This window comes from Dendrobates tinctorius, unplaced genomic scaffold, assembly GCF_039654945.1.
Source record: "Dendrobates tinctorius isolate UK_male_01 unplaced genomic scaffold, ASM3965494v1 ptg000014l, whole genome shotgun sequence".
Classification (NCBI taxonomy): domain Eukaryota; kingdom Metazoa; phylum Chordata; class Amphibia; order Anura; family Dendrobatidae; genus Dendrobates; species Dendrobates tinctorius.
In genome coordinates, this window is record NW_027361682.1 from 1,828,554 (window position 1) to 2,116,911 (window position 288,358).

The 288,358-nt window shown below is 45.6% G+C and overlaps 5 protein-coding genes across 7 annotated transcripts in view; 4 read left to right on the forward strand and 1 right to left on the reverse strand.

The window, feature by feature from the left end:
* Window positions 1–6,986: 6,986 nt before the first annotated feature.
* LOC141073609 (uncharacterized) lies at window positions 6,987–82,098 on the reverse strand. The gene is made up of 7 exons (XM_073560910.1): window positions 81,815–82,098; window positions 68,845–68,994; window positions 68,539–68,718; window positions 68,334–68,457; window positions 68,156–68,250; window positions 53,660–53,750; window positions 6,987–18,915 (listed from the first exon to the last, which is right to left on the reverse strand). The coding sequence occupies exons 2-7, from the start codon at window positions 68,983–68,985 to the stop codon at window positions 17,408–17,410; spliced, it is 2,139 nt and encodes a 712-aa protein (XP_073417011.1). The 5' UTR covers window positions 68,986–68,994; window positions 81,815–82,098; the 3' UTR covers window positions 6,987–17,407.
* A 90-nt stretch (window positions 82,099–82,188) lies between these two features.
* Window positions 82,189–160,135, forward strand: LOC141073435 (uncharacterized). Of its 2 annotated transcripts, XM_073560644.1 has the most exons (11): window positions 82,189–82,337; window positions 119,308–119,451; window positions 119,579–119,758; window positions 119,838–119,961; window positions 120,043–120,140; window positions 133,789–133,938; window positions 134,068–134,247; window positions 134,330–134,453; window positions 134,537–134,634; window positions 135,689–135,779; window positions 157,706–160,135. In XM_073560644.1, exons 2-11 carry the CDS (start codon window positions 119,380–119,382, stop codon window positions 159,631–159,633), a joined length of 3,045 nt encoding a protein of 1,014 aa, XP_073416745.1. In that variant the 5' UTR covers window positions 82,189–82,337; window positions 119,308–119,379; the 3' UTR covers window positions 159,634–160,135. The 2 variants fall into 2 exon arrangements, with proteins under 2 accessions (XP_073416745.1, XP_073416755.1); XM_073560654.1 differs by lacking the exons at window positions 82,189–82,337; window positions 119,308–119,451; window positions 119,579–119,758; ... (5 more) ...; window positions 134,537–134,634; window positions 135,689–135,779 and adding an exon at window positions 144,173–144,267.
* LOC141074096 (uncharacterized) lies at window positions 96,825–102,768 on the forward strand. The gene is made up of 2 exons (XM_073561624.1): window positions 96,825–97,372; window positions 97,818–102,768. Exons 1-2 carry the CDS (start codon window positions 97,357–97,359, stop codon window positions 98,735–98,737), a joined length of 936 nt encoding a protein of 311 aa, XP_073417725.1. The 5' UTR covers window positions 96,825–97,356; the 3' UTR covers window positions 98,738–102,768.
* A 22,107-nt stretch (window positions 160,136–182,242) lies between the features above and the next one.
* On the forward strand, window positions 182,243–204,948 carry LOC141074175 (oocyte zinc finger protein XlCOF29-like). 2 transcript variants are annotated; one of them, XM_073561711.1, is made up of 6 exons: window positions 182,243–182,640; window positions 197,435–197,752; window positions 197,829–197,887; window positions 203,920–204,063; window positions 204,193–204,578; window positions 204,660–204,948. In XM_073561711.1, exons 4-6 carry the CDS (start codon window positions 203,992–203,994, stop codon window positions 204,670–204,672), a joined length of 471 nt encoding a protein of 156 aa, XP_073417812.1. In that variant the 5' UTR covers window positions 182,243–182,640; window positions 197,435–197,752; window positions 197,829–197,887; window positions 203,920–203,991; the 3' UTR covers window positions 204,673–204,948. The 2 variants fall into 2 exon arrangements, with proteins under 2 accessions (XP_073417812.1, XP_073417821.1); XM_073561720.1 differs by lacking the exons at window positions 197,435–197,752; window positions 197,829–197,887.
* A 1,818-nt stretch (window positions 204,949–206,766) lies between these two features.
* Window positions 206,767–288,358, forward strand: part of LOC141073854 (uncharacterized) — an 83,831-nt gene continuing 2,239 nt past the window's right edge. Inside the window, exons 1-5 of the mRNA XM_073561357.1 lie at window positions 206,767–206,936; window positions 207,062–207,241; window positions 207,325–207,448; window positions 207,527–207,618; window positions 211,255–211,345. Coding sequence (XP_073417458.1) covers window positions 206,859–206,936; window positions 207,062–207,241; window positions 207,325–207,448; window positions 207,527–207,618; window positions 211,255–211,345 — 565 coding nt within the window. The 5' untranslated portion in view covers window positions 206,767–206,858. The remainder of the gene's footprint in view (window positions 206,937–207,061; window positions 207,242–207,324; window positions 207,449–207,526; window positions 207,619–211,254; window positions 211,346–288,358) is intronic.

Consider the following 288,358-nt stretch of genomic DNA (forward strand, 5'->3'; position numbering starts at 1 on the left):
AGTGACCCCATTTTGGAAACTAGACCCCCCAAGGAACTTATCTAGATATGTGGTGAGAACTTTGAACCCACAAGGGCTTTACAGAAGTTTATAACGTACAGCGGTACAATTAAAAAATCATATTTTTTCCACAAAAATGATCTTTTCACCCCAATTTTTATTTTTCCAAGGGTAACAGCACCATAAAAGTTATTGGGCAATTTGTCCTGAGTACGCTGATACCCCACATGTGGGGGTAAACCACTATTTGGGCGCATGGCAGAGCTCGGAAGGGAAGCAGCGCCATTTGACGTTTTTGGCTGGAATTGAGATCGGACACCATGTCGCGATTGGAAAACCCCTGATGTACCTAAACAGTGGAAACCCCCCACAAATGACACCATTTTGGAAACTAGACCCCCTAAGGAACTTATCTAGATGTGTGGTGAGAACTTTGAACCCCCAAGGGCTTCACAGAAGTTTATAACATAAAGCCGTACAATTAAAAAATCATATTTTTTCCACAAAAATGATCTTTTCACCCTCAATTCTTATTTTCCCAAGGGTAACAGGAGAAATTGGACCCCAAAAGTTGTTGTCCAATTTGTCCTGAGAATGCTGATACCCCATATGTGGGAGAAAACTACTGTATGGGCACACGTCGGGGATCGGAAGGGAAGTAGTGACGTTTTGGAATGCAGACATTGATGGAATGGTCTGCGGGTGTCATGTTGCCTTTGGAGAGCCCCTAATGTACCTAAACAGTGGAAACCCCCCACAAATGACCCCATTTTGAAAACTAGACCCCCTAAGGAACTTATCTAGATGTGAGGTGAGCACTTTGAACCCCCAAGGGCTTCACAGAAGTTTATAATGCCAGGGCATGAAAATAAAAAAATCGTATTTTTTCCACAAACATGATCAATTATTCCCCAATTTTTTTATTTTCCCAAGGGTAACAGGAGAAATTGAACCCCAAAAGTTGTTGTCCAATTTGTCCTGAGTACGCTGACACCCCATATGTGGGAGAAAACTACTGTATGGACACACGTCAGGGCTCGGAAGGGAAGTAGTGACGTTTTGGAATGCAGACTTTGATGGAATGGTCTGCGGGTGTCATGTTGCTTTTGGAGAGCCCCTAATGTACCTAAACAGTGGAAACACCCACAAATGACCCCATTTTGGAAACGAGAACCCCTAAGGAACTTATCTAGATGTGTGGTGAGCACTTTGAACCCCCAAGGGCTTCACAGAAGTTTATAATGCCCGGGCATGAAAATAAAAAAATCGTATTTTTTCCACAAACATGATCAATTATTCCCCAATTTTTTTATTTTCCCAAGGGTAACAGGAGAAATTGAACCCCAAAAGTTGTTGTCCAATTTGTCCTGAGTACGCTGACACCCCATATGTGGGAGAAAACTACTGTATGGACACACGTCAGGGCTCGGAAGGGAAGTAGTGACGTTTTGGAATGCAGACTTTGATGGAATGGTCTGCGGGTGTCATGTTGCTTTTGGAGAGCCCCTAATGTACCTAAACAGTGGAAACACCCACAAATGACCCCATTTTGGAAACGAGAACCCCTAAGGAACTTATCTAGATGTGTGGTGAGCACTTTGAACCCCCAAGGGCTTCACAGAAGTTTATAATGCCCGGGCATGAAAATAAAAAAATCGTATTTTTTCCACAAACATGATCAATTAGTCCCCAATTTTTTCATTTTCCCAAGGGTAACAGCAGAAATTGGACCGCAAAAGTTGTTGTCCAATTTGTCATGAGTACGCTGACACCCCATATGTGGGAGAAAACTACTGTATGGACACACGTCGGGGCTCGGAAGGGAAGCAGTGCCATTTTGGAATGCAGACTTTGATGGAATGGTCTGCCGGTGTCATGTGCGTTTGGAGAGCCCCTGATGTACCTAAACTATTGAAACTCCCCACAAGTGACCCCATTTTGGAAACTAGACCCCCCCACGGAACTTATCTAGATGTGTGGTGAGCACTTTGAACCCCCAAGTGCTTCACAGAAGTTTATAACGCTCGGACGTGAAAATAAAAAAATCATTTTTTTCAACAAAAATGATATTTTTGCCCCCAATTTTTTATTTTCCTAAGTGTAACAGGAGAAATTGGACCCCAAAAATTGTTTTGCAATTTGTCCTGAGTAGGCTGATACCCTACATGTGGGGGTAAAACACTGTTTGGGCGCATGGCAGAGCTTGGAAGGGAAGGAGCCCCATATGACTTTTTCAACTCAGAATTGGCTGGAATTGAGATCAGACGCAATGTTGCATTTGGAGAGCCCCTGATGTGCCCAAACAGTGGAAACCCCCAATTCTAACTCCAACCCGAACCCCAACACACCCCTAACCCTAATCTCAGCCCTAACCCTAGCCCTAACCCAAGCCCTAACCCTAACCCTAATGGAAAAATGGAAATAAATAAATTTTTTTAATTTTATTATTTTTCCCTAACTAAGGGGGTGATAACGGGGGTTTGATTTACTATTTATGGCGGTTTTTATGTTTGGCGGCTGTCGCACGCTAAAAGACGCTTTTTATTGTAAAAATAGTTTTTGCATCACCACATATTGAGAGCTATAATTTTTCCGTATTCTGACCCACTGAGTCATGTGAGGTCTTATTTTTTGCGGGACGAGTTGACGTTTTTATTGGTACCATTTTCGGGCACGTGACATTTTTTGATCGCTTTTTATTCCGATTTTTGGGACGCAGAATGAACAAAAACCAGCGTTTCATGAATTTCTTTTGGGGGAGTGCGTTTACACCGTTCCGCGTGCGGTAAAATTGATAAAGCGGTTTTATTCTTCGGGTCAGTACGGTTACAGCGATACCTCATTTAGGTCTTTTTTTATGGTTTGTCGGTTTTATGCAATGAAAACTATTTTATATAAAAAATAATTATTTTTGCATCGCTTTATTCTGCGAGCTATAACTTTTTTATTTTTTCGCTGATGATGCTGTGTGGCAGCTCGTTTTTTGCGGGACAAGATGACGTTTTCAGCGGTACCATGGATATTTATATGCGTCTTTTTGATTGCGCGTTATTACACTTTTTGTTTGGCGGTATGATAATAAATCATTATTTTTTGCTTCGTTTTTTATTTTTATTTTTTAAGGGGTTCGCTATAACTAATGGGACAGTTTTATAGGGCGGGTCGTTACGGACGCGGCGATAGCTAATATGTGTACTTTTATTGTTTTGGGGTTTTTTTAATTTTCAAAAAATGAATTTATTGGGGAATATTTTTTTTTTTTTTTTTTTACTAATTTATTTGGCGATTTTTTAAAAATTATTTTTACACTTTTTTTTTTACTTTATTACATAGTCCCAGGTGGGACATCTCTGTCCTGTGACAGATCGCTGATCTGTCACATCACAGATCACTGACAGATCAGCAATATGTCACAGGCATTGAAGAAGACTTCCTCTTGCCTGCGCTTTGCAGGCACTGAGGAAGCCAGCTTCCTGCAGGCCCCCGAAGGCCCCCGTCGCCATCTTGGATTCAGGGGCCCGGAGGAAAGGAGTCCCCCGCAGCAGCGCTGCACATTGCGCTGCCGTGGGGGGCTCAGGGAAGCAAGGAGGGAGCCCCCTCCCTGCCGATGCTTCCCTTTAACTCCCGGTACACCGCGATCATGTTTGATCGCGGTGTGCAAGGGGTTAATGTGTCGGGGCGGTCCGTGACCGCCCCTGACACATTGTGCCGGGTGTCAGCTGTGATAATCAGCTGACACCCGGCCGCGATCAGCGGCGCTCACCACGTGGGCGCCGCTGATCGCGGTAGACGTACTATCCCGTCCATGGGCATAGGGGCCCGGGTCCCATGGATGGGATAGTACGACGGATGTCAGGAAGGGGTTAATATTTCGTAGATCCTCCTTTTGCAAAACTAACAGCCTCTAGTCGCTTCCTGTAGCTATTAATGAGTTCCTGGATCCTGGATGAATGTATTTGTGACCATTCCTGTTTACAAAACAATTCCAGTTCAGTTAAGTTTGATGGTCGCCGAGCATGGACAGCCCACTTCAAATCATCCCACAGATGTTCAATGATATTCAGGTTTGGGGACTGGGATGACCATTCCAGAACATTGTAATTGTTCCCCATGAATGCCTGAGTAGATTTGGAGTGGTGTTTTGGATCATTGTCTTGCTGAAATATCCATCCCCTGCGTAACTTCAACTTCGTCACTGATTCTTGCACATTATTGTCAAGAATCTGCTGATACTGAGTTGAATCCATGCCACCCTCAACTTTAACAAGATTCCCAGTGCCGGCATTGGCCACACAGAGCATGATGGAACCTCCACCAAATTTTACTGTGGGTAGCAAGTGTTTTAATTGGAATGCTGTGTTTTTTAGCCTCCATGCATAACGCCTTTTTGTATGACCAAACAACTCAAACTTTGTTTCATCAGTCCACAGGACCTTCGTCCAAAATGTAACTGGCTTGTCCAAATGTGCTTTTGCATACCTCAGGCGACTCTGTTTGTGGCGTGCTTGCAGAAACGGCTTCTTTCGCATCACTCTCCCATACAGCTTCTCCTTGTGCAAAGTGCGCTGTATTGTTGACCGATGCACAGTGACACCATCTGCAGCAAGATGATGCTGCAGGTCTTTGGAGGTGGTCTGTGGATTGTCCTTGACTGTTCTCACCATTCTTCTTCTCTGCCTTTCTGATATTTTTCTTGGCCTGCCACTTCTGGGCTTAACAAGAACTGTACCTGTGTTCTTCAATTTCCTTACTATGTTCCTCACAGTGGAAACTGACAGGTTAAATCTCTGAGACAGCTTTTCAGGGGAAGGATACAAAAAGTTATGTTGAATAATCTTTGTTTTCAGATCATTTGAAAGTTGTTTTGAGGAGCCCATGATGCCACTCTTCATAGGAGAATCAAATAGGAGAACTACTTGCAAGTGGCCACCTTAAATACCTTTTCTCATGATTTGATACACCTGACTATGAAGTTCAAAGCTCAATGAGGTTACAAAACCAATTTAGTGCTTCAGGAAGTCAGTAAAAAGTAGTTAGGAGTGTTCAAATCAAGAAAATGATAAGGGTGCCCATACTTTTGCACCGGTCAAATTTTGTTTAAATGCAGATTGCATATTTTCTGTTAGTACAATAAACCTCATTTGAATCCAGAAATATAACTGAGTCCATCAGTTATTAGATATATGAAACTGAAATAGCTGTTGCAAAAAACAAAATTGTTATAAAGAAAAAAGGTTACCATTAATAGGGGTGCCCAAACTTTAACATATGACTGTAGATGGAGTGACTACCAGGGAGGTGGAATTATACACCAAATTAAAGGTGGTCCAGCAATTTAAGTACTTAGGGATTCATATAGCTCTTCCATTCACATTTGAGAAGCATAATTTATGCCCCTTATTAAAAAGACTGCGCACTAAAATCACAGCGTGGAATAAGTTACATTTATCGGTGGTGGGCAGTGTGAATCTCCTCAAAATGATTGTGACGCCGCAAATATTACATATGTTACATAATTCCCCCATCTGGATCCCAATGAGCAGGTTCTGCATGATAAAATCACTATTTGGAGAATTAGTGTGGGGGCAAGAAGAGTCAGAGACTTAAACAGGAAATACTGCAGAGACCGAAAGAGGAGGGAGGTCTAGCGCTCCCTAATCCCTGGTTATACTTTCTTGCTGCACAAAGCCAGGACCTCAAGGGCTGGGGGCAGGCTCTGGAAAAGGGACAGGTACCGATCAGTTTGGAGCACATAATAAAGACTTTGCCATTAACTATGGGATTGGAGGCGGGACTCTTCAAGAAATGGGGATCACATTGCCATACCATAAATCTAATACATAAGATGTGGCAGAAAATCAAGCAGATTAGGGGGGTAACTCACTTCACTAGGTTTTCGTCTATGTGGGATAACATCTATTTTCAGGAGTTCAGTACTATGAAGGGATTTGGCGAGTGGAAAGTATGGGTATTGGCCTGATCTGTCAGTTGATTTACCAAGGGAAGCTTAAATCATATGAAATGTTACAGGAGGAATTTCAATTACCAAGGCTAAATCTCTTTCAATATAGACGGGTTCAGCACGCATTTCAGACAAAGCAGAAGAGGGCCTATAGAAATACAAATAGACCTCACGTTAGATTTTATACTTAAAAACAGTGAAACGAAAGGGGCGATATCTGAAGTGTATAGAGACCTGCTACATGCCTTTCTGGGAGGACACCCGATCAAAGCTAGAAGGAAGTGGGAGACAAGACTTGGGAGAGATAAACAACGATAGGTGGGAATCTATTCTAGAGTATGTACCCAAGATATCCATGAGTGAACCTGTGAGAATGTCACAGCTATATGTGATCCACAGGGTGTATAGAACCCCTGATATGTAATTTAAAGAAGGGTTGAAGGCTAACTCTGACTGCCCAAGGTGCTCGCAATCTCAGGCAGATATACCGCATATGCTTTGGCATTGTCACAGATTGTCCTCCTTTTGGATCGTAGTGTTGATCCATATTGGAATAGTGTATGGGTGCGTTGTCCCTAGGGATCCGCTGACATGTATATTAGGCTGTGTGCACACGCTGCGGATTTTGCTGCGGTTCCGCAGCGGTTTTGGCCGCTGCGGACCCGCAGCAGTTTCTGCTGCGGTGTACAGTACCGTGATTCCGTATGGGAATCAAAAACCGCAATGCAGACGGTGCGGAATTTTCCGCGCGGATTATCTGCGGTTTTCAATCCGCAGAAAGAATTGACATGTCAATTCTTTCTGCGGATTCCCCTGCGGTTTGCCATCTCCTCCATTGAGGAGATGGAAAACCGCAGGGCAAAACCGCAGAGCAATCCGCAGGTCTTTTGACCTGCGGTTTCACCTGCGGATTTTACAAAATCCACGCGGATGAATCCGCACCTAATCCGCAGCGTGTGCACACAGCCTTAGGGTACGTTGAGGAAATAAAAACAGATAAAAACCAGACAACATAACCAAAATAGCAATTGCGAGTTTATTGTTTATTGCCAGAAAATTGATTGCAAAATATTGTATTAGAGACGAGCCCTCAAACGAACAATTAAATTCAACTTGAAAGAAGTATTTACATCAAGAGGAATAAGCTGGAATTCTTCCATAAACTATGGCAGCAATGGTTGGAATGGATTAATTAGAGTAACACCTTATATACTATAGTAGCGTAAAGCTATGCGCACAAGTTTGGAATTGCCGCAGAAATTTCCACGGCAATTCCGCAACTCCCTGCCGCAGGAAATACGCAGGAAATTGGCATGCGTATTCCCGCTAAAGACTTGCGTTTTGCAAGCGTAATTAGCTTGCAGAATGCTAGCGTTTTCCAAGCGATCTGTAGCATCGCTTGGAAAACTGATTGACAGGTGGGTCACACTTGCCAAACATAATGTTTGACAAGTGTGACCAACTTTTTACTACTGATGCTGTTAAAAATAAAAAACTGTGATATTCTCACCTTCCGGCAGCCCCCGCAGCATTCCAGATCCTCGCGATGCTCCCGGCAACTGCCGTTCCCAGCGATGCCTTGCGACAATGACCCCAAATGATGTAGCATCACGTGAGACCGCTACGTCATCACAGGTCATTGTCGCAAGGCATCACCGGGACCGGAAGATGCCGGCAGCGTGGTGAGAGGTGGAAAGGACTCTGGGGGCCACCGGAAGGTGAGAATATCACAATTTTTTATTTTAATTCTTTTTTAACAGGGATATGATACCCAGGGCCTGGAGGAGCGTCTCCTCTCCTCCAGACCCTGGTTACCATCCGCACATGATCCGCTTACTTTGCGCATGGTGGGCATATGCCATATGCGGACAGTAAGCGGATCAATGCATTCCTATGTGTGCGGAATCGCCGCGATTCCACACGAACAATGAGCATGCTGCGTATTTTTCCGTGATGCGATTCCGCCGTGGAAAAATACGCATTAGCACAGCATTGCGGAATGCCATTGAATTTAATGGGTTGCTTTGTGTAAGCGTTTTCGTCGCGAAAAAACGCGGCAAAAACGCTTACACTCCGCAACGTGTGCACATAGCCTAAAACTCACGGTAAACTGTAATATTGATGGATATTGTTAATAATGGACAAAGTGTTGTTTGCACTGGAAAAGTTCTTCATAGGGGTGGGTAAGGGAAGGGGGGGGATTTACTGTAATATTGTACGAGTATTGTCATGTAATATCTGTTCTAAGTTTTGTTATGTTTAATAAAAAATGTATCTGATTAAAAAGAATAAGCTTTATATAGCGCCAACATATTTCGCAGCACTTTACAGTTTAACAGCTTCAAACACAACAGTTGTAAGTAACAACGTTAACAATAATACAATATTTAAAGTAAAATAAAACAACCCTGCTCATGAGAGCTTACAATCTACAATGAGGTGGGAGAGATAGAAAGTACAGGTGTGTATTTACAATGATGGTCCAGCCATCTTGAGGGAGTGGGGGATAGAAAGAGATAGTGAATGGGCTAGGAGGATCACAAGGAAATGGACAGCATGTGACTTAAATATGAGTGTCTGAGCAAAGGGTCTGAATACTTATGACCAGATTTTCTTTTTTAATAAATTTGCAAAAAGGTCTACATTTCTGTTTTTATTTCAGTCAAGACGGGGTGCAGAGTGTACAGAAAAAATGAACTTGTTTTTGAATTTTCCAAATGGCTGTAATGAAACAAAGAGTGAAAAAATTAAAGGGGGCTGAAAACTTTCCGTACCCACTGTATATTTCTTGCCCCCTGACTGAGGGGTGTCATACTATTTGACCAATAAAATTTGAATGTTCTCTGCATATATACCTTTTTGGAAAAAATATTGACCCCATTAATCCAGACAACTTCATCCAATTTACTAGATACAGGAACGTTCATCCACACCATTTGAAATATGGGAAATGTTCCCAAGCAAGCTATACTAGTCTCACTAGATGTGAAGGATTTGGATATCTCCATTCCACATACACAAGATATTAATCCAGTTCGTTGCCTGCTCATTACATCTGGGATGGATCCAGACAGAACAAATCTTTGCCTAGAACTCCTTACCTTGGTCCTTACCAACAATTAAGGGGCCTTTACACATAGCGATATCGCTAAAGCGTCACCGATTTTGTGACGCAGCAGAGATATTTCTAGCGATATCGCTATGTGTGATACATCCGATCGGCTCCCCCGCTGTCTGTCGCTGATCGCACGAGATCGTGCAGCTCCATTTCTCGTCGGGCGCTTCCTGTTGGCGCCGATGAGCAACGCGTGGACGCGGGCGGGAGGACGTCAGGATCGCCGCATCTGAAAGGTAAGTAACGACCGCTGCTGCGTCGCTACATCGCTGTGAGATCTGCCTGTGTGGCAGCTCACTAGCGACCATTTAGCGATGCACCAGCGATCCTAACCTGGTCGTATTGTTGTCGGGATCGCTGGTGCATCGCTAAATGTAAAGGGGCCTTTAGTTCATATTCCAGGACTCATTTCACCTACAGATCAGAGGAACTGCCATGGGCTCTAATGCTGCCCCCCTCCCCATATGCAAATTGCTACATGGAAGATTTTGAGGAACCACTTGTTTATACCAACCCTCTATTCCAGGCCAATGTTATAGTCTGGAAGAGATTCATTGATTACATTTTTTTGCATTTAGGGAGGCACATTGGAATCCCTCAATCAATTTGTAGAATATCTTAACTGCTCTTGGCCCAGTCTCAGCTTCATGATGACACGAGATGATAACCAGGTCAATTTTCTTGACACACTTGTGCTTAAGGATGCACAAGGACTTCTTACAACCAACTTATACACTAAGTCTACTGACCGCAATGGACTTTTACAATACCAAAGTTTACATCCTAATCCTATGAAACAATCTATCCTGAAGTCACAGTTTCAGAGTGTATGAAGAATTGTGTCTGATGAAACTACATGCACAATAAGGTAGAAAGAGATGAACACTAAATTCAAGGATAGGGGTTATCCAGACCGTCTTCTAAAGGAATCATTAAATCCTACAACACCTATACGTCCTAAAATCACTAGCCATATCCCATTTGTACATACGTACCACTCCTTTATGTACATTAATCATAAAACCATTAGTAGACACTGGAACATATTGCAATCAGCATATACAGATATCCAGGAATTTCAACAACCCTTTATGCCGTGCTTCAGACAAGCACCCAATTTGAGGGACTCTCTAGTTAGGCAGACATTTGTACAGTATGCCCTTAAAAGAAACAGTACTTTCTCCAAACTCCAAAAAACTGCACCTTTTTATGCCTTCAGTGCAATCAGTGTAATAATCGTTTAAGGAGCAATGTCATTTCCACATCCTTACTTAGGAAGGAAAGTTTTTTTTATAAACCTCACCTCAATTATCTCATAAAATGTACATGTGGTCTTCTGTACATTGGTGAAATCACACAACCAATAAAAGACAGGATTTCAAAACATAAGTCTGCTATACGATGTAAAAACCTTCTGTTACCAATACCTTATCATTTCATCACTTCGGGCCATAACATAACACAACTGAAGTTCCAAGTGATTGAGCATACCCCTCCTCCGAGAGGTGGTGGCGACCGTATACGCATCCTGAAACGTAGGGAAGCATTTTGGATTCACGAACTACACTGTCCCCCAAAGGCCTCAATAGGGGTTATGATCTGCTATCGTTCCTTTAGCAGACGTATTCCCGCTTGACACTGTAATTCTTGAATCCAACATAAATAAGATAAATAGGAGGGATATTAATATACTATGATAACACATCATTTTGTGAGTCAATTATACTGAACTGCGCCAGAAGTTTCCCCATTCCATGACCTCCTACGTATTTCCCTATTTTCCCCCTGCCTGCTCGACTGCCAGATATACCCACTTTCAAGTAATGGTTACAAACTCCAATCCTGTATAACTGGAGCGAACAAGTAAAGTGGTGGAACGCAATCATCCACTGACAGATATGTTCTTCCTGTCAGTGGCACGCACAGAATTTCCTGTCCCAGAATGCACACTACATGTGAAACACAGAGCGATACACTTCCTGCAACCGGAACGTATGACTATGTCATATCCGGTGATATCACACCGGTAACACCTCCAGTCCACCCCAAACATATATATACCTGGCGTGACAACCACTATACTCACGACTAGCGGTGGACATCGCGTCAAGATTCAGTTTCCACTATCTCAACACACTCGGGTAGGTACTTAATTTGATTGTTTGCAAGCCAGATATCAATACTTGCTCACTATATACCTGACTACAGGCAAAAAGGAGTTCCATTCACGGTGGATACTGATGTTACCAGGCCAGTCACAATGGCACCGCACCTACGGGTAGGCACTTCCATATTTCAGTCCTGTACCCTTATTTTGGACAACACAGACATTATATGGTTAGCTACATACATGTGCTGTTTATCCAATAAGACAGGCCTGCAAGGGACTCTTGGAGTCCTGTAAGGCCTCTTTCACACTTCAGTTTTTTGCATCAGTTATAATCCGTCAAAAAGGCGGACAAGCGGATCCGTTCTCAACTGATGTGAACGGATGGCATAGGATCCGTTTTCAGACGGATCCTGAAAATGAAGAAATTTAAAGGAATCGCTGGCCGAGAGAGAGAGAGAGAGAGAGAGAGAGAGAGAGAGAGAGAGAGAGAGAGAGAGAGAGAGAGAGAGAGATTTTTTTTTGTCCGGCACCCAGAAAGAAATTCGGGTTAAATCAGTGTTTGCAGGATCCGCCAGAGAAAAAAACGTTACAAGCTCCGTTTTGAAATTTTTGAGGATCGTGACGGACAGCAACTTTTGGCGGATCCTCACAAAAAACGGATGCAACGGACAGCAATCTGTCACAATCCGCCATTAATGCAAGTCAATGGGAAAAAAACGGATCCTCAAAAAAATTTTGAGGATCCGTTTTTTTTAAAAACCTGGCGGATTGTGACTGGTTGTAAAAAACGGAAGTGTGAAAGAGGCCTAACAAAACTGTATACTACCACCGATCAAGCAGTCGGGTAGGTCTTTTTCCTTGTCTCTTTCCTCTACCCATTTTTTTTGTTCAGAGATGTTATGGAATAGTCACTAAATATTTCTTGCCCCCTGACTGAGTGGTGCCATACTATTTGACCAATAATATTTGAATGTTCTCTGCATATATACCTATATCTGAGCTGTGACTTAAGTCTGTATTGATGTATATACTTTATTTTTTTGTTTCTATCTTTGCTGTAGTAAACTGTGGAAGGTCCTAGGGACCGAACCGCCTGTTGTACATATGCTGCTTACTGTGGACTGCATTAAAAAAATTTCTACGCATCATTTGAGTGCCAAGATTATTTATAATTTGATGCTTTATGTAATGAAGTCTATATATCGCTTTTTTCAGTTCTTCCTCTTCCAGACTTTCATTTTCTGTTTATGGTGTGGTGTACTGACCACTGTGTCCACTAGGGGGCGCTGTATAGCTGTCCCAGGAGAGTGGATCAATGGCAAGATACTGAATGACCATTATGTATCTCAAGGTGGGTGGCCTTGAGATGGAGATTTATGTGTGTTAATCAGCAGTGATACTGCTGAGGTGCTGGTTCAATGTGTCAGGGACTAGTTACCTACAAACCCACCCAGGGGGTGTGTTTAATAACGCTATTGTAAAGTGTATATGTGTGTGTGAAGAACCTGTAATGAGGTCATAGTCATGTGACCCGGTGGGCGTCGCTATGAACCATATAATGTGGCCAGGGTAGGTCACAGGTGGTGAATGCTAGGAACTGGTTGGTCCAGTGTGGAAGGTCCCGCTGAGATGGGGCTGCCTGCCTGACAGCACGTGTGGACGCTGTGAGTAATGGCTGCAAGTGCCTGAGAGTTCCCTGGAGGGAATGAATGTCTGCAGTATGGAGAAGCAGCCATGAGAGAACCCTGACGGGGTGAGATATAACTGGGAGGCTGAAAAGCCTGCGTCTAGAACATTGCTAACAGAGTGAAGCTCTGTCATGGACGCTATGCCATTTATATATTGCTGGTCATGGTTTATGATATTTAATAAACCGCATGGACCGTTATGGTAATTGAAAAACCTGTGCCGGATCTGATTTTGTGGCTGCCAGGAGAGTGATCCCCTACTTAAATGACAGCGCTACCTCACATTTGGTGGAGAAAGCTATGGGCATTGTTGCAGCATTGTTGCGGGGAGCAACAGAAGAGGACTGCAAAGTCAGTTGCTAAGGGCAACGCTAAGCCAGGAAGGCTGACGGTTGGGGAAGCCACTGCCCGGCTGTGGTTCTGGAACCGTGGGGCGGCGTAGTGAGTAAGGCACTGTCTGGATCGGTGAGCCCAGTGCGGACATTTCCCCAGGAGAAAGAGACTTATAGGATACCTCTGCGGTAGAGGGGTCCGAGAACCTGCGCGGCCAGCAGGTGACGGTCGTGAAAACCGTGTTGTACTGACCGGGATCAGAGAGAAAGAGACTGGTGATTGATAGGGTGCCTCTGTGGAGAAGAGGTATCCGAGGACCTGTGGGGCTGAGACAGGTAACGGACAGGTGTTCATGTTGTACTAACCTGGGTCAGTGGGAAAGACTGTGTACCTGGAGGGTTCAGTGAGCAAGGTCCTGGAGGGTCAGTTTTGGGAGATTCTAGAAGAATCGGATACCTGGAGCACATGGTATGACTTTGGACCTGGTGAGGCATGAGTGTTGGGCAGTCACAGGAGGAGATGGATGTCCTGAAGAGCACCCGCTAAGCCCCTGGACCTGGTGAGGCCGGTGTTATGGGAAACCCTGGGCGGAGGGCCGCTCCCTGAATAGCACCCGATGCACCCTGTGTTGGACGGTCTCAGGCGGAGACAGAACATCCTGAATAGCACACAGACAGGACACGTGAGTTTTGTGTGTTGTGTTGGTGTGGCCGGTGTGTTGGGAAACCCTGGGAGGGTCGCTCCCTGAATAGCACCCGGTGCACCCTGTGTGTCGGTCGGTCTCAGGAGAGGAGACTGAACGTCCTGAATAGCACACAGAAAGGACACGTAAGTTTATTTGTGTGGCGTTTTTTTTCTTTTCTCAACTCAGCCTGCGGTGGCTCAGTGGGAGTCAAGAAGGTGACAAGCGGCTTCCTGTAACTCGGCGGGGTTACGAAGGAGACAAGCGGTTTCCGTAACTCGGCGGGGTTATGAAGGGGACAAGCAGCTTCCTGTAACTCGGCGGGGTTAAGAAGAGGACACCAGCCGCTGTGTGTGAACAGCAGCCGGTGGTGTCGGTGATCGGTGACAGCAGGAGCTGTGGTGGTGCCAGCAAGGACTTGTGTGGTATCGTTAAAAGACAAACTGTGTTGTGTGAACTGTGGTCTGAAAAGACCGTTATAACGGACATGGGGAAATCCCGGAAGGGGGCGGTGGCCCAAGTCAGGGTGGTAGCCCAAAAGGGGGTGGAGTCCCAGAAGGGGGAAGTGACCCAAATTGGGGTGGTAACCCGAAAAGTGGCGTCTCGGGAGGGGGCGGTGACCCAACTTGGGGTGGTCCAGAAAGGGGCTGGTGTGTCAAAAGAGGAACAGCAATGTTCGTGTATGTTGTTTTCTGAATGTGGAATATTCTTTCCGGATAATGACGGGCTACAGGTGTGTACCGTAATGCTGCACCGAGAAGGAGTCTCGGGTCGGCTGGACTCAAAGTGTCAGGTGACTCTGACAAGATCTCCTCTCACTTTCTGTCTGACTGAGAATGGTCCAGGTTCGCTGTAAACATGGGGTCACGGTGAACTATACGGTAGACAGAGTGATGCTTGAGGGGCCCATAGGTGCTGAGTGCCAAGGGGGCGGAATACCACGAGACTTAGTCTATGCCTTGGAGAGAGGCCGGAACTTTGTCGTGTTTGATGGCATATGGCAGGAGGTTGGAGACGTTTCTACTGTTGGGCTAACAGATATTGAGACGGTGACTGCTCCTGACGTGGACAGGTCAGAGGTAGAAATGACCGGAAGAAGTACATCTGCCCAACTTACGGACCTGACGTCTCGTGATATGACGGATGGTGGGCTGGGAGATGAGACGATTGGGGGGAAAACACGGTTAGTGGGTAACTGGAAGAATTACTCGACAGGCCGGGGTGACTCACTCTGGGGGTGACTGTGGCTCTGAGAGAGAAAGAGAGCACAGAATAGAAGGGCTAGAGAAGGAAGTCTCTGGGCTCAGAGGTCACCTGTCATCGTGGCAAAATGTGAACAAGACGCTTAGAGAAGAGATGGAAGGACATATTGAACGAGAAAGAGTCCTGAGACAAATGGCCGAGCACAGGGTTAAGGAGCTCGAGAAAGAGGTCTTGGAGCTTAAAGAAACTGTAAGTGGTCTTCTGCGGGAGAAGAACTTGGACAGTGAGGAACAGTGGCCGGGTACGACGGGTGGTGGAACGGAGCTGCCGGTGCCCGTCTTGGCAGACGGTCGGGAAGAGATGAGATCTCATGAGGTTGAGGAGCTGAGAACTGAAGAAGTCACCCGATCGGGTCAACTGTAGTGAGGGAAGTGTCCGTGGTAAAGCCAGAGCCTCCTGGCCAGGAAGAGAGCAAGGCCACGACCTTCAAGTTTGTGATTGATGTACCAAGACATGCAAGAAGCCTGTGCTGAGGAAGGTGTGCATGAGGCTTTCAAAGAAGTGGTCAAAGTGTGTAAGTTGCACTGGGCGCCTGAGACTCGGCAGTTGGTGATAATGTCAGCCAGGAAATACACAGCAAAGCGGGTGGCTGTCCTGAAAAACATGCATCTGCAGTGTCTCCATGTCAAACAGTTGGTTAGGTGGAGTAATATGAAAGCTACTCGACGCCTAGTTAGCAAGAGAGGCTATGGATCGGTTGGGTTTGCGGAAAGAGGTAGTTCCGGTTCCCAAAAGGTCTGATTGGGAGAATCATTGAAAGATTCGGGAAGGTAATGCAAGACCTTGTAAATAGCTCCGGTGTGGTGAGGGTGAGGATCCCTCCTGATAATGAAGACCAGGTATCCAATGAAGAGGGTAGGATTCCCGTCCTGGTGGTTGGCTCCGTGGAAAGCCTGAGAAACTTTCAGATGCTCTTGGAGTATCAAGTGGGGTACCTGCAAGAGATTGAGCAGTTGAGGCTGGACCGTCGGCGAAACAATAAAGAAGTTCGGAACACCAAGTGGCGGCTGCCTCCAACCCAAGATGTAAGGACCCGAAGGGTTCCTCCAAGTAGTGACATGGCAGGTGGCCAAAGAATGTCAGCAAGTGGCAGTTCGACGGGCCGTACGAGGCTGAGAGACATTAGTTCCTGTGAGACGCTGAATGGGTCAGACTCAGGCCAGACAGTAGGCCCAACTAAGACTGATGACCGTACCAAACGGGGGAGCTGGTCGGGGAACGGAACAAAAAGGGAGAGGAATGTGGTGACTAGACAGTGTCTGATGACGCAGACAGACTGTAACTGGAGGGCCAAAGATCAGGGCCGATATTCTGACCGCTAGGGGCGGGGGAGGCCTAACGTAGAGATGAGGCCGTATGATAGGAGATGGTTCTCTTGACCTGTGGGGCAAGGTGTAATGAGTGCCCGGTCTCGAGAGCCTGATGTAAGGTTGTGTGTTCAACCCCATAAGTTTGAACAGAGGGGGGAGGTATGTGGTGTAGTGACCACTGTGTTCACTAGGGGGCGCTGTATGGATGTCCCGGGAGAGTGGATGAATGGCAAGATACTGAAAGACCATTATGTATCTCAAGGTGGGTGGCCTTGAGATGGAGATTTATGTGTGTTTTAATCAGCAGTGATAGTGCTGAGGTGCTGGTTCAATGTGTCAGGGACTAGTTACCTACAAACCCACCCAGGGGGTGTGTTTAATAACGCTATTGTAAAGTGTATATGTGTGTGTGAAGGACCTGTGATGAGGTCAGAGTCATGGGACCCGGTGGGCGTGGCTATGAACCATATAATGTGGCCAGGGTAGGTCACAGGTGGTGAATGCTGGGACCTGGTTGGTCCAGTGTGGAAGGTCCCGCTGAGATGGGGCTTCCTGCCTGACAGCACGTGTGGACGCTGTGTTTAATGACTGCAAGTGCCTGAGAGTTCCCTGGAGGGAATGAATGTCTGCAGTATGGAGAAGCAGCCATGAGAGAACCCTGAAGGGGTGAGATATAACTGGGAGGCTGAAAAGCCTGCGTATTGGACATTGCTAACAGAGTGAAGCTCTGTCATGGACGCTATGCCGTTTATATATTGCTGGTCATGGTTTATGATGTTTAATAAACCGCATGGACCGTTATGGTTAATGAAAAACCTGTGCCAGATCTGATTTTGTGGCTGCCAAGCGAGTGATCCCCTACTTAAATGACAGCGCTACCTCACAATGGTTACATAATGGTGTTACAAAATCAATAAAACTGAATTTGAAAAAAAAGAAAATGGCTACCTTCTTGTGTGTGTTTTTAGATGTGCAATAAGATTTGCTTTCTGATTAAAACATTTCCCACATTCTGAACATGAAAATGACTTTGCCCCTGTGTGTATTTTCTGATGTCTAACAAGTACTGATTTTATTCTAAAACATTTCCCACATTCTGAACAAGAAAAAGGCTTCTCTCCTGTGTGAATTCTCTGATGTGTTAGAAGTTTGAATTTATCACTATAATGTATCTCACATTCTGAACATGAAAATGGCTTCTCCCCTGTGTGAATTCTCTGATGATTAAAAAGCACAGATTTTTTACTATAACATTTTCCACATTCTGAACATGAAAATGGCTTCTCTCCTGTGTGATTTTTCAGATGTGCAACAAGATTTGTTTTCTGAAGAAAACATTTCCCACATTCTGAACAGGAAAATGGCTTCTCACCTGTGTGATTTTTCAGATGTGCAACAAGATTTGTTTTCTGAAGAAAACATTTCCCACATTCTGAACAGGAAAATGGCTTCTCCCCTGTGTGATTTTTCAGATGTGCAACAAGATTTGTTTTCTGATTAAAACATTTCCCACATTCTGAACATGAAAATGGCTTCTCACCTGTGTGAATTCTGTGATGTGTTACAAGTCTTGATTTTGTTGCAAAACAATTTCCACATTCTGAACATGAAAATGGTTTCTCCCCTGTGTGAATTCTCTGATGTATAACAAGGTGTTGTTTCATTGTAAAACATTTCCCACATGCTGAACAGGAAAAAGGTTTCTCTCCTGTGTGAATTCTCTGATGTATAACAAGGTGTTGTTTCATTGTAAAACATTTCCCACATGCTGAACAGGAAAATGGTTTCTCTCCTGTGTGAATTCTCTGATGATTAAAAAGTACAGATTTTTTACAAAAACATTTTCCACATACTGAACATGAAAATGGCTTCTCCCCTGTGTGATTTTTCAGATGCGCCACAAGATTTGTTTTCTGATTATAATGTTTCCCACATTCTGAACATGAAAATGGCTTCTCATTTGTGTGATTTTTCAGATGTGCAACAAGATTTGTTTTCTGATTAAAACATTTCCCACATTCTGAACAAGAAAATGGTTTCTCCCCTGTGTGAATTCTCTGATGTCTAACGAGGTGTTGTTTCATTGTAAAACATTTCCCACATTCTGAACATGAAAATGGCTTCTCCCCTGTGTGAATTCTCTGATGTCTTACAAGACATGATTTTTGTGTAAAACATTTTCCACATTCTGAACATGAAAATGTTTTTTCCCCTATGTCAACTATTTTATGTTCAACAGCCCTTCTGTGTCTTTTGTTTTGCATATTTGTTTTTGATGGAGCAGAGAAAAAGACCTGATGAAAAGTATCAGATGACAGATTTTTTCTGATAAAGTCTTGAGGTGTATCTGGTATAGTGACATATTCTTCACAAGCATCGGGTGTCATACCAAGATTATCTGCTGAAAAATCTGACAGTATCATATGTCTCTCTGCGTTCCTGGTACAGTCACCTGGTAAGAATACAAATTATTTTATTATTTGTCAGTAACATTGCAATTATATTACTATTTATAATCATATATTTTATAGCATTTGACACTTTTCATTCTCTACTCAACCCAAGAGTACAGGCCCCTACAATGGAGCTCCGAGCCGACGATCTGGCCAATTACTTCAAAGAAAAAATTGACCAGATCCGACAGGAAATTATCTCCCAATCACCTTATACCATGCAATGTCCTCCCTCCCCCACTGCATCTAGCTCACTCTCTGATTTTGAACTAGTCACAGAAGTAGTAAGAAGGCTCCTTGCATCTTCTCGCCCAACCACTTGCACTAGTGACCCATTTCCGTCACATCTCCTCCAGTCCTTTTCCCCTGCTATCACCCCTCACCTAACTAAAATATTGAACCTCTCTCTCTCTTCTGGTATCTTTCCCTCCTCATTTAAGCATGCCATCATACATCCACTACTTAAAAAACCATCCCTAGACCAAAACTGTATCGCTAACTATAGACCTGTCTCTAATCTTCCCTTCATCTCTAAACTCCTGGAACGCCTGGTCCACTCCCGTCTTATCCTCTATCTCTTTGATATCTCTCTTCTCGACCCTCTCCAATACGGTTTCCGCTCTTTACACGCTACTGAAACTGCCCTCACTAAAGTCTCTAAGGATCTACTAACAGCTAAATCTAATGGTCACTACTCCATGCTAATTCCCTTGCATCTCTCAGCAGCATTCGACACTGTGGATCATCAGCTCCTCCTCACTATGCTCCGTTCCATTGGCCTCAAGGACACCGTTCTCTCCTGGTTCTCCTCCTATCTCTCTGACCACTCCTTTACTGTATCTTTTGCCTGTTCCTCCTCCTCTCACATTCCCCTTACTGTTGGGGTTCCTCAAGGATCAGTTCTAGGCCCCCTCCTCTTCTCCTTGTACACTGCCCCTATTGGTCAAACAATCAGTAGATTTGGTTTCCAGTACCATCTCTATGCTGATGACACCCAATTATACGCTTCTTCTCCTGACATCATGCCAGCCTTTCTAGAAAACACCGGCGATTGTCTAAACGCTGTGTCTAATATCATGTCCTCACTATATCTGAAACTGAACCTGTCAAAGACTGAACTCCTTGTGTTTCCTCCCTCTACTAATGTACCTATACCCGACATTGCCATTTCCGTGTGTGGTTCCACTATTACTCCCCAGCAACATGCCCGCTGTCTTGGGGTCATACTTGACTCCGAGCTTTCCTCTGCCCCCACATCCGATCACTGGCTCACTCTTGTTATCTGCACCTCAAAAACATTTCTAGAATTCGACCTTTTCTTACTTTTGACTCCGCAAAAACTCTTACTGTTTCTTTCATTCTCGTCTCGACTATTGTAACTCTCTTCTAATCGGTCTCCCTCTTACCAAACTCTCCCCTCTCCAATCTGTCTTGAATGCTGCAGCCAGGATCATATTCCTCACCAATCGTTACACCGATGCCTCTACCTTGTGTCAGTCATTACACTGGCTACCCATCCACTGCAGAATCCAGTACAAACTTATTACCCTCACCCACAAAGCTCTCCACGGCTCAGCACCACCCTACATCTCCTCCCTCGTTCCAGTATACCACCCTACCCCTGCCCTTCGTTCTGCTGATGACCTGAGGTTAGCATCCTTAATAATCAGAACCTCCCACTCCCGTCTCCAAGACTTTACACGTGCTGTGCCAATTCTTTGGAATGCACTTCCCAGGTCAATACGATTAGTCCCCAATCCCCACAATTTTAAGCGTTCCTTGAAAACACATTTATTCAGACTGGCCTACCACCTCAACACACTAACCTAATCTATCCCTGGGTGGCACAGTCAAAAGTTTTACCATAACCAGGTTCCCCGCATCATGTTCCCACATGCTTTATGCATCCATTAGCCCTCTGTGTCTGTACTGTTACACACTTAACATTATGGCTGGTCCATACAATCAGGGCAATTGTTACCACCCACCTTTCGTGTCTACCTTTTTCCTCATAGACTGTAAGCTTGAGAGCAGGGCCCTCATTCCTCTTAGTATTTGTTATAATCTATGTGATTATTGTTATGCTGTAATGTCTATTGTCTGTACAAATCCCCTCTGAAATGTAAAGTGCTGCGGAATATGTCGGCGCTATAGAAAATGTATTATTATTAAACTGTAATACAATGAAATTGACAGACTAAGACATTCTCTGACAGGTACAGGGACTCTAAGGCCAATATCATACATACGAGAAACTCGGACGAGTCTTGCATCTTAATACCCAGTACTGCTGCTGGGTAATAACACCCAGAGTGCTAGCGGCAGTGCCGGGTAATAAGTTGAAAGACTCGTCCAAGTTTCTCACATGTGCGACCCGGCCTAATACAGAGCAGAGCACATTGGAGTAGACTGGTCATGTACACAAGTCATGGCTTTTGATAAAAAGTAGGGTTTTATATATTTTTTTGTTAATGTAAACAGTGGATTCAAGAAAGGAGAACAAAGTACTACATATTCTTATATACAGCTATGGCAAAAATTAAGAGACCACTGCAAAATTTTCAGTTTGTCTGATTTTTCTCTTTATAGGTACCATGTTTCGTACCATAAGACGCACTTTTTCCCCAAAAAATTTGGGAGGAAAATGGGGGGTGCATCTTATGATGCGAATGCAGGCTTACCAAGGGGTTGGGGCAGCAGAAGCGGCTGCGGCAGAGATGTGGTGATGCTGCGGCAGTGGGCAGTGTGGAGTGCACCTGAGCAGGGTCCCTTTCTCAGGTTGCCGGCGGCAGAAATGTGTCCACGCTGCTGTCCAGTGTCCACGGTGAGCGCATCACCGGTTTCCCTGGAGCCATCTTCCTGAAGCCGTAGGCCACCGAAGAATTCAGGAAAATCGCCACCGGAGGCCGCGTGTGCGCAGATTGAAATCTCGGCGGCAATCGGCTTTCAGGAAAATGGCTGCCAAGATCTCAATGTGCGACACAAGACAGCAGCGTGGACACAATCCTGCTGCCGGCATCCCGAAGAAGGGACCTGCTCTGGTGCTCTGCCTCGCCGCCGTCAGTCCGGCAGCATCGCATCCCGGGAATGCAGTATTGTCCACTCCTGCCGCCGCTGGCTTCCCGAAGAAGAGACCATGCCTGCTATGACCCCGCTGTACCATCACCGGCCCTCAGGTAAGATACCTTAAATTCGGACAATAAGACGGACCCCCATCTCATAAAAAACACATTTTTTATGCTATTTTCAACCCCAAAATTTGGGGTGCGTCTTATAGTCCGATAAATACGGTATATTTGAGTAAAATGTAAATTATTCTTTTTTTTCTATAAACTCGCAACATGTCTTCGAATTTCCAACCACTAAATTTTGTATTTATTTTCAGAAAATGAGAAATGGTCAAAATAACAAAAAAATGCAGTGCTTGCAGACCTCAAATAATATAAGAAAACAAGTTCATAATCAATTAGAAACAAAACAATACTAATGTTTTAACTCAGGAAAAGTTCAGAAATCAATATTTTAGGGAATAACCATGATTTTTAATCACAGCTTTCATGAGTCTTGGCATGCTTTCCACCAGTCTTTCAGACTGCTTTTGATGACCTTATGTCACTCCTGGTACAAAAATGTAAGCAGCTCTTCTTTGCTGCATGGGTTCAGAAGTTTGTACAAAAGGCAGCACCGCCTCTTGCGTACTTTTATGTTCACGTAAACGTCAATAAATTTGAATGGCTAATGACATGGAGTCGTTAAGACCAGAGGGGACAGGAAATCCCACCATAACATCTTTTACAGTTTCTGCCAGACCTTTCCGAAAGAGAGCTACTAGGGCATCATCATTCCATTTAGTAAGGACCGCCCACTTTTGGAACTTCTGGCAATATAACTCCGCAGGATCTTGACCCTGGTTCAATGCCAATAAGGTTTTCTCAGCTTGATCAACAGCATTACACTGCGTGCAGAATTATTAGGCAAGTTGTATTTGAGAGGATTCTTTTTATTATTGAACAACAACTATGTTCTCAATCAACCCAAAAGACTCAGATATCAAAGCTTAATATTTTTGGAAGTTGGAGTGGTTTTTTTTTAGATTTGGCTATCTTAGGAGGATATCTGTTTTTTCAGGTAACTATTACTGTGCAGAATTATTAGGCAACTTAATAAAAACCAAATATATACCCATCTCACTTGTTTATTTTCACCAGGTAAAAACCAATATAACACAAAAATTCGAAATAAACATTTCTGACATTCAAAAACAAAACAAAACAAAAAAAATCAGTGACCAATATAGCCAACTTTCTTTACAATGACACTCAAAAGCCTTCCATCCATAGATTCTGTCAGTTGCTTGATCTGTTTACGATCAACATTGCGTGCAGCAGCCACCACAGCCTCCCAGACAATGTTCCGAGAGGTGTACTGTTTTCCCTCCTTGTAGATCTCACATTTTATGAGGGACCAAAGGTTCTCTATGGGGTTCAGATCAGGTGAACGAGGGGGCCATGTCATTATTTTTTCTTCTTTTAGACCTTTACTCGCCAGCCACGCTGTGGAGTATTTGAATGCATGTGATGGAGCATTGTCCTGCATGAAAATCATGTTTTTCTTGAACGATACCGACTTCTTCCTGTACCACTGCTTGAAGAAGGTGTCTTCCAGAAACTGGCAGTAGGTCTGGGAGTTGAGCTTCACTCCATCCTCAACCCGAAAAGGTCCCACAAGTTTTTCTTTGATGATACCAGCCCATACCAGTACCCCACCTCCACCTTGCTGGCGTCTGAGTCAGAGTGGAGCTCTCTGCCCTTTACAGATCCAGCCTCGGGCCCATCCATCTGGCCCATCAAGAGTCACTCTCATTTCATCAGTCCATAAAACCTTAGAAAAATCAGTCTTAAGATATTTCTTGGCCCAGTCTTGACGTTTTATCTTATGTTTCTTGTTCAAAGGTGGTAATTTTTCAGCCTTCCTTACCTTGGCCATGTCCCTGAGTATTGGCACACCTTGTGCTTTTTGATACTCCAGTAACGTTGCAGCTCTGAAAAATGACAAAACTGGTGGCAAATGGCATCTTGACGCTTGATTTTCCTCAATTCATGGGCAGTTATTTTGAGCCTTTTTTTAATCAACACGCTTCTTGCGACCCTGTTGGCTATTTGCCATGAAACGCTTGATTGTTCCGTGATCACGCTTCAAAAGTTTGGCAATTTCAAGACTGCTGCATCCCTCTGCAAGACATCTCATAATTTTTGACTTTTCAGAGTCCGACAAATCTTTCTTCTGACCCATTTTGCCAAAGGAAAGGAAGTTGCCTAATAATTAAGCACACCTTATATAGGGTTTTGATGTCATTCGACCATACTCCTCATTACAGAGATGCAAATCACCTGATTTACATAATTGGCAGTTGGCTTTCAAGCCTATACAGCTTGCAGTAGGACATGTATAAAAAGGATGATGTGATCAAAATACTCATTTGCCTAATAATTCTGCACACAGTGTAGGTTCATCATACAACAACCCCAGGGCCTGAAAAACTCATCTACATTAGCCAGAATAGGATCTCCAGGTGTCAGAGAAAAAAGCCCAAACCTGGGGATCACCGCACAGCAGGGAGATGACAATTTTAACCTGCTGCACCGAGCTCCCAGATGAATTAAGGCCCCGTTACACATAATGTCCCAGCGATCCCATCAACGATCCGACAAGGATGGGATCGCTGGGACATCGTTAGGCTGATCGCTGGTGAGCTGTCACATAGACAGCCCCTTCAGCGATCAGGACCAGCGAGCAATCTGGTTTCCAATGTAAACAACGGGTATCTAAGAGCCGCGCGCTGATCCCCGTCACAGACAGCGATCTCGCTGGCGAGATCGCTGTGGCGTCACAAAATCAGCGCTCTCGCTAGCGAGCTTGCTGTGTGTGACGGGGCCTTTAGGCTTTAAAGCAAGAAATAGTTTACAGTTATTCTTGAAATTCAAAAATTTTGACCGATCCCCCGAAAACAGATCAGGAGTAGGGATTTTTGGTTCAACAGCAGATGATTGAGATAGGCAGAAATTCCCCGCAGTTCAGCAGCGAGCTGTTCAACACGATCGGACAATTGCTTAGCCTCCAGTAAGGAAAAAATCTTCCTATGGCCCCAGAGAAAAAGAGGAAAAAATATATAAAAAAAATTCTGACACTTTTTTTTTTTTTTTTTTACAATTCTTTCCTTCTTTTGAGTACCCTAGAGTCTACGGTTTGGCTGGCGATTCTGTTATGAATGGGTCACCGAGGAGGATGGCAAGAACAGGCTGAGCCACCAGAAAACCGGAGAGGTTGGTAACTAGCGGATTGCAGACGCCTGATCCCATCAACACAACTAGCCGTAGCCGTGGAGCGTTCCTACGATGCCCTAGACGCTTCGTGACAGCCGGAAAACTAACTAAGCCCAAAGACAGAAAGGTGAAATCTAAACTGCCCCGGAGCAGATCCCCAAAGGAATAGACAGCCCCCAAACATACACTGTCGGTGAGACAAGATGAAACACAAACACAGGCAGAAATCAGACCGAGCAAACGGTGGGGCCCAAGCTGTCCAGACAGGACAGGACAGGACAGAAAAGATACTATCTGCAATCACATACAAAACCCCGCAAAAATCCAACACTTCTGATATACAAAAAGCCTGAGGCAACACGACCTCTCCCCCGCTAGATCAGCACTCTCGTGTAAACTGGAAGCAAAGCAAAAGACACTAACATAACGGGACTGAACAAACTGACAAGCTGTAACATATGGAGCCGGGCCCAGCACTGCCCCCAGCAGGGAGTACGCTAAACCCTAGCAAAAAAGCAGAAAGCAAAAAAAGGCACAACCAGATAAGATGCAAAGGATTAGCAAAAGAATCACTTAACTGAACCATGGAGATCAGGCAGGGGACAAAAGAACTCCAAATGCACATGGAGGAAATCACCAGCAACCACCAAGAGCAGCCAGCTCAATTATATGCTCCCAGCCAGTAATCCCAGGTTCCCAATTATCGTTGTCAGGTGGGGAATTTCCATCAACCTAGCCAGCTCCACTACTCTCAGTAACCACCAGAAGGAGCAGAGGGAGCTTTGGCTCAGAAGTCCGAGCAAGGGAGTTCACAACAGTATACTATATACAGATGTCCTGTGTATAATTGTACTACTGATCACTGTATTATCTGCACACTGACACTATATACAGAGGTCCTGTGTACAATATCATCGGCTTTCACTGTATTACCTGTACAGACACTTTATAGAAAGCTCCTGCGTATGTCAGTGGTGAGTCAGTGTGTTACCTGTACACTGACACTATACAATGTATACTATATACAGAGGTCCTGTGTATGTTACTGGTGATCACTGCATTACCTGTACACTGTCCTGTGTACTATGGTACTTAGTATTGTTTTTTTATTAATGATCAATATTAAAGTATTCAGTCACTATGTGGTGGTAATATGGCATCCGGTCATGGTGTGGCGGTATTTGTTCCTTGCATGTGGTATTAATCAGTCACTATGTGGTGGTAATATGTCATCTGGTCATGGTGTGGCAATATTTGTCCCTTGTATGTGGTATTAATGGTAATTAAAAAAAAAAAATGTGACTCATTCCCTTAAAGAACAATACAAAAAAATATATTTATTTTTAATAGCTCAGTGCAGAGTTGGTCAGTCTACAGCATGTATCCTATAAGTGTGTATCACACAAGTGTGAAGATTCAGAATTAATCCAGAATAATTTATACAGACTGTGCCTTGCCATCTGCCATCGCACTCTAATCAGCATGTCCATTTATCTTTTCTCCCTACAGGTACGTCACCCAACTTTCCACACAGACTTTTCTTACTTCTGCTGCTAGCATTCACTTGGTATGTTTCAACTAACCCCTGCTTTATCCCATTATTATTTATATGAGCTTGTTTACACTGCCTTGATCATATGCATCTGGTCCATTCTTAATTATCTGACCAAGATGAGCACAGACCACTCCTCTCTGCTTCACACCTGAATGCACTCTCTAGCAAATATATTGCAAACCATATGTCTGCAAGATGTCAGTCTGCAGCATGTAATCCTATAAGTGTGTATCATACAAGTCTGAAGATTCAGAATGAATCCAGAATTGAACCAGAAGGGAACTGAAGGTAACTGGAAATTCACTGAAAACAATGTTGGTTTGTTTTCACTTACCCCCTATAGTCCTTCACTTTCTGCTACCCCCCTAATCCCTACACCTAGTAAGGAACTATTCATCTCTCCCTCCATCCTCTCCCATCCATCTCACGTCCTCCTCAGAACTGTTCCTCAACATACACAAACCATCACCAAACACAAACAGCCCTCTCATGCCCTCTTACTGCTCCCACCTGCTTACACTTTCTCTGTTCCTCCTGACTGCCAGTGATATTTCTCCAAATCCTGGTCCTCCTCACCACATTCCCACAGTCATTTCTACCTCCCATCCATGCTCTATCACAACTTTCCGTATCCGCTCTAACCTTATAACCATTCGCCCAGCCCCCGCTTCCCCAGTCCCACTAACAGGAGCTCTATGGAACGCTCACTCTGTCTGCAACAAACTTTCCTACATCCATGATCTTTTTCATTACTAATAAATTTTCTTTCCTCGCCATCACTGAAACCTGGCTTACCCCTTCTGACTCAGCCTCTCCTACTACACTTTCGTATGGTGGATTCCACGTTTCCCACACCCCCCGCCATAGCAGCAGGCATGGCGGAGGAGTTGGTTTTCTCCTGTCAGATAACTGCTCCTTCACTCCAATCCCACTGCCACCCTCCGTTACCTCCCTTCGTTTGAGGTGCACTCTGTGCGCAACACATCCCCCTCCAACTGGCTGTCATTTACCGCCCTCCAGGGCCAGCCACCACCACCTTCGACCACTTCACCACCTGGCTACTTCATTCCCTTTCCACTGACATCCCCACTATCATCATGGGTGACTTAAACACCCCCATTGACACTTCCCTCTCATCTGCCACTAAACTTCTCTCACTTCCTCTTTCGGTTTCAATCAATGGTCTTCTGCAGCCACTCACAAAGATGGCCACACACTGGACCTCATCTTCACCTGCCTCTGCTCCCTATCTAACTCACCTCTTCCTGACCACAACCTACTTACATTCTCTTCCCTCTCCAGGTTCACAATCCCACACCACAAACTTGCACACTCTTGCAGAAATCTTAAACACCTCAATCTACACTCACTGTCTGGAATCTCTTCTCCCTCTTACAGACATAAGCTCACTACACAATGTGGATGCCGTTGTCGCTCTATATAACACAATAGCTGCAGCTTTGGAATCGGTTGCCCCTCTCACACATACCAAAGCTTACAAAATCAACAGACCCCCTGGCACACCAGCGTGACCAAAGAACTGAGCCGGGCTTCCAGGCATGCTGAGCGGAGATGGAAAAGATCCCACTCCAACAAGCACTTCATTGCATTCAAACAGTCCCTCACTAATTTCAAGGCCACACTCACTGCAGCAAAACAAACCTACTTCTCATCTCTCCTATCCTCCCTGTCTCACAACCCTAAACAGCTATTCAACACCTTCAATTCTCTGTTGGACTGATTTATGCAGTAGTTTTTTTAATAAACCAGTTAAAGGGAATCTCTGACCTTTCCCTGCGCACTGCAGTACTTTGCTCTGTCCTCAACAGGGCAGAAAAGTACGCCTGCGCAGAAGCGCGATGCCGGGAGTGATGAAGCAAGCAGGAGGGCGGCGGCACAAGAAGATGGGAGGCGCCGGATCCGGACCTCCAACACCAACTGGACCGGACCGCCCACCGGGTGAGTATAATAAGACTTATTTTTCTTATCTTGCAGGTCGGACCGGGGGCTTATCTACAGCATTAAAGAATGCTGTAGATAAGCCCTGAAAGGCAGTGGCCGCATCTTATAGCAGCCAAAACAGGTGACAGGTTCCCTTTAAACTGAAAGTGAGTGAGTCGATCTACCACACAGGATAGATTGAGCTTTGCTTATAAAGCTTGCCAGTGTGCTTTTCCCTAATGAACATCTTGTGTTGCTTCATGTGTTTATAAAGCGCTGCAGTTTATAGTCTTTTCTGATGTGTCACCAGAATGGGCTTGTGATTATCTTTTCACTGCTGAAAGATCTAGCTTCCTGATGAACCTACATGATGAGGAAACACATTGAGATCATGAGGCAGTCCATCTAAAAAGGACAAGCATTGAATAAGTTATCAATTTTTACTGTTCTATATTACAAGTGTCTCCCATTATATTTACATACCTGATGTAAGCTATATTAATACAGACAGCATCTTATGAATCTTGAACATAGACAAACTAGGGAAAAATAGGGAGAGCAACTGTTGAGTGGGAACGCCACATCTCATATCTAGGGTGCCAACCTCCGCAGCTAGGTAGCACCAGCCTAGGTATTGATCTAAGGTGCCATAGGTTATTATTTTGATGTTGCCTTGGGACTTTTATACCACTCAGTATCTCTGATCTAGATATAGAAAATCAAAAAACTTGTTGATAGTATATCACAATATCTTGGACAGATCTACACCATTAATAGTATTTGTCAGCTGTAGGTCACCCAGATATATAAATCAAGTAGACCTAAACAGGATAGTATATCACAGTATTTTGGACAGATCTACATCATTGGAAATCTATTTATATTAATAGAATATAATAAATTATTCCAAGGGTATACTTGATCAACTTGTATAAATGCACCCTTGCTCGTATCAATAGTGGTTTAAAAAAAAAAATAATGCACTGAATGGACAAGTCAAAGACAAGTGTGTATACCGTTTGTGTGTGTAAAGACATAAACCTCTGACAGAGTGCTCAGTGCACCGCACTTCAGAATGTGAATGTGGCTTTGGTCATGCTTGAATGACTGTGCTAGATCCATTTTATTATATGTAGCAATTATTGCAATCTTTATGTCATTCGTTTTTTGTCACAAATTGTTCAAAAATCATGAGAGCCAGTGTCAGTCAGGGTCGGAGGCACGGTTACAGGGGACGCTATGTATAGTCAGAGCAGTGACTGAACCAGCGGCGCCCCCGCCTCCATGACTGAAACCGAATGCTGGCAAGGAGAATAAAGCTCATTTTTCCCCCGCTGCATTCAGTTACGTGCAGACGCCAGGCAGCATAATAACGCTGTTAACCTGAAGATTGATAGTATATCTGCAGGTTTACAGCATTATTTTTGGTGACAGGTTCCCTTTAATTTTGCCTTCACTGAAAGATAGTTTATTTCCTTTCCTTGTGGCATAGATTATGCACCCCTACTGAGGAAGACTTCTATCGAAACGCCCATTAAGGGGGACCCTGGGTGGTCTCCAAATCTGGGTGAATATAATCTATGTGGCTTATGAACTGCTAATTTATTTTGTCATGAGGTGCACTCTCCACACTTGACTCTCTTTATGTCAGCATTTGATTCATTTTTATCAAGGGCCTTGGTTCCCTGTTTAGAGGATCAACTATGGAAAGACCAGCAATGTTTGCATGTTAATTGTGTTTATTGAAATTACATTATGTATTAATCCTTCCTTGTGCATCTGCATACCACAAGCTGTGTGAAACACATGACTAATTCTGAGTATATGGGGATTAATAATTAACTATTTTAGTTATTAATATGTAATTATTCTATCATTGTACCAGCATATTTAGCCATTTTTTTACACGTATCAAATACCTTTAGCTGTGTGGAATATGTGACCAATTTTTTCTACTCCATTGTTGCACTCGCACTTTATATAATGTTTTGTAACTATCATGCACAAATTTGCATGCTTTGTCATGTGTTGTACTTATTTTGATTCATGCAGCAGCCACTTATATCCCATATTCATCCAGTGTCAAGCTACTGTCCAGTTTCTGTATGGTTAACCGTCTCTTTATTTTTTTGCATTATTAATAAAATATATACCTTTTTATCAAGTGTCTTTGGAGGACCTTTTTCTCTTTGTGGTGTTTTGCACATTCCAGAGAGGCATGGACCGAATTCTAGCTCCCCACAAGGCATACGCCTTAGCTTACCTGGATGCCATTATGATCTTAAGCCAGGATTGGGGAGGCAATTTAGGCATAGTCCAGGGGATATCTGATTTAAGGAAAGCGAGGTTTTCCATCAACCAAAAGAAATGTGCCATTGGGATGGAAGAAGTCAAGTAGTTGGGCTAAGTTGCAGCGAGGAGCAATATCAAACCCCAAGTGAATAGGGTTGATGCAATTCAAAATTGGCCACAGCCACTCCCAAACAAGCAGGTCAGAGTGTTTCTGGGCATCATGGGTTATTACTGTCGGTTTATCCCTAATTTCGCCATGATAGCAGCTCCTCTGACAGACCTCAAGGATACAAAAGTTAGCTATGGCAAAGTCGACTCCAGAAGTGGAAACAGTATTCCAGGAACTGAGGCTAACCCTGTGCATACAGCCAGTGTTAGTTGTTCCAGACTTCTCCAAGGAGTTTGTGGTCCAGACAGACACATCAGATGTCGGATTAGCTGCAGTCTTGTCTCAGGAAGTTAACAGCGAAGAACACCCGATAATGTATCGTAGTCAGAAACTATCTGCTTGCGAGAACTACTGACCACTTGGTGGAATAATCAAAGCAGCGCAAGACGGCACATATGTCCCACATGGAGGCCCACTCATTGGTGATGAAGTGGTTTTGTTCTGCAGAGCGACTCAGCCATGCGCGCTGCAGATGAAACTCCACTATTGCCTGCTGCTGCTTGCACAGTCTCTCCATCATATGCAAGGTGGAGTTCCACCTTGTTGGTACATCCCCCACTGTGCAGAAAGGCAGAAGTGACGCTGCTGTTCAGACTGGTAAGCAGGAGAGTGAGAATGCCGAAAAGGGGCACACAATGCCTGCACTTTCAGCAGCAGCTCCGACAGGGGAGTACATTTTTCGGGAAACTCTTCACCACGAAGTTAAGCACATGCGCCAGGCAAGTGATGTGCGTCAAACCAGCTAGGCCCATCATCTTCCACCAACTCCTAAACTCTGCCCTCCTTGCCTGTCTGCACACTGTAGAAAGATGCTGCAGTTGGCAACTGAGTTTTGTCATCATCTGACTTGTCCTACAGTGGTCCACTGACCTCCCATGTACAAAACAAGTGGTTGGGCATCAGTGCACTCAGTCTCTTTCACTTGGAGCAGGGCCAGCAGAGTCATCAAACCGCAGAGAGATTGCTGCATGACTTAGGGCCAAGACTGCTTGGAGGTGATTTGAAAGCCAGATGACCATGGTCCTCAGGTGCCAACTGTGCACTTTCTGCAGTGGACCGGGTGGAAGATAATGCGAAGGAATTGAAACCACTCTCAGCCATCTGTGGTGCTAATAAAAATATGGATATCTTATAGCCTACATATTGTAATATATTGTTTATATGCTTTGATATAGTGTGGTCATTAGACCAAGGGTGGAAAGTATTGCAAATATGAAATATGGTTGTTTGAATCCAAACACTATATTGCACTATACTATGGTGTAATATCATTAATGCTGAACTTTGATACTGAGACACAAAGCGTTTTCTCTGTGTCAATACCGCAAGACAAGGAATTGTTCTGTGGTCTTTGAAGCTCTGTGTTTCAAAGATTCATTATCCTGATTTGCATGCAAGTGACCCCTGTTGACAAACAGGGATAGATACTGAATACTTTCACTTGGGGGGTGGTTGATGGGAAGGAACTTTCCAACTAATTCTGTGTGGTGTATTCTTTACACATGTGCTAGGAAAGTTACAAAGACAATAGGAATAACAACTGTATAGATAATGAATAGTTATGCTGCTTGAACAAGGAAGTCTTGTGCTCGGTAATAATATGATTCTCAATTGACAAGAGAGACCAAAATGTGATGGTCTCATGTAGCAATGATCATGCATGACATCGATAATCGAGGACCGATTGTGATACATATCTGACATGTATGCGTGTGTGTCTGGGTTACGAAAGGTATCCAGTTTTCAGAATAGGTGATTATGGAAGTCATGCTGCCCATATGTTACCATCTTAGAGCGTTATGCTATGAGCATGAAGAATTAACTTTGTAATAGGCAACATATGTTGAACTTTGAATAGTGATAGACAACTTTGACAAGTTGACCAGAGGCAAACAGATCCTGGGTTATAATCAGTAGCAAAACAACCCTGATGCATTGTGCTATAACAAACAGACCTTGAAGTCTTGTGCAGATTCAAGATTCTGATGCAGAATAAGCATACTGCACAGTTGTAATGTGGGAGTGTTGTGTATAAAAAGGTGGACCCTGTGTCAGTAAGGCAGGGACATTTCCAGAGAAGGGACATTTCCAGAAGCTATCGTGAGTGCACGGTTTCTGTGATGACAAGACCAGAGTATTTTCCTTCTCACTGACACTGGGGTCCCTCCAGTAGAGAAGTGATGCTACAATGTATAGTATGGATACTTATTTCTCTATGTACTATAATTCATAATAAATGTATGATTCACATGAAATTAATTAACAAGACGGGGTAATATTATATCTGCCATTCCATTAACTTGGTGTTCTATCATCTAAATTAATCATTGTATAATAAAATTGTGTTATATCCAAGTAGTAGCCTTCTTTAAAGCCGTATCCGAACCTTATTGCTAAACAGTTGGCAATACACCATCCAATCCAACACTTTTTAAACATCTTGTGGCATCACCATCCATGCAAAATATTCAGGCCTACAAAAAAAAAAAAAAAAAAAAAAAAAAACACATAACGTCCTGTCGCCTGTGTACATCAGAGGAAGGTCTTGTATTTGGACACATAGCAGGTACAGAATGACCACGTCCTCTCCCTGCATAAGCTACACCACCATCATGAGCAGCAGCTGCATCAACACCACCACGGCCACGTCAACTATTTGATGCCCTCCTCATTTTTGGAAGTGGTTTTTCTAAACACTACTGACAAAGAGATGGTGGAGGAGCAGATTTATTTATTTGCAACACCACTAGAAAACAGTCTTCCAAAATTATTATTTGGCCTAGAAATGGCAACAAGATGGCTGATGTTAATTTATTTGCAGCACTACTTGAAAACACACAGCGGTCTTGAAAAATTATTTATTTGGTCAATAATTGGCAACGAGATGGCTGATGCCAATTATTTATTTCCCAGACTACTAAAAAACACAAGACTTTGCATGGCTTTGATGTCTCCGGAAGTGGAGCTACCCCTGCCCCCCCACAGCCACCAAAGTCACCCAGTGCCCAGTCAGCGAGATGTAACGCCCTTGGCCATGCTTACTTGTCCAAGTGTCTGTGGTGAAATGCACCCTGGTAGACAGAGATTTTGTCTGTGACATGCTGGTGTAGCACAGACCCAGATTTCTTAGAGAAGTAATGGCGACTGGGTAACTGGTACTGGGGGACTGTGACAACCATCAGCTTTTGGAAACAAAGACACAGAAACAGAACACAGTATGACAAACGTGCATAAATACTCTGTTGTAAAATGTATGTAACTGTAAGTAGCAAGTGCTAGTAAAAGATGTTAACAAAACCAGGGTATTTTGTTGATACTTTTTTTGCAAAAAAATGTACGCTAAGCCACTCCGCCGCGTCAAGGCATACCCTTCTCGGAGCAGTCCTATCTAATATATTTAAAAACCTGAACATGTGAATAATACCTTCATGAGCAGGGTTCAGAAAGGTGCTGCCCGGTATGGGCTCGCTGGGCAAAATGGCTTTTTATGCATGTCCCAAAAGAGAGAGGCGGGGGATCTCCCAAAGCTTGCATAAGCAAGAAATCAATAGATTCAGAACACATGACACATGCACAAAAACTGAACGGGTCAATAAGACCCTGTTCACACCACCCAAGAACTAAGATACAGAACACAGTATGACAAACGTGCATAAATGTGTTCTGAAGCTTTTGGAAACAGTCTGTATCTAGCAGGCAGAAAGGCAGCATTTCCGTGGCCAACAGATTGGAGCTGGTGGAATTCAACCTCTTAGTTTTGTCATTTGCGGAAGGAAACAAACTTTTACGTGACCAAAACTGCGGGACCGTGGGCTGGCTGCAGTACTGAGAGAAGGCGGAGTACAGTGAACCATACAAATTGCTGGACCGTGAGTGTGATGCAGACCGTGAGATGTTACTGTACATTGATAAAGTCGTGGTGTGCTCGTTCTCAGAGATCGGTTAAAAACAGCAGGCATGTCCACTTCCGTTACAGCTGACGGGCTCTTACTCAGCCTGACTGGAGCGGACAAAGAACCGGAGGTTCAGTAGACTGAGACCTGTGTGACAGTACTTGGCACGGTAACAGAGGGGGAGGAAGAAGCAGCAGATGCGATTGATGGGGTGGCTGATTGCTGTAGAGGTCCGCATTTTATGGCAGTGGGATTGCCAGAGTAACGCATGTTGATTGTGTGAAGGGTTAATACTAAAATCAGAGTTGAAGTTTCGTTTTATCCATTCTCTGGAGGTTTTGTTTCTCCGTTTTTGTTGTTGTAAGATAAATTTTTGTAATTGTCATGGGCTGTCATGAAACCAGACTGTTCCCATCTGTATAAGGGAGGCGGGGGGGTGTAAAACTCTGAAGAATATGCCATTATACTACTTTCTACGCTATCTAGGTACGGACATATATGTAGTTTCCGGTTTTCTTGCAATATTATTGGCTTAAAGTGAAATGATGCTATTGGTACTTGAAAACCTTGCATAATTAAGCAAAAGATTATAAAAGATGTGACTAAAATAAAGGGGCTTAGTGATCTGCCTCGATCCTCCCGTACAGAGACCCCAGTCTCCGTGTGGTCATTTGAGTTGCTAGCAACACTGGAATAATTTGGAAATCACTGGCTCAACCGTGAAGGGTTAATTTAGCCCTCCCTAAATAGCTACCTCGACAATTGCGCATGTGAAGGTTCATGCACGTAGTAGTCAAATTATTGCACTTTTTACCTCTACTCAGTTTTTTTTGCAAAGTTGGCAGATAACATAAGTTGGCTCATCCATTGCGGTGTCAAAAAAGGCACAGGCTAGGCAACCCTTGCCGTCACTGTGAGCATACACTGCTGGCCACAGCCACAGTTGTGGCCGAGGATGCAGTGCTCATCGTGGCTGCATCACTATGTCAGCACAACGTAACCTCCCTATCTTCCTCCTCCTCCACCTTTTCAGATTACCAACTTAGGTGCATGCCTCTGTGTTCAAGCCAAGTTGGATCTACAACCTCATCATCTACTGTGTTATCACATTTCTCACCCTAAGAGCCACCTTCCTCCTCTTCCTACCCTGACAGCACAGCATAGTCCGCATAAGCCTCTAATAACTGAGTCATCAGGTTCGCCCCCTACCCGGGGTTATTGTCTGGTGATGAGGACCAGGATGCTGCTCGGACCCAACTTCGTTCTGCCCTGTGTCCAAGTTAAAAAATTTGGGTCATCAGTGCAGATGATTTTCTCCTCTTGACTCTGAATCTTTGGGGTACACTTTTGATGCCCATGGCATAGAAAGTGTGAACAGCTCTGCAGAGTCACCCATCAGTGGTTCCCTACATTTAGTTGGGAGCTTGGAGAGTTGTGATGGGGGGGGGGGGGGGGGGGAACAAGGTTAATTGGGGTGCCACCTCTGTGGACTGTACTGAGTGCGATATTGAGGTGGGGAAAGAGGAGGAAAGGCCACTTGAAGCTGCGCTTGACATCTACTAGAGCACATGCTCTTTCTGGGCCTCATCAACAAGGCGTACCACTGTGCAGCTGCCAAAGAAAGGTAGTGTAGTGGCCCGTCCAGTAACAGAATTTTCAGTTGTGTTTGTATAGGACATGACGTTTTTGGTTCACTAATGCTTTCACTAACATTACCACCTACCCCACGTACACATTGAACACTAAGCCTAATCCCCCTTCGACCATGACCTCGCTTTTTCTCAGTCATGTTGCTCAGATAGTGTGGTAGGAGTAGAATATTAGCAACAAAGAATTAGATTATTCACTCTGCACTAGCTCTGCACACAGCTGAATGTCAGCGGCACTAAATGACAAGATGAAATATTGCGTGCTGAATCGCGTTAGTAACAGAACAAAGAATTGTTTCAGTGTGGGTGAGGCCTATATGACAAAGATGTGCTCCAAGCAATTTTAAACTGAGATCTCCTTTACTGTATCACATTAGTAACAGAAGAACATTTTTTTTAGTGTGACTGAGGCCTGTGTAACCTAGAAGATAAGCTCCAAACAATTTCAAACTCTGACCTAGTCTGCTGTATCACATTTGTCACAGAAAAAAAGATTTTTTTCTTGCTGAGCAACAGCTCTGCACATAGAACAATTTCACCACCACTAAATGACAAGGTGGGATATGGCGTGCTGTATCACATTTGTAACAGAGAAATTTTGTTTTTTAAACTTACATAAGCTCTGCAGACAGGTAAATTTCACTGCCACTAAATGACAAGGTGAGATATGGCCTACTGATTGACATTAGCAACTGCAAATTTTTTTATTTTTTTTTACTATGCAACAGCTGTACAGAAAGATGAATTTCACCACCACTAAATGACAGGGTAAGATATGGTGGGCTGTATCACATTAGCAACTGCAAAAAAAAAATTTTCTTACAGGCCAACAGCTCAAAATCACAGAACAATTTCACCGCCTCTAAATGACAAGGTGACATATGCCTTGCTGTGTCACATTTAGCAACTGAAAAAAATAAGATTTAGAAGGGTCTACTCGTACACAATAGAAGCAGTGCACAACACATTTCTATGACATGTGTCCTGTTGTCTTTGTCTGAGGAACTCAGTAATGGCAAGCAGAAAAAAAATAAATCTGCTGGATGGTTGATTTCACAGCCACACAGGACATTAGCTATCTAAACTATCTGACTTAGAAATAACCACCTAGTTAACTACCTAAAATTTATCACCACCCTGACCAGCGTCAGGAGCAGGATCTCTGTGCTGTTATATTGACCAAATGGAGCTACAAAAAAAGTCTGCTGTTGTGTCTGGACACTGTGGATGATGCATGCGCCCTGATTGTGTGCACATTGCGACTAGGCAAAGTTAGACTTTTTTTTTTTTTTTTTTTTTATACACAAGCTCCTCTGGGCTCTCCCCACCTCCTTCGCTTATCAAACATGTGCCCCACGCTCATCATACACCACTACTATCCTAGCCAAAGTGCCGAATTTATGTTTAGCGATCGCTTTTCAAACATATTTGGCCACCTCTTTTAAAGACAAATAAAAACTTTAAATATTTTAAAGTCCTAGCTTGGCCCATGCGAAATGTTCGCAGATTGGTCGTTGGGGGCGCAGGCAATTTCAGAAAAAGCAAGATGGTCAAATGTAAATGTATTTCATGAGATTTACAAAGACAGGTATTTATATATGTAGATTGGTAATACAATAATTTGTTTTGATAAGTAGGAGGCCAAAAAGGGAATTAGACCTATCGGTAATTCTGTTTCCATTAGTCCCTCAGGACAGCACCATGGAGGTAGTCCTTCCTTGACCTATAGCGGGACAGGATCACAGAGAGGTTAAAAGGCCCCTCCCACCTCCAATGTTTTTTCAAAGTACCACCGAGGATGGATGGAAATGGTCTAAACGCGCCCTTACAAACGCGTATGTAAGAAACCATTTAACAGTTTCATCTTAGTCTCGAGCCATGGCGACCTGACGGATGGACGATCTGCCGGAAAATTGATCCCGCGCAAGCCTAAAGACAAACATAAGGGAGGGTAATAAGGGTGCTGTCCTGAGGGACAACTGGAAACAGAATTACTGGTAGGTCTAATTCCCTTTTTCCATTACGTCCCTCCGGACAGCACCATGGAGAATACCAAAGGAAAGGTCCCAGGGTGGGTACAGAAGCCCAAGGACCAAAGTCCCAGGCAAGAACCAGGCTAGATATAGAAATGATATGAAAGATCAAAGAAATATAGATATCTACAGAAATCCGCAAAGATAAACACCGTAGTGAGTGTCTGATCTATGTCTATAATGGCCAATTTCAGTATGAATGTGGTAAACAAGGTATGCAGCAGAAAGAGTGAAACACACCCCTTGTATCCCAATACCAATAATGAACCGCAGTGAATTATAGTTGTTGTGACAGATACTTAAAAACACCGCAGCCACAGAATAGGTTTAAAAACCTTATTGCCCAGCAAAGTATGGTGATTGCCACAGCCACAACACCATGAGGACTGTACAGACCAGTAATCCGCTGCATGTGGTTAACAACAAAGGACTGTTCCTTCATCGGTCCTCCTGGGCTTAGGTTAAACCCTTGTTAGAGATCAGCTTACCATAGTACAAGAAAAGCTGCAAGACAGAGACCCTGGACTGCGGGAAGATCAAACCAATAACAGTTAGAACATGGATAATGGCAGAGCATTGGGATGCACCTACATTACTCATCCAGGAGATCACGTCTATTCCGAATCCTTTGACGTCTAAACCCCAAGTAAGGGTCGATTATTATTGAAACTAAGGAAATACGCTATCTGGCAGGTAATATCTCCTGCCATTACCAATATCGGGCTTCTCATTAGAAGCACTGAAAGGGAAACGTGGATCATCACTTCTGTTTTACCTACAGTATGTTAGACACAGGGAGTCTGGACTCTGAAATTGATGAAAGAGGTGTTGGTGGGGGGGGGGGGGGGTTGTTGGTAAAAATCCTCTGACACGAGAGATTATCTCAAACTGCCTCTATACGAGTCATTAGTCCAGACATTATATATAAGTCAACTTATCTATCTCTCTCTATTTTTATATACACACATACAGTATATACACATATATCTTAAAAGGCAATCTTCTCAGTGATATTTATACACCCAGACTGCCATGGTGGAAGTAACCATACCCTATGGCTAGAGAAAAGTATTTTTAGCCCCATCTCAGAGGGTGATTACCTACTGTGAGGCAATGGGACTATGGGTTCTCAACTCTAATAGTCCTGGTTACAGATTCTTTATGTCAGGAGCCGTGACTGCTGTAAGGACAGTGGGTATGGGATCATCTGCCACCTTACGCAGTGCTGCTGTTTCGCCACACGGTACAAAAGGCAATGATGCTGTCCCTGGTAAACATAATACAACAGACTTATGTGACAAGAATCTGTCTACTGGATGTTGATCAAGGCAACTAGTCTGATTGCCGTATGAGGAGCTGGGAAAGATTCTTTCCTTCCAACTCGTGGGATTTCCTGCTCCCAGGACAGTAGTATGTCCTTTTTTAGCATGAACCTAAAGATGTAGGTCTCCCTTTAAACCTAATTATGAAAGAGACTTGCCTTTAGCACTCAAGGCAGTAGCTCCTTGAGAGTTCTGTTCCAAACGGAAGAAATGCTATTTCACTAGGCCAATTCAAGCATAGGTGTTTGTTTGGCTAAGCCTGGATGCCAAGGATGAAGAAACAGAAGTTGGATCTGGGTCCAAAAACTCAAGGACTCTGGGCTCGAGACCAAATGTGAAGTGGTAGGTCAACGATACAGGGTGCGGCCACGCAACAAGGCACAAGTCAAATGGTCTAAGCCAGAGGCCCACAACCAGAGGCACAAAGCCACAACACCCAAAGTACTATGAAGCACCGAGGAACTATGAAGCACAGAAGCACCACGATGTACTATGAAGCACTATGAAACACTAATGACACACCATGAGGCACAGGGGCACCAAAGCACTATGATGCAATCTGATGCACCGAAGCATTATGATGCAATATGATGCATAGAGACGCTATGAAGCACTATGATGCCATATGAAGCAAAAAGACACTATGAAGCGCTATGATGCAATATGATTCACAAAGGCACTATGAAACACTGATGTAACATGATGCACAAAGCCACTATGAAGCACTGATACAATATGATGCATAAAGGCACGATGATGCAATATGATGCAGAAGCATGGTGAAGCACTATGATGCAATATGATGCAGAGGCACTGTGAAGCACTATGATGCAATATGCACAGAGGCACTATGAAGCACTCTGATACAGAGGCACTGTGAAACACTATGATGCAATATGATGCCCAAAGGCACTATGATGCAATATGATGCACTATGATGTGATATGATGCAGAGTCACTGTGAAGCACTATGATGCAATACGATGTACTATGATGCAGCGTCACTGTGAAGCACTATGATGCCGAGGCACTGTGAAGCACTGATTCAATATGCAGAGGCACCATGAAGCACTATGATGCACAGAGGCCCTATGATGCATAAAGGCACTATGAAGCCATATGATACACTCAAATATAATGCATAGAGGCACTATGATGCAATATGATGTACATGGCACTATGATGCGATATGATGCAGAGGCACTGTGAAGCACTATGATGCAATATGATGCAGAGAGGCACTATGATACATAGAGGTACTAGGATTAGTGTTGAGCATTCCGATACCGCAAATATCAGGTATCAGCCGATATTCGCGGTATCGGAATTCCGATACTTTTTGCATATCGAATACCGGAATCGGAAGTTCCCATAATGCTATGAGCCAGTTTGATTTGATTCAGCCAATGAGGAATCCTCAGAAGTGTGGGCACATCCTGTTAGGCATGTAGGCATGTTATCTAATGGCATGGCTGTGATTGGCTGCTGAAATGATGTCATCATGCACTATAAAAGCCGTCGCTGCCGCCATTTAGGGTTCACTCTGCTGTGAATTCAGTTAGGGACAGGCTGCTGTTCAAGACTCTGAGGGACAGTTAGAGATAGCGATTTGCTATATAATATTGTGCTTTACCCAGGCTACATTATCAATCACGGTAGCTTTCTTTTGCCTTGCTGCGCTGTTCACAGCTGTCTGCAAGGTCTGTGTGAGTGCAGCTCACGCTGTAGTGTGTCCTGCAGCCACCTCTGGTTGTAGGCCGCTCAGCGTGCATCACTGCCTCATACATATTTATTTTGGTTTTATTGCTGCTCATTTTTCATTAATTCTCCTATTAGTGTGCATCCATCCGTATCCATCTACATTGGTTGCAAACATATAGGAGTAGACAGAGGAGCCTTTCTGCAGCCTTTCAGTGCTAGTGCCCAGTTCTCTGCACTGTTCACGGCTGTCTGTGAGGTCTCTGTGTGAGAGTGCAGCTCACGTTGTAGTGTGTTCTGCAGCCACCTCTGGTTGTAGTCCGCTCAGTGTGCATCACTGCCTCATACATAGTCCTTTGTTTTTTGTTTTATTGCAGCTCATTTTTCCTGATTTTTTTCTCCTATTAGTGTGCTTCCATCCGTATCCATCCCCCAGTTTTACCAGGCAACAGTCCTTTATGCGCAGCTTTGTAGGACCTCGCCGTACTCCACTGCTGCAGAACGAACAAATTGAAGCCGTTGTCGGATGGATGGCAGCGAACGCATCGACTTCAATTACTTCCACATCCTCTCTGTCCTGAAGAGCAACCATCTGTCTCTTCACCACCTGCCAAATTGCCCAGGCAGTCAGAGAGCCCTGGATAGGAGCCATCTCTACTTCTGCTCTCTGAATCTCTTGGTTTGGAAACGGGGCCAGCCAAGCAGCATTCTAGAATGTGAAGAAGAGGGAGTATGCAGTGATGCACAACTGCTTTGTCCCTCTGAATCTGAAGAGGCGGGTGGGCCAGTGCCTATGGTCAGCACACCTCAGTACTAGAGTTGAGCGACTTTGGTCGGATCGGGTTTCGTGAAACCCGAATGAAACAAAATAAGTTTCAGATGAAACTCGTCCGACTAGAGCAAAAAAAGTCGGAGTTTCGTCCGACTTTTATTTCCCATTGACTTGCATTGGGGTCGGGTTTCGGACGAAACTCCGACTTTGTTTTGCTCTAGTCGGACGAGTTTCATCTGAAACTTATTTTGTTTCATTCGGGTTTCACGAAACCCGATCCGACCAAAGTCACTCAACTCTACTCAGTACGCATCAAATGTGAGACTCAGGTGCCACTTTCTGGTGCGTACTGTGCTGGCGAGACTACCCAGGAGAAGCAGGTGTTTGAAGAGGGGAGTGTAGATGATGAGGTACTTGACCCATCATGGCGTGAGGAACAGGAAGGTGGTGGGAGCAGCTCTGAGGAAGAGATTCCCCGAACGGCCAAAACAGGAGGGAGAGGGAGGGGGCAGACTTGGTTGCCTGTAGCCTCCACTTCGGCACCCATTAGGAGCATTCCTCTTCCAAAACCGGCGCTCCCAGGACTTGTAGTGCGTGGTCCTTTTTTGACACAGTTGCAGATGACATTTGCTTTGTCAAATGCAAGCTGTGTAATCAGAAAGTCAAAAGAGGGAAAAGTGTCAGCAACCTCAATACCACAAATATGTGGAAACATGTGCGGACCAAGCACGTGGTGGAGTTACAAAGACACACTGAAGACGTAGGCCAACCTACAGCACCAAAATTAAAAAAACATCATTTGTAAGGTAACTCACCAAACCCTGACTGATGCACTGGCAGGATGCAGCAAAGCCCCAGTGATAAAGGCTGGGGCAGCACAGGTGCATTCCACTGATGAAGACAGCCAGTAACCCATCAAGGTCTGGCTGCCTAGTGGAAAAAATGCACACTAATAAGGCTTGCATAAGACATAAGTCACACTGATAAGTGTGATGCATAGTGTCTGAGTGGCCTATTAATGACGCCCATAGTATTAAGAGGCGGGCCGCTCACCACTGTATACATGCATCACACAGAAAAGCCAAGCCAACATGAAGGGCTCTTACCTTACAAATTGTTTTTTTGAATTTTGGAATTTTTTCCTCATGTTCGCCATTTAGATTTAGTGTTAGGGACTCACAATATCTGGGGACCCTTGACGGTGGGTTGTGAGCTTATCTGCTTTGGCCAAAATAGTAACTAATACCCCCATATCTATTTATCTTTTTGCAGGATGCAGCTAGAGCCCTTCATGTTGGCTTGGTTTCTCTGTGTGATGCATGCCTTCTAATACTATGGGCGTCATTAATAGGCCGTTCAGACACTATGCATCACACTTATCAGTGTGATTTATGTCTTATGCAAGCCTTATTAGTGTGCATTTTTTCCACTAGGCAGCCAGACCATGATGGGTTACTGGCTGTCTTCATCAGTGGAATGCACCTGTGCTGTCCCAGCCTTTATCACCGGGGCTTTGCTGCATCCTGCCAGTGCATCAGTCAGGGTTTGGTGAGTTACCTTACAAATGGTGTTTTTTTGAATTTTTTTCCTCATGTTCGTCAACCTACAGCACCACCTACCACATCATCAGCTCGTGTTGTAGCCTCTTCCTCCAGCTCACACACAGCTGGTTCGGCTTCCTCACAGGATCGCCATGGAAGAACCTCTGGCACTGTTGTCCAGAGACCCAGTGACATTCCATCCACAGCACCACGTTCCCCGTCATCCTCACACTCCCAGGCCACTCTACAGCCATCGGTAGCACAGGCATGGGAGAAAAGGCGGCCATACTCGGCAAACCATCCCCGAGCACAGGCTCTGAATGCTAGCATTGCAAAACTACTGGCCCTTGAAATGCTCTCATTCAGGCTGGTGGAGACAGACACCTTCCGTAACTTCATGGCTTTGGCAGTCCCACAATACACCGTGCCCAGCCGCTTTTATTTCAGCAGGCAAGCCGTCCCTGCCCTGCAAAAGCATGTGGAGGGAAAAATTAAACATGCGCTACTAAACTCTGTCAGTAGCAAGATCCACCTGACCCCCGATGCGTGGACCAGTAACCATGGACAGGGACGATACCTTTCCCTCACTGCTCATTGGGTCAATGTTGTGGAGCCGGGTACAGATCTTGAGAGTGGCGCTGTACGTGTTCTGCCAACTCCAAGGATTGCAGGAATCCAGTCTGTACACATTGACTCCTCCTCATACTCCAGTTCCTCAGAATCAGCGCTGCAGGAGCAGTCACGGTCTACCTCCACATGGACCCATGAACGCTTACCCGATATGAACACAGCCGTGGCCAAACGTCAACAGGCAGTACTGAAATTAATTTCTTTGGGGAATCGAAGCCACACAGAGCAGGAGCTCTGGAATTCCATCAAGCAGGAGAGCGACATGTGGTTTGTGCCAGCGAATCTCCAGCCAGGCTTGGTAGTGTGTGACAATGGCCGAAATCTGGTGGCAGCTCTGGGCCTAGGCAACCTCACTCACATCCCATGTCTGGCACATGTGCTCAACTTGGTCGTGCAGCGCTTTCTGAGGGACTATCCGGATCTTGATGCACTGCTGCACAAGGTCCGCATAGAGTGCGCTCACTTGCGGCGTTCCAGCATGGCAAGATCGCGCATTGCAGCTCTGCAGCACCGATTCCGCCTTCCGGAACATTGCATCATATGTGACCTACCCACCAGGTGGAATTCAACGTTACATATGTTGGAGCGGTTGTGTGAGCAGCAGGCAGCAGTAATGGAGTACCAGCTGCATCAGAGGCAAACAAGTCGCACTGTGCGTCGGTCACACTTCAGCACCACTGAGTGGGCCTCTATGAAGGACATCTGCCACGTTTTGCGTGCCTTCGATGATTCCACGCAGATGGCGAGTGCAGATGATGCACTAGTCAGCATGACTGTCCTCCTTATCTGCCTGCTTCAAAAAACACTGCAAGCACTAAGGGAGGAGGTTTTGGAAGAGGTGGAGGATGAGGAGTCACAAATGCCATCTGCTTCTGGACAGTCTGCGCAACGTGGTTCCTCACAAAGGCCTAGGCAGGGGACACTTTGTGAGGAGGATGAGGAGGAGTCAATGGAGGAGGAAGACATCTCTCCAGAGGAGGGAGGTACACAATGCTATAGTAGTCAGTATGTAGAGCGAGGGTGGGGTGATGCAGAGCAGGCAGAGATGTTGCCTCAAGCAGGGGACAGCGTTTCTTGGGCAGTTGGGAGTCTGCAGCACATGGTTGATTTCATGCTGCAGTGCTTGAGAAACGACCGCCGCATCGCCCACATTCTCAACACGGCTGATAATTGGGTGTACACCCTCCTAGATCCTCGCTACCGGGACAACTGTCAAAGCCTCATAACACCGTTGAACCGTAAGCGTAAAATGCGGGAGTACCAAGACACACTGGTGCGTTCCATCATGTTCTCCATTCCAACCGAGAGCAGTGCTGCTAGTGCTTTACAAAGCAGCTCTGTGCGTCGAGGCAGTGGAGGAAGCTCTGCACAAACAGGAAGCAGAGGCAGCGCCTCAGCACAAGGCAAGACCAGTATGGCCCAAATGTGGCAAAGTTTTGTGTGCCCGCCACAAATGTCGACACCATCACAGACGGCTCCAGTCAGCATGAGGCAACGTTTCCGTCAGAAGGGGACAGACTACATGAAATATGAGAAAGGAGCAGCATCCATTCCAGGTGAAGAAAAAACTTTAGCCTTTATTCTGCCATCAATAGATACAACGTTTCAACCATAACATGGTCTTTATCAAGTACCAGTAACACAGGAACAAGTGCAGACGGCACTTCTGAGCAGCAACTGGCGGTGTTGGAGGCCAGGATAAATACTAGAGACAGAGTGAAGCCAGAGGCCTAATTGGAGCACGTTTAAAATCAGTAGTAGTCTACAACAGATATTAAACTTGTTGAAATTAGGCCTCAGCCTACACCCTGATGGACCCTGGGCTCCAACATCGCCAGTTGCTGCTCAGAAGTGCCGTCTGCACAGTCAACATATGCTCCAGTGTTATTGGGGTTCAGAAATGTCATCTGATCCCCAGCTGTGTCCGGCAATTTCTCCTGCTCTGTCCACACTCACACAACTACAGATTTTAAACTTGCTCCAATTAGGCCTCTGTCTCCACTGTTTGTAGTATTTTCCCTGGGTTCCAGCACCGCCAGCTGTTTCCCGGCATTGTCTTTGGCACAGGTACTCCTTCCTGCCCAGCCTGGTTCCAGCACACCTGCTGTTTCCGGGTAGTGTCAATGTCACTTTGCCACCAATATGTTGTAATGTCGTGTTGCGGTCGGGTTAGCCAAGTCTATGGTGCCTGCAGTTTATGGGCTTCCTAAGTGGGCTGCGGGATCTGGCAACAAAGGCTGGTTCCGTAGTGCCAATAGGACAAGCACCCCCTGTAGGACTGTGGGTTTTGGTAACTGCGGCCGGCTCGCGGCCTTGCAACTTTGTTTTTCATGGGTACTTTCTGCTACCCATCCGGGCTCCAGCACCGTCAGCTGGTTCAAGGCAGTGCCTTTGGCTGAGGTGCCTCCTTCTCGGTATCAGAGTTCCAGCAACGTCTGCTGGTCCTTGGTAGTGCTTTCTAGCACAGGTATCTCCTGCTTAGTAACCATGTTCCAGCATCGTCAGCTGGTCCTCGGTAGTGCCATTGGCTCTTGTTCCTTCTGCTGCTCCTCCGGGTTCCAGCACCGTCAGCTGGTCCTCGCTAGTTTCATTGGCTCTTGTTCCTTCTGCTGCCCCTCCGGGTTCCAGCACAGTCAGCTGGTACTCGCTAGTTCCATTGGCTCTTGCAGCTTCAGTAACCCATCCGGGTTCCAGCACTGTCAGCTGGTACTCAGCAGTGCCTTTGGCTTAGGTGCCTCCTTCTCGGTATCCGAGATCCATCAACGTGTGCTGGTCCTTGGTAGTGCTTTCTAGAACAGGTACTGTTGTGAGTTCATTCTCTGGTTCACCAGTTGTGAGTTCTCCTTCCAGACTCCCTCTGGTGGTAACAGGAGGTAGTGAGGCTGATTTGATCGGTGGAGATCTGCCACCTAAGAATGAGGATGACGATTGGACCTCAGGATTCTCAGCTTGGATTTAAGACAGCCGACGCCCTATTCAGTTGCTGGTGATTCCTTCTGGCTTGTCAGCTCTTGGTTTTCAGCTCTGTTCCAGTCATCTAAAGCTAAGTTTTTCTGCTAATGTTCACACTTGATTTTGTTGGTCTATTCAGTTTTTTGTGTGGTCAGCCAGCCCCGGCTGGGGGCTGTGCTGAATTTCCACTCTTATTTATCAGTATTTTGCCAATTTGCTTTTTGTCCCTTACTAGTTTGGTCTCTTTTTGCTCGGTCTAAGAATATTTCAGAGTCCTGATATAGTGGGAGAATTCTAGTGACTTCAGGGTTAATTTTGCTATCAGAAGTGTTGGACATTATTTTTGTAGGTTTTTTTGCAGGTTGCAGACAGTGTCTTACCTTTCCTCTCTAGTTAGTTTGGGCCCCATCGTTTGCTCAGCCTATTTTCCTGCCTGTGTTTGTGCCTTCATCTTTTTTCACCGTCAATACATGTGCGGGGGATATCTATTCCTTTGGGGTCTGCTCTGAGGCAGTTAGTTTTCCCCTTTTCATGCTTTAGGCTTATTTAGTCCTCCGGCTGTGACAAAGCGTCTAGGAACATCGTAGGTACACTCCACGGCTGCTGCTAGTTGTGTGGTAGGATCAGGGATCTGCAATCTGCATAGTTACCAACCTCTCTGGTTTTCTATGACTTAGCTTGTTTTGCTTTTTTCTCCTCTGTGACCCATTCATAACAAGGTACCTCCTGCTTAGTAACCGGGTTCCAGCACCGTCAGCTGGTCCTCGGTAGTGCCATTGGCTCTTGTTCCTTCTGCTGCCCCTCCGGGTTCCAGCACCGTCAGCTGGTCCTCGCTAGTTCCATTGGCTCTTGCAGCTTCTGCTACCCATCCAGGTTCTAGCACCGTCAGCTGGTTCTCGGCAGTACCTTTGGCTTAGGTGCCTTCTTCTCGGTATCCGAGTTCCAGCAACGTCTGCTGGTCCTTGGTAGTGCTTTCTAGTACAGGTACATCCTGCTTAGTAACCATGTTCCAGCACCATCAGCTGGTCCTCGGTAGTGCCATTGGCTCTTGTTCCTTCTGCTGCCCCTCCGGGTTCCAGTACCGTCAGCTGGTTCTCGGCAGTGCCTTTGGCACGGATACTCCCTCCTGCCCAGCCTGGTTCCAGCACGCCTGCTGTTTCCGGGTAGTGTCAACGTCACTTTGCCACCAATACGTTGTCCTGTCGTGTTGCGGTCGGGTTAGCCGAGTCTATGGTGCCTGCAGTTTAGGTGCTTCCTATGTGGGCTGCGGGATCTGGCAATAAAGGCTGGTTCCGTAGTGCCAATAGGACAAGCACCCCCTGTAGGACTGTGGGTTTCGGTAACTGCGGCCAGCTCGCGGCCTTTCAACCTTGTTTTTCATGGGTACCTTCTGCTACCCATCCGGGTTCCAGTACCGTCAGCTGGTTCTCGGCAGTGCCTTTGGCTTAGGTGCCTCCTTCTTGGTATCCGAGTTCCAGCAACGTCTGCTGGTCCTTGGTTGTGCTTTCTAGCACAGGTACCTCCTGCTTAGTAACCGGGTTCCAGTACCATCAGCTGGTCCTAGGTAGTGCCATCGGCTCTTGTTCCTTCTGCTACCCATCCTGGTTGCTGTACCGTCAGCTGGTTCTCGGCAGTTCCTCAGCCTTCTTGTACCTTCTGCTACAATTCCAAGTTCAAGCTTTTGGAAATGGTTTTTGGTTATCACTCTGGATCTTCCTGACGACGACCCTGAAGACGACGACCCGGAAGACTACCCCGAAGAAGACCAAAAAGATGACCCTGAAGAAGATGACCAAGAGGACAAAGAACATGAAAACAACCACCAAGAAGCAGAAGACCAAAAAGCAGAAGACCAAAAAGCAGAAGACCAAAAAGCAGAAGACCAAAAAGCAGAAGACCAAAAAGCAGAAGACTAAAAATCAGAGCAAAAGATATTATCTAAATTATAAGCGGAAGACGACAAAGCAGTGTATGGGGGTGAGTCCGTTCCTCCTCGTGGTGCCCCTGGAAAATGCCTGCTGCTGCAGGCCAAACTGAACTCGGACAAATCCTGTTGTAAATCTTTTGTGACAGGCAGAACGGAAGGTGTAATCTTCAAACTTTTATAGATAACTACAGGAATGCCTGTCACAAGTAAGAATATGATGAAGAAGAAGAATAGGAAGAAGATGAAGAAGTAGAATATGAAGAATAATAGTTGACTAAGAAGAATATGAAGAATGAAAAAAAAAAAAAAGAATAGGAAGAAGGTGAAGATGATGAATAAGGTGAAGAAGAAGTTGATGAAAAAGATGCTGCTGCTGAGGCTCATGAAGGAGAAAGTGTGGGAGAAGTAAAAAAAAGAAGGTGAAGAGCATGGAAGTAGTGAAACATACATATCTGACAAAATATAAAAAAGGTTAACATAGTCAATATCTTTGTAACGCCGAACGTCTTTAAAAAAAAAAAAATTATTCCTGCTATTCCATTTGATTGGGCTAAACCTCTATGCCTTTAATGTCTCCTCCACCTCCCCCAATACATTCTACATTATAATTAGTTGTTTTTCTTCATGTAGAATTAACCTACAAGGAAAGAAAGGGTTTATTTTAATTCCAATATTTCTATCCCATTGACTTGCATTGGTTTCCGGTATCGGAATCAGCGATATCCGATACTTTTTGGGTATCGGTCCGATCCAATCCGATATTTCACGATATCGGATGGTATCGCTCAACACTAACTATGATGCAATATGATGCACTCAATATAATGCATAGAGGCACTATGATGCAATATAATTCAGAGGCATTATGAAGCAATATGATGCATAGAGGCACTCACTATAATGCATAGAAGCACTATGATGCAATATGATGCATAGAGGCACGTAATATAAAGCACAGAAGCACTATAATGTAATATGAAGCATAGAGGCCCTCAATATAAAGTATAGAAGCACTATAATGCAATATGAAACATAGAGGCTCTCAATATAATGCATAGAAGCACTATGATGCATAGAGGCACTATGATGCAACATGATGCACAGAGACATCAATGTAATGCATAGAGGCACTATGATGCACAGAGGCACGCAATATAATGCGTAGAGGCACTATGATGCAATATGATGTGCAGAGGCACAGACAGACTACGGCCATGCTTGAAGGTGTCAAACGAGACCAGGCCCACAGTTACATCCAAGAGAGCAATCTCTCAGAGTTCTGGATAAACATCCACTCTGAATGGTACATCTCACTTGTCAGACTGACCCCACACGAAGGAGCTAATTACTGAGCTGCAGCTGGAGGGCCGTCTTCATGGAGACACTGTGCTGCATTAACCCCATTTGTCTTCCTTTGGTTGGAGTAGTTAAGTCAAATCATGAGATGTAACCTGGACATATGGCTTTATTATAGCCTAGAGGTCCAAGGTTTATCTGCATATATGTGAAAACATACCTCAGCACATGAGCAGCTTCGGCACAAAGGCATGAGACTAGCATCAGCCCAGAGGCCTAGGCCATCAACACAACATTCCACCATGCACTCACCTGTGCTGGCTCCATACCTGCTAGAAAAACAGGGGGAGCTGGTAACGCCGAGAGCCCACCATGGAAGGAAGCAGCGTCCCGTCAGGAATGCTGCATTACTGCCAATGATTTCCTCTCCTGTGCCCCATGAGATCCAGGAAACCAGCCAGTTGCCTGTCTCGTTCTGCACTTCTGCGTTCTACCGTGGAACGCACGCTGACCTGCTCTGGCATCACCGGAGTGACAGCCTTCTCCAACGCGCGATTTCCGGAAGTAGCGGTGGCTTGCCGGTCGGGGTCGGAGCTGAGAGCCTCCACTGTGGGAGGAAGCGGCTCTACCCAGGAGCCTCGTTGGCAAACTGGACTCTGTGGCTGAAGGACCCCCACCCAGGAGGGTTTCAGCTCTGGGCTACTTGACAGGGGGAAGGTTTGGACCAGCCACCCGCTCCCCCTGGCCCCATCAAACGTTGACCTTCTATCTTCACTCTTCATTAAGCAACCTCTCATACAACCGTCCCCTGTTGGGACAGGAAAAACACTGGAGGGGCCTTTTAACCTCTCTGTGATCCTGTCCCGCTATAGGTCAAGGAAGGACTACCTCCATGGTGCTGTCCGGAGGTACGTAATTGAAAAAATGTTTTCCGATTGGGGTGCCACCTGCAGGTCATTGTGTCTTTCTGCAGGTTTATGAAAATTAATGTTTAAACTGTATTTAGTGATAAAATCATGAATGTGTGGTTTGTTTGGCTGTTTTCTTGCTGAAGGGAGCAAGTTTACCTTTCAATTGGTGTATCGTGTGTGTGTGGGGCGAAGTAATGAGCGAAAAAGCAGTGCATGTTTACAAATGTGTTGGTAGTGTGCTTTGGGGTACTGTGGTGCCACCTGCAGGTCATTTTTCCTTACTGCAGGTTTATGAAAATTAATGTTTAAACTGTATTTTGTGATCAAATCGTGGATGTGTGGTTTGTTTGGCTATTTATCATGTGTGTGTGGGTGCAGTATGAACAGGGATACAAAGGAGTCACCGAAAAACAGTGTTTAGAAATAATAGAATAGATTTATTTTTTTTACAGTGGATGTTGAAACTACTGTATGGCATCCATACGAGACAACTGTTTAACATATGCATCATGGTGAATAAGATGGACAGAGGCCACTTGGTGTTAAAGGGTTATTCCACCAAAAAGCCAAGTTATCCCCAATCTCGATGATAAGGGATAACTTACTGATTGTTGGGAGACTAACCACTGGAACCCCAAGCAATCCTGAGAACAGGACTCTGCAGCTCAGTCATGAATGGATTGGAGGGGTGCATGCTTGACTTCTGCTCTATTCAATGTCTATGGAACTGATGGAAATGGTGCTTAGCAGTTCTATAGAAAATGGAGAGAGCAGATGCCAAGCAGCACAACTCAGCTCCATTCAGGATGAGATTGCAGACCCCTGTTCTCAGAATATCTGGGGAGCTCAGCTTAACCCTGATCCTGAGTATAACTTGATTATTTGGTGAATAAACCTTTAAAGAGCCAGGTCCGTTCTCCTATTCTTTACAATTACAGTATCATACATGAACCAAAAACAAATATGCTCACACACATTCATTTACATGCACATAACATGATTGCACATAGACACACAAACACAATACATACACACAGATACACACGCATATATACCTGCACATACATACACAGATACACAAACATACACATACATATATACACACACATGCATATACGCACACAAACACATACTAATCTTCTATATCAGATGTCCAGTCATGGAGGAGGTCTGCCACATTGTTTATACATCAGGTGGAGAGGGCTGCACATACCAGTGTGGAGGATGAGGACACAGTGCAGTGAAGTGAGCCATCCTGCCCTGAACTCTAAACGTGATGGTGCTGGGAAGGCAACAGTGAAGAGAGCAGAAGACGTACTGTAATTAGTCCTGCTTTTCCTCCACTAGTGTCCATGTGTGCTGTGCAGCCCGGGCCTCCTAACACTATAGGTGAACACTCACTATTGGGGGCGCCATACAGGAAACCAGAGCCTGCAAGTGCTCTCATTGACCAGCATCTCTCTTCCTGCATGACACGCCCCCTTTTTCAGCACCCTCTCCCTGGCTTGGTGTACCCGAATGATTACAGGTGAGAGTGGGAGAGGCCTGGTCTCATGAAGCACTGGGGTCTCTGACTAAGGGGCCCCATAGGGGATGCGTACACCTATGACTGCAAGGGCCCCCCCTCCACCTTCGTGCCACGGTGCAGCTGCACTTTACATTTTAGTGGGGACTTGTACAGACAAAGACATTACAGAATAACAATAATCACTTAAATCAACAGATACGAAGAGGAGTGAGGGCCCTGCTCGCAAGCTTACAATCGATGAGGAAATAGGGGAGACACAAAATAGATGAATAGAACCTGTGACTTCTCTGCATTTAGTGGTCACTACTTACCTGTGCAGTTATCTGTAGGAATCTCCTCTTTACACGGCTCTTCACCCCTCATATATGTCTCTGTAGTATTAATATGGGGCAGATCTTCACCCTGAAAAAATATCGGAAAAGTCACACACATGAAGCCGCTTGAGAAGATCTAGACCCCATCTAATATCTATGATCAGCTTTATCCTGTCATCTCCACCAGATATAACACATACACTGAATGGCCACATTACTAGAGACACCCGTATAGTAACATGTAGGATCATCTCCTTCAGAACCTCAGATATTAATCACGTCATAGATTGCACAAGGTCCTGAGATGGTTCCCCAGGAATACTGGCCCATGACAACAGGATAGGTTCTTGTAGTTGCCGCAAATTAGATGAAGGTGCTGAGATGCTCTGAACAACCAATTCTACCTCATCCCAGAGATGCTTTATAGGGTTAAGATATGAGGACTGTGAAGGCGGAAAACAAGGAAAACTCACTGTCATATTCCTGACGTAAAGGAATGGAAGATCCTGGCACCTCCTGAAGAGAATTGATGTGTGACATAAAGGTATACAGTCATGGCCAAAAGTATTGACACCCCTGTAATTCTGTCAGATAATACTCAGTTTCTTCCTGAAAATGATTGCAAACACAAATTCTTTGGTATTATCTTCATTTAATTTGTCTTAAATGAAAAAACACAAAAGAGAATGAAGCAAAAAGCAAAACATTGATCATTTCACACAAAACTCCAAAAATGGGCCGGACAAAAGTATTGGCACCCTCAGCCTAATACTTGGTTGCACAACCTTTAGCCAAAATAACTGCGACCAACCGCTTCCGGTAACCATCAATGAGTTTCTTACAATGCTCTGCTGGAATTTTAGACCATTCTTCTTTGGCAAACTGCTCCAGGTCCCTGATATTTGAAGGGTGCCTTCTCCAAACTGCCATTTTTAGATCTCTCCACAGGTGTTCTATGGGATTCAGGTCTGGACTCATTGCTGGCCACCTTAGATGTCTCCAGTGCTTTCTCTCAAACCATTTTCTAGTGCTTTTTGAAGTTTGTTTTGGGTCATTGTCCTGCTGGAAGACCCATGACCTCTGAGGGAGACCCAGCTTTCTCCCACTGGGCCCTACATTATGCTGCAAAATTTGTTGGTAGTCTTCAGACTTCATAATGCCATGCACACGGTCAATCAGTCCAGTGCCAGAGGCAGCAAAGCAACCCCAAAACATCAGGGAACCTCCGCCATGTTTGACTGTAGGGACCGTGTACTTTTCTTTGAATGCCTCTTTTTTCTCCTGTAAACTCTATGTTGATGCTTTTGCCCTAAAAGCTCTACTTTTGTCTCATCTGACCAGAGAACATTCTTCCAAAATGTTTTAGGCTTTTTCAGGTAAGTTTTGGCAAACTACAGCCTGGCTTTTTTATGTCTCGGGGTAAGAAGTGGAGTCTTCCTGGGTCTCCTACCATACAGTCCCTTTTCATTCAGACGCCGACGGATTGTACGGGTTGATACCGTTGTACCCTCGGACTGCAGGGCAGCTTGAACTTGTTTGGATGTTAGTGGAGGTTCTTTATCCAACATCCGCACAATCTTGCGTTGAAATCTCTTGTCAATTTTTCTTTTCCGGCCACATCTAGGGAGGTTAGCCACAGTGCCATGGGCTTTAAACTTCTTGATGACACTGTGCACGGTAGACACAGGAACATCCAGGCCTTTGGAGATGGACTTGTAGCCTTGCAATTGCTCATGCTTCCTCACAATTTGGTTTCTCAAGTCCTCAGACAGTTCTTTGGTCTTCTTTCTTTTCTCCATGCTCAATGTGGTACACACAAGGAAACAGGACAGAGGTTGAGTCTTTAATCCATGTTAACTGGCTGCAAGTGTGATTTAGTTATTGCCAACACCTGTTAGGTGCCACAGGTAAGTTACAGGTGCTGTTAATTACATAAATTAGAGAAGCATCACATGATTTTTCAAACAGTGCCAATACTTTTGTCCACCCTCTTTGTTATGTTTGGTGTGGAATTATATCCAATTAGGCTTTAGGACAATTCTTTTTGTGTTTTTTTATTTAAGACAAATTAAATGAAGATAATAATACCAAAGAATTTGTGTTTGCAATCATTTTCAGGAAGAAACTGAGTATTATCTGACAGAATTGCAGGGGTGTCAATACTTTTGGCCATGACTTGTGTGATGCTGCAGGATATACTGTAATTACAGGACACTGATGAATAGTACTGTAGCTATATGGTTAACCCCTTTACCCTCAAGGGTGGTTTGCATGTTAATGCCCGGGCAAATTTTTAGAATACTGACCACTGTCCCTTTATGGGGTAATAACTGTGGAACGCTTCCAGGGATCCCGGTGATTCTGACACTGTTTTCTCGTGACATACTGTACTTCATGTTAGTGGTAAAATTTATTTGATATGACTTGCAGTTATTTGTGAAAAAAAAATAAAAATGGAAAATTGGAGAAAACTTCACAGTTTACCTACTTTGAATTTTCATGCACTTAAAAAAAAAAAGAGAAATATGTCACACAAAGTAGTTAATAAATAACATTTCCCACAAGTCTACTTTACAGTACATCAGCACAATTTTGAAAACAAATTTTTTTTTTTGTTAGGAAATTATAAGGGTTAAAAGTTGACCAGCGATATTTTCATTTTTACAACACCATTTTGTTTTTTGTTCTTTTGAGGGACCTCACGCTTCACAGGAATTTTTGGAATGTTTAAAAAAAAAAAATAAAAAAATGAACATTCAACTTTTTCACAAAAAAGTTTACTTCAGATCCAATTTGTCTTATTTTCCCAAGGGTAACAGGAGAAATTGGACCTCAAAAGTTGTTGTACAATTTGTCGTGAGTACGCTGGTACCCCATATATGAAGGTAAACCACTGTTTGGGCACATGGCAAAGCTTGGAAGGGAAGGAGCGCAGTTTGACTTTTCAATGCAAAATTGGCTGGAATTAAGATTGGACGCCATGTCATGTTTGGAGAGCCCCTGACGTGCCTAAACAGTGGACATCCCCCACAAGTGACCCCATTTTGGAAAGTAGGAACTTATCTAGATGTGTGGTAAGCACTTTGAACCCCCAAATGCTTCACAGAAGTTTATAATATAGATTTTATTTTTCGAAAGGTAACAGGAGAAATTGGACCCAAAAAGTTGTTGTGCAAATTGTCCTGAGTATGCTCATACCCCATATGTGGGGGTAAACCAGTTTGGGCGCATAGCAGAGCACGGAAGGGAAGGAGCGGCCATTTGACTTTTTCAACGCAAAATTGGCTGGAATTGAGATCAGACGCCATATCACGTTTGGGGCACAAGACATTTTATCACTTTTTATTCAGATTTTTTGGAGGCAGAATGAACAAAAACCAGCAATTCATGAATTTCTTTTTTTTTTCTTTTTTTTGGGGGGGGGGGTGAATGTTTATACTGTTCCGCATGTGGTAAAATTGATAAAGCAGTTTTAGTATTCGGGTCAGTACGATGACAGCGATCGTACTTTCCGCATGTGGCTGTGCACACCATGCGAAAAGTAAGCAGAACATTTGCGGATGGTACCCACGGTAGAGGAGAGGAGACTGTCCTCCGGGCTTTGGGTACCATATCCCTGTAAAAAATAGAATTTAAAATAAAAAATATTGTTATTCTCACCTTCCGACGTCCCGCACAGCCTTCCCGCCTCTCTCCACGCTCCCGGTCCCAGTAAGCCTTTGCGAGCGATGACGTCCGTTCTAGCGGGATCGCGAAGTCTCGCGGTCATTCGTGCGACGTCATCACAAATGACCGCGAGACGTCGCGAGAACGGACGTCATCGCGGTAATTGTCGCAAAGGTTTACTGGGACCGGGAGCGTGGAGAGAGGCGGGAAGGCTGCACGGGAGGTCGGAAGGTGAGAATAACAATATATATATATTTTTCATTATTATTATTTACATTTTATCTTTTACTACTGATGCCGCATAGGCGGCCTCAATAGTAAAAAGTTGGTCACACTCGTCAAACACTATGTTTGACGAGTGTGACCAACCTGTCAATCAGTTCTCCAAGCGATGCTACAGATCGCTTGGAAAACGCTAGCAATTCTGCAAGCTAATTACGCTTGAAAAATGCTAGTTTTTCCGCAGGAAAATTGCGGGAATTTAAAATGCGATTTTCCGGCGGAATGGAATTCCAGAATTCTCGCGGTAATTTCCGCTACGTGTGAACCCAGCCTCAGTGATAGGGGAATGTAATGTATCAGCGTAAGTCGGAGTTAGGGAAGGTAGTGGTACATTACCTAGAAAATCATCCAATTTGGGCAATGAAAAATTTGTGCTATCAGTGTAATAAGTTTGGAATATTTTGTAAATTTTGTTCGGGTTAAAAGTAGTTTGGGACTGTTCGTCTTTTATGGCGAAGATAGAGTTTAATCGCTCTGTTTCAATTTTCGGGCAAGCATTCGGTCCATTTTATTAGCGAACCGAAAGAATGTCGCTTGCGTCCACCTGATTGCTCTTTCCGTATTAGTCGTTAGCAAAGTGTTTAGCTGAAGTTTTAAGTAATAGATTCGCTTAGTTAAGTATAGAGAGGGGTGTGCCTGATTGGCGGTCTCTAATTTATAAAGTTCATTCTCGAGAGTGAATTGCTCCTTAAGACGATTCCTCTTTTTTGGGAAGCTATCCTAATGAGTACACCAGTGATATATTTTTTATGAGCCATCCAAACATTACCCATAGAGGTGTCAGGGGTAATATAAGGAAGAAGGTATTGAGCTCATGTTCGACCAGTATTCGCGTTTGAGGATCAGAAAGCAAAGATTCATTCAGTCTTTACGTATACAGACGTGCAGTTTCCACGCTTAATTTAAATACAGAGAGTACACTATCATGGTCGGACCAAGAGGAGGGGACATGTCTGAAATACATCAATGACGGTATGTTTTCTGAATTAGTTAGAATCCAGTCAATCCTGGAGTATGAATGGAAAGCTCTAGAAAAATAGGTATAACCTCTGGACTGTCCATGAGACTCTCTCCATGTATCCACCAGATGATGAGCTTGCAAGATACCAAAGATAGTTTTTTCCCTCCTTGACATGTCAGGTCTCCCCTTATTAGAGCTATCAAGGGTTGGGTTCATAGTCAGGTTAAAATCGCCCCCCCATATAATAGTATCATAGGGTATAGACCTTAGGGATCCTGCAATAGATTTAATTTTCATTTGAAATGTCGTTGGTGCATAACAATTCACAAGACAGATTCGCCTCTCCTGGACCGTGCCCCAAAGGATTATATATCTACCCTCTGTGACCACGACCAAACCCTCCTGTACACGGTGTTCCAAATTATTATGCAAAAAATATTTCCTCATATTTTCTCTAAATTACCTATATGAATTGCAGTCATTGTTATTTTCCAGTCATCTAATATTCTAGTATAATTGCAATGTTTTTGAACAAACTGCCTATGAAAACAGTATATTTTTAAAAATAAGAAACACTCAAAATGCATGTTCCAAATTATTATGCACAGCAGAGTTTTCAACCTTTTTTATTTTGAACAAAAAAATGGTCAGTTGTGAAATTATAAGCATTATCAGCTTATTACAAAATGAAATCAAACAGTTTTCAAGTCAAAACTTTATTCTAGGTGATGTTACATTTGCACATAGGACCCCTTGTTCGAAAGAAGCTTCTGAACTCTCTCATCCATTGAATTTGTCAGCTTTTGGATGGTTTGTGCTTCAATTGTTTTGCATGTGGACAGAATACCCTCCCAGAGCTGTTGCTTAGATGTGAACTGCCTCCCGCCATCATAGACACTCCTTTTGATGATGCTCCAGAGGTTCTCAATGGGGTTGAGGTCAGGGGAAGATGGTAGCCACACCATAAGTTTGTCCTCTTTTATGCCCATAGCAGCCAGAGATACAGATGTGTTATTTGCAGCATGAGACGGTGCATTATCATGCTTGAAAATGATCTTGCTGCGGACAGCACGGTTCTTCCTCTTGAACCATGGCAGGAAGTGCTGTTTTAGAAACTCCACATAGATTATGGAGTTCATCTTTACCCCTTCAGGGATCCTAAAGGGGCCGACAATCTCTCTCCCCATGATTCCAGCCCAAAACATTACTCCACCTCCTTGTTGGCGCCTTAGCCATGTTTTCATGGGGTGTCCATCAACCAGCCATCCTCCACTCCATCCATCTGGACCATCGAGCGTTGCACGACACTCATCGGTGAACAAAACAGTTTGGAAGTCAGTCTTCATGTATCGTTTGGCCCACTGGAGACGTTTCGGCTTGTGTGCAGTGGATAGAGGTGGTCGACAGGATGGCTTATGCACAGCTGCAAACCTCTGAAGGACCCTGCATCTTGTTGTTCGGGGGACGTTGGAGGCACCAGCAGCTTCAAAAACTTGTCTGCTGCTATGACAAGGCATTTTTGCAGCTGCTCTTTTAACCTGATGCAATTGCCTGTTGGAAAGAGTCCTCAATTTTTCCTTATCAGCACGCACACGTGTGTGCTGGGAATCAGCTACATACTTCTTGATTGTGCGATGATCACGATGAAGTGTCTTGGCAATGTTGATTGTAGTCATGCCTTGACCTAAATACTCCACAATTTGTTAATTCTCAGCAGCTGACACATCCTTTTTCTTTCCCATTTTGGCAAAAAATGTAGGCTGCTTAATAATGTGGAACAGCCTTCTTAAGTAGTCTTGCCTTTATTTGGACACACCTGCCAAACTAATTTGCACAGGTATCTGCAATTGCTTTCAGTGATATCAAGAGCCCTGACACACATCACCATCAATGAGTTTAAATGACAAACAAAAAAATTCTAACCTTATCACTCCTAAACTCTTTTTGCATAATAATTTGGAACACAGTTTATGAATGGGAAGGAATTATGTAGCAATATAGCGACACCTCTTGTTTTTTTTTATCATGGGTAGCAAGAAAAAAATCTTGAGTAAAGCTTATGAAAAAATTTGGGAGATGAGTTATTAGAGAAATGAGTTTCCTGTAGGAAAAGCACATCAGGGGAATGTTTCTGGTAATCAATAAAGGCGCGTTTTCTTTTTATCGGGGAGTTGAACTCCCTAACATTGTGCGATAGTACCTTTACCTTATACATTAGGTGGGCATAGAGAGATTCTAATGAAATTTCTAATTGATCTACGACCCGGAATAAGCATTTTCACCTTAATCACGAATCCAAAAATATTTTGACATCTCATCAACACTCTTTTAGGGAAGGGAGGGAAGGAAGGGTAACAAAAAATACAACAAGAGAAATGGTCACAACCAATGACCAGTTTGTGGGCTATAGTGCGCCGCCCCACTATCAGTGGAACCATAGGCAGTAACAGCCCAAAATGGAGTGGCATATTTACTCCAGGGGCACAACACTCCACTAATGGGAAAAGGAAACAAAAAATAAAAAGCATCATATAGCAATACTATCAGAACAATATCTCGGCATTTTGGCCACTCTGAGAATATTCCAGCACATTCGTCAATAGTGGACTCAAGAATTAGACTATTTGTTGTGCTGTGATTTAATGAGTCTAGCATGGCGAACTTCTGTCCACTCTCTGCACGGTCTCTGTCTCTGTGGTAAGGCTCCCGAATCAGAAATCGGGATGCCTGCTTTCTCCAGCGCTTTTCTCCCTTCCTCGTAATTTCTTGGAGAATAGGTGGCGTTGCCGTAGGAGAAAATTAAAGCATGTGGGAATCCCCACCTGCATTTAATCTTTGCTTTTATTAAGGCCAGAGTTATGTCTTTCATGGCTTTTCTCCTTATTAGAGTTGCCGGGCAAATATCAGGAAACAGAGATACAGTATCTGGGACACCTGGCAAGCTGTTCAATTTTTGAGCAGCGGATAGAATCAGGTCTCTGGATTCTTGATGGTGCATTTTAAGGACAATATCCCTAGGTGAGTCATCAGATTTGGGACCTCCCAAGGCCCTGTGGATCCTGGTAATTTTTAAAGAATTAGGGTCTGCTTGGGGCAGGAGGGTGCAAAAGAGATTTGCTGCAACCTCCAGTAGATTGGAGCTACTTTCCGGCAGTCCTTTAATTCTGATATTACTTCGGCGAGATCGATGTTCCAAGTCCTCACACTTTAGCTCTAGGATCTCGAGTCTAGCATCTTGTTCCTGTAGTTGTTCACTATTATGTTCAGCGGCATCTGCTGTGTCATCCATTCTTCTTTCCAAATCGTTGGTTCTTTGAGCAATATCCTGGATTTGCTGCATGAAGTTGCTTACAGCAGAGGATAATTCGCTCTGAACGTTTTCTGAATGGTAGCAAGGAGATCCTCCCTTGTCATTGGAATCATGTTTGTTGGAGTAGTCAAGTTAGTTTGCTGTGACCTCTGGAGGGAGCTCCCGGTGTTCAATGAGGTTGATTGTGACGCTGACATAGTGTGATTAGCTGCTTTTGTACGTTGAGTCATCAGTTGTGTGATCGGACGGGTATTGCTTTCTGATGTAGCAGGTTTTTTTGGGACGCATTGCTCAGAGACCTCCTGCGTTCTGAAAGTTATCGCATGACAATTACTTATATAGGTGGTTGCATATTTGTGCCGTGGTGACGGATCTAGTGTTCCATAATTATAGTCCACCAGGATCGTCCATGCCCTCCGTGTTGGATTTTAGCAAGACATGGGGTAAATTTTATAGAACAGAGTATGCCTCTGGTGCAGTCCTGCTGTAATACCCCTTTTATTTTACAGGGGTAAGGGGGCATATGAGCCTGTTGGTCAGAGTAACAGCCTTCAATCGCTGGCCACGCCCCCGTTTTGTGTTGGGTTTTTTTATAGCTTTGTGGAGCAGCACTTCTCCTCAATCAACACCAGGTGTCAGTAGAGCACTCCCAAATAATTTTAATGTGTGCTCTATTCTTATATTACATTTAATCCAGGATGGCTTCTCTTTTTCCCTTCATATACAGTAGTGAGAGGAGGGAGTGCAAGTGGTTTTTTATCCAGCGAGGCTTTGGGTAGAATATACTCTTTAATTATGTCTCCTCCACTGCTATCTTGGTGCCCTCCTCACACCTCTGTGTGCCGCCTGTTATAGCGGCGGATGAAGGCAGGAAACTCCCTGGCACCGACCGAGCCGAGGGCCCAGCGTCCCAGATATCACAGGAAGCCACTGGGCAGAGAGCAGCAAGGAGACACCGCAGCTGCAGCGGGAGATAACCGCCGCGCACAGCTCTCCCACAGGACCACTCCGTCCACCCAGGAGGGCTGGAAGCCAAGGGAGGAACCAGATGTGGGACCGGCGGAATCCTCTGCCACCCGCGCCGCCCACGGAGCAGGGGAACAGCCCCGATAGCAAGGTGAGCAGGGAGGGGAGGAGGGAGCAAGGGAATCCGATGTGACTGCTTGACTGCACCTTCGTGGTGTGGGAAGGTAGTTGAGGGTACCTGTCGGCCACGGACTCCAGGGGTAGGAAAATGGCGGCAGCTCCTCCCCAGGCCTCCCTCTTCAGTCCAGACTCCCAGCAAAGACCAGTAAGTGGTTATTTCTCAGACCCGGTTTTTCCCCCAGGAGGTGTGGAATGATCATATCTCGATTCTGAGGATAAGTTAGCTTTATCTTCAGTTATGTTCGTTTCCAGCAGGAGCTCCTGTCAGCCACGTCTGCTCACTCTCAGAGCTAGCCACGCCCCCGCCTTTTTTTTTTTATGGTGTTCACTGAAGGTCAGTTTTAGAGGGCAGGTCATTACAAACGCAACGATACTAAATATGTGCACTTTTATTGTTTAGATTTTTTAAAATATTTATTGATTGAATAAATATTGATTTTATTTTTATTATTTCCTTCTAACTTTTACACTGTGTCCCACTATGGGACACTCATTTTGTGCAGGTTGACCTCTTATATGGCATGCAGATCTACATGCCATATAAGCTGTCAGCGCTGCACTCTGTGCACACTGACATCAGAGACTTCCTGACATGCACTGCGCATGACAGGAAGTCTCTGAGCTCTGGTAATCCGGATGTCGTCCTGACGACATCAGGTTACCACGGGAGCGATCGGGACACGTCATATTGGGGGGAGGGGTCTCCGCGATCTAAAGTCAAAGGGGCTGTGAGAGCTGACAGCCCCTCTGCCTGATCCTGCAACCCTGCAATCATGTTTGACCGCAGTGTTCTGGGGGTTAAAGTGGTGGGAGCGCTCCTCCCATGAGTGCGGCTGACCACATATGACATACTATTCCGTCCATGGTCATAGGGGCCCAGGTCACATGGACGGAATAGTACATCTAAAGTCAGAGAGAGGTTAATGTTATAGTTTATTGTAGTCACTTTTATGTGATGGTTATGGACTGTAGGCAGCTGGGTAAGGAAGAGTTCCAGAGGTTCAGTCCTGCAGCTGGGCAGGGGAGTTACAGAGGGTCAGTCCTGCAGCTGGGGAGGGGAGAGTTACAGAGGGTCAGTCCTGCAGCTGGGGAGGGGAGAGTTACAGAGGGTCAGTCCTGCAGCTGGGCAGGGGAGAGTTACAGAGGGTCAGCCCTGCACCTGGGCAGGGGAGAGTTACAGAGGGTCAGCCCTGCACCTGGGCAGGGGAGAGTTACAGAGGGTCAGCCCTGCAGCTGGGCAGGGGAGAGTTACAGGTGGTCAGCCCTGCAGCTGGGCAGGGGAGAGATACAGAGGGTCAGCCCTGCAGCTGGGCAGGGGAGAGTTACAGGGGGTCAGCCCTGCAGCTGGGCAGGGGAGAGTTACAGGGGGTCAGCCCTGCAGCTGGGCAGGGGAGAGTTACAGGGGGTCAGCCCTGCAGCTGGGCAGGGGAGAGTTACAGAGGGTCAGCCCTGCAGCTGGGCAGGGGCTGGGCAGGGGAGAGTTCCAGAGGGTCAGCCCTGCAGCTGGGCAGGGGAGAGTTACAGAGGGTCAGCCCTGCAGCTGGGCAGGGGAGAGTTACAGAGGTCAGTCTTGCAGCTGGGCAGAGGAGAGTTACAGAGGGTCAATCCTGCAGCTGGGCAGGGGAGTTGAAGAGGGTCAGCCCTGCCGCTGAACAGGAGAGAGTTACAGAGGGTCATCACAGCATCTGGGCAAAGTAGTTACAGATGATTAGCCCTGCACTTGAAAAGGAGAGAGTTACAGGGGTTCAGGCCTTGTGCATGTATCCTACGTAAGGATCTATAGAGCCAGGTTGTGATATTGCTTATTGTTGGCACTTGATGCATGATATTAGGCGTGTGGCCCGAGCGTCACAGTTGCATAGAAATACACGCTGTCTAGTGTTGAGCATTCCGATACCACAAGTATCGGGTATCGGCCGATACTTGCTGTATCGGAATTCCGATACCGACTTCCGATATTTTTTCAATATCGGAATTCGGCATCGGAATCGGAAATTCAAAGTTGATTGACAGCCTGACGTCATCATGATGCGCGGTGTGTGCGCATCATGATGCGCCGTCATTTCGGGCCTTCCGGGCGTCTGCGCCGGCCTGCCGGGGGGCTGTGTGGACTGCCCGGGGTCTGTACCGGCCTGCCGGGGGGCTGTGCCGGCCTGCCGGTGGTCTGTGCACCCTGTGGGGGTCTGTACCGGCCTGCCGGGGGGCTGTGCACCCTGTGGGGGTCTGTACCGGCCTGCCGGGGGGCTGTGCCGGCCTGCCGGTGGTCTGTACCGGCCTGCCGGGGGGCTGTGCCGGCCTGCCGGGGGGCTGTGCCGGCCTGCCGGGGGGCTGTGCCGGCCTGCCGGGGGGCTGTGCCGGCCTGCCGGGGGGCTGTGCTGATGTCCGGGGGTCTGTGCAAGCATCGTCCGATGGGACTACAAGTCCCATCTGGCGATGCCTGCTACCATGACAGTGATTGACACATTAGCCAATGATGGGACAGTAGTAGTCCCATCATCCGGCTAATGTGTTAAATGTTTTAAAAAAAAAAAAAAAAATAATACTACATACATACTACATGCATGCTACATACATACTACATGCTACATACATACTACATATATACTACATACATGCTACATACATTCTACATACATACTGCATGCTACATACATGCTACATGCATGCTACATGCATGCTACATGCATGCTACATACATACCACATACATGCTACATACATACTACATGCATGCTACATGCTACATACATACCACATACATACTACATACATGCTACATACATACTACATACATACTACATACTACATGCATACTACATATATACTACATGCATGCTACATACATACTACATATATACTACATGCATGCTACATACATACTACATGCTACATACATACCACATACATGCTACATACATACCACATACATACTACATACATGCCACATACATGCCACATACATACTACATGCTACATACATGCTACATACATGCTACATACATGCTACATACATGCTACATACATGCTACATACATACTACATGCTACATACATACCACATATATACTACATACATACAATACATTCATACAATACATACATAGACATACAGTACATATAACATAGAGTAACATACTTACCAATACTTGTCACATTGTTCCCCGAAGCCATTGTCTTTTCCGGAATAAATATTAACATAACAAACCACAAAAATACTCACCCACGATCCGAAGCAGTCCACGAGTGTGTCCCACGACGATCTTGGGTAGAGAACTGCAGCATCAGATGATGCTGCCGTTCTCTACGGGCTGCAGGAATCCAATGACGGAAGGTAGGTATCCTTCCGCACTGTATTCCTCCGCCACTTAAAAAAAAAAAAGTCCCTAGTCTCACTTTATGCCATTGCTGCGTGGGAAATTCCCACACAGCAATGGCATAAAGTGAGACTAGGGACTTTTTTTTTTTTTTTAAGTGGCGGAGGAATACAGTGCGGAAGGATACCTACCTTCCGTCATTGGATTCCTGCAGCCCGTAGAGAACGGCAGCATCAGCTGATGCTGCAGTTCTCTACCCAAGATCGTCGTGGGACACACTCGTGGACTGCTTCGGATCGTGGGTGAGTATTTTTGTGGTTTGTTATGTTAATATTTATTCCGGAAAAGACAATGGCTTCGGGGAACAATGTGACAAGTATTGGTAAGTATGTTACTCTATGTTATATGTACTGTATGTCTATGTATGTATTGTATGAATGTATTGTATGTATGTAGTATATATGTGGTATGTATGTAGCATGTAGTATGTATGTAGCATGCATGTAGCATGCAGTATGTATGTAGCATGCATGTAGTATATATGTAGTATGTATGTGGTATGTATGTAGCATGTATGTAGCATGTAGTATGTATGTAGCATGCATGTAGTATATATGTGGTATGTATGTAGTATGTAGCATGCATGTAGTATATATGTAGTATGTATGTAGCATGTAGTATGTATGTAGCATGCATGTAGTATATATGTAGTATGTATGTAGCATGTAGTATGTATGTAGCATGCATGTAGTATATATGTAGTATGTATGTAGCATGTAGTATGTATGTAGCATGCATGTAGTATATATGTAGTATGTAGCATGTAGTATGTATGTAGCATGCATGTAATATATATGTAGTATGTAGCATGTAGTATGTAGGTAGCATGCATGTAGTATGTATGTAGTGTGTATGTGGTATGTATGTAGCATGTAGTATGTATGTAGCATGCATGTAGTATATATGTGTTATGTATGTAGCATGTATGTAGCATGCATGTAGTATGTATGTAGTATATATGTAGTATGTATGTAGCATGTAGTATGTATGTAGCATGCATGTAGTATATATGTAGTATATATGTAGTATGTATGTTGCATGTAGTATTTATGTAGTATGAATGTAGCATGTATGTAGTATGAATGTAGCATGTATGTAGCATGTAATTATTTTTTTTTTTTTTTTACATTCAACACATTAGCCGGATGATGGGACTATTACTGTCCCATCATTGGCTAATGTGTCAATCACTGTCATGGTAGCAGGCATCGCCCGATGGGACTTGTAGTCCCATCGGACGATGCCTGCACAGACCCCCGAAGCCTGCACAGCCCCCCGGCAGGCCGGCACAGCCCCCCGGAGCCTGCACAGCCCCCCGGCAGGCCGGCACAGACCACCGGAGCCTGCACAGACCCCCTGGCAGGCCGGCACAGCCCCCCGAAAGGCCCGTACAGACCCCAGAGAGGCTGTACAAGGGCAGGAAAGGGTTTTTCTTATTCCGATACCGGAAGTCCCATAGACTTGAATGGGACTTCCGGTATCGGAATCGGCGATACCGATACTTTTTTTAAAGATCGGCCGATACCATCCGATACGATACTTTGAAGTATCGGACGGTATCGCTCAACTCTAACGCTGTCATATTTGGGTAGAGACACCACTGACCAGTACAGGCATCGTGATGCAATCGTAGTCCGAGTTATACGGCCGTCTAACTCTTCCCTCACACTGGTGGATAAAACAAGACTGAACATAAGACCTTCACAAGCTTTTACACTTCATAGGGAAGATCTCTTAAAACTTTATATCCATCTACCTGATGATGAGGAACATTGTGATCTTCTTGTTTACAGTTATGTGGAAGAAGAGGACGGGGACATCTCTCTGGTGTTGTCCTCTTACTGGATAGAACTGGAGGAAACACATACAGGGACTGAATTCATTCTTTACATACAGATAATTATAGGCCGTGTGTATTTAGTCCTGTCTATTACCTGGTGATGTGAGGGACTGGGGAACCTCCATCATGATGTCCTTGTACAGATCTTTGTGTCCTTCTAAATACTCCCACTCCTCCATGGAGAAATAGACGGTGACATCCTGACATCTTATAGGAACCTGACACATACAATGATACAGTCATCCCCGATCCCTCCATAGTGTTACTGTATAATGTCCCAACATTCCCAGCAGTGTCACCTCTCCAGTCAGCAGCTCAATCATCTTGTAGGCGAGTTCCAAGATCTTCTGGTCATTGATGTCCTCATGTATCAGGGGGTGAGGTGGAGGCTCTGTGATTGGGCTCAGGGGTCTTCCCCATCCCTCAGACACAGGGGCCTGACAGCGCTCACTAGAGGTCTTCTTCACTACTGTGTAATCCTGGTTATGGAGAGACACATTAATAAACCTCACTACAGACATTGCCAGAGTCCTCACCTCTCCAGTTCTGTCCATCTGTTATTCCCATAGATAATGATGTAACATGACGTCATCAGAATCTCTCACCTGTCCAGTAAGCCGGAAGAGGATCTCTAGGGTGAGGTGTAATATCCTCTCTGCCATCTTGTCCCTGTCCCTATCCATCCTTGTAGGGTCACTCAGGAGAATTCTCTTATATAGAAGATCTCCACTGAGAGGATCCGACATTGTAGGGACCTGAATGGGGAGAAGATGACGATGTAACATCATAAAATCCCATGTAAGAAATCTCTGGAGCTGTTACCGGCTTCACATGATCACTACATCCAGTCATGGCCCCGTCCTGCTGTGTTTGTTGCTCTCTAGTGTTTTACTTATGTTTAAACGACTTGTCTTTTATGTACCAATTCTATACAATCATATATAGTAATTTTGTACCTATTCTTGGCTGTACACAATTATTGTAGGTTCTTTGTATATCAGGCGCTCCACAGTCACCTTTTATTTTTTGTTATATACTCAATTTTGATGCTTTTAATTAAACTCATTTATTATTGTTAGATATTAATTATGGGTATTCATTTTTAGTCTTAACTCTACATTTTTTATAAGAATTATTGTGACTTTTTGGAGCATCGCATCTCGTAATAAGTCCTGTATTAATAAATGTACAGAAATAAGAATATTTAACAATTTATATTTTCTTAATATGTATGCACCATTTTGCAGTACTGCCCCTTTTGTTACCAGTACAGGTAGTAAAGTGGCAATAGAAACAATAAAAAGATGTAGTGGTGTTAGGGGAAGGATGAGATTGAATAAAAGAATATATAGAAAGATCAGCAATAACAGACAGACTGAGATCATTCATTGTGGTCTGTATGTAAAAAGTTTTACAAAAAAGATTGTTCTCACTGGGAAGACAGAATTTGTCTTACCGGTAATTCGGTTTCTAGGAACCTTCCACGACAGCCATGTCGGAGGTTTCTCCCCGCCCTAATGGGGGACAGGAAATGCACAAGAGGTTAAATAACTCTCCCCTTCCTGCTACCTCCAGTGTTTTTTCTGTACACACTAGCATGTATAGTTACCACCAAAGAGCAGGAATCGACCAGTAAGCATCAGATAGGGAGGGAAATTAGTGCTGTCGTGGAATGTTCCTAGAAACCGAATTACCGGTAAGACTAGTTCTATTTTCTCTAGTCACCTTCCACGACAGCCATATCGGAGGAATACCAACAACTAATTTCTTAGGGAGGGACAACAGATTGCAGAACACGTCTGCCAAACGTTAAATCCCTGTTGAAATTTTGTCTATAATGTCTGGTGAATGTATGGACAGACGACTAGGTGGCAGCTCTGCATATCTGCTCAGAAGATGCGTTCCCTCATTCTGCCCACGATGTTGATACTGAACGAGTAGAGTGGGATTTCAGAGACATAGGAAGAGGAACGTTCTGTGCCGATTAGGTGAGGCTGATAGCTTGCTTGATCCAAACTCTCTGTCTGCTGGAGGTACAAGAGAACTACTCTACGGACATAGAGGGTGTGAAAGGCTTCTTTCATGTTGGAGGGGTTTGCACAGAAGGAAGGCAATACAATGTCTTGGAACCTATGGAAGTTCGAGACTACCTTAGGCATAAAGGAGGGATCTAACCTCAGGATGATGCTATCCTCTGTGATGGTTAAGTATGGCTCCTGTATTGAAAGGGCCTGCAATTCTCCTATGCGCCTTGCGGTAGTAATTGCCACCAGGAACACAGTTTTTAGCGTTAAGTTTTTCTGAGTCGTGGAAGACAGTGGTTCAAACGGCTCCCTGGTCAAGCCCCTGAGACCTAGGTTCAGGTCCCAGGGGGGGACCTGACTACGGAGTCTGGGACGGATCCTAGATGCTGAGGTTATGAATCGCTTGATCCATCGATGGTTTGCCAGATCTTGGGTCGTAGAATGAACTAAGGGCTGACACCTGGACCTTTAAAGTACTAAGTGTGAGCCCCAGATCTAGGCCGTCTTGAAGAAACTCTAAGATCTGTGCGATATTAGGATGGAAGGGATCTGGAGCATTTGGGGAACACCAATAAGAGAACTTCTTCCAAACCTTCCCGTAAATGGCGTTAGTCACTAGTTTCCTACTCTTCTGTAGAGTTTGCATTACTTTTTCGGATAGGCCTTTAGCCCTTAGAATTCCGGCTTCAGTAGCCAGGCCGCAAGGTTCATTTTGTGCGGGTCTGGGTGCACTAGAGGGCCCTGGTGAAGGAGATTGGCGCTCTGAGGCAGAAGTATTGTACCTTCCTGAGCCATGTTTCGTAGGGCTCCATACCAACTTCTCCCTGGCCACAAGGGAGCTACAAGTGTTGTGAGTTCATTTTCCCCTTCGTCACTGAGGTCTGGTGAACTCCCTATTCTGGTAAAGGAAGGTAATGAGCCTGATTATCAGGCACCTGAGCCTAATGAGGATGACTGGCTGAGTGGAGTCACGGACTGGATATAAGGCTGCCGACGCCCTTCTGCCCTGCGGGTGATTTCTCTGTGGACTTCTAGGACAGGGGTCCCCAACCGCCGGTCCGCGGCCCAGCACCGGGCCGCTGCAGTGCCCTTGCCGGTCCGTGGACACAAGGGGAGCCAGGGGCGGTCAGTGGCGTAGCGGGGGCTGGGGTGGCGCGCAGCAGTTCTTAGCGGCGGCCAGGGAGCGATCAAGCAGCTCCGCTGCCTGCAAGAGGGAATAGCAGGAGCGGAGCTGCAAGGACCCGTCCACTGCGTCCAGCTTCCTGCCCGCCGCCCGCGCTTCCTGTCTCTGACACAGAGAGGAGCGCGGCCGCTGCTGTGTCAGAGCGAGGAAGCGCGGGCGGCGGGCAGGTGAGAGGTGGTGTGTGTGTGTGTGTGTGTGTGTGTATGTATGTGTGTGTGTGTTGGTCTGTGTTTGTGTAGCCTGGCCCTGGAGGAGATGGGGACATGAGGAGACGGCAGTGATGGGGTGAAGGCAATGATGGGGAGACAGCAGTGATGGGGTGAAGGCAATGATGGGGAGACAGCAGTGATGGGGTGAAGGCAATGATGGGGAGACAGCAGTGATGGGGTGAAGGCAATGATGGAGAGACGGCAGTGATGTTGTGAAGGCAATGATGGAGAGATGGCAGTGATGTTGTGAAGGCAATGATGGAGAGATGGCAGTGATGGGGAGATGGGAGTAATGGGGTGAAGGCAATGATGGGGAGATGGCAGTGATGGGGTGAAGGCAATGATGGAGAGATGGCAGTGATGGGGTGAAGGCAATGATGGGGAGAAGGGAGTGATGGGGTGAAGGCAATGATGGAGAGACAGCAGTGATGGGGTGAAGGCAATGATGGGGAGAAGGGAATGATGGGGTGAAGGCAATGATGGGGAGAAGGGGGTGATGGAGCACGTATTCAAAACCTATGGTGAGTTGAGTCACATTATAAATGTTATTTAATTATAAGTATGCACTGCTACACTACAACCGTGTCCATAGCCCCGCCCCCTTATGACCAAAGCCCCGCCCCTGCCACACCTCCATCCCCGCCCTGCCGGGCCATGGAAGAATGGTCTTGCTTGAAACCGGTCCCTGGTGCAAAAAAGGTTGGGGACCACTGTTCTAGGACACCAGTCTGATTCCTGCTCCTCTAAAGCTAAGTTTTCTGCTTTGCCTGTTAGCATTTGTGTTTTGTTTTCCTTGCTTTTCTGTATTCTGCCATTCCCTGCTGGGGTGAGCTGAATCTCCTTTTGCCTGTAGCTCTGTCTTCAGAATATTCCTGAGTACTGACATAGCTTTTTTGAAGCCTAGCGTCTTCAGGGCCTTTTTCACTGTCAGTCTGTTGGCTCTTATTTTCATAGGGTTTTTCACGGATTGCAGACAGCAGCTTTCCTGTCCTTTTCTATCTAGTTAGCTTGGGCCCCATCTTTGCTCAGTCTATCTTTCTGTCTGTGTTAGCGTTTTCATCTTGCTTCACCGTCATTATATGTTGGGGGCTGCCTATTGATTTGGGGTCTGCTCTGGGGCAGTTTAGATTTCCCCTTTCTTTAGGCCTATTTTATTCTCCGGCTGTGATCGAGGGGTCTATGGCATCGTAGGAACCCCCCACGGCTACTGCTAGTTGTGTTGATAGGTTCAGGGGTCTGCAATCCGATAGCTGCCAACTTCTCTGGTTTTCTGGACTTAGCTAGCATTTCTGTTTTTGCCTCCTACGGTGACTCAATCATAACATACAAGGATTGCAGTGACTTGCTCTGCCCGTATCTTCTGCAGTGTTCTCGCTATCATGGGAATCAGAGGGAAGGCGTAAGCCAGATCAAACTGCCACGAATGGGAGAAGTCATCTACTTCCCACGCTCCATTGGTGGGACTGAGGGAAAAAAAAAACGTTTCCACCTTCGCGTTTTGACCGCTGGCAAAAAGGTCCACATCGGGATTTCCCCACCTTAACACCAGAGACAAAAAAAAAACAAAAAAAAAAAAAACAACTGGTCTAGGCTCCATTCCCCAGGAGGAACATCCTTCCTGCTGAGGAAGTCTGCCTCCACATTGTCCAATGCCCTTAGATGTACTGCTGATATGGACAGCAGATGTTTCTCTGCCCAGGAAAAAAAATTCTTGCACCCACCAATTTTAGGTTGAAGAATTTCGTGCCTCCTTGGTGACGGATGTAGAGGACACTGTAGTCATATTGTCTGAGCAGATACGTACATGATGGTTTTGGACAATGGTTGACGCTGCCTTCAACGCTTCTTCTACAGCTTTCAGTTCTCTCACATTTGAGGAGCTGGCTCTGACGTCTGGGGGCCATTTCCCCTGGAATGTGATTTCTCCACTATAGCACCCCAGCCTCTCTGACTGGCGTCTATGGTGACTTTTTTCAGGGGGAGCTGATTCCAGCTAACACCCCGCTGGAGATTCTGGTAGTTCAGCCACCATAGGAGGGACGCCTTCACATGACCTGGAAGAGGGGTTCTCTTGGTCAGTGTATTCCGACATCTCTTTAAGCATCGGAGTACATAGGACTGAAGTATCCGAGTATGGGCTTGAGCCCAGGAGACGGCTTGGATGGATGCTGTAAGCGAACATAGGACGGACATTGAGTCTCTCAGGGTTGGTGCCCTCTGGTCTCTGAACTTGGAGACTCTCTGAACGAGGTTGAGCTGTCGTTCCCTTGGTAGAAAAGATGTTCGCTTTTCTGTGTCCAGGAGTATCCCCAAGAACTTTTTCCTTGCAGAGGGATGAAGGTCTGATTTTTCCAGGTTGGGAATCTAGGCCAAGGTCTGTAAAATTTCCAGAGATTTCTCTACGTCCTGGTTCAGGCGAGATATGGATGGAGCTATTATTAGAAGGTTGTCTAGGTATGGGACAATGCAGATCCCCTGCTGGCGAATGAAGATCATTGCTTCTGCCATCACCTTGGTAAACACTCGAGGGGCTGATGACACCCGAACAGCAGGACAATGAACTGGTTGACCTGGGACCCCGCAAACCTGAGGAATCTCCTGTGGTCTGGATGAATCAGGACGTGATAGTAAGCGTCCTTCAGGTCTATAGTGGCCATCACCCAATTTTGTCCTATGAGGGGGATTGCTGATTTGACCGACTCCATCTTGAATCGTCTGTATTTCACCACTCGGTTCAAGGGCTTTAAGTTTATTATAAACCCTATGCTTCCCTGAGGGTTTTACAATTACGAAGAGGCGAGAGTAGTGGCCTCTGCCTATCTCCTGTTGTGGAACTGGGGAGATAGATTGCTCTTGCTTGCAGAAGTGTCATTATTTCTGACAGCAAGGATCTTTGGAGGTGCGCCTGAAGGGAGGTTATTCTCAGGCACTGAGGGGGGAGGACTCTCGAATTCCAATCTCAGTCCGTCGCAAGTGGTGCGAAGAACCCATTGGTTTGAGGTTATGGACTGCCATTGATCTATGAAATTCGAGAGTCGGCCCCCAACCGGAAAACTGTCATTGTTTGTCAGTAGGGTTTTGTTGTTGTTGGGGGGGCCAGAATATTTCTGCCCTTACCTCCTTTCAGATAACTCCACCGGCCCGTTTTGCCCTTCCCTTTGAAATCTCTCTGGGAGGGCTGGTCACGGGGGGGGGACGAAAAATCGTTTCCTAGGTTTCTTTTGTTCTGGAGTGTTCTTCCGGCTGAGTTGGAGAGGACCGCAGACTTTGCTGCTACTCGTACTGGATTCCGCAGAAGCATAAGCTAGGAAGCCTGTTGCTTTTTATAATAGGGGAAGAGAGTCAAGGATTTCTTCCCTGGAGGTCCCTTGAGTGAGGTGGTCTTCCAGCATACGCAGCCAGCGAAATAGGGACCTGGCTACACACATAGAGGCTATATTGGCCTTATGCAGGGTTGTGGAGGCATCCCAAGATTTCCTGAGCAGGCTCTCCGATTTCCGGATCCATGGGATCCTTGAGCTGAGATGAATCTTTGAATGGAAGAGCCGTTCTCTTAGTCACCCTGGACACCTGCATGTCCACTTTAGGGACCTCCCATAGGGAGCAATCTCCCTCTAAGGGAAACCGATTCCTCAGATCTGAGGGGACACTAAGCCCTTTCTCTGGGAGGGCCCATTCCTGCATAACCAGGTTTCGGATGTTTTCGTGAATGGGAAACCCCTTTTGATCTTTGGGCTTCAGTCCCCCAAATATTTCATACTGAATAGAGCATTCCACTTCCGCCTCCTCCAATCCCATAGTGCCCCTTACCATACTAACTAAATCCCCCATGGCCTCAGACGAGAAGTAGTATTTTTTGTTATCGGGTTTCGGGGCGAAAGCGGAACTCTCATTTTTCCATGCATGCTCTGAGTTAGAGGTATCAATTTTGCCCGAGTCCGATTCCACAGGGGCTGCTTTCCTTTTCCTAGCAGGAGGGGGCTGTGGCGTCAGGGTCCGGGCAACAGTCATCATAGAAGTTTGGACTTCTTGTTTGATGAGGGTTTTTATACTGTCAAGTAGGGAGGGCTGCTCTGCGCGTATTATGTCATCCGTGCAGGGCTTACATAGCTTCTTCCTATATGTTGAGGGAAGTTTGGTACCACACATACATTTGCGGCTCGGTTTCTTTATAGGGTCAGGGCCTTGTTTCCCTAAAACAGAGAGAGAAGGCATACTAAGTCACCTCAGAGACCACCCGAACAGAATAAAGGGAGACCTACCCCGCTACTTACAGTAGGAGGGTGAACGCTGGGCTCCGCAGAAGCAGATCGTGAGGGCTTATCGCTGTCCATGGTTAGTCTGTCACAGTTATCAGTACAGAAATGGCCTTACCTGGATGCACCCAGACCAGGGTTTTAACAGCCAAGGTCCACCACAGTGTTCCTCCTCCCCTGGTCCAAAGGTGGGGGTCATTGTAATCACCCCTCCTCGTAGCTGATTCTGCAGCTGCAGCGGCCGTCCCATTCCCCACCCCATCTGGGGTTGCTGGCTTCGCCCCCTTGTCCCGGTCCAGCCTCTTGTTTAGCGGCCGGTCGGTGTGACACTGGGGGGTCGGTAGAGCCACTGACGGGGCCCCAGACGCTAACGGTGGGCCGGTAATACCGGCCGCATAAGCGTTCCAACCGGGAACGTAGGAGGGAGGCAAAACCGGAAGTTCAGCGACGGTCCCTCCGTCACTTCCGGTGTGCCTGCCGAATGGGGAGGAGGATGCCGGGGAGCTCACAGAGGACCCCGGCCGCAGATCACCGCCTCGCTTTACCCTTCAAAGGAGTGCAGGAGAGGCGGACAGGGGTCCCGAGTCTTGCCGAAGCGGAGACGGGAGCAGCCATCACACGGAGGAGAGCAGAGCCCCCGACCGTCGGCCACCCGGCTTCAGGTAACCAACATAGTGCCTCCGGTCGCCGGCCACGGCAGCACTAACGAACCTGGAGGTAGCAGGAAGGGTTATTTAACCTTTTGTGCATTTCCTGTCCCCCATTAGGGCGGGGAGACATGCTCCGATATGGCTGTCGTGGAAGGTGACTAGAGAAAAACACAATAATAAGCTTCTAGATAAGATACCTTTTAATGGCTATCAAAAATAAAATATTGTTACAAAGCGAGCTTTCAAGACTTGTAAAGTCTCTTCATCAGACATGGTATAACAGTATTTGAATAGAGATGAGCGAACCCAAACTGTAAAGTTCGCGGTTCGTGCCGGACACCTATTTTCCGGTGCCAACCTTCGAACACGGACGTTTTCAGGCAAGTCAGTTTTACTGTTCGGGTCAGTATAAAGTTTGTTGGAAGTCTGCAGCACAGCTAATCAACAATATTTTAGGCTGTGGGCACTTCCGGAGCCACCACAGCCATGCCTGTTTAAATACCACAATTTTACTATGCCTGGTGCTGGGTGCCCCAACAGCCTGGTGCAGAATACCCTAACAGTGTAATAATAATTAACTGGGCACTTTCTCTTCTCTGCTATGCACTTTTTTGGGGTATTTGATCATCAAATAAGGGACATGGTCATGGGGCTGCTTGTGGTGATGATGTCCTCTCCCTGCAGCAGCTACATATTCGTTCTGTGCCTGATAAGTGCCCAAATTAAACACATTCCTCTGGTGCACGAGGGTGAGAGGATGTTCTGTGTAAATTCGTAGGCCCGAGTACTGCTGAACGAATGGTGAGCTCTGAACACGTTGAGGTGGATTTAGATTGGTTGGCTGAGAGTGTCTCCAGTTTCTTCACATTATCTTCCACCAGGTCCCCTACTGAAAGCGCAGAGTTGGCACCTGTGGACCATGGTCATCTGGCTTCCATCTTACCCACTTGCAATTCATCCAAGCAGTCTGAGCCTCAAGGTATGCAGCAGTCACTTATGCTTTTTGATGACTCCGCTCGCTGGAGTTCCATGGGCCATCTACCTGGCCTTGCACGACAAATCAAAGAGATGATGACAAACCACTTGTTCAGTTGGAGGGTTAGTCCATACAGTCAGAGGACCATCACAGTACATCTCTGATGATGAAACACAAATACCAACTTCTGCGTCTTTCTGCAGTGTGCAGACTGGCAAGGAGAGCAGGGGTTAAGTTAGTGGAAGATGATTTGTGGGAAATTGTGTGATCCTAGACCATAAATGGAGTGAAGGTCATTCGAATGATGTGCGCAGCTCGGAGGAAATGGAGGTGGACACGTTGCCCCAGCGGCATAGCAAAAGAGGGAGTGGGGTGCAAAGGCACAGAGGTCAGCCCCTAGCCAGTAAACAGAGGGGGATCAAACAACAGCTAGTTTGACACACTTCACTTGACTGGCATATATGCTGAATTTGTTGGTGCAGATCTTCCTTAAACATTACATTGATATGTCAAAGCTGCTGCTGAAAGTGCAGCCCATCTTTGTGCACTTTCTGCGTGCTCACCCTGCTGCTGTTCGCCTGTCCACACCGCGGTACTTCAGCTTTTCCGCTCACCAAATATTTGACGTATCCACAAGGTGGAACTCCATCTCCTATATGTTGGAGAGACTCTGTGAGCAGCAACAGGCAACAGTGGACATTCAGCTACAGCATGCATGGGTGGGTTGCTCAGCAGAACACCGCTTCACCAAATCAAGTGGACCTCCACGTGGGAATCATGTGCCATGTTGCACTGCTGCGAGAGCTTCAACATGGCCAGCACAGATCATCAGCATTTCTATCCAACTTCTATGCCTGCTTGAAAAAATACTTCAGACGATGATTGAGGTTGTGGAACAGGAAGAAGAGGAGAGACAAGGAACATATATACCACTATCAAGCAGTCATCCACACATGGCTTGAAAGATGGGTTCCTGTACCAACAACAGCTAGGTACACAACAGTCCAGCCAAAGGACAGTTTTGCAGTATGAGGAGAAACCATGTTCACAGCTGGGGGGGACTCAGAAGCAGCTCACGGACATCAGTGGAGCGTGGCTTGGGGATACAAAAGACCAAGACGATACACCTCCTTCCGAGTATAGCTTGTTGTTACATCTGAGCAGCCTGGAACACATGAGCCAATACTGCTGTGCCTGCGCAACGACCGTTGAGTTGCCCGGATTATTACCAGTGCTGATTACTAGGTGGACACCCTGCTGAATACCTACTACAAGGACAACCTACCATGCGGGAATACAATTACACGCTGGTAGACACACTACTGACGGCGTTGCCACATGACAGTGGGGGCTCAGTGGAAGAACAAGACAGAGGAGGAAGTTGCCAACGCAGCTGGGGCAATGACAAAAGTTCAGTAGGGAGGGTAGAACGGCCAAAATGTTGAAAAACTTCCTCAGCAAGGCCACAACATCCAGCACCATCATCTGATACAATCCGTGTTAGCAGGAGGCGTTTCAACAATATGATGGAAGAGTACGTGTGTAAACCTCTCCACATACTGAGTGATGAGACTGCCCCATTTAACTTCTGGGTCTCCTGATTGAAACAGGCCATGTGCCCACACTTCAGGCTTTTATAATCAGTCACAATCCGTCAAAGTGTGCAAAACATGCATCCTGTGCATATTGCAAAAACTGAAAGTCAGAAAAACGAGGAAAGAGACAGAACGAGAGAGCGCGCTCTCTCTCTCTCGCGCTCTCTCTCTCGCTATCTCACAGTCCATGCTCCCCCATTACCGCTCACCAGTGCAGACTTCTCCTCCAGCTCTTACATGTGGAGCCGGCTGTACCCTAATGTGCAGAGTCCCGGTGCTCCCCCAGGACTGAGTCCTGTCCCCTCTCACAGTCCCTGCTCCCCCATTACCGCTCACCAGTGCAGACTTCTCCTCCAGCTCTTACATGTGGAGCCGGCTGTACCCTAATGTGCAGAGTCCCGGTGCCCCCCAGGACTGAGTCCTGTCCCCTCTATCACACAGTCCCTGCTCCCCCATTACCGCTCACCAGTGCAGACTTCTCCTCCAGCTCTTACATGTGGAGCTGGCTGTACCCTAATGTGCAGAGTCCCGGTGCCCCCCAGGACTGAGTCCTGTCCCCTCTATCACACAGTCCCTGCTCCCCCATTACCGCTCACCAGTGCAGACTTCTCCTCCAGCTCTTACATGTGGAGCTGGCTGTACCCTAATGTGCAGAGTCCCGGTGCCCCCCAGGACTGAGTCCTGTCCCCTCTATCACACAGTCCCTGCTCCCCCATTACCGCTCACCAGTGCAGACTTCTCCTCCAGCTCTTACATGTGGAGCCGGCTGTACCCTAATGTGCAGAGTCCCGGTGCCCCCCAGGACTGAGTCCTGTCCCCTCTATCACACAGTCCCTGCTCCCCCATTACCGCTCACCAGTGCAGACTTCTCCTCCAGCTCTTACATGTGGAGCCGGCTGTACCCTAATGTGCAGAGTCCCGGTGCTCCCCCAGGACTGAGTCCTGTCCCCTCTATCACACAGTCCCTGCTCCCCCATTACCGCTCACCAGTGCAGACTTCTCCTCCAGCTCTTACATGTGGAGCCGGCTGTACCCTAATGTGCAGAGTCCCGGTGCCCCCCAGGACGGAGTCCTGTCCCCTCTATCACACAGTCCCTGCTCCCCCATTACCGCTCACCAGTGCAGACTTCTCCTCCAGCTCTTACATGTGGAGCCGGCTGTACCCTAATGTGCAGAGTCCCGGTGCCCCCCAGGACTGAGTCCTGTCCCCTCTATCACACAGTCCCTGCTCCCCCATTACCGCTCACCAGTGCAGACTTCTCCTCCAGCTCTTACATGTGAAGCCGGCTGTACCCTAATGTGCAGAGTCCCGGTGCCCCCCAGGACTGAGTCCTGTCCCCTCTATCACACAGTCCCTGCTCCCCCATTACCGCTCACCAGTGCAGACTTCTCCTCCAGCTCTTACATGTGGAGCCGGCTGTACCCTAATGTGCAGAGTCCCGGTGCCCCCCAGGACTGAGTCCTGACCCCTCTATCACACAGTCCCTGCTCCCCCATTACCGCTCACCAGTGCAGACTTCTCCTCCAGCTCTTACATGTGGAGCCGGCTGTACCCTAATGTGCAGAGTCCCGGTGCCCCCCAGGACTGAGTCCTGTCCTCTCTATCACACAGTCCCTGCTCCCCCATTACCACTCACCAGTGCAGACTTCTCCTCCAGCTCTTACATGTGGAGCCGGCTGTACCCTAATGTGCAGAGTCCCGGTGCTCCCCCAGGACTGAGTCCTGTCCCCTCTATCACACAGTCCCTGCTCCCCCATTACCGCTCACCAGTGCAGACTTCTCCTCCAGCTCTTACATGTGGAGCCGGCTGTACCCTAATGTGCAGAGTCCCGGTGCCCCCCAGGACTGAGTCCTGTCCCCTCTATCACACAGTCCCTGCTCCCCCATTACCGCTCACCAGTGCAATCTTCTCCTCCAACTCTTACACGTGGGGTCGGCTGTACCCTAATGTGCAGAGTCCCGGTGCTCCCCCAGGACTGAGTCCTGTCCCCTCTATCACACAGTCCCTGCTCCCCCATTACCGCTCACCAGTGCAGATTTCTCCTCCAGCTCTTACATGTGGAGCCGGCTGTACCCTAATGTGCAGAGTCCCGGTGCTCCCCCAGGACTGAGTCCTGTCCCCTCTATCACACAGTCCCTGCTCCCCCATTACCGCTCACCAGTGCAGACTTCTCCTCCAGCTCTTACATGTGAAGCCGGCTGTACCCTAATGTGCAGAGTCCCGGTGCCCCCCAGGACTGAGTCCTGTCCCCTCTATCACACAGTCCCTGCTCCCCCATTACCGCTCACCAGTGCAGACTTCTCCTCCAGCTCTTACATGTGGAGCCGGCTGTACCCTAATGTGCAGAGTCCCGGTGCTCCCCCAGGACTGAGTCCTGTCCCCTCTATCACACAGTCCCTGCTCCCCCATTACCGCTCACCAGTGCAATCTTCTCCTCCAACTCTTACACGTGGGGTCGGCTGTACCCTAATGTGCAGAGTCCCGGTGCTCCCCCAGGACTGAGTCCTGTCCCCTCTATCACACAGTCCCTGCTCCCCCATTACCGCTCACAAGTGCAGACTTCTCCTCCAGCTCTTACATGTGGAGCCGGCTGTACCCTAATGTGCAGAGTCCCGGTGCCCCCCAGGACTGAGTCCTGTCCACTCTATCACACAGTCCCTGCTCCCCCATTACCGCTCACCAGTGCAGACTTCTCCTCCAGCTCTTACATGTCGCCGCTTCCTAAATGGAAAAAACAGCAATGTCTAGCATGGAGTTGATTTTTTGATGGAATGATGTCACCGGAAGAGGCGGAGCCTCCATCCGTCCAGTCAGTCAGTCAGTGACAGACTGAGCTGCCTGCAGCGGAGGGAGAATGTGAGGCCGCGCCCCAGCACTGCGACCTATCACCTCACACTGAGGGCTACAGCGGAGAGAGCGGGAAAGGAGGAGGAGCCGGAACAGCTACACACTACACTGTACACTGCGGAGCCTGCGGCCAGGACCTGTGATGACGTCACTGTCACATGATCACTACATGGGGGAGGAGCACAGAACAGCTACTCACTACCGTTCTGGGTAAACACTAGACTGTATTGGCTCCCTCAGGTGTGACGTCATTTCCGGGGGCGTGTTCTGACTTAGCAAAGGCAGGAAGAGAAGACGCCATTAGACATTTCTCTCAGCTTTATGCCGTCTGTCTGCTGCAGGCAGCAAAACCAGAGGTCAGAGTCCTCCATGACAAACAGGAGGGTTTATTAATGGGTTGACGTTTTCTTAGATTTTTGGGTGAGGGGGCTGATACTTGGGGCTGTTTAGTGGGATTTGAGGGTTAATGTTGGTGGGGGTGAATGCACTCTGTTAGGGTCTGGTTGGGTTCCTGGGGGGGGGTTATATAGTGCTAACATATTCCGCAGCGCTTTACAGTGTGCACTGTCATCACTGTCCCCGGTGTTATGGACTGCAGTCAGTGGACCTGGAAGGAGCCATACAGTCTAGGCTCAACCATTCTGGGACCCTTTGGGAGTTCTCCTTCCAGGACCTGTGATGATGTCACAGTCATGTGATCAGTCACATGGTGCACGTTTGCTCTGCTGATGTGTATAACTGTGAAGAGCTGTAACCCTGCTCTCCTGTAATGACCATAGACAGGATAGAGATCCCCCACACTCAGTATAATATTCCTGGGACATTCACATTTTCCTCTTCCAGTGGGGTGTACTTAATTCTGTGCACTCTATGTCCTATTGTGGGTCTCTGTTGGAGAAATGGGACAGGAACTGAGAGCGAGGATGAGGTCTCATTGCCATACGATTACAGACAGAAAACCCCTTTTACCTGTGGCCAATCATTCCTGTGATCGAGGACACAACCTAAACAATATGAAAGTTGTTATATTAACCCCTTTTCAACCGCCGATACACCTTATAACGGCACTGGGAAATGATATTACAGCGCTGCCCCACAGCTGAAATTGCCACTGGTGGCGGCTGTACCTGACAGCTGAGACCCTTCAGTGTCGGCCCCTGCTGGTTTTGGATACAACTGGGGCCGATAAACCCCTTATCCCCTTAATAACCGGAGCTTTTTTCTTATTTTCATTTTCCACTTCCCTTCTTCCCAGAGCCATAACTTTTTCATATTTCCGTCAATATGGCCATGTGAGGGCTTGTTTTTTGCAGGACGAGTTGTACTTTTGATCGACACCATTGGTTTTAGCATGTCGTGTACTTGAAAAAATTCCAAGTGCGGTGAAACTGCAAAAAAAAGTGCAATATCACACATTTTTTTGGGGCTTTTTTGCTAGCTTTACTAAATGCTAGAACTGACCTGCTATTATGATTCTCCAGGTCATTACGAGTTCATAGACACCAAACATGTCTAGGTTCTTTTTTTATCTAAGTGGTGAAAAAAATTGAGCCATTTTCCGATACCCGTAGCGTCTCCATTTTTCATGATCTCGGGTTGGGTGAGGGCTTATTTTTTGCGTGCCGGGCTGACCTTTTTAATGATATCATTTATGTGCAGATACGATCTTTTGATCGCCCGTTATTGCATTTCACTTCAACGTAGCGACGACCAAAATAGCATATTTTGCGGTCGGAACTGACTTCTGGTTGCCCAAAAGCCCCTTTTCTAAACAGAAGTCTGGGTGGAGTATGTTGTTTGGTGGAGTACGTTCCTTACTCACTTTTGTTTCTGGATCTCTCGTTACCTTCCTGTCTATGGGAATAGATCCGGCTACAAACAAGACAGAAGACCTTGGGTCTGGGTTAACAGTTCCGACTTTACTGTACAATTCATTTACACGTGGCTGCAGCATACAGATTAATAGTCTTTATAGTGATGTTCCCTTGGTTTTCCGCTCCGTCATACCTTATGCCCTACCTCTCCTGAGACCTACCATATTTACCAGACCAGGCTGACAAATTCTTCATCAGGGAGACAGAGACGTGACTGTCACGGTCCTGTTAAGGTCGGCATGTAGCTGCCGCTGAGCAAGGACTCACCCACACTGCAGAGGGGCCCGGGGTCAGACACGGCCAGATAGTTCAATCAGAGAGGACCTGGAGAAGCTAAAGTCAGTGAGCAGTGAAGGACCTACGGTCATGTGACCACAAGGGGGCGGGGCTTAGCGTCCTGCTGTCAGAGATAGGCAGAACACTAATACAGGAATTCTCAAAGTCAGACAAACCGGGTCATACACAGAGATAACAGTAAAGTACCAGGGATGAGACAGAACAGAGAGTCTGGGCCAAGCAGAGATCAAAGCCAAACAGACATAGAAGGTACCAAGCAGAATCCAACAAGCAGTACCCAGAGAACAGACCGAGTCATACACAGAGTATCAGAAAAACAAGAACACAGCACAAGCACACTCAGGGGTCACCACACTATGCCAAGGCGAAAGTATAAGTGACGGGGATGGGAGCGTCCTGAGGCTATAAGAAGCCTCTCCCAGAACCAGGGAGAGGCCACAATCATAAGCCCCAGGTGTGCAGGTAAGCCTGCACTGGGATCACAACCTTTAACCCCACAAATGCCAGTCATCAGCACTGGTTCCAGACATTAACCCCATGTGTGCGAGTCAAACCCGCACTGAGATCATGATAGTGACTTTCTATATCTTTTCTTGGCTTTAACCCCTTCCTGACATCAGACGTACTATCCCGTCCATGGGACCCGGGCCCCTATGCCCATGGACGGGATAGTACGTCTACCGCGATCAGCGGCGCCCACGTGGTGAGCGCCGCTGATCGCGGCCGGGTGTCAGCTGATTATCACAGCTGACACCCGGCACAATGTGTCAGGGGCAGTCACGGACCGCCCCCGACACGTTAACCCCTTGCACACAGCGATCAAACATGATCGCGGTGTACCGGGGGTTAAAGGGAAGCATCGGCAGGGAGGGGGCTCCCTCCGTGCTTCCCTGAGCCCCCCACGGCAGCACAATGTGCAGCGCTGCTGCGGGGGGCTCCTTTCCTGCAGGCCCCCGAATCCAAGATGGCGACGGGGGCCTGCAGGAAGCTGGCTTCCTCAGTGCCTGCAAAGTGCAGGCAAGAGGAAGTCTTCAATGCCTGTGACAGATTGCTGATCTGTCACAGTGATCTGTGATGTGACAGATCAGCGATCTGTCACAGGACAGTGATGTCCCACCTGGGACTATTTAATAAAGTAAAAAAAAAATATAAAAAAAAGTGTTAAAATAAATTTAAAAAAATCGCCAAATAAATTAGAAAAAAAAAAAATTCCCCCAAATAAATCCATTTTTTGGAAATAAAAAAACAAAAAAAAACAAAAGTACACATATTAGGTATCGCCGCGTCCGTAACGACCCGCCCTATAAAACTGTCCCATTAGTTAACCCCTTTAGCGAACCCCTTAAAAAAATAAAAATAAAAAACAAAGCAAAAAATAATGATTTATTATCATACCACCAAACAAAAAGTGTAGTAACGCGCGATCAAAAAGACGCATATAAATATCCATGGTACCGCTGAAAACGTCATCTTGTCCCGCAAAAAATGAGCCACCACACAGCATCATCAGCGAAAAAATAAAAAAGTTATAGCTCGCAGAATAAAGCGATGCAAAAATAATTATTTTTTATATAAAATAGTTTTCATTGCATAAAACCGACAAAACTTAAAAAAAAGACCTAAATGAGGTATCACTGTAACCGTACTGACCCGAAGAATAAAACCGCTTTATCAATTTTATCGCACGCGGAACGGTGTAAACGCACCCCCCAAAAGAAATTCATGAAACGCTGGTTTTTGTCCATTCTGCGTCCCAAAAATCGGAATAAAAAGCGATCAAAAAATGTCACGTGCCCGAAAATGGTACCAATAAAAACGTCAACTCGTCCCGCAAAAAATAAGACCTCACATGACTCGGTGGGTCAAAATATGGAAAAATTATAGCTCTCAATATGTGGTGATGCAAAAACTATTTTTACAATAAAAAGTGTCTTTTAGCGTGCGACAGCCGCCAAACATAAAAACCCGCTATAAATAGTAAATCAAACCCCCGTTATCACCCCCTTAGTTAGGGAAAAATAATAAAATAAAAAAAATGTTTTTATTTCCATTTTTCCATTAGGGTAGGGTTAGGGCTGAGATTAGGGTTAGGGATGTGTTGGGGTTCGGGTTGGAGTTAGAATTGGGGGTTTGCACTGTTTGGGCACATCAGGGGTTCTCCAAATGGAACATGGCGTCTGATCTCAATTCCAGCCAATTCTGAGTTGAAAAAGTCAAATGGTGCTCCTTCCCTTCCAAGCTCTGCCATGCACCCAAACAGTGTTTTACCCCCACATGTAGGGTATCAGCCTACTCAGGTCAAATTGCAAAACAATTTTTGGGGTCCAATTTCTCCTGTTACCCTTAGGAAAATAAAAAATAGGGGGCAAAAATATCATTTTTGTGGAAAAAAATGATTTTTTTATTTTCACGTCCGAGCGTTATAAACTTCTGTGAAGCACTTGGGGGTTCAAAGTGCTCACCACACATCTAGATAAGTTCCGTGGGGGGTCTAGTGTCCAAAATGGGGTCACTTGTGGGGAGTTTCAATAGTTTAGGTACATAAGGGGCTCTCCAAACGCACATGACACCCGCAGACCATTCCATCAAAGTCTGCATTCCAAAACGTCACTGCTTCCCTTCCGAGCCCCGACGTGTGTCCATACAGTAGTTTTCTCCCACATATGGGGTGTCAGCGTACTCAGGACAAATTGGACAACAACTTTTGGGGTCCAATTTCTCCTGTTACCCTTGGGAAAATAAAAAAATTGGGGACTAATTGATCATGTTTGTGTAAAAAATACGATTTTTTTTATTTTCATGCCCTGGCATTATAAACTTCTGTGAAGCCTTTGGGGGTTCAAAGTGCTCACCTCACATCTAGATAAGTTCCTTAGGGGGTCTTGTTTTGAAAATGGGGTCATTTGTGGGGGGTTTCCACTGTTTAGGTACATTAGGGGCTCTCCAAAGGCAACATGACACCCGCAGACCATTCCAACAAAGTCTGCATTCCAAAACGTCACTACTTCCCTTTCGATCCCCGACGTGTGCCCATACAGTAGTTTTTTCCCACATATGGGGTATCAGCATACTCAGGACAAATTGGACAACTTTTGGGGTCCAATTTCTCCTGGTACCCTTGGGAAAATAAAAAATTGGTGACTAAAATATCATGTTTGTGGAAAAAATAGAAATTTTTTATTTTCGCGCCCGGGCGTTATAAACTTCTGTGAAGCACTGGGGGGTTCAAAGTGCTCACCACACATCTAGATAAGTTCCTTGGGGGGTCTAGTTTACAAAATGGTGTCATTTGTGGGGGGTTTCCACTGTTTAGGTACAACAGGGGTTTTCCAATCGCGACATGGTGTCCGATCTCAATTCCAGCCAAAAACGTCAAAGGGCGCTGCTTCCCTTCCGAGCTCTGCCATGCACCCAAATAGTGGTTTACCCCCACATGTGGGGTATCAGCGTACTCAGGACAAATTGCACAATAACTTTTAGGGTCCTGTTACCCTTGGAAAAATAAGAATTGAGGGTGAAAAGATCATTTTTGTGGAAAAAATATGATTTTTTTAATTGTACGGCTGTATGTTATAAACTTCTGTAAAGCCCTTGTGGGTTCAAAGTTCTCACCACATATCTAGATAAGTTCCTTGGGGGGTCTAGTTTCCAAAATGGGGTCACTTGTAGGGGGTTTCCACTGTTTAGGTACATCAGGGACTCTCCAAACGTGACATGGCGTCCGATCTGAATTCCAGCCAATTTTGCATTGAAAAAGTCAAACGGCGCTCCTTCCATTCTGAGCTCTGCCATGCGCCGAAACAGTCGTTCCCCCCCACATATCAGGTATCAGCATACTCAGGACAAATTGCACAATAACTTTTGCAGTCCAATTTCTCGTGTTACCCTTGGTAAAATAACAAAAAATTGAATCTGAAGTATTTTTTTTGTGAAAAAAAGTTAGATGTTCATTTTTTTTTTTAAATATTCAAAAAAATTCCTGTGACGCACCTAAAGGGTTAATAAACTTTTTGAATGTGGTTTTGAGCACCTTAAGGGGTGCATTTTTTAGAATGGTGTCACTTTTGGGTATTTTCTATCATATAGACCCCTCAAAGTGGCTTCAAATGTGATGTGGTCCTAAAAATAAAATGGTGTTGTAAAAATGAGAAATCGCTGGTCAACTTTTAACCCTTATAACTTCCTAACAAAAAAAAATTTTGGTTCCAAAATTGTGCTGATGTAAAGTAAACATGTGGGAAATGTTAGTTATCAAGTTTTTTGTGTGCAGTATCTCTGTGATTTAAGGGCATAAAAATTCAAAGTTGGAAAATTGCGAAATTTTCAAAATTTTCGCCAAATTTCCGTTTTTCTCACAAATGCAAGTTATTTGAATGAAATTTTACCACTAACATGAAGTACAATATGTCACGAGAAAACAGTGTCAGAATCACTGGGATCCATGGAAGCTTTCCAGAGTTATGACCTCATAAAGGGACAGTGGTCAGAATTGTAAAAATTGGCCCGGTCATGAACGTGCAAACCACCCTTGGGGGTGAAGGGGTTAAGCCCAAAACTGTCCCAGCATCTTGATGTGGCTGGAGATGTGCCCTCATTGTAGGAATCTTGTGCTGACTGAACTCGTTCTTCTTTGCTGCACGTTCACTGCACTGGAACCTCCTAAGGCTACTTTCACACTTCAGGCTTTTTTGAATCCGGATATACATAGTGTATGTATATGTAATAAACTATGTAAGTGGCAAAAAAACGTTTTCAACAAAAACATACTAAATAACATTTGCGAAGTCTATGAATTTGTTCTAAGAAATATAATTGCCTCCATCAGATCCTCCTTCATAGATGATCTCAAATCTGACCTAATAATTTTAAGGCCAGAGAACAACCTCTCTACACTAACCTGGGTTGGAGGCAAAGCCATAACCACATGGGCAACATCTCTAACAATTTCCGGGTATGAAGGAATTGCCTCATGCACAGTCAGTTTTGATGAACGGTTGAATTTTTCTATTTCTTTGAGAGCAGTGAAACATTTTGCTGAAATGTGGTCAATCTGCTTGCTATAGGAGACGGAGTGAAATCTTTTTCCTTGCGGCAACGCTTTGCCTGCTCCATGTAATCCAAATACTTGTCAAAGTCAAACTCCTCATCTGATGAGGATGAAGATACGGCAGCAGTAGCACTGTCAGTCCTCCTGTAGGGCACTCATCCTAACTGCTACCTCAGTCAGAGCTTCTTTTCCTTTAGTAAGTTGTTGATCAAGCAGTGGGCAGCACGGTGGCTCAGTGGATAGCACTTCAGCCTTGCAGCGCTGGGGTCCTGGGTTCAAATCCCTCCAAGGACAACATCTGCAAGGAGTTTGTATGTTCTCCCCGTGTTGTCCCGAATATGTTAGCGCTATATAAAAATAAAGATTATTATTAGATTTATTATAGTATACGATGACTTAGGTCCACATAAACAGCTGCCAGAAAAATTTTATTTTCCAGTAGCTGTGTCTCTCCGTTTCATTGAAGCAGAAATGCCATCTGCGATTAAACCACCTCTTTGGGACAGGCAAAATAGCAAGTTCTTCCACTCCCTTATGAAAATGCCAGGAGTTAAATCCTCAGCTTGTAATTTTGTAGTCACGGTAAATGGGTGATTAAGCAATTCCTTCAATTCAGCCACCTGTGTCCAATGACCTTCATTTAGGGTTACCTGAGGGTTCGCCATATCTAAAAGAAACGGTTTTAGTTCAACCTTTGTTTGCAATTACAGAGGTCAGGTCAGACATTTCCTGTAGATTTTGTTTATCTCAGTTGAAGTGTACCTATGATTAAAAAGTTTCAGACCTCTCCATTCTTTGTAGGTGGTAATCGACAGTATATCAAATACATACTTTCCCCACTGTATAATTTTATATAGAAATAAAACAAACTTTGCATAAATCAATAGCACAGATGACAACTATAAAGTTTGTAAAATATGTTATTAGATAGATTTACTTTGAATTTCCAAGGCTTTTCTTAGGGTACAGCTAACTAAATGCCTCACAGTCTATGAAGAGGGAAGGAGGGAGCAAGTTTGTTGTGTATCATTCCCAAAAGTACATGAGCTCAAAGAAAAAACAAACAAGCATCAAGCATACAGAGAGAACATACAGTATACTGGATTATTGATTTATGCACAGTTTATTGAAAGTTTAAATATGCTTTAAGAAGTAATTACCTTAATCTTGTTATCCTGTTCACTCTAGCAATTCTTCTGAGATGAGTGTAGGCCTTCCTTCTTTCTGAGTGTGTTTACTTTGTACCCTTGTCTGTAGTGGAGGAGCTTCACTGGTGCTGGAGTGCAGCAGTGACTTATCTCAGCTAAGACAAAGCAAAATCCTCAGGCTACATTCACACCATTGGTGTAGCCAGGATCAAAACTGGGGGGGGCAGAACCTCATACTGCACACCTCTGCTGCTGCAGAACCTGATATTGCACACCCCTACACTTGAAAATAAAGCCTGCACCTTAAGAAGATGTGGTGATGAATGCAGTCTATTTATTCCAACTATCAATTGATGTTGATGTGTTACTGAAGACGAGCAATGCCTGTCCTTGGCATCCTTTTGGGCAGCTATGAGGTGTACCTGACCGTGGAGCCGGGCGGGAGGACGCAGGATCGCCTGGTGTGACAGGTAAGTAGCGACCCCCTTCCCCAGCGATGTCGCTGGTGATATCTGCCTATGTGGCAGCTCACTAGCGACCTCTTAGCGATGTACCAGCGATCCTGACCGCGTCATATCGCTGGTCGGGATCGCTGGTACATCGCTAAGTGTGACAGTACCTTTAGTCTGTGTGCTACCCGGCTTTCATTCTTTTTGGTACAGATAAGATATGGATAGACAGATATGGATAAATGGATGGATAGAGCAGATTTCTAATCTGCTTTTGCTATTGAAAACATTATCTATGAGCTCAAAAGCCTTTCAGGTGATGCGGTTTTTTAAAAAGCTGATCTGCATTTGCACCTGAAAAACGTATCCTCAAAAAACGCTGTGTGTGAATGTAGCCTTAGATCAGGAATAGAACAGCCATTTATAGAACATTTCATAACTTTCCCAAATTCCTATGAAAAAATGTTCAGCACATTCTGCATTGAACTACTGTACCCAATTTATTATATATTTTAGGAGTCGGTCCATTTTATACCGACTCCACGAAAATGAGCACCGACTCCACAACTCCGACTCCACAGCCCTGGTGCAAACTGTATATCTACTGTTTGGTTCCACTAGTGGACAGACCTCCTGTATTCCCAGGGACTGCTTTAACCATAGCCTGTAGGAGAACCGAACCGAACACACAACACGGGACAAAGGGATAAAACATAACATTACTTTTTATCACACTAATAACATTAATAGATAAAACGTCACACAACATCCTAACAACACTTCGTTGTCATGAAGTCAACATCTCTCCCCCCCCCCCCCAACAGAAGGACCCCCAGCAAGGCACCCTATGACCGAGGCAACCCCTACAGCAATCAATTCGATATGGACTTCACCCCCCAAAAAAATTTATCAGCCTGTTATTCCAGATTTCATGAGCAACCCAGGAATCCACTTTGATGCTACTGGCCTCTCTAAAATGGACTTTTCCTTTCAGTGAGGAAATAATATATCTTATGGTGGCCAGACAAATTTGTATGCCCATGAATTTTTCACCCAAGATACCACGTCGTTATCAGTTGCGTAACTACAGAGTTATGGGTCCCGATGTTAACTTTCAAATGAGGCCCCCCCCCATGCCAAAATATTTAAAATATTTTCCACCCAAATTCACATTTTCCCTATTCATTTTGCACACTATAGTTTTGTTGCAATGTTTTATAGTAAGATATTTAATAAATATAGGCATAGTTAACAGGGTTGCCACTAGGAATTTCAGGGCCCCATACTGGCAAAATTTTCAGGGCCCTCTTTAAATTCCACCCAGGCTCCACCCTAGCCCCACCTCCACCTCTCGAGCCTTCCACAGTCCCACCACCTTCTCTTGGAAAAACTTAACTTTTGCACCACATCCTCACCAATCACATATTTACAGTTCCCATCACCACATACGTAGACAGCAGCTTTTCTTTCGGCCAAAAGATTTTTTAATCAGTCACCACCACAAGGTAGACTATTTTAGCCTGGCCCTACTCTACTGTAACTTACTAAACATTTGTTAAAATATCCAATACAATTTAGGTATATTGTTATTTATTTTTAAAATGACTAATAATATCACAAGGGACAAGTACCACCGCACCATGACCAGACCACATAGTACCACCATATAGTGATCAAATGATACCACATACAAGAGACAAATACAATCACGCCATGACCAGATCACATATAACCACCACAGTGACCGAATGCTACAATACTGGTCATTAATAAAAAAAAAAACATAATCATGCCATTATACATAGAACTGTACTTGCTATATAGTGTCCTTGTACAGGTAATACAGTGGTCACCAGTGACATTATACACAGGAGCTCTGTTTATAGTGTCAGTGTACAGGTAATACAGGGATCACCAGTGACATTATACACACAAACGCTATAGTGTACAAGTAATACAGTGATCACCAGTCACATTATACACAGGAGCTCTGCATACAGTATATAGTGTAAGTGTACAAGTAACACTTACTCACCGGTGACATCTCTAGTTGAAGTCCTTCATCTTCGCTTTTCTTCATCTAGTTCAGACTGCCATCACTTCTTCCAGCCAGGACTTGTCTCTGCAGAAAAGAACACAGTTGGGCAGCACGGTGGCTCAGTGGTTAGCAGCGCTGGGGTCCTGCAGTTCGAATCCCACCAAGGACAACATCTGCAAGGAGTTTGTATGTTCTCCCCGTGTTTGCGTGGATTTCCTCCGGGTATTCCGGTTTCCTCCCACACTCCAAAGACATACTGATAGGGAATGTAGATTGTGAGCCCCATCGGGGACAGTGATGAAAATGTGTGCAAACTGTAAAGCGCTGCGGAATATGTTAGCGCTATATAAAAATAAAGAATATTATTATTAGTTATCTAGAGCAAATTCCCCAATTTTTCCCCAACCTCCTATACTATGCCAGATGAAGAAAAAAGCGACTGTGTCGCCCTGCACAGTGACAGGACTTCTCCTCCCCACACTGAAAACAGTTTTCTCAAAAATATCCTTTAATTAGCCCCTACAGTAATAGTATCCCACATTCTGGACACTGTGTCCACCCACTCTCCATATTGCCCCCATCGTCATCCATAATAGTATAATGCAGCCCCATAGCAGTATAGTGCACCCCATAGTATAATGCAGCCCCATGGTATTATATTTCACCCCATAATATAATGTACCCCTTGACCTCGGTAGTTGTGCCCCTGGTTGTCATACTTCAGATGGACCCATTTAAATGAAGCAGGAATTGACATTTTGGGGCATTATGCTGCATATGGACATAGTCAGAAAACCATATATTCAGCAATACTGGAGTGCTGATATACTCTACAGCACACGGGTATTTCGTATGGTCATGAGAAGGACCAGATCTGATGAGATCCAAAAATATTTGCATTATAGTGATAATGTGTACAACTCCCATAGGGACATCTCTATAGATGAATCTCTGATACATTTCAAAGGGAGGCTACAATTCTGACAATACATGCCCAGTAACAGGGCCAGATATGGAAATAAACTGTACAAGCTGTGCAAGAGTACCTCAGGGTACACCCACAGGTTTAGGGTCTATGAAGTGAAATACATCAGCTTTGACCACCCCCCAGAATGCAATGTTCCCTGTCCTGGGGTGAGTGGGAAAATTGTGTGGGAATTGCTGCTCCCACAGTTGGAATAAGGGTTATCACCTCTACATAGATAACTTTTACACCAGCATCCCACTCTTCAAGACCCACCGTGCAAAAAAAAGAGAGGCCCTCCTAAGCCGCTAATTGGGCAACTGCGGAGAAAGGGCGACAACATGCTGGTAATCAAGTATAGTGACGAGGGCTGTCCTAATCTTAACCGTGACAGTAGCGCCCCTGTAACTGTCCGAGGTACTACACCTGAAGTCTCAAAGCCAGGTTATATCCTGGATTATAATAAGTTCATGGGGGGGGTATTGATCTCTCAGATCAGATACTTAAACTGTACAGTGCCCTACGAAAAGCTAAAGTGTGGTAAAAAAAAAATTGGCTGTGCACGTCGTACAGATGGCATTGTACAATGCTTTTGTGCTGTTTCGATGTGCAGGCAATATGGGGACCTTCCTCTAGTTTCACGAGGTAGTCATCAAGGCCCTAATGTTTGGCTTTCAGGAAGGGGAGTTTTCCATTACTACTGAAACTGATGGTGCCTATATAGTTCCAGGTCAACCTTTAAATACGAAAGGACCCAATTTACCATTGTAAAACCTGGCCTTTGCATTAAGGATTGCCTCAAAGTGTACCACACTTCCATAAATGTAAAAAATTTGTTTTTACACTGATGACACAACAGTTTTATAATCTGATTCACGCCGCACAACATACACATACCATCATATTACAAATTCATACACCAGTACAACCAAAAGCATTGTAATCATTATTATAACTATGCCTCTAGATAAATTCCTTAAGGGGTGTAGTTTCCAAAATGGGGTTGCTTGTAGGGGGGTTTCCACTGCTTAGGTACATCAGGGGCTCTACAAACACAACATGACGCCCTCATTAAAGTCTGCATTCCAAAATGACACTTCTTCCCTTCCAAGCCATGTCATGCGCTGAAACAGTAGCTTTCCCCCACATATGGGGTATCCGGGTACTTGGGAGAAATTGCACAACAATTTTTGGGGTGTTGGAGCATGCTGCACCAGGCTTAGCGTAAAATGGCGGCGCAAGCTGTGACCCACCTTTCATACAGGATGGGTCAAGTGTTGTGCCGGCTAATTACAGCCATGCCAATATTTGGCATGTCTGTGATGGCTCTGAAAGTGCCCACTGCCTAAAAGCTTGTTGATTGGCTGTGCTGCAGCCTTTCAACAAACTTTATTCGGCACGTATTCAGAGTTTCAGAGTTCGGCACCTTCCGGTACGAACTCCGAACTTTACAGATTGGTTTTGCTCATCACTGTTCAGATACTGTTATACCATGCCCGATGAAGAAACCTAAGAAGTCTTGAAAGCTTGCTTTGTAACAATTTTCTTTTTGTTAGCTATTTAAAAGGTATAACTAGACGCTTATTATTTTGTTTTTTCCACTGAGAGCTATTTTTTTGTATTACTTTATACATAGAGACCACACTGATGTCAGTTTGTCTGCATGTTATTGCTGACCTCTCTATATTTATTCCACTATTTTTACCCACTGGAGGTATCGGATCCGCCCCATTTGGAACAGGAAACCCTACAGGAAAGATAAAAGGGGCGGTCCGCCTTTCCTCCTCAGTTTTGGTTTCCTGTTCCAAACGGAGCCATGATATCCTTCAGGAAGAATACCTGGGCCATGCATGCCGCCTGTGCAGTCTCCATGGGAACGGCAGGGGCTGCGGTCCGGAGGCAGCGTCGGGGGAGATTCCGTTAGACGGCTCCCCCCTCTGGTGAATGGAGGGTGATGACGGGGTCCGGGGAGGGCCGCCCCGTCTCACCCAGGAGCGCGCCGGTAGGCACCAGGATGCACCGCTGCGGTAAGAGCGCCTGTGGCGAAGAAGGCGGTGGCGGTGCATGGAGAGTGGGGGCCGCACATCAAAGCGGCGCGGTAGCCGGCCGGCGCAGAGTCTCCTGACCCCCCGGAAGTAATGGTTGAACTTCCGGGGCGGGATGGCTGAGAGCGCATCGGCGCATGCGCGCGGTGATCCCAGGGAGGAGGAGCAACTTCCGGTGGGGCGGCAGAGAGAAAAAAAAAAAAAAAAGGGGGCAAACTATTTAAACAGCGCCGCAGCTGAGCGGCGATGCAGCAATGTCGTCCCCAACGGAAGCGCACGCTCCAGCTGGGGATTCTGCAGGAGGTAGCTCCACCAGGGACCGCAACACCAGGATGGACACCGGCCGCAGGAATGAAGCAGGAGAATCAAGGCCTAGGACGGGATCTCAGCCATCTGATCCGGTAATATAAGGCTTCACTGGGTGAGTGTGCAAAGTATATACTCTGCCTACTAAGCTGACCTCTCCTCCCCCCCCCCCCCCCCCCCCCGCCTTGGTGTCCCCTTCTAGACAAAGAAAAAGGATAAATCTAAGCATAAAGAATGTGCGTTATGCTCTGAACCTCTCCCTGACTCCTACCCTAAGAAGCTCTGTAAGCAGTGCACCAGAGAGACAAAGCAGGGGGCCGCATTGTCAACAAAAGACATTAGAGCTATAATCAGGGAGGAGATACAGGCTATTAACCGGGGTCCAACATTCCGAAGGGAAAATAGAAATTAAGAAATCAGACCCACCTGTAGGGGGTAGATTACGTTTCTTTTATTCAAAATGGGAACAAATATCCTCAAACCCATGGATCTTGGGTATTATTAAAGAAGGAATGAAAATAGAATTCCTTCAAGACCCTTATGATTTCTTTATCCTAACCCGCCTTAACTCTATAGCCCAACAAAAGGCCCTCGAGGAAGAAATTCGGAGCCTACTATGCAAGGGGGTTTTAGTGGAGGTCCCAGAGGGACAGGGAGGTAGAGGCTTCTACTCTCCTTTATTTTTAATTTCCAAACCAGATGGTACGTTTAGAACAATTATTAATTTAAGGAAGCTTAATACGTTTATAAAAAATTATAAGTTTAAGATGGAATCAATCAGATCCACCATAAAGCTTCTCTTTCCAAACTGTGTGATGGCGGGGATTGACTTAAAAGATGCTTACTATCATCTTCCTATCCATAATAGATACCAAAAATATCTAAGGGTCGCAGTGGTGTTCGAAGGCAAGGTCCGTCATTTTCAATACACAGCCATGCCTTTCGGCCTCTCTACAGCGCCAAGAATCTTCACCAAGGTGATGGCAGAGGTGATGGCCTATCTTCGTCAAAAAGATACTTTAATCGAACCTTACTTAGACGACTTCCTAATAATCGGGAACTCGGATACCCAATGTACCGAATGAGTGGCTGATGCAATCTCATCTTTGCAGGACCTAGGCTGGATCATCAATATACAGAAGTCCAGGCTCGTTCCGCAATCCCTCCAGATGTTTTTAGGGTTCCAATTGAACTCCATAACCCAGAAATGTCTACTTCCTCAGGTAAAGATTGCACTAACAAAAGAGAAAGTAGAGGCAGCCATAGATAGACCACGCATGTCTGAGAGGGGCAATGTCGCTATTGGGGTCGCTAGATTCCTGTGCCCCTGCAGTCCGGTGGGCCCATTATCATGTCCGCACACTTCAGCATCAGATCCTCCAGGAGGAGAGGCGACATGGTGGTCACCTCGAGAGCAAGATAACCCTAACTCAGGAGGTCTTGACTTCTCTAGAATGGTGGTTAGATGATGACCATCTATCCTCAGGAGTCCCATGGGTTATAGTACCATCTTGTATCCTAACCACCGACGCTAGCCCCCAAGGCTGGGGAGCCCATATGGGGAATAGCTTTTGTCAAGGAAGATTGAATAGAGAGGAAGGAGAATACTCGTCTAATTTAAAAGAACTGACAGCAGTATACTATGCTCTAGATCATTTCCTTCCACAGCTCCAACAGAAACATGTCAGGATCCTGTCGGACAACACCACCACAGTGGCCTACATAAACAGACAAGGAGGTACTCGATCAGAGACTCTGATGTCTTCTGCGGCAAGAATCTTAAGCTTAGCCGAAAGCTATTTGTTGTCCCTCTCGGCTCTTCATATCAGAGGAGAGAACAACCAAGAAGCAGATTTCTTAAGCCGACACACACTTCGGCAAGGGGAGTGGTGCCTCAGTCGCCAAATCTTCCAGGACATAGTAGCTCTATGGGGGCATCCTCAAGTGGACCTCTTTGCCACAAGGGAGAACAGACAGACAAAGACCTTTGCTTCCCTGTCTCCAGCAGATCACCCAGACATACTGGATGCCCTCCAGGCCTCATGGAAGTTCAAGCTGGCATACGCCTTCCCTCCATTGATTCTCCTACCACAAGTGATTCGGAAAATCAGAGAGGACAAGGCGAGAGTAATCCTGATAGCACCATTCTGGCCCAAGAGACCGTGGTTCTCGTGGCTACGAATTATGTCAGTGACAGATCCTTGGGTTCTCCCCTCAAATCCCAACCTACTCTCCCAAGGCCCTTTCTTCCACCCTCAAGTGGACAACTTACACTTGACGGCGTGGAACTTGAAAGGCACCTATTAAGATCAAGAGGCTTTTCGGAATCATTAATTACTACGCTCCTACAGAGCAGGAAGCAGTCCACGACCCAAATTTATAAAAGAATATGGAAGAAATTCCTACAGTTTCATACAGCATCTCATACAGCAGAAGTCCCGATAGTTCCTAACTTGAAATTCCTACAAAAAGGGAAGGAGTTGGGCTTGGCAGTAAACACACTGAAAGTACAGGTGTCTGCGTTGGGGGCGCTGTATGGCCATAATATAGCAGGCAATAAGTGGATATCACGATTCATTACAGCGTGAGAAAGAATAACTCCGGTTCACATACCTACAAAATCCCTACATGGGACTTAAACCTGGTGTTAGACGCCCTGACAGAAGAACCTTTTGAGCCGATAGATACGATATCCCTTAAATATTTATCATTTAAGACGGCCCTCTTGGTAGCACTGACATCCGCTAGGAGAGTGGGTGATATCCAGGCCCTGTCCATAGATCCACCCTTTTTACAGGTATACCAAGATAGATTAATATTAAAGCCAGACCCCTCATACCTGCCTAAGGTATCAACAAAGTACCATAGGTCTCAGGAGATACTCCTCCCAACCTTCTTTGAAGATCCCTCCACTCCGGAAGAGCAGAAATTCCACACTTTGGACTTCAGAAGAACTGTCCTAAAGTATATTGAAAGGTCCGAGAGCTGGAGGCAGTGTAGGGCTCTCTTCATTTCTTTTCAGGGCTGTAAAAAAGGGTATGGAGTCACAAAGAGCACCATTTCCCGATGGATCAGGGATGCCATTCGTTTAGCCTACTCTACAAAAAATGAAGATCCTCCGGAAGGCATCAGAGCACATTCCACCAGAGCAATGGCGGCCTCCTGGGCGGAGAGGGGAGACGTTCCAATTGAAACCATATGTAAGGCGGCAATTAGGTCATCCCCTTCTACCTTCTATAGACACTATAGACTTGACCTTTCGTCTACTTCTGACCTAAGCTTTGGCAGGACTGTCCTTAGCACGGTGGTCCCACCCAGGTGATGGTCTCTGGAATCTCTCCAGTGGGTGCTGTCGTGGCGAAGGGTAAAAAGCCGGATTACTTACCGGTAATGCTCTTTTAATGAGTCCACGACAGCACCCGCTCACTTCCCTCCCTGCTAGAAATATCAATATTAAAAGTATATCGGCTAAAGTTGGATAAGTAAAGTTACAAATACAAGACATTGCCTAATCCTTGGCGGTCCTCCTGGTACTCTGAAATGCAAAACTGAGGAGGAAAGGCGGACCGCCCCTTTTATCTTTCCTGTAGGGTTTCCTGTTCCAAATGGGGCGGATCCGATACCTCCAGTGGGTGCTGTCGTGGACTCATTAAAAGAGCATTACCGGTAAGTAATCCGGCTTATTGCTATCTTTGTATGCCGTGAGACGAGATAGTCAAGGAGTCAGGAAGATACGTCATAAATAGAAAAAAAGAGACAAAGATGTAGTCAGGTAAAGTTCTGAGGTCAGAATACCAGGATGATAGTAGATCAGAGCAGAAGGGGCTAAACAGACAAGGTCCATAGTCAGGCAACAAAATACCAACAGATAAGGCACAGCCACAAACCACACAGTAGCTGAACATACGTCTGGCAGAGATCTGGGAGAAACGGCTCCGTTCAATAGCCTGGCAATCACTTGGGATTGTGATTCCATGGAGACAGCTAATGCCTCCCAGTCTCAGATTGGACGGCCGAGCTGACAGCTCAGCATGCCCCTGCTCCAGACTGGCAGACTGGATGACTGAGCTGTGAGTAACTGTATACCAAAAATACTGAGGGTTGGAACCATAGCAATCGTCCTTCCCCCTTCTGCCCTTTTTTTTGTTTTTCTTTGTTTCCAGTTCCACTCTACTACCTGTACTGGAAACAAAAGGAGGAGTACTTCAAAATGGTTCATAAATAGTAAGAAAGTAGTAATGAATTGGTTAAATTAATTAAAAGTACCGAAGTTGAGCATGTAACAAAAAATAGGTGGCTGAGGAGCACCTGATAGACAAAGAACCTGCAATAATTGTGTACAGCCAAGAAAAGGTACAAAAGTACTATATATGATTGTATAGAAATAGACGTAAAAGACAAGTTGTTTAAAAATTAACACTAGAGAGCAACAAACACATCAGGAGGGGACACTAGTACATTAGAATGATGGTGTAAGATCAATGTATACAAATAAGTACATAATGGGAGAACAATGTCATTCAGCCAATAACATACAAGCCCAAGTAATAGTGGTATATAGCGAGGTAAAGCTAGAGTTTGTGAATAAGGGCTGCAAATATGAAGAGAAAAAGTAAAGGACTAATACTTGTCCACATGTTCCTCATGCCTGGATGGCGTGAACACCAAAGCGTGTTTCGGCACTAGCCTTCGTCAGGGGGTGTCATCAAACCAGTAGAGAGAACTATTTAACCTCCCGTGAGCCAATCAGAACTGCTCTGTCACGATATATCATTGCCGAAAATGGAGCAGTCACTGGACAGCTTCAGAAGGCAAACACACCCTGCTCCGCATCATCGGGGGTGGAATGGGTCACGTGACTGCAAACCCGACATTGTCAGTGATGAGGGCAGGGAGGGTGAGATGTGAGCCACACCATGCACAGATATAGACTCAGAGAATGTGCTGGCCTGATGTAGATCAGCGCTTGCGCACAGGCAAGATAGAGACTTAGTGAAAAATGCCCAGGCAGGAGGAATGCGGCAAGAAAGCAGATTGGAATCGGAGATGAAGAATCAGGGCTGAGAAACGGGAACTAAAACCCTCTTGTATACATGTGACAGTGTGCACTGAGGATCACGTTTGGATTAGTTTTTACATACAGACTACAATGATGTCAGTTTGTCTGTGTGTTATTGCTGTTCGCTTTATATTTAATCCTTTAATATCTCTCTTTGTATGGTCTTTTCAATATTTCCCCCCCCTTTTCCCTCCCAGTCCCACTCTACCTCCTATACTGGGTAACTCCTGTATATGGGGTTAATATCCTCCACATCCTCCCTCTTTTCTGTACATCCTGGCATTTCTGACCCTGTGCACATATGACCACAGGGTCAGTTAAATTGGCCGCTCTGTGTTCACTCCTATACTGTTGTGTTTATTATTTTTTAGTGATTGTGACAGGGTCACTGGCACTGTATGTTAGGGGAGATATGTGTCACGGAGATTGCTTTCCTCCGTGATCTGGAAACCCATAAGTTTTTGTTTTTTTTTGTTTTTTTTTATTGCATTCTATGTGCTGAAGGAGCTAAGCGGCCATGTTATGGTCAGATTTTTAGGTGAGTAGGTAAAGAGATGGGTGGGACGCCTACTTAGCATATCTCCACCTCAAGGGTGTGACTGGGGAAATAAATGTCCTGCCAGATTTTTTTTTTAACTGTGTTGTGTGGAGTCAAGGAAGTCTCCATACTGAAGCTCCTGTGAAAGCTGCCATATGTGTTGTCCAAGAGGTGCTGGACAGGACCGTGTATAAACTGTTTATTTTCTTTTGAGCCAAAAAGGCTGGTTTTCTGTTACCATTTGGGGTGTCTTGACTTATGATACAATAACCCATCCAGGGTCTTTAACCCCTTGTGTGCCTGTGTCTACCTCGAGGAGCAGCTAATTGAGCCAACCATCCACAAGTGGTGCTTCGGATGCAGGCAAACGTTCCAGAAAGAAGAGTAACACCTGTGGACAAATCGTATGTCCTGGATTAAGGCAGCTACAGAGATGGAACAGCGGTTGGACAAAATGTAGGAGCTACTCAAGCACCTTATCCTGAGCCAGCAGCAATAGCACCAGGTACAGTAGGAAACTAATAATTTCCTAATATAACAGCTTCAACAACAGCAAAGGCAGATGGAGCTCCTGGCTGGAGATGTCCGCAGCAGAGAAACCGCCCCTCCCCCACATCAAGATGATGACTCCTGTGTCCGAAAAGCAGTAAGATTAGACATGCAAAAGATGAACCAAGGGGATGATAGAGGCATTTTTTACTGTTTTTGAATGGGTTGCAGAGCGGGAGAAGCTGCCTCTGGAGCAGAGGGCACGGAGGTGCTGGCCCCCTATCTGACAGGTGAACCCCAGAAAGCCTATTTTGACTTGACCTTGCAGGATGCCCGGTAATGTTCCAAGTTGAAAACGAATATATTGGCATGCTTTAGGGGTCACTATGTCAGAGCCCAAAAGGTTCATCACAGAATGCGGATGACCTGATGGGCCTTGAAGAAAGGCATCAGGTGGTCGAGAGGTCCCTGAGGAAGCCAGGGACTATTGATTGGTCATATACAGTGCCTACAAGTAGTATTCAACCCCCTGCAGATTTAGCAGGTTTGATAAGATGCAAATAAGTTAGAGCCTTCAAACTTCACACAACAGCAGGATTTATTAACAGATGCATAAATCTTACAAACCAAAAAATTATGTTGCTCAGTTAAATTTTAATACATTTTAAACATAAAAGTGTGGGTCAATTATTATTCAACCCCTAGGTTTAATATTTTGTGGAATAACCCTTGTTTGCAATTACAGCTAATAATCGTCTTTTATAAGACCTGATCAGGCCGGCACAGGTCTCTGGAGTTATCTTGGCCCACTCCTCCATGCAGATCTTCTCCAAGTTATCTAGGTTCTTTGGGTGTCTCATGTGGACTTTAATCTTGAGCTCCTTCCACAAGTTTTCAATTGGGTTAAGGTCAGGAGACTGACTAGGCCACTCCAACACCTTGATTTTTTGCCTCTTGAACCAGGCCTTGGTTTTCTTGGCTGTGTGCTTTGGGTCGTTGTCTTGTTGGAAGATGAAATGACGACCCATCTTAAGATCCTTGATGGAGGAGCGGAGGTTATTGGCCAAAATCTCCAGGTAGGCCGTGCTATCCATCTTCCCATGGATGCGGACCAGATGGCCAGGCCCCTTGGCTGAGAAACAGCCCCACAGCATGATGCTGCCACCACCATGCTTGACTGTAGGGATGGTATTCTTGGGGTCGTATGCAGTGCCATCCAGTCTCCAAACGTCACGTGTGTGGTTGGCACTAAAGATCTCGATCTTGGTCTCATCAGACCAGAGAACCTTGAACCAGTCTGTCTCAGAGTCCTCCAAGTGATCATGAGCAAACTGTAGACGAGCCTTGACATGACGCTTTGAAAGTAAAGGTACCTTACGGGCTCGTCTGGAACGGAGACCATTGCGGTGGAGTACGTTACTTATGGTATTGACTGAAACCAATGTCCCCACTGCCTTGAGATCTTCCCGGAGCTCCTTCCTTGTTGTCCTTGGGTTAGCCTTGACTCTTCGGACAAGCCTGGCCTCGGCACGGGAGGAAACTTTCAAAGGCGGTCCAGGCCGTGGAAGGCTAACAGTAGTTCCATAAGCCTTCCACTTCCGGATGATGCTCCCAACAGTGGAGACAGGTAGGCCCAACTCCTTGGAAAGGGTTTTGTACCCCTTGCCAGCCTTGTGACCCTCCACGATCTTGTCTCTGATGGCCTTGGAATGCTCCTTTGTCTTTCCCATGTTGACCATGTATGAGTGCTGTTCACAAGTTTGGGGAGGGTCTTAAATAGTCAGAAAAGGCTGGAAAAAGAGATAATTAATCCAAACATGTGAAGCTCATTGTTCTTTGTGCCTGAAATACTTCTTAATACTTTAGGGGAACCAAACAGAATTCTGGTGGTTTGAGGGGTTGAATAATAAATGACCCTCTGAATAAACTTTTCACAATTTAAAAAAAAATTAAACAAAGAAATAACATTCTTTTTTGCTGCAGTGCATTTCACACTTCCAGGCTGATCTACAGTCCAAATGTCACAATGCCAAGTTAATTCCGAATGTGTAAACCTGCTAAATCTGCAGGGGGTTGAATACTACTTGTAGGCACTGTATATATTGTCTCCATTATAGGAGGATATCTGTATATATTTTTTCCTATGGTCCCATAGCTGTGTCATAAGCTACCTGTGGTGTGTAGTCCTCAATTTGCGTTTGTATCTTCATTGTTCTATTTTTTATTATTAATATATTGAATAAAGATGGATTGAAATTTATTTGAACTTGGCGTATACTTCCATTACTGCTCATATTATGCCTACCCAGCCTTCAGTGTGGACTATCAGCCAGTAGAGGGGCCGTAGTCATGCCCTTTGGCCATAAATGGAGTACTGGTATCAGGACTCTTAGATTCTGGGAGTTGATCCCAGGGAAACGTGGGGTTACGCTGTATTCACGGGGATGCCAAAGACTATCCTGTTTCCAGAGTGTTGATTAAAACGAGCCGTAGTTCGGAGTTCCATGAGGTCGGGGTAGTCAGAGACTTAGTACACCCTATGATAATTGGGCGGGACTTCAGCCTATTCAGGGACCTGTGGGGAAAAGCAGGGTTGCCCAGCGGGGAAAAGCAGGACCCAACGCCACCCTGAAGAATCCTCGTCACAGTCGAAGGTGGAGGAGTTCCCCTTGTGTGTCCTAGCTGGTGATGAGGACAAAACGGTGACCAGTGAGGCCAAGGTTCCGAGGCTGGGGGTTTCTGGGGAAAATTTTGGATCTGCTCAAATGCGTGATTTTACCCTAAAAGGGGTCTTTGAAAATGTCTGTGATTGATGGAGTTGCTCAAGAGCCAGGGGCTGACACGAGGTACTCACACTTTGCTGTCAGTAGCAAATTGCTGTATAGAATGACTACACTAAGGGGAGGTGAGATAGTGATGCAACTTTTGGTTCCAGGGTCATACCAGTGGAGGGTTCTAGATATGGCCCATTTGCATGTTTTGGGGGGACATCTGGGGTGGATAAAACGCAGGGGAGAATAATGCAGAGGTTCTACTGGCTGGGATGTTAATGGGAGAACCTGAATTATTGTAGGTCCTGCTCCACCTGCAAGATAACCACTCCCTCTGTGCACTTCCAAAGTCCTCTAGTCCCAATACTGGTAATAGTGATCCTGTTTGAGCCAACTGCCATAGACGTAGTAGATCCTTTAATTAAGTCTGCACAAGAGCACTAATATATCCTTTTGGTCATGGACTATGCGACCTGGTACCCTGAAGCAGTACCCCTGAGGAACTCTTCGGCGAAGAGTATCGCCTGGGAACTTGTCCATATTTTTGCTAGAACAGGACTGCCAAAGGAGATTCTGACAGACCAGGGAACCTCCTTCATGAGCAAAGTAATGAAAACTCTGTAGGGTCCTCCAGATTGCCCAACCGTGAACCTCCGTGTACCAACCACAAACCGACGGCCTAGTAGAGCACTTCAATAAATCCTTGAAAACTATGCTCATAAAGGTCATTAAGAAGGACGGTCGAGACGGGGCCTACCTGCTTCCATTTGTGCTCTTTCCCATCAGAGAAGTTCCCCAGGCCTCTACTGACTTCTTGCCATTCGAGCTCCTGTATGGTCGACATTCGCAAGGGATCCTGGAAATCGCCAAGGAAACGTGGGAAGATGGACACCAAGGAAACAATGGAAAGGACACCATTGTAGGCATTTACTACAGGCCGCCTGTGCAAGCTGAAGATATGGATGAACTCTTTATGCATCAAATGGCCAAGTTCTCCAAAAAATATGACATAGTTGTCATGGGAGATTTCAACTATCCAGACATTTGTTGGGAATCTCTCTCAGGCAAAACTAACAGGTCAAGGAAATTCTTATCCTCTCTTGCTGACAACTTTATCTTCCAAAAGGTAAATGAGAAAACAAGGGGAACTGCTACCTTGGATCTAATCCTTATAAACAGGGAGGAAATGGTTGAGGAGGTAAAAGTGGCTGGGACCCTAGGAGGTAGCGACCATGCTATTTTAGAATTTTGGATAACTAGAGGCGGAAGACCTGTGAAGACTCAGACGTCAAGGTTAGATTTCAGAAAGGCAGATTTTAAGGGATTCAGAAAGAGAATTGGAGGGATCCAATGGCTGGATATCCTTAAAGACAAAAATGTCCAGGAAGGATGGGAAATCTTGAAAAATGAAATTCTCAAAGCACAGTTGTTAACAATTCCGAAAAGAGGGAAGAATAGGAAGCATTTAAGGAAACCAGGATGGATGAACACAGAACTTAAGCACATGCTAAAAAGGAAGAAAAAAATGTTTATAAAATGGAAAGAGGGAGGCATATCTAAAGAAGAATATAATGCTGTCTGCAGAACCTGCAGGGCACAAATCAGATTAGCTAAAGCTGAAAATGAATTGAGGCTTGCAAGAGATGTCAAAAGCAATAATAAAGGATTTTGGGGATATGTCAAAAGTAAAAGAAAAGTCAAAGATGCTATAGGATTTTTACAGGATGAAAATGATGAAATGGTAAGACAGGATGTTGAGAAGGCTGAACTTTTAAATTCCTATTTTGCATCTGTTTTCTCTCAGAAAGGAAATGTAACATCAACTGTTATTCACTGTCCTATTAAGGGAATAGAAGAATCCAGGATATCTATAAACAGAAAGATAGTGAGGAAACACTTAGCTAACCTAAATGAATTCAAGTCTCCAGGTCCAGATGAATTACACCCCAGAGTACTGAAGGAGATAGCAGAAGAAATTTTTGAACCCCTCTCCATAATCTTTGAAAATTCTTGGAGAACAGGAGAAGTGCCAGAAGACTGGAGAAGAGCAAATGTTGTTCCTATCTTCAAAAAGGGGAAGAAGGTGGACCCAGGCAACTATAGGCCGGTGAGTCTGACTTCTATACCAGGAAAGATCTTTGAACAAATTATTAAACAACATGTATGTGAATACCTGGATAAGAATGAAGTGATTAAACAGAGTCAGCATGGGTTTGTAACTAATAAGTCATGTCAGACTAATTTAATTTCCTTCTATGACGGTATTACTGATTGGGTGGATCAAGGAAATGCTGTAGATATAGTATATCTTGACTTCAGCAAAGCATTTGACAAAGTCTCTCATACAATCCTTATTGAAAAAATGACTAAGTATGGAATGGACAAGGCAACTGTTAGGTGGATTCATAACTGGCTTAGTGATCGGACCCAAAGAGTGGTCGTAAATGGCTGCACATCCAGTTGGAAGAATGTCTCAAGTGGGGTACCACAGGGCTCTGTCCTGGGCCCTGTATTGTTCAACATCTTTATCAACGATTTAGATGAAGGAATTGAGGGTAAACTGATTAAATTTGCTGATGACACAAAGCTAGGAGGGATAGCTAATACTAGAGAAGAGAGAGAGAGGATTCAAAAAGATTTAAATAAACTGGAGAAGTGGGCAGCAACTAACAGAATGGTTTTTAACAGGGAGAAATGCAAAGTACTACATCTGGGCAATAAAAATGAAAAAAGCATATATAGAATGGGAGGAATAGGGCTAAGTGACAGCACATGTGAAAAAGACTTGGGTATACTAATAGATCACAGACTGAATATGAGTCAACAGTGTGATGCAGCAGCAAAAAGGCAAATGCAATTCTAGGATGTATTAAGAGAAGCATACAGTCTAGATCACGTGAAGTAATTATTTCCCTCTACTCCTCTTTGGTCAGACCTCATCTGGAATATTGTGTCCAATTTTGGGCACCACATTTTAAAAAAGACATCAACAAACTGGAGCAAGTTCAGAAAAAGCGACCAGAATGGTGACCGGTCTGCAAACCCTGTCTTATGAGGAAAGGTTGCAGGATTTGGGAATGTTTAGTTTGCAAAAGAGAAGACTGAGAGGAGACTTAATAGCTGTCTACAAATATCTAAAGGGCTGTCACATTGTAGAAGGATCAACTTTATTCTCATTTGCACAAGGAAAGACTAGAAGCAATGGGATGAAGCTGAATGGGAGGAGACACAGATTAGATATTAGAAAAAACTTTTTGACAGTTAGAGTGATCAATGTGTGGAACAGGCTGCCACGAGAAGTGGTGAATTCTCCTTCAATGGAAGTCTTCAAACAGAGGCTGGACAGACATCTAACTGGGATGATTTAGCGAATCCTGCTTTGAGCAGGGGGTTGGACCAGATGGCCCAGGAGGTCCCTTCCAACTCTACGATTCTATGAGGTCACGCCACACCGGAGCATCATAGAACATGATGACTAGCTGCAGGAGAGAATGGTGAAAGTGATACCTATTGTGAAGGAGAATCTTCTCCAGGCACAGGCAAGGGTGTATAACCGATCAGCGAGGCTGAGGCAGTTCCAGCCAGGGGACCACGTGCTAGTGATATCCCCACAATGGAGAGCAAGTTCCTAGCCAAGTGGCAAGGCCCATACAAGGTGGTGGAAAAAGTGGGTGAAGTAAATTACAAGGTACACCAGCTGGGGTGAAGGAAACTACCAGGTTTATCATGTGAATGTGCTCAAACCCTGGCAAGATTGGGAATCGCTGGACATCCCTTGCCTGGGAGCCAGTCTTAAAGTCAACGTGGATGACATCACCATTACAGAGACTCTGATGCCAGCCCGGAGGCAACAGAGTCGGGAGCTGTTGCTGCAGAAATGGGACCTTTTGTCAGAGTTGCAGGAACATACGCAAGTGGTCGAGCATGACGTGTTGACAGAATGGCATGTAAGGGTGAATCTGAAGCCCTATAGAATTCCAGAAGCACGGAGAGAGGTGATATCCAATGAGGTGAAGAGGATGCTAGATCTCGGGGTGAAAGAGAAGTTGAAAAGTGAATGGTTCGGTCCCATCGTCCTCGTACTGAAGCCTGACGGTGAGTGGCGGTTCTGCAACGACTACCACACGCTGAATGAAGTGTCTAGCGTTGATGCTTACCCGATGCCTCTTGTGGACGAATGCATTGAGAGACTTGGACCCATGAATTACATTACAGCCCTGGACCTGACAAAGGGATATTGGCAGATCCCCATGTTCCAGAGTGCCAAGGAGAAGACAGCCTTCTCGATGACTGATGGGTGTTTTCAATACACCAGGATTCCCTTCGGTCTGTAGGGGGCCCCGGCCACCTTCCATAAGGCAAAGGATCGGATCCTTGCTCTGCATAAGTATGCTGCAGCGTACCTCGATGACATAGTGGTCTTTCATCTGCCAAAGGTACAGGCGGTTCTGGATGCTTAAAAAATGTGGGATTCACGATAAATCTGAGAAAATGTGCCATAGGAAAGGAAGGAAGAAGCCAAGTACCTAGGCTATGTTGTCGGGAGAGGCAAAATTAAGCCGCAAATCAACAGGATCGAGGTGATTCAAGAGTAGCCGCAACCGCTTTCCAAGAAGCAAGTGAGGGCGTTTCTTGGAATTGTTGGGTACTATTGGCGATTCATTCCGAGGTTTGCTATAATCGCTGCGACTTTGACAGATCTTAAAGGCACCAAATCGACTATAGTTAAATGGACTGAAGACAGATGGCGATCCAGGAACTGAAGAGAACTGTCAAAATCCAGTTCTGGTTGCACCAGACTTCAGCAAAGAGTTTGTGGTCCAGATGAATGTTTCAGAAGTTGGCTTTGGAGCAGTGGTCTCTCAAGTAATAAATGAAGAACATCCCATGCTGTATTTGAGCAGGAAGCTCTCGTCATGCAAGTAAAAACTGCGCCATCATCAAAAAGGAGTGCCTAGCCATAAAATGGTTCATGGATACTTTCAGGTATTATCTACTTGGCCAGAGGGTCAAACTTGTGTCCAATTGTGCCCCTCTGAGATGGTTAATTGAGAAAAAGGGTAAGAACACCCGTGTGACTAGGTGGTTCTTAGGCCTCCAGGATTTCAAGTTCCATGTAGAACACAGGCCCGGGAAGTCACATGGGATCGCAGATGCCCTCTCCCGAATTCCCTGTTTGGTGTCGAAAGGTGCCAAAGACACTGGCTTTAGGCAGAGGGTGGCAATATGTGACGAGTCACTGGCACTGTATGTGAGGGGAGATTGCTTTCCTCCATGATCTAGAAACCTATAAGTTTCTTTTCAGCATGCTATGTGCTGAAGGAGTTAAGCGGCCTTGTGGTATGGGTTTTTAGGTGAGTAGGTAAAGAGATCAGCTGGACGCTTACTCACCATATCTCCACCTCAAGGGTGTGACTTGGGAAATGTCCAGCCAGTTGTTTTTTTCTTCTGACTGTGTTGTGTGGAGGCAAGAAAGTCTCCATACTGACGTTTCTGTGAAAGCTGCCATACAGTTGTGGCCAAAAGTATTGACACCCCTACAATTCTGTCAGATAATACTCAGTTTCTTCCTGAAAATGATTGCAAACACAAATTCTTAGGTATTATCTTCATTTAATTTGTCTTAAATGAAAAAAACACAAAAGAGAATGAAGCAAAAAGCAAAACATTGATCATTTCACACAAAACTCCAAAAATGGGCCAGACAAAAGTATTGGCACCCTCAGCCTAATACTTGGTTGCACAACCTTTAGCCAAAATAACTGCAACCAACCGCTTCCGGTAACCATCAATGAGTTTCTTACAATGCTCTGCTGGAATTTTAGACCATTCTTCTTTGGCAAACTGCTCCAGGTCCCTAATATTTGAAGGGTGCCTTCTCCAAACTGTCATTTTTAGATCTCTCCACAGGTGTTCTATGGGATTCAGGTCTCTACTCATTGCTGGCCACCTTAGAAGTCTCCAGTGCTTTCTCTCAAACCATTTTCTAGTGCTTTTTGAAGTGTGTTTTGGGTCATTGTCCTGCTGGAAGACCCATGACCTCTGAGGGAGACCCATCTTTCTCACACTGGGCCCTACATTATGCTGCAAAATTTGTTGGTAGTCTTCAGACTTCATAATTCCATGCACACGGTCAAGCAGTCCAGTGCCAGAGGCAGCAAAGCAACCCCAAAACATCAGGGAACCTCCGCCATGTTTGACTGTAGGGACCGTGTTCTTTTCTTTGAATGCCTCTTTTTTTCTCCTGTAAACTCTATGTTGATGCCTTTGCCCAAAAAGCTCTACTTTTGTTTCATCTGACAAGAGAACATTCTTCCAAAACGTTTTAGGCTTTTTCAGGTAAGTTTTGGCAAACTCCAGCCTGGCTTTTTTATGTCTCGGGGTAAGAAGTGGGGTCTTCCTGGGTCTCCTACCATACAGTCCCTTTTCATTCAGGCGCTGACGGATAGTACGGGTTGACACTGTTGTACCCTCGGACTGCAGGGCAGCTTGAACTTGTTTGGATGTTAGTCGAGGTTCTTTATCCAACATCCGCACAATCTTGCATTGAAATGTCTTGTCAATTTTTCTTTTCTGTCCACATCTAGGGAGGTTAGCCACAGTGCCATGGGCTTTAAACTTCTTGATGACACTGCGCACGGTAGACACAGGAACATGCAGGTCTTTGGAGATGGACTTGTAGCCTTGAGTTTGCTCATGCTTCCTCACAATTTGGTTTCTCAAGTCCTCAGACTGTTCTTTGGTCTTCTTTCTTTTCTCCATGCCCAATGTGGTACACACAAGGACAGAGGTTGAGTCAACTTTAATCCATGTCAACTAGCTGCAAGTGTGATTTAGTTATTGCCAACATCTGTTAGGTGCGACAGGTAAGTTACAGGTGCTGTTAATTACACAAATTATAGAAGCATCACATGATTTTTCGAACAGTGCCAATACTTTTGTCCACCCTCTTTTTTATGTTTGGTGTGGAATTATATCCAATTTGGCTTTAGGACAATTCTTTTTGTGTTTTTTCATTTAAGACAAATTAAATGAAGATAATAATACCAAAGAATTTGTGTTTTGCAATCATTTTCGGGAAGAAACTGAGTATTATCTGACAGAATTGCAGGGGTGTCAATACTTTTGGCCACAACTGTATGTGTTGTCCAAAAAGTGCTAGGCAGGACTGTGTATGAACTGTTTATATATATATATATTTTTAGCCAGAAAGGCTGTTTTTCTGTTACCATTTGAGTTTTTTTGGTTTATGATGCAATAAACCACCCAGAGACTTCAACCCCCCCCCGCGTGTGCCTGTGTCTACCACAAGGAGCAGCTAAGTGAACCGACCTTTCACATCATTAGAATACCGTTTATGCTTGTGTATAAGCTGAGTTTTTATGTGCTGAAAAATCCCCCCTAGGCTTATACACAAGTCATTGTGATAGAAGACGGTGGAGGATGGGGAGCGGCAGAGCAGTGGGTCGCCGAAGCCAGCGGCTGCGGCTAAAGCCTGTGCCTGCTCCAAAAGAGAAATGAATATTCACTGCACTGACAATGTTCATTTCTCTAGTACGCACAGTTACAGCCGCAGCCAACAGCTTCCAGCAACTGCCATGCTATCACTGGTGCCCACTCATTAAGGTAATGAATATTCACCCCTCTCCACTCCCATAGGTGTGAAGAGGGGTGAATATTCATTTCCTCAATGAGCAGAGACACATGATCGCCCGGCCGCGGGAGCTGCTGGCATCGAAACAAGATGCTCCGAGGGCGCGCAGGGAAGGTAAGTCGGATTTTAAATGCTTTTCTCATGGGGACTACGCATGCAAGGATAGGGTTGAGGAACCACGTATGCAAGGATAATGATAAGGATCCGCGCGGCCGAGGATGGGGAGTAAGGATCCGCTCGGCCGAGGATGGGGAGTAAGGATCCGCGCGGCCGAGGATGGGGAGTAAGGATCCGCGCGGCCGAGGATGGGGAGTAAGGATCCGCGCGGCCGAGGATGGGGAGTAAGGATCCGCGCGGCCGAGGATGGGGAGTAAGGATCCGCGCGGCCGAGGATGGGGAGTAAGGATCCGATCAGCCGAGGATGGGGAGTAAGGATCCGCGCAGCCGAGGATGGGGAATAAGGAGCCACGCAGCCGAAGATGGGGAATAAAGAGCCACGCAACCGAGAATGGGGGATGAAGAACCATGCATTCCTGGCTTATACTCGTCAATAAGTTTTCCCAGTTTTTCGTGACAAAATTAGGTGCCACGGCTTATACTCGGGTCAGCTTATACAAGATTATATACGGTAATTATTTCTGCCCTGACACATGTCCCTTCTCTATTGTTATGTCGATTTACAGTCATGGCCAAAAGTATTGACACCCCTGCAATTCTGTCAGATAATACTCAGTTTCTTCCTGAAAATGATTGCAAACACAAATTCTTTGGTATTATTATCTTCTTTTAATTTGTCTTAAATGAAAAAACACAAAAAGAATTGTCCTAAAGCCAAATTGGATATAATTCCACACCAAACATAACAAAGAGGGTGGACAAAAGTATTGGCACTGTTCGAAAAATCATGTGATGCTTCTCTAATTTGTGTAATTAACAGCACCTATAACTTACCTGTGGCACCTAACAGGTGTTGGCAATAACTAAATCACACTTGCAGCCAGTTGACATGGATTAAAGTTGACTCAACCTCTGTCCTGTGTCCTTGTGTGTACCACATTGAGCATGGAGAAAAGAAAGAAGACCAAAGAACTGTGTGAGGACTTGAGAAACCAAATTGTGAGGAAGCATGAGCAATATCAAGGCTACAAGTCCATCTCCAAAGACCTGAATGTTCCTGTGTCTACCGTGCACAGTGTCATCAAGAAGTTTAAAGCCCATGGCACTGTGGCTAACCTCTCTAGATGTGGCCGGAAAAGAAAAATTGACAAGAGATTTCAATGCAAGATTGTGCGGATGTTGGATAAAGAACCTCCACTAACATCCAAACAAGTTCAAGCTGCCCTGCAGTCCAATGGTACAACGGTGTCAACCCGTACTATCCGTCGGCATCTGAATGAAAAGGGACTGTATGGTAGGAGACCCAGGAAGACTCCACTTCTTACCCCGAGACATAAAAAAGCCAGGCTGGAGTTTGCCAAAACTTACCTGAGAAAGCCTAAAACATTTTGGAAGAATGTTCTCTGGTCAGATGAGACAAAAGTAGAGCTTTTAGGGCAAAAGCATCAACATAGAGTTTACAGGAGAAAAAAGAGGCATTCAAAGAAAAGTACACGGTCCCTACAGTCAAACATGGCGGAGGTTCCCTTATGTTTTGGGGTTGCTTTGCTGCCTCTGGCACTGGACTGCTTGACCGTGTGCTTGGCATTATGAAGTCAGAAGACTACCAAGAAATTTTGCAGCATAATATAGGGCCCAGTGTGAGAAAGCTGGGTCTACCTCAGAGGTCATGGGTCTTCCAGCAGGACAATAACCCAAAACACACTTCAAAAAGCACTAGAAAATGGTTTGAGAGAAAGCACTGGAGACTTCTAAGGTGGCCATCAATGAGTCCAGACCTGAATCCCATAGAACACCTGTGGAGAGATCTAAAAATGGCAGTTTGGAGAAGGCACCCTTCAAATATCAGGGACCTGGAGTAGTTTGCCAAAGAAGAATGGTCTAAAATTCCAGCAGAGCATTGTACGAAACTCATTGATGGTTACCGGAAGCGGTTGGTCGCAGTTATTTTGGCTATAGGTTGTACAGCCAAGTATTAAGCTGAGGGTGCCAATACTTTTGTCTGGCCCATTTTTGGAGTTTTGTGTGAAATGATCAATGTTTTGCTTTTTGCTTCATTCTCTTTTGTGTTTTTTCATTTAAGACAAATTAAATGAAGATAATAATACCAAAGAATTTGTGTTTGCAATAATTTTCAGGAAGAAACTGAATATTATCTGACAGAATTGCAGGGGTGTCAATACTTTTGGCCATGACTGTATGCAGGGCCTTTCTGGGACAGTCACATTTACTGGGATTACAATTTTCTGTAGTTTATATTCATGTTTTATCATCTGTTACTGACGTCTCCGGTTCTGCAGTCCCAATCTCTGTGGATGTTCCCTTCACTTTATATCTTTTGTTCATGGAATATTTATTAACCCCTTCACCCCCAAGGGTGGTTTGCACGTTCATGACCGGGCCAATTTTTACAATTCTGACCACTGTACCTTTATGAGGTCATAACTCTGGAACGCTTGTATGGATCCCGGTGATTCTGACATTGTTTTCTCGTGACATATTGCACTTCATGTTAGTGGTAAAATTTCATTCAAATAACTTGCGTTTATTTGTGAAGAAAACGGAAATTTGGCAAAAATTTTGAAAATTTCGCAATTTTCCAACTTTGAATTTTTATGCCCTTAAATCACAGAGATACAGCACACAAAAAACTTGATAACTAACATTTCCCACATGTTTACTTTACATCAGCACAATTTTGGAACCAAAATTTTTTTTTGTTAGGAAGTTATAAGGGTTAAAAGTTGACCAGCGATTTCTCATTTTTACAGCACCATTTTATTTTTAGGACCACATTACATTTGAAGCCACTTTGAGGGGTCTATATGATAGAAAATACCCAAAAGTGACACCATTCTAAAAACTGCACCCCTTATGGTGCTCAAAACCACATTCAAGAACTTTATTAACCCTTTAGGTGCGTCACAGGAATTTTTTTGAATATTTAAAAAAAAAAAAAATGAACATCTAACTTTTTTTCACAAAAAAAATAATTCAGGTTCTATTTTTTTTATTTTACCAATGGTAACAGGAGAAATTGGACTGCAAAAATTATTGTGCAATTTGTCCTGAGTACGCTGATACCTGACTTGTGGGGGGGAACGACTGTTTCGGCGCATGGCAGAGCTCAGAATGGAAGGAGCGCCGTTTGACTTTTTCAATGCAAAATTGGCTGGAATTCAGATCAGACGCCATGTCACGTTTGGAGAGTCCCTGATGTACCTAAACAGTGGAAACCCCCTACAAGTGACCCCATTTTGGAAACTAGACCCCCCAAGGAACTTATCTAGATATGTGGTGAGAACTTTGAACCCACAAGGGCTTTACAGAAGTTTATAACGTACAGCGGTACAATTAAAAAATCATATTTTTTCCACAAAAATGATCTTTTCACCCCAATTTTTATTTTCCCAAGGGTAACAGGACCCTAAAAGTTATTGTGCAATTTGTCCTGAGTACGCTGATACCCCACATGTGGGGGTAAACCACTATTTGGGCACATGGCAGAGCTTGGAAGGGAAGCAGCGCCATTTGACGTTTTTGGCTGGAATTGAGATCAGACACCATGTCGCGATTGGAAAACCCCTGATGTACCAAAACAGTGGAAACCCTCCACAAATGACACCATTTTGGAAACTAGACCCCCTAAGGAACTTATCTAGATGTGTGGTGAGAACTTTGAACCCCCCAGTGCTTCACAGAAGTTTATAACGCCCGGGCGTGAAAATAAAAAATTCGTATTTTTTCCACAAACATGATATTTTAGTCACCATTTTTTTATTTTCCCAAGGGTACCAGGAGAAATTGGACCCCAAAAGTTGTTGTCCAATTTGTCCTGAGTATGCTGATACCCCATATGTGGGAGAAAACTACTGTATGGGCACACGTCGGGGCTCGGAAGGGAAGTAGTGACGTTTTGGAATGCAGACATTGATGGAATGGTCTGCGGGTGTCATGTTGCCTTTGGAGAGCCCCTAATGTACCTAAACAGTGGAAACCCCCCACAAATGACCCCATTTTGAAAACTAGACACCCTAAGGAATTTATCTAGATGTGAGGTGAGCACTTTGAACCCCCAAGGGCTTCACAGAAGTTTATAATGCCAGGGCATGAAAATAAAAAAATCGTATTTTTTCCACAAACATGATCAATTAGTCCCCAATTTTTTCATTTTCCGAAGGGTAACAGGAGAAATTGGACCCCAAAAGTTGTTGTCCAATTTGTCATGAGTACGCTGACACCCCATATGTGGGAGAAAACTACTGTATGGACACACGTCGGGGCTCGGAAGGGAAGCAGTGACGTTTTGGAATGCAGACTCTGATGGAATGGTCTGCGTCTTCATGTGCGTTTGGAGAGCCCCTGATGTACCTAAACTATTGAAACTCCCCACAAGTGACCCCATTTTGGACACTAGACCCCCCATGTAACTTATCTAGATGTGTGGTGAGCACTTTGAACCCCCAAGTGCTTCACAGAAGTTTATAACGCTCGGACGTGAAAATAAAAAAATCATTTTTTTCCACAAAAATGATATTTTTGCCCCCAATTTTTTATTTTCCTAAGGGTAACAGGAGAAATTGGACCCCAAAAATTGTTTTGTAATTTGTCCTGAGTAGGCTGATGCCCTACATGTGGGGGTAAAACACTGTTTGGGTGCATGGCAGAGCTTGGAAGGGAAGGAGCACCATTTGACTTTTTCAACTCAGAATTGGCTGGAATTGAGATCAGACGCAATGTTGCATTTGGAGAGCCCCTGATGTGCCCAAACAGTGGAAACCCCCAATTCTAACTCCAACCCGAACCCCAACACACCCCTAATCTCAGCCCTAACCCTAGCCCTAATGGAAAAATGGAAATAAATACATTTTTTTATTTTATTATTTTTCCCTAACTAAGGGGGTGATAACGGGGGGTTTGATTTACTATTTATGGCGGTTTTTATGTTTGGCAGCTGTTGCACGCTAAAAGACGCTTTTTATTGTAAAAATAGTTTTTGCATCACCACATATTGAGAGCTATAATTTTTCCGTATTTTGACCCACCGAGTCATGCGAGGTCTTATTTTTTGCGGGACGAGTTGACGTTTTTATTGGTACCATTTTCGGGCACGTGACATTTTTTGATCGCTTTTTATTCCGATTTTTGGGACGCAGAATGAACAAAAACCAGCGTTTCATGAATTTCTTTTGGGGGAGTGCGTTTACACCGTTCCGCGTGCGGTAAAATTGATAAAGCGGTTTTATTCTTCGGGTCAGTACGGTTACAGCGATACCTCATTTAGGTCTTTTTTTATGTTTTGTCGGTTTTATGCAATGAAAACTATTTTATATAAAAAATAATTATTTTTGCATCGCTTTATTCTGCGAGCTATAACTTTTTTATTTTTTCGCTGATGATGCTGTGTGGCGGCTCGTTTTTTGCGGAACAAGATGACGTTTTCAGCGGTACCATGGATATTTATATGCGTCTTTTTGATCGCGCGTTATTACACTTTTTGTTTGGCGGTATGATAATAAATCATTTTTTTTTGCTTCGTTTTTTATTTTTATTTTTTAAGGGGTTCGCTAAAGGGGGTTAACTAATGGGACAGTTTTATAGGGCGGGTCGTTACGGACGCGGCGATACCTAATATGTGTACTTTTATTGTTTGTTTTTTTTGTTTTGTTTTTTTTTATTTCCAAAAAATGGATTTATTTGGGGGAATATTTTTTTTTTTTTTTCTAATTTATTTGGCGATTTTTTTTTTTTAAATTATTTTAACACTTTTTTTTATTTTTTTTTTTAACTTTATTAAATAGTCCCAGGTGGGACATCACTCATCACATCACAGATCACTGTGACAGATCAGCAATCTGTCACAGGCATTGAAGAAGACTTCCTCTTGCCTGCGCTTTGCAGGCACTGAGGAAGCCAGCTTCCTGCAGGCCCCCGAAGGTCCCCGTCGCCATCTTGGATTCGGGGGCCTGCAGGAAAGGAGCCCCCCACAGCAGCGCTGCACATTGCGCTGCCGCGGGGGGCTCAGGGAAGCACGGAGGGAGCCCCCTCCCTGCCGATGCTTCCCTTTAACCCCCGGTACACCGCGATCGTGTTTGATCGCGGTGTGCAAGGGGTTAACGTGTTGGGGGCAGTCCGTGACCGCCCCTGACGCATTGTGCCGGGTGTCAGCTGTGATAATCAGCTAACACCCGGCCGCGATTAGCGGCGCTGATCGCGGTAGACGTACTATCCCGTCCATGGGCAAAGGGTCCCGGGTCCCATGGATGGGATAGTACGTCTGATGTCAGAAAGGGGTTAAACAAATAGTCAGTTAATTTAGATTTTTTTTTTAGATTATTTCTAAGTTTTGGGTGCTGGATTGGAGATGTTCTGTGATAAATCTCTGTATGTGCCTATAATCGGATTTTGTGTTCTACCGGGGGGGCAGGACGGGCCAATGACTGGATGTAGTGATCGTGTGAATGCGGTAACAGCTCTGGAGCTTACATGGCATCTTTACGATGTTACATCGTCTTCTTCTTCCCATTCAGGTCCCTACAATATCGGATCCTCTCAGTGGAGATCTTCTGAATAAGGGAATTCTCCTGAGTGGCCCTACAAGGATGGACAAGGACAAGATGACGGAGAGGATATTACACCTCACCCTAGAGATCCTCTTCCGGCTTACTGGAGAGGTGAGTTTTTCTGATGATGTCACATTACATCATTCTTATCTACAGGAAAAACAAATGGACAGAACTGGAGAAGTGAGGACTCTGTATTTCTATGTAGTGAGGTTTATTAATGTCTCTCCATAACCAGGATTACACAGTAGTGAAGAAGACCCCTAGTGAGCGCTGTCAGGACCCTGTGTCTGAGGGATGGGGAAGACCCCTGAGTCCAATCACGGGGCCTCCACCTCACCCCCTGATACATGAGGACATGATTGAGCAGAAGATCCTAGAACTCGCCTACAAGATGGTTGAGCTGCTGACTGGAGAGGTGACACTGTTGGGAATTCTAGGACATTATAAAGTAATGCTATGAAGGGATCTGGGGGATGACTGTGTTATTGTGTCAGGTTCCTGTAAGGTGTCAGGATGTCACCGTCTATTTCTCCATGGAGGAATGGGAGTATTTAGAAGGAAACAAAGATCTGTACATGGACTTCATGATGAAGATTCCTCAGACCCTCATATCACCAGGTAATAGACAGGGCTAAATACACATCACCTGCAATTATCTGTATGTAAAGAGTGAATTCAGTCCCTGTATGTTTCTTTCAGTTCTATCCATTAAGAGGACAACAACAGAGAGAGGTCCCCATCCTCTTCTTCCACAGGACTGTAAACAAGAAGATCCCAATGTTCCTCAGGATCATCAGGTAGATGGAGAGAAAGTGTCATGAGATATTCCCTATGAGCTGTGGACGGCTGTTAAGGTCTTATGTTCAGTCTTGTTTTGTCCACCAGTTTAAGGAAAGTCGGATGTATAACTTGGACGGGAATTGCATCACTATACTTGAGCTGGCCGGTGTCTCTCTCGTCACAAGCATGACAGCATATATTTCTGTGCAAGTGTTACGCTTGGACTGCACACCTAATATCATGCCTCAAGTGCCAACTATGAGCAATAGCAGAAGCTCACTCTATAGAGCTTCATATAGGAAACATGCACTACAATACAGTCCACTGTGTATACTGTGAACCACCTAGAAATATCTCCCAAGACTACCCCCACCAGCAGGGCTGACACTCTGTAACTTTCCCCTGCCCAGTAGCAGGACTGACCCTCTGTAACCCTCACCTGCCCAGCTGCAGGGCTGACCATCTGTAACCCTCGTCTGCCCAGCTATCACTGGTGCCCACTTATTAAGATAATGAATATTCACCTCTCTCCACTCCCATAGGTGTGGAGAGAGGTGAATATTCATTCCCTGTATGAGTGGGGACACGTGATAGCCCGGCGGCAGGAGCTGCTCGCACCGGAACAAGATGCTCTGGGGGGGGGGCGTGGCTATGTAGCGGCAGAGAGAGGACGCACTTAGGGAGAGCTCCTGGCATCCTGAAGTTATCCGACCAGCGGACCCTTATCACCGCGACACATTTACCGGTGTCCAGACTCCCCTGGACTCCGCAGCACTCGTGGACCCCCCGCGGGAGGACGCTGCTGGCTTCCAGTGAGCTGGCAGCTGTGAAGACCGGGGCGGCCGGCGGGGCCTGCACGAGGCGGCGGCCATCTTTAGAAGCACACGCTTTGCCTGTGAGAGACGCAGCGCTGACAGACGGTGGGCACATATCCTGAAGATCTTTGGGGGACAAGCGGTGAGTGCTCTGAAAGATTGGGCCCCGCGCTCCCCCCTTTAAGTCACCTAGCCTACCAACGCTATTATTTTAGGGGCCCCCGAACCCCTCCCTGGCTGCTGTCTTTGTGGGCACTGTGGGTCTCCTCCTGGCCATAGGGGCCCTCGTTTGCTGCTCAGAGCCGGACATTACCTCCCTGCGTGGCCCTTCAGATCTGTGCTGCTCTTGGGGTTCTGCTGCCATTATATGATAGCCCTGCTACGTTTATAACTTTGGACCAGAGAGCTCCAGAGTGTACCATTTCTGATACCCTGCGGCGCCATGTTGCTATTGAAATGAATCGCTCTAAGTGGTCGGGAGCAGATTAAAAATTGAAAGAGTTTGCTAGAATAGACCATTCTGATGGCACAAGATCCCTCAGAAATAACCCCTCACAGGCTCAACGTAAAAGTCGTCCCTCTGGGGGTGAAGAGGAGAGTGAGCAGGAGGAATTAACCAGTCTTCCGAACAACTGATGCAGGCCATCACCTTAACCAGGACATCCCTGACTGGAAAAATAGAGGACGTGTATATCGAGGTGGGGCGTCTCCGGCAAGATATGCAGGCCATGAGGGGGCGCATTACGGAGGTAGAGGCAAGGGTGTCCCAAGTAGAAGACACCATCACACCAGTGGAAGCCAAACTAACGAAAGTGGCGGGCTCTATGAACGCATAGAGGCAAAAAGCAGATGACCTGGAGAACAGAATGCGTCGGAATAATATCCGAGTTATTGGACTGCCGGAACGCTCGGAAGGTCAATATCCAGAGCAGTTTCTAGAAGATTGGCTTAAAACTACTCTGGGAGACGAATTCTCCCCAACATTTGCTGTGGAAAAGGGCTCACAGAGTCCCGACAAGGCCTCTTCCTCCTGGAGCCCCACCTAGACCTTTACTGGCATGTCTCCTCAACTGTAGAGACAGGGATGCGATTCTGCGTCTAGCACGGCAAAAAAGTCCTATCAAGTTTAACAATACCACGATCTCGATTTTCCCAGACTTCTCAAAGGAACTTGAGAAGTCTGGGATAATTATCTGTCACAACTTGTGCAGGACCCAACTAGAGGGACAGCCCTTCTGGACTTAATTTTAAGCAACAGGCCAGGTAGAATAACAGAAGTACGAGTCGATGGGCACCTAGGGAACAGTGACCACAATATAATACAATTCCACTTGTCCTTCAGTAAGGTGCCCTGGAAGGGCGTTACAAAAACGCTGAATTTCAGGAAAGCAAAGTTTGATCAGCTTAGAGAGGACCTTTGCCGAATTGATTGAGACAATGTCCTCAAAAATAGGAGCACAGAAAATAAATGGGAAATATTTAAATCAGTTTTACACACCCACTGCGAGCTAGCCATACCGTACAGAAATAAAAGGTCTAGGAACAGGAGAACACCAATGTGGCTAAATAAGGATGTAAAAAGGGCAATAAATAACAAGAACAAGGCATTTAGGAAGCTAAAACAAGAAGGCAATGAAGAAGCATTAAAAAGTTATAGGGAAAAAAATAAAATGTGTAAAAAAACAAATACATTTAGCAAAAGTGGAAACAGAGATTCATTGCTAAGGAAAGTTAAACAAACCCTAAACTATTCTTTAATTATATAAACAGTAAAATGATTAAAATTGATGGTGTCGGCGCTTTAAAGAACAATGAGGGTGAAATCAGAGAGCGATGTGGGAAAAGCAAATGTTTTAAATACTTTTTTCTCAACAGTGTTCACACAGGAAAAGGATTTGCCAGGGGAAATGCAGAGTGATAATGTAAACTCCCCATTAAGTATTACCTGCCTAACCCAGGAAGAAGTGCAGAACCGCCTTAGTAAGATTAAAATTGACAAATCACCAGGCCCTGATGGCATTCACCCTCGTGTATTAAGGGAGTTAAGTAATGTGATAGACAGGCCTCTATTCCTTATATTGAAAGACTCTATAGAAACAGGGTCTGTTCCTTTTGATTGGCGGCAAGCAAGCGTGGTACCAATATTCAAAAAGGGGTGTAAAAGGGAACCTGGAAACTATAGGCTGGTAAGCTTAACATCTGTTGTGGGTAAAGTTTTTGAAGGGTTTCTAAGGGATACCATTATGGAATATCTCAATGTTAATAAATGTTTAACTCCATATCAACATGGATTTATGAAGGATCGCTCCTGTCAAACTAACCTGATCAGCTTCTATGAGGATGTAAGCTCTCAAATGGACCAAGGAGAATGATTGGATGTCATTTATCTCGACTTCTCCAAAGCATTTGACACTGTCCCACATAAAAGATTGGTAAGTAAGATGAGAAAGCTTGGGCTAGGGGAAAATGTGTGTAGATGGGTAGGTAGCTGGCTTAGTGATAGAAAGCAAAGAGTGGTTATTAATAATAAGTAAAATATCAGTATTTGCAGATGATACAAAACTATGTAAGGTAGTTAACACAAAGGAGGACAGTTTCCAACTACAGACAGATTTGAGTAAATTGGAGAATTGAGCTGAAAAATGGCAAATGAGGTTTAACACAGATAAGTGTAAGGTTATGCACATGGGAAGGAGAAACAGATGCTATAATTACTTACTAAATGGAAACTGCTGGGGAAATCAGACATGAAAAACACTTAGGCATCTTAGTCAATAAGAAGCTAAATTGGAGTGCCCAGTGTCAGGCAGCTGCCACCAAAGCAAATAGGGTCATGGGATGCATTAGAAGAGGTCTGGGGACACGAGATGAAAACATAATTCTCCCTCTGTACAGATCACTCGTCAGACCACACTTGGAGTATTGTGTGCAATTTTGGACGCCGGTGCTCAAGAAAGACGTTACTGAACTTGAAAGGGTTCAAAGGTGGGCTACTAAAATGATAAATGGAGTTGGTTCACTACAATACCCAGAAAGGTTATCAAAATTAGGTCTAATTACTCTATAAAATAGAAGACTTAGGGGAGACTTAATATATATGTACAAGTATATCAGAGGGCAATACAGAGATCTCTCCAATGAACCGTTTGTACCAAGGACTGTGACAAGAACAAGGGGGCATTCTCTTCGTTTGGAGGAAAGACAATTTCTGCACCAGCATAGAAGAGCGTTCTTCACGGTAAGAGCAGTGAGGCTCTGGAATTCTCTTCCTGAGGAAGTGGTGATGGCCAACTCACTGAATGAATTTAAGAAAGGAATGGATGCTTTTCTTGTGAGTAACAGTATAGAAGGTTACGAATAACAGAATATTATAGGTAAATGGTTGACCCAGCTTAGGGGAAGGAATTTTTTTTCCCTATGGAGAAAATTGGCTTCTACTCTGTGGGTTTTTTGCCTTCCCCAGGATCAACAATGCAGAACAGCTGCACTAAAAATAGGCTGAACTAGATGGACATAAGGTCTTCCTTCAGCCTTCAAAACTATGTTACTATGTAACTTCAGAAACAACGGGCACAGTTCATGGAAGTCAAAAAGCGGCTCCAGGAGAGAAATGTTGTGTACTCGATGATCTATCCGGCCCGGCTCCGGGTGGTTCACGAGGGTTATACTTTGTTTTTTACGGATCCAGCTGAAGCGACTGAGTGGCTGTGGGTCCCACAAAGGGTCTGCTGTGAAGGAATCCTAATGTATCTATTGTTAGTCAGTATTCTTTTATTAATAGTCTGATTGGAGCTTTGTCCGCAAGCGTCCAAATTACCAACAATACCGGACACTGAGCTATCCCCTTGTTTGTTTCATGATGGGAGTACAGGACTTTGCTCCCATATTGTTTGTTGTTTCTTTACTTTGATTTTTCTTTATAGTGGGTTTATGTATTTTTTAGGTAGAAGTCGCAGCTAACAGCAATCACAGTCTCTATGCGGTGTCTCTAAATTTTACCCGGGTAATGATATACGCCATATTCAGCGGAGTAAAACATGGGGTCTGAGATGATTTGTATGACATGGAACGTGAGAGGTATAAAAACCTCTCGGAAAAAGATCAAAGTTTTCTCACAGATCAGACACTATCACCCTCACATTGTGGCCTTGGTGGAGACGCACCCGACCAGGGATATAGCTCGGTGCGTGCAGAAGCCTTGGGTACAATGGTCTGTCCATGCATTCCATACTAGCTATTTGAGAGGGGTTTCACTGTTGGTACATAGGGACGTTAGATGGGAAGCCAGGGAGACCCGGAGGGATCCTGAGGGTCGCTTTGTTTTTGTACATGCATTGATAAATACCAGGAAATATGTAATCCTATGTGTTTATAACCCCCCCCCCCCCGGCTAATATGTCCTTTCTTCAAAGGGCAATGAGTTTTGCCCTAAATTATCCAGACGTGGATGTTATCTGTATGGGAGACCTTCAATATGATCATGAATAACTGCCTTGATAAATTGAGATTGGATGATGGAATGTCTGGGGGAGCCTCCTCACCGACTGCAACCCAGCTGTCGCTATTTATGGGGGGTAACGGGTGGTTGGATTTATGGAGGATGCGTCACCCTGGGAGTATACCTGTCACTCATCCACTAAGCGCTCTCTATCACGCATAGACTATATATTCGGATCCAGTGGTCTGGCGATGTGGGTGGATAATATAGAACATGGCAGTAGGGGGATCTCAGACCATAGTCCGGTCATTCTTAAACTTAAATATGGGCAATTAAGCAACAGGATAATTTGGAAGTGGAACCCTTTTTGGTTAAAGTTGATGGTATCTCCCAATAGAACGATCAATCAACTGCAGTGTTTCGTCTCATCCCACCCAGAACCTCAAGATATCAATCTATTTTGGGATGCCCTTAAGCCATATCTGAGGGGCTGCTTGTCCTCCCCGATCTCTTATATCAAGCGAGTAAGTTCAAGTGAGGACGATAGGATGGAGCAACGATTGAAAGATTCAGAGGCTGCATATATATCTAACCAAACTAGGGGCAATAGGATTGAGTGGTTGTCTGCTCAGAGGTTATATGCCCAGCATATAGACACTAAGCGTAAGCCATTCTTTACCCGACAATTTTATTTTGAGCTGGGAAACCAGGCATGCAAATTCTTGGCCTATTTGGTAAGCCAACACAACACCTCTAACACAATATTACAGATTCGTAAGTCGGATGGTTCATTGGTGTCTTCAACCGAGGAGATACTCGGCTGCTTTTACGATTACTACAGATCTTTATATGAATCTAAAAGTGACTTTGATAACTTGGGGTGTTTATTTTACTTGTCAGATATGACATTCCCTACATTAGATCCTGAACTCCGAGCCCTTATGGACGTTGAGTTCACTGCGGACGAGATAGAGAATGCCATGACAGACAAGGCCTCCGGGAAGGCCCCTGGACCAGACGGACTCCCTATTGAATTGTACAGGAAATACCGGGATATATTAACGCCACTTCTGGTAAAGGTATTTCGGGGAATTTGGGATGGGAAATCTATGCCTGAATCCTTTTATGAGGCCAATATCCTAGTGCTTAGGAAGGAGGGGAAGGACCCTTTGGAATGTGGATCCTATTGTCCCATTTCGTTAGTAAAAATTTTATAGTCCACATTTACTAAGATCCTAGCTACCAGACTGAATTCAATTATATTGAACCTTATACATCCTGATGAAAGGGGCTTTATACCTGGTAAGAGCACTTCCGTTAACATCAGACGAGTCCAGTCAATAGTCCAATATAGCTCCCTAAAGCCAGACAACAAATGGGCACTGGCATCGTTAGATGCCGCCAAGGCTTTTGACTCTCTTGAGTGGCCTTTCCTCTCCGCATGCTTGCAAAGATATGGCTTTGGTGATAAATTTATAAAATGGGTCAAAATACTATTTATGAAACCCAAAGTCCGTATTATAGTAAATAAATCCATGTCTGAGTCTTTTTCATTACATAGGGGGACTCTTCAAGGGTGCTTCCTTTCCCCAGTCCTCTTCGCCCTTGCGATTTGAGGCATTGGCAATACGTATAAGGTCTTCCCCTGGCATTGTGGGTATAGAATATAGCGGGTCGGGTAGATTCCATTGGTCTATATGCTGGCGATATGGTAATATTTATGGATGAAGCGGAGGAAACTCCACAAGTAATTGCCACTATAGATAGATTCATTAAATATTCAGGTTTATATATAAACTAGCTGAAGAGCCCGGCGCTACCCGGGCATAGTAACTAACTGTGGTTAGTTATAGCAAATTATAATTATCCTCCATCCCATAGTCCCGTGCCCATATACCCATCATACATATCCACGATCCCATAGGCCCGTGCCCATATACCCATCATACATATTCTCCATCCCATAGTCGAGTGCCCATATACCCATCACACATGCTCCATCCCATAGTCCCGTGCCCATATACCCGTCATGCATATCCCCCATCCCATAGTCCAGTGCCCATATACCCATCACACATCCTCCATCCCATAGTCCCGTGCCCATATACCCGTCATACATATCCTCCATCCTATAGTCCAGTGCCAATATACCCATCACACATTCTCCATCCCATAGTCAACCATTCTGACATCATAATGAGCGGCGGGGCTTGCAACCTATGATGACATCAGCGTCGCCATGGCAACCATTATGACATAATGAGGGGCGGGGCTTGATACACACTTTTTCCCCATTATGTAGATAGGGGCAAAATTGTTTGGTGAATTGGAACGCGCGGGATAAAAATTTCGCCTCACATGTCCTGATGCCCCAACTAGAGGCTCTTTTCTCGCTGTCTATTGTATCTAGCTTTTAAATATTTGGGTATATACATATCTCATAATAGTGCGCTTGACTCACAACTTAATATCCACCCACTGCTGGAACTAGTTCCGCTGTCTGTAGCAGGACGCCTTAACCTGATTAAAATGATATTGCTCCCCAAGCTCAGCTACTTCCTTCAGCACAGTGCTGTAATGGTGCCCAAATCCTTCTTTGTAAATCTCAATTCACAGATCACATCTTTTATATGGGGGAAAACTAGACCCAAACTTAAATTGTCCACCCTACAAAGACCTAAAAAGGGAGGTGGGGCGGCATTACCAGACTTTTTTCTGTACTATTTGGCTGGGCAGGCTAAAGCTTTAAGTAAATGGATGCCAGCTAATTACCTAGCCAATTCTGAAAATCACCTGCTTTATGCTGCACGAACTGATTGCCCACTGAATTTCCTTGAGTTAGAGAGGAGTAATGTCCCTCGTCTACTACCCTTTCTCCGACTGGCGCGATTAGCATGGAGGTAAATTAAGAAAGTGGTTGGATTTAAAGATTTTTTAGCAGAAATGCCCCTGTGGAATAATGATTACCGTATTTTTCAGACCATAAGACGCACTTTTTTTCCCCCAAAATTTTGGGGGAAAGTGGGGGGTGCGTCTTAGGGTCGCAATATACGTACATCCGTCCATGGCTGGTGTGGTGGTGGCAGTGGGTTGTGCTCCGGTGCAGGGGTAGCGGCTCTCTGTGCTCCGTGGGCGGCTCCGCCGGCATTTCCTCGAAGCCCGGAGGCCCCCGCACATCCGTTGCTGGCTGCTGCCATGTTGCGGTGGCCTCCGGGAAGATGGCCGCCGGTCCGGGTTCGGCGCATGCGCAGGTTCAAATCTCGTCCCAAGATCTCGGGAGACGAGATTCAAATCTTGGCAACGAGATCTCGTCCCCCGAGATCTCGGGACGAGATCTGAACCTGCGCATGCGCCGTCCCCGGACCGGCGGCCATCTTCCCGGCGTCTATGTTCCCGGAGGCCACCGCAACATGGCGGCAGCCAGCAATGGATGTGCAGGGGCCTCCGGGCTTCGAGGAAATGCCGGCGGAGCCGCCGCCCCTGCACCGGAGCACAGCCCAGCACAGCCCACCTGCCCCAGCCCAGCCCACCTGCTCCAGCCCAGCACAGCTGCTCCAGCCCAGCACAGCTGCTCCAGCCCAGTACAGCTGCTCCAGCCCAGTACAGCTGCTCCAGCACAGAGCCACCGCCACCGCACCAGCCTGGACCACTGAATGACCCCTGTGACACTCCTCCACCTGTGCCGGATCCCTTCCCTTGTAAGCTGAATTCGGACTGTAAGACGGACCCCCATTTGACACATTATTATTTTTTTCCCCTATTTTCCTTCTGAAAATTGGGTTGCGTCTTATGGTCCGGTGCGTCTTATAGGCCAAAAAATATGGTATTTCCCGGAATTATTAAATCACCCATCCACTGATTTTTTTAATTCAACACAACGTCTCTTCGATGGGGGACTTGTATGACCAGGGGACCTTAATGTCTTTTGAGCAATTACAGGTTACACATGATATCCCGAGATCCCAATTTTTCCGCTAATTACAGCTGAGATCGGCTCTTCAATCACACATTGTTACTTTTGATAGGAATCCTTAATTTGCAAGGTCCCCAGGGTCTTCTCTCCTATTTTGTATATGTACATGCTGTCGGTGGGAACGGAATCTGCCATAAGCTCTATTAAAGGGAAGTGGGAAAGACTCATCCCTAATACGCAGGGAGAGGAGTGGGAAGAGATCCTGGAGTCTCCGATCGGAGTATCACCATCTATTAATAACAGAATGATACAATTATATATAATCAATCATACTTGACTCCGACACGACTCTTTAGGATGGGTCGATTTCAATCATCAGAATGTCTGTGGTGTCAACTCACCAGATGTGGATTTTATTCGTATGGTGTGGCAGAGTCCCACTATCCTACATTCCTGGAAAGAGGTGACTACACTACTGACATCCCTGGTGCAGGCCCCTGTCCCTCTTAAGCCACTGGTCTGCTTGTTTGGGGTATGGGATGAGGAGATTTAGGGTCACTATATCGGGATCTTTCTGCGCTAGACACTGTTTATGGCATGGAAGGTATTGGTACTACGGTGGATGGGAAGCTCATGGCCCTCCCTTAGAATTTGGATTGATTTGGTAAATTCGATTGTTCCATATGAGCGCACATTATACCAAAACAGGGGATGCCCGGGTAAATTTGAAAAGATTTGGAAGAGGTGGAATTCCTCTCACCTCACTTTGCAAGGTTGAGACATCACATGTGAGATAATATGATATAAGATACTAGGCTGCGAAATAGTAAATACCAGTTGATGTAGTTGTAGGTTAGGAATTTATAATTAGACTTTATTATCCGAGTAACACAATGGAGGCTTGTGAGATTCGATTGATATACATGCTTCACAATGTACACAAAACAAATATCCTGGAATAAAAAAGCTGTCCTTTGTGTATGCTTGGAGGGTTATATACATATTACCTTGTATATCAATGGGAATGTGCAATTTTTTTTCTTGTATTTTACAATAGATGGAAATATGTATGCTCTGTATAAAGCTTACTATCATAAGCCAATATTTACAGTTGTGGCCAAAAGTATTGACACCCCTGCAATTCTGTCAGATAATACTCAGTTTCTTCCTGAAAACGATTGCAAACACAAATTCTTAGGTATTATTATCTTCATTTAATTTGTCTTAAATGAAAAAACACAAAAGAGAATGAAGCAAAAAGCAAAACATTGATCATTTCGCCAAAACTCCAAAAATGGGCCAGACAAAAGTATTGGCACCCTCAAGCCTAATACTTGGTTGCACAACCTTTAGCCAAAATAACTGCGACCAACCGCTTCCGGTAACCATCAATGAGTTTCTTACAATTCTCTGCTGGAATTTTAGACCATTCTTCTTTGGCAAACTGCTCCAGGTCCCTGATATTTGAAGGGTGCCTTCTCCAAACTGCCATTTTTAGGTCTCTCCACAGGTGTTCTATGGGATTCAGGTCTGGACTCATTGCTGGCCACCTTAGACGTCTCCAGTGCTTTCTCTCAAACCATTTTCTAGTGCTTTTTGAAGTGTGTTTTGGGTCATTGTCCTGCTGGAAGACCCATGACCTCTGAGGGAGACCCAGCTTTCTCACACTGGGCCCTACATTATGCTGCAAAATTTGTTGGTAGTCTTCTGACTTCATAATGCCATGTACACGGTCAAGCAGTCCAGTGCCAGAGGCAGCAAAGCAACCCCAAAACATCAGGGAACCTCCGCCATGTTTGACTGTAGGGACCGTGTTCTATTTGAATTATTCTTTTTTTTCTCCTGTAAACTCTTTGTTGATGCTTTTGCCCAAATAGCTCTACTTTTGTCTCATCTGACCAGAGAACATTCTTCCAAAACGTTTTAGGCTTTTTCAGGTAAGTTTTGGCAAACTCCAGCCTGGCTTTATTATGTCTCGGGGTAAGAAGTGGGGTCTTCCTGGGTCTCCTACCATACAGTTCCTTTTCATTCAGACGCTGACGGATAGTACGGGTTGACACTGTTGTACCCTCGGACTGCAGGGCAGCTTGAACTTGTTTGTATGTTAGTCGAGGTTCTTTATCCAACATCCGCACAATCTTGCGTTGAAATCTCTTGTCAATTTTTCTTTTCCGTCCACATCTAGGGAGGTTAGCCACAGTGCCATGGGCTACTTCTTGATGACACTGCGCACAGTAGACACAGGTCTTTGGAGATGGACTTGTAGCCTTGAGATTGCTCATGCTTCCTCACAATTTGGTTTCTCAAGTCCTCAGACAGTTCTTTGGTCTTCATTCTTTTCTCCATGCCCAATGTGGTACACACAAGGACACAGGACAGAGGTTGAGTCAACTTTAATTCATGTCAACTGGCTGCAAGTGTGATTTAGTTATTGCCAACACCTGTTAGGTGCCACAGGTAAGTTACAGGTGCTGTTAATTACACAAATTAGAGAAGCATCACATGATTTTTCGAACAGTGCCAATACTTTTGTCCACCCTCTTTTCTATGTTTGGTGTGGAATTATATCCAATTTGGCTTTAGGACAATTCTTTTTGTGTTTTTTAATTTAAGACAAATTAAATGACGATAATAATACCAAAGAATTTGTGTTTGTAATCATTTTCAGGAAGAAACTGAGTATTATCTGACAGAATTGCAGGGGTGTCAATACTTTTGGCCACAACTGTATGTTATACGTTTCCGTTTTTCTTGTTCTGAGGTTCAATAAACAAATGTAAAAGGTATGTAGGCTTTTTTTTTTTTTTTAATGCTTTTCTCATGGGGGCCACGCATGCAAGGATAGGGATGATGAACCATGCATGCAAGGATAATAAGGAGCCATGCAGACAAGGATGGGAATAAGGGGCCACGTGGACAAGGATAGGGAATAAGGAGCCACGTGGACAAGGATGGGAATAAGGGGCCACGTGGACAAGGATGGGAATAAGGGGCCACGTGGAGAAGGATAGGGAATAAGAGGCCACGTGGACAAGGATGGGAATAAGGAGCCACGTGGACAAGGATGGGGAATAAGGAGCCAAGCAGACAAGCATGGGGATGAGGGGACAATGCATACCCGGCTTATAGTCTAGTCAATACGTTTTTTTCGTGACAAAATTAGGTGCCTCGGCTTATACTTGGGTCGACTTATACACAAGTATATGCAATAATTATTTCTCCTCTGACACACATCCCCTTCTCGGTTTTCTCGATTTATGTAGGGCATTTCTGGGACATTCACATTTACTGAGATTACAATTTTTTGTAGTTTATAAGCCAAGTTTTTCAGCACTTTTTTTGTGCTGAAAATTTTCCCCTCAGCTGATACACAGTCATTAAGACAGAAAATGGTGGAGGAGGGGGAGCGGCAGAGCAGTGGGACGCAGGAGCCAGTGGCTGTGGCTAAAGCCAGTGCCCGCTGCTAAAGAAAAATGAATATTCACTGCACTGGCAATGCTTTTCTCATGGGGGCCAAGCATGCAAGGATATGGATGCGGAACCATGCATGCAAGGATAATAAGGAGCCATGCAGACGAGGATGGGGAATAAGGAGCCATGCAGACAAGGATGGGGAATAAGGAGCCATGCAGACAAGGATGGGGATGTGGAACCATGCAGTCAAGGATAGGGAATAAGAAGCCACGCAGACAAGGATGGGGGATGAGGAGCCACGCAGACAAGGATGGGGGATGAGGAGCCACGCAGACAAGGATGGGGGATGAGGAGCCACGCAGACAAGGATGGGGGATGATGAGCCACGCAGACAAGGATGGGGGATGAGGAGCCACGCAGACAAGGATGGGGGATGAGGAGCCACGCAGACAAGGATGGGGGATGAGGAGCCACACAGACAAGGATGGGGGATGAGGAGCCACGCAGACAAGGATGGGGGATGAGGGGACAATGCATGTCCGGCCTGGAGTCAATAAGTTTTTACAGTTTTTCTTGACAAAATTAGGAGCCTCGGCTTATACTCGGGTCAGCTTATATACGAGTATATACGGTAATTATTTCTCCTCTGACACATACCCGTTCTCGGTTTTCTCGATTTATGCAGGGCCTTTCTTTGACATTCACATTTACTGGAATTACAATTTTCTGTAGTTTATATTGATGTTCTATCATTATCTGTTACTGACGTCCCCGGTTCTGTCGTCCCAATCTCTGTGGATGTTCCCTTCACTTTATAACTTTATATCTCTTTTCTCATGGAATGTTTATTTAACAAAGAGTCAATTAATTTAGATTTTCGTTTTAGATTATTTCTATGTTTTTGGTGCTGGATTGGAGATATTCTGTGATAAATCTCTGTATGTGCCTATAATGGGACTGTGTGTTATACCGGGGGGCAGGACGGGGCCATGACTGGATGTAGTGATCATGTGAAGCCGGTAACAGCTCCGGAGATTTCTTACATGGGATCTTTGATGTTACATCGTCCTCTTCTCCCCATTCAGGTCCCTACAATATCGGATCCTCTCGGGGGAGATCTTCTATATAAGAGAATTCTCCTGAGTGACCCTACAAGGATGGATAGGGACAGGAACAAGATGGCGGAGAGGATATTACACCTCACCCTAGAGATCCTCTTCCGGCTTACTGGAGAGGTGAGAGATTCTGATGACGTCACATTACATCATTCTTATCTATGGGAATAACAGATGGACAGAACTGGAGAGGTGAGGACTCTGGAAATGTCTGTAGTGAGGTTTATTAATGTGTCTCTCCAAAACCAGGATTACATAGTAGTGAAGAAGACCTCTAGTGAGTGCTGTCAGGCCCCTATGTCTGAGGGATGGGGAACTCCCCTGAGCCCAATCACGGTGCCTCCACTTCTCCCCCTGATACATGAGGACATTAATGACCAAAAGATCCTAGAACTCACCTACAAGATGATTGAGCTGCTGACTGGAGAGGTGACACTGCTGGGAATGCTGGGACATTATACAGGAACACTATGGAGGGATCGGGGGATGACGGTATCATTGTATGTGTCAGGTTCCTATAAAGTGTCAGGATGTTGCCATCTATTTCTCCATGGAGGAGTGGGAGTATTTAGAAGGACACAAAGATCTATACAAGGACGTCATGATGGAGGTTCCCCAGCCCCTCACATCACCAGGTAATAGACAGGATTAAATACACACGGCCTATTATTATCTTTATTTAAAAAGTGAATTCAGTCCCTGTATGTGTTTCCTCCAGTTCTATCCAGTGAGAGGACAACACCAGAGAGATGTCCCAGTCCTCTTCTTCCACAGGACTGTAAACAAGAAGATCCCAATGTTCCTCAGGATCATCAGGTAGATGGAGAGAAAGTGTCGTGAGATATTCCCTATGAGCGGCTGTGAAGGTCTTATGTTCAGTCTTGTTTTGTCCTCCAGTATAAGGGAAGAGTCAGATGTATAACTCTGACGGGGATTGCACCACAATACTCGAACTGGCCGGTGGCCCTCCCGTCACAAGCATGACAGCATGTATTTCTGTGCAATTGTTACGCTTGGACCGCACACCTAATATCATGCCTCAAGTGTCAACTATGAGCAATAACAGAACCTCACTCTACAGAGCTTCATATAGAAAGCATGCACTACAACTACAGTCTATTGTGTATACAGTGAACCACCTAGAAACATCTCCCAAGTCTCTTCCCAGCTGCAGGGCTGACCTTCTGTAACTCTCCCCTGCCCAGATGCAGGGCTGACCCTCTGTAACCTTCCCCTGTCCAGCTGTAGGGCTGACCCTCTGTAACTCTCTCCTGTCCAGCTGTAGGGTTGACCCTCTGTAACCCTCCCCTGCCCAGCTGCAGGGCTGACCCTCTGTAACTCTCCCCTGCTTATTTGCCTACAATCCATGACTATCACATAAAAGTGACTACAATAAACCATAGCATTAACCATATAGTTACAGTACTAATTCTGTTAGGTGCCAGGATCTTCCATTCCTTTACACCGGGAATGTGACAGTGAGTTTTCCTTCTTTTCCTCTTTCACAGTCCTCAGACCTTAACCTTTTAAAGTATCTCTGGGATGAGGTAGAATTGGTGATTCAGAGCATCTCTGCACCTTCATCTAATTTGTGGCAACTACAAGAACCCATTCTGTTGGCATGGGCCAGTATTCCCGGGGAACAATCTCAGCATCTTGTGCAATCTATGATGTGATTAGTTGCTGATGTTTTGAAGGGCAAAGAAGATCGCACGTGTTATTAGATGGGTGTCTCTAGTAATGTGGCCATTCATTGTATGTTTTATATCTGGTGGAGATGACGGGATAAAGCTGATCATAGACATTAGATGTTGTCTGGATCTTCTCAAACGTCTTCATCTGTCAGTGACTTTTACAATCTTTCTTTCAGGGTGAAGATCTGCCCCATATTAATACTACAGAGACATATGTGAGGGGTGATGAGCGGTGTAAAGAGGAGATTCCTACAGATAACCGCACAGGTGAGTAGTGACCACTAAATGCAGAGAAGTCACAGGTTCTAATCAGTCACTGGCTTGTAGAGTAACTTTAGATGTTTGCAGTTTTTTCAGATGTGTTCACAAGAAACTTTTGATTTGGATATAGGGGCTGATTCATTATGGGGTTACCAGGGACTATTTTTTTTTTTTTTTACAATGTGCTAAGAACTATCACTCAGTTGCTTCGTACCTGCCTTTTGTGCCTGCTGCTGATCTCTACTGACACAGACTGTTGTTCACAGACCGCTGTTACTAGTGATTCAGATTCTCTTCCGCTCTGCTCTGTTGATGGGGGGGTGACTGCTGATGTCATGCTGATTGATAGTTTAAATGCGAGAAACCGACTGTCAATCACCATGATATCGGAAGTCTTCCATTGTCAACAGAGCAGCACGCAAGAAGAAAAGCTGCTCGCTGACGTGGAGCAGCTAAATCACCAGCAGGAGCGGTCGGTGACCATAGTGATCCAGCGTCAAGTACAACAGTCAGGTAATTGTTTCTTGTTAGCAAATACTTGCTTATTAAGTTTTTGGGCCCATATTTAAAAAAAAAAAAAAAAAAAAAGTAAGTTCAGGACTATCTCCGCAAGATTGGCATAGGGTACACTAGTCTTTCATGAAGGAGAGTGGTGTGGTAAGTAATAATGAATTGATTCAGACGTACACACAGTACTTCTTCTCAGTGGTGTGCGCCTTGCCAGAAAGTCAAGAACGGATTGAAGCAACATTTCTGATGGGTGTAAGTTATGCCCCTAGTAATGAATTTGGCAGACACAGCAAGCCCTGTTCATACGTCACCCACTTTGGCGGACCTCCCTTAGGCCAGGTTCATACTGCGTTAGGCAGCCCATTCAAAGCATAGCGTTGACGGGCTGCGTTAACACTATATAGCACAACACGATCACATTATGCTATACCGCTAGCGCAGATGCTTCATCTGCACTAGTGGTGACGGAGCCTCAGACGCTGCAGCCCGCATCCGAGGCTCTGTCACAGAGTGACTGCACATCGCTAGCGCATGCCAATTATGGCATGCGTTAGCGATGCGCTCGATAATAGGGGTTTATGGCAGCGTTAACGGACCGCGGTGTAACGCAGTCCGTCTAACGGACTGCCATAATGCAGTGTGACCCCAGCCTTAGACTGTCGTGAAAATGCCAAAAAGTCGGGCAAAAAGTTTGACTTTTCAGTGTATTTTTTTTTTTTTTTTCATTTTTTTAAACCGTATCTTGTACAAATGTTTCTCCCCTGCATCCAGAACACGTTTCTGAGCTGTTGCGGAGGGGATGGCTCTTTACTCCCAGTCCTGTCCATCACAGGTCACTGTGCACAATGGATATCTCTAAACATATTATGAAGCATGTTAGTGTCGGTGACCTCTGATATGTAAGGCAAAAACATTACCAGCCACAGGCTTCACTGCTATGTACAAGAGAATTTTCTCAGCCTAAAAACCTGAATAGCATTCTTCTTTACATGTGCTGGTATGTATATACTGGTCTATACAATCATCTCTATTTGCTAGTACATTATACAGTTGTGTCCAAAAGTATTGACACCCCTGCAATTCTGTCATATAATACTCAGTTTCTTCCTGAAAATGATTGCAAGCACAAATTCTTAGGTATTATTATCTTCATTTAATTTGTCTTAAATGAAAAAACACAAAAGAGAATGAAGCAAAAAGCAAAACATTGATCATTTCACACAAAACTCCAAAAATGGGCCAGACAAAAGTATTGGCACCCTCAGCCTAATACTTGGTTGCACAACCTTTAGCCAAAATAACTGCGACCAACCGCTTCCGGTAACCATCAATGAGTTTCTTACAATGCTCTGCTGGAATTTTAGACCATTCTTCTTTGGCAAACTGCTCCAGGTCCCTGATATTTGAAAGGGTGCCTTCTCCAAACTGCCATTTTTAGAGCTCTCCACAGGTGTTCTATGGGATACAGGTCTGGACTCATTGCTGGCCACCTTAGAAGTCTCCAGTGCTTTCTCTCAAACCATTTTCTAGTGCTTTTTGAAGTGTGTTTTGGGTCATTGTCCTGCTGGAAGACCCATGACCTCTGAGGGAGACCCAGCTTTCTCACACTGGGCCCTACATTATGCTGCAAAATTTGTTGGTAGTCTTCTGACTTCATAATGCCATGCACACGGTCAAGCAGTCCAGTGCCAGAGGCAGCAAAGCAACCCCAAAACATCAGGGAACCTCCGCCATGTTTGACTGTAGGGACCATGTTCTTTTCTTTGAATGCCTCTTTTTTTTTTCCTCCTGTAAACTCTATGTTGATGCCTTTGCCCAAAAAGCTCTACTTTTGTCTCATCTGACCAGAGAACATTCTTCCAAAACATTTTAGTCTTTTTCAGGTAAGTTTTGGCAAACTCCAGCCTGGCTTTTTTATGTCTCGGGGTAAGAAGTGGGGTCTTCCTGGGTCTCCTACCATACAGTCCCTTTTCATTCAGATGCCGACGGATAGTACGGGTTAACACTGTTGTACCCTCGGACTGCAGGGCAGCTTGAACTTGTTTGGATGTTAGTCGAGGTTCTTTATCCAACATCCGCACAATCTTGCGTTGAAATCTCTTGTCAATTTTTCTTTTCCATCCACATCTAGGGAGGTTAGCCACAGTGCCATGGGCTTTAAACTTCTTGATGACACCGTGCACGGTAGACACAGGAACATTCAGGTCTTTGGAGATGGACTTGTAGCCTTGAGATTGCTCATGCTTCCTCACAATTTGGTTTCTCAAGTCCTCAGACAGTTCTTTGGTCTTCTTTCTTTTCTCCATGCTCAATGTGGTACACACAAGGACACAGGACAAGAGGTTGAGACAACTTTAAACCATGTCAACTAGCTGCAAGTGTGATTTAGTTATTGCCAACACCTGTTAGGTGCCACAGGTAAGTTACAGGTGCTGTTAATTACACAAATTAGAGAAGCATCACATGATTTTTCAAACAGTGCCAATACTTTTGTCCACCCTCTTTTTTTATGTTTGGTGTGGAATTATATCCAATTTGGCTTTAGGACAATTCTTTTTGTGTTTTTTCATTTAAGACAAATTAAATGACGATAATAATACCAAAGAATTTGTGTTTGCAATCATTTTCGGGAAGAAACTGAGTATTATCTGACAGAATTGCAGGGGTGTCAATACTTTTGGCCACAACTGTAAGATAAGATAAAGACATAATACAATTATAATAAACATGATTTATTTTGTATACCGTAATTATAACAACCGATACTATTAAGCAAATACATTTTTGTTGTGATCGATAAATGTTGTGGCTAAAAATGGTTTTAACTTTTTAGTCATGTCAGTTTGGATAACTATAAAATAAGAACATCATTGTACAACTTTGTTTTCTAAAACCATACACGTATACAGTTCCAGTGGATGGCAAGCGCTGCTTTAAGTGGCCTTTCCTCTTCCTCAATTTTAACATCACACACAGTACAATCCTCAGAGGTGGCGCTCAAATTACCCTGGTTCCCCCCACATCACAAATTTCTAAACGTCAAACTGATTGTGGGGACCCACAGATGGACCATTTTGCAAAGCTGTTCACTCATTCTATTCCACTGGCATCAGAGGTCTGCTCCAAAGATTCACAGAATCCAGAGAAGGAAAGCCTCTGCACCGATGTTGGATCCCGGTTAACCACCGGGGGGAGGAGGTGATCCTGATAAGACTCAGATATCGGACGCGCACCGATGTTGGATCCCGGTTAACCACCGGGGGGAGGAGGTGATCCTGATAAGACTCAGATATCGGACGCGCACATGGACTGTACTGTGGTGTCAGAGCAACAAGAGGAGGAGTGTGACTCTTAGAATTAGGAGTGGAAGAACAGAGAGGATGACAATGAAGTTGTAGGCCCCTCTTGAACACAGAGGTACGCAGCTGAGTAGCTCAGTGGGGGGGGGGTAATCCCGCACAGACACAGTGATGCAGCCACAACAAGCACTGCATTCTTATCCACAACTCTGGCTATGGCCAGCAGCGGTCCCAAGTCTGCTGTTCATAGGGGCAGTAAGGGTTGCCTAGCCTGGACCTTTTCTTAAGACTGCAAGGGATGACCCAACTCGGGTTAACTGCCAATTTTGCCAAAAAAAGACTGTAGAGTTAAAAATTGCAATAATTTGACAACTACATGGATGAACCGGCACATGCATGATCAACATGCCTTAGTCTGGGAATCTCACTGTGCTATAATGCTGACTAGCGGCCTTGCGAAGCACAGGCCGCCCCATCAACCACATCTGCTACTAAAAAGCCAGGCCTTTTGGCTTCGTTTGGGTCCGTGTTACTTCACATAGGCTGAGCTTTGCAGAGCCACTTGCTCTGCAACTTTGCAAACCTAGACTGACACACCTTTGCTGCAGGGTTTTTAAATGGAATTTGTGGCCATGGGCCACTTGTAAGACCCGGCCTAGAGGGAGCGAACTGCCCCACTACCATGCTGTAGTTCACGCCAAAATTAGAAGCCCATTCCAGGTTTTCTTAAACCTACCTTGAGCAAATAGCTTGCCCAAGACCAATCTTAATTTTATTTTGCACTGCAATCACAGTTTTATCTGTGACTGCAATGCACTCCAGCGGTCTTAATACGCTTCTATGCGCATCCTGGGATGGAAAACTAGCGACCCTTACATATAACGCCTTTTACTACCTCACATACCCCCCACCTGTTCAAAATTATGGGGTTGAACATTTGTCACAATACGGGGGCATCCGCATTTCCCTGCGACTTCCCTTCCTGATGTTCCACTGAGAAACTAAAGTTTTGTAGGGACAGGAACCATCTTGTGACCCGAGCATTCCTCTCTTTTGCAGTGCTCATCCAAAAGAGGGGTGAATGGTCTGTTATCAAACGAAACTTATGCCCGAGCAAATAGTAGCGTAGGGACTCCAAAGCCCACTTAATCGCCAAGCACTCATTCTCCACTACGCTATAATTTTTCTTTGCCGGGGTCAGTTTCCTGCTCAAGTAGGTGGATGGTTGTTCATCTCCGTTTACTTCTTTTGACCGTATTGCTCCTAGACTTACATCTGAGGCATCTGTCTGCACGATAAATGTTTCCTTGAAGTTGGGTCTGATGAAGACTGGCTGTGGCATAGTCCACTATGACCAAAATATGTTGATGGCCACGGGCGGATTTTACTATAGGCCCCACCAGATCCGTTGCCATCCGCTCAAATGGTACTTCTAAAATGGATAGAGGCACCAATGGACTCCGTAAATGCGCAATGGGTGTGGCAAGTTGGCACTTGGGACAGGACTCAAAATACCTCTGGACCTCAGCAAAAACCCCATACCAAAACAAATGCTGCAGTATGCGCTCCTGTGTCTTTTTGGCCCCCAAGTGCCCTCCCAGCATGTGGGTGTGAGCCATTTCAAGCACCGCCCGATGGTAGAATAGGGGCACTACTAGTTGTTCCACATATTCATCCCAGATTTTATCCACCCTGTACAACAAATCCTGGTGAATAGCCATGCGGGGGAAAACTGCCTCAGCACCTTGTTGCTGAGCGACTCCACTTATTTCGATCATCCTTTCTCAGCCAGAGTGGGAGCCTGGGGCTGAGCTGTCCTGAACTTACCAAGGGAAATTTCCCGCTCAGAGATCGGTGGGGTCTCCTCAACCTCTCCTGCCAATACCTCTAGGGAAAACCTATCGGGGTTACACTCTATGCCTAGGTTGGTGACCCCCTACGGCAGGTATCCCCCGACTCGGGATCTTCGGGGTTCCGCGCCTGGAATAAAATTTACCTTGGGAGGGTTAACCTTGGTCTCCCACAGGGACCAATATAGGGCAAGTCTCTTCCCAACACAGTGCCATATGGAAGGGTCTTCACCACTCCCACCACATGTTTTATTTCTCCACACGGTGTGGAAAAAAATAACCTCCGCGGTCGGGTACTCCGAGTTCCCCATGTATACACACCACCCTCAGTTTTTGTCCATTGAGGTTGTTATCGGCAACAAGAGACCCATGGACCAGAGTCACTAAGGTCCCCAAGTCCAAGAGAGCCTCAATTTGGTACCCGTTGATGTTTACCTGGCACAGTTGGGGTTCGCTGCTGGCAGTGCCTGTATTTGCGGTGCAAACTGGCTGGGCGTACATAGAAGCCCAGCCAGTGAGTATACAGTGAGTATACCCGCAGTACATCCACATGTCAGGGCCCTTGGCACCGCCAACACTTAATAGCTGCAGCACGACTAGACCTTGGGGCCAATTTAGGGGAACTGAGTCTCTTGTCACTCTCACTTCGGGTTACCCCCTCAGTGCGGGCTCTGTCCTGGTTGGCCCCAGCAGAGGGTCGGGGACCTTTCCCAGGCTCCTTGGCTGACAGTGACAGCCGAAGTGGAGCTGTCTCCCTTATAAAATCATGAGTGGCCATATACCGCTCAACCATTCCAATCACCTGGTCCAGAATGTCCGGGTCCCCTTCCCCACCCAATGCTGTATGGCAGCTGGCAGAGCCCTAACCAACCAGTCGACCACCACCCTCTCTACCATCCGGAAAGGGGTTAAAGTCTCAGGCTGGAGCCATTGTTTTTTACCAGCAGTAGCAAATCATATCCCCGAGACCTGGCAGGGCGAGACTCCGCAAAGGACCACTGGAACACCCGTTGGGCCTGCACATACAGTCATGGCCAAAAGTATTGACACCCCTGCAATTCTGTCAGATAATATTCAGTTTCTTCCTGAAAATGATTGCAAACACAAATTCTTTGGTATTATTATCTTCATTTAATTTGTCTTAAATGAAAAAACACAAAACAGAATTAAGCAAAAAGCAAAACATTGATCATTTCACACAAAACTCCAAAAATGGGCCGGACAAAAGTATTGGCACCCTCAGCCTAATACTTGGTTGCACAACCTTTAGCCAAAATAACTGCGACCAACCGCTTCCGGTAACCATCAATGAGTTTCTTACAATGCTCTGCTGGAATTTTAGACCATTCTTCTTTGGCAAACTGCTCCAGGTCCCTGATATTTGAAGGGTGCCTTCTCCAAACTGCCATTTTTAGATCTCTCCACAGGTGTTCTATGGGATTCAGGTCTGGACTCATTGCTGGCCACCTTAGAAGTCTGCAGTGCTTTCTCTCAAACCATTTTCTAGTGCTTTTTGAAGTGTGTTTTGGGTTATTGTCCTGCTGGAAGACCCATGACCTCTGAGGTAGACCCAGCTTTCTCACACTGGGCCCTAAATTATGCTGCAAAATTTGTTGGTAGTCTTCTGACTTCATAATGCCATGCACACGGTCAAGCAGTCCAGTGCCAGAGGCAGCAAAGCAACCCCAAAACATCAGGGAACCTCCGCCTTGTTTGACTGTAGGGACCGTGTACTTTTCTTTGAATGCCTCTTTTTTCTCCTGTAAACTCTATGTTGATGCTTTTGCCCTAAAAGCTCTACTTTTGTCTCATCTGACCAAAGAACATTCTTCCAAAATGTTTTAGGCTTTTTCAGGTAAGTTTTGGCAAACTCCAGCCTGGCTTTTTTATGTCTCGGGGTAAGAAGTGGAGTCTTCCTGGGTCTCCTACCATACAGTCCCTTTTCATTCAGATGCCGACGGATAGTACGGGTTGACACCGTTGTACCCTCGGACTGCAGGGCAGCTTGAACTTGTTTGGATGTTAGTGGAGGTTCTTTATCCAACATCCACACAATCTTGCGTTGAAATCTCTTGTCAATTTTTCTTTTCCGGCCACATCTAGGGAGGTTAGCCACAGTGCCATGGGCTTTAAACTTCTTGATGACACTGCGCACGGTAGACACAGGAACATTCAGGTCTTTGGAGATGGACTTGTAGCCTTGAGATTGCTCATGCTTCCTCACAATTTGGTTTTTCAAGTCCTCAGACAGTTCTTTGGTCTTCTTTCTTTTCTCCATGCTCAATGTGGTACACACAAGGACACAGGACAGAGGTTGAGTCAACTTTAATCCATGTCAACTGGCTGCAAGTGTGATTTAGTTATTGCCAACACCTGTTAGGTGCCACAGGTAAGTTACAGGTGCTGTTAATTACACAAATTAGAGAAGCATCACATGATTTTTCGAACAGTGCCAATACTTTTGTCCACCCTCTTTTTTATGTTTGGTGTGGAATTATATCCAATTTGGCTTTAGGACAATTCTTTTTGTGTTTTTTCATTTAAGACAAATTAAATGAAGATAATAATACCAAAGAATTTGTGTTTGCAATCATTTTCAGGAAGAAACTGAGTATTATCTGACAGAATTGCAGGGGTGTCAATACTTTTGGCCATGACTGTATGTATTAAACCCCAGTCGGGCAAAGATCTCACCTCTTATTTTCTCATAGTCCAGGGCATCTGCTCAACTGAGGTCCAAGTAGGCCTTCTGGGCATCTCCCGTCAGGACTGGGGCCGCCACTTCAGCCCACTGGGTCAGTGGCAAGGTCTCCCGCTCGACTGCGCTCGAACACGGTGAGGAACACCTCCAAATCATCCTCAGGACTTCTCTTCCTTAAAGCTGACTGAACATACCGGGCCTCTGAACGGATTGATGTCACTGGTAGGGCTGCCTCTCGCATAGCCACAATCAACAGGTTGTGTGCTGCTGTTGCTGATTATGCAGCTCCTGCTGCCACTGCTGCTGCCGCTGATACTGCAGTTGCTCCTGCTGCTGCCACTGAGACTGCAGCTGCTGCTGATGCTCCTGTTGGTGTTGCTGAGTGAGGACCAACTGCTTCAAAAGCTCCTCCATCTTGTCGGCAGGCTTGGGTTGCAGCTTTGCAGGCCTAATCACTGACATGCAGCACGCTTTGGGGTATGTTCACACTGCCCGCGTTCTCCTACCATATGTAGTGTAGCGGGGTGCAGTATGACAGATAGGCAGTGACACAGGTAAGTTCAAAACAAACGTGTTTTAATGTCAGAACTCACAAAGTAAACAGCACACAGTATCCTTCGGATCGCAGCTGGGAATCAGGACAGTCTATATCCGAGACCTGCTGAGGGGTGCCAGGCCTTTTAGTTTCGCTTGGCTCCGTGTTACTTTCAACAGGCTGAATCTTGCAGAGCCACCTGCTCTGTAAGTTTGCAAACCAAGACTGACACACCAAACTCTTTGCTGCAGGCTTTTTAAATTGAATCTGTGGCCAAAGCCCACTTGTAAGAGCCGGCCTGGAGGGAGCGAACTGCCTCACTACCATCCTGAAGTTCGCTCCAAAAATAAAAGCCTGTGCCAGGTTTTCTTAAATCTGCCTTGGGCAACTAGCTTGCTCAAGACTAAACTTACTATTATTTTGCACAGCGATCAAAGCTACAGTGGGTACGGAAAGTATTCAGACCCCTTTAAATTTTTCACTCTTTCATTGCAGCTATTTGGTAAATTCAAAAAAGTTCATTTTTTCTCATTAATGTACACTCTGCACTCCATCATGATATGGAAAAAAGCAGAAATGTAGAAATTTTTACAAATTTATTAAAGAAAACTGAAATATCACATGGTTATAAGTATTCAGACCCTTTGCTAATATTGAGTAGAAGCACCCTTTTGAGCTAGTACAGCCATGAGTCTTCTTGGGAAAGATGCAACAAGTCTTTCACGCCTGGATTTGGGGATCCTCTGCCATTCTTTCTTGCAGATCCTCTCCAGTTCCGTCAGGTTGGATGGTGAACGTTGGTGGACAGCCATTTTCTGGTCTCTCCAGAGATGCTCAATTGGGTTTAGATCAGGACTCTAGCTGCGCCAGTCAAGAAAGGTCACAGAGTTGTTCCGAAGCCACGCCTTTGTTATTTTAGCTGTGTGCTTATGGTTATTTTCTTGTTGGATGGTGAACCTTCGGCTAAGTCTGATGTCCTGAGCACTCCGGAAGAGGTTTTCATCCAGAATATCTCTGCTCTTGGCCGCATTCATGTTTCCTCCAATGGCAACCAGTCGTCCTGTCCCTGCAGCTGAAAAACACCCCCATAGCATGATGCTGCCACCACGTTTCTCTGTTGAGATTGTATTGGACAGGTGAGGAGCAGTGCCTGGTTTTCTCCACACATACCGCTTAGAATTATCACCAAAAAGGTCTATCTTCATCTCATCAGACCAGAGAATCTTATTTCTCATAGTGTGGGAGTCCTTCATGTGTTTTTTTTAGCAAATTCTAAGCGGGCTTTCATATGTCTTGCACTGAGGAGAGGCTTTTGTCTGGCCACTCTGCCATAAAGGCCTGACTGGTGGAGGGCTGCAGTGATAGTTGACTTTGTGGAACCTGCTCCCATCTCCCTACTGTATCTGTGGAGCTCAGCCAGAGTGATCTTGGGGTTCTTCTTTACCTCTCTCACCAAGGCTCTAATCTCACGATTGCTCAGTTTGGCTGGTCGGCCAGGTCTCGGAAGACTTCTGATGGTCCCAAACTTCTTCCATTTAATGATTATGGAAGCCACTGTGCTCTTAGGAACCTTGAGTACTGTTGAAATTCTTTTGTAACCTTGGCCAGATCTGTGCCTTGCCACAATTCTGTCTCTGAGCTCCTTGGCCAGTTCCTTTTGATCTCAAGATTCTCATTTGGTCTGACATGCCCTGTGAGCTGTGAGGTCTTATATAGACAGGTGTGTGCCTTTCCAAATCAAGTCCTATCAGTTTAATTAAACACAGCTAGACTGCAATGGAGTAGAACCATCTCAAGAAGGATAACAAGGAAATGGACTGTGTGACTTAAATATGAGGGTACTTGCAAAGAGTCTGAATACTTATGACCATGTCATATTTCAGTTTTTCTTTTTTAATAAACTTGCAAAAATTTCTACATTTTTGTGTTTTTCCCATCTCCCATAACGGCACACATGAGAGAGGGGATCCGCCCAGTCAGGACAGGAACCCTACTGAAGATAAAAGGGGCGGTACCTCTCCCTCGCTTCAGTTGGGTTTCCTGTCCTGACAGGGACCCGTGTACTGAAGAACACGTACATGCCCCTCTCGTGCCGGCATGGAAGAACAGGCAGGGTCCTGGGTGCTGTGAGTCGGGAGGGGGAAGCGCCGTCCGCGAGTCCCCCGGGGGCTCGGCGTCCGAGAGGGTGCAGAAGCAGCACGGCATGGGGTCTTGGGGCTCTGCCGTGGCTGCCGCGCCGCCCTCTCCCCTCTGCCGCATCCAGGAGCAGCACAGCAGCGTCAGGGAGAGGTCGCTTCCGGGTTGCGCCCCTCTGACGTCGCACGCTGGGAAGGGGCGTGCCCACGTGACGTCGGGAGGCGGCACCGGTATCCAAGATGGCGGCGCCCATAGGATTAAACGCCGGCCGGCAAAAGAAGATCCCGGCGGCATGGCAGGGGGGGAGGGGCTGTGGGGGTAACCGGAGGAGGCGGAGAGTGCAGTGGATCATAAGGGGGATGACCACAGAATACGCACTCATGCCCAAGGCTTCACAATGGAAGTGGGGCAAGATGAGCAGCAGCAGCAGCAAGAGCTCTCGCCAGATGCCAGGCCGAGCCGCCAGCATACCAGGAGCAGCCGCTCGAGTGGTGGGAGCGGCAGTCGTAAACGCGACCGGCATGACTCTGAGACGTCCAGAAGAAACGTCACGAGTGCATCTGAGGAGCCTCCGAGATCGGTACCCCTGATTGACAGCGGTGGTGAGTGATCTATGTGAATGTCACCCTTATGGTAACGGGGTTCCATTTTCTCTGTTCGATCACTAGGGGTCGAGAGAGGCTAGCAGCAAAACCAAGAATAGGGAATGCGGCCTATGCAAACACCCGCTGGCAGATCAGTGGCAGAAAGACCTCTGCGCTGACTGTATAAATAAAACTATACAGGAGGAAACCCCTGATTTGGTGACTAGCCTTAAGGCGTTAATACAACAGGAGGTGAAAGGTTCCCTAAAGGCAGCCCTTAAAAATGATAAAAGAAGCCGTAGAAGGGATTCTGATTCAGAGGCCTCGCCAGGGCAGAAGGGGCGGGAAAGATCCTTGTCCCCCTCCACCTCCTCTTCCTCTACTCAGTCCTCAGAATCCTCCTCGGACAGCGATATAGGCGGCCGTTCATGTTTCCCTACAGAGGACGTGGAAAAGCTGGTCAAAGCTATCAGGGCTACAATGGGCCTTAAAGAGGAAAAGACTCCTAAATCATTGGAGGATGTGATGTTTGGAGGACTGGAGGAAAGGATAAAACGTACCTTCCCTGTAAATTTGATAAAGGCCCTAATTGACAGGGAATGGAAAAAACCTGAGAGGTCGGGGGGCTTACCTTCTACATCAAAAAGAAGGTACCCATTTGAGCTAAAGGATTCTGAGACCTGGGAAAAAGTTCCAAAAATTGATGGGGCCGTAGCCAAATCTTCAAAAAAGGTATCTGTACCATTCTCTACCATTAGAGGATTCTGGCGTGTTGAAAGACCTGCTTGATAAAAAAGCAGAGTGTTTCCTAAAGCATATCTGGGAAGCTTCGGCAGTGGATTAAAACCAGCGATAGCTGGTACCTGTACCGCTCGTGCCCTCATGGTCTGGCTACAACAAATAGAGGACCAGATCAAGGATAGAGTTCCTAGGGACGAAATTCTGTCTAATCTGACACTGGTACACGGAGCAGCGGCTTTCCTAGCGGATTCCTCTGCAGATTCCGCAAGATTGACAGCTAGAGCAGCAAGCCTGTCAAATGCAGCAAGACGAGCCCTGTGGCTTAAAGTGTGTCCCGGAGATTTACCATCAAAACATAGGTTATGTTCCATTCCATGTGATGGCCAATTCCTCTTCGGGAAAAAACTAGAAGAAATTTTGGAACATGTGGGGGATAGGAAGAAAAGCTTTCCCCGATTTCCGGGAGAACCTAAAAAGCAGCCCTTTTGGAGGAGGAGATTTAACAGGGGTCGTCCCCCGGGAGATAGGAAAAACTGGTACTTTAAAGAAAGGAGAGGATCGGGCTATATGTTTAAAGGGCCCTCCACTTCCTCCAAAAAATCTCCCCAATGACATCGGGCCGGAGGTAGGGGGACGGCTTTCTCTCTTCCTTTCCGCCTGGGCAAATATCTCCCCCAGTACATGGGTCCTAAACATAATAAAGGACAGTTTAAAAATAAAATTCATCCTTCCGACCAGGCATACCTTTATAATGACACCCCGAAGGAAAGCCCAAGAGCAGCAGCTGGCCCTGGAGACGGAAGTCTTGGTACTAGTGCAAAAACAAGTCTTACAGGAAGTCCCAGTGCAAGAAGAAGGAAGGGGGTTCTACTCCCCCCTCTTCTTAATACAAAAATCAGACGGATCTTGGAGAACCAGTGTCAACCTGAGGAGACTCAGAGGGTAGAAAATTGCTCCTTCAAAATGGAGTCAATCAACACGGCCACAAAGATCCTGTTCCAGCATTGCCTCATGGCAGTGATAGACTTAAAAGATGCCTACTATCACCTCCCAATTCATCGGGAGTATCGAAAATATTTGAGAGTAGCGCTCTATGTCCAAGGACAGGTGAAACACTACCAATACGCAGCCCTTCCGTTTGGCTTGTCTACAGCCCCCAGAGTGTACACCAAAGTGATGGCCGAAGTAATGTATTTTCTTCATTCCCGGGACATAGTGATAGTCCCATACCTATACGACTTTCTTGTATTATGGGGGCTGGAGACCCACTGCGCACACCAAGTGAAAGAAGTGATAGCAACTCTAGTAGGACTAGGATGGATAGTAAACATCCCCAAGTCAAGGTTAACCCCAGTAAAAGAGCAATCCTTCCTAGGGTTGATATTGGACTCCGAGCGACAACGCTGCCTCCTGCCAGAGAACAAAGTGACCAAGATAAGGCGCCTAGCTCACACAGCAATACAAAGACCAGCTATGACACTGAGGAACGCAATGTCCCTTTTAGGCTCGTTGACATCATGCATACCTGCGGTAGCGTGGGTGCAGTACCACTTAAGACAACTACAGTGGGAAATTCTGTCAGCACAAAAACAATTAAAAGGGCATTTAGAAGGCAAACTATGTCTCTCCGTGGCTGTAAGAGATTCCCTGCTCTGGTGGACTGTAGAAAAGAATCTAACAGCCGGTGTTCCGTGGCAAAAACCAGTCGAGGACATCATTACAACAGACGCGAGTGCCACAGGATGGGGAGCACACCTGAGATCCCACTCAATACAGGGGACCTGGTCCTCACTAGAAAAGGATCAGGGTTCAAATGTAAAAGAACTATGGGCAGTACAAAAAGCCGTGAAACATTTCCTTCCCTTACTTCGGGGCCGCCACACCCGAGTCATGACGGACAATCAGGCAGTAGTAGCCTACATCAATCACCGGGGGGGACGAGATCTCGGGGCCTCATGCAAATATTGGATCTACTTCTCCAGCTGGCAGAACAACATCTGTTATCCATCACAGCACTGCATATAAAGGGGGTAGAAAATACACAGGCAGACTTCCTGAGTCGCAGGCACCTAAGACAAGGGGAATGGTCCCTAAACCCCCAAGTCTTCCAACAAATAGTTAAGGCCTGGGGCAAACCAGAAATAGACTTGTTCACTACCACACACAACAGGAAGGTCAAGTTCTGCTCACTGAATCCAAGGGAAAACCCCTTTGCAGTAGATGCCCTACAAATACCCTGGAAGTTCATCCTGGCCTATGCATTTCCCCCGATAACAATGATCCCAGTAGTGGTCAGGTAAATCAGGGAGGATCGAGCGAGAATAATTCTTATAGCTCCGCTTTGGCCGAGGAGACCTTGGTTCTCCCTTCTGAGACTCATGTCAGTGACAGATCCATGGATATTACCAGAGATTCCAGACCTGCTTTCCCAGGGACCGGTGGTCCACTCTCAAGTTAAGAGCTTCCATCAAGCAGCCTGGAATTTGAGAGGGCGCTACTGAGTCACCAGGGATTCTCTCCAGGGTTAGTCTCCACCCTGTTGAAAAGCAGGAAACCTATAACATCCCAAATCTACGGTAGAACATGGAAAAAGTTCCTAGACTTCCTGGGGGAACCCTTGGGGGATGTAGCTCCAGTGGGACCTATCCTAGAATTCCTACAGTCAGAGCTGCAACTTGGGTTAGCCGCTTACACACTCAAAGTCCAAGTGTCTGCTTTGGGGGCCCTATATAACTGCAAATAGGTGGGTGTCCCGGTTCATAAAGTCCTGTGGCAGGTCAAGGCCGGTCATTATCCCAAAGATACCACCCTGGGACCTTAACCTAGTCTTAACCAAAGATCCCTTTGAACCACTACTAGAGCTGTCACCAAAGCTACTTACACTTAAAACTGTGTTACTGGTAGCCTTAACATCAGCCCGGAGAGTGAGCGACCTACAAGCTCTATCTATATGCCCTCCATATATGCAGATCTTGGATGACTGAGTGGTTCTAAGACCAGACCCGGCCTACCTCCCCAAGGTAGTCCAAAAGTTTCATAGGACTCAGGAGATCTCCTTGCCATCTTTCAGTAACAATCCTAGAAACCCTGGGGAGCAAAAGTTCCATACATTAGATGTAAGAAGAGCCATATTACAGTATATGTCAATAACTAGTCAGTGGAGGAAAGATCAGTCCCTTTTTGTAGCCTTTCAGGGTAGTAGAAAAGGGTACGGGGTAGCTAAGAGTACCATTGCCAGATAGATCAGGGAGGCCATTATGTTATCCTACTCTGCAAGTGGCGTTTCGGTTCCAGAAGGCATCAAGGCTCACTCCACCAGAGCCGTGGCTACCTCCTGGGAAGAGAAGGCTGAGGTATCGATTGAACAAATTTGTAAAGCCGCTACTTGGTCCTCACCTTCAACCTTTTTTAAGCACTACCGACTTGATCTATCTTCCTCTACTGACCTAACCTTTGGTAGAAGGGTGCTGCAAGCGGTGGTCCCTCCCTAAGGTGTCTTATTCTACAAAAGTCTCTCGTGTGCCGTCATGGGAGACGGGAAAACACCAAGGTTACTTACCGGTAGCCGGTTTTTCCGGAGCCCATGACGGCACCTGTATATTCCCCCTTCTTTTCACTCCTTTGGTGTGCACTATAGTTTGGGTGCTTTTTAGTTAGAAATAATGTGGTGATAGTTTTACCATGTGTACTAACCCGGGGAGGCCTCTCGTGCTCTGTAAACCAACTGAAGCGAGGGAGAGGTACCGCCCCTTTTATCCTCAGTAAGGTTCCTGTCCTGACTGGGCGGATCCCCTCTCTCATGTGTGCCGTCATGGGCTCCGGAAAAACTGGCTACCGGTAAGTAACCTTGGTGTTTTTCAGTAAAGACAAGTGATTGCGTGCCCACTGGGATTACGGACCACGCAATGGGGTGTAACCACGCATCAGACTGACCTCGCAATGGGGTGTAACCACGCACCAGACTGGTGTATGTGCTGACTAACAGCAAACATAAATACCTGGTGTACCACTCCTGCCACTCCTTCCTTGTGTATGAAAAAGCTCTGTAGTTAATACTGTTGGGGTACAGTTATTCGATAGCGCTATCCATGAAGAAAGTGCACGGGTAGAGCTATCCCATAGCTCTATTCCTAAAGGAAATAATTGGGTAGAGCTATCCAATAGCGTTATCCCTCAATGTTCCTGAGCGTAAGGTATTTCACATACTTGGGAGTACTACCCACAGCGGGATGCAATGGGGCAGTTCTGTGGTAAATTTGTCCATGAATTCGAAAACAGTATGGACCATGCCCAGAAGTTGGCGCTGCTTGTGCTCCCATTGATGCCAAAGCAAGAGAGCTATTGTATTGCCTTATGTTAGCCATAAAGTTATTGGAGTACTGATGCTCTCCTGTCATCAACTTGACTAATTGATTATCCATACGAATGGGATGTAACTGGATGCACCCTCTCTTGCAGCAGGAAGGGAATGTTTAGTCCTGCGCCATTTCGTCTTTTAAATTTTTAGATTGGCAGAACTGACATCGAAATGTCTGTTCGCCAGCATAGTGCTCTTCAATACGTAATAAAAAAAGAGAAGAGCCAGCACTGCCAGTGGTCAGAACGCATAACATGAGGTGCATATGCACATATCTTACTGCATTCAAAATGAGACATTTAGCAAAATATTGATCAATATATTGAGCCACCCCGCCACGCCAAGGCAATCTCATATGGGGGGTCCTACTCTACATTTTTATTTATTCACTGTGCCATTGCGGCCTCCTAAATGTTTTAAAAGCAAGACCATATCAAATGCAATCCATACCTGAAGCATATCTGCATCACTCCCGTGCAGCCAGATGGAGCAGGTGCAGATGAAGGCCAACCAGGTCTGAACACAGACATCTCAGGTTTGACCTCCACACACTGCCTGACCAGCAAACACAGATGAAGGGCAATGCAGGCTCAGACATGGATGCAAAAATAAATAAAGCCTGGGGCAGGGCGGGGCTGTCGTGAGTGTGCACAGCAGCCTAGATCAATCACAATAAACACAGAAAAGATGGCGAACATGACCCAGCGTGCACGGCAACAGTGGTGGTCAGCCACAAAACCAATTTGCAATAAAAAAAGAGAAGAGCCAGCACTGCCATTGGTCAGAACGCATAACATGAGGTGCATATGCACATATCTTACTGCATTCAAAATGAGACATTTAGCAAAATATTGATCAATATATTGAGCCACCCCGCCACGCCAAGGCAATCTCATATGGGGGGTCCTACTCTACATTTTTATTTATTCACTGTGCCACTGCAGCCTCCTAAATGTTTTAAAAGCAAGACCATATCAAATGCAATCCATACCTGAAGCATATCTGCATCACTCCCGTGCAGCCAGATGGAGCAGGTGCAGATGAAGGCCAACCAGGTCTGAACACAGACATCTCAGGTTTGACCTCCACACACTGCCTGACCAGCAAACACAGATGAAGGGCAATGCAGGCTCAGACATGGATGCAAAAATAAATAAAGCCTGGGGCAGGGCGGGGCTGCTGTGAGTGTGCACAGCAGCCTAGATCAATCACAATAAATACAGAAAAGATGGCGAACATGACCCAGCGTGCACGGCAACAGTGGTGGTCAGTGCTCTTCAATACGTGTCTTATCAAATTGATTAAGAAGCCCTCTAGCAGCAAATGTAACTTGCCGTCGTCGAGTGGCTCTTGCATTTTGGACACGTCTTCTATCTTGTTCTTGTCTTTGTGAAATTTGTGCATCACTTTGTGCATTGCGTGTTGCTCGTTGTCGTGAAGGATTAAATGTTCTATGTGATTCAGTTACTTCATTTGTTTCTCTTGCTCTGACCGCCCTCTGTCGGGCTGCATCAGCCTTTCTTCAACAATTTAGTTAGTCTTATGTTTCATTATGGCGCAGGTTACGCATCCTTCTGCGATTCGCTTCTCTATGTGCAGCAGCACGATCAATTTGATCCATCTTTGCAATGTTGCCTGAGTGTTGCCTCCCAATGTTGCCTCAAAGGCTAACGTTCAAAAAAGGCTTATGCCTTAACTCGTCACCAGGGAGAGCTCCTCTCCTTATTAGATATGTCACTTAACTCCTATACAGGGCCTTCCAGTACTTACCGTATATACTCGAGTATAAGCCGACCCGAGTATAAGCCGACCCCCCCCCCTAATTTTGCCACAAAAAACTGGGAAAACTTATTGACTCGAGTATAAGCCTAGGGTGGAAAATGCAGCAGCTACTGGTAAATTTAAAAAATAAAAATAGATACCAATAAAAGTAAAAATTGAGACATCAGTAGGTTAAATGTTTTTGAATATCCATATTGAATCAGGAGCCCCATATAATGCTTCATACAGTTCATGATAGCCCCATAAGATGCTCCATACAAAATACACCCCATATAATGCTGCACAAAGGTTAATAATGCCCCCATAAGATGCTCCCTAGAATATGCCCCATATGCGGCCCCATAAGATGCTCCATAGAATAGGCCCCATATGCTGCCCCCATAAGATGCTCCATAGATTATGCTCACATATGCTGCCCCCATAAGATGCTCCATAGATTATGCCCCAATATGCTGCCCCCATAAGATGCTCCATAGATTATTCCCCCATATGCTGCCCCTATAAGATTCTCCATAGATTATTCCCCCATATGCTGCCCCTATAAGATTCTCCATAGATTATACCCCTATATGCTGCCCCATAAGATGCTCCATAGATTATGCCCCAATATGCTGCCCCTATAAGATGCTCCATAGATTATACCCCTATATGCTGCCCCCATAAGATGCTCCATACATTATGCCCCCATAAGATGCTCCATAGATTATGCCCCCATGTCCTGCCCCCATAAGATGCTCCATACATTATGCCCCCATTGGCTGCTGCATTTAAAAATAAAAAAAATACTCTCCGTCGCTGGGGCCAGGTGCTGCTGCTTGCTGCTGTCTGGCACGTCATCTGTCAGTGACGTTCAGACTGCAGGGGGCGCGGCGTGCACTAACACGTCACCGCGCCCTCTGCTGTCTCAACGTTACTGACAGATGACGTGCCAGACAGCAGCAAGCAGCGATGGACCCGGACAGGTGAGTATCGCTATACTTACTGCTCCTGGCACGATCTCTGCAGCCCCTAGCTTCTCCGCGATCTCCCTTCCTGCCTTCAGCGGTCACGTGGTACCACTCATTACACTTCATGAATATGCACATATTCATGAGTGTAATGAGCGGTACCATGTGACCGCTGAAGGAAGGGAGATCGGAGAAGCTGGGGGCTGCAGAGACCGTGCCAGGACCGGTAAGTATGACCTGACACCCCCCCTCCCCCTCCGGCCCCCTGGTGTATTCGACTCGAATATAAGCCGAGAGGGGGACTTTCAGCCCAAAAAAAGGGCTGAAAATCTCGGCTTATATTCGAGTATATACGGTAGGTATCCATGGTTACACCCACGCATATAGTCAGCTGCTAGTGGTAGTAACTATGGATACCTAAATAAAGCCCCCCGTTACACACTGCGATATCGCTAGCAATATCGCTGTAAAGTCACCGATTTTGTGACGTTGCAGCGATATTGCTAGCGATATCACTGCATGTGATACTTACCTCCGACCGGCTCCCCCGCTGCTCATCGTTGGTCGCGCGAGAAGCTCCTGGACTGTTTCTCGTCGGGCGCTTCCTGTGGCGCCGACGAGCGAGGCGTGGAGGCGGGCGGGAGGATGTCAGGATCGCCACGTCTGACAGGTAAGTAGCGACCCCCGACCCCTTCGATGTCGCTGGTGAGATCCGCCTGTGTGGCAGCTCACTAGCGAACACTTAGCGATGCACCAGCGATCCATATCGTTGTCGGGATCGCTGGTGCATCGCTAAGTGTAACAGTACCCTTACTGTTGAGCTGTGGATGACTCATTGTGCACAGACACACGGAAATGTCCAAGTTGGGTATGTGGATGGGTTGCAGAGTGTACATTAATGAGGAAAAAAAATGAACTTTTTTGAATTTGCGAAATGGCTGTAATGAAGCAGAGTGAAAAACTTAAAGGGGTCTGAATACTTTCCATACCCACTGTATATCTGTGACTACAATGCTCTCCAGCGGTCTTAATACACCTCTATGCGCATCCTGGGGGACATATAGGGACCCTCACATATAACACCTGTCACTGCCTCACAATACCTAATACGTCATAGGTTGGGAAGGGGTTAAGACATTATTATTTGTATAAGGTAAAACAGAAAGCAAAGTAAACCGCTACCCTGGTAATTAGAAAATAATCAGCCATGGGTGTAGAGGAGGACTGACCTCCATAATGTTACGTAACTGACCTGTTAGATAGTACAAATCGACGTCTCTTTATCTACTTCTAGTTTGAAAATCAGATGTAGTTTAGATCAATTTTATGCAGAAATATGAAAAATTTTCACAAACTTTCAAGCACCAGTGTAAGGTGAAGTGATTTACACAAGACCCAGGGATGGACAACTATGTTTGCAGAGGACACTGCTGCAAATAGGAAATTTTCGGATCCCACAGTGCTCCCAAATTCAGCCAATGTTTCTGTTGGCTTAGGCCTCTTTCACACATCAGTTTTTTTGCCATCAGTCACAATCCATCAAAGTGTGAAAAAAACGGATCCTGTGAAGATTGCAAAAAAACAGATGCACCGGATCCGTCGAAGCTGGAGTTTTAGGAATTTAAAGGAACAGGATGAGAGATTTTTTTCTGTGCCAGAATGGAAAAAGCAGCAGTGGGGGTTAAAATGAAGAAACAGAAATTATTCCGGGCATGCTCAGTTTTAAAAGATGGAATCCGTCACTGGATTCCGTTTTTTGACGGACAGCGACAGATCTAGCGCCCATAGGCTTCCATTAAAGCCAATGATGGATGCCGCTGTATCTGTCGCTGTCCGACTTTTCATCGTACACAAAAAACGTTACTTTGTCCGTTGTCTCCGGCCGACGGACGAAGACTTTCTGACGGATCCATCGAGCGACGGATGAAACGTGTGCCCATCCGTCACAATCCGTCATTAATACAAGTCTATGAGAAAAAAATGGATCCAGCACAATCATTTGCTGGATCCGTTTTTTTTGACAAAACGACGGGTTGATGGCAAAAAACTGATGTGTGAAACAGGCCTTACATGACATGTATAAGAATGTGAAGGACTTGTTCTCCTTTCTTGTATCCACTGTTTAGTTACATTAATAAAAAGATATACAACACCTTGCTTTTTTTTTCACCCAAGCCATAACTTGTGTACATGACTAATCTCCCCCAATGTGCTTTTCTCTGTGCTGTGCTTGTATCTGTCAGAGAATGTATGAGTTGGAATCTCCTAATAAAACTGATTACAGATCCCTTTTAGGAGTCATGAAAAGTGGCTATAATAGAGTAGTGAACATTTGTAAGGACATAACCTGGTTGCCAACAGTGTGATTTCAGTACCTCTTTGTAGTCTATTGTTCAGTTTGCACAGACATGTTATAAAGTATATAATAATATAAATAGTATAATTCCAATGCAATGTTACTGAAAAATATAAAATTTTTATTCTTGGCAGGTGACTTTATCTGGAGCACTGAGGGATGGCTGATATTCTCAGGTTTTTCAGCAGATAATTTTCATATGACACCCGATACTTATGAAGAACACGTCATTATACCAGATACACCTCAAGATGTTATCAGAAAAAATCTGTCATCTGATCCTGTTCAACAGGTCCTTGTTTCTGCATCATCAAAGACAAATATGCAAAACAAAAGTCACAGAAGGGCTCTTGATCGTGAAACCGCTGACATGGGGGAGAAACCATTTTCATGTTCAGAATGTGGGAAAGGTTTTACAAAGAAAACAAATCTTCATAAACATCAGATAGTACACACAGGAGAGAAAACATTTTCATGTTCAGAATGTGGAAAATCTTTTACACACAGATCAGGTTTTGTTATACATCAGAGAATTCACACAGGGGAGAAGCCATTTTCATGTTCAGAATGTGGGAAATGTTTTACAAATAAATCATGTTTTGTTAGACATCATAGAATTCATACAGGAGCAAAGCCATTTTCATGTTCAGAATGTGGGAAATGTTTTATTCGGAAAACACGTCTTGTTGCACATCTGAAAAATCACACCGGGGAGAAGCCATTTTCATGTTCAGAATGTGGAAAATGTTTTCCAGAGAAATCAAATCTTGTTATACATCAGAGAATTCACACAGGGGAGAAGCCATTTTCATGTTCAGAATGTGGGAAATGTTTTACAAATAAATCATCTCTTGTTAGACATCAAAGAATTCATACAGGAGCAAAGCCATTTTCATGTTTAGAATGTGGTAAATGTTTTAATCGGAAAACACATCTTGTTGCACATCTGAAATATCACACCGGGGAGAAGCCATTTTCATGTTCAGAATGTGGCAAACGATATCTTGATAAATCCTTACTTTCAAAACATCAGAGAACTCACACAGGGGAGAAACCATTTGCTTGCTCAGAATGTGGGCAATGTTTTACAGCGAAATCAAGTCTTGTCGCACATCAGATAATTCACACGGGGGAGACACCTTTTTCATGTTCAGAATGTAGGAAATATTATAGTACTAAATCAAAACTTGCGAAACATCAGAGAGTTCACACAGGGGAGAAGCCATTTTCATGTGCAGAATGTGGGAAATGTTTTACAGTGAAATCAAGTTTTGTTATACATCAGAGAATTCACACAGGGGAGAAGCCATTTTCATGTTCAGAATGTGGAAAATATTTCAGTAGTAAATCAGAACTTGCTAAACATCAGATGGTTCACACAGGGGAGAAACCATTTTCATGTTCAGAATGTGGGAAATATTTCACTAGCAAATCAGAATTTGCTAAACATCAGATAGTTCACACAGGAGAGAAGCCATTTTCATGTTCAGAATGTGGGAAATGTTTTAATCGGAAATCAAATCTTGTTACACATCTCAAAACTCACTCAGGGGAGAAGCCATTTTCATGTTCAGAATGTGGAAAATGTTTTCCAGATAAATCATGTCTTATTATACATCAGAGAATTCATACAGGGGAGAAGCCATTTTCATGTTTAGAATGTGAGAAATGTTTTACATCAAAATCGTGTCTTTTTAGACATCAGAAAATTCATACAGGAGCGAAGCCATTTTCATGTTCAGAATGTGGGAAATGTTTTAATAGGAAAACACATCTTGTTGGACATCTGAAAACTCACACAGGGGAAAAGCCATTTTCGTGTTCAGAATGTGGCAAAAGATATAGTGATAAATCCACACTTTCAAAACATCAAAGAACTCACACAGGGGAGAAGCCATTTTCATGTTTAGCATGTGAGAAATGTTTTACATCAAAATCATGTCTTCTTAGACATCAGAGAATTCATACAGGAGCGAAGCCATTTTCATGTTCAGAATGTGGGCAATGTTTTAATCGAAAAACAAATCTCGTTACGCATCTAAAAACTCACACTGGAAAGTAGCCATTTCCCTTTTTTTTTCAAATTCAAAGTTTTTAATTATGTAACCGCATAATATAACAATAAACAGAAAGTCAAAGTCTGGAAAATGAAGAACAGAAAAAACAATAATACATTTGATTAGATAAAGAATCAAAGCATATGAATAAAGAGGGATCATCATGGTACAAATATCATGAAATCAGTGTAGTATATGGATAAGCAAGACACTTCAAAGATGACAAGAAAAAGAATTGTCAAGAGGATCCATGGGTATTTATCACTTAATAGAGTAGATTGGAATACAATCAGAGTGTAAGGACGTCGATTGGCTAGAAGGTATTCGACAATTTGTTGGTCTATGGAAGTGCAAAGAAGAGACAAACTTTAAGGCACCTTAGCCTAGTTTGGTAGAGTGGAAAATAGGGAATTGTTTCCCAGTGAAACCATTTAGTAGCGGTTGTAATAGTCGTCTTGTGTTTGGACCATCAGCTTTTCCATAGCATGGGTTCTAGCCATCTCTAAGGCTATTTTCACACTTGCGTTTTTTTGCGCTGCGCGCCGTGCTCAGTGCAAACGCACATAAAAAAAGCATCATGCGTTTGTGTGCGCTTTTTTGCGGTTTTGAGCATGTTTTTTAAAAAAACCCGTATGCGTTTTTTTGCGCTGACGTGCGCAATACCATGCGCATGTCAGCGCACCCATAGACTAATGGGTGTTTGGGTGAAAAAAAAAACGCATTGCGTGGGCATGTGTTTTTTTGGGGCAAGTCGGACGCACTAAAAATGCAACAGGATGCATTTTGTGCGCCCGAGCGCACACTACAAAAAACGTATGCGCATACAAACGCATGTGTATACGCACCCATGTAAAATATAGGAAAAAACTGCATGCTTTTTTTGAGCAAAAAAACGCAAGTGTGAAACCAGCCTAAGAAAAACATTTTTCTAAAGAATGGGGGGGGGTTCTGAATTCCAATCAAGTGGTATTATTATTTTGGCTGTCTAAAGTAGATGCCTTTTGAGGGTATGTGTACATGTTGCGGATTTGCCTGCGGTATTTTCCGTGCGGATTCTTCCTCTCTTGGTAGAAAATGCAGTTAAAAATCCGTGCAGATTTGATGTGGATATTCATTCGGATTTGTATGCGTTTTTGTAAGCTAAATAAAGATATATTAACAAAAGAAATTGTGATGTCATTTTCTTGTCCAACCTCTTCTTTTACTTACGCCATTGAAGACCATAATATCATTACTTTTTTAACCATAAACTTTTTATTAATTTTAAATAGTCATATTTAGCCTCCAGTCATTGTACAAAGTTACAGAAATTTCCTCAAAACATTAATCGGCTAAATATAATCATAATTTAACATAGCTAAATATTATAGGAAAAAAGAAAGGGAAGGAGTGATGACAACAGATTACTATACCCATGTGTTACCATGAATAGCTCTATTACATCTCTATAATCACAGTATTAAGTCTGAATGATAGTCAGCTGTCCCATCTCCTGAGATATGATGATGTATTATTGGTGGATGAAGCCGATATCTTCCCTGATAGACAAATATCATTTACCAATGCCACGATCTCAGACAATGACGGACATTTGGGGTTTTTCCACTATCCTGCGATTTTAATTATAGTAGCTATGAGGATGTGTGTAATCACTGTCCTGAACTCCTGCGGAATTAAATCCAGGTCAATGGCCAGAATTCTCTCCCAATTTTTATTGGGTTGCCACTAATTTGCAACACTAAGTGGGAGATTGCGTCCCAGAGCTGCTTTACTTTACAGCACTTCCACCAGACGTAACATCTGCGCTGGCGTCTCCGCACCTCCAGCACACATCGGGGCGTTGCAGTAGGTCTTGGACAATCTGTATGGTGTGAAGTACCACCTGTACAGCAGCTATCTGGTGTTCTCTGTTACGATTGGTTTTCTGTGGCTTAGCATGGTCTTGCTTTCCTCCTCTGTGACCCAGAGAGGTTGGTATCTAAGCGGATTGCAGACCCCTGATCCTATCCACACAACTAGCAGTAGCCGTGGAGCGTACCTATGATGATTCTAGACGCCTCGACACAGCTGGAGAACTAAATAAGCCTAAAGGAAGAAAGAGGAAATCTAAACTGCCCCAGAGCAGACCCCAAAGGAATAGATAGCCCCCAAACATATATTGTCGGTGAGACAAGATGAAAACACAAACGCAGGTAGGAAAATAGGCTGAGCAAACGATAGGGCCCACACTGACAGGAAAGGAAAGACACTGTCTGCAATCACGCAAAAAACCCTGCAAAAAATGTCCAACTCGACTTCGCCCACTATATCAGCACTCTAGTATATTCTGAAAGCAGAGCAAAAAGGCCAATCTAATAAGGGACAAAAACAAACTGGCACAAGCAGTAGTGCAGTGATGGCTGAGGTGATGTCACTATGAATAGCCTGCTTTAGATCTCCTAGCAGGGACTTCAGTGTGGCCTCAGTGATGGGGTGGAGTGGTGTCAGGTGCATATACTTGCAGTTTGTTGCTCTGCTTCTCCGGGCTCCTGGGTAAAGAACTGCCCGATCTCTCCTGTGCCTGCTCCGCTTAATTCATGTCCCTCTCTGGTGAGGTCTGACCCGGTGTCAGGAGGCCAGATCCCCCAGAGTGCTCCACACCGCCGCTGGTCGCATGGTGAGTGCTGCGGCGGCCATCTTGGATTTTCCCAGGCGCTGACACAAAGACCGGTATCCCATCGGTGCCCAGACCTCGCCTGAGGCCGTGGTAAGTGATATTGCGGGTTTTCCCCGCTGCTGCCTGATGCTGTGGGCCGAGGTAGTCTGCACGGAGCTAACATTCCCTGCACCCGCTCAGCTCCTCATCCGGTCACGCCCAACACCATAATATCATTACATACCATATTCAAATGTAATGATTACACGCAAAACAAGTAAGTGATTATAGATAGATAATACCAAGCTTGATGTTTAGTAATGAACATAATGAAATGGTACATAAATATATAAAGACACACACACACAAAATCTGCATTAGGCCGGGGACACACTTGTGAGATACTCGCACGAGTATTGTACCTCAATACCCGGCACTGCTGCCGACACTCGGACCAGAGCGTTCAGCTGCATAGAAATGCATGCAGCCGCATACTCTGGTCCCAAGTGCCGGTTATTGAGGTGCGAGACTTGTGGGAGTCTCTCGCAAGTGTGACCCCGGCCTTAAACGCAATAACTTTAAAAAAAATGCCTGGGCTCACCTCACAATTTTCAAAACCAGAACAGGAGAAAGCCAGCTACTGGGGTCAGTTGTTTTTAGCCTGGGAAGGGGGTAATACCCATGGAGCTTCCCAGACTATATCAGCTCACAGTGTATACTTAGCCTTTACTGGCTATTAAAACAGGGGAGCCCCCCAAAAAATGATGTGGGGTCCCCCTATAATTAATAACCAGAAAAGACTATGCAGACAGCTGCGGGCTGATATTCATTGCCTAGGAAGGGGCCATCGATATTGCCCCCCAAGCTACAAACACCAGCTCTCAGCTTCCCCAGAAATGGCGCATCTCTAAGATTTGCCAATTCCGGCACTTAGCCTCTCTCTTACCACCTGCCCTGTAGCTGTGGCTAATGGAGTAATAGTTGTGGCGTTGATGTTACCTTTGTATTATACAGTGACATCAAGCCCACGGCTTACTAATGGAGAGGTATCAATAAGACACAGCCAGAATAAATTATTTTAATGAAATAAAACACAACAGTTTCCCATATTTAATATACACCTAATCCATGCGACGCCCTTGATCTGCAAAAAAATAAAGTGATAAATACTCCCTGTTCCGATGTAATCTATTTAATAACGAGTGTTCCACTACGATCTCCCATGTATAGCTGTCACATTGGGAGATGTGACCACTCTACAGGGCCTCCGGTGATACACTGTGGGAGGAGCACCTCCTGTCAGTGTATCACTCCGCCGCCTAGAGGTCACCGGAGTTCATCCTGTCACTTGTAGCACGCTGCATGAGAAAGTTCTCACGCAACGGTAGTGCCTTAAAGTGAGAGCACGAACTCCGGTGACCTCTAATACACTGCAGGAGGCGTTTCAGAGGTCACCGGAGTTCGTGCTCTCACTTTAAGGCACTACCGCTGCGTGAAAATTTTCTCACGCAGCATGCTACAAGTGACAGGACGAACTCCGGTGACCTCTAGGCGGCGGAGTGATACACTGCGGGAGGAGCACCTCCTGTCACTGTATCACCGGAGGCCCTGTAGAGCGGTTACATCTCCCGATGTGACAGTTCTACACGGGAGATTGTCGTGTGACACTCGTTATTAAATGGATTACATCGGAACAAGGAGTATTTGTGTTGGTTTCTTTTAATTTTTTTCCGGCGATCAAGTGCATCGGAGATTAGCTGTTTGGTGAGTAGGTATTATATATGTAAATGTTTTTGTTTTTTCTCTACTATTGAACACAGTAGCCAGATGATGGGACTACTATCCCATCATTGGCTAATGCTGTCACTGTTATATGTGAAAGCAGACAGTTGGATGGGACTAGTTATTCCATCAGACGATGCCTGCCTACACACGCACCCGCAGACAGACACGCACACTCTTCCTCTTGCCTTTCTGCAGTGTTTTTCGCACGCACATCCGCAAATCTTTTTACACCTGCGGTTTTGCTGCGGATTTGACTGACTCAATGGAAGTCAAAGGGGGCAGAAACGCTGCATATTCGCAAAACGAATTGACATGCTGTGGAAAATAAAACACTGAATTTGCGGCGATTTTTCCGCATCATGTGCACACCACTTCTGGATTCCCATAGATTAACATTGATTGTGCACTACATTGCTGCGGATTCACAACATGTGCACATACCCTAAAGCCAGAGTCACATTAAACGTATGAATAATCGATCCGAGTCTCCCTGGCGAGAGTTGCACGAGTGTAATGCAAGTGTCATGCAAGTACAATCCGATGTACAGCAGAATGCAGTGCGATTGCTATCCGATTGCAATGTGATTTTAACATGAGCTTTTACGTAGAGAATTGCTCTGTCATTTACACATCATTTTCAAAGGAAGTATTTGTCAAAACACATGTATGTACTGTATGTGTCTATATATATTATATAGAGCGGAGTTCATTAAAGATTTCCACTGACACACTTCCTGTGGACTGAGAGCAATGAAACTTGGCACAGTTATTAGTCCTCTACATAGGTGCCACCTAGGGACACACACTTCTCCCATCTCTTTAAGCAACTGTAAATTCCTCCCTTGTAGAAGTCGACAGGGTTGCTAAGCAACCAGGAAACCAGAAAGGTTGGTAACTTAGCAGACTGCAGACCCCTAAACCTAACAACACAACTAGCATTAGCCGTGGGATGTGCCTACGATGCCCTAGACGCCTCGCCACAGCCAAAGAGTTAACTAAGCATAAAGCAAGAAAGGGGAAAGCTAAATTGCCCCGGAGTAGAACCCCAAAGGAATAGATAGCCCCCAAACATATTGTCGGTGAGGCAAGATGAGGCACAAACTCAGGCAGAAAATAGAGTGAGAAAATGATGGGGACCAAACTGTCTAGCTAGGACAGGACAGAAAAGCTACTATATGCAATCGCGCAAAAACCCTAAAAAAAACAACACGTCTAATATACAAAAACACAGACCACACGACCTCTCCCCCGCTAGATCAGCATTCTTGTGTGAACTGGAAGCAAAGCAAAAGATACTAATATAACAGTGGATTAGCAATACTGAACAGAATGACATAAGCTGTGACATATGAGCAGAAAACGTTTCACCTCTGTCGTTACCAACAAAGGATATATAAATAATTGAAATTAACTTTTGTTAATGACAAAATACTTATTTTCCATCATAATTTGTAAAATAAATCTTGCCAAATCAGACAATGTGATTTTCTGGATTTGTTTTCTCATTTTGTGTTTCATAGTTGTGGGTCTACCTGTGATGTCAATTACAGGCCTCTCACCTTTTTAACACCTTTCTGAGATCAGGCGTACTATTCCGTCCAGGTTCGCTGGGCGAGCGGCTTTGTGGAGAAGGAATGAGGGGATTTGTGGAGAAGGGTGGCATGATAAAAGACTTTGTGGAGAAGGGGGGGCATGATGAGGGGCTTTGTGGAGAAGGGGGGCATGATGTGGGGCTTTGTGGAAAAGGGAGAGCATGATGAGAGGCTTTGTAGAGAAGGGGGATGATGAGGGGTTTTGTGAAGTAGAAGGGCATGAAGGGGGGCATTAGGGGCTTTGTGGAGAAGGGGCATAATGAGGGGTTTTGTGGAGAAGGGGGCATGATGAGGGGCTTTGTGGAGAAGGGGGATGATAAGGGGCTTTGTGGAGAAGTGGGGGCATCATGAGGGGCATTGTAGAGAAGGGGGAATGATGAGGGGCTGTGTGGAGAAAGGGGTATGATGAGGTTTGTGGAGAAGGAATGATGAGGGGCTTTGTGGAGAAGGTATGATGAGGGGCTTTGTGGATAAGGGGGACATGATAAGGGGTTATGTGGAGAAGGGGGCATGATGACTGGCTTTGTGGAGAAGGGGGCATGTTGAGGGGCTTTGTTGAGGGGAGATGATGAGAGGTTTTGCGGAGGAGGGCATGAAGGGGGCATTATGAGGAGCTGTGGGGAGTAGTGGGCATGATGAGGGGCTGTGTGGAGAAGTGGGAGGATGATGAGGGGCTGTGTTATGAATGGGTCACCGAGGAGGATGGCAGGGACAGGCTAAGCCACCAGAAGACCAGAGAAGTTGGTAACTAAGCGGAGTGCAGACCCCTGATCCTATCCACACAACTAGCAGTAGCCGTGGAGCGTTCCTAGGATGCCCTAGACGCTTCGTCACAGCCGGAGGACTAACTAAGCCTAAAGACAGAAAGATGAAATCTAAACTGCCCCAGAGCAGATCCCTAAAGGAATAGACAGCCCCCAAACATATATTGTCGGTGAGATAAGATGAGACACAAACACAGGCAGAGAACAGACTGAGCAAACGGTGGGGCCCAAGCTGTCTAGACAGGACAGGACAGAAAAGATACTGTCTGCAATCACGCACAAAACCCTGAAAAAGTCCAACACTACTGATATACAAAAAAACTGAGACCACACGATCTCACCCCCTCTAGATCAGCACTCTGGTGTAAACTGGCAGCAAAGCAAAAATATACTAACCTAACAGGGAACTGAACAAGCTGCAACATATGAAGTAGGGCCCAGCGCTGCCCCCAGCAGGGAGCACGCTGAACCCTAGCAACAAAACAGAAAGCAAAAAAAAGACACAACTAGATTAGATGCAAAGGATTAGCAAAAGAATCACTTAGCTGAACCATGCAGATCAGGCAGGGGACGACAAAAGAGCACCAAATGCACACTGAGGAAATCACCAGCAACCTCCAAGAGCAGCCAGCTCAATTATATGCTCCTCGCCAGTAATCCCAGGTTTCCAATTTCCACCTGACCAGCTCCACTACTCTCAGCAACCAGCAGAGAGAGCTTCGGCTCAGAACTCCGAGTAAGAGAATTCACAACAGGGCTGTGTGGAGAAGTGGGGTGATGACGAGGGGCTGTGTGGAGAAGGGGGGCATGATGAGGGGCTTTGTGGAGAAGAGGGCTTGAGGGGCTTTGTGGAAAAAGGGGGCATGTTGAGGGGCTTTGTTGAGAAGGGGGAATGATGAGGGGTTTTGTGGAGTAGAAGCGCATGAAGGGGGCATTATGAGGGGCTCTGGGCATAATCAGGGAATGTGTGGGGAAATGGGGTGATGACGAGTGGCTGTGTGAAGTGGGGTGATGAAGAGGGGCTGTGTATAGAAGTGTGGGGATGACAAAGGGCTTTGAGAAGGGGGGCATGATGAGGGGCTTTGTGGAGAAGGGGGCATGATGAAGGGATTGATTTGTGGAGAAAGGGGTCATGATGAGGGGCTGTGTGGAGATGGGGGCATGATGAGGGGCTTTGTGGAGAAGGGGGCATGATTAGGGGCTTTGTGGAGAAGTGGAGAAGAGGGGCATGAAAGGGGGCATTATGATTTTGGAGAAGGGGGCATGATGAGGGGCTTTGTGGAGAAGGGGGGTATGATGAGGGGCTTTGTGGAGAAGGGGTTATGGTGAGGGGCTTTGTGGAGAAGGGGCTGGTGAGGGGCTTTGTGGAGAAGGCGGTCATGTTGATAGGATTTGTGGAGAAAGGGGGAAGATGAGGGGCTTTATTGAGTAGAAGGGCATGAAGGTGGCATTATGACGGGCTGTGAGAAGGGGGAATTATCAGGGGCTGTGTGAAGAAGAGGGGGATGATGAGGGGCTGAGTGGAGAAGTGGGGGATAAGTGGCTGTGTGAACTGTGGGATAATGAGGAGCTGTGTGGAGAAGTGGGGGAATGATGAGGGTCTGTGGGGAGAATTTGGGGTGATGAGGGGCTGTGCAGAGAAGATTGATGATGATGAGTGGCTGTGTGGAGAAGTCGGGATGATGAGAGGCTGCGTGGAGAAGGGGGATGATGATGAGGGGCTATGTAGAGAAGGGGGCATGATGTGGAGCTGTGCGGGGAAGGGCGTCATGAGGAAGAGGGGCTGTGTGTGGAAGGGGATGATGAAGTATACTGGGTGGCTGCAAGTTGAAGGGGTGATGCAGCTTTCTTGTAGATAAAATAGAAAAAAACAGCTTACCCAAGCTCTAGGTGCACAGAAGCACGGAATCCCTGGGACCAAATGTAAATAAAATGTGAAGAAAATTCAGCTTCTTGGAAATTGAAAAGTGTATTGAACAATAGATTAAAAATTCAAAAAGTGCTAAATTGCAGAGACAGCATAGCAATGCGTTTCAGACGCACATACCTTCATGTGCTGTCTCTGCAATTTAGCATGTTTTGATTTTTTATGTATTTTTCAATAAATTTTGCAATTTCCAAGAAGCTGGATTTTCTTCACATTTGTAATGTTACTGGTGTGAGACTGCATGATGGTGGGGCTGTGTGGGGGGAGTATGATTCACTCGTGTGCTTTTTGTTTTTGTAACTTATCTAATGTGGCATAGTTCTATTTATTGATTTGTAAAGTTCATTGTTATAGATTTGTTTGTATCAATATATTTATAGCTTTCTCCTTTTTGTTAGACTTACCATATTTTTTGGGCTATAAGATGTACTTTTTTCCTCCGAAAATGTGAAGGAAAATGGGGGGTGCATCTTATAGTCTGGATGTCCCTAATCTGGCTGTGGTGGGGGAGCAGCAGCGGCAGAGCAGCGGGTTACAGGAGGCAGGAGCCGACTGCTGCGAATTACTGCTATGCCCGCTGCTAAAGGGAAGTGAAAATTCACTCCATTCCTTGCCCATGGGCGTGGAAAGGAATGAATATTCATTTCTCTTTAATAGCGAGCACAGTGTTAGCCACAGCTTCATGCAGCTGCCCGGCTTTCGAGTGTACCGGCTATTTAAGGCAATGAATATTCACTGAATTCTACTCCCATAGGTGTGGAATGCAATGAATATTCCTTCCCTTTAGTAGGGGCACACGTGCAGCAGCTACAGGAACCCTGCGGCTGACACTGTGCTTGCTAAAGAGCAATGAATACTCACTGCGCTCCACGCACACAGTCCCGGCGTGGAGTACAGTGAGTGTTCCGGCAGCTATCCTCGGCGGCTTGTAAGCAGCGCATGACATCACTGCCATGCGCTGCTTACAAGCATAAAGTAGCTGCTGTGCTTGAGCAGGACACCGCAAGGGTGTGCAGGGAAGGTAAGAATGTTTTTTTTCTGCTGGGGGTCATGCATACCAGGACAAAGATGGAGGACCTGTATACAACGATAGGGATGGGGCCATGCATATCAGGATAGGAATTGGAGCCAGTCATACCAGGATAAGGATGGGGTCTCTGCATACCGGCATGGGGATGAGGTGGCCATGCATACCAAGATGGGGATGGAGGCCCTGCATACAAGGGTAGGGGTTATTAAGTATAGAACCACATTTTTTGCTTCGATTTTTTTTTCCTAATCTCCTCTTCTAAAACCTAGGTGCGTCTTATGGCATGGTGTGTCTTATAGTCCGCAAAATAAGGTATTTATTTGTGTTTTTAATAAAACTGTTTGAGAACTATGGATTGAATTTTCATTTCTATATTTCTACATTTTGGGGTATGTTCACAAATTGCAATTTGTATAGGAAATTATCTGCTTCAAAGTCCTCTCCTTTAGACCCACACTAAATTGCTCACTGACAATTTCTTTCTTGTCCTCAACAGCATTTAGCATATTTTTTGGACTAGAGGAGGCACTTTTCCCGCCCAAATTTCAGAGGAAAATTGGGGTGTGTCTTATGGTCCGAATATAACTTACAGGGAGGAGGACGGTGGGGGGCAGTTGTGGAGGGGGGTTACAAGAGGCAGGATTCCTACTGCAGAAAGCCAAGGTGGGGTGGGAGGTAGCAGCTGTGGAGTGGAATCACAGGAAGCAGGGTCCCTGCTGAAGAAAGCTGGCGGCAGAAGTGGGACGAGGGCAAGGTCAGCCATCTTCCTGAAGCCCACCGCTGGGAAATCAATGCACTCCGCTCTGCCTCACCACTGAAACCCCTCCTTCTAGCCCAGGACTCGCAGCCTTGCACCGCTGGGACACCCCCTTCTCCCACCCAGGGCCTGCAGCATCTTCCAATCACCGCTGGCTTCTTTCAGCTTGGACCCTGCCTCCTGTGACCCCAATACACCCCCCCCCCACGTAAGCTACCGTAAGTTCAGACTATAAGACACCCTCATTTTATTTAAAATCTTTTCCAATTTTCCTCACCAAAATTTGGGGTGCGTCTTATGTTCTGAAAAATACAGTACATTTTTTTTAGGAAACGTAGCATAAATAAAAACATGATAATCGCTAATGTAACCAATTTATTAGGTCCCAGCGGTGTTTTTCAGTGTACGTCGCCTTTCTATGGCCACTTACCATTCTTTCTGACCCATTCAGCTTGGTGTTATGAGCTCATTTTCTGCTCCACCAGTTGAGAGTTCTCCTTCCGTTCTCCCTCTGGTGGTGACAGGAGGTAGTGAGGTTGGTTTAAGTGGTAGTGATCTGCCACTTGATGAGGAGGATAACGATTGAATCTCTGGAGCATCAGACTGGATATAAGACAGCCGACGCCCTATCCTGGTGCTGGTGATTCAGTCTGCTTCTCAGGTCTTGGACTTCAGCTCTCTTCCAGTCTTCTCAAGTTAAGTTTGTTTTTTGCTAATGTTCACACTTGCGCTTGTTGGTCAATTCAGTTTCTTGTGTGGTCAGCTTGCCCCTGCTGGGGCTATGCTGAACTTCCACTCCTATTTATCTGTATTTGCCAATGTGCCTTTTTGTCCCTTATTAGATTGGCCTTTTTTTGCTCTGTTTCAGAATATTTCAGAGTGCTGATATAGTGGGAGAAGTCTAGTGACTTCAGGGTTAATTTTGCTATCAGACGTGTTGGACATTATTTTGGTAGGGTTTTTTTGGCAGATTGCAGACAGTGGCTTTCCTTTCCTGTCCTTTCTAATTAGTCGGGCACCATCTTTTGCTCAGGCTATTTTCCTGCATTTGTTTGTGTTTTCATCTTGCTTCACCGTCAATACATGTGGGGGGCTGTCTTTCCTTTGGGGTCTGCTCTGGGGCAGTTAGTTTTCCTCTTTTCCTGCTTTAGGCTTATGTAGCTCTCCGGTTGTGACGAGGCGTCTAGGACCATCGTAGGAACGCTCCATGACTGCTGCTAGTTGTGTGGTTAAGATCAGGGATCTGCAATCTGCATAGTTACCAACCTCTCTGGTTTTCTGAGACTTAGCTTGTTGTTTTTTTTCCTCCTCGGTGACCCGTTCATAACAGCCTGGTATGTTTTAGAAGTCATATAGCACAACATTTTCTTATGGTTGTTTATTAACCCCTTTCCGACTGGTGTAATAATATGTCAACGTGGGAATCCCTCCCTTTGATGTGGGCTCCAACACTGAGACCACATCTTTCCTGGCACACGTCAGCTGTTTTGAATATGCTATTAACCTTTTAAATGTCACTGTCAATCTCTGACAGCAGCATTTAACTCACATTTACCGGAAGTGCTTCTAAAATCCTGCCAATGCCAATTGGTAACCCCATCACATAGTCGTGGGACAACGATGAGTTTGCATGACAACCAGAGTTCTCCAGCAGACCTGTATGGTTGTCATAGCCAGATTGCTATGAGTGCCGCCCGGTGGTCGGCGTTCATAGCAAGTGAGCATTTCTGCTACACACATGTGATCTGATCATCGCCTGTTTGTAGCAGAGGCAATCGGGTTATGGCAGCTTCTAGTTTCCCATGGAGACAACTGAAGCATGCAAAAAGTAAAAAAAATTGTTTTTAAAATATTTAAAGGGAATCTGTCACCTCATTTTTGCCCTATGAGATGCGGCCACTGCCATCAGGGGCTTATCTACAGCATTCTGTAATGCTGTAGATAAGCCACCGATGTAACCTGAAAGATAAGAAAAGTGAGTTAAGGGCCTTTTACATCGATTTTGTGATGCAACAGCGATATCGCTAGCGATCTTGCTACATGTGAAACGTTCCTCCGACCGGCCCCCCCTGCTGGATATCGCTGATCACGCCGGAACATCCTGGGCCATTTTCTCCTCGTTGGCGTCCCGCTGGCGCCGACTAGCGATGCATGGATGCAGGCGGAAGTCTTCATCATGACGGAGGAGCGACTACCGAGCATCGCTAGATCGTTGCTGTGTCGCTGGTGAGATCTGCCTGTTTGGCAGCTCACTATCGACCATTTAGCAATGCACCAGCGATCCTGACCAGGTCGTATCACTGTCGGGATCGCTGGTGCATCGCTAAATGTAACGGGACCACACGATTATACTCACCCCGGGGTCCAGTCCGATGGGTGTCGCGGTCCGGTGTCTCCCATCTTCCAGCGATGATGTCCTCCTTCTTACTTCTGCAGTGGCTCCTGCGCAGGCGTACTTTATCTGCCCTGTTGAGGGCAGAACAGAGTACTGCAGTGCACAGGTGCCAGGAAAGGTCAGAGAGGTCCGGCGCCTGCGCATTGCAGTACTTTTACTCTGCCCTCAACAGGACAGATCAGTACGCCTGTGCAGGAGTCACGGCAGAAGAACAGAGGAGGACGTCATCGCTAGAAGATGGGAGGCGCCGGACTGGACCGCAACACCCATCGGACCGGACCCCTGGGTGAGTATAATCTAACTTGTTTTTCTTATCTTGCAGGTTACATCGGGGGGCTTATGTACAGCATTACAGAATGCTGTAGATAATCCCCTGATGGTGGTGGCCGCATCTCATAGGGCAAAAATGAGGTGACAGATTCCCTTTAAAAAATATACAAGTACAAATCAGCCCCCTTTCGCCCCATTTAAAATAAAATAGAAAAAAAACCCATACACATATTTGGTATCGCCGCATTCAGAATTGCCCGATCTATCACCTTTAAAAAAGAATTAATCCGATCACTAAACGGCGTAACGAGAAAAAAATACAAAACGCCAGAATTTCGTTTTTTTTGTCGCAGCTACATTGCAATAAAATGCATTACCGAGCGATCAAAAGATCGTATCTACACCAAAATGGTATCAATAAAAACGACAGCTCGACGTGCAAAAAATAAATACCTCACCCTGCCCCAGATCACAAAAAATGGAGACCTACAGGTCTCGGAAAATGGCGCCTTTTTTTTACCAAAGTTTGGATTTTTTTTTCACCACTTAAATAAAAAAGCACCAAGACACGTTTGGTGTCTATGAAGTCGTAATGACCTGGAGAATCCTAATGGCAGGTCAGTTTTAGCATTTAATGAACATGGTAAGAAAAAAAAAAAAAACAACTTTGGAATTGCACTATTTTATTGCAATTTTACCGCACTTGGAATTTTTTTTCCATTTTCAGTACATGATTTGTTAAAACCAATGGTGTCGTTCAAAAGTACAACTCGTCCTGCAAAAAATAAGCCCTAAAGTGGTCATTTTGACAAAAAAATAAAGTTGAGGCTCTGGGAAAAAGGGGAGAAATAAACGAAAACGCAAAAACAAAACAAAATACCTCCGATCATAAAGGGGTTAAGGGGCCATCAGTTGCTGAGTGTCTGACTGCGGGTTCCCCAAATTCTCCATAGGATGGGCTCTGGAAGAGGTCACACTACATATTTTACAGAGATGTAAAGATACTCCTCTTAACGATTTTGAAGAGTATTTTTTAGCCAAGAAGGACATAATTTGCAGTAACTTAAATCTATGTAAATAGTATACATTAGTCCTGGGCATAGTGCAGCACGCAGGACACCTGCCCGTCATGGATTGAGGCAACTAAAGGACCTGAAAACAATAGCGCACGGGCTGCACCATGCAATCGACCAAAGTTGCCAACCGTCCAGAAATTTCAGAACAGTCTATGAAAATATGGCAATTTTTTTGCCCGGCCTCTAAAAAAAAATTAAGGTGTCCGTGATTTTTTTTTACATTTTTTTAAGCTGAAGAAACTTAGGCAAATAATATTGACTAATTCTCATAATTTTGTAGTGAATGCAGCTATTGTCTTCATATCTGAATTATGGACTGGAGCTATATACCATTTACAGCCAATAATGATTTATTATGGATTTACAGTGTGCTCATAATTTTTTTTTTTGCCTGTATGATTTTTTAATTGGCTGTCCAGAAAAAAATAAAGTCAAGTTGGCAACCCTCGCTGCATCCCAATATATTGGGGAGGAGGCAACCCTAGCGGTGTCCAAATATACACTGCTCAAAAAAAATAAAGGGAACACTTAAACAGCAGAATATAACTCCAAGTAAATCAAACTTCTGTGAAATCAAACTGTCCACTTAGGAATCAACACTGATTGACAATCAATTTCACATGCTGTTGTGCAAATGGAATAACAACAGATGGAAATTATTGGCAATTATCAAGACACCCTCAATAAGGGCGGTTTCACACGTCCAGATAATTCCGTAATTCCGGTACCGGAAAAAACGGTACCGGAGCTATCCGTGTCCGTGTGGATACGTAGGCCATCCGTGTGTGATCCGTGTGCTATCCGTATGTCCGTGTGTACCATCCGTGTGTGATCCGTATGCTGTCCGTGTAGTGAAATAATTGGTTTCAATATTAACCCTGACTCCTAAAAACGCACACGGACGGCACATGGATGGCACACGGACGCCATCCGTGTGCGGTACGTGTTTACACGGACCCATTGACCTGTATGGGTCCGTGTGATCCGTGCTGTTGCACAAAAACGGACATGTCAGCGTATTTTGCACACGCTGACATCTGCATAGACACATTCATTAGAATGTGTCTATGTGTGTCAGTGTCTCCGGTACGTGAGAAAACTGTCACTACACGTACAGGAGCCACTGACGTGTGAAACTGGCCTAAAGGAGTGGTCCTGCAGGTGGGGACCACAGATCACATCTCAGTACCAATGTTTTCTGGCTGTTTTGGTCACTTTTGAATGTTGGTTGTGCTTTCAAACTCGTGGTAGCATGAGACAGACTCTACAATCCACACAAGTGGCTCAGGTAGTGCAGCTCATCCAGGATTGGACATCAATACGAGCTGTGGCAAGAAGGTTTGCTGTGTCTGTCATCGTAGTGTCCAGAAGCTGGAGGCGCTACCAGGAGACAGGCCAGTACACCAGGAGATGTGTAGGGGGCCGTAAGAGGGCAACAACCCAGCAGCAGGACCTCTACCTCAGCCTTTGTGCAAGGAGGAACAGGAGGAGCACTGCCAGAGCCCTGCAAATTGACCTCCAGCCGGCCACAAATGTGCATGTGTCTGCACAAACAGATAGAAACCGACTCCATGTGGATGGTCTGAGTACCCGATGTGTTGGGTGTTGTGGTGACCATAATACTTTCTGGGGTGTTGTGAGGGATTATGCTGTGTATAGGGGCCCATGAGAACCATTATACCATGTTTGGGGCACTGTGAAGATAGTCATACTTGGTGCAGCTGCCTGTGGGGACCGTCCTGTGTGTGGGGAAGGCTGTGACAACCATCATTACTGTCTGTGGGGATATATGGGTGCCATTACTCTGTGGGGGGGGCTGTGATGACCATCAAACCATGTGTGGGGGTGCTCTGAGATCCATCATGTAGTGAGGCCATCATACTGTCTGTGGGGCCTTCAAATTATGTTAGGGAGCTGTGAGAGCATCGCCCTGTGTGGGGCTGGGGATGTGGGGGCATGATACATTATGGGGGCATTGTACTGTCAGTGTGTGCATCGTTGTGTGACTGAGGCTGTGCGGGCATGATATATGTGATGGCATTGTTCTGTGTGTGGGAGCATCGTACTGTGTGGCTGGGGCATCTTACTGTGTGTGGGGTCATCGTACTGTGTGTGGCTGGGGCTGTAGAGCATCCTACATTGTGAGGGCATTGTACTGTGGGTGGGAGCATCACACTGTGTGTGACTGAGGCTGTGGGGGCATTGTATTGACATTGCACTGTGTGTGGAGGCATCGTACTGTGTGGGAGGGCTGTAGGGGCATCGTATGTTGTGGTAGCATTGTACAGTGTGTGGGGACATCTTACTGTGTGTGGCTGTTTCCCAAGGTACAATGGCTGAATAAAGGGAGCAAATGACTTATAGATTTTTATAAAAAGCAGTGAATTATATGGAGCTGATTCTCTGTTACAAGTAAGGATGCAAGTAACAACCAGTCCTATTGTGACATATAGCAGCGACTCAGTGGAATTAATTTTGCTCAGTGTTAAGTGATACAAATAATACAAAATAGCTATAATTATATTAATATTGAGCAGAACTTCAGCCTACTGGTTTGGCCTCCATGTAATGCAGGTATAACGGATGCAGTAACACAGAAGTACAGAGCAGGGGTTAACAAGAGTGCGGTTTAATTAACAATAATGAACTCCTTGAAGGGAGATAACAAGGAGGGAAACAGGTTAAACAGTGTAATTGTGGTTCAACACAACAGTCTTTCTATCAAGTTTAATTTATCGTGACTCCGCTGTCCTTTAGTTGCTTGCAGTCCAATGAACGATGTAATGCCGGTGGAGACCGACAGTGCGTCCTGAGGCTTTCCTGCCCAACACACGGTCTCGCTTCTGGCGGCAGTGGGCGGTCACCAGTTTTGCCCGCTGAGCCTCTAGTCCATTTAACTGCAGAGCAAAAGAATAGAGCTGTCTGCAAGATTCCTCTCAGCGCGGGCCTCCTTACGCAGCCGCCATCACATGAAAGGCTGTGCTGCAATGCTTTACCCGGCAATCGCTTCTATGAATGTTAGCCGACACCTGGACATTCACGCTACAATGCTCTGCCTGGCGCGCAATGCTCTGCGCACCCACCGATACCAGTAAGTCTCTCACGCAGCCGTCCTGGATCTGTGCTCTCCGGCCAGGAACGTTTCCCATCAAACTCCCACTCGGTGTGCTGTGACCTGCGCACTCGGCGACGCTACCTGGGTCCTTAGTGCCCCTGGCCCTTCTCGCTGCCGTGGCCATTCACTCCCCTCACAGATGTTGCGGTCTGCACCTCATCGGCGTTCCGGCGGGAAGACTACTTCAGTTGTCGCACAACCCATTTTACCTCACACTGACTGGCCACGTCCCCTTCACCCTGGTTACTGGCTCGTTCCGGCTGTAATCTCGTTCCCCCCAGGAGCAGGAGGTTTGGCCTCGGCAGTTCCGGACCCGGCTCTTCAGCAGAACTCACAGCCTGGTCCTTCCTTCTACACCCACAACAGTCACAGTCTCTATTGTGGCCCCTTGGGAAAATAAATTGGCCATTCCTGGTATACAGAATAATAAAATCTCACTATTTATGAGGGAAAATTGTATCTCAGGCCACAGGCACACATTCAGCATTTGATGAGTTTTTACCCCAGTATTTGTAAGCCAAAACCAGGAGTGGGTGATAAATATGGAAGTGGTGCACATGTTCTACTATGCTTTTCCTCTGACCGTTCCACTCCTGGTTTTGGCTTACAAATACTAGGGTAAAAAACTCACCAAATACTCAATGTGCGCACATGGCCTAAAAATGACGCTTCCATATATGAACAGAGAGAACTTGTTTTCATCAGACGACCCCTTTATCACCTATCCAAGGTCATCGGTGGTGTCCATCAGCTGGGACCTGCACTGACCGGCAGAATGGGGCACACTTATCTCTGTAAGGCATCGCTCACACAACTCGGATGAGTGCAATTCAATTAAAAAATCGGACTAATATTATTCAATGAGGCCGTGCAGATGTGAATTTTTTTCTCAGCTGTATTCGGCATCCTACAATTCCGCTCTGAAATCTGATGGGTGTGAGAAAAAAATCAGATGCCTTACAGACCACCAGCATACGGACCATCAGTATGGCAACAGATTTTTATGGATACATTACAATTCTGTAAGATGGGAAATTATAAATGATCCTGTAAATAATTAATAGCTGATGAGTAATAAAGCAGATTGTTTTTCACTTGTCATCCGTGTACAATCATCCTGCTAACCTGGATGAGAATGGGACTGATTATATGCTAGTGGGAATGAGCCCTTAAAATTGAGCAGCACTGCACATGCTCAGTCTGAGCTCCATTCTTGCTCTATGGGGTTCAGAGCGCTCTGCTTTTTCCAGCAGTTCCATTGAGAATGAGCGCAGTAGTGGTCGGCATCCAACCAGTCACTATTTTGTAACGGGGATATAAACTCTTTGTTTTGCCAATCGGTGCAGGTCCCAGCGGTCGTACACTCACTGATCAGCACGTTATCACCTGTCCTAAAGTTAGTTGATAACTTGTTTTCACTGCACGACCTCTTTATAAGGACTTTGTAAGCACAGAATGATTATTCAAAACAAGCACAAGTGCTCGGTGCACCCTTGGTGTGACCAGACATTTAAAGCGGTTGTCCACTACTAGGACAACCCCTTCTTAAATTAAATGTTCGGCCCTATGAAATAATAACGCCTATACTCACCTCCCGTGCTGGTGCTGTTCCAGTGGTGGTGTCACGTGAGGCCTGTCTCCACCTTCGGACAAACTGAACATGAATAGGCTGTCCGGGCTGCAGCTGGTCCCTGACTTCCTCTTCTTGTTCAGTTTGTCCCAAGGCGGAGACAGTGACGCCAGCGCTGATTGGGTGCCGGCGTCATGTGTCACAACACCGCATCAGAGCCGCAGGGAGAGCAAGTGCCGACACCACGGGATCGGGGCCGAGCATTTCTTATAAGAAGTTGTTGTCCTATGTCCTAGCAGCTGCACACTTAAAAAAACGGTGGTAGTTAACCAGGATGTTGTTCCAGGATTTTGTTTAAAGAGGCTTGGTGATAAATGTTTAGCTAAACTAGTGCCTCTACGAGCTACATATCGACAACCTTTTTGAATGATATTTTTTAATTTTTCATCTTACAACAGGCAAATATTTTTTTCCAATTTCTCTAATTTTGCTAAGCTGTGGACTGAAAGGCGTGGAGAAAGTAACCATTGAATAGTCAGAGGTTGAAACGGATTTTTTAGAATCTGAAAACCTAGGTTTTTTAGAAACCTTATGAAAAGCTTCATTAATGGTGCGATAATTGTACCCTCTATCATGTAACCTTTTGCTGATGATTTTACTCTCCTTGAAAAAAAGATTTTCATTTGAACATATCCGCTAGTGTGTTGCGGATGGCATGATGTGGATAGCAGGAAAGAATTACCTGCGGTTTCTTTCCTGAAAATAGTCGTGTGAACTTTCCCTAACTCACAATCTCCCATCAAAAAAATGTCCAAAAACGGAACATTAGGACCAATATGACTAATGGTGAATGTTAGGTTTAAATTATTAGAATTAAGTTAAGAATGTATCTTTCTCTCTGTTACGGTGACTGTCGGTTGCGCCCTTTATGATGACTGTCAGGTGCGCTCTTTTATGGTGACTGTTGGTTGCACTCTTATGATGACTGTCGGTTGCATTCTCTTATGACTGTCGGTTGCTCTCTTTTATGCTGTCGGTTGCGCTCTTTTATGATGACTCTCGGTTGCTCTCTTTTATAGTGACTGTCGGTTGCTCTCTTATGATGACTGTCGGTTGCTCTCTTTTATGGTGACTGTCGGTTGCTCTCTATTATGATGACTGTCGGTTGCGCTCTTATGAAGACTGTTGCTGGCACTTTTATGGTGACTGTCGGTTGCTCTCTGTTATGGTGACTGTCGGTTGCTCTCTCTTATGATGACTGTCGGTTGCTCTCTCTTATGATGACTGTCGGTTGCTCTGTTATGGTGACTTTCGGTGGCGCTCTCTTATGATGACTGTCGGTGGCACTCTCTTTTATGGTGACTGTCTGTGGCGCTCTCTTCTATGGTGACTGTTGGTTGCTCTCTTTTATGATGACTGTCAGTTGCTCTCTTATGATGACTGTTGGTTGCTATGATGACTCGGTTGCGCTCTCTTATGACTGTCGGTGGCGCTCTCTTTTATGATGACTGTTGGTTGCTCTTTTATGATGACTGTCGGCTGCTCTCTTTTATGATGACTGTTGGTTGGGCTCTGTTACGATGACTGTCGGTTGCTCTCTGTTATGGTGTGTGATGCAGTGACCCCTGTGACAGCTAGGGGGAGCTGTATGGGACATGCATGCAGGCGTTCTTTTATGGTAATAGGGAAAATGGTGACCGTCAGGGTTATAAATGGCCGATATGTATCACAGGGGTGGGTGCCCTGTGATGGAAGCCGAATCTTGTTGTGATTAGCAGATCTACTGCTAATGAGGTTTTTTGTTTTATATGGGGCGGCTTTCAGGTGACTTGGTGAGATGGGAGGGACCAGTCACCTACAAACCCACCCAGGGGCGTGGGTCTGAAAGCCCAGGATAAATTAGCCTGCTTGTGTCTGTGTGAAAGAGGACCTGTGATGAGGTCATAGCCATGTGATCCACCGGTGTGTGTGACTACGGACCATATAAGGTGACCAGGGTAGGTCACAGGGGGAGAGTGCCTGGATCGGATTGGTCTGTGTGGAAGGTCCCGAAAGGCCACGTGTGAGAGCAGCGTCTGTGACAGACTGCGTTTGGAGAGCCACTGTCCGGCTGTGGTTCTGGAACCATGAGGCGGCCTAGTGAATAAGGCACTGTCCGGAACGGTGAGCCCAGTGCGGCTGCTCCCCTGAGAGAAAGGAATTAGGCCGAGTTCACACGTGGCGTTTTTTCCGCGTTTCCGCTGCGGTTTTAACCGCGCAAACGCGAAAAATAAGCATCCCATGCATTCCTATGGGATTCCGCAATGCTGTGCTAATGCTGCGGTTTTTACCGCGGCGGAATCGCTTTGTGGTAAAAACCGCAGCATGCTCATTAATTTGCGGAATCGCGGCGATCCCGCACCCATAGGAATGCATTGTTCCGCTTACTTTCCGCATGTGGCTGTGCACACCATGCGGAAAGTAAGCAGAACATTTACGGATGGTACCCACGGTCCGGAGGAGAGGAGACTGTCCTCCGGGCTTTGGGTACCATATCCCTGTAAAAAATAGAATTTAAAAATAAAAAATATTGTTATTCTCACCCTCCGACGTCCCGCGCAGTCTTCCCGCTTCTCTTCACGCTCTCGTTCCCAGTAGTCCTTTGCGAAAATGCCCGCGATGGCGTCAGATCTCGCGGGATCGCGAAGTCTCGCGGTCATTCATGCGACGTCATTGCGAATTACCGTGAGACATCGCGATCCCGCGAGAACGGACGTCATCGCGGGCATTTTCGCAAAGGATTACTGGGAACGGCTGCGCGGGACGTCGGAGGGTAAGAATAACACCTTTTATTTTTTTTTTACATTCTATCTTTTACTACTGATGCTGCATAGGCGGCCTCAGTAGTAAAAAGTTGGTCACACTCATCAAACACTATGTGACGAGTGTGACCAACCTGTCAATCACTTATCCAAGCGATGCTACAGATCGCTTGGAAAACGCTAGCATTCTGCAAGCTAAATACGCATGCTAAATGCTAGTTTTTCCGCGTGAAAATCGCGAATTTAAAATGCGATTTTCCCGTGGACTGGAATTCTCGCGGTAATTTCCGCGAGAGTTCCGGTACGTGTGCACTTAGCCTAACAGCGAGTCGGTATCGGGAGCAGGAGCTCCAAGAGGTAACCCGGAAAGGGGGAATTAACAGAGAGACTGCGGAGTCTGATTGCTGGACAAAGCACAGGCTGTGTGAACACAGGGCTACGGGAGCGGAGCGGAGCTCCACTATGAACATTCGTTTGATCTGGTGTAAGACTGTTATCATTTCTTCATGCTGCCATGGTTTATGCCCTGTACAATAAACCGTATGGACTGTGTTATGTGAAAAGCCTGGGCCGGGCCTGGGTTATCTGCTGCCAAGTGCGTGTCCCCCAATGCACTCAGTGAGCGCTACCTTACAGGGGACTGTCTGTTGCTCTCTTTTATGATGACTGTCAGTGACGCTCTGTTAGGATACCTGTCGGTGGCGCTCTCTTTCTCCCCGTGAAGCTCCGCCCTCTCCTCAGTGTCGCGGCTGCGGCCAGGACGGTGACAGACGGGAGACGTCACACTCTGGTGACACTGAACAATCAGCGCTGAGCGGAAATATTTATATTACAGAAAGTGACAAGAAAAATGTAAGATTTATAAATCAGGAAAAAAGAATTTTACCCAAATCCATAAACTCTAGAGCAGAGGAAAGACCCTTCCTGTCTGACCTGTGATGTCTGCGCCATTATAACCTGCAGCCATTCCAGGAAGAAGAGGCGACTACAATGGAGACTGGAGGAGGAGCTCCCCATAGCCACTCCATTCTAGACGCCTCAGTGCTGAGCTGCCTGCAGCGGAGGGAGAATGTGAGGCCGCGCCCCAGCACTGCGACCTATCACCTCACACTGAGGGCTACAGCGGAGAGAGCGGGAAAGGAGGAGGAGCCGGAACAGCTACACACTACACTGTACACTGCGGAGCCTGCGGCCAGGACCTGTGATGACGTCACCGTCACATGATCACTACATGGGGGAGGAGCAGGAGGGGCGGAAGAGGCGACATGTAAGAGCAGGAGGAGAAGTCTGCACTGGTGAGCGGTAATGGGGGAGCAGGGACTGTGTGATAGAGGGGACAGGACACAGTCCTGGGGGAGCACTGGGACTCTGCACATTAGGGTACAGCCGGCTCCACATGTAAGAGCTGGAGGAGAAGTCTGCACTGGTGAGCGGTAATGGGGGAGCAGGGACTGTGTGATAGAGGGGACAGGACTCAGTCCTGGGGGAGCACCGGGACTCTGCACATTAGGGTACAGCCGGCTCCACATGTAAGAGCTGGAGGAGAAGTCTGCACTGGTGAGCGGTAATGGGGGAGCAGGGACTGTGTGATAGAGGGGACAGGACACAGTCCTGGGGGAGCACTGGGACTCTGCACATTAGGGGACAGCCGGCTCCACATGTAAGAGCTGGAGGAGAAGTCTGCACTGGTGAGCGGTAATGGGGGAGCAGGGACTGTGTGATAGAGGGGACAGGACTCAGTCCTGGGGGGCACCGGGACTCTGCACATTAGGGTACAGCCGGCTCCACATGTAAGAGCTGGAGGAGAAGTCTGCACTGGTGAGCGGTAATGGGGGAGCAGGGACTGTGTGATAGAGGGGACAGGACTCAGTCCTGGGGGGCACCGGGACTCTGCACATTAGGGTACAGCCGGCTCCACATGTAAGAGCTGGAGGAGAAGTCTGCACTGGTGAGCGGTAATGGGGGAGCAGGGACTGTGTGATAGAGGAGACAGGACTCAGTCCTGGGGAGCACCGGGACTCTGCACATTAGGGTACAGCCGGCTCCACATGTAAGAGCTGGAGGAGAAGTCTGCACTGGTGAGCGGTAATGGGGGAGCAGGGACTGTGTGATAGAGGGGACAGGACTCAGTCCTGGGGGAGCACCAGGACTCTGCACATTAGGGTACAGCCGGCTCCACATGTAAGAGCTGGAGGAGAAGTCTGCACTGGTGAGCGGTAATGGGGGAGCAGGGACTGTGTGATAGAGAGGACAGGACTCAGTCCTGGGGGGCACCGGGACTCTGCACATTAGGGTACAGCCGGCTCCACATGTAAGAGCTGGAGGAGAAGTCTGCACTGGTGAGCGGTAATGGGGGAGCAGGGACTGTGTGATAGAGGGGACAGGACTCAGTCCTGGGGGCACCGGGACTCTGCACATTAGGGTACAGCCGGCTCCACATGTAAGAGCTGGAGGAGAAGTCTGCACTGGTGAGCGGTAATGGGGGAGCAGGGACTGTGTGATAGAGGGGACAGGACTCAGTCCTGGGGGAGCACCGGGACTCTGCACATTAGGGTACAGCCGGCTCCACATGTAAGAGCTGGAGGAGAAGTCTGCACTGGTGAGCGGTAATGGGGGAGCAGGGACTGTGTGATAGAGGGGACAGGACTCAGTCCTGGGGGAGCACCGGGACTCTGCACATTAGGGTACAGCCGGCTCCACATGTAAGAGCTGGAGAAGTCTGCACTGGTGAGCGGTAATGGGGGAGCAGGGACTGTGTGATAGAGAGGACAGGACTCAGTCCTGGGGGGCACCGGGACTCTGCACATTAGGGTACAGCCGGCTCCACATGTAAGAGCTGGAGGAGAAGTCTCCACTGGTGAGCGGTAATGGGGGAGCAGGGACTGTGTGATAGAGAGGACAGGACTCAGTCCTGGGGGGCACCGGGACTCTGCACATTAGGGTACAGCCGGCTCCACATGTAAGAGCTGGAGGAGAAGTCTGCACTGGTGAGTGGTAATGGGGGAGCAGGGACTGTGTGATAGAGGGGACAGGACTCAGTCCTGGGGGGGCACCGGGACTCTGCACATTAGGGTACAGCCGGCTCCACATGTAAGAGCTGGAGGAGAAGTCTGCACTGGTGAGCGGTAATGGGGGAGCAGGGACTGTGTGATAGAGGGGACAGGACTCAGTCCTGGGGGGCACCGGGACTCTGCACATTAGGGTACAGCCGGCTCCACATGTAAGAGCTGGAGGAGAAGTCTGCACTGGTGAGTGGTAATGGGGGAGCAGGGACTGTGTGATAGAGGGGACAGGACTCAGTCCTGGGGGAGCACCGGGACTCTGCACATTAGGGTACAGCCGGCTCCACATGTAAGAGCTGGAGGAGAAGTCTGCACTGGTGAGCGGTAATGGGGGAGCAGGGACTGTGTGATAGAGGGGACAGGACTCAGTCCTGGGGGGGCACCGGGACTCTGCACATTAGGGTACAGCCGGCTCCACATGTAAGAGCTGGAGGAGAAGTCTGCACTGGTGAGCGGTAATGGGGGAGCAGGGACTGTGTGATAGAGGGGACAGGACTCAGTCCTGGGGGGCACCGGGACTCTGCACATTAGGGTACAGCCGGCTCCACATGTAAGAGCTGGAGGAGAAGTCTGCACTGGTGAGTGGTAATGGGGGAGCAGGGACTGTGTGATAGAGGGGACAGGACTCAGTCCTGGGGGGGCACCGGGACTCTGCACATTAGGGTACAGCCGGCTCCACATGTAAGAGCTGGAGGAGAAGTCTGCACTGGTGAGCGGTAATGGGGGAGCAGGGACTGTGTGATAGAGGGGACAGGACTCAGTCCTGGGGGGCACCGGGACTCTGCACATTAGGGTACAGCCGGCTCCACATGTAAGAGCTGGAGGAGAAGTCTGCACTGGTGAGCGGTAATGGGGGAGCAGGGACTGTGTGATAGAGGGGACAGGACTCAGTCCTGGGGGGCACCGGGATTCTGCACATTAGGGTACAGCCGGCTCCACATGTAAGAGCTGGAGGAGAAATCTGCACTGGTGAGCGGTAATGGGGGAGCAGGGACTGTGTGATAGAGGGGACAGGACTCAGTCCTGGGGGGGCACCGGGACTCTGCACATTAGGGTACAGCCGGCTCCACATGTAAGAGCTGGAGGAGAAGTCTGCACTGGTGAGCGGTAATGGGGGAGCAGGGACTGTGTGATAGAGAGGACAGGACTCAGTCCTGGGGGAGCACCGGGACTCTGCACATTAGGGTACAGCCGGCTCCACATGTAAGAGCTGGAGGAGAAGTCTGCACTGGTGAGCGGTAATGGGGGAGCAGGGACTGTGTGATAGAGGGGCAGGACTCCGTCCTGGGGGAGCACCGGGACTCTGCACATTAGGGTACAGCCGGCTCCACATGTAAGAGCTGGAGGAGAAGTCTGCACTGGTGAGTGGTAATGGGGGAGCAGGGACTGTGTGATAGAGGGGACAGGACTCAGTCCTGGGGGAGCAGCGGGACTCTGCACATTAGGGTACAGCCGGCTCCACATGTAAGAGCTGGAGGAGAAGTCTGCACTGGTGAACGGTAATGGGGGAGCAGGGGCTGTGTGATAGAGGGGACAGGACTCAGTCCTGGGGGGCACCGGGACTCTGCACATTAGGGTACAGCCGGCTCCACATGTAAGAGCTAGAGGAGAAGTCTGCACTGGTGAGCGGTAATGGAGGAGCAGGGACTGTGTGATAGAGGGGACAGGACTCAGTCCTGGGGGAGCACCGGGACTCTGCACAATAGGGTACAGCCGGCTCCACATGTAAGAGCTGGGGGAGAAGTCTGCACTGGTGAGCGGTAATGGGGGAGCAGGGACTGTGTGATAGAGGAGACAGGACTCAGTCCTGGGGGAGCAGCGGGACTCTGCACATTAGGGTACAGCCGGCTCCACATGTAAGAGCTGGAGGAGAAGTCTGCACTGGTGAACGGTAATGGGGGAGCAGGGGCTGTGTGATAGAGGGGACAGGACTCAGTCCTGGGGGGCACCGGGACTCTGCACATTAGGGTACAGCCGGCTCCACATGTAAGAGCTAGAGGAGAAGTCTGCACTGGTGAGCGGTAATGGAGGAGCAGGGACTGTGTGATAGAGGGGACAGGACTCAGTCCTGGGGGAGCACCGGGACTCTGCACAATAGGGTACAGCCGGCTCCACATGTAAGAGCTGGGGGAGAAGTCTGCACTGGTGAGCGGTAATGGGGGAGCAGGGACTGTGTGATAGAGGGGACAGGACTCAGTCCTGGGGGAGCACCGGGACTCTGCACATTAGGGTACAGCCGGCTCCACATGTAAGAGCTGGAGGAGAAGTCTGCACTGGTGAGCGGTAAGGGGGGAGCAGGGACTGTGTGATAGAGGGGACAGGACTCAGTCCTGTGGAGCAATGAGACTCTGCACATTAGGGTACAGCCGGCCCCATATGTAAGAGCTGGAGGAGAAGTCTGCACTGGTGAGTGGTAATGGGGGAGCAGGGACTGTGTGATAGAGGGGACAGGACTCAGTCCTGGGGGGCAGCGGGACTCTGCACATTAGTGTACATCCGGCTCCATATGTAACAGCTGGGGGAGAAGTCTGCACTGGTGAGCGGTAATGGGGGAGCAGGGACTGTGTGATAGAGGAGACAGGACTCAGTCCTGGGGGAGCACCGGGTCTCTGCACATTAGGGTACAGCCGGCTCCACATGTAAGAGCTGGAGGAGAAGTCTGCACTGGTGAGCGGTAAGGGGGGAGCAGGGACTGTGTGATAGAGGGGACAGGACTCAGTCCTGGGGAGGGCACCGGGACTCTGCACATTAGGGTACAGCCGGCTACACATGTAAGAGCTAGAGGAGAAGTCTGCACTGGTGAGCGGTAATGGGGGAGCAGGGACTGTGTGATAGAGGAGACAGGACTCAGTCCTGGGGGAGCACCGGGACTCTGCACATTAGGGTACAGCCGGCTCCACATGTAAGAGCTGGAGGAGAAGTCTGCACTGGTGAGCGGTAAGGGGGGAAGCAGGGACTGTGTGATAGAGGGGACAGGACTCAGTCCTGTGGAGCAATGAGACTCTGCACATTAGGGTACAGCCGGCCCCATATGTAAGAGCTGGGGGAGAAGTCTGCACTGGTGAGTGGTAATGGGGGAGCAGGGACTGTGTGATAGAGGGGACAGGACTCAGTCCTGGGGGGCAGCGGGACTCTGCACATTAGTGTACATCCGGCTCCATATGTAACAGCTGGGGGAGAAGTCTGCACTGGTGAGCGGTAATGGGGGAGCAGGGACTGTGTGATAGAGGGGACAGGACTCAGTCCTGGGGAGCACCGGGACTCTGCACATTAGGGTACAGCCGGCTCCACATGTAAGATCTGGAGGAGAAGTCTGCACTGGTGAGCGGTAATGGGGGAGCAGGGACTGTGTGATAGAGGGGACAGGACTCAGTCCTGGGGGAGCACCGGGACTCTGCACATTAGGGGACAGCCGGCTCCACATGTAAGAGCTGGAGGAGAAGTCTGCACTGGTGAGTGGTAATGGGGGAGCAGGGAATGTGTGATAGAGGGGACAGGACTCAGTCCTGGGGGGCACCGGGACTCTGCACATTAGGGTACAGCCGGCTCCACATGTAAGAGCTGGAGGAGAAGTCTGCACTGGTGAGCGGTAATGGGGGAGCAGGGACTGTGTGATAGAGGGGACAGGACTCAGTCCTGGGGGGCACCGGGACTCTGCATATGTAAGAGCTGGAGGAGAAGTCTGCACTGGGGGAGCAGGGACTGTGTGATAGAGGAGACAGGACTCAGTCCTGGGGGGCACTGGGACACTGCTCATGGTCTTTTAAATATTACCCCCTCCCTTTTTTTTTTTTTTTCCCCTCCCAATCCAACTTTACTACCTATACTGGGTAACTCATGTATATGGGGTTAATATCATCCACATCCGCCCTCTTTTCTGTACATCCTGGTATATCTGACCCTGTGCAGTTGTGACCACAGGGTCAGTTAAATTGGCCGCTCTGTGTTCACTTCTATATTGTTGTGTTTATTATTTTTTTAGTGATTGTGACAGGGTCACTGGTATTGTGTGTTAGGCGAGATATGTGTCATGGAGATTGCTTTCCTCCGTGATCTAGAAACCCATAAGTTTCTTTTCTGCATTCTATGTGCTGAAAGAGTTAAGCGGCCATGTTATGGACAGATTTTTAAGTGAGTAGGTAAAGAGATGGGTGGGATGCCTACTCACCATATCTCCACCTCAAGGGTGTGGCTGGGGAAATGTCCAGCCAGTTTTTTGTCCTCCATGTTATGTGGAGGTAAGGAAGTCTCCATACTGAACGAGGCTGAAGTTGTTTTTTTATTTGTCAGTTTCTTATTCGGCAATTTTTTCTTTTCTGTATGTTTAACAACAAAAAATAAGCATCACAATAATAAAAAACAACGCAGCGAGGTGCGCTGATGTGAATACACTGAAAATAAGCGACAAATTATAAAACTGGCACGGAAATGGGCATCAACGTGGGCTCCAAACGGCGTTAAAGGGTTAAATGATTTTGAGCCACTGATATCGCACTGCAGACATAGAGAACAGGGAACCCCACATGAAAACAGGTCTCTTCACCCTGGGTAAAATGGGTTCTGAGCATCAGAATTGGCATCAAAGTGGACAAACGGTAGATTTTCACAGGTTTGAATAAGTGATGTTTTTAAGGGGTTAAACGATTTTGGGCCACTGGTGTTACCCTATGAATACACAGATGGTGATTCTCCACATCAAACCCAGGTCCCCCTGGCCTAGCCCAAATGAGTTCTGGGTATCAAAGTTGGCATCAAAGTGGGTTAACAGCCAATTTTTGCAGATTTGAATAAGTAACTGATGTTTTTAATGGGTTAAATGACCTTGGGCCACTGATCTCACACCACCATTACATACACAGTAAGGCTGGAGACACACTAGCGATTTAAAAATTGGTCCGATTTTGATGCAGGAGAGTTGAGTGAGTGTAATACAATTGTCATGCGCGTTTCATGTGTTTTTTTTTTTTTGTGAGTACAATCCGATTTTACACACCTAGCATCCGATTTACATCTGAATGCAGTGCGATTGCTATCCGACTGCAATGTGATTTTTAACATGAGCTTTTACATAGAGAAATGTCCTAAATCATTTTCACAGTTTTAAAATGAAATATTCTTCAAAAGACACACACACATCTATATCTATAAAACGGAGTGTGTGTGTGTGTGTGTGTTTATCACCAACCAATCACTAAGCATCTCTCATTTTACCAGAGCTGTTCAAAAGAAGCTGAGCTGTGATTGGTTGCTATGAGCAAGTTTTCCCACATGACAACACCAGGGCTGTGGAGTCGGTAAGCCAAACCTGCGACTCCGACTCCCACATATATTGCTTATATTTAAGTGAAAAATTTATTGTAGTACAATGTGAACATCAGACATTTAATCATTTCTATGATCCAATAATCAAGATATTTAGATAGAACATAATATCTATTTATTGGAATACAACTTTAGAACCCAAAAAACTGTAATAAATTGTAAATATGTAATACACTGTATAATATCGATTACATACATACGGTACAGACTAAAGTTTGGACACACCTTCTCATTCAAAGAGTTTTCTTTATTTTCGTGACTATGAAAATTGTAGATTCACTCTGAAGGCATCAAAACAATGAATTAACACATGTGGAATTATATAATTAAAGTGTGAAACAACTGAAAATATGTCTTATATTCTAGATTCTTCAAAGTAGCCACCTTTTGCTTTGATTACTCCTTTGCACATTCTTGGCATTCTCTTGATGAGCTTCAAGTGGTAGTCACCAGAAATGGTCTTCCAACAGTCTTGAAGGAGTTCCCAGAGACGCTTAGCACTTGTTGGCCCATTTGCCTTCACTCTGAGGTCCAGCTCACCCCAAACCATCTCAATTGGGTTCAGGTCTGGTGACTGTGGATGCCAGGTCATCTGGCGTAGCACCCCATCACTCTCCTTCTTGGTCAAATAGCCCTTACACAGCCTGGAGGTGTGTTTGGGGTCATTGTCCTGTTGAAAAATAAATGATGGTCCAACTAAACACAAACCGGATGGAATAGCATGCCGCTGCAAGATGCTGTGTTAGCCATGCTGGTTCAGTATGCCTTCAATTTTGAATAAATCCCCAACAGTGTCACCAGCAAAGCACCATCACACCTCCTCCTCCATGCTTCACGGTGGGAACCAGGCATGTAGAGTCCATCCGTTCACCTTTTCTGCGTCGCACAAAGACACGGTGGTTGGAACCAAAGATCTCAAATTTGGACTCATCAGACCAAAGCACAGATTTCCGCTGGTCTAATGTCCATTCCTTGTGTTCTTTAGCCCAAACAAGTCTCTCTTGCTTGTTGCCTATCCTTAGCAGTGGTTTCCTAGCAGCTATTTTACCATGAAGGCCTGCTGCACAAAGTCTCCTCTTAACAGTTGTAGAGATGTGTCTGCTGCTAGAACTGTGTGGCATTGACCTGGTCTCTAATCTGAGCTGCTGTTAACCTGTGATTTCTGAGGCTGGTGACTCGGATGAACTTATCCTCCGCAGCAGAGGTGACTTTTGGTCTTCCTTTCCTGGGGTGGTCCTCATGTGAGCCAGTTTCTTTGTAGCGCTTGATGGTTTTTGCCACTGCACTTGGGAACACTTTCAAAGTTTTCCCAATTTTTCGGACTGACTAACCTTCATTTCTTAAAGTAATGATGGCCACTCATTCTTCTTTACTTAGCTGCTTTTTTCTTGCCATAATACAAATTCTAACAGCCTATTCAGTAGGACTAGCACCTGTGTATCCACCAGACTTCTGCACAACACAACTTATGGTCCCAACCTCATTTATAAGGCAAGAAATCTCCACTTATTAAACCTGACAGGGCACACCTGTGAAGTGAAAACCATTTCCGGTGACTACCTCTTGAAGCTCATCAAGAGAATGCCAAGAATGTGCAAAGCAGAAATCAAAGCAAAAGGTGGCTACTTTGAAGAACCTAGACTATAAGACATACAGTATTTTCAGTTGTTTCACACTTTTTTGTTAATTATATAATTCCACATGTGATAATTCATAGTTTTGATGCCTTCAGAGTGAATCTACAATTTTCATAGTCATGAAAATAAAGAAAACGCTTTGCGGTGTGTCCAAACTTTTGGTCTGTACTGTGTGTGTGTGTGTGTGTGTGTGTGTGTGTGTGTATAATATATATATATATATATATATATATATATACACACCTTAAGAAGATGTGCTGAATGCAGTCTATTTATTCCAACTATCAATTGATGTTGATGTTACTGAAGACAAGCAATGCCTGTCCTGGGCGTCCTTTTGGGCAGCTATGAGGTGTACCTGACTGGTGCTAAAAAAAAAGGAGTGTTAGTCTGTGTGCTATCCGGCTTTTATTCTTTTTGGTACAGATAAGATATGGATAAATGGATAGAGCAGATTTCTAATCTGCTTTTGCTATTGAAAACATTATCTATGAGCTCAAAAACCTTTCAGGTGATGCAGTTTTTTAAAAAGCTGATCTGCTTTTGCAACTGAAAAACGTATCCTCAAAAAACGCAGCAAAAATGCTGTGTGTGAATGTAGCCTTAGATCAGGAATACAACAGCCATTTATAGGACATTTCATAACTTTCCCAAATTCCTATGAAAAATATTCAGCACATTCTGCACTGAACTACTGTACCCAATTTATTATATATTTTAGGAGTCGGTCCATTTTATACCGACTCCACCAAAATGAGCATCAACTCCACGACTCTGACTCCACAGCCCTCACAACACCTCAGCAGGCACTGACTGGGTGGGAGAAATCTAGCATCCCTGGGAACATAAGCTCCCAGCTATTGTCTGCCCCCCAAGAAAGGAGCAGAGAGCACATGACAGAAATGAATCGCCCCCTCCTCTATTACTGCTGCGCTCTATTGTTACTGGCGTAGAAAATCGCATCATTAGTGGCCGCACACAGAGCCACACTGCCAGGTTACATAACATCACATCTCCAGGAACTCCCTGCTCAGCGCCATCCAGCTCGGGACTATGGGATGAAGAATGTGTGATGGGTATATGGGCATGGGACTGTGGGATGGAGGATATACAGTATATGGTCACTGTACTACGGGATGGAGGATATGTATGATGGGCATGGGACTATGGGATGGAGGATGTGTGATGGGTATATGGGCACTGGACTATGGGATGGAGGATATGTATGACGGGTATATGGGCACGGGACTATGGGATGGAGGATATGTATATGGGCACTGGACTATGGGATGGAGGATATGTATGATGGGTATATGGGCACGAGACTATGGGATGGAGGATATGTATGACGGGTATATGGGCACAGGACTATGGGATGGAGGATGTGTATGATGGGCATGGGACTATGGAATGGAGGATGTGTGATGGGTATATGGGCACTAGACTATGGAATGGAGAATAGTCTTTATAATTTGTTATAACTAACCACAGTTAGTTATTGTGCCCAGGCAACGCATCTTAGCACCACTCCTGGTTTCAAACTGTATTTGCCCCAGATATGGATTACTGTGTGGGACAGAACGCTGGACATGGGTATATGGTTGTTTTTTTTTTTTTGTTTTTTTTTAATTTATTCATTACAGGAGAACGAGGGTGTTGTATGAATTAGCTGGATAATAAAGATGGCAAACTGTCTTTAGTGTTTTATTTCATTAAAATACTTCATTCTGGCTGTGTCTTCATTGACCCTGTAACAACTGTAGGATTAGTAATGGTTGTGTGTCTTATTGACACCTCTCCACTACTAGGCCGGGCTTGACGTGACCTTACAATACAAAAGTCACATCAACCCCCAAGCTATTACCCCACTTGCCACTGCTACAGGGCAGAGGGAAGAGCGGCTATGTGCCGGAATTGACGCACCTTACAGATGTGCATTTCCGGGGGGGGGGGGGCTGAGAGCTGGTGTTTGTAGCTGGGGAGGGTCAATATCCATGGCCCCTTTCTATACTATGTATATCAGCCTGCAGCTGTCTGTACAGCATTTTCTGGGTATTATAAGGAGACCTCACATCATTTTTTTTTTTTTTTTGGGGGGGGGGTGGGCCCCCTACTTTAATAGCCAGTAAAGGCCAAATATTTAGCTGTGGGCTGATATTCATAGCCTGGGGAGAGCCATGGGTATTAACCCTTTCCTAGGCTATAAATATCGGCCCCCAGTCGCTGGCTTCCCCTCTCTGGATTGGAAAATTGCGTGGGAACCATTTTTTTCCATTAAAAGAATCTTTTATTAATTACATACATGTCCACTAATTTGCACACACACTACTAATTGTATTGGTCACTAACATATACATATCTAACTATTTTGCATCTATTCACTGTATGTAAACCATGTCTCCAATCCTGTCTGCTCCTGCAGTGATTTTACAGAAGCCGACAAATTACTGGCTATTCTTCTATCGATCTCTCTGCAATATATATATATATATATATATATCAGTGCCTACAAGTAGTATTCAACCCCCTGCAGATTTAGCAGGTTTGATAAGATGCAAATAAGTTAGAGCCTTCAAACTTCACACAAGAGGAGGATTTATTAACAGATGCATAAATCTTACAAACCAAAAAGTTATGTTGCTCAGTTAAATTGTAATAAATTTTAAACATACAAGTGTGGGTCAATTATTATTCAACCCCTAGGTTTAATATTTTGTGGAATAACCGTTGTTTGCAATTACAGCTAATAATCGTCTTTTATGAGACATGATCAGGCCGGCACAAGTCTCTGGAGTTATCTTGGCCCACTCCTCCATGCAGATCTTCTCCAAGTTATCTAGGTTCTTTGGGTGTCTCATGTGGACTTTAATCTTGAGCTCCTTCCACAAGCTTTCAATTGGGTTAAGGTCAGGAGACTGAATAGGCCACTCCAACACCTTGATTTTTTTGCCTCTTGAACCAGGCCTTGGTTTTCTTGGCTGTGTGCTTTGGGTCGTTGTCTTGTTGGAAGATGAAATGACGACCCATCTTAAGATCCTTGATGGAGGAGCGGAGGTTCTTGGCCAAAATCTCCAGGTAGGCCGTGCTATCCATCTTCCCATGGATGCGGACCAGATGGCCAGGCCCCTTGGCTGAGAAACAGCCCCACAGCATGATGCTGCCACCACCATGCTTGACTGTAGGGATGGTATTCTTGGGGTCGTATGCAGTGCCATCCAGTCTCCAAACGTCACGTGTGTGGTTGGCACCAAAGATCTCGATCTTGGTCTCATCAGACCAGAGAACCTTGAACCAGTCTGTCTCAGAGTCCTCCAAGTGATCATGAGCAAACTGTAGATGAGCCTTGACATGACGCTTTGAAAGTAAAGGTACCTTACGGGCTCGTCTGGAACGGAGACCATTGCGGTGGAGTACGTTACTTATGGTATTGACTGAAACCAATGTCCCCACTGCCATGAGATCTTCCCGGAGCTCCTTCGTTGTTATCCTTGGGTTAGCCTTGACTCTTCGGACAAGCCTGGCCTCGGCACGGGAGGAAACTTTCAAAGGCTGTCCAGGCCGTGGAAGGCTAACAGTAGTTCCATAAGCCTTCCACTTCCGGATGATGCTCCCAACAGTGGAGACAGGTAGGCCCAACTCCTTGGAAAGGGTTTTGTACCCCTTGCCAGCCTTGTGACCCTCCACGATCTTGTCTCTGATGGCCTTGGAATGCTCCTTTGTCTTTCCCATGTTGACCATGTATGAGTGCTTTTCACAAGTTTGGGGAGGGTCTTAAATAGTCAGAAAAGGCTGGAAAAAGAGATAATTAATCCAAACATGTGAAGCTCATTGTTCTTTGTGTCTGAAATACTTCTTAATACTTTAGGGGAACCAAACAGAATTCTGGTGGTTTGAGGGGTTGAATAATAAATGACCCTCTGAATAAACTTTTCACAATTTAAAAAAAAATTAAAGAAATAACATTCTTTTTTGCTGCAGTGCATTTCACACTTCCAGGCTGATCTACAGTCCAAATGTCACAATGCCAAGTTAATTCCGAATGTGTAAACCTGCTAAATCTGCAGGGGGTTGAATACTACTTGTAGGCACTGTGTATATATATATATATATATATATATATATTCAACAGCACAGGAAAAAATATGGTGCAAAGCCTCCCAGGCACGTACCAGTCCTTGTAAATAGAAATATATATATATGTGTGTGTGTGTAATATATATATACACACACACAGAATTGAGATATACACTTAGACTATTGTTATCTAACCTGTCACTCTGTGATTAAACTGTACGCGGCAGATCATTTGCCAGCTTAAGTTTTATCTAATATATATATGTGTTTTGAAAAATATTTCATTTTAATTGTGTGTAAATGATTTAGAACATTTCTCTATGTAAAAGCTCATGTTAAAATCACATTGCAGTCGGATAGCAATCGCACTGCATTCAGATGTAAATCAGATGCTAGGCGTGAAAAATCGGATTGTACTCACATGACAATTACATTACACCCATTCAACTCTCCTGCATCAAAATCAGACCGATTTTTAAATCGCTAGTGTGTCTCCAGCCTCAGGTTCCCGTTTCACTTAGCGATGCACTAGCGATCCCGACAACGATACGACCTGGTAAGGATCGCTAGTAAGCTGCCAAACAGCCAGATCTATTCAGCGATGCGGCAACGATCCAGCGATCAAACACAGAGATGCATGCTGGCCAGCGGGACGCTGACGATGAAAAATGGCCCAGGACATTCCTGCACGATCAGCAATATCCAGCAGGGGGGCCGGTCGCTGCTGTGTGTCACATGTAGCGAGATCGCTGTTGCATCACAAAAATTAGCGATCTCGCTATGTGAGACGGGGCCTTTACTGTGTATGTAATGGTGGTGTGAGATCAGTGGTCCAAGGTCATTTAACCCCTTAAAAACAGTTACTTATTCAAATCTGTGAAAAATTGGCTGTTTGCCCACTTTGATGCCAATTCTGATGCCCAGAACCCATTTGGACCAGGCCGGAGGAACCTGGGTTTGATGTAGGCCATCACTATCTGTGTATTCATAGTGTGACATCAGTGGCCCAAAGTCGTTTAACCCCTTAAAAACATCAGTTACTTAATTCAGACCTGTGAAAATTGGCTGTGTGCCCACTTAAATGCCAATTCTGATGCCCAGAACCCATTTGGGCCAGGCTGGAGAGACCTGTTTTTGATGTGGGGCTCCCTGTTCTATACGTCTGCAGTGTGCTATCCGTGGCCCAGTCATTTAACACTTTCATTAATGCCCTTAGGTGCCCACTTTGATGCCCATTTTTGTGCCAGTTATATAATTTTTGTCGCTGATTTTAAGTGTATTCATAGAATCATAGAATCATAGAATCATAGAATCATAGAATCGTAGAGTTGGAAGGGACCTCCTGGGCCATCTGGTCCAACCCCCTGCTCAAAGCAGGATTCGCTAAATCATCCCAGTCAGATGTCTGTCCAGCCTCTGTTTGAAGACTTCCATTGAAGGAGAACTCACCACTTCTCGTGGCAGCCTGTTCCACTCATTGATCACTCTAACTGTCAAAAAGTTTTTTCTAATATCTAATCTGTGTCTCCTCCCATTCAGTTTCATCCCATTGCTTCTAGTCTTTCCTTGTGCAAATGAGAATAAAGTTGAGCCTTCTACAATGTGACAGCCCTTTAGATATTTGTAGACACATATATCTTTATATATGTATTTGTAGACACATATATCACATATTCACATCAGGGCACCTCGCTGCATTGTATGTCTATTATTTTGATACTTATTTTTTGTTGTTAAACCTATAAAAAAACAAAAGAAAAAATTGCCGAATGAGAAACTGACGAATAAGAAACCAACTTCAGCCTCGTCCATACTGAAGCTCCTGTGAGAGCTGCCATATGTGTTGTCCCAGAAATGCTGGACAGGACTGTGTATGAACTGTTTATTTTCTTTTGAGTCAGGCTGTTTTTTTGTTACCATTTTGGTTTTTATGGTTTATGATACAATTACCACCCAGAGACTTTAACCCCACATGTGCCTGTGTCTACCTCAAGGAGCAGCTTATTGAGCCAACCATCCTCAAGTGGTGCTTCGGATGCAGGCAAACGTCCCAGGAACACAAGTAGCAGTGGGGGACAAATCGAATGTCCTGGGTTAAGGCAGCTACAGAGATGGAGCAGCGGTCGGACAAAATGTAGGAGCTACTCAAGCACCTTATCCTGACCCAGCAGCAAAAGCACCAGGTACAGCAGGAGACTAATAATTTCCTAATACAACAGCAAAGGCAGATGGGACTCCTTGCTGGAAATGTCCGCAGCAGAGAAAACGCCCCCCTCCCACATAAAGGTGATGACTCGTGAATCCGGAAAACGGTAAGATGAGCCATGCAAAAGATGACCCCAGGGTGATATAGAGGCATTTTTGACTGTTTTTTTTAATGGGTTGCAGAGCGGAAGAGGCTGCCTCTGGAGCAGAGGGCGTGGAGTTGCTGGCCCCCTATCTGACAGGTGAACACCTGAAAGCCTATTTTGACTTGACCTTGCAGGATGCACAGGAATATGCCAAGTTTAAAACGGAGATATTGGCATGCTTTAGGGGTCACTACTGTATGTCTGTCAGAGCCCAAAGGTTTCATCACTGGGTGTATTGTGGTGACAAACCTTCCCACTAACGAATGTTGACTTGTTAAATTTGATCCAGAAATGGTTATCGCTGGAGTCCTCCACTCCAGCACAGATATTCAAGCGGGTCTTCATGGGTAGATTTATTCACTCTCTCCCCAGAACGGTGCAGACCTGGGTTGTCTAAAGAGACCCCAGAATGTGGACGACCTGGTGGGCCTCGTAGAAAGGTATCAGGTGGTCGAGATGTCCCTGAGGAAGCCAGGGGGTAATCTATACTGGGATACCCAGCGAGAGCCCGAGTCCCAAAAGAGCGGTAACAGAGCCACCACTGGTGGGAGTCCGAGGTCCCAAGGAGCCACTAAGGGGCTACCAAAGGTTTCTGGTAAAGTCCTGATCTACTGGCAGTATCACGGTACTGGACACATAGCGACCCGTTGTCCTATGTCTGCCGAGCAGATGTATTGTAGCCTAGGCAGGTACTGCTCATATTATGCCTACCCAGCCTGCAGTGTGGACTATCAGCCCGGAGAGGGGCCGCAGTCGTGCCCCGGGACCTTAAACGGAGTACTGGTATCAGGACTCTTAGATTCCGGGAGTTGATCACAGTGAAACGTGGGCGTACGCTGTATCCACGGGGATGCCAAAGACTACCCGGTTTCCAGAGTGTTGATTAAAACGAGCTGCGGTTCGAAGTTCCATGAGGTCGGGGTAGTCAGAGACTTAATACACCCAGTGATAATTGGGCGGGACTTCAGCCTATTCTGGGACCTGTGGGGAAAGGCAGGGTTGCCCAGTAGCTCAAGCAGGACTCAACGCCACACTGAAGAATCCCTGTCACAGGCGGAGAAGTAACCCTTGTTTGTCCTAGCTAGTGATAAGGACAAAACGGTGACCAGTGAAGCCAAGATTCCGATACTGGGGGTTTCTGGGGAAAATTCTGGGTCTGCTCAAATGTGGGATTTTACCCTCAAAGGGGTCTTTGAAAATGTCTGTGGTTGATGGGGTTGCGCAAGAGCCAGGGGCTGACACGAGGTACCTACACATTGCAGTCAATAGCAAATTGCTGTATAGAGTGACTGTACTGAAGGGAGGTGAGATAGTGAAGCAGCTGTTGGTTCCAGGGTCATACCAGTGGAGAGTTCTAGATATGGCCCATTCGCATGTTTTGGGGGGGACATCTGGGGGTGGATAACGCGCAGGAGAGAATTCTGCAGAGGTTCTGTTGGCTGGGATGTTATTGGGAGATACTGAATTATTGTAGGTCCTGCCCCACCTGCAAGATAACCGCTACTTCTGCGCACTTCCGAAGTCTTCTAGTCCCGTTACTGGTAATAGAGATCCTGTTTGAGCGAACTGCCATGGACCTAATAGGTCCTTTAGTTAAGTCTGCACAAGAGCACCAATATATCCTATTGGTCATGGACTATGCGACCCGGTACCCTGAAGCAGTACCCCTAAGGAACTCTTCGGCTAAGAGTATCGCCTGGGAACTTGTACATATTTTTGCTAGGATAGGCCTGCTGAAGGAGATTCTGACAGACGAGGGAACCCCCTTCATGAGCATGGTAATAAGCTCTGTAGGGTCCTCCAGATTGCCCAACCGTGAACCTCAGTGTACCATCCACAAACCGCTGTCCTAGTAGAGCGCCTCAATAAAGCCTTGAAAGCCATGCTCAAAAAGGTCATTAAGAAGGACAGTCGAGACTGGGACCTGCTTCCGTTTCTGCTCTTTCCCATCTGAGAAGTTCCCCAGGCCTCTACTGACTTCTCGACATTCGAGCTCCTGTATGGTTGACATTCTCAAGGGATCCTCGAAATCGCTAAGGAAACGTGGGAAGCTGTGGTCATGCCACACCGGAGCATCATAGAACATGATGCCTAACTGCAGGAGAGAATGGTGAAAGTGATACCTATTGTGAAGGAGAAACTTCTCCAGGCACAGGCAAAGGTCTATTACCGATCAGCAAGGCTGAGGCAGTTCCAGCCAGGGGACCACATGCTAGTGCTTATCCCCACAATGGAGAGCAAGTGCCTAGCCTAGTGGCAAGGCCCAGGTGATGGAAAAAATGGGGAAGTAACTTAAAAGTTACAACAGCTGGGGTGAAAGACCTGGTACGGTTTCCATCATGTGAACTTGCTCAAACCCTGGCAAGATCGAGAATCACTGGACATCACTTCCCTGGGAGCCAATCCTAAAGTCACCGAGGATGACATCACCATTGCAGAGACTCTGATGCCGGCCCAGAGGCAACAGAGACGGGAGTTGTTGCAGCAGAATCGGGACCTATTGTCAGAGTTGCAGGAGCATACGCAGGTGGTCGAGCATAACATGTTGACAGAACCGCAAATAAAGGTGAACCTCAAGCCCTATAGAATTCCAGAAGCACGGAGAGAGGTAATATCCAATGGGGTGAAAGAGGAGTTGAAAAGCAGATGATCGAGTCCCATGGTGGTGGTTCTGCAACGACTACCACAAGCTGAATGAAGTCTCTAGCTTTGATGCTTACCTGATGCCTCTTGTGGACAAACTTAGAGAAACTTGGACACATGAGGTAGACTACAACCCTGGACCTGATATGAACGGCTATTGGCAGACCCCCATGTTCCAGAGTGCTAAGGAGAAGACAGCCTTCTCGATGCCTGATGAGTGCTTTCAATACACCAGGATGCCCTTCGATCTGTAGGGGGCCCCTGCCACCTTCCATAGGGCAATGAATCGGATCCTGGCTCCGCATAAGTATGTTGCAGCGTACCTCGATGACATAGTGGTCTTTAGCCCTGACTGGGCTAGTCATATGCCAAAGGTACAGGCGGTTCTGGACGCTTTAAAAAAATGTGGGCTTCACGTTAAATCCGAAAAAATGTGCCATAGGGAGGGAAGAAGCCAAGTACCTAGGCTATGTTGTCGGGAGAGGTGAAATTAAGCCGCAAATGAACAGAAACAAGGCGATTCAAGAGTGGCAGCAACTGCTTTCCAAGAAGCAAGTGAGGGCGTTTTTTGGAATTGTTGGGTACTCTTGGCGATTCATTCCGTGTTTCGCTATAATCGCTGCGCCTTTGACAGATCTTCTTAAAGGCACCAAATCGATGATAGTTAAATGGACTGATGACACAGAGATGGCATTCCAAATGGAAAAGAACATCCCATTCTGTATTTCAGCCGGGAACTACGCCATCATCGAGGAGTGCCTAGCCATAAAATGGGCCATGAATACATTCGGGTGTTATCTACTAGGCAGTAGGGTCAAACTTGTGTGCGATCGTGCCCCTCTGAGATGGTTAATTGAGAAAAAGGGTAAGAACGCCTGGGTGACTAGGTTGGTCTTAGGCCTCCATGATTTCAAGTTCAATGTAGAACACAGGCCCGGGAAGTCACATGGGAACGCAGATGCCCTCTACCAAATTCCCTGTTTGGTGCCGGAAGGTGCCAAAGACACCGGCTTTGAGCAGAGGGTGAGAATATATGACGGGGTCACTGGCACTGTATGTGAGGGGAGATATGTGTCATGGAGATTGCTTTCCTTTGTGTTCTATGCAAACTGCCTCTTCAGAAAGGAAGAGGACTTTTACTCTACAGCGCCACCTATTGGTAGTAGCGATCCTACAAGTCACAATCAACCCTTTAACGAGTCTTTTAATATGACTTAGGATAAAAGCCAAATCAGTTCTAGAGTTTGTGTTCTAGAAACCCATAAGTTTCTTTTCAGCATGCTATGTGCTGAAGGAGTTAAGCGGCCTTGTTGTGGTCTGGGTTTTTAGGTGATAAGGTAAAGAAATGGGCGGGACGCCTACTCACCATATCTCCACCTCAATGGTGTGACTGCGGAAAAGTCCAGCCAGTTATTTTTCCTCTGACTGTGTGTGGAGGCAAGGAAGGCTCCATACTGAATTTCCTGTGAGAGCTGCCATATGTGTCGTCCAAAAAGTGTTAGGCAGGACTGTGTATGAACTGTTTACTTTCTTTGAAGCCAGAAAGGCTGTTTATCTGTTATTATTTGGGGTTTTTGGTTCATGATGCAATAGACCACCCAGAGACTTCAACCCCACATGTGCCTGTGTCTGCCTCGAGGAGCAGCTAAGTGAGCCGATGTTCCACATCATTAGTATTCTGTATATGCTTGTGTATAAGCCGAGTTTTTCAGCAACCCCCCCCTTGGCTTATAGACAAGACATTGAGACAGAAAAGATGGTAGAAGAGGGGGAGCGGCAGAGAAGTGGGTCGCAGGAGCCAGCGGCTGCGGCTAAAGCCAGTTCCGCTGCTAAAGAAAAATGAATATTCACTGCACTGGCAATGAATATTCATTTCTCTATCACACACTGTTACAGCCCCATCCACCGGCTGCTAGCAACTGCCGGGCTATCACTGGTTTCCACTCATTAGAGTAATTAATATTCACCCTTCTCCACTTCCATAGGTGTGGAGAGAGGTGAATATTCATTCCTCGAATGAGCTGGCAGGGCTGTGGAGTCGGAGTCGGTGCTCATTTTGGTGGAGTCGGAGTCGGTATAAAATGGACCGACTCCTAAAATATATAATAAATTGGGTACAGTAATTCAATGCAGGATGTGCTGAATATTTTTTCATAGGAGTTTGGGAAAGTTATGAAATGTCCTATAAATGGCTGTTATATTCCTGATCTAAGTCTACATTCACACACAGCGTTTTTCCTGTTTTTTGAGGATACGTTTTTCAGCTGCAAAAGCTGATCATCTTTTTAAAAAACTGCATCACCTGAAAGGTTTTTGAGCTCATAGATAATGTTTTCAATAGCAAAAGCAGATTAGAAATCTGCTCTATCTATATATCCATTTATCCATATCTGTCTATCCATATCGTATCTGTACCAAAAAGAATGAAAACCGGGTAGTACACCAATATATATTCTGTTCTATCTAAATATCTTGATTATTGGATCATAAAAATGATTAAATGTCTGATGTTCACATTGTACTACAATAAATTTTTCACTTAAATATAAGCAATATATGTGGGAGTCGGAGTCGTGGAGTCGGTGTAAGGGAAATTGAGGAGTCGGAGTCGGAGTCACAGGTTTGGCTTACCGACTCCACAGCCCTGTGAGCTGGGACACGAGATTGCCCGGCCCCAGGAGCTGCTAGCACCTGAACAAGATGCTCTGAGGTGCGCAGGGAAGGTAAGCAGGATTTTTTTTTTTTTTTTTGTAATGCTTTTCTCATGGGGGCCAAGCATGCAAGGATATGGATGAGGAACCATGCATGCAAGGATAATAAGGAGCCATGCAGGCAAGGATGGGAATAAGGGGCCATGCAGACAAGGATGGGGATAATTAGCCATGGAGACAAAGATGGGAATAAAGAGCTATGCAGACAAGGATAGGGATGAGGTGACAATGCATATCCGGCTAATACTGGAGTCAATACGTTTTCACAGTTTTTCGTGACAAAATTAGGAGCCTCGGCTTATATTTGAGTCGGCTTATAAACAAGTATATACGGTAATTATGTCTCCTCTGACACATATCCCTTCTCGTTTTTCTTGATTTATGCAAGGCTTTCCTGGGACATTCACCTTTACTGGGATTACAATTTTCTTTAGTTTATCTTAATGTTCTATCGTTATCTGTTACTGACGTCCCTGGTTCTGTTGTCCAGATCTCTGTGGATGTTCCCTTCGCTTTATAACTTTGTCTTTTTTTCATGGAATATTTATTTAACAAAGAGTCAGTTAATTTAGATTTTTTTTTTTTTTTTTTTTGGTGCTGGATTGGAGATATTCTGTGATAAATCTCTGTATGTGCCTATAATCATATTGTATTATACCGGGGGCAGGACGGGGCCATGACTGGATGTAGTGATCATGTGAAGCCGGTAACAGCTCCAGAGATTTCTTACATGGGATCTTTATGATGTTACATCGTCATTTTCTCCCCATTCAGGTCCCTACAATATCGGATCCTCTCAGTGGAGATCTTCTATATAAGAGAATTCTCCTGAGTGACCCTACAAGGATGGAGAGGGACAAGATGGCGGAGAGGATATTACACCTCACCCTAGAGATCCTCTTCCGGCTTACTGGAGAGGTGAGAGATTCTGATGACGTCACATTCCATCATTCTTATCTATGGGAATAACAGATGGACAGAACTGGAGAGGTGAGGACTCTGGAAATGTCTGTACTGAGATTTATTAATGTGTCTCTCCATAACCAGGATTACACAGTAGTGAAGAAGACCTCTAGGGGGCGCTGTCAGGACCCTGTGTCTGAGGGATGGGAAACACCCCTGAGCCCAATCACGGGGCCTCCACCTCACCCCCTGATACATGAGGACATCAATGACCAGAAGATCCTAGAACTCACCTACAAGATGATTGAGCTGCTGACTGGAGAGGTGACACTGCTGGGAATGCTGGGACATTATACCGTAACGCTATGGAGGGATCGGGGGATGACGGCATCATTGTATGTGTCAGGTTCCTATAAGGTGTCAGGATGTCACCATCTATTTCTCCATGGAGGAGTGGAATTATTTAGAAGGACACACAGATCAGTACAAGGACGTCATGATGGAGGATCCCCAGCCCCTCACATCACCAGGTAATAGACAGGACTAAATACACACGGCCTATAATTATCTGTAGGTAAAGAATGAATTCAGTCCCTGTATGTGTTTTTCAGTTCTATCCAGTAAGAGGACAACACCAGAGAGATGTCCCCGTCCTCTTCTTCCACAGGACTGTAAACAAGAAGATCCCAATGTTCCTCAGGATCATCAGGTAGATGAAGAGAGTGTCATGAGATCTCCCCTATGAGCTGTGAACGGCTGTGAAGGTCTTATGTTCAGTCTTGTTTTTGTTCACCCGTATAAGGGAAGTCAGATGTATAACTTGGACGGGAAATGCATCACAATACACAAGCTGGCTGGTTTCAGCAGAGGCATGACAGCATGTACAGTGCTGTGCAAATTAATTGGGACAAAGTATTTTTTTTAAGTAAAATCGTAAGTTGGTTACCAGTCAGTGATTCAAACCAGTTTTAACTGCATTGAACAGGCACTCACACATGTTCAAAGCAGTTAAAACTGGTTTGAATCACTGACTGGTAACCAACTTATGATTTTACTTAAAAAAAAAAAAAAAAAGCTTTGGCCCAATTTGCACAGCAGTGTATTTCTGTGCAATTGTTACGCTTGGACCGCACACCTAATATCATGCCTCAAGTGCCAACTATGAGTAATAGCAGAACCTCACTCTACAGAGCTCTATATAGGAAAAATGCACTACAGCTACAGTCTATTGTGTATACAGTGAACCACCTAGAAACATCTCACAAGACTCCTGCACCCACCCAGCTGCAGGGCTGACCCTCTGTAACTCTCACCTACCCAGCTGCAGGGCTGACCCTCTGTAACTCTCCCCTGTCCAGCTGCAGGGCTGACCCTCTGTAACTCCCCTGCCCAGCTGCAGGGCTGACCCTCTGTAACTCTCCCCTGCCCAGCTGCAGGGCTGACCCTCTGTAACTATCCCCTGCCCAGCTGCAGGGCTGACCCTCTGTAACTCCCCTGCCCAGCTGCAGGGCTGACCCTCTGTAACTCTCCCCTGCCCAGCTGCAGGGCTGACCCTCTGTAACTCTCCCCTGCCCAGCTGCAGGGCTGACCCTCTGTAACTCTCCCCTGCCCAGCTGCAGGGCTGACCCTCTGTAACTCTCACCTGCCCAGCTGCAGGGCTGACCCTCTGTAACTCTCCCCTGCCGAGCTGCAGGGCTGACCCTCTGTAACTCTCCCCTGCCCAGCTGCAGGGCTGACCCTCTGTAACTCTCCCCTGCCCAGCTGCAGGGCTGACCCTCTGTAACTCTCACCTGCCCAGCTGCAGGGCTGACCCTCTGTAACTCTCCCCTGCCCAGCTATCACTGGTGCATACTCATTAAGGTATTGAATATTCCCTGAATGATTGGGGACATGTGATCGCCCGGCGGCAGGAGCTGCTCGCATCGGAACGATACTCTATGGGCGCGCAGGGAATGTAAGTAGGATTTTTTTTTTTTAATGCTTTTCTCATGGGGGCCACGCATGCAAGGATAGGGATGAAGAACCATGCATGCAAGGATAATAAGGAGCCATGCAGACAAGGATTGGAATAAGGTGCCACTCAGGCAAGGATGGGGACTAAGGAGCCACGCCGAAGAGGATGGGGACTAAGGAGCCACGCAGACGAGGATTTGGAATAGGGAGCCACGTAGACGAGGATGGGGATGAGGGGACCAAGCATACCTGGCTTATATTCTAGTCAATAAATTTTTTGTTACAAATTTAGGTGCCTCGGCTTATACTCGGGTTGGCTTATACATAAGTATATACGAAAATTATTTCTGCCCTGACACACATCCTTTACGGTTTTCTCGATTTATGCAGGGCCTTTCTTGGACATTCACATTTACTGGGATTACAATTTTCTGTAGTTTATATTAATGTTCTATCATTATCTGTTACTGATGTTCCTGGTTCTGTCGTCCCCATCCCTGGATGTTCCCTTCACTTTATAACTTTGTCTATTTTCATGGAATATTTATTTAACAAAGACTCAGTTAATTTAGATTTTCTTTTTAGATGATTTCTATGTTTTTGGTACTGGATTGGAAATGTTCTGTGATAAATTTCTGTATGTGCCTATAATCGGATTGTGTGTCATATTGGAGGTAGGACGGGGCCAAGACTGGATGTAGTGATCATGTGAAGCCGGTAACAGCTGTGGAGATTTCTTTCATGGGATTTTTAAGATGTTACATTGTCCTCTTCGTCCCATTCAGGTCCCTACAATATCGGATCCTCTCAGTGGAGATCTTCTATATAAGAGAATTCTCCTGAGTGACCCTACAAGGATGGATAGGGACAGGGACAAGATGGCGGAGAGGATATTACACCTCACCCTAGGGATCCTCTTTTGGCTTACTGGAGCGGTAAGTTATTCTGATGATGTCACATTACATCATTCTTATCTATGGGAATAACAGACAGAACTGGAGAGGTGAGGACTCTGGAAATGTCTGTAGTGAGATTTATTAATGTGTCTCTCCATAACTAGGATTACACAGTAGTGAAGAAGACCTCTAGTGAGCGCTGTCAGGCCCCTATGTCTGAGGGATGGGGAACTCCCCTGAGCCCAATCACGGGGCCTCCACCTCACCCCCTGATCCATGAGGACATGAATGACCAGAAGATCCTAGAACTCACCTACAAGATGATTGAGCTGCTGACTGGAGAGGTGACACTGCTGGGAATGCTGGGACATTATACAGTAACGCTATGAAGGGATCGGGGGGATGACGGTATCATTGTATGTGTCAGGTTCCTATAAGGTGTCAGGATGTCGCCGTCTATTTCTCCATGGAGCAATGGAAGTATTTAGAAAGGCGCAAAGATCTGTACAAGGACGTCATGATGGATGTTCCCCAGCCCCTCACATCACCAGGTAATAGGACTAAATACACACAGCCTATTATTATCTTTGTGTAAAGAGTGAATTCAGTCCTGTATGTGTTTCTTTCAGTTGTATCCAGTGAGAGGACAACACCAGAGATATGTCCTCTTCTTCCACAGGACTGTAAACAAGAAGATCCCAATGTTCCTCAGGATCATCAGGTAGATGGAGAGAAGGTGTCATGAGATATTCCCTATGAGCTGTGGACTTCTGTTAACCGCTTCCAGGCTGCCAACGGTAGTTAAATGTCGGCGCTTGCTGGGCTTTGTGCATTGCCGACGTTTATCTACTGTCTGCGGTTTTGTGCCCCCCCACCGGGACCCCCACGTACCTTATAATGAAGGGATCCCAGCGCGCAATGCTTGCTGCGACCCCTGACCTCATCGAGACCTGATTGGTTCAGGTCCTGATGATGTCAGTGTCACAGCAGCCAATAAGAGGGCTCGCTGGGAAAGCTTGTTATAGCAACGAGCTTTCCCTGCGATCTGACTCATAGTAACGCCACTTCTCTGATCTCGTACTGACAGGAGATCAGAGGAGAAACAGCGTTACTGTGTGACAAGATCGCTGCCTGGCACAGCTGTTAGTGCTATTGTTAGGATTAGTGCTATAGTTGGGGTTACTGTTAGAGTTAGGCTAAAGTTATGGTTACTGTTAGGCTTAAGTTAGGGTTACTGATAGGGTTAGTTTTACTGTTAGGGTTCTTGTTAGGCTAAAGTTAGGGTTAATGTTAGGCTAAAGTTGGGGTTAGGCTAAAGTTAGGGTTAGGCTAAAGCTGGTTGGGATTTGGGTTAGGGGTGTGTTGGGATTAGGGTTGTGGTTATGGTTGGGATTAGGGTTAGGGGTGTGTTGGTGTTAGGTTTGCGATTAGGGTTATAGATAGGGTTGAGATTAGGGTTAGAGGTATGTTGGGGTTAGGGTTGGAATTAGAATTGGGGGGGTTTCCACTATTTAGGCACATTAGGGGCTTTTTAAATGCAGCATGACGCCCGTAGACAATTCCATCAAAGTCTGCATTCCAGGATGTCACTACTTCCCTTCTGAGCCCTACCATGCGCCCAAACAGTTTTCTCCCACATATGGGGTACCGGCGTACTCGGGACAAATTGCACAACAACTTTTGGGGTCCAGTTTCTCCTGTTACCCTTGTGAAAATAAAAAATTGGGCTAAAAGTTCATTTTTGTGGAAAAAAAATGTTTTGTTTTTTTTATTTTCATGGCTCTACGTTATAAACTTCACTGAAGCACTTGGGGGTTCAAAGTGCTCACCACACATCTAGATAAGTTCATTAATGGGTGTAGTTTTCAAAATGTGGTCACTTGTGGGGGGGTTTCCACTGTTCAGGCACATCAGGGGCTCTCCAAATGCGACATGGCGTCTGATCTTAATTCCAGCCAATTCTGCATTGAAAAAGTCAAACGGCGCTCCTTCCCTTCTGAGCTCTGCTGTGTGCCCAAACAGTGGTTTACCCCCACATATGGGGTTTCGGCGTATTCGGAAGAAATTGCATTAAAAATTTTGTGGTTCATTTTCTATTTTTATACTTGTGAAAATAAAAAAGTGGTTCTGAAGTAAAATGTTTATGAAAAAAAAGTTAAATATTTTTTTTTCCTTCCACATTCCATTCATTCATGTGAAGCACCTGAAAGGTTAATAAACTTCTTGAATGTGGTTTTGAGTACATTGAAGGGTGCAGTGTTTATAATGGTGTCAATTTTGGGTATCTTCTGTCATATTGACCCCCCCCAAACTCACTTCAAATGTGAGGTGGTCCCTAAAAAAAAAAAAAAAAGGTTTTGTAAATTTTGTTGTAAAAATTAGAAATCACTGGTCAAATTTTAACCCTTATAACTTCCTAACAAAAAAAATTGTGCAGATGTAAAGTAGACATGTGGAGATGTTATTTATTAACTACTTTGTGCGATATGACTCTGATTTAAGGCCATAAAAATTAAAAGTTTGAAAATTAGGAAATTTTCAAAATGTTCGCCAAATTTCCATTTTTTTTTTTTTTTTAACAAATGGATACAAGTCATATCAAAGAAATTTTACCACTATCATGAAGTACAATATTTCACGAGAAAACCGTGTCAGAATCACCGTGATCCGTTGAAGATTTCTAGAGTTATGACCTCATAAAGGGACAGTGGTCAGAATTGAAAAAATTGGCCCGGTCACAAAGGCTAAAACAGGCTCTGGCACGAAAGGGTTAAGGTCTTATGTTTCAGTCTTGTGTTGTCCTCCAGTATAAGGGAAGAGTCAGATGTAAAACTCGGACGGGAATTGCATCACAATACTCGAACTGGCTGATGGCTCTCCTGTCACAAGCATGACAGCATGTATTTCTGTGGAACTGTTACGCTTGGACCACACACCTAATATCATGCCTCAACTGCCAACTATGAGCAATAGCAGAACCTCACTCTACAGAGCTTCATATAGGAAACATGCACTACAACTACAGTCTATTGTGTATACAGTGAACCACCTAGAAACATCTCCCAAGTCTCTTCCCAGCTGCAGGGCTGACCCTCTGTAACTGTCCCCTGCCCAGCTGCAGGGCTGACCCTCTAACTCTCCCCTGCCCAGCTGCAGGGCTGACCCTCTGTAACTCTCCCCTGCCCAGCTGCAGTGCTGACCCTCTGTAACTCTCCCCTGCCCAGCTGCAGGGCTGACCCTCTGTAACTCTTCCCTCCCCAGCTGCAGGGCTGACCCTCTAACTCTCCCCTGCCCAGCTGCAGGGCTGACCCTCTGTAACTCTCCCCTGCCCAGCTGCAGGGCTGACCCTCTGTAACTCTCCCCTGCCCAGCTGCAGGGCTGACCCTCTGTAACTCTCCCCTGCCCAGCTGCAGGGCTGACCCTCTGTAACTCTCCCCTGCCCAGCTGCAGGGCTGACCCTCTGTAACTCTCCCCTGCCCAGCTGCAGGGCTGACCCTCTAACTCTCCCCTGCCCAGCTGCAGGGCTGACCCTCTGTAACTCTCCCCTGCCCAGCTGCAGTGCTGACCCTCTGTAACTCTCCCCTGCCCAGCTGCAGGGCTGACCCTCTGTAACTCTCCCCTCCCCAGCTGCAGGGCTGACCCTCTAACTCTCCCCTGCCCAGCTGCAGGGCTGACCCTCTGTAACTCTCCCCTGCCCAGCTGCAGGGCTGACCCTCTGTAACTCTCCCCTGCCCAGCTGCAGGGCTGACCCTCTGTAACTCTCCCCTGCCCAGCTGCAGGGCTGACCCTCTGTAACTCTCCCCTGCCCAGCTGCAGGGCTGACCCTCTGTAACTCTCCCCTGCTCAGTTGCCTACAGTCCATAACTGTCACATAAAAGTGACTACAATAAACCATGGCATTAGGCATATAGTTACAGTACTAATTCTGTTAGGTGCCAGTATCTTCTATTCCTTTACACCAGTAATATGACAGTGAGTTTTCCTTGTTTTCTCAACTTCACAATCCTCAGATCTTAACCCTATAAAGCATCTCTGGGATGAGGTAGAATTGGTTGTTCAGAGCATCTCCGCACCTTCATCTAATTTGCGGCAACTACAAGAACCCATCCTGTTGGCATGGGCTAGTATTCCTGGGGAACAATCTCAGCACCTTGTGCAATCTATAACGTGATTAATATCTGAAGTTCTGAAGGGGAAGAAGATCCTACTAGATGGGTGTCTCTAGTAATGTGACCATTCAGTGTATATTTTATATCTGGTGGAGATGACAGGATAAAGCTGATCATAGACATTAGATGGTGTCTGGATCTTCTCAAACGTTTTCATCTGTCTGTAACTTTTCCAATATTTCTTTCAGGGTGAAGATCTGCCCCATATTAATACTACAGAGACATATGTGAGGGGTGATGAGCGGTGTAAAGAAGAGATTCCTACAGATAACTGCACAGGTGAGTAGTGACCACTAAATGCAGAGAAGTCACAGGTTCTAATCAGTCACTGGCTTGTAGAGTAACTTTAGATGTTTGCAGTTTTTCAGACGTGTTCACATGATACTTTTGATGTGGATATAGGGGCTGATTCATTATGGGGTTACCAGGGATTATTATATATATATATATATACACACTCACTGGCCACTTTATTAGGTACACCATGCTAGTAACGGGTTGGACCCCCTTTTGCCTTCAGAACTGCCTCAATTCTTCGTGGCAGAGATTCAACAAGGTGCTGGAAGCATTCCTCAGAGATTTTGGACCATATTGACATGATGGCATCACACAGTTGGCGCAGATTTGTCGGCTGCACATCCCTGATGCGAATCTCCCGTTCCACCACATCCCAAAGATGCTCTATTGGATTGAGATCTGGTGACTGAGGAGGCCATTTGAGTACAGTGAACTCATTGTCATGTTCAAGAAACCAATCTGAGATGATTCGAGCTTTATGACATGGCGCATTATCCTGCTGAAAGTAGCCATCAGATGTTGGGTACATTGTGGTCATAAAGGGATGGACATGGTCAGCAACAATACTCAGGTAGGCTGTGGCGTTGCAACGATGCTCAATTGGTACCAAGGGGCCCAAAGAGTGCCAAGAAAAAATTCCCCACACCATGACACCACCACCACCAGCCTGAACCGTTGATACAAGGCAGGATGGATCCATGCTTTCATGTTGTTTACGCCAAATTCTGACCCTACCATCCGAATGTCGCAGCAGAAATCGAGACTCATCAGACCAGGCAACGTTTTTCCAATCTTCTACTGTCCAATTTCGATGAGCTTGTGCAAATTGTAGCCTCAGTTTCCTGTTCTTAGCTGAGAGGAGTGGTACCCAGTGTGGTCTTCTGCTGCTGTAGCCCATCTGCCTCAAAGTTCGACGCACTGTGCGTTCAGAGATGCTCTTCTGCCTACCTTGGTTGTAACGGGTGGCAATTTGAGTCACTGTTGCCTTTCTATCAGCTCGAACCAGTCTGCCCATTCTCCTCTGACCTCTGGCATCAACAAGGCATTTCCGGCCACAGAACTGCCGCTCACTGGATTTTTTTTCTTTTTCGGACCATTCTCTGTAAACCCTAGAGATGGTTGTGCGTGAAAATCCCAGTAGATCAGCAGTTTCTGAAATACTCAGACCAGCCCTTCTGGCACCAACAATCATGCCACGTTCAAAGGCACTCAAATCACCTTTCTTCCCCATACTGATGCTCGGTTTGAACTGCAGGAGATTGTCTTGACCATGTCTACATGCCTAAATGCACTGAGTTGCCGCCATGTGATTGGCTGATTAGAAATTAAGTCTTAACACACAGTTGGACAGGTGTACCTAATAAAGTGGCCAGTGAGTGTATATATATATATATATAATATAAATATATAATATATATATATTTTGCTAAGAACTATCACTCAGTTGCTTCCTACGCTGCTGATCTCTACTGACTGGTCACAGACCGCTATTACTAGTGATTCAGATTCTCTTCCACTCTGCTCTGTTGATGGGGGGGGGTGACTGCTGATGTTATGCTGATTGATAGTTTAACTGCGGTAAGCCAACTGTCAATCACATGATGTCGGATGTCATCCATTGTCAACAGAGCAGCACGCAAGAAGAAAAGCTGCTCGCTGACGTGGAGTAGCTGAATCACCGGCAGGAGCGGTCGATGACCACCCTGACCCAGCGTCATGTACAACAGTCAGGAAATTGTTTCTGTTAGCGAATACTTGCTTATTAAGTTTTTGGGCTCATAGTAAATAAAAGAGTACCGTAAGTTCTGGACAATCTCTGCAAGATTGGCACCGTGCACTCCAGTCTTTCATGAAGTAGAGTGGTGGGGTAAGTAATAATGAATTGATTTAGATGTACACACAGTACTTCTTCTCAGATGTGCTTGCCTCTGTGCTTCTTGCCAGAAAGTCGAGAACGTATTGGAGCAACATTTCTGATGGGTGTAAGTTATGCCCTTAGTTATGAATTTGGCAGACACAAGCAAACCCTGTTCATACTGCACCCACTATGGCGGACCTCCCTTAGACTGGCGTGAAAATGCTAAAAAGTCAGGCAAAAAAGTTTGTGACTTTTCATTGTTTATTTGTTTGGTTTTTTTTGGTTTTTTTTAACCGTATCTTGTACAAATGTCTTCTCCCCTGCATCCAGAACACGTTTCTGAGCTGCTGCAGAGGAGATAACTCTTTACTCCCAGTCCTGTCCATCAAAGGTCACTGTGCACAATGGATGTCTCTAAACATATTATGAAGCATGTTAGTGTCGGTGACCTCTGATATGTAAGGCAGAAACATTACCAGCCACAGGCTTCACTGCTATGTACAAGAGAATTTTCTCAGCCTAAAAACCTCAATAACATTCTTCTTTACATGTACTGGTCTATACAGTCATCTCTATCTGCCAGTACATTATAAGATAAAATGAAGACCTAAATCAATTATAATAAACATGACTTATTTTGTATACCATAATTATAACAAGCGACACAATTAGGCGAACACATTTTTGTGGTGATCGACAAATGTCGTGGCTAAAAATGGTTGAAATTTTTTAGTCATGTCATTTTGGGTAACTAAAATAAGAACATCATGTACAACTTTGTTTTCTAAAACCGTACATGTATACAAATCCAGTGGATGGCAAGCCTTGCTTTAAATAACCTCTCCTCTTCTTCCTCAATTTTAACATCACACACAGTACAATCCTCAGAGATGGCACTCAAATCACCCTGGTTTCCCCCCACATCACAAATTTTCAAACGCCCAACTGATTGTGGGGACCCACAGATGGACCGTTTTGAAAAACTGTTCACACATTTTATTCCATGGGCATCAGAGGTCTGCTCCAAAGATTCACAGAATCCATATGAGGAAAACATCTGCACCGATGTTGGATCTGGGGCTGGATGAAGTAGAGTTCGAGCAGAATCCAGACCCTCATCACCAGACTTTAACCACCAGAGGAGGAGGTGATCCTGATAAGACTCAGATACCAGAGGCGGACTGTCCTGTGGTGTCAGGGCAACAGGAGGAGTAGTGTGACGCTTAGGGTTAGGAGAGGGAGAACAGAGAGGATGACAATGAAGTTGTAGATCCCTCTTGGTGTGAACACAGAGATACGCAGCTGAGTAGCTCAGCAGATGGGGGTGTTGTGGAATCCCGCACAGACACTGAGCGATGCAACCACAACAAACACTGCATTCTTAGCCACAGCTCTGGCTTTGGCCAACAGTGGTTTTTAGTCTGCTGTTCACAGGGGCAGTAAGGGTTGCCTAGCCTGGGCCTTTTCTTGAGACTGCAAAGGATGACCCAACTCACGTTAACTGCCAATTTTGCCAAAAAAGACTCTGTAGAGGCAAAAATTGCAATAATTTGACTACTACATGGATGAACATACACAATCAACAAGTCTTAATCTGGGAATCTCACTGCGCTAAAATGCTGACTAACGGCCTCAACAATCACAAATACAATAACAACCATTTTATATAAAAAATTATTTTTGCATCGCCTTATTCTGCGAGCTATAACTTTTTTTTTTTTACTGATGACGCTGTATGGTGGCTCAATTTTTGGGGGACAAGATGACGTTTTCAGCGGTACCATGTTTATTTATATTCGTCTTTTTGATCGCGTATTATAGCACTTTTTGATTGGCGGTATGATGATAAAGCACTGTTTTTTGCCTTGTTTTTTCTCTTTGCCACGACAGTACCCACTGAGTGAGAGGATCCGCCCCTAGGAACAGGAAACCTACAGAGAGCTAAAAGGGGCGGTCCCCTTCGCTCTCTCAGTTGGTTTCCTGTTCCTAAGGAGGAACCCATACAGAGAAGAGGATTCCTTGCCTGGTAGCCGCCTGCGTAGCACTATATGAGCGGCGGGGGGCCCCAGAGCTGTAAGTAGCGTCAGGAGGATAAGAGAAATCAACTTCCCCTCAGCTGGTAATGCAGGTGAGGCCTTGGCGGTATGTGCGGGGCTCACTTATGGGTGCATGTGGCGACGGGAGCCGGCACTTGGCTACTCGCTCTTGGGACGCTGCATTACAGAGCGCGGGACAGCGTAGGGGCTGCTATAGCAGTGGCCCCTCCCCCCAGAGAATGGCAAGGCTGGTAATGAATGGAGTCCCTGGGAGCTCGCGCGGACGCGATGGAGTGCCACAGCGCTAAAGAGGAGAATCGCATACCTGATGCGGTCAGTGATATGCCCGTATCGGCGATGCAGGGGCAGTGGGCAGGAGGCGCTCTGCGGTGACCAGTGTTCCTCTGCGGCAAGGCGGCCCGGAAGTGGATACCGACTACTTCCGGGGGAGCAGGCGAAAGATCGCGGTATCGCGAGACAGGCGGCCAGGTATGCGCAGTAAGAGAAAAAAGAAAAAGAAGGGGGCGAAACCTCCAGCAGGGGGTTAATCTCGCCGGTGTCTAGATCTTCAGAAACTGGGGAAATGGACTCAGATATATCCCAGGAATACCTAACCTCAGAGGAGGAGGAGCAGGCTTGCTTCCCCACTGATAGTGTTAATAATTTGGTCATGTCCGTGCGCAATACGATAGGGTTATCCGATTCTAAAGACCCCAAAACCCCGCAGGAAATAATGTTTGCGGGTATCTCCAAAAAGAAAGTCTGGGCCTTTCCAGTAGTCCCAGCAATAAAAGAGCTGGTGAAAAAAGAGTGGGAGAAGCAAGGGCAAAGGACCTTTCTCCCCTTAACATCAAAACGAAAATATCCGTTTGATGACTAATTGGCGTCTTGGTCGAGAGCCCCCAAGGTGGATGCGGCAGTGGCCTCCACTTCTCTCCGGTCGTCCCTGCCGGTGGAGGATTCGGGAACATTAGCTGATCCCTTAGATCGCAAGGCGGATACCTTCCTCAAACGATCTTGGGAGGCATGCATGGGACCTTTAAGCCGGCAATATCGGCCACATGCACAGGGAGGTCCATGATATGGTTGGAGGAGAAAATAAAAAGTGGAGCATCTAGAGACCAGCTCCGTTCCTCATTCCCCTGATTAAAGGTGCAGCAGCCTTCCTATCTGTTGCCTCAACTGACTCCCTCCATTTATCTGCCAGAGCGGCAGGATTAACCAACGCAGCCCGGCGGGCCTTGTGGTTGTAGGGGTGGAGAGGCGATACACAGACAAAAACCAAACTCTGCGCCATGCCCTGTCAGGGTAAGTACCTGTTCGGCACTGAGATTGATGAGCTCCTGACAAAAGCGGGTGAGAGAAAAAAGGGATTCCCTAACCCGTACGTTCCCTTCAACAGGAGGGCCTTCAGAACGCCTCTATTCGGCAAAAAGAAGGACTTCAAGCCTCAGGACCACTGGTGCAATAAAGATCCCAAGCAAAGAAGCAACCTATTTGGGAACCGTCCCTTCAGATCTGGGGACAGATTCCGGTAGCACAAATTCACCGGTAGGTGGCAGGCTACTAAAATTCAGCCGCCAATGGGAGAAAATAACGTCTAACCCGTGGGCCATTGATATCGTTACGTCGGGCCTAAGTCTAGAATTCGTTCGGTACCCACCGAACTCCTTCCTATTGACTTCTCTGAAGTCTCTGGCGCAGCAGGAAGCATTGGAATTGGAGATTACGGGCCTCTTACCTAAGAACGTTCTGGTAGACGTTCCAAGAGACGAAAGAGGAATGGGGTTTTATTCTCCCCTGTTTCTGTTCCCAAAACCGGATGGTTCTTTTAGGACCATAATTAATTTAAAAAAGCTTAATATGTTTTTGAGGGTGCTGCCCTTTAAAATGGAGTCTGTACTTTCAGCAATAAAACTCTTGTTTCCTAGGTGCCATATGGCAATCTTGGACCTAAATGATGTCTATTACCATCTCCCTATATGCAAAGAGCACCAGCAATTCCTAAGAGTGGCAGTCATGTTAGAGGGCCGAATACGACATCTCCAGTTTATTGCAGGGCCGTTCGGATTATCCATGGCACCCCGCGTATTTACCAAGCTAATGCTAGAGGTGGTGTCATATGTAAGGCTGAAGGACACCTTAATAGTCCTGTACTTGGATGACCTGCTCATGGTAGGAAATTCTGTTTCCCAATGCAAAAGCAGGATAGCTGATATTATTTAATCCGTGCAGACACTAGGCTGGATGATCAACTGGGAAAAGTCCAGACTACAACCAGTAACCCGTCAGACGTTCCTGGGCCTTCAAATAGACTTTAAGTCAAAAATGCTTCCTGCCAGAAACAAAAAACACGAGCCATAACTAATAAGGTACGGATAGCAGTGGATAAACCCACGATGTCCTTGAGAGAAGGCATGTCCTTGTTAGGGTCCCTAATATCATGCATCCCGGCTGTTCAATGGACTCTATTCCATTCCAGAAAATTGCAATGGGCCATTTTACAAGAAGCAGATAGGCTGCAGGGGCAGCTGGAAGGCAGAATATCATTATCATCAGATGTGATCAAATCCTTAGAGTGGTGGTTGGACGCAAGCAACTTCACCGGCGGGGTTCCATGGTGGGTTACCCTCTCTAAAATAGTCACTACAGACGCTAGTTCCTCAGGGTGGGGGGCCCACCTAGAGGAAAATATGGTGCAAGGCCGATGGTCTGAGTCCGAAATAGGGAATTCATCGAATATGAGAGAACTAACAGCGATATATTATGCTATATCTAAATTTCGCCCACAGCTACGCGAACCCACACGAGAATCCAATCGGACAACACCACCTCAGTGGCTTACATAAACCGGCAAAGAGGCACGCTATCAGGGCCGCTCATGTATATTGCGGGAAAAATTCTGGAGATGGCTGAATCGCATCTCCACTCCTTCTCTGCGCTCCACATCAAAGGAGTGGACAATTCCAGAGCGGACTTTCTCAGCCGCCAGATTTTACATCAAGGGAAGTGGGTGCTCAGCCTGCACATCGAGATGATAGCGGCCAAATGGAGCAGACCAGAAATAGATCTGTTCGCAACAAGAGCCAACAGGCGTGTAGAAAGGTTTGCTTCTCTATACAGAGCGGACAATCCAGACTTGCTCGACGCCCTCCTAGCACCCTGGACATTCCGGCAGGCCTACGCCTTTCCTCCAATGGTACTGTTGCCAATGGTGGTCAGGAAAATAAGGGAAGAAGGTGCAAAGGTCATCTTAATAGCCCTGTTTTGGCCCAAGAGGCCGTGGTTCTCATGGCTGAGGGCCATGTCGATAACCGACCCATGGATTCTCCCACTACATCGGGACCTTCTCTCACAAGGACCCTGTTACCACCCTCAAATCAAAGCCCTGCGCCTTGCGGCATGGAATTTGAAAGGGGGTTATTAAAGCTGAGAGGATTCTCAAATAATCTGACACCCTTTACAGAGTAGAAAGGAATCCACGACGAGAATTTACACTAGAGTGTGGAAAACATTCTTGGCTTTTCACCCAGCGACACTCGCCAGCGAAGTACCTATTGCAGCCATTTTAGAATTCCTGCAGAAAGGCTGAGAGTTAAAACTCTCAGTTAACACTCTGAAGGTCCATGTATCAGCTCTAGGGGCCTTATATAATTACGATGTGGCAGGTAATAAGTGGGTGGCCCGGTTTATATTGGCTTGTCAGCGAGCGAACCAAGTCCACATTCCTCAGCTACCAACATGGGACCTTAGCTTGGTTTTAGATGCCTTCACTCAGGCCCCTTTCGAACCCATACACTCAGCATCATTGAAAACGGCTCTACTGGTAGCTCTAGTCTCAGCAAGGAGAGTAAGTGATCCCAAACCCTGTCAGTAGATCCCACCCCTTCCTGTCAGTAGTCCAGGACAGACTAGTGTTAAAAATGGACCCATCTGGGGGCGTGGCTATGCTGTGAGCAGGAGAGGACGCTGGCAAGGAGAGCTAATCATTATCCTGTCTGATCCTGGACCTTGGACCCCTTCATGGTGGCTTACCTCAAGCTGGCTGGACCCCCTTAGATGTCGGGACCCCCCGGATATCCCGCAGCAGGTCGGGAGGCAGTTTCTGAGAGCGGGCGGCGGGGGAGACAGGAGCGGGCGGCTGGTTCCCCACGAGGCGGCGGCCATCTTGGGAGCGCGGCTCAACTGCTGAGAGCTGCAGCGTTGGCTCACATTGCTGCACCGCCGCCGGGCAGTGAAGAAACCAGCTGAAATCTGAGGAAGCGCGCGGTGAGTGCCCTGAAAAAGTGGGCCCTGCGTGGTATCCCTCTCATATTATCCGCTCACTGCGCCGGCTGGCGCCATTACTCGAGGAGGCTCTGTGTACCCTCCCCTACTGCAGCTGTCCCTGTGGGGCCCCTCTCCCTCCCCTGGCCATAAGGATCTGTACCTCACAAGGCTGGTTGCCATCCTCATAATCTTTGAGGCATCCCTCGGTAGTCTGACCCACAAATAACTGTTGTCAGGCCTGCTGTGACCCCCATCTGTGGTGGGTGATACCTGGGTCATAGTTCTCAGCTGTTTCATCAGGCCGCACTGCAGATAAACATGAGCCGACTTAATGCCCCGTCTCACTAAGTTATCTCGGTAGCGAGATCGCTGCTGAGTCACAACTTTTGTGACGTAACAGCGATCTCACCAGCGAGATCGTTGTGTGTGACAGCGATCAGCGAGCAGCCCCCCTGCCGGTATCGCTGATCGCTGGAAGAAACCTCTGGACATTTCTTTGGTCGCTGGTCTCCCGCTGGCCAGCACGCATCACTGTGTGTGACAGGCGGGAGACCAGCGATCAGGTGTAAAAAATAATAAAAAAAATAGTTATTCTCACCTTCCGACGTCCTGTTCAGCCATCCTGCCTCTCTCCACGCTCCGGTCCCAGTGATCCTTTGCACGAATGACCGCGAGACTTTGTTATCCCTCGAGACCGTGACATCTCGCGGTCATTTGTGCAAAGGATCACTGGGACCGGAGCGTGGAGAGAGGCAGGATGGCTGAACCGGACGTCGGAAGGTGAGAATAACTATATTTTTTATTTTGATTCTATTTTTTACAGCGATGGCAAGCGATGCCGGGCGCTCGGCATCGCTGTGCTGATCGCTGGTGAAGCTGTCTCTGTGACAGCTCACCAGCGATCACATAGCGACTTACTAGCGATCCTGACACCTTGATATCGGTGTCGGGATCGCTGGTAAGTCGCTTAGTGTGACGGGGCCTTTAAAGGGTTTGGAGCGGCAGAAAAATTGAAGGAGTTTGTTAGACCTGACCCCACTGAAAGTGCAAGACATAACAGGAGCACTTCCTCTCAAGTACAGCGCAAAAATCGCCCTTCTTGGGTGTGAGGAGGTGACGGATCAGGAGGAATTGACCCTTAAACAAGCGTCTGAGCAGTTGATGCAGGCTATCTCCTTGACCAGAACATCCCTGACGGAGAAAATCGAGGATGTTTATACGGAGGTGGGGAGACTTCGTCAGGATATGCAGGCCATGAAGGGACGCATTACGGATGTGGAGACGAGGGTGTCCAAGGTGGAGGATATCATTACACCTATGGAGGCTAAATTAGCGAAGGCGGCGGGCTCCATGAATGCTTGGAAGCAGAAGGCGGATGATTTAGAAAACAGAATGCACCGGAATAATATCCGTATCGTTGGCCTGCCTGAACGCTCGGAAGGTCAGCATCCTGAGCAGTTTCTGGAGGATTGGCTTAAGACCTCCCTGGGAGATGAATTCTCCTCAATGTTCGCTGTTGAAAGGGCTCACAGGGTCCCTACAAGACCCTTGCCTCCGGGGGCCCTGCCTCGACCTTTCCTGGCACGCTTGCTCAATTGTAAGGACAGAGATACCATTCTGCATCTTGCACGACTGAAAAGTCCTATTAAGTTTAACAATGCTGTCATTTCCATCTTTCCGGATTTTTCCATGGAACTGCAGAAGCAGCGGGCGCAATTCATCGAGGTCAAGAAACGGCTCAGGGACAGAAACATTGTATACTCGATGATATATCCGGCCCGACTTTGGTTTTTCATGAAGGTTCCTCCGTATTTTTCACAGATCCGGCAGAGGCGACTGAGTGGCTGCGGTCCCATAGGGGGGTACCCTGCGAAGGAATCCTAATGTGGCGGCTGTTGCTCCGGATCCTTTCAATCAAGGTCTAATTGGAGCTCTCTCGGCGAATTCCCAGATATCAACAATACCGGATGCTGTGCTCAGTGATGGTATCCCCTTGTTTATTTTTTGATGGGGGTGAGAGACTGTGCTCCTATGCTACTAGGTTCCTGTTTTGTTTTTTCTTTTTCAAAAGTTTTAGCTTTTATAGTTATTTAGGTAAATGCCGAAGCCAATTTTGCTATCTGGGTGGGATCTCTGCACTTGGTTCGGGCACCATTATGTATCATATCCAAATAGACGGGATTGGGTTCTGAGTTGATTTGTATGACTTGGAACGTAAGAGGCATAAAAACCCCTAGAAAGAAAATTAAGGTGTTCTCACAAATTAGACATTACCATCCTCATTGTGGCTCTGGTGGAGACGCACCTGACCAGGGATACGGTTCGGTGGGTACAAAAACCCTGGGTGCAATGGTTTATACATGCTTTTCACACCAGCTATTCAAGGGGAGTTTCACTGTTAATTCATAAAGATGTTCGGTGGGAGGCCAAGGAGGCCCGGAAAGACCCTGAGGGATGATTTGTGTTTGTGCATGCGCTGATTAACTCTCAGAAATATGTTATTCTTTGTATTTATAATCCCCCTCCGGCCAATATATCAATTATTCAGAAGGCATTAAGCTTTGCTTTGAATTACCCAGATGCACATGTCATTTGTATGGGAGATTTTAATTTGGTCATGAATGGCCATCTTGATAGATTGAGATTAGATGATGGAGTACAACAGGGTGGGGTCCCCCCCCGGGCACATCCCAACTGTCACAATTCATGGCTGGTAGTGGGTGGCTGGATCTTTGGAGAGTGCGCCATCCAGAGACAAGGGAGTATACTTGCCATTCCTCCACTAAACGCTCTCTATCTCGAATAGACTACATTTTTGGGTCCAGCAGTCTGGCGGCATGGGTGGATGTTATTAAGCATGGAGGTAGGGGGATTTCGGATCATAGCCCAGTTATTCTTAAGCTTAAATACGGGCCATCGACTAATAGGATAACATGGAAGCTGAATCCTTTTTGGCTGAAATTGATAACATCCCCTGATAGAACGATAGATCAGTTACGTTGCTTCGTCTCGTCCCACCCTGAACCCCGAAATATTAATGTATTTTGGGATGCTCTTAAAGCCTATTTACGGGGGTGTTTATCCTCTACGATCTCTTATATTAAACGGGTGACATCGGAGGAGGATGGCAAGATGGAGCGACGTCTGAAAGATTCAGAGGCAGCCTATATATCTGATCAAACTAACAGTAATAGGGTGGAGTGGCTGACTGCTCAAAAGTTATATGCTCAATATACGGACACCAAGACGAAACGTAAATTATTTTTTGCCCGGCAGTCTTATTTTGAGATGGGGAATCAGGCAAGCAAATTTTTGGCTTACTTGGTACGACAGCATAATGCGACTAACACAATTCTACAGATTCGTGACTCGGGTGGTGCTTTGGTTTCCTCAACTGAGGGGATACTGAAATGCTTTTCTGATTATTATGGTTCACTATACAATTCTAAGACCGATGTGGATGGCCCGGAGTGTCTAAATTATGTCAGATATGGAATTTCCTGTGCTAAGTCCTTCTCAACAGGCCTTTCTGGATGCTGAGTTTACTCTGGAGGAGGTAGAGGACGCCATAAAAGACATGGCCTCCGGGAAGGCCCCTGGGCCGGATGGATTTCCTGTGGAATCATGTAGGAAATACCAAGATATACTGGCACCTCTTTTGTTGACAGTGTTTCGTGGGATCTGGGAGGGAGGATGCATGCCGGAGTCCTTTTATGAGGCCAATATAATAGTTCTTAAAAAGGAGGGGAAGGACCCTTTAGATTGTGGATCTTATAGGCCTACATCACTAGTAAATGTGGATTATAAAATTTTTACAAAAATTCTGGCCAAAAGAGTGAATTCAGTCATATTAGATCTTGTACACTCTGACCAAACGGGTTTTATGCCTGGCAAGAGAACCTCCATTAATATCAGACGAGTCCAGTCAGTGGTCCAATATAGTTCTTTGGTACTGGATAATTGGCGTCGCAGGATGCGGCCAAGGCCTTTCACTCTCTTGAATGGCCTTTTCTCCACGCATGTTTGCAGAGGTATGGATTTGGTGATGGATTTCAAAAATGGGTTAGTGTTTTATACATGAAGCCCAAGGTCCGGGTCATCGTAAATAATTCCATATCTGAATCATTTTCACTGCATAGGGGATCTCGTCAGGGGTGTCCCCTCTCCCCGACCCTTTTTGCTCTTGCTATTGAGGCGCTGGCAATTCGTATAAGATCTTCCCCTAACATTGCTGGTATAGAAATAGCAGGTCAGACGGACACCATAGGCCTGTATGCTGACAATATGGTGATATTTATGGACAGAGCGGAGGAGACTTTGACAGAAGTCATCACCACTATAAATAAATTCAGCAAATATTCTGGCCTATATATAAATTGGGAGAAATCTGCTTTGAGGCCTCTTTCCCACGCTACAATGCCACGACTTGAGACTCTCTCCCTACTGCCCATTGTAACCAACTTTAAATATTTGGGTGTTCATATTTCTCAGAGTAGTAAATTTGATCTGCAACTCAATATACAACCATTGCTTGAGACGGTCAAGGGTAAATTCGCGATCTGGGGTAAACTTCCACCGTCTGTAGCCGGACCGTATTAATTTAATTAAAATGATCTTACTTCCCAAGCTTAGTTACTTTCTCCAACATAGTGCGGTAGTGGTGCCCAAATCCTTTTTTGCTAATCTGAATTCCCAAACCACATCCTTTATTTGGGGGGAAAGCCAAGCCTAAACTTAAACTAACCACTCTACAGAGGCCCAAGAGGGAAGGGGGGCAGCGTTACCCGATTTCTTCCTATATTACTTGGCTGGACAGGCCAAGGCCATAAGTACATGGATGCCTGGTGGTCATCTCCCAAACTCTGAGAGTCATCTACTTCATGCCGCACAGATTAGTTGCCCGCTGGGTTTTTTGGAAATGAGGAAAATAAATGTCTCGAGACTGCTACCTCTGCTTCGTCTGGCACGATCGATATGGAGACAGAAAAGAGCGACCAGAATGGTGACCGGTCTGCAAACCCTGTCTTATGAGGAAAGGTTGCAGGATTTGGGATTGTTTAGTTTGCAAAAGAGAAGACTGAGAGGAGACTTAATAGCTGTCTACAAATATCTAAAGGGCTGTCACATTGTAGAAGGATCAACTTTATTCTCATTTGCACAAGGAAAGACTAGAAGCAATGGGATGAAACTGAATGGGAGGAGACACAGATTAGATATTAGAAAAAACTTTTTGACAGTTAGAGTGATCAATGAGTGGAACAAGCTGCCACGAGAAGTGGTGAGTTCTCCTTCAATGGAAGTCTTCAAACAGAGGCTGGACAGACATCTGACTGGGATGATTTAGCGAATCCTGCTTTGAGCAGGGGGTTGGACCAGATGGCCCAGGAGGTCCCTTCCAACTCTACGATTCTATGATTCATTAGATTAAGGGGGTGGTTGGATTTGGGGATATTATAGCTGAAATGCCCCTGTGGAATAATGACTACCTTTCGGTGCAACTTGAACATCCATCCGCCGAGTTTTGGGTTCAGTATAGTGTCTCTACGATAGGTGATTTATACGATCATGGAACTTTGGTGTCCTTTGAGCATTTACAAGTTAATCGTAATGTCCCGAGATCCCAGTTTTTCCGTTATTTACAACTGAGGTCAGCTTTTCAGTCGCACATGAGATGTATAGGTATAGATAGTGTCATTTCGTCTCTGCCTTTGATAGGGATCCTCAAATCACAGGGCCCTCAAGGCCTCATCTCCTCTCTCTATACATATATGTTGTCAGTGGGGACTTATTGTGCCTTAGATTACGTTAAAAAGAAATGGGAGAGGCTCATCCCGGATACACAGGGTGAGGAATGGGAAGAAATCCTGGAGTCGCCAATCTGGGTATCTCCATCTGCCAATAACAGGATGATACAATTGTATATTATTAATCAATCATATTTGACTCCAATTCGACTCTTTAAGATGGGCCGATACCTGTCATCGGAATGTTTGAGATGTCACTCAATAGATGCAGACTTTATCCATATGATTTGGTGCTGTCCTGTTGTTGCGCAATACTGGAGGGAGGTGACGTCATTATTGACATCTTTAGTACGAACCACTGTTCCCCTTGAGCCACTGATCTGTCTATTTGGAGTGTGGGAAGAGGAGGCATGGGGTCATTATGTTGGGATTTTTCTACGGGAGACACAGTTTATGGCACGGAAGCTACTGGCACTACTGTGGATGGGGGGTTCACCTCCTTCTCTTGGGTCCTGGATCACTGGTAAATTCGATTTATCCCATATGAACGTACGCTGTATCAAAATAGAGGGTGCCCGGGTAAATTTGAAAAGATTTGGGAGAGGTGGAATTCCTCTCACCTCACTTTGCAGGGCAGAGATGTCGCACAGTAAAGAGTCCATTATGTGGAAGTAGGCTGCGGAATAGTTTGTTTTTGTAGACGTAGGTAGGGTTTAGAAGCTAGGCAGGTTTCATTATTGGTATAATAACACAACGCTATTGTGATACAATTGGTATTATGTTTTGCTTTATTTATATACAACTGGTGCACACATTATGCTTCACATTTTCATGTTCTGTGCATATGTATGTTTTGTATCAAGCTGAACATCATATACTAAATGTGTGTATTGTATAACTGCTTATGGTTTAATAAACGAATTTATAAAAAAAAACAAAAAAAAACGGACCCATCTTATCTTTCCATACGGGCTACTAAGTTTCATAGGTCCCAAGAGATCTGCCTACCCTCCTATGAGAGCCCAGCAACACCAGAGGAGGATAGATATCACATATTAGACGTGAAGAGAGCAGTCCTAGCCTACTTAGATAGGACCAGTCCCTGGAGGCAGAGCAGGGCTCTCTTTGTCTCCTTCCAGGGTAACAAGAAGGGGTCTAGCGTTACGAGAGGCACACTGTCCCGGTGGATCAGGGATGCGATCACAATGGCATATTCGGCAAAAGAAGACCCTCCACAGGGTATAAAGGCACACTCCACTTGAGCCATATCATCCTCCTGAGCCAAGAGGGAGAATGTCCCAATTGAGCTAATATGTAAGGCTGCAACCTGGTCTTCTCCATCTACCTTTTATAGTCACTATAGACTAGATTTATCCTCTTCCGATGATTTGGCCTTTGGTAGATCTGTCCTTAACACGGTGTGCCCTCCCAAGTGATTATCTCTGAAATTCTCTCAGTGGGTGCTATCATGGCGAAGAGAAAAAAACGGATTACTTACCGGTAATACTCTTTTATAGAGTCCACGACAGCACCCTCTCACTTCCCTCCCTTAATTGACACGAGGTTCTCTCTAAGTAGAGTTATAAGTTATTATGTAAATATGTGTAGCAAACTTATAAGATGTGTAGATTTGAGTCGCTTGCTTAACTATTGACTAAAACATGCATGGCGGTCCCTCTTGTTCTCTGTAATCCAACTGAGGGAGCGAGGGGGACCGCCCCTTTTATCTCTCTGTAGGTTTCCTGTTCCTAGGGGTGGATCCCCTCTCTCAGTGAGTGCTGTCGTGGACTCTATAGAAGAGTATTACCGGTAAGTAATCCTGCCTCCCTGTGGGCCCCCGTGGCCATATTGGATTCAGGGGCCTGCAGGAAGGAGGCCCTCGGAACAGCGTGAGTACATTGGGTTGTTCCGAGGGACTCAGGGAAGCACGCAGGGAGGGGGCTCTTCCCTATTTCCCCGGTATACTGCGATCATGTTTGATCGCAGTGTGCCAGGGATTGTCCATGACCTCTCCTAGCACATAGTGCCGGGTGTCAGCTGTGATGATCAGCTGATACCCGGCCGCGATCAGCTGCAATCCCCCCGTGAGCGCAGCTGATCGCGATGACGTACTATCCTGTCCACGTTCATACGGGACCGGGTCACGTGGACTGGATAGTACCGTTCAATGTCAGAAAGGGGTTAATGGGCTTCAGGTTCGTTCGTCGAATTGCTCGACAAACATTGGGACGTTCGGCGAGCCAAACCAAATCTTGGAGGGTTCGCTCATCTCTAATTCTCTATAAACCATAAAACGAAAAAAGTGGTTTGGTACCGTGTTAGCCAGTAGAAAAAAATATATAAAGTGCTCTCAGTGAGAGAAACAAAATAGGAATCTTGTGGGTATGATACCTTTTAATGGCTAACAAATAATAGTGAATGTTGTTACAAAGCAAGCTTTCGGGACTGCTTATGTCCCTTCATCAGGCTGATATGACAAAATATTTGAAGAAACCTTATTTATATACAGTTTAAAGCACAACATTTCAATAAACAAACAATGAGCTTGTAGAGAGAATCCTTAATTAGGTAATTAAGGATTCTCTCTTCAAGCTCATTTTTTGTTTATTGAAATGTTGTGCTTTAAACTGTATATAAATAAGGTTTCTTCAAATATTTTGTCATATCAGCCTGATGAAGGGACATAAGCAGTCCCGAAAGCTTGCTTTGTAACATCATTCACTATTATTTGTTAGCCATTAAAAGGTATCATACCCACAAGATTCCTATTTTGTTTCTCTCACTGAGAGCACTTTATATATTTTTTTCTATAAACCATGACACAAGCAAAGGAAATAAAAGGCCTTTCGGTGAAGGCAAAACAAAGGAAACAGTCCAAATAACGGCACTTTAATGATAGCCTAGGACATTCAGGCTCAATAGTATCCACTATATCATCTTAGTCTAGAGACCTCACACAGGAGGCCTTTTTACCTCCACACCGCTTCGTGAAGACTTCATGTTCTATAACATGATTATAACCAGGCAACTATGAAAATGGGTCTTTGTTCCATTGAAGCAATTTTCAGCATTGCAGATTTTAGGCATGTGATATCTTCCATATTGGATTTGCATATATAGCCACAAAATAGGGAGCTTTCACATGCTTTCTATCATGTTGACGTGGTAGTCAGCCATACATATACACATTTTTACCACAAAAGATGGACATGGTAAGACAAGCGTTGCCAAGTAAGCAATATGTATTAGGTCAAAAATATACTGTTCAGTAATGCAAATAGGTGACTGAAATTAGCATAATGACCATTAGTATTACAGTTCCTGAGTTGTGTAATCTGCAGGACATTGCACAACTGTCTAATGACTTTCAACATGAACGGAGTCCCTTTGTCCATCAGGATCTCTTTCAGTATCCCACTTTGGGAAAAGATATGGGCCAGCTCTTGGGCTCTACTCTTAAGGTACTGTCACACTTAGCGATGTACCAGCGATATGACGCGGTCAGGATCGCTGGTACATCGCTAAGTGGTCGCTAGTGAGCTGCCACACAGGCAGATCTCACCAGCGACATCGCTGGGGACGGGGGTCGCTACTTACCTTTTTCACACTAGGCGATCCCGACGTCCTCCCGCCCAACTCCACGCTCGTCGCGCCACAGGAAGCTGAAGACGAGAAGCGGTCCTGGACGTTCTCGCGCGATCAGCAATAACCAGCGGGGGAGCGGGTTGTAGGTAAGTATCAGACACAGCGATGTCGCTAGCAATATCGCTATAACGTCACAAGTTATAGCGATATTGCTAGCGATATCGCTTAGTGTGACAGTACCTTAAGTGAAGGAGTTTCTTAATGGCACTGCTTTCGGGTATTGTGTTGCATAATCCAGGACCAGCAGGTTATTCTGATGCCCTCTGGTGGACTTGACCAGGGATCCCACCAACTCTATCGCTATGCGATCAAACGGGATCTCAATGACGGGTAAAGGTGCTAAGGGATTAAGGAAATGAGCAAAGAGGGAGGTTAACTGGCAGGTGGGACAGGACTTACAATAATTTATATTCTCTTTATATTCTTCTTGTGACATCCGGGATAGTAGAAACTCTGGAGGATTCATTCCTGGGTTTTGCCTACCTCCAAATTACCTCCTAAAATGAGTATTAGCCATTTCTAACCCCCTGCATCTGTAGGGCCCTGGCACTAGTAGCTATTCTATGACCTCACCACTCTGCTTGATGACACAATATAATAACACCCTTATTTTGCCATGAATGGGGAATCGGGGGTCTGCCCACCATCAGCTAGCAATCCTATTTAGTATTGTTACATTATCAAATGCTCTTTTGAGAGATGGGATGTTGGCCTCAGGGATGCTGTCTTTAAGGGTGACCTGGCTGTTGTCTGTGTAACCAGGCGACCTCGCTTTCCCCCACAAGTCCCAAAACAAGGCAAAGTCCCGCCCTATTATAACAGAGTGTAATTAGGTCCTTGGCTACTCCAACCTCATGGGACTCCATGCCACAGTTTCTGTCTATGATCCATTCGGCCACAGGGTAGTCTTTAGCATCCTCATGGATAAAGCAGATGCCCACCATCTTCCCAGGAATCAGCCGATGAGGAAGTGTGGCCCTCATTAGGATTAGCAGACTTACAGAGTCCAACAGACCGACCAGTCATTGTCACTCCGTTTATTGATACAGGACATACTTGTGGCCCCTTGTTGGGTTGAGGGTGAACACTGCAGGAAGTAAATGCATAATACGATCAGAACCAACTGATGCTGCAGTCAATTGCCTCAGTGGTCATGGTGCAACAGGCGACTATGTGACCCAGGGTGTGACACCTCCAACAAATCACATAATGAGATGGGGGCTTTGGAAACAATTCAGCCCTTCTTGGGCTCTTGGATGTCCCCCAGATGTGGATTTGGTTCCCTTCTTTTGGGTACTAGCTCCACTCTTGGAACCCCAGTATGAAGATGTTAAGACCCCTTGCTTCCCCAAGGAACTCTAGACCACCAGGTACTTTTCCACCAGGTCATCTGCATTCTGAAGATCTCCCTGGGCAAACCAGGACTGCACCAGCCTTGGAAGGGAGAGTATGAACTTGTCCATGAAGACCCTTTCCACCATCTGCGCTGGGGAGGAAGAGTCTATTAATAACACATTAAAATTAGTATCAAAAAATCAAAACGAAACCACAAGACCAGACAAATAGAGATGAGATCACCACAGGGAGGTGTTTCTCCCTGTACTAGCCTGAGCCTCCTTACCTACCAGCGGAGGCTGGCACCCTAGACCTGCGCAATGGCGCCCCCACTCCACGACGACTCACCCTGCTAGCCCTGTACATCCCTATTTGTGGTAAGGGTGTGGAAAGGTGTTAGGTAGGTGGGATAGATGCAATAGAGAGAATATATGAAAAGTATTAGAAGTGTCTGGATGGCCTAAATTGATATAAAAGAGATGTCTAGACTCCTCTAGATTTACATATATTTGCATAAATTGTCTAATTAGTAATTTATGTTGCTCTATTGTAATCACTCGCAGGAATAGACCCTCTGGGACCAAAAGGCTGACTAAAGGCTAACTGTGATGGATAAATGCACGGTATACCCCCTTGTTTTGTGTTTTTTTTTTTTTTATTGTTTAGCCTTTTATGGTGCTCAGTCAGATGATCTAACATAAGGCAGATAATAATTAGGCTCAGTCTAGCGGGAGGTTTTCTTAACTAGTATAAAGAGGAGGTGATCATAGATAATAGGACAAACATGTATACAGAAATGGGTACAAAGGTTGCAATAATAATCAATATTCAGGCAGTCCCATTTATACTGTTTTCATTTATGTTTGACAAAAATCAATATCGCCGTTTCCCAGATTCTCTTTACATAGAAAAGACGCTATAGATTATCCTCTCATAAAGACAACTGTTTGTCCATCAACAGTCCCCTTCTCCAGACATAAATGCTTCATCCCAATGAATGGACACAACAAACCAAAGAAATAAACAAAAAGCACCAGTTTAAAATACCCAGCACATACGCTCCAAGCTACACTGCAACTCAACGCGTTTCCCCTCTTCCAAGGTTCATCAGGAGTATCATAAGAGCACAGAGTACTTAGCAGAACATAGTCTAAATTTCAATGGTGCTCAATGGCCAGATAGTATTCGGTATGTAGGGTCAGTCACCTCTCCGGTGTGGTGCTATAAGACAGTGAGGCAATACATGTCTTTTATATCCTCGGGCGCTCACGTGTTTCAAATTACTGTAATATTGCTGCCCGGCGTGCCATCCCTGCGTGTCAAAGACCGGAACTCCTCACCCGGCAGACATATACATGAGACCTCCCCCCGCCGTCTCTGCGCATGACCGGAGGAGCCAATTCGTTCCACATTTCTTTGATAAATATGTGCATGTGAGGAGCAGGGCTGTGGAGTCGGAGTCGTGGAGTCGGAGTTAGTTTTGGTTGGAGTCGGAGTCGGAGTCGGTAGAAATGTACCGACTCCAACTTTAAAAAAAATGTATTAATATTTCATAATTGAACTTTCATATTAATTTTATAAATGTTACTCAAATATATATGTTCTATCAAACTATGAACAACAGTGATAAGCAGTTCTGCTGGAGATAGAGACATTTCTTACTTCTTGTGTGTCACTGTTCTCCACTGCCCTTATCTAATCTTATACTTGGTTAACCTCATGCTGCCCCAACCCCCCTACTTACAATGTATGAAACTGAAAGTGAAAATGTGTTGCAAATTCTTAGTAGTAAAGCTCCTCCTCTAGACTAGATCATACTAGGTGTGCGTCTTCCAAGCATCTCACAGCTGCCTGCTACTCAGAAGAGGAAGACTGTAAGAAGTATTATCCTTTCAACAAACTTTGCATCAGTTAACTGTGAGTACATGAGGAATAATAACAGTATTACTGACCACTATATCAGTTGTACGACCTGGCAATAATTTTGTACAATTGTTTTTAGGAAAAACAATTGTCATTTGGATTGTGAATGCAGAATTAAAAACCTGAGAATGTCAAAGAAGCATCACATTAAATCAGCTGTATTTGAACATTTCATCATCACTCAAGATAGAAAACATTATGTCTATCAGTGTATGACAAATGATCCAGACGAAAACAAATGCTGTGAAGCCAAGATGAGTGCATATTCAGGCAAAGATAAAAATGCTCCTACCAGAGCTTTTAATCTAAAGAGACATTTACAGCGCTTTCATCCAGAAGTACTGAAAGCAGTGGATGAGAGAGACTGCATCCAAACCAATGAACCAGTGCCCAGCTCTTCCAGCCAAACAAAGGAGCAGAGAACTTTGCAGCCATCAGTTGCAAGATATTTTGTCAGTGACAAAGTTACTGTGACAATGACAGTAGATACATTTAAAAAACAGATCATAGAGCTTGTTGTAAAGGATAGTGTGCCTATTTCATTATTTTCACGACCAGCTTTTATGTGTCTGAATGGGGAAATGGCCCGCAAGCTTGGTGTTTCTCTGGAGAGAGAGAGTATTAGAAAATTAGTAATCGAAGAAGCTTTTAAACAAAAGGAAGAACTTAAAAAAACTCTCAAGGGACGCTTTCTGTTTCTTAAAATGGATGCCTGCACACGTCACAGAGTGAACTATTTTGCCATCAATGTCCGATTTGTTTGTGACAAAAATGAAATAGTTACCAAGACATTGGCAGTAAAAGACACCAAAGCTCATCACACCAGTGGGTTTCTCCAGGTCTTGGTGGAAAAGGTTCTGCAAGACTATGAACTTAAAAAAGAGCAAGTTCTTTCTGTCGTAACTGACAATGCTTCAAATATGATAAGTACTATTAAGCTAATGAATGAGAGTAATGATGGTGACCAGCAGCTAGAAGAACATTCTGGGTCCACAGACACAGAAATGTTTGAAATAGAGGAACACTGTATTGTAACTGAGGAGCAAACTGAAGTTGCTTCAGATGAACAGCAACATGATAGTTTAGATGATCTTGTTGAAACTGTGTCAATATGTTCTTTCATTCATCACATGCGCTGTGTTGTGCATACGCTACAGCTGGCTATAAGAGACAGTCTGCAAGAAGGACATGCTGCTGCACTGATTAGCAAGGTGAGAAAATTGGCTACTGTTGCCAGAACCCCTAAAGTTGACTCAATTTTGAAGAGATGTGCTGGAAAAGGGGCAATTATTGATCAAGCCACACGATGGGGCAGTACTTACTTAATGATTCAGCGCTTGGTTGAACTGAAAACCTTTCTTGTAGACATGGCTAACCCTCAACTGACGCTAAATGAAAGTCAGTGAAATCAGGTGACTGAGCTGGAAAAATTGCTAGAGCACCCATTTACAGTGACTAAAAAATTACAAGCAGAGGACTTAACTCCAGGTATTTTCTTAAAGGAGTGGAAGAACCTGATGTTTCGCCTGTCCCAAAGAGGAGGGTTAATTGCAAGTGGCATTGCTACATCAATGAAACGGAGAGAGGAGCTACTATTACAAAATAACATTCTTTTGGCAGCTGTTTATGTAGACCCAATGCATCGGATTCTTCTAGATGATCAGCAGCTAAGTAAAGGAAAAGAAGCTCTGTTTGAAATAGCAGTAAGGATGAAAGGGTTGCAGAACAGTCAGGAGGAACAAGAAGAATTTGGTCGTCCTGCCACATCTTCACCCTCATCATCAACTGATGAAGAATTTAATTTCTAAAAATATTTGGATCACAAGGACCGTGCAAAGCGTTCCCGCATAGAAGAAGAGTCATCCCCATCAAGGAACACAGCCAGTACATTTCAGCAGAATTTTTCATGTGCACTAAAAGAAATTGAGAAATTTGACCGTTCATCAAAAATAACAGTGCAACAAGCGATTCCTCTGTATCCTGACATTGTCAGAGATGTTGCCCGAGTGGTTACTGCTTTGCCACCAACACAAGTTAGTGTAGAGAGGTTGTTCTCTGCTCTCAAAATAATTAGATCAGATTTGAGGGCATCCATGAAGGAGGATCTGACAGAGGCAATACTTTTTCTGAGGACAAATTTATAGATTTCTTCTTATTAACTGCATAAAAGTGTTTATTGCATATTTACTTACAGTTTAGAAAAGTTTATAAAAGTTATTTGCTATATTCTAATTGTATTCTAATAAATGTAGTTTTTGCTCTAAGTGGTCTGATTACTTATATGATGGTGAGAAACTGAATAAGCACGATGTTTAATATTTTACAACAGTAAATTTGTTGTTATGAATTGGCCATTTATGAAGGAGTCGGAGCCTGATAAAATCCAGGAGTCGGAGTCGCAACTGTGGCTTACCGACTCCACAGCCCTGGTGAGGAGTGTCGTGTGCCCCCGCACCTTGATGGTTACACAGTCTCTATGGATATACAGAGATGAGCGTGTCTGATACCGAAAGTGCGTTCCACTGTGCCATGATGGTTACACTGCGTATATGAGGAGTATCGTGCATTCCACTGTGCCATGATGGAATATGAAAAAAGACGCAAAAGCCAGCTTACCCCTCTGGTAATCCAGGAGCTCAAGCACGGAAATCTGCATTGCAGCAGGTTCAACGTCCAAATGAATAGAAGAAATCCAGCTTCCCTTTCCTGGAGAAATTTCCTTTATTGGGCAACATATATAAGATCCAACTTCATGTCAGCATATTGTCACCACCGAAGGTGGGACAGAACAGATGCGTTTCGAGCTTAGCAGCTCTTAATCATTGCTCTACACATACTCCATTTTGCTAGTGTTATATACAAGTGGTTGCTAAATCAGGTGCAGAATGTCATTAAAGCAATACACATTAAGCTCGAAATGCGTCTGTTCTGTCCCACCTTCGGTGGTGACAATATGCTGATATGAAGTTGGATTTTATATATGTTGTCCAATAAAGGAAATTTCTCCAGGAACGGGAAGCTGGATTTCTTCTATTCATTTGGACTGTGCCATGATGGTTACACAGTCTCTGCGCATATACAGACAAGAGCATGTCTCAGATAATACTGGAAGTGCTTTAAACTGCGCCATGATGGTTAAACAGTCTCTGTGCACATCCAAAGACAAGCACACCCCAGATAAGACCAGAAGTACGTTCCATGCAAGTGCAGTATGGATCATGCTTTCCAGCATTACATAGTTGGAACGCAAATACCAGAGTCGGTATGCAACAGTATCCCGAATTATCTAGCTTCATTCATATATATTAGATGATCTGAATTTAGAAACAGGTAATAATAACAGGACAAACTCAATGTGCGCATTTTATTGATAAACTATGCGTAATTTACCCTTTATCCTCTTGGCCCTATATCCAACTAAAATAACCACAATAGCTAGTCAAAGGAGAATAGTGTGATGGTCAAGCATATATTGCCCCGTGTATTTCCAATTAATGTGCGTATACATTCCCCTTAAAATAAGGAGTTATGATTTGCCAAAATAAGGGAAGATGAGAACTACAGTAGCCCATTACGGCCAATAAAAGTGGATAGGTTAATATATTGTTAGTCCATAAATTCGGAGCGAAGAAGAAATACTGCTTGCACAGCCAGAGGTGGAAGTGCATCCGATAGGTTCCCAAACCTCATTGTCTTATAGCATCACACTGGAGAGGTGACTGACCCTACATACCGAATACTATCTGGCCATTGAGTACCATTGAAATTTGGACTATGTGTTATGACTGGTGGAACGCACCAAATTATAAAATAATAGTAGGTGCGTTCGCAGCCTGGGGTCCACCGTGCAGAGGTGGTACACTGCTGCTAGGTAATGGCGGAAGAATAGAGCAGCGTAAAAACAGTCACATGTGGGTTACGTCACCCAATGTGAACAGGAGCGGACTCTGTTAATTCACAGAGCCGCACAGCCGCTGAACGTGGATGCCAGAGCCCGGCCAAAGAACGCACAGCAAGCGGCCACAGAACTCTACCCCAAGGACACGGGGTTAGAGTCCTTCTAGGCCCAATGAGCGCGCGGCGTCGCTGCCACGAGCGTCGCTATAGACGCTGACTATGGAGGGTGGAGCACGGGGCACTGAGGCAGGCCGAGTCACTGATGATGGCTAATGCCTGGCTCAAACTCTGACCTACCTACGCCTAAGCCTGGGCGCTAGCAGGCTAGGCTGCACATCACATGCGTACCAAGGGTAGGGGTTTCATAATGAGTCAGTCACCAGAGACATTCATACGTGCATACACCACTCACTCCTTATAGTCTGAAAATACAGGCTACCCTAGCGCATGGCCGAGTGGCCATGCAAACCTTTTATAGCCGCGAGCGTCCGGGACCTTCCTGGCTTCTCGGATGGGCCATTGTGCAGGTCTAGGGTGCCAACCTCCGCTGGTAGGTAGGGAGGCTCAGGCTAGTACAGGGAGAGACACCTTGCTGTGGTGATCATCTCTGTTTGGTGTTGGTGTTTTGGTTTCACTTTGATTTTTTTATACTAATTTTAACGTAATATTAATAAAGATTAATGTTTTACCTAAAAGTGTAAGAATATGCGATGAACCCAATTGAATCTATCTTGCATTTCATTTTTTTGAAGCTGTGAAATAGTTTATGTAGGTTGATTCTGGTTGCATCCACTTTTGAACTAGGTGTAGGAGGTCTAGCATTTGGGACCTTGAAGGTTTACCATTGTGATTGGGCCCCGTGTTGCACCCGTTGTATCCTGACAGTCGGTCAACGCTAATCATCTAATTTCTCCAGTTCCGCCACCTTTCCGAAAAACCATCAAGAACACCTCAACATCATAACCCTGGGTCAGCTTTTGCAAGGCTCGCTTTACTGTCTTCCTCACGTGTCTGAATCATCACTTTAGCTTGAGGGAGGGGTGGTTGCTGTGCAATGGATCGCCTCAGTTAGGAGTTAGATCTGCTGCCTGTGATGCTGCCATAGCTGGCGATTATTGCTTCATTTAATTGTAATCCACACAAAGCGGTTCAGCAAATCCCAGGTTTTTGTCAGTTGTGGAGTAACTTATACAACAAGGTTATATATAGGGAAAAGCCAAGGCAATGACATCACAATCATTAACATAAGAAAGAAATCGCAGATCATAAAAAGAAAATATTACAAAACAAATATCAAATGACAAATATACAAACTAGTAAGACAGAAATATGTAGATAATTATATTTTTGCTTGTATATATATATATATATATATCTCTCTCACAAAAAAAATCTGACAAAATAAAACTTCACTAATTATAATTGCAGTATCCTCTTCTCAATGGATATCAATATATGCAGAGTGGATCAATTTGACTAATTAATCAATCCCTATTAAATCAATCCTTCACAATAATTTATTTAAATTTCTATTTTTTTAAATATTTTAATTCCTATCAATCGATTATGCAAAAGGAAGACCAAATTTATATAAATACAGTATATCTACTGTATATCTCCATTAAATGCATCTATAACCTCATGTTTATTCAACTTGAAATATCTTCCAGCATCATAAAAAAGAAAAGTAGATATCCACTTGCATGGTATGTGATTCCATGAAGAGAAGATTTATCCAAAATTCAGTCAGCGCATCTGGGATGTCTAAAGTAAAAAAGAAACAAAATTCAGGAAGGAAAATCGAGTAATACTAGTCACATTATGCGAGTAACCTCATAGTCTCTGTTAAGACCATTTGGAGAGTATTTGGGATATAGATCCAAAATGCCTCTCTACGGAGAAGAATTTTTTTCATTACCTTCTCTCCTAGGGACATTAATCTGTTCCAACACTCGGTATTTAAAGACGTTGTCCACTACTTTTATATTGATTCTCTATTCTTAGGATAGGGCATCAATCTTTGATCAGCCGGGGTTTGGCAATCGGACAACCAGCTCCGAAAGTAAGTACTTCCAGTCTGTTGCTGCCACTGCCGACACAGATAATAGCTTATTGGCGGGGGTGTCTTGCTGGACTCTGGCCGATCAGATATTGATCAAAAGGATAGGGCATCAATGTAAATGTAGTGGACAACCTCTTTAAGCTGTGCAACAGAATGTCCTTTTTCCTTAAAATACACTATTCGACATACAAGTAAAAAAATCTTGTTTTAAGAACGCCTACCTGTTCGACCATTCATTTCAGCCCATACGAAAGGCGATATACGTGTGCACCTCTTGCAGTGCATTAATGTATTGCACTGTCCAACACGTGTGCTGCGGCTGCTGCTCTTCCACCGGTAAGGGGGGACACAGCTTGCTACCCTGCACCTGGCACAACTCCTCCGCATGAGCACAGCCCTCTACCTAGCCGGGCGCACGGCGCTCTTGCACACACTGCCTGTCACGCTCTCTTAATCTCTGCCCCGGCTTGTCTCCGTGCTCTGTCACCCTATGGAGCTCGCCGCACACCTGCTTTTGCTCGCGCTGCTGGCGGGAAACTTACTGCTGTTTTGTGCGCTTTCAGTTCTCTGCCCAGCTTAGACACGCCCCCTCTTCCTGGGTCATGGGGCCAGTGCGGTCCCCTATTCCTTCCCCCTAGCTACATGAGACGCAGCCACGACAGTTCCAGACCCGGCTTAATGTAGGTACCCGCAGCCCGGTCTTCCTCCTTACATATTTAGTATATGAGGTAATTATGGTGGTATATGGGGTCCAGTACCTGTGTATAGTGATCAGTATTGTGTGAGTAAAGGTAATGGTGGTGATATACAGGGTCCAGTACCTGTGTATAGTGATTGATCAGTGCTGTGTATATATAATATGAGGTATTAATGGTGATCTATGGGGTCCAGTACCTGTGTATAGTGATAGATGAGGTAATTGTCTCTGTTGAACATAGCAACGCTCCCACAAATTGAAGAGACGGCGCCATTTTGTTGACGCAAACATTTTTTTTAACACAATATTAACCCAATTAAGGTGGCTTATTCCACTTGCACCTCATGTTCCTTTTTACACAGCCTCCTGCACCTCACGCTCCTCCTTTATACAAAGCACTCTCACTTTCCCCTCGCTCCTCTCACTTTCCCCTCGCACATGCATAGCAACTTCCTGTTATGAGCACAGCGGTGTAATCCATGAGGCTCCTCCCTTGACGTCATGTCTCACAGGAGCAACTCCATTCTAGACACGACGGAGCAAGATGTGGCCTGTGCCTGCTGCACACTGATGCTCTGAAGGCGGCGGCCCTGATTGTAGCTTGCAGCAGTTGGGGCGTCGCAGCCAATGAGTTTTGCAGGGTGACTTTTGAGGTAACATAACATAGTAACATCGTTTTGAAGGCTGACGGAAGACCTTATGTCCATCTAGTTCAGCCTATATTTAGTGCAGCTGTTCTGCATTGTTGATCCTGGGGAAGGCAAAAAACCCACAGAGTAGAAGCCAATTTTCTCCATAGGGAAAAAAATTCAATCCCCTAAGCTGGGTCAACCATCTACCTATAATATTCTGTTATTCGTAACCTTCTATACTGTTACTCACAAGAAAAGCATCCATTCCTTTCTTAAATTCATTCAGTGAGTTGGCCATCACCACTTCCTCAGGAAGAGAATTCCAGAGCCTCACTGCTCTTACCGTGAAGAACCCTCTTCTATCCTGGTGCAGAAATTGTCTTTCCTCCAAACTAAGAGAATGCCCCTTGTTCTTGTTACAGTCCTTGGTACAAACAGTTCATTGGAGAGATCTCTGTATTGCCCTCTGATATACTTGTACATATATATTAAGTCTCCCCTAAGTCTTCTCTTTTCTAGAGTAAATAGACCTAATTTTGATAACCTTTCTGGTTATTGTAGTGAACCAACTCCATTTATCATTTTAGTAGCCCGCCTTTGAACCCTTTCAAGTTCAGTAATGTCTTTCTTGAGCACCGGCGTCCAAAATTGCACACAATACTCCAAGTGTGGTCTGATGAGTGATTTGTACAGAGGGAGAATTATGTTTTCATCTCGTGCCCCCAGACCTCTTCTAATGCATCCCATGACCCTATTTGCTTTGGTGGCAGCTGCCTGACACTGGGCACTCCAGTTTAGCTTCTTATTGACTAAGATGCCTAAGTCTTTCTCCATGTCTGATTTCCCCAGCAGTTTCCCATTTAGTAAGTAATTGTAGCATCTGTTTCTCCTTCCCATGTGCATAACCTTACACTTATCTGTGTTAAATCTCATTTGCCATTTTTCAGCCCAATTCTCCAATTTACTCAAATCTGTCTGTAGTTGCAAACTGTCCTCCTTTGTGTTAACTACCTTACCTAGTTTTGTATCATCTGCAAATACTGATATTTTACTGTGTAAGTCATCCACTAGATCATTAAAAATATATTAAATAGAAGGGGGCCCAATACAGAACCCTGTGGTACCCCACTAGTAACCCTGGCCCAATCTGAGTATGCACCATTAATAACCACTCTTTTTGTTTTTTATCACTAAGCCAACTACCTACCCATCTACACACATTTTCCCCTAGCCCAAGCGTTCTCATCTTACTTACCAATCTTTTATGTGGGACAGTGTCAAATGCTTTAGAGAAGTCGAGATAAATGACATCCAATGATTCTCCTTGGTCTATTTGAGAGCTTACATCCTCATAGAAGCTGATCAGGTTAGTTTGACAGGAGCGATCCTTCATAAATCCATGTTGATATGGAGTTAAACATTTATTAACATTGAGATATTCCATAATGGTATCCCTTAGAAACCCTTCAAAAATTTTACCCACAACAGATGTTAAGCTTACCGGCCTATAGTTTCCAGGTTGCCTTTTACACCCTTTTTGAATATTGGTACCACATTTGCTTGCCGCCAATCAAAAGGAACAGACCCTGTTTCTATAGAGTCTTTAAATATAAGGAATAGAGGCCTGTCTATCACATTACTTAACTCCCTTAATACCCGAGGGTGAATGCCATCAGGGCCTGGTGATTTGTCAATTTTAATCTTACTAAGGTGGTTCTGCACTTCTTCCTGGGTTAGGCAGGTAATACTTAATGGGGAGTTTACATTATCACTCTGCATTTCCCCTGGCAAATCGTTTTCCTGTGTGAACACTGTTGAGAAAAAAGTATTTAAAACATTTGCTTTTCCCACATCGCTCTCTGATTTCACCCTCATTGTTCTTTAAAGCGCCGACACCATCAATTTTAATCATTTTACTGTTTATATAATTAAAGAATAGTTTGGGGTTTGTTTAACTTTCCTTAGCAATGAGTCTTTGTTTCCACTTTTGCTAAATGTATTTGTTTTTTACACATTTTATTTTTTTTCCCTATAACTTTTTAATGCTTCTTCATTGCCTTCTTGTTTTAGCTTCCTAAATGCCTTGTTCTTGTTATTTATTGCCCTTTTTACATCCTTATTTATCCACATTGGTGTTCTCCTGTTCCTTGCCCTTTTATTTCTGTACGGTATGGCTAGCTCGCAGTGGGTGTGTAAAACTGATTTAAATATTTCCCATTTATTTTCTGTGCTCCTATTTTTGAGGACATTGTCCCAATCAAATCGGCAAAGGTCCTCTCTAAGCTGCTCAAACTTTGCTTTCCTGAAATTCAGCGTTTTTGTAACCCCCTTCCAGGGCACCTTACTACTGAAGGACAAGTGGAATTGTATTATATTGTGGTCACTGTTCCCTAGGTGTCCATCGACTCGTACTTCTGTTATTCTATCTGGCCTGTTGCTTAAAATTAAGTCCAGAAGGGCTGTCCCTCTAGTTGGACCCTGCACAAGTTGTGACAGATAATTATCCTTGGTCACTGACAGAAATTGGTTTCCTTTCTGAGATACGCAGGTTTCAGTTTCCCAGTCTATGTCGGGGTAGTTGAAGTCCCCCATAATAATCACCTCATTGTGATTTGCTGCTTTGTCTATTTGTTTCAATAATACATTTTCAGTGGTTTCTGTTATATTTGGTGGCTTATAACAAACCCCTATGAGGATTTTATTACTTTTCCCTCCTTGTATCTCCACCCATAGACTCCACCTCTTCATTTCCCTCTTGTATATCTTCTCTTAGTGTGGGCTTTAAAGTGGACTTTATATATAGACAGACTCCACCCCCTTTCCTTTTTTTACGATCCCTCTTAAACAAATCATATCCTTGCAAGTTAGCCGGCCAGTTATAGCTGTCATCTAACCATGTCTCAGTTATTCCTACTATGTCGTATTTTTCCTCATACATTACCAACTCCAGATCTTCAATCTTATTAGTCAGGCTTCTTGCGTTGTTCAGCATGCAGGAAAGAAGTTTTGCTTCCTTCTGAGTACCCTGTCTTGGGTCCTCTTTACCACATCTAGTATCCTTGATTAGTTTGTCCTTCTGCTGCATGTTCTTGTCTGCTGTTTTTCCTCCCATCCCCTCTTCTTCTAGTTTAAAGCCCTCCTGATGAGTGTGGCAAGTCTTCTGGCGAATGTGTTTTTCCCAGGTTTTGTGAGGTGTATCCCATCTCTTGCGAGAAGTCCATCGTAGAGGTAATTCACGCCATGGTCCAAGAATCCAAATCCTTGCTGCCTGCACCACCGTCGTAGCCAGTTGTTCACCTCTAGTATCCTATTCCATCTTCTGATGCCATGACCATTGACTGGGAGGATTGATGAGAAAACAACCTGTGCATTCCGTTCCTTTATTTTCATCCCCAGAATTTCAAAGTCTTCACAGATAGTTGGTAGGTCATTTCTTGCCGTGTCGTTTGTGCTTGCATGTATCAGTAGGAAAGGGTAGTCGTCCTTGGATTTGAGGATAGTTGGTATCCTGTTGGCCACATCCTTGATTTTTGCTCCTGGGAAGCAGCATACTTCTTGTGCAGTTATGTCCGGCCTGCAGATAGTTGCCTCCGTGCCTCTTAGTAGTGAGTCGCCCATAACTACCACTCTTCTTTTCTTTCCAGACGCACTGCTTATTGCTCGTGAGTGTTTTTGAGTGTCATTTGTTTCCGCTTTTGATGACAGAGTAACTTCTTTTGTTGATAGTGTGTCTTCTCTTGTAGATACGGTATCATCCTGAGCTGTTCCATTTTCGTTCTCCAGCATGAGGGCTTCATATTGGTTGCTAAGCTGTGTGGGTGGTGAAGTCTACTTGATCCGTTTGCTTCTTTTCGTCACATGGCTCCACTTTTCAGCCTCTGTATGTGCTCTGAAGCTTTTCTGACTTTCCGTATCCTGAATGGTTGCATCTGCTTCATCCAAGAAGTCCTCATGTTCTTTAATTACCTTCAATGTTGCTATTCTTTCTTCCAGTCCCTGCACTTTTTCCTCTAAGAGTGCAGCAAGTTTGCACTTCTGACAGGTAAAGTTGAGTTTTTGGGCCGGAAGATCCGTAAACATGTAGCATGTGTTGCAGGTAACCATGTGGATTTTCTTCTCTTCCATGTTGCTATTGCTGTATTATGGGTGGAAACTCACGCGCCGTTAGAATGCACCGGAAATATGCAGATGAGCTTCCTGCTTCTCCAATCCCTTGTTAGGTGAATGTGTCTCCGCCCGTATGCGCTAACAACATGGGCCATGTGGACGGGGCCTTGCGTATGGAGTGTGTGGCTTGATACATACACGTGTGAGCAGGTTGCAGGATGCAGTGGCGCCCGAGAGGCAGAGCAAGGGTTAACACTTTTAATTTAACAAGGGATACTCCACGCAGGGAGACAAACAGTTGAATGAGAAAATAGTTAAATTGCAAAGAATATGCAGAGTTAATGAGCAATGAACAAGGTAACACAGTTCGGAGCACCCTAGCCCTGAGGCCACTTGTCTCGGACCAACACTCGATCTCCGACCTGAAGAGCTGTCCCTCGACTGAGCGTCTCTTCGTGATGTTCAAGTTCCCGTAACTTAGTCTGCACCAGCTAGTGAAGAGTCTGCATCCGATGTCAATGCTCCTGGACCCAGGAGGACAACCCTGTCCGTGGGTAGTCTTCTTCTGGATGCAATTCCAGCTCTGTAATCTCCCGCCATTTTTGCCCGAACAGCAGGGTATATGGCGTGTATCCAGTTGTACTGTGCACTTGGTTGTTGTACACCCAGACCAATTCAGCCTCATACTCGGGCTGTCGGAAATTCCGATCTTCTTCCAATGTTCTCAACATCTGAATCAGCGTCCTGTTGAAGCGTTCACAGGCTCTATTCCCTTACAGATGGTAAGGCGTCTTCCTTGACTTCTCAATCTGGCACAGACGATGTAACTCCTCCATCCCTCTGCCTTGGAAACAAGCTCCTTGATCAGAATGAATCCTCTTCAGGCAATCGTACACCCGGATGAAGTCTCGACAGGTGGCCTGCGCAACTGACTCGGCAGTCTGATCCCGGGTCGAAGTCCCACAGCAAACTTGGTAAAGTGGTGGGTTATCACCAGACAGTGTTCATAGCCAAGGTGAGCTGAACCCATGGTCAGGTAGTCGATCATCCATAACTCTAAGTGAACTGAACAGAAGTCAAGATGGTCTGTGTGGCAGAGGTTTAGCCAGTTCACAGCTCCGACATCGCTGACATGCCTCCTCTACTGCAGTCTTCAATCGGGGGTGATATACCAGCTTCCGTAACCACTGGAACGTCTTCTCCGGACCAAAGTGAGCCTGAGCCTCTCTCTCATGGGCCTCCGTAGCCACTAAGCTGATCAAATTTTCTGGGAGCACCACTTCCCGAACTCCCATACCAACTGCACTTTTCTATACAGCAAGCCATCTTCTAATTGGAGCCTCATCCACTGTCTGAGAATTTGCAGAGTCCCCGGGAACAGAGCATCTCTTTCACTCCGGCTGGGTAGTCGCTTCAAAGCCACCCACTGTCTCAATTGGGCAAGGTCCCTATCTTCCTGTTGGAGTTACAGCCAGTCATCTCGAGGTTGTCCCAGCACCTGTTCTCCAGACGCCTCTCCCATCTGTCCCTGCGTTGCCACCAATGACCTAGCGAGTTTCCAAAAACCAGGAATCTCTTCTGCCTCCAACTCTTCGTCGGTCGCATCCAAGCCGCTCATGGGTCACTCTTGACAGAATATCAGCATGCATATTCTCTGCTCCTTTCCGATATGCGATCTTGTAATGATACTTCGCCATGCGGACCACCCATCTTTGCACCAAGGCCCCCAGTTTTGCATTTTCTAGGTGGGCCAGGGGATTGTTATCATTGCGCACCAAGACTTCAGACCCTGACAAGTATTCAGCGAATTTTTTGGTCATCGTCCATACTGCCAGCAATTCCAGCTTGAAGGAACTGTAATTGTCTGGGTTCCGTTCTGAGTCGTGGAGGGACCGGCTTGCATAGGCAATCACTCGTTGCTTCCCTTCCTGCATTTGTGAGAGCACGGCCCCTAGACCAGGGTTCCCCCTACTCCAGTCCTCAAGGCCCACCAACAGATCACATTTTCAAGATTTCCTTTGTATTGGACAGGTGATGCAATTATCACCTGAGCGATACTGAGGAAATCCTGAAAACATGATCTGAAGTTGGGGAACCCTGCCCTAGACCATGTAGGCTTCCATTGGTGTGAAGATTGAAGGGGTGGGAGAAGTCTGCATAAGTGAGTATTGTGGCTTCAGTCAAGGCTCGGAAGGCTTCTTCCTAGCTATTTCCCCATTGAATGGTCCAATTCTTTGCCCCGGACGGCACTCCTTTTAGTCGTTCCAGCAGAGGATTAGCAATGCGGGTGAAATTCTTCACGAACCTTCGATAGTACCGATTAAGCCCCAGAATGTCCCGAACGTTCTTCACTGTCTTCGGGGTGGGCCAGTCCTGTACTGCTGCTTTCTTCTCATGTGCAGGTCTCACTCCTTCAGCAGATACAACATGTCCCAGGTTCTCGATTTGCTTATGGAAAAGGTGGCATTTTTGGGGCTTCACATTCAGGCCATGCTTCTGTAGTCATCTCAACACTTGCTCCAACCGCCGGAGGTGTTCCTCAAAGGTGGTGGCATATAGAATGAGGTCATCCAGATACATGAGTGTAGCTTCAAAGTTCAGATCTCCCAAGCATCTTTCCAGCAATCGCTGAAATGTCCAAGGAGCGTTTGTAAGGCCGAAGGGTATCCGATTGAATTCAAATAATCCCATGGGCAGTATGAACGCTGTCTTTGGCCAATCATGTTCAGCCATTGGCACCTGCCAATATTTGCTGGCCAGGTCCAGGAACGAGAAATACTTAACCTTTCCCAAGGCAGACAACGATCCTTCAATTCTAGGTAGGGGATAGGAGTTCCGCACTGTACAGGCATTCAACCACCTATAGTTGACACAAAAACGCAGGGTCCCGTCTTGCCCCTCGCCCCTCTCGCTCCTCTCACTTTCCCCTCGCACGTGCATGGCAACTTCTTGTTAGAGCACAGCGCTGTAATCCATGAGGCTCCTCCCTTTCCTTTGACATCATGTCTCACAGGAGCAACTCCATTCTAGACACGACGGAGCTAAATGTGGCCTGTGCCTACCGCACACTGATACTCTGAAGACAGCGGCCCTGATTGTAGTTTGCAGCAGCTGGGACGTCGCAGCCAATGAGTCTTGCAGGGTGGCTTTTGAGGTGAATGTGTCTCCGCCCGTATGCGCTAACAACATGGGCCATGTGGACGGGGCCTTGCGTGTGGAGTGTGTGGTTTGATACATACACGTGTGAGCAGGTTGCGGGATGCAGTGACGCCCGAGAGGAAAGAGCAAGGGTTAACACTTTTAATTTAACAAGAAATACTCCATGAAGAGAGACAAACAGTTGAATGAGAAAAGTTAAATTGCAAAGAATATGCAGAGTTAATGAGCAATGAACAAGGTAACACAGTTCGGAGCACCCTTCTCTCCCTGCTGCGCACTCCTAGTTCGCTCCAAAACTGAACGCTTTCGTGCGCGCTGCTGCTTAGCCACACCCCAGCTTCTGAATCACAAGGTTGATCCGGTCCCTTATTCTTTCTCCCGGACAACAGCGGAGACCGCCTTCATGGTTCCGGACCCAGCTCGAGACAGGTACCCACAGCCCGGTCCTTCTCCTTACACACACACACACCTTTTATATATAATTTTTGCCAGAGCTGTATATATGAGGCCACTGCACAGTTTTATAAAAATCAGCTTCTCTACATGTCTGACAGCCATTTCATTCCAGTGTCCGTTGAATTCCAACCAGAGTACACCTCATTCTACTTAATGTGCTTCTGATTAGGTGATCACCTGAACCAAATCTTATTTGACAAAGGAAAGTATAAAAAAACACTCCTGTGGTCTTCACAATCCTCTTGCAATAGGACAAGCTGGATGGAAAACAAGTGTTAGTAATGTGCCGAAAGTAATAGAAATGAAAAAATAGCTTTTAACCATGCCAAAAGAGTTGAAAAGAAAAGTCTTGAGTGAGGAAAAGAAGGGCTCAATTCTGGCTTTACTAGCAGAGGGATGCAGTGAACGTCATGTTGCCTCCATCCTTAAAATTTTCAGTCCAATACAACAAGGTCAAGCATTGGGGACTACAAAGCTATAGACTGACAGAGGGCGAAAGCGACTCTCCTCTGACCAGGATGACCGTCATCTTATTCTAATGTAACTCAGCAACCACAGGATGACATCAAGTGACCTAGAAAAGGAATGGCAAATGGCAGCTGGGGTGAAGTGCACAGCAAGAACAGTTCGTAAGCCAGGGCTCAAGTCATGTAAAGCTAAAAAAAAGCCTTTCATCAATGAGAAGCAAAGGGAGTCAGGCAGAAGTTTGCCAAAGACCATAAGGATTGGACCATAGAGGACTGGAGTAAGGTAATCTTCTCTGATGAGTCTAATTTTAAGCTTTGCCCAACACCTGATCGTCTAATGGTTAGACTCATACATGGAGAGGCGTACAAGCCACAGTGTCTTGCACCCACTGTGAATTTTGGTGGAGGATCGGTGATGATCTGAGGATGCTTCAGCAAGGCTGGAATTGGGCAGGTTAATCTTTGCAAAAGACATGACTCAAGCCACATACAAGGTTATCCTGGAAAAACAGTTAATTCCTTCTGCTCAGGCAATGTTCCCCAACTCTGGGGACTGGTTTTTCCATCAGGTCAATGCACCATGCCACACAGTAGGTCAATCATTGTGTGGATGAATGACCACCACATCAAATCCCTGTCATGGCCAGCCCAATCTCCAGACGTGAACCCCAGTGAAAACCTCTGGAATGTAATCAAGAGGAAGATAGTCACAAACCATCCAACAAAGAAGAACTGGTTAAATTTTTGTGCCAGGAGTGGCATAAGGTCACCCAAAAGCAGTGTGAAAGACTGGTGGAAAGCATGCCAAGACGCATGAAAGCTGTGATTGAAAATCATGGTTATTCCACAAAATATTGATTTCTGAACTCTTCCTGAGTTAAAACAATAGTATTGTTGTTTCTAAATGATTATGATCTTGTATATTCTTTGGATTATTTGAGGTCTGAAAGCACTGCATTTTTTGTTATTTTGAGCCATTTCTTATTTTCAGAAAATAAATACAATATTTATTGCTTGGAAATTCGGAGACATGTCAGTAGTTTATAGAATAAAAGAACAATATAAATTTTACTCAAAAATATATACCTATGTAGAGAAAAATCAGACAAACTGAAAATTTTGCAGTGTTCTCTTAATTTTTGCCTGAGCTGTATCTGTATATGCCAGTGTGTGTGTATATATGTGTGTGTGTGTGTGTGTGTATGTATATATATATATATATATATATATATATATATATATATATATATATATATATTTCTCTAGCAACCTTCCACGACAGCATAGGAGGAGGTCGTCTCCACGCCCTAATGGGGGACAGGAAGCACGAGAGGTTAAAAGGTCCCTCCCTCCTCCCTCTCACCAGTGTCTTTCCTGTCCCCCATGGGGCATGGAGAGGTCTGGTGTGCTGTGTGGCCGGCTGCTATAGCATACCTGTGAATTAAAAAGCCGGGCAGTGGTGGTCGGTGGCGCAGCCTCCCCTCCTCCGTTCTGCTCCCGCATTCAGGACCGTTTCCTGGCCCTCCCACGCTCCCCTTTGGGGAGTAAAGCGGGCCAGTGATCCCCGCCGGAGGCCTCCCACAGCTCTCCGGCGTCTCCTCCTCCCCTGCGTGCTGTGCGACCCGGAAGTGACGTCACACGCACGGGTCACTTCCGGGGTATGTGGAGGTCGCGCTGTCATGGTGGCCCCCATCCTGCTGCCAGCGCGCGGAGCTCGTCGGCATCTGCTGTGCCTGCTCCAGGACCCAGGGAGGAGGAGGGGGAATCGAGCTAATGCGCTGAGGGCGGAGTTAACTCTTCATTATCCCGCCGGAAGATGCTGACAGGTAAGGCAAATCCCCTGCTGTCATGGACGCTTCCTGCCCTGCATCTGCAGAGCCCAGCGCTGCCCCAGCCACAGTGAGTGTTACCTGGGGTGGGTCCTAAGGGTGCGATCCGGGATAGAAGTCCTTAAAATACTTCTCCCCCTCTTTCTTATAGGGAGAAAAGTCTGCCCATAAAAGCACCAATACGTCCAGCAAAACGGCCAAATGTGCCATATGCAGTACGAAACTTCCCTCTAATTGGGAGAAAAAGTTATGTCAGGCTACACTAAAGGGAGAGGCAGGAACATCCTGGTCCCCCAGCAGCAGCAACAGCAGTCCCAAGAAAAACAATGACTCGATCCCGGTGGGGGGAAGGCTTTCGAGTTTCTTTCCTGCTTAGCAGTTGATTTCCAGCAGCCCCTGGGTCCTCAGTGTGATCAGAGAGGGCCTACTGCTAGAACTCGAATCCTATCCCCCGCGGGGTATAAGAGTCACCTCCCTACCATCTTGGGAGACTCCAGCTCTAAATTCCGGCATTCTGCAGTTGCTACAGTCAAATGCAATCTCTCGAGTCCCTGTGAAGGAGCAGGGAAGAGGGCATTATTCCAGACTGTTCCTAGTAAGAAAGCCCACAGGGGAGTCGAGAATAATAATAAATCTAAAAGGCCTCAACCGACACATTGCATACCACAAATTCAAAATGGAGTCGGTAAAGACCGCCATTCCTCTAATAGGGCAGTCTTACTTTATGGCAACTATAGACCTGAAGGATGCCTATTTCCACATCCCCATCCATCCTTCCCACAGAAAGTATCTGAGGTTCGCGGTCCACCAGAGTCCAGAAATAAGACACTTTCAATACAACGTACTTCCATTTGGGATATCATCTGCTCCTCGAGTATTCTCCAGGATCATGACGGAGGCTGTGTCCCACATCCGAAGTCAGGGCATATGTATTGTACCCTACCTCGACGACCTACTAATAATAGGAGCCTCCTACCGCACTCTGGAACTACAGGTGACTCAGACCCTGAGCGTCCTCCAGTCGTTAGGATGGATCCCGAACATAAAGAAATCTCAGATCCAACCCTCCCAGGAGGCGAAATTCTTAGGAATCCTACTGGATTCAAAAAATCAAATGTCCTTCCTCCTGGAGGAGCACCAGAGATCTATAATATCAAGGATCTCAGAGTTCAGGGAACAGAGGTCCCCGACCCTCAGGTCAGCTATGTCCATACTAGGATCTATGACCTCCTGTATCCAGTCACTACCTTGGGCACAGGCCCACTCCAGAACTCTCCAGTCCCATATTTTAAGAAACTGGAATCGGGATCACACCTGTCTGAACAAAAAGGTCCAGACCCCAGGGGTAGTGAGAGCCTCGCTGACATGGTGGATGGACCACATGAACCTGTGCAGGGGAATCAACTGGTCTCAGACCCCTTTAGTCACGGTAACAACAGATGCCAGCAAAAAAGGCTGGGGAGCTGTAGTGTCTCGTCACCCATTCCATGGGTTATGGAGCCAGAAAGTGAGCGCAAGATCCTCAACCTTCAGAGAACTGAAGGCAGAGGAAGAAGCTCTACTGGCAGCAAGGCACCTGGTCCGGGGCCAGCACATCAGAGTTTACTCAGACAATATAACAACGGTGGCCCATCTCAGGCACCAGGGTGGTACGAGATCCAGCAGCCTGGAGGGCCTCTCAAACCGAATATTTTCCTGGGCCGAAAAGCACCTTCGCTCTTTGATGGCAATTCACCTGAGGGGTACCGCCAATCTTCAGGCAGATTTCCTAAGCAGAAAAAGCATCCAGCCTGGCGAGTGGACCCGGAGCAAATTAATCTTCCAGAAATTGGTCGACAGGTGGGGCCTCCCGGAGGTGGACCTATTAGCCTCAGGAGAGAATGCTCAAGTGGAAAACTACTTTTCACTGAACCCCAGGGACAGATCCCTGGGAGTGGATGCCTTCGCCCACAGGTGGAAGTTCCATCTAGCTTACGCCTTTCCGCCAATCCCAATCCTTGCTGCAACCCTGAAGAAGATTCGGGACGATCAAACCCTGACAATCCTAGTAGCTCCGTTATGGCCAAAGAGGAGCTGGTACTCTCTGATTACGGAGCTCGTGGTAGACGGACCATTCATCCTACCCATGGAAGACGACCTCTCGCAAGGCCCCCTACATCACCCAAACCTCCAGGGAATGAGGTTGGCGGCCTGGCTACTGAAACCCAGATCCTGAGGGCCAGGGGCTTATTAGAGGCGGTAACAAAGACCCTACAGAAATCCCGAAACCCGGTCACTATCGCCATATATAATAAGATATGGAAGAGGTTCTCTTCATGGTGTCTACCAGACTTGGCTGACCATGAGAAACCTAACATTTCTCGTATCCTGGATTTCTTGCAGAGGGGGCTAGAACTAGGTCTAAAACCTACCACATTGAAAGTACAAGTGTCAGCATTAAGTGCTATGTTCGACTGTGACTTGGCCAACCACAGGTGGATAAGAAGATTCATGACATCGGCCACTAGACTTCATCCAAAGAAGTTAATAACAGTCCCAACATGGGACTTGAATGTGGTGCTTACGGGACTCACTCAACCTCCCTTTGAGCCCTTGTCATCCTGCACTTCTCAGCTCCTCACCTGTAAGGTGGCCTTCCTTGTAGCAATAACTTCAGCAAGGCGAGTAGGAGAGCTACAGGCGCTCTCAGTTAGGGAACTCTACCTAACTATTAGAGATGATTCCATAGTTCTCTCTCTTGACCCATCTTTTCTGCCGAAGGTAGTGTCCGACTTCCATAGGTCACAGAATATAGTCCTTCCGTCATTTTGTCAGAACCCAGCGAACCCCAAAGAAGAGGTGTTTCATACGCTGGATGTAAGACGTATTGTTCTCCACTACCTGGAGTGTACCAAACCCTATAGAGTCGACCACAACCTATTTATCCATACCTCTGGCCCAAACAGAGGGAAGAAGGTGGCGAAGAACACCATTGCCAATTGGATTAGAAAGTCTATCTCTGAAGCTTACCTGACGCAAAACATCACTCCCCCTGCTGGAATCAAGGCGCATTCATCACGATCTACCTCTACGTCATGGGCTGAGAGGGCAGGCGCATCTTCAGAGCAGATTTGTAGGGCCGCAACTTGGTCCTCCTTACATACATTTACTAGACATTATAGATTAGACCTTGTATCCAACAGAGATCTAGTCTTCGGCCGAAAAGTTCTTCAGGCCGTTGTCCCCCCCAGTGCAGTATAGGTTGTTATGCCTCCTATGCTGTCGTGGAAGGTTGCTAGAGAAAATAGAATTAGACTTACCGGTAATTCGGTTTCTAGAAACCTTCCACGACACCACTATTTCTCTCCCTGCATTCTTGGACAAATTCTGAGAATCTTAAAGGTAACTGGTGCTATGGTAATCAGTTGTAAGTCACTGGTGAGAGGGAGGAGGGAGGGACCTTTTAACCTCTCGTGCTTCCTGTCCCCCATTAGGGTGTGGAGACGACCTCCTATGATGTCGTGGAAGGTTTCTAGAAACCGAATTACCGGTAAGTTTAATTTTATTATATACACTACAGTTCAAAAGTTTAGGGTCACTTAGAAATTTCCTTATTTTTGAAAGAAAACCACAGTTTTTTCTAATGAAGCTAACATTAAATGATTCAGAAATACACTCTATACATTGTTAATGTGGTAAATGACTATTCTAGCTGCAAACATCTGGTTTGTAATGCAATATCTTCATGGGTGTATAGAGGCCCATTTCCAGCAACCATCACTCCAGTGTTCTTATGGTACTTTGTGTTTGCTAACTGTGTAAGAAAGCTAATGGATGGTTAGAATACCCTTGAAAACCCTTGTGCAAGTATGTTAGCACAGCTGAAAACAGTTTCACTGATTAGAGAACCTATAAACCTGACCTTCCTTTGAGCTAGTTGAGGATCTGGAGCATTACATTTGTTGGTTCCATTAAACTCTCAAAATGGACAGAAAAAAACAACTTTCATGTGAAACTCGACTGTCTATTCTTGTTCTTAGAAATGAAGGCTATTCCATGTGAGAAATTGCCAAGAAACTGAAGATTCCGTACAACGGATTGTACTATTCCCTTCAGAGGAGAGCACAAATAAGCTCTAACCAGAGTAGAAAGAGAAGTGGGAGGCCCCGTTGCACAACTGAGCAACAAGACAAGTACATTAGAGTCTGCAGCTGGGTCGTTGCCCTCCTGCGACCCCCTGGACGTCTCCTGGTAGTGCCTCCAGCCTCTGGACACTATGCTGACAGACACAGCAAATCTTGCCACAGCTCGCATTGATGTGCCATCCTGGATGAGCTGCACTACCTGAGCCACTTGTATGGGTTGTAGAGTCCGTCTCATGCTACCACGAGTGTGAAAGCACAACCAACATTCAAAAGTTACCAAAACATCAGTCAGAAAGCATCGGTACTGAGATGTGGTCTGTGGTCCCCACCTGCAGAACTGCTCCTTTGAGGGTGTCTTGATAATTGCCAATAATTTCCATATGTTGTCTATGCCATTTGCACAACAGCATGTGAAATTGATTGTCAAGCAGTGTTGCTTCCTAAGTGGACAGTTTGATTTCACAGAAGTTTGATTTACTTGGAGTGATATTCTGTTGTTTAAGTGTTCCCTTTATATTTTTGAGCAGTGTATAGTAGTACCCATACATTTTTTTTTTTTTGCCATCATGACCCGGATGTCATCACAATGATCTCGGGTCATGGCGGCAACTATCAAAATCTCACGATATTGCAGGGACGTAGATTGTAGGAGAGAGGGAGCTCCATCCCTCTCCCTGTCTTTTTAAATGCTGCGATTAATATTTAGGGGGTTAAACTGCCAGAAGCAGTGCCAGCATCGGTCCTGACAATGAAAGCTGGGTGTCAGCTATGATGTTAATTGAACACACAGCTCCTGTATATACTGTAGTGCAGTGTGACAGACACGCAGTGACCCAGGAAAGTTCAAAACAAACATGTTTTAATGTCCAGAACTCAAAAAGTAAGCAGCATACGGTATCCTCTGGATCGCAGCCGGGAATCAAGATAGTCTATATCAGAGACCGGTTGCCATGGATGACTGCACTACCGTGCTATACTGAGAGGTGCCAGGCATTTTGACTTCGCTTGGCTCCGTGTTCTCCTGCTCTGCAAACCTAGATTGACACACCTAACCCTTGGCTGCAGGGTTTTTAAATGGAATCTGTGGCCATGGGCCACTTGTAGGACCCGGCCTGGAGGGCGTGAACTGCCCCACTACCATGCTGTAGTACACTCCAAAATTAAAAGCCCATTCCAGATTTTCTTAAATCTGCTGTGGCCAAATAGCTTGCCCAAGACCAAACTTACTTTTATTTTGCACTGCAATCACAGCTTTATCTGTGACTGCAATGCACTCCAGTGGTCTTAATACGCTTCTATGCGCACCCTGGGTTGGAAAACTAGCGACCCTCGCATATAACACCTTTCACTGCCTCACATACCCCCCACCTGTTCAAAATTATGGGGTTGAACATTTGTCACCATACGGGGGCATCCACGTTTCCCTGCGACTTCCCCGCCTGATGTTCCACTGAGAAACTAAAGTTTTGTAGGGACAGGAACCATCTTGTGACCCGAGCATTCCTCTCTTTTGCATTGCTTATCCTAGCGAGGGGTGATTGGTCTGTTATCAAACGAAACTTATGCCCGAGCAAATAGTAGCGTAGGGACTCCAAAGCCCACTTAATCGCCAAGCACTCATTCTCCACTACTCTATAATTTTTCTCTGCCTGGGTCAGCTTCCTGCTCAAGTAGGTGATTGGTTGTTCAACCCCGTTCATCTCTTGTGACCGTACTGCTCCTTGACTTACCTCTGCAGCAGTTATCTGTCTGCACGATAAATGTTTCCTTGAAGTTGGGTCTGATGAAGACTGGCTGTCCACACAACGCTGACTTCAGGGTCTGCAATGCTTCCTTCTCTTGAAGATAAGACCATAGGGGTCGAGGGAAGGTCACCTTTCAGTCCTGACTAAAGGTACTGTCACACTAAGCGATATCACTAGCAATATTGCTATAACTTGTGACGTTATAGCGATATTGCTAGCGACATCACTGTGTCTGATACTTACCAACGACCCGCTCCCCCGCTGGTTATCGCTGATTGCGCGAGAACATCCAGGACCGTTTCTCGTCGTCAGCTTCCTGCAGCGCTTCCTGTGGAGAGACGAGCGTGGTGCCGGGTGGGAGGACGCAGGATCGCCTAGTGTGACAGGTAAGTAGCGACCCCCGTCCCCAGCGATGTCGCTGGTGAGATCTGCCTGAGTGGCAGCTCACTAGCGACCACTTAGCGATGTACCAGCGATCCTGACCGCGTCATATCGCTGGTCGGGATCGCTGGTACATCGCTAAGTGTGACAGTACCTTAACTATGGGTGAGCATTGACTTTGTTTTATAAACATGTGTTGACTTGTTAACTAGGTGTTTTGTGTGTGGTAATACCACATGGTGATACTGTGCAAATGAGGCTTTGCTCTTGGATATGACTATTTATACTTAGATACTCTCTCTTGCTCTCCTTGGTCATACAGTGGACTTGTGACCTACCTTTAGTGCACCTGTTTTGTCTCCTCCTTTTCTTTTTTATTTTGTTTATTCCATTTATATTTTTCTATGACTTTTTTGTGTAATTATTTAATAAATGTTACGTTTTATTTATTCATTTCTTGGTGCGTTTGGTACTCCTTTTGTTGGTTTTCAATAAGCTCCTTTACTATGGGCCTGACTGCCGCATTCCGGTCCTACATTCTTGCCATGCGCTTGATCACACTCCGATGCAGAGTTGGCTCCTGTTCCCACGTCTTTTTAGCTACATTAAGCAACCTCCTCGGATGTCTGCCATACAATAGCTCAAACGCTGAGAAACCCTTGGATAGCTGTGGTACCTCGTGGATAGCGAACATTAGATAGGGCAATAACATGTCCCAGTGTCTCCCATCCTTGCAGACTACCTTTTTAAGCAAGGACTTAAGGGTCTTATTAAACCTACTAACCCAAAATGATGAAAGATGAGGAAATTTCATTTATTTTGCATGCAGGCAAAAACAGAAGAAATAACTGAACGTTTTCGGTCCTACATTGGACCTTCATCAGAGTATCTTGCTACAATATACAAACAGGAAAGAAAAAATAATGAATAAAACAAAAGAAGAACAGTCATATGATGCATTGTCTCATAAATGACATAACTAGAACTATATTGAGTTTCATTCTGTCATAGCGGCACAAAATGTCGCCGCAGCGGAATACATATCTCACGATGAGACCTTGTTTGGTCCAGATAAAATACCTAGGAGTCAAGAGTATATGGTATTATTAAGGAAAGGTGTATAGACAGGAGTGCACATGGTATTAATATATATATTTCTTATAACTGTAAAGGATATGGGTGCTCCTTAGTGCTTATAAGGTAGGAAAAAATCCGAGTGGCACCTGCTTCAGAGGGATAAGACAGTGTGCTTCAAGTAAGCTAGAAGGATGAGAAGAGGAAAATGCCTGAGGAAAACGTCACAAGTATTAGCCAATGCAATGTGTTATCCATAGGAAAATGCGGCCAGCCTAGAGCTGTGCCCAATAAATTCATGACTTTGTTTGTTTAAACTCTAAGTCCCACATTTACCTGAATGCTATTTGAAGGGAAGGTGCCGTGTTTTTTTCATAATTTAATGTAAAAAAGAAAATAGTATAAAAAGATATTGTCCCCTAAGCTTGACTCAGTGGTGTGTATGTTTTTTTTTTACTGTATTATTGCAGCCACTGGGGGCTGCCATCTTACCTTTCTGGCTGCTGAACGACACTTTCCATGCTCATTTACGGCAGTCCCCGGGCATAAGACATAACAGTCGGCTCCCGACCCTATCTCTTTCATTGCAGCAGCATCAGCTGTGAACTGGGCCCGCTGCTGTGGGCAGCTCAATTCACAGCTGTAGGTGTGGCCAGGCGCCATTTTATTAGAGCCCAGTGCTTTTCTTTTACCTCCATTTATACTATTGCCAGCCCTGGATGCTGTACTGTTCCAGCATAACAGAGCTTGGATGTTCACTCTGCACATACCAGCTGCAGGAGAGGATACAGGACGAGCTCCTAGAGACCGAGCTGCTCTTTCCAAAACACCCGACCAGCTGCTGGACATCTAATCCTATCCTGTGTGATACTGACAGCTGAGCCGTGTATCTAATCCTATCCTGTGTGATACTGACTGCTGAGCCGTGTATCTAATCCTATCCTGTGTGATACTGACTGCTGAGCTGTGTATCTAATCCTATCCCGTGTGATACTGACTGCTGAGCATTGTATCTAATCCTATCCTGTGTGATACTGTCTGCTGAGCCGTGTATCTAATCCTATCCTGTGTGATACTGACTGCTGAGCCGTGTATCTAATCCTATCTTGTGTGATACTGACTGAACCGTGTATCTAATCCTATCCCGTGTAATACTGACTGCTGAGCCTTGTATCTAATCCTATCCTGTGTGATACTGACTGCTGAGCCGTGTATCTAATGCTATCCTGTGTGATACTGACTGCTCAGCTGTGTATCTAATCCTATCCCGTGTGATACTGACTGCTGAGCATTGTATCTAATCCTATCCTGTGTGATACTGTCTGCTGAGCCGTGTATCTAATCCTATCCTGTGTGATACTGACTGCTGAGCCGTGTATCTATTCCTATCTTGTGTGATACTGACTGAACCGTGTATCTAATCCTATCCCGTGTAATACTGACTGCTGAGCCTTGTATCTAATCCTATCCTGTGTGATACTGACTGCTGAGCCATGTATCTAATCCTATCCTGTGTGATACTGTCTGCTGAGCCGTGTATCTAATCCTATCCTGTGTGATACTGTCTGCTGAGCCGTGTATCTAATCCTATCCTGTGTGATACTGACTGCTGAGCTGTGTATCTAATCCTATCCTGTGTGATACTGTCTGCTGAGCCGTGTATCTAATCCTATCCTGGGTGATACTGACTGCGGAGCCGTGTATCTAATCCTCTCCTATGTGATACTGACTGCTGAGCCGTGTATCTAATCCTATCCTGTGTGATGCTGACTGCTGAGCTGTGTATCTAATCCTTTCTTGTGTGATACTGTCTGCTGATCCGTGTATCTAATCCTATCCTGTGTGATACTGACTGCAGAGCTGTGTATCTAATCCTCTCCTGTGTGATACTGACTGCTGAGCCGTGTATCTAATCCTATCCCGTGTGATACTGCTCTCCTGAAATACTCTGTGCTGCTGTCACCCTGTTGGCTTTATGTGTGATCTATATGGTGGTATTGTGTATGATCTTTATGGCGGCATTATGTGTGAAGTATATGGCAGTATTATGTGTGAACTGTATGGCAGTATTATGTGTGAACTATATGGCAGTATTATGTGTGAACTATATGGCAGTATTAAGTGAGAACACTATTGCAGTATTATCTGCTAAAAGGAGACCCATTCTAGGGTGGTTCTGGCTGAGCACCTGCACACGGGTCAGGGGTAATAGGTGCAGTCAGGGGAGGGCTGGTGAGGCAGCTGAAGAGAGGGGTCTTATTTGTATTGTTACTATATGGCTACATTTCCCCCCATCCTGCTTCCCAGCGTCACCCTGGACTGCGCCTGTCGCCTCGCTTTCACACATCGCCAGGACAAGATCTGAGGAGGGGAATGGGGTCTTTGCATGCAAAGTCTGGATCAGAACAGGCCATCAATCAGCAGAAATGTTTCCTGGATTTCTGTGGTGCTGTCACCCTGCTCCTCAGTTACTTTGCAGGCCCCATCAAAATGGCTGCTCACTGTGTTCCTAAATGTCATCCTCTCTTTTCCCTTAGCAAACACCCAGAAGGGGAGGAGAGGAGTGACATCACACCCATGTCAGCAGATTACGCCCATAATTACTGCAGGGCAGTATTGTGAGCTAGTTGTACACTAGGTTTTTGTGCCAAATTTCAGTAGCTGCTCCCCCTAGTGTTAACAAGTGGAAATGCCCAACTTTTTAAAATTATTTTTCATATTTTACAAAATTAAAAACAAATGATATTTTTTAAGAAAATGTAAACATTAATTCTTTACATTTTTTCAATTGCGGAAAAAATTTTTTGGGATGACACCTTCTCTTTAAGGAGGTAAGATTTAAAGTGGCTAAATTTAATGTAGCGCATCCATAAATGGCGACTGCTGTCGCTGTGGTAGAGTACTGTGAAGAAAAAAAATATATCAAATTTTGCCTCCTTTGTGCCATGTGTCCAGCATTACCTGGATGCTGTGTAGGAAATCAGAATTCAGTTCAGCGTGTCCTTTATAGGTAATTACTATCGCTGTGACCACGCACTGTATGGATAAGGAGATGTGACAGTTAACGTGTATCTGCACGTAGTGTGTGTATAAGATTGCCGTGTGCTCATCATACCTGGTTACTGTATATGTAGATCAGATTATGGGCAGCGCATCCATGTGAGGCGACTGTGGTCACTGCTTCAAAGTGCTGTGTGGAAAACGAGTCACAGACACTCAGCTGCTATGAGCATGATGTAAGAAAACGGCTGTCGCTGAAACGTCTCTGATTTTGTGACGCAACAGCGATCTTGCTGCGTGTGACACACAGCGGCGACCGGGCCCCCACTGCGATCTCGCTGTTTGTGCTCGAGTGTCCTGGGCCATTTTTTGATCGCTGGTGTCCCGCCCGCCAGCATGCATTTTTGTGTTTGACGCCCCGACAAGCGACCTCGTTGGTGACTCAGAACTCGTGGACGCAGGTGGGAGTCAGAAAAGTGGCTGTGTGACAAGGTCCCAACGACCGCCGAGGTCGTTATACGGATCGCCGGATCGTTGCTGCGTCGTTGAGTAGATCTGCCTGTAAGACAGCTCACTAGCGACCATTTAGCGACGTACCACCGATCCTTACCAGGTCGTATCGTTGTCGGGATCCCTGGTGCGTCGCGTAGTGTAACGGTGCCCTAGGGTCTATTTTAACCCTTCTGTGTGTAACTTGGTGAGCAGTGGGAATATGCTGTACCACAATGTGCATACTGCTCTATGCAGTAAGAACAGTTTACATAGCATGATAGAAGGCTTTTAATAGTAACATAGTGTACCACAAGGAAAAACGACCGAAAAATTCAGTACATCTTAAGTTCAAAAAGAAAGTGCCGTGGCACATTTGTCATGTGACCCCTGTCTTGTAAGTAGCCAAAAACAGGTGGGAAATATAGTGGAATATACTCTACCATCAGACTCAGGGTGCCCGGTGGGGAGTAGAAGAGTGATTAACGATTCTATATAGGAAGAGAGAGAGAGAATCAAATTAATTTGGACACACTGAGACATGAAAAACACATTATATGCAACATTGTCCGCATAAATTTGCCCTAAATCCAGGGAAACAAAATTGTGGATGGGTATTATTTGTTAGACAAATACCAGAAGAAACATTATAAAAAGGCGGACAAGTCATAATCACGATTGAGTCCCTTGGGTTCTTAAGTCTGAAGTGTGTAGATCCAATATGCCTCCCTTCTCCTAAGGGTTTTAACTCTATTTTCACCTCTTCTGCTTGGATCTATTTGTTCCAAGGGCTGGAACCTGAGTTGGGATATGCTGTGACCTTTTTCATGAAAATGTTATGGAAGGGGAAGATGAGTTCTTTTGCATCTGATGTTAGATTTATGTTGTGAGATTCTGTCTCTCACCATTTGTGTTGTTTCACCCACATAGGCAAGGCGGCATGGGCATTTTATTAGATAAACCACATGTGTGGATTCACACGTGTAATAACCCCTCACGGGTATTGACTTACCTGTTTGGGGGTGGGAAATCTGATGTCCTTTCAGTACGTTATTGCACTGTAAACATCCGAGACAGGGGAAGGTACCCCGTCTCTTTGTTTGTAGAAAGGTTTGTCTGGGTACCAATGTTTTTGAACCCATGTCTGCCCTGACCCGATTATCCCTTAAGTTCCTGGGTCGGCGATAACAAGGGAGAAAGTGTTCTTGAAATTCAGAGATTTCCAGGTAACTTTTGGATAGGATTTCCCAATGTTTATTGATAGTGGCCTGTATTCTTTTAGAGTAAGGGTGGTAAGTATTGACAAACGGTATACGTTTGTTAGGGTTTCTGGCTCTTGGAGTATTATCCTGTCTGGCCTTAGTTAAAAGACCCGGGGGGTAACCCCTGTCAATAAATTTGTCTGTCATTTCACCCACTCTCAATTTTTTTATGTCACTATTGGTTACTATCCTGTCTACCCTCGAACTGGGATTTGAGGATGGATTTTTTTAATGGCGGGAGGGTGAAAGCTATTATAGTGTAAGATACTGTTGTAAAGGTCAACAGACAGCTCCCCTTCATTATTTTTGTTGACTAACATATCCAAGAAGCTCATCTTGTCTCCACTGTACTGTATAGTGATTTTTAATTCAGGCCAAACATAGTTAATATAACTGTCAAACCGTAGGAGTGTTTCCATAGGGCCACTCCATACACAAAATATATCTATATATCTACGCCAAAACCCTAGAATGCTCAAGGAACAGGGGATGGATGAAGATGAATTCCTTCTCGAACGCTGCCATATAGGCAATAGCGTTATTCATTATTTTATTCGTTATTTTTTCTTTTCCGTTTGCATATTGAAGCAAGAAACTCTGATGAAGGTCCAATGTGGGACAGAAAACGTTAAGTTATTTCTTCTGTTTTTGTCTGGATACAATAAATAAAATTTCCTCATCTTTCATCAATTTGAGTGCCAAGTTTATGTTTGCTTATATTACGGGTTGGATACCCTACTTGAGCACCATTCACAAGTCAGTTTTATTGAGTGCCTTGTTGTTTTCTACTTTTATTCGGACTCCAATGACAGCACCACGAGAGAGGGGATCCGCCCTTCGGGAACAGGAAACCTACAAATACAAAAGGGCGGCACCTCTCCCACGCATCAGTTGGTTTCCTGTTCCTGAGGGGACGGGATCCTACAGACTGGAGCGGAGCTCCTGGAGGACGCCACAGTGGCCCAGGATGGGTGCCACGGCAGTGGTGGATACAGCAGGGAGCGGCATCCGGAGGAGGTCCGTCTCCATATGTGGGCCGCCGCCGGTAAGTATGCCCCCCGGGGGCTCCCAGCTCCGGCGGCGCGATCACGGAGGTTGGGGGGGGCCGGCGCAGCTGCAGGGCGCTGGGGCCGGGGAGCGCTCCATGGTGGAGCGCCCGGGCGTCCCGCGTGACTTCCGGTCACGTCGGAGTCGCGGTGACGTCAGGGGGCGGAGCCTGGGGGCGCTTCCGGGTCGGGGGACCCAAGATGGCGCGATCAGGAGCGAAAGCAGCAGCATCGAAAGCAGCAGCAACGGCGGCAACAGCGACAATCTTCACTGCCGCCCCTGGAAGACCTTAGGCAGGTCAAACAGAAGAAGAAAGAGGCCCGTGACAGTAAGGAGCGTCCGGGACGAAGTGACCAATCCAGTCATAAAAGCTCCTCTAGGCGGACAGGAGCATCGACTGAGAAAAATCCCCCTCATTCTCCGGTACTTGATTGTGGCACTGGTAAGTGATCTTCGTGAATGTTCACTCAGTGACGGGGCCTCCTTCTGTGTTTTATTCTAGGGGAAGAAAGCTACGAGTAAAACCAAACACAGGGAATGCGCACTCTGTGCATGCCCGTTACCAGATTCATGCCCCAAAAAGTTGTGTCCCCCCTGTATCCAGCAGACAGTGGCGGAGGAGTCGCCCGCAGTAGCGGCGTGTTTAAGGGATATAGTAAGGGCAGAGATGAAGGAAACCCTAAAATCCCTGTCCCAACCAGAGAGTTTAAGGGGCGAGGACCCGGTGGAGTCGGATTCCTCGACAGAGTGGAGGAGAAGTAAGGACTCCCATATTTCATCTCCCTCATTCTCCTCAGAAGAAGAGGACTCTGGTCGGTTTTGCCTGCCGCTCGACTGAGTAGACAAATTGGTAAAAGCAGTCAGAGGGACAATGGAGGTGGAGGAGCCGAAGCCTCAATTATCCATGCAGGATGTGATGTTCGGGGGGCTGGAGCAGAGGAAGCGTAGAGTCTTCCCACTAAACGAAAAGATTCAGGATCTCATCCGCAGAGAGTGGAAAAAGCCAGATAAAAGAGGGTCGCTACCACCAGCCCTCAAGAGGAGATATCCCTTTGACGATTCAGCAATGAATACTTGGGACAAGGCCCCCAAATTAGATGCAGCTATTGCGAAAGCATCGAAAAGATCCTCACTACCCTTTGAGGACATGGGGTCCCTTAAAGATCCTCTAGACAGGAAGGCAGATACCTTCCTTAAAAATACCTGGAAGATCGCAGCCGGTTCCTTAAGACCAGCAGTAGCATCAACTTGCACGGCCAGGTCCATGATGGTCTGGTTGGACCAGTTAGAGTCGCAGTTAAAACAAGGAACATCTAGACAGGCAATCCTTGGGGCCCTACCAATAATCCAGGATGGCGCAGCCTTCCTAGCAGATGCCTCGGCTGATGCAGTCAGAATGGCCGCAAGGGCAGCAGGGTCTCTAATGCGGCTCGGAGAGCCCTGTGGCTAAAGTGCTGGCCGGGAGATATTCAGTCAAGGGCGAAACTCTGTACTATCCCGTGTGAGGGGGAATATTTATTCGGAGCAGTCCTGGACGAACTGCTGGAGAAGGCCGGGGATGATAAGAAAAAATTCCCAAATCTTTGGTCCGCATCTTACCGACGTCCGTTTAATAGAAGGAGATTCGGTCAAGGGAGAAGGCGTAACCCTTCACCTAATAGAGACCGTCCCAGATGGGAGGATAGAAGGAGAAGAGGTATGGGCTTCATGTTCAGATGCTCATCGAGAGAGCGAAAAAGACAGAACCAATGACTAGCAATTCCCGTGGGGGGTAGACTGTCATCCTTCCTCCCAGCATGGCTACAGGTCACCAATAGTGACTGGGTGCGGAATGTGATATCCACCGGACTCAGGTTGGAGTTCACTCAAGTCCCACGGGATACCTTTAAACCAACACCCTTAAGGTCTTCACCCCTCGAGCAAGCGGCTTTAGAAGCAGAGGTCTTGAACCTGTGTCTGAAAAACGTTCTGATAGAGGTTCCAGAGTCTGAGACAGGAAGAGGGTTCTACTCTCCCTTATTCCTAATCCAAAAGCCGGATAAAACATTCAGAACGATTATTAATTTACGTTTCCTTAATGAATTTTTGGTTAAACGCACCTTTAAAATTGAGTCCATTAATTCTACAATAAAGATGCTGTTTGAAGGGTGTTTTATGGCGGTCGTGGACTTGAAAGACGCATACTATCATGTGCCCATCCACGCAGATTTCCAGCAGTTCCTGAGAGTGGCGGTATCAATAGACGGTATAATCCGTCATTATCAATATAGAGCCCTTCCCTTTGGTCTCTCAGCAGCGCCCCGGGTATTTACAAAAATAGTGGCCGAAGTTATGGCTCATTTACGGGAAGTTGACATCTTAATTATACAATACTTAGATGATTTTTTGATTGTGGGAAATTCAGTGGACCATTGTCTATCTCAGATAAAAAAAGCTAAGTCCAGACTAGAGAACCTCGGATGGATGATAAATTACGAGACGTTCCGATTTCAACCCTTAAAGGTCCAGAAGTTTCTAGGCTTGCTGTTAAATTCAGAAGCTCAGCAGTGTCTGTTACCCATAGATAAATTACAGCAGATACAGCAGCAGGTTCTTCGGGCAATCGATAGACCCTCCATGACCCTCAGGCAGGCCATGTCCCTGTTAGGCTCCCTAACCTCATGTATCCCAGCGGTCAAGTGGGCACAATTCCACACTAGGGCCCTTCAGAAAGACGTCCTGGTTAATAGCAGAACCTTAGAGGGCTTCTTGCAGGGTCAAGTATTGCTAAGCCCCTCAACTATTACATCTCTTAGGTGGTGGCTCGATGTCGGAAATTTAGCCTCGGGGGTGCTGAGACCTCATCTAACCAGAGGGAGCTGCTGGCGATTGAATTGGCCATTAAAAAACTCATTATGTATCTACAGGGCCATCATGTGAGGATACTCTCGGACATCCAGGTAGCGGTAGCCTATGTCAACCACCAAGGTGGAACCCGCTCCAACGCCCTGATGCGGATAACGGAACGTCTCCTTCAGATAGCAGAGAAAAATTTTCTATCTTTAACCGCGCTCCACATCAGCGGAAAAGACAACATGAAGGCAGACTTTCTAAGCCGCAGGGCCCTAAAGCAGGGAGAATGGGCTTTAAACTCAGACATCTACAACCAGATTGTCCGCAAATGGGGTCAACCGGAGGTGGACCTCTTTGCCACCAAAGAAAACAGGAAGGAAAAAACTTTCTGTTCCCTAAATCCCAGGCAAAATCCACTGGCCGTAGACGCCCTCCTAAAAAAATGGGACTTCTCGCTGGCTTATGCTTTTCTGCCTTTGAACCTTCTACCTCTGGTAGTGAGGAAGATCAGGGAAGACGGGGCAAGAGTCATATTGATTGCCCCCTTCTGGCCCAGAAGGACCTGGTTTGCATGGTTGAGGACCATGTCAGTAAGCGATCCCTGGGTACTGCCGAACCTTCCAGATCTCCTCTACCAGGGGCCAGTCAACCACCCACAAGTAGCGGGACTCCGTTTGACGGCATGGTGTTTGAGAGGACACTATTGAGGGATAGAGGTTTCTCAAAAAATGTAATCGATACACTCCTAAAAAGTAGGAAACAAACCACCACAGGTATCTATGCTAGAACCTGGAGGCGATTCCGGTCCACCTGTGAGTTTAATATCAGGGATGGAATACCCGTAAAACAGATTCTAGAATTCCTCCAGAGGGGTCTCGAGTTGGGCCTTTCCACTAGTACATTGAAAGTACAGGTTTCAGCTTTAGGGGCCCTATTTGCATGCGACATTGCCGGTAACCATTGGGTGGCGAGGTTCATTAAGGCAGTTACCAGATCGAGACCCATACTCAAAGATAGGTGTATACCTTGGGACTTCAATTTAGTCCTGACAGCAATGACAGAGAAACCGTTTGAACCTCTGGATTCTGCTTCACTAAAAATGATATCACTTAAGACAGCCTTTTTGGTAGCAATAACATCTGCACGTAGAATAGGCGACATACAGGCACTTTCCAGATTGCCCCCTTACACAGAATTCTTACAGGATAGAGTAATCCTAAGGCCAGACCCGGCATACCTTCCCAAGGTAGCATCTCATTTTCATAGGACACAAGAAATAGTTCTGCCTTCCTTCCTCCCTAATCCAACCAATCCTAAAGAACAAAAACTTCAGGCTCTAGATGTTAAGAGATGCCTACTTAAATATTTAGCAGCCACAGATCCTTGGAAGAAGGAGAACGCATTATTTTTATCCTTCCAAGGTCCCAGGAAAGGGTATAGAGTGTCAAAGCGCACGTTAGCGAGGTGGATTAGGGAGGCTATCTCTCTTGCCTACACAGCAGGTGGCGGTCTGGCTCCACAGAACCTGAGGGCGCATTCCACTCGTGCCATGGCATCATCCTGGGCAGAGAGATCGGGAGTATCAATTGACCAGATATGTAAGGCGGCCACCTGGTCATCTCCTTCCACTTTTTTTAACCACTATCGGTTAGACATGGGTGCCTCCTCAGATCTCACCTTCGGGCTAAGGGTGCTGCAGGCTGTAGTCCCTCCCTAAATTAGTTTACATCTCTGTAATTCTCTCGTGGTGCTGTCATGGGAGTCCGAATAAAGTATTAAGTTACGTACCGGTAACGGTATTTTTCGGAAGCCCATGACAGCACCCTTAGTTCCCTCCCTAGTTCACGTATAAGGGTGCACCCCTTTAGAGGATTGTTTTCGCGAGTTCACCTTATGTGGGAGATGGTTTAAAGAATTGTAAATAGGATAGATAGGTTGTATATATTGTGTATATGCGGTGTACTAACCATGGTAGCCTCTCAAGCTCTGTAATCCAACTGATGCGTGGGAGAGGTGCCGCCCTTTTGTATCTGTAGGTTTCCTGTTCCCGAAGGGCGGATCCCCTCTCTCATGGTGCTGTCATGGGCTTCCGAAAAATACCGTTACCGGTACGTAACTTAATACTTTCGGACATTTTTCTTTCACAAGACCACCAACTTGATAATGTCAAGTGAAACTTTCTTTTAATGCAACAGAGACGGCGGAAATAATTTCCAAAGTAACAGCATCTAGTGACATCCTTCAGATTCCCACACGAGAACTGAAGAACAGGGACCTGGAGCGGGAATCTAAAAGGGCAGTAAACCAGTACTTGCACACCATCACCATCGCTGAATACCTCAGAATTCAACGTATACCAAGGGGCTTGTGGGTCCCCTTCAACCCACTTTTTTTTTAGGGACGACAAAGAATACTGTGCCAAATTTGAGCAAGTGCTCATTTGATTTGACGACACTAACTCTATCCTTCTAAACCTGGACACTATCAACTTCCAGATATGTGCTATAGAAAGTCAACTTACAAGCACCATGAACCAGGAAGAGTTCCAAGAGGTCAAGATAAAGAACCAAGAAACCCTACGTGCACACAGACTGGAGTTAGAAAAACGAAAGAGGTCAAAATTCTTAAGAGACAAGGAAGATTATCTGCAGAATCGCATATACCAATGGCGAGACATACAGCGTTTCTCCAGACGCCGAACCTCGAAAAGTTCCTCTGGCTCGGCCGACAGCAGGTCTGGTACCACAAGCAATACTGTCTCTACAACTTTTTTAGGGAACAACCGGGGCCAATCAAGAGGAAAATGAGGAGGGGCGGCCAATACCGCCAGGGAAACCAGAAGTCAGGTGGCGACGAGATCGCGGGTACATCCCCGCTGGTAATTAATATCTCGTCTAAAAACCTAAATACTGACCAATTACAGTTACTCGAGAAGGGGTTATCTTTCTGTCCATCATATAAATTTAATTTCTTTGAATTAAGTATGGACTTACAAAGGTTCTATCGTAATCTCAGATTAAAGGTTCATTTCTCCAAACAGGCTATCAGTACTACAATGACCCAGGACACCCCCACCTTACTCAAATTTAAGGAACTTGGACTTCCAACACATAGTTCCTATATGCCCCCCAAAGATAACCCTCCGGTAGAAACATTTATTTCCCTGCTGGAAAAAGATATCCACCTTTTTGAAAGGGAGGTCAACCAAGGTAAATTCCACTATCAAACTAACCTTAAAAAATCTGAAAAACTGGCTTTGGACAGTTTGTCCTCGGACACATCTCTGGTTATCAAACCAGCTGATAAGTGTGGGGCAATAGTGGTCATGGACAAGGCAGATTATCTGGAAGAAATCCACAGACCGCTCAATAACACAGACGTATATAAAGTCGTCTCAAACAATCCTCTTAGTTCAATAATTAACAAGATAAGACCAATCCTGGAGTACCACATGAGCGAGAGTACCATCAACAAAAAATTGGGAGATTTTCTCGTGAAAATGAATCCCATAACACCAGTGTTTTATGTATTACCCAAGATACATAAGAGGCTCCACAAACCACCTGGGCGCCCTATAGTATCTTCTACGGATTCCATTTTAGTGCCACCTGCTATGTTTCTTGAAAAAATTCTGACACCATTGGTTAAATCAACAAAATCTTTTCTGCTTGAGACAAATGCATTCTTAGCTCTAATAAAATCGTTAGGCCCCCTTCCCCATCCTCATTTTTAGTTACATGGTACGTAAACAACGTATATACGTCAATTACACACGAGAAAGGGATGAGAGCTACTGAATTACTCATGATAAAAGCAGGCATTGATATTAGGATTCGTAATCTTTGCCTGGATCTACTAGGACTGGACCTTAAGGAAAACTATTTTCTATTCCAGGACACCTTTTATGTTCAACAGGGTACAGCAATGGGCTCGAACATAGCGCCCCCCTACACTATTGCCTATATGGCAGCGTTCGAGGAGGAATTCATCTTCCCACATCCCCTGTTCCTTGAGCATTCTAGGGTTTGGCGTAGATATATCGATGATATATTTTGTGTATGGAGTGGCCCTATGGAAACACTCCTACGGTTTGACAGTTATATTAACTATGTTAAAAATCACTATACAGTACAGTGGAGACAAGATGAGCTTCTTGGATATGTTAGTCAACAAAAATAATGAAGGGGAGCTGTCTGTTGACCCTTACACCAAACCAACAGACAGAAACAGTATCTTACACTATAATAGCTTTCACCCTCCCGCCATTAAAAAATCCATCCTCAAATCCCAGTTCGAGGGTAGACAGGATAGTAACCAATAGTGACATAAAAAAATTGAGAGTGGGTGAAATGACAGACAAATTTATTGACAGGGGTTACCCCCCGGGTCTTTTAACTAAGGCCAGACAGGATAATACTCCAAGAGCCAGAAACCCTAACAAACGTATACCGTTTGTTAATACTTACCACCCTTACTCTGAAAGAATACAGGCCACTATTAATAAACATTGGGAAATCCTATCCAAAAGTTACCCGGAAATCTCTGAATTTCAAGAACACTTTCTCCCTTGTTATCGCCGACCCAGGAACTTAAGGGATAATCTGGTCATGGCAGACATGGGTTCAAAAGCATTGGTACCCAAACAAACCTTTCTACAAACAAAGAGACGGGGTACCTTCCCCTGTCTCGGATGTTTACAGTGCAATAACGTACTGAAAGGACATCAGATTTTCCACCCCCAAACAGGTAAGTCAATACCCGTGAGGGGTTATTACACGTGTGAATCCACACATGTGGTTTGTCTAATAAAATGCCCATGCCGCCTTGCCTATGTGGGTGAAACAACACAAATGGTGAGAGACAGAATCTCACAACATAAATCTAACATCAGATGCAAAAGAACTCATCTTCCCCTTCCATAACATTTTCATGAAAAAGGTCACAGCATATCCCAACTCAGGTTCCAGCCCTTGGAACAAATAGATCCAAGCAGAAGAGGTGAAAATAGAGTTAAAACCCTTAGGAGAAGGGAGGCATATTGGATCTACACACTTCAGACTTAAGAACCCAAGGGACTCAATCGTGATTATGACTTGTCCGCCTTTTTATAATGTTTCTTCTGGTATTTGTCTAACAAATAATACCCATCCACAATTTTGTTTCCCTGGATTTAGGGCAAATTTATGCAGACATTGTTGCATATAATGTGTTTTTCATGTCTCAGTGTGTCCAAATTAATTTGATTCTCTCTCTCTTCCATATAGAATCGTTAATCACTCTCTTCTACTCCCCACCGGGCACCCTGAGTCTGATGGTAGAGTATATTCCACTATATTTCCCACCTGTTTTTGGCTACTTACAAGACAGGGGTCACATGACAAATGTGCCATGGCACTTTCTTTTGGAACTTAAGATGTACTGAATTTTTCGGTAGTTTTTCCTTGTGGTACACTTTGTTACCATAAAAAGCCTTCTATCATGCTATGTAAACTGTTCTTACTGCATAGAGCAGTATGCACATTGTGGTACAGCATATTCCCACTGCTCACCAAGTTACACATGGAAGGGTTAAAATAGACCCTAGGGCACCGTTACACTACACTACGCGACGCACCAGGGATCCCGACAACGATACGACCTGGTAAGGATCGGTGGTACGTCGCTAAATGGTCGCTAGTGAGCTGTCTTACAGGCAGATCTACTCAACGATGCAGCAACGATCCGGCGATCAGTATAACGACCTCGGCGGTCATTGGGACCTTGTCACACAGCAACTTTTCTGACTACCGCCTGCGTCCATGAGTTCTGAGTCGCCAACGAGATCGTTTGTCGGCGTCAAACACAAAAATGCATGCTGGCGGGCGGGACAACAGCGATCAAAAAATGGCCCAGGACACTCGAGCACGATTAGTGAGATCGCAGCGGGGGCCCGGTCGCCGCTGTGTGTCACACGCAGCGAGATCGCTGTTGCGTCACAAAATCGGAGACGTTTCAGCGATCTCGCTAGCGATCTCGCTATGTGAGAAGGGGCCTTAACCCACCCCCAGCTCCACAGGCTCTCGCCTCCCTGCATTAGCAGCCTCTATGTACACCTACTGCGCATTGTAACAACACATAGTCATGTGACCATGATGACCTGGAAGTTCACACAGGGACCGGACCAAGCGTCCTCCTGTCCATCGCCCGGGACCTCCACACGCAGGTACTTGACAATATGACAGCCCTGTTTTCTCACATCATGCTCATAGCAGCTGAATGTCTGTGACTCGTTTTCCACACAGCACTTTGAAGCAGTGACCACAGTCGCCTCACATGGATGCGCTGCCCATAATCTGATCTACATATACAGTAACCAGGTATGATGAGCACACGGCAATCTTATACACACACTATGTGCAGATACACGTTAACTGTCACATCTCCTTATCCATACAGTGCGTGGTCACAGCGATAGTAATTACCTATAAAGGACACGCTGAACTGAATTCTGATTCCCTACACAGCATCCAGGTAATGCTGGACACATGGCACAAAGGAGGCTAAATTTGATATATTTTTTTTCTTCACAGTACTCTACCACAGCGACAGCAGTCGCCATTTATGGATGCGCTACATTAAATTTAGCCACTTTAAATCTTGCCTCCTGAAAGGGAAGGTGCCATCCCAAAAAATTTTTTCAGCAATTGAAAAAATGGAAAGAATTAATGTTTACATTTGCTTAAAAAATATTTGTTTTTAATTTTGTAAAATATGAAAAATAATTTTAAAAAGTTTGGCATTTCCACTTGTTAACACTAGGGGGAGCAGCTACTGAAATTTGGCACAAAAACCTAGTGTACAACTAGCTCACATTACTGCCCTGCAGTAATTATGGGCGGAATCTGTTGACATGGGTGTGAGGTCACTCCTCTCCTCCCCTTCTGGGTGCTTGCTAAGGGAAAAGAGAGGATGACATTTAGGAACACAGTGAGCAGCCATTTTGATGGGGCCTGAAAAGTAACTGAGGAGCAGGGTGACAGCACACAGAAATCAAGGAAACATTTCTGCTGATTGATGGCCTGTTCTGATCCAGACTTTGCATGCAAAGACCCCATTCCCCTCCTCAGATCCTGTCCTGGCGATGTGTGAAAGCGAGGCGACAGGCGCAGTCCGGGGTGACGCTGGGAAGCAGGATGGGGGGAAATGTAGCCATACAGTAACTATAAAAATGAGACCGCGCTTATCAGCTGCCTCACCAGCCATCCCCTGACTGCATCTAACTATTGCCCCTGACCCGTGTGCAGGTGCTCAGCCAGAACCACCCTAGAATGGGTCCTCTTTTAGCAGATAATACTGCAATAGAGTTCTCACATAATACCGCCATATAGATCACACATAATACTGCCATATACTTTACACATAATGCCGCCATATACTGTAGATCATACACAATACCACCATATAGATCACACATAAAGCCAACGGTGACAGCAGCACAGAGTATTTCTGGAGAGCAGTATCACACGGGATAGGATTAGATACACGGCTCAGCAGTCAGTATCAAACAGGAGAGGATTAGATACACAGCTCAGCAGTCAGCATCACACAGGATAGGATTAGATACACGGCTCAGCAGTCAGTATCACATAGGAGAGGATTAGATACACGGCTCCGCAGTCAGTATCACCCAGGATAGGATTAGATACACGGCTCAGCAGACAGTATCACACAGGATAGGAATAGATACATGGCTCAGCAGTCAGTATCACACAGGATAGGATTAGATACACGGCTCAGCAGTCAGTATCACACATGATAGGATTAGATACACGGCTCAGCAGTCAGTATCACACAGGATAGGATTAGATACACAGCTCAGCAGTCAGCATCACACAGGATAGGATTAGACACACGGCTCAGCAGTCAGTATCACACAGAGGATTAGATACACAGCTCTGCGGGCAGTATCACACAGGATAGGATTAGATACGCGGCTCAGCAGACAGTATCACACAGGATAGGAATAGATACACCGCTCAGCAGTCAGTATCACACAGGATAGAATTAGATACATGGCTCAGCAGTCAGTATCACACAGGATAGGATTAGATACACGGCTCAGCAGACAGCATCACACAGGATAGGATTAGATACACGGCTCAGCAGTCAGTATCACTCAGGATAGGATTAGATACACGGCTCAGCAGACAGTATCACACAGGATAGGATTAGATACGCAGCTCAGCAGTCAGTATCACACAGGATAGGATTAGATACACGGCTCAGCAGACAGTATCACACAGGATAGGATTAGATACGCGGCTCAGCAGACAGTATCACACAGGATAGGATTAGATACACAATAAATAAAGTCCGTGGAGCCTCATTTAAGAGTCTCAAACACGGGGACTAATGTTGGTCTACTAGGCATTGCACCCACCTAGCCAGAATCCTGCTCCACACTGATGAGGGGCAACACCTCGAAACAGCTGTCTGTGGATGGATAACTGGCCTTGGTATTTCCATTGTCATATCTGTAAACTCGTAAAGAGCTGGATATTGACTTAAAGGGCCACTTAATATGGTGGTAATGGTGGTTTCCGAAAGGAGCCACTCCTTGGCTGGGTCCTTCCCTGGAGGAAGATCTGGCTAGTCCCGTGTTTGAGACTCTTAAATGAGGCTCCACGGACTTTATTTGCATATTCGTATTTCCCAGGGAGCAATGCACCTAGGATTTCACTGATTGAGCGCCTTTGCCTGCTGCTGCAGTGTTTTCTTTAACTGGTCTCCCTGAGGTCAGTGATTGTTTCATGATGAGGATTAGATACACGGCTCAGGAGACAGTATCACACAGGATAGGATTAGATACACGGCTCAGCAGACAGTATCACACAGGATAGGATTAGATACACGGCTCCGCAGTCAGTATCACATGATTAGATACACGGCTCAGCAGTCAGTATCACAATGGATAGGATTAGATACACGGCTCAGCAGTCAGTATCACACAAGATAGGATTAGATACACGGCTCAGCAGTCAGTATCACAGGTGAGGATTAGATACACGGCTCAGCAGTCAGTATCACAGGATTAGATACACGGCTCAGCAGTCAGTATCACAATGGATAGGATTAGATACACGGCTCAGCAGTCAGTATCACACAAGATAGGATTAGATACACGGCTCAGCAGTCAGTATCACACAGGAGAGGATTAGATACACGGCTCAGCAGTCAGTATCACAATGGATAGGATTAGATCTTTTTTTTTTTTTTTTTTTTTTTATATAGCGCTAACATATTCCGCAGCGCTTTACAGTTTGCACATATTATTATCATCACTGTCCCCGAGGGGGCTCACAGTCTAAATTCCCTATCAGTATGTCTTTAGAATGTGGGAGGAAACCGGAGTACCCGGAGGAAACCCACGCAAACACGGGGAGAACATACAAACTCCTTGCAGATGTCCTTGGTGGGATTCGAACCCAGGACCTCAGCGCTGCAAGGCTGCAGCGCTAACCACTGAGCCACCGTGCCGCCCAATTAGATACACGGCTCAGCAGTCAGTATCACAATGGATAGGATTAGATACACGGCTCAGCAGTCAGTATCACAGGTGAGGATTAGATACACGGCTCAGCAGTCAGTATCACACAGGAGAGGATTAGATACATGGCTCAGCAGTCAGTATCACACAGGATAGGATTAGATACATGGCTCAGCAGTCAGTATCACACAGGATAGGATTAGATACACAGCTCAGCACACAGTATCACACAGGATAGGATTAGATACACAGCTCAGAAGTCAGTAACACACAGTATAGGATTAGATACACGGCTCAGCAGTCAGTATCACACAGGATAGGATTAGATGTCCAGCAGCTGGTCGGGTGTTTTGGAAAGAGCAGCTCGGTCTCTAGGAGCTCGTCCTGGTTCCTCTCCTGCAGCTGGTATGTGCAGAGTGAACATCCAAGCCCTGTTATGCTGGAACAGTACAGCATCGAGGGCTTGCAATAGAGTGTAAATGGAGCTAAAAGGAAAGCACTGGGCTCTAATAAGATGGCGCCTGGCCACACCTACAGCTGTGAATTGAGCTGCCCACAGCAGCGGGCCCAGTTCACAGCTGATGCTGCTGCAATGATACAGATAGGGGTCGGGAGCCGATCTTGTCTCTTATGCCCAGGGACTGCCGTAAATGAGCATGGAAAGTGTAAATGTGGGACATAGAGTTTAAACGTGCAAAGTTATGAATTTATTGGGCACAGCTCTAGGCTGGCCGCATTTTCCTATGGATAACACATTGCATTGGCTAATACTTGTGACGTTTTCCTCAGGCATTTTCCTCTTCTCATCCTTCTAGCTTACTTGAAGCACACTGTCTTATCCCTCTGAAGCAGGTGCCACTCGGATTTTTTCCTACCTTATAAGCACTAAGGAGCACCCATATCCTTTACAGTTATAAGAAATATATTAATACCATGTGCACTCCTGTCTATACACCTTTCCTTAATAATACCATATACTCTTGACTCCTAGGTATTTTATCTGGACCAAATAAGGTCTCATCGCGAGATATGTTTTCCGCTGCGGCGACAACATTTTGTGCCGCTATGACAGAATGAAACTCAATATAGTTCTAGTTATGTCATTTATGAGACAATGCATCATATGACTGTTCTTCTTTTGTTTTATTCATTATTTTATTCATTATTTTTTCTTTCCTGTTTGTATATTGTAGCAAGATACTCTGATGAAGGTCCAATGTAGGACCGAAAACGTTCAGTTATTTCTTCTGTTTTTGTCTGGATGCAAAATAAATGAAATTTCCTCATCTTTCATCAATTTGAGTGCCAAGTTTATTTTTGCTTAGATTACGGGTTGGATACCCTACCTGAGCACCATCCACAAGTCATTTTTGTTGAGTGCCTTTATGTTTTTTACCTTTCTATCTACTAATCTCTCGGTTTGTTGGTGGTACACCAACGTGCTCAGCTGTTTGACCTGGAGCAGCTTACATAGCTCCTTGGTCACCTTTGACATAAAAGGAGTCCCTTGATCTGTGAGGATCTCCTTTGGTAACCCATGGCGAAAAACCATGGCAAACAGCTCGCAGGCTATTAGTTTTGCAGATGTGTGGCAAAGAGATATCTCCTCTGGCTACCGCATGACAAAATATGTTGATGGTCACAGGCGGATTTCACTATAGGTCCTACCAGATCCATTGTCATCCGCTCAAATAGTACTTTTACAATGGACTTCGGAAATGGCCTCACCTTGTTGCTGAGAGACTCCATTTCCATCACCCTTTCTCGTGCCCAGGCCAGAGTTGGACCCTGGGGCTGAGCGGTCTCCTCAACCTCTCCTGCCAATACCTCTAGGGGAAACCTATTGACGTTACACTCTGTCCCTAGGTTGACGACCCCCTACGGCAGGTATTCCCGACTCGGGATCTTCAGGTTCTACACCCGGAATAACATTTACCTTGGGAGGGTTAACCTTGGTCTACCACAGGGACCAGAGTTGGTGTAAGTCTCTTCCCAACACAGTACCATATGGAAGGGTCTTCACCACTCCCACCACATATTTTATTTCTCCACACGGTGTGGAAAAAGTAACCTCCGCGGTTGGGTGCTCTCGGAGTTCCTTATGTATACACACCACCCTCACTTTTTGTCCATTGAGGCTGTCCCCGGCAACAAGAGACCCATGGACCAGAGTCACTAAGCTCCCCGAGTCCAAGAGATCCTCAATTTGGTACCCGTTGATGAGTACCTGGCACAGTTGGAGTTCGCTGCCGGCAGTGCCTATATTTGCGGTGCTGACTCCCTGGGCGTACATAGACATACAGTGAGTATACCCACAGTACATGGGTTCAGCTGTCGGGGCAGTTGGCAACCTCATGCCGGGGCCCTTGGCACCGCCAACACTTAATAGCTGCAGCACGACCCTACCTTGGGGTCGATTTAGGGGAACTGGGTCTCCTATCACTCTCACTTCAGGTTACTCCCTCAGTGCGGGCTCTGTCCTGGTTGGCCCCAGCAGAGGGTCAGGTACCTTTCCCAGGCTCCTTGGCTGGCGGTGACAGCCGAAGTGGAGCAGTGTCCCGTATAAAATCCTGGGTGGCCGTATACCGCTCAACCATTCCAACCACCTGGTCCAGAATGTCCGCTTGCCCCACCCAATGCTGTATGGCAGCTGACAGAGCCCTAACCAGCCAGTCGACCACCACCCTCTCTACCATCTGGAAAGGGGTTAAAGTCTCAGGCTGGAGCCATTTTTTTTTACCAGCAGTAGCAAATCATATGCCTGAGACCTGGCCGGGTGAGACGCCGCAAAGGACTACTGGAAAACCCGTTGGGTCCACACATGTGTTATCCCCCAGTCGGGCAAGGATCTCACCACTTATTTCTCATGGCCCAGGGCATCCGCCCAACTGAGGTCCAAGTAGGCCTTCTGAGCATCTCTCGTCAGGAATGGGGCCACCACTTCAGACCATTGGGTCAATGGCAAGCTCTCCCGCTCAAAAAAGGTGAGGAACACCTCCAAATTATCCTCAGGTCTCCTCTTCGGTAAAGCTGACTGAACATGCCTCCAAACGGATTGATGTCGCTGATGCCGCCTCTTGGATAGCCGCGATCAACAGGTTATTTGTCTGCTGCTGTTGCTGATTATGTAGCTCCTGGTGCTGCCACCGCTGATACTGCAGTTGCTCCTCCTGCCATTGAGACTGCAGCTGCTGCCGATGCTCCTGTTGGCGCTGCTGAATGAGGACCAACTGCTTCAAAAGCTCCTCCATTGCCTTCTCTCTATCATATGCCTCAACTCTCTCCTTGTCCCTCCAGGAGACCCAGTATAAATTGGCCTCCAGATGGTATCTTACACCAGTCAGATTTGGCTCATTTTGGAGCATCCAACTCACCGTACTGTTGGAGAAACTGCGGCAAAAGTGACATCTTTCACATTTTCTGGGATTGCCCCTCAGTAAAGGCCTTATGGTACCAAGTGTCTCTTGTTATCGATACACTAATAGGAAAAAGACAGTTATTTACACCATCCTTAGCGTTACTGTCACTAAACTCTGACAATATCGATCCAGCGATGAAGCACCTGATTATCCACATATGTTTAGTGGTAAAAAACACCATAGCATTTCACTGGAAAGACCAGCTTCTTCCGAATATTAACACAATTATTGAACTAGTTGCTCGACATCGTTCGTACGAGCTCAAATTTGCTCTGACATATAATCATTTCTCAAAGTTCTGTGACAAATGGTCCAAATGGGACCAAACATTTCCAGCATCTATTGTATAAAAGGTTAACCAAATGATGTAAAGGTTTGTCTGTTTGTCTTTAGGCCATAAAGGCCACAGTTAAACTATTAATGTATTGATTTGCTACTAATTGGCATATTACCATTATATTTAATGGTATGTTTATTGAGTTCATCTTTCTTTCCTCCTCCCTCTCCTTCTCCCACCTTTTTCCCAACCCTACCTTCACGCTCCTATTCTCTCCCCCCCTTTCTAACCTACCCAAAATGTTATAAACCATAAAATTGGTTGGACAACAAAAGCTCCTCCATCTTCTCGGCAGGCTTGGTCTACAGCGTTGCAGGCCTAATCACTGACATTTAGCATGCTTTCGGGTATGCCTCAGTTCACACTGCCCGCGTTCTACTACCATATGTAGTGCAGCGGGGTGCAGTATGACAAGACAGGCAGTGACACAGGAAAGTTCAAAACAAACATTTTAATGTCAGAACTCACAAAGTAAACAGCACATGGTATCCTTCGGATTGCAGATGGGAATCAAGACTGTCCGTATCGGAGACCTATTGTCGTGGGCGACTGCACCATCATGCTATGCTGAGGGGTGCCAGGCCTTTTGGTTTCTCTTGGCTGCGTGTTACTTCAAATAGGCTGAGCCTTGCAGAGCCACCTGCTCTGCAAGTTTGCACACCAAGAATGACACACCAAATTCTTTGCTGCGGACTTTTTAAATTGAATCTGTGGCCAAGGCCCTCTTGTAAGTCCTGGCCTGGAGGGAGCGAACTGCCCCACTACCATCCTGTAGTTCGCTCCAAAAATAAAAGCCCTTGCCAGGTTTTCTTAAATCTGCCTTGGGCAAATAGCTTGCTCACGACTAAACTTATTATTTTGCACTGCAATCAAAGCTACAGTGGGTATGGAAAGTATTCATACCCCTTTAAATTTTTCACTTTGTTTCATTGCAGCTATTTGGTAAATTCAAAAAAGTTAATTTTTTCTCATTAATTTACACTCTGTACCCCATCATGATTGAAAAAAAGCAGAAATGTAAAATTTTTACAAATTTATTAAAGAAAAACTGATATCACATGGTCATAAGTATTCAGACCCTTTGGTCAGTATTGAGTTTCAGAAGCAGAAGTTTTGAGCTAGTACAGCCATGATTGTTCTTGGGAATGATGCAACAGGTCTTTCACGCCTGGATTTGGGGATCCTCTGCCATTCTTTCTTGCAGATCCTCTCCAGTTCCGTCAGGTTGGATGGTGAACGTTGGTGGACAGCCATTTTCAGGTTTCTCCTGAGATGCTCAATTGGGTTTAGGTCAGGGCTCTGACTTGGCCAGTCATAAAAGGTCACAGAGTTGTTCTGAAGCCACGCCTTTGTTATTTTAGCTGTGTGCTTAGGGTCATTTTCTTGTTGGATGGTGAACCTTCAGCCAAGTCTGAGGTCCAGAGCACTCTGGAAGAGATTTTCTTCCAGGATATCTCTGTACTTGGCCGCATTCATGTTTCCTTCAGTAGCAACCAGTCGTCCTGTCCCTGCAGCTGAAAACACCCCCATAGCATGATGCTGCCACCACGTTTCCCTGTTGGGATTGTATTGGGTAGGTGATGAGCAGTGCCTGGTTTTCTCCACACATACCTCTTAGAATTATCACCAAAAAGGTCTATCTTCATCTCATCAGACCAGAGAATCTTATTTCTCATAGTGTTCATGTGTTTTTTAGCAAATTCTAAGCGGGCTTTCATATGTCTTGCACTGAGGAGAGGCTTTCATCAGGCCACTCTGCCATAAAGCCCTGACTGGTGGAGGGCTGCAGTGATAGTTGACTTTGTGGAACCTGCTACCATCTCCCTACTGCATCTGTGATGCTCAGCCACAATAATTTTGGGGTTCTTCTTTACCTCTCTCACCAAGGCTCTTCTCCCACGATTGCTCAGTTTGGCTGGATAGCCAGGTCTAGGAAGACTTCTGGTGGTCCCATACTTCTTCCATTTAATGATTATGGAGGCCACTGTGCTCTTAGGAACTTTGAGTACTGCAGAAATTTTGTAACCTTGGCCAGATCTGTGCCTTACGATTAACAGCAAGTGATCTTCTAGCTAGAAGACTCTATCTATACCAGCAAGCTAGAGAAATACCAAAAATAAAACTAATCTACTTTATTCAAAATTGAATTAAAAAGGACTTAGTCCATTCATAAAAATGTACATGTACAAAAAGACAAACACTTACAAAAACCGCTCAATCTGACGCGGTAAGACCAAATTTTCAAGCACCCTATCGGTATACCCTTGGTGTCTTTATCCAACTCTCCATAGACACCCCCTCGGAGTATCCGCTTCGTGTGAATTTGTTTCAAAAAAACACTCTCATGGTGCTAGAAAAATGTCTTTCACAGATCTATTGTACTTTATGTGCCACTTCTGTGTAGCATACATAATCATCACTAACAATGATCTTGAACAAATATCATATTAACAGCCTTATTCAAATAACCACCTAAAAATAAGAAATGGCATGATAGACAATCTGTAATTATATATAACCAAGGTGTGAATCAAGGCATTTCCCTTTTTTGATCATACAATTCACCACCTTTACAGATTTTTTATGTCATTTGGTATATCATGGAAAGATCTCACCCGAATCTATACATTCATGGGTTCCTCCATGTGACGCTCCCTTCTCCCTACGCGTTTCACCACACAGATCATCAGGGGAGTACTAAGTACAGCGTTATGCCTACATAAGAAAAATGCCATCACTGGGCTGTTCATTTATCTGCTTTTTATAGCATGCACTCTTTAGTGTGTTCCCGCCTCATAAAGATGGGCGGGTGTATGCCCATGACCATCTCCTGTTTCTATGTCACCGTAGTGACAAGTCTGTCACTTCTATATTCATTAACATCATTCACTCGCTCACTCTCATAGCATATTAATACTATGCGATTGCTTAGGCCTCCGTTTAAAACATATGATTGTGCGCATTCTTTTCTTTATCGGGTTGCATAGCAACGCATTGACATCAGCTTATTCTAGCGCATGCGCATTCTTCTTTACAACGTCCAGCCCTCTTTTTTACGTCTCGGCGTCTATTTACTTCCTTATAACAGCATCAGGGGAATTATCGCGCCTGCGCACTCACAACCATAGCCGCTTCTTTGCAGGCTTTAAATTCTTAGTGCACGCTAATCCCCTTATCATGCCTGCACTCTCCACAAACACCCGCTTCTTTGCAAACTATGATTTATACATGCATAAAAGTTCCTCTTATCGCAGGAACATATAATCGTGCGCACTTTTCTTTATCGGGTTGCATAGTAACGCATTGACGTCATCTTACTTTAGCGCATGCGCATTCTTCTTTGTAACGTTAAACCTACTTTTTCACGTCACGGCGCCTATTTACTTCCTTATATCAACATCAGGGGAATTATCGCGCCTAATGGTATAAACTTTCTTGTTGTTCGTACTCCTAAAGGTTTTCCCTTGTGTTACTGACTGACATGCAACACAGTTACCACACCTATAGCACCCTTTAACCTCTCCTTCTAACCAGGTACGTGTTTGAATCTCTCTGAAGTGACTATGCATTAGTCTATCTTTTATAGATTTGTTCTTTCTGTATGTTACTTGTGGTTTAGAACCTAAGGTTTTCTCTATATCCATATCCATTTTAAGAATTGGCCAATGTCTTTCTAAAATTGCTTTAAATTTTTCTGATCCATTCGACAATTTATTAATTGTCGAACCACTGGAGTAATTTACAAGGCAACGTGTATATGTGGGATTGAATATATAGGGAAAACAAGAAGGGAATTCAGGAAGAGAATACGTGAACATGTTGGTGATGTGGTGAATAAAAGAGATACAGCTATAGCTAACCACATCAATAGGATACATCAGGGTGATCATAGCAAAATTCAATTTGTTGGGATCGAGAAAGTTCCTTACCCCCATAGAGGAGGTGATTGGGACAAAGTGATCCTTCAAAGGGAATGTAGGTGGATTTTCTGGCTGAGAACACTCCAACCAACAGGCCTGAATGACCAACTATCTTTCATGGCTTTCTTGTAAACTAATTAACCCATATGCAATGAGATGGAGCCCCGGAGGACAAGCTCCATTGTGCCCCACGTAAAACCAGATCCCTGTATAGGGGTTAAAGGGTAGTGTGGTTACTCAGGAGGGAATCCTAAAGGAGCTATACTTCTCTATTGGGTTATTTTCCTTTTTTTGTTTGTCTAAACACGGAGTCAATACCTTAGGAATAAAAATGGAATGGGATCAAGAGAAGATAAGAAGTCTCTTTTGGATGTCTAAGGTCTGAGCAAAATACTGTACATTGTCTTGAGTGATCGCTCGGGATAGTTGAGAGGATTTTTTAAGGGGATATTTAATAAAGTTTAATACCCTCAATATCCTGAAAGTCCTAAAACTGGATAGTAAATATTGAAATATGCCCAAAATGACTGTGAAACCTATTTCTTTACAAGGGTAAGATTTATGCTTATAGGTCTAGTTGAGGATTAGATAGTGAGCATTTTAGGTATAATTTGTGACCACAATGTAAAGCATTGATATTCCATTCACCCTGAGGGCGGTATAAGTGCTCTCATGAAATAATCCTGTGATAGGAGGAATTTTTATGCATCTATAAATCATAGTTTGCAAAGATGCGGTTGATTGTGGAGTGCGCAGGCGCGGTAAGGGGACTAGCATGCACTAAGAAGTTAAAGCCTGCAAAGTAGCGGCTATGGTTGGGAATGCGCAGGCGCGATAATTCCCCTGATGTTGATATAAGGAAGTAAATAGGCGCCGTGACGTGAAAAAGTAGGTTTAACGTTACAAAGAAGAATGCGCTAAAGTAAGATGACGTCAATGCGTTACTATGCAACCCGATAAAGAAAAGTGCGCACGATTATATGTTCCTGCGATAAGAGGAACTTTTATGCATGTATAAATCATAGTTTGCAAAGAAGCGGGTGTTTGTGGAGAGTGCAGGCATGATAAGGGGATTAGCGTGCACTAAGAATTTAAAGCCTGCAAAGAAGCGGCTATGGTTGTGAGTGCGCAGGCGCGATAATTCCCCTGATGCTGTTATAAGGAAGTAAATAGACGCCGAGACGTAAAAAAGAGGGCTGGACGTTGTAAAGAAGAATGCGCATGCGCTAGAATAAGCTGATGTCAATGCGTTGCTATGCAACCCGATAAAGAAAAGAATGCGCACAATCATATGTTTTAAACGGAGGCCTAAGCAATCGCATAGTATTAATATGCTATGAGAGTGAGCGAGTGAATGATGTTAATGAATATAGAAGTGACAGACTTGTCACTACGGTGACATAGAAACAGGAAATGGTCATGGGCATACACCCGCCCATCTTTATGAGGCGGGAACACACTAAAGAGTGCATGCTATAAAAAGCAGATAAATGAACAGCCCAGTGATGGCATTTTTCTTATGTAGGCATAACGCTGTACTTAGTACTCCCCTGATGATCTGTGTGGTGAAACGCGTAGGGAGAAGGGAGCGTCACATGGAGGAACCCATGAATGTATAGATTCGGGTGAGATCTTTCCATGATATACCAAATGACATAAAAAATCTGTAAAGGTGGTGAATTGTATGATCAAAAAAGGGAAATGCCTTGATTCACACCTTGGTTATATATAATTACAGATTGTCTATCATGCCATTTCTTATTTTTAGGTGGTTATTTGAATAAGGCTGTTAATATGATATTTGTTCAAGATCATTGTTAGTGATGATTATGTATGCTACACAGAAGTGGCACATAAAGTACAATAGATCTGTGAAAGACATTTTTCTAGCACCATGAGAGTGTTTTTTTGAAACAAATTCACACGAAGCGGATACTCCGAGGGGGTGTCTATGGAGAGTTGGATAAAGACACCAAGGGTATACCGATAGGGTGCTTGAAAATTTGGTCTTACCGCGTCAGATTGAGCGGTTTTTGTAAGTGTTTGTCTTTTTGTACATGTACATTTTTATGAATGGACTAAGTCCTTTTTAATTCAATTTTGAATAAAGTAGATTAGTTTTATTTTTGGTATTTCTCTAGCTTGCTGGTATAGACAGATCTGTGCCTTGCCACAATTCTGTCTCTGAGCTCCTTGGCCAGTTCCTTTGACCTCCTGATTCTCATTTGGTCTGACATGCACTGTGAGCTGTGAGGTCTTATATAGACAGGTGTGTGCCTTTCCAAATCCAGTCCTATCAGTTTAATTAAACACAGCTGGACTCCAATGAAGGAGTAGAACCATCTCAAGGAGGATGACAAGGAAATGGACAGCGTGTGACTTAAATATGAGTGTCTGAGCAAAGGGTCTGAATACTTATGACCATGTGATATTCAGTTTTTCTTTTTTAATAAATTTGCAAAAATTACTTTTTTTCAGTCAAGATGGGGTGCAGAGTGTACATTAATGAGAAAAAAACTAACTTTTTTGAATTTACGAAATGGCTGCAATGAAACAGAGTGAAAAATTTAAAGGGGTCTGAATACTTTCCATACCCACTGTATATCTGTGACTACCACGCAGTCCAGCGGTCTTAATACACCTCTATGCGCATCCTGGGGGACACACAGGGACCCTCACACATAACACCTGTCACTGCCTCACAATACCTAATACGTCATAGGTCGGGAAGGGGTTAAGACATTATTATTATTTGTATAAGGTAACACAGAGAGCAAAATAAACAGCCACCCTGGTAATTAAAAAATATTCAGCCATGGGTCTAGAGGAGGACTAACCTCCATAATGTTACGTAACTGACCTGGTAGATAGTACAAATCAACATCTTTCTTTATCTACTTGTAGTGTGAAGATCAGATGTAGTTTTAAGTCAATTTTATGCAGAAATATGAAAAATTTTCACAAACTTTCAAGCACCAGTGTAAGGAGAAGTGATTTACACAAGAACCAGGGTCGGACAACTATGTTTGCAGAGGACACTGCTGCAAATAGGACATTTTCAGATCCCCAGTGCTCCCAAATTCAGCCAATGTTTTTTGGCTTGCATGACATACAGTGCCTTGCGAAAGTATTCGGCCCCCTGAAACTTTTCAACCTTTTCCCACATATCATGCTTCAAACATAAAGATACCAAATGTAAATTTTTGGTGAAGAAACAACAACAAGTGGGACACAATTGTGAAGTTGAATGAAATGTATAGGTTATTTTAAATTTATGTGGAAGTTCAAAAACTGAAAAGTGGGGCATGCAATATTTTTCGGCCCCTTTAATTTAATACTTTGTTGCGCCACCTTTTGCTGCGATTACGGCTGCAAGTCGCTTGGGGTATGTCTCTTCCATAAAGGCCAGATTTGTGCATTGTACAACTGATTGTTGTCCTATGGACAGACTGTCCCACCTCAGCTGTAGATCTCTGCAGTTCATCCAGAGTGATAGTGGGCCTCTTGTGTTATGATTGAGTCACCGTAGGAGGCAAAAATAGAAATGCAGCTAAGTCCAGAAAACCAGAGAGGTAGGCAGCTATCGGATTGCAGACCCCTGAACCTATCAACACAACTAGCAGTAGCCGTGGGGGGCTCCTACGATGCCCTAGGCCCCTCGATCACAGCCGGAGGACTACATAGCCTAAAGACAGAAAGGGAAATCTAAACTGCCCCAGAGCAGACCCCAAAGCAAAAGGCAGCCCCCACATATAATGACGGTGAAGCAAGAAGAAAGAACAAAACACAGACAGAAAGATAGACTGAGCAAAGATGGGGCCCAAACTAACTTAGATAGGAAAGGACAGGAAGGCTGCTGTCTGCAATCCGTGAAAAACCCTATGAAAATAAGAGCCAACAAACTGACAGTAAAAAAGGCCCTGAAGACGCTAGGCTTCAAAAAAAGCTATGTCAGTACTCAGGAATATTCTGAAGACAGAGCAACAGGCAAAAGGAGATTCTGCTCACCCCAGCAGGGAATGGCAGAATCCAGAAAAGCAGGGAAAACAAAACACTAATGCAAAAAGGCAAAGCAGAAATCTTAGCTTTAGATGAGCAGGAATCAGACTGGTTTCCTAGAAGTCCACAGAGAAATCACCCGCAGGGAAAAAGGGCGTCGGCAGCCTTATATCCAGTCAGTAACTCCACTCAGCCAGTCATCATGATCAGACCCAGGTGTTTGACAATCAGGCTCACTACCTTTCTCTACCAGAAGAGGGAGTTCCTCGGGCCTCAGTAGTGAAGGGGAAAATGAACTCACAACACTCTTGGCTGCATCTCTGATCAGTCTTCTCCTTGTTTGAGATGATAGTTTAGAGGGACGGCCGGGTCTTGGTAGATTTGCAGTGGTATGATATTCCTTCCATTTTAATATGATCGCTTGCACAGTGCTCCTTGGGATGTTTAAAGTTTTGGAAATCATTTTGTATCCAAATCCGGCCTTAAACTTTCCACAACAGTATCACGGACCTGGTTGTTGTGTTCCTTGGTCTTCATGATGCTCTCTGTGCATCAAACAGAACCCTGAGACTATCACAGAGCAGGTGCATTTATAAGGAGACTTGATTACACACACATGGATTATGTTTATCATCTGTCAGGGTCCTGTCAGGGCCGGCAAACTGCCACAGCTGAACAGGGTGACTTACCCACATTGCGGGAGGGCCCAGGGTTAGATACTGCAGGGAAAACTCAGGCAGACAGGACCTGGGACACTGAAGGTAGCAAGCGGTGGAAGGACCTACGATCATGTGACTGCAGGGGACGGGGCTTAGCGTCCTGCTGGTGGAGATGAATGCAGAATTCTACTACCGGGATCCTCAGGTCAGACAAACGGGGGTCATACACGGAGAGGGTGGCGTGGTACCAGAGGGACAAGCAGAGAGTATTCAGAACGTAAGTAATGGGTCATACACGGAGATAGCAGCACAGTACAAGAGGGGCAATCAGAGACTAGTCAGGACATAGGCAATGAGTCAGAAACCAGAAAAGCAGATACACAGTACAGAATCATGAGACAAACTCACAACAGGGGACAGAACCGGGTCAGAACCATATAAGCAAGCTAGAAGACAATCAGAAGAGACAGGCACACAGGGGTCACCACACTCGGCCAAAGGCAAAAGTATAACTGACGGGGATTGGAGTTTTCCAGGGCTATAGGAAGCTCTCCTTGAACCAAAGAGAGGCCACAATAATTAACCCCAGGCGTGCAGGTCAAAGCCTGCACTGGACTCAAGACTTTAACCCCTGACGTGCAGGTCAAAACCTGCACTGGGATCATGACATCATCATTAGTCATTTAGGACAACATTGGATGATTCAGAGATCCACAATGAACTTCTGGAGTGAGTTTGCTTCACTGAAAGTAAAGGGGCCAAATAATATTGCACACCCCACTTTTCAGTTTTTGAATTTCCACAAAAATTTAAAATAACCAATGAATTTCGTTCAACTTCACAATTGTGTCCCACTTGTTGATTCTTCACCAAAAATTTACATTTGGTATCTTTATGTTTGAAGCATGATATGTGGGAAAAGGTTGAAAAGTTCCAGGGGGCCGAATACTTTCGCAAGGCATTGTATATAAGAATATGAAGGACTTGTTCTCCTATCTTTTATCCACTGTTTAGTTACTTTAATAAAAAGATATTCAAAACCTTACTTTTTTCTCTAAAGCCTTA

What these genes read in the sequence shown, in the direction of transcription:
- LOC141073609 (XM_073560910.1), bottom strand. Translation starts at nt 68,985, where the DNA reads ATGTCGGATCCTCTCAGTGGAGATCTTCTATATAAGAGAATTCTCCTG. An exon ending in CCAGTCCCTCACATCACCAG is followed by an intron (nt 68,251 to 68,333) that starts GTAATAGACAGG and finishes TGTTTCCTCCAG; the next exon opens with TTCTATCCAGTAAGAGGACA. An exon ending in TCCTACAGATAACTGCACAG is followed by an intron (nt 18,916 to 53,659) that starts GTAAGTAGTGAC and finishes TATTCTTACCAG; the next exon opens with GTGACTGTACCAGGAACGCA.
- LOC141073435 (XM_073560644.1), top strand. Translation starts at nt 119,380, where the DNA reads ATGGACAAGGACAAGATGACGGAGAGGATATTACACCTCACCCTAGAG. An exon ending in TTGAGCTGCTGACTGGAGAG is followed by an intron (nt 134,248 to 134,329) that starts GTGACACTGCTG and finishes TGTATGTGTCAG; the next exon opens with GTTCCTATAAAGTGTCAGGA. An exon ending in TCCTACAGATAACCGCACAG is followed by an intron (nt 135,780 to 157,705) that starts GTGAGTAGTGAC and finishes TATTCTTGGCAG; the next exon opens with GTGACTTTATCTGGAGCACT.
- LOC141074175 (XM_073561711.1), top strand. Translation starts at nt 203,992, where the DNA reads ATGGAGAGGGACAAGATGGCGGAGAGGATATTACACCTCACCCTAGAG. An exon ending in TCTTCCGGCTTACTGGAGAG is followed by an intron (nt 204,064 to 204,192) that starts GTGAGAGATTCT and finishes CTCCATAACCAG; the next exon opens with GATTACACAGTAGTGAAGAA.